At 33.4% G+C, this 274,150-nt stretch overlaps 7 protein-coding genes across 16 annotated transcripts in view; 4 read left to right on the top strand and 3 right to left on the bottom strand.

Annotated features, from left to right (window-relative positions):
• LOC111052221 (disheveled-associated activator of morphogenesis 1) overlaps nt 1-42,276 on the bottom strand; it is a 238,014-nt gene extending 195,738 nt beyond the window's left edge. Inside the window, exons 1-2 of one of the 5 annotated variants that reach the window (XM_039437501.1) lie at nt 21,511-21,665; nt 16,280-16,454 (exon numbers count right to left, since the gene is read on the bottom strand). In XM_039437501.1, the coding sequence (XP_039293435.1) occupies nt 16,280-16,300 (21 nt within the window). In that variant the 5' untranslated portion in view covers nt 16,301-16,454; nt 21,511-21,665. Of the gene's footprint in view, nt 1-7,509; nt 7,667-16,279; nt 16,541-20,739; nt 21,216-21,510; nt 21,666-41,455 lie in introns of those variants that run through there. The other 4 variants (XM_039437500.1, XM_039437504.1, XM_039437499.1 and 1 more) reach the window with 4 other exon arrangements.
• Nucleotides 42,277-45,820: 3,544 nt separating this feature from the next.
• Nucleotides 45,821-62,988, top strand: LOC111060858 (tryptophan--tRNA ligase, mitochondrial). The gene is made up of 8 exons (XM_039437506.1): nt 45,821-46,052; nt 46,594-46,758; nt 48,747-48,845; nt 51,415-51,578; nt 53,122-53,243; nt 55,977-56,095; nt 59,906-60,057; nt 62,697-62,988. Exons 1-8 carry the CDS (start codon nt 45,963-45,965, stop codon nt 62,935-62,937), a joined length of 1,152 nt encoding a protein of 383 aa, XP_039293440.1. The 5' UTR covers nt 45,821-45,962; the 3' UTR covers nt 62,938-62,988.
• Nucleotides 62,989-69,573: 6,585 nt separating this feature from the next.
• Nucleotides 69,574-77,550, bottom strand: LOC111060857 (anti-sigma-I factor RsgI2). The gene is made up of 3 exons (XM_039437498.1): nt 77,393-77,550; nt 71,767-72,382; nt 69,574-69,814 (listed from the first exon to the last, which is right to left on the bottom strand). The coding sequence occupies exons 1-2, from the start codon at nt 77,414-77,416 to the stop codon at nt 71,786-71,788; spliced, it is 621 nt and encodes a 206-aa protein (XP_039293432.1). The 5' UTR covers nt 77,417-77,550; the 3' UTR covers nt 69,574-69,814; nt 71,767-71,785.
• Nucleotides 77,551-109,176: 31,626 nt separating this feature from the next.
• On the top strand, nt 109,177-114,757 carry LOC120353638 (leucine-rich repeat extensin-like protein 3). The gene is made up of 3 exons (XM_039438189.1): nt 109,177-109,329; nt 111,863-112,758; nt 114,637-114,757. Exons 1-2 carry the CDS (start codon nt 109,177-109,179, stop codon nt 112,712-112,714), a joined length of 1,005 nt encoding a protein of 334 aa, XP_039294123.1. The 3' UTR covers nt 112,715-112,758; nt 114,637-114,757.
• A 14,945-nt stretch (nt 114,758-129,702) lies between these two features.
• LOC111058992 (extensin) lies at nt 129,703-143,581 on the top strand. Its single transcript, XM_039437497.1, has 4 exons — nt 129,703-129,827; nt 135,909-137,020; nt 137,748-137,959; nt 143,025-143,581. Exons 1-3 carry the CDS (start codon nt 129,816-129,818, stop codon nt 137,956-137,958), a joined length of 1,335 nt encoding a protein of 444 aa, XP_039293431.1. The 5' UTR covers nt 129,703-129,815; the 3' UTR covers nt 137,959; nt 143,025-143,581.
• A 4,353-nt stretch (nt 143,582-147,934) lies between these two features.
• Nucleotides 147,935-239,979, bottom strand: LOC111058995 (neprilysin-11). 5 transcript variants are annotated; one of them, XM_039437490.1, is made up of 23 exons: nt 239,858-239,979; nt 238,332-238,595; nt 194,428-194,605; nt 190,671-190,755; nt 186,971-187,074; nt 186,127-186,186; nt 184,821-184,982; nt 171,172-171,255; nt 168,640-168,886; nt 165,766-165,976; nt 163,840-163,956; nt 162,193-162,337; nt 160,801-160,918; nt 159,094-159,193; nt 158,002-158,178; nt 156,872-156,975; nt 156,209-156,267; nt 154,835-154,883; nt 154,446-154,513; nt 152,827-152,957; nt 150,809-150,976; nt 149,410-149,579; nt 147,935-148,139 (listed from the first exon to the last, which is right to left on the bottom strand). In XM_039437490.1, the coding sequence occupies exons 3-23, from the start codon at nt 194,459-194,461 to the stop codon at nt 148,136-148,138; spliced, it is 2,397 nt and encodes a 798-aa protein (XP_039293424.1). In that variant the 5' UTR covers nt 194,462-194,605; nt 238,332-238,595; nt 239,858-239,979; the 3' UTR covers nt 147,935-148,135. The 5 variants fall into 5 exon arrangements, with proteins under 5 accessions (XP_039293424.1, XP_039293426.1, XP_039293425.1 ...); XM_039437492.1 differs by having other exon boundaries at nt 238,332-238,419; nt 239,858-239,915; XM_039437491.1 differs by lacking the exon at nt 239,858-239,979 and adding an exon at nt 239,507-239,641.
• Nucleotides 171,976-184,568, top strand: LOC111052984. Of its 2 annotated transcripts, none has more exons than XM_039437495.1 (4): nt 171,976-172,222; nt 173,970-174,317; nt 176,250-176,546; nt 179,299-180,168. In XM_039437495.1, exons 1-4 carry the CDS (start codon nt 172,166-172,168, stop codon nt 179,479-179,481), a joined length of 885 nt encoding a protein of 294 aa, XP_039293429.1. In that variant the 5' UTR covers nt 171,976-172,165; the 3' UTR covers nt 179,482-180,168. The 2 variants fall into 2 exon arrangements, with proteins under 2 accessions (XP_039293429.1, XP_039293430.1); XM_039437496.1 differs by lacking the exon at nt 179,299-180,168 and adding an exon at nt 184,444-184,568 and having other exon boundaries at nt 171,977-172,222.
• Nucleotides 239,980-274,150: the final 34,171 nt, after the last annotated feature.

Raw genomic sequence — 274,150 nt, 5'->3', positions numbered from 1 at the left:
ATTTGTATTTCTCTCAATGAATAGATGCATGAATCAATTGATAAAACTATAAGCAAACTTATAGCTAGCAAGTTAGTGGTGGCAAAAATTGTGTAGCCTTATTGTAATTATTAAGATAAGTTGATTATATCCAACTCCAACTCCAACTGGATTCAACTCCATTTTCGTTGTAATATTATTGTCTCCAATGATGCTAATTGTTCGTCAGTAACACCAACAGTTTCCAATTTGACCACCTAAGCTTAACTAGAAATAGATAAGCTGCCAAGTGTTGTGCCACGGGAATACTGACTGTCATCCATAATTCACTGAGACAGCTGGAGTTTTTATTTTCAAGAATGTCAGTAGACAACCGACAGAATTGAAAATAACTAGGAACCGAAAGAGAACGGATAACCAAGACTTTATCCATAATGACGAGATTCACTTTGAACTGTGAGCATTGGTTAAATAGATGAAACTAGAATATTGTCTAAAAAATCACACATTTATTAAAAAGTTGCAAACATTTTTAAACATCTATTTTGGTGTCATGTTGAGTAGTTCAAACGAGATGATGCGTTATTCGTGAATTTCCTATCCCGTACGTGTATAAGCCAGTTCTTCTCTTTATTAGACTTATATTATAGATAAAATCACTATATCCCATCAAAAACAGTATCTGAATGAAATATTGATGTTTTTTCCAAGGAATGCGTTCAAAGTGGATCTTACTAAAAAATAACCAACGAAGAAGAAGAAGAAGAAGAACAACAACAACACGAACAAGAAGAAAAAGAAGTATAAACTCCAAAAACGGTGAAATAATGAACAGTATGGAAGTCACTATTGAGAAATAGCACACAACTATAGTGGCAGTCAGCTTTCCTTACAAATGACGTCACTGCTTCCCATCTGACCAATGCTGACTGAAGTGTAGCTAGCTAACCATACAAAAACTGAAGATAATACAAAGCAATCTTGAAAATGAAAGATGATAACGGTATTGCAGCCTATTTCCGACTGCAAATCTTGGGATTCCTATTTTTTGTGGAACATTCTTTAATACGTCAGACCATTAGCGACCGTGTCTTACTTCCAATTCGGTTATTTTTTTGAAATTTCTTGTTGTCCTCATATACTGTAATAACCACAGTTAATAAGAGTAATGGGTGTTGCAGTTATATCAAATGATTGGTCATTGCTGGGTATTTTTGTTTTGCTACCGTTTTCAGCTCATTTAAACTTTTCTAATATTTCTCCTTTTTCCTTTACCTTCTTCTCCTCTTCAATTCGTCTCTTTTTTTCTTCTTCTTCTATTCCACCTCCAACCGTACAACACCATTATTCTACAATTTGTTATGTTCATCATAATTGTACAGAGAACAGAGTTATCGATTGAGTGGGTATCATTATCTGCTACCGGAGTCAATAATCTATCAGCATCATTATCCATAAATAACAGAATTGCTTCCGATTGACCCAATGCTGACAGATTGCAGTGAAACTCACAACACAGGAGTCATTCCGATACAGAGGTCATGCTAAGAGGTCACAACATGATTGGGACTCAATTGGCAATGATTCATGTCTAATGAATGTCACTTTACAAGATTGTCGTATTGTCATGCTATTTGAAACAATTACATGCACGTTACCAGTGTAAGGAGTATATTATATGAAAATAAATGATCTGTTAGTTGAGGTATGTGATGAATTAATGAGCTTGCAATAGATTATACATTATTAACTCCATCCTTCAAAAATTACTTTGAATTGAATTGAAATATAAGACAAAATAACTGTGGATAAATTGCAATAGATATACATTATAAATTCCATACTTCAAAAACTAATTTGAATCGAATAAAAGTACTGTCCAATAAAATTGTGACAACCAGTTTTGCAATAGATATACATTATAAATTCCGTCCTTCAGAAATTACTTCGAATTGAATTGAAATATTAGACAAAATAACTGTGATAAATGAATAATAATTGCATTAGATATACATTATAAATTCCATACAACCAAAAACTAATTTGAATTGAATGAAAGTACTGTCCAATAAAATGTCACAACCATTTTTGCAATAGATATACATTATAAATCCCATCCTTCAAAAATTACTTTGAATTGAATTGAAATATAAGACAAAATACAACTGTGGATAATTTGCAATAGATATACATTATAAATTCCATACTTCAAAAACGAATTTGAATCAAATGAAAGTACTGTCGAATAAAATTGTCACAACCATTTTTTAATTGAAGATTTGACAAACTAGCTTTTATTGTTTAACATTAACAATCGTTATTCAACTCATTTCGGGTTAATTTGTGGTTTACCACACAAAAGATTGATAACAACTCCACCAACCAAAGCTAGCTTATCAATTTTTCGATGAATTAATGGTATCGGATTTCAGAATAAATTTCATTTAATATTGTCTTTTTTTAGGGCTACTTTTGAATATAAATAAAAATTTAAATCTAAGTATCCTTTTGTGACTAAATAATTTTAAAAGGGTACTCAGATTTCTATTTTTATTTATATTCATTTAATATGTATTTTAACTACAACATCAGCTTCGGTACAATATAGGTTCAAAGAGGTTCTCCAAGTACTGGGAAAATATTTTCATCCATTAAACATAAATTAGTCACATATCATGTGTTCTATGTGACTTTCTCGAAATCAATATGAAAAATTAACATAAATTTATAATACGAACAAGCCTCTGGACTGTAAAATGGTCGAAAAAGTCCCTGGTTTTATATTATTATTGGTTTACAGACTGCATCTGAATATACTGACTGCTTCCAAACGTCTGTAGAATATTCTCGAACTACTGTTCTCTGACTGGTTGCTTTCTAACGTAGGCCTACTAAGACTAGACTGTGATTGGTTGACTGTTATACAGACTAGCTCCTCCCTAATATTCAAACTTTCACTTACTGTTCTCCTATTGGCTGAACCCTAGAGCTAGATTCTCCTTACATCTTTCTTCTCTTCTTCTTATTTTTCATCTTCTACTCAACTTCTTCTCCTTTTTTTCTTTCTCTTCTTCTTCTTCTTTTTCCAATGGTTGGAAGTTGGATACGTGAGAACTCTTATTCTTCTTCTTCTCCTCCTCCTCCTTCTTCTTCCTCTTTTTCTTCTTCTTCTTCTTCTTCTTCTTCTTCTTCTTCTCCTCCTCCTCCTTCTTCTTCCTCTTTTTCTTCTTCTTCTTCTTCTTCTTCTTCTTCTTCTTCTTCTTCTTCTTCTTCTTCTTCTTCTCTTCTTCTTCTTCTTTTTTCTTCTTCTCCTTCTTCTTCTTCCTTCTCTTCTTCTTCTTCTTCTTCTTCTTCTCCTCCTCCTCCTTCTTCTTCCTCTTTTTCTTCTTCTTCTTCTCTTCTTCTTCTTCTTCTTCTTCTTCTTCTTCTTCTTCTTCTTCTTCTTCTTCTTCTTCTTCTTCTTCTTCTTCTTCTTTCTATCTTTACATTTGCCCGATATCACTTATTCTTGGGAATCAATGCATTCTGAAATGTTGCAATAAAATTTCCGTGATAATTTAGAATGATAGTAGGAATGCTTCACCAAGTTTGCATGTTTCAAAGCTCATCTGTTCTATCTGAATGTCCTTTGGTTATTGATTATGCTACCCACCCCATCAACTAGTGTATCTAGTCCAAATCAATTAATTACCAGCTATCGATTAAGTGACAGTCTGCTATGGCTAGTGTGGCTAATTTACAGCACCTCCATAAACTCAGCCCATAATTCTCTTGGGTGTGGTCGGACGGTGACCCATTTCATACAGTCTCGAATGCAAATCGTCCAGTTTCTCAAATATAGTCTCTCATTTGTAATTTTAGTAGAATATACCTCCATTTTATGATTTTAAACATGATTTACAATCTACTAATCTATTATATAAAAGCGAAATGGCACTCACTCGCTGACTGACTCACTCACTCGCAGAACTAAAAATCTACCAGCCCAAAAACGTTCAAATTTGGTAGGTATGTTCAGTTGGCCCTTTAGAGGCACACTAAGAAATCTTTTGGCAATATTTTAACTCTAAGGGTGGTTTTTAAGGGTTTAAAGTTCGTCTTTTAGCATGTATATTCTTCTTATTCCAATCTCTTAATTATAATTGAAAAATGTCCATACCATATGTTATTATAGAACTATAATCTAGAGAGAGTACCACTTCGAAACAGTTGTTAACTGGTAACTAAATTAATAATTTTGTCAGGTTGGCATTAAGTTGAGTTGACTTTGTTAGGCTGGCACCAAGTTGAAGATTGAAATGCATTTATCGCGGAAAAATTGTTTGGGCACTGCTACTTCAGTCAGAGCTAATCCTGGGAATAATGTATTACTTGCCGTCAGGCTCGCTTCGCTCGCCATATCCGTTTAGCCAGACGTTTAGTCTGGACCTCCGACTGGATCGTCCTAACATTATGATAAAAATGCTCAAATGAAAAATGCATGCGAGCGAAGCGAGCCTGCTGTTCCCATTCTTGGACGATCCAGTCGGGGGTCCAGGCTAGACGGATATGGCGAGCGAAGCGAGCCTGACGGCTAGTGACAAAATAAAAATAATTAAGTAGTCTATTCCATGTGAATTGAATACTTGTTCACTAATAATCATGTGTATCAAGATCGGGGCACCGAGATTCTCTCGTTATTTATTTATTGATAAACAGAACTCAATTCTTTAAAATGATTGGGGAAGGACTAACAGGCACAGCCCAAAACTCTTTCTTCCCCGAATTTTGATTTATATACTATAACTATTCCAAAAAGTGGGACATATCCCATACACTTGAATTCAAGTCAAATTTTTGAAAACATGAAAGTTCTAATAATTTAGTTTTTTTACAAACCAAATTGAATAACAAAATAACACTCACTAATCACTTAAATCTGTAAAATAATAATTAATTTTGAATATTATGATATATCATGTCATGTCAACAAATCAGATTATTTTTATCGAATCTATTAAAATTCCCTAGCGAGTTTTCCCAGGGATGAGTGCAGTCGAATTTTTATATCATAAAACCTACTATGTTCCAAATTACGTGGAAATCGTTGGAGCCGTTCTCGAGATCCGTTGGACATAAATAACCAAATATACACAGCTGATCTCCCACAAAGGCACCGCTTCTTCTGTTATCGACAGACGACGAAATTATCATCTGTTTTTCCAAGGATGAATTATCCTTTTCATGTCCTTCAGCGATTTTCCCCAAGGTTGAGACCTAGTGCAGTCGAATTTTTATATCATAAACCAACTATGTTCCAAATTACGTGAAAATCGCTAGAGCCGTTTTCGAGATCCGTTGGACATAAATAACCAAATATACACAGCTGATCTCCCACAAAGGCACCGCATCTTCTGTTATCGACAGACGACGAAATTATCATCTGTTTTTTCTAGGATGAATTATCCTTTTCATGTCCTTCAGCGATTTTCCCCAAGGTTGAGACCTAGTGCAGTCGAAATTTTATATCATAAACCAACTATGTTCCAAATTACGTGAAAATCGCTAGAGCCGTTTTCGAGATCCGTTGGACATAAATAACCAAATATAAAAATATATTTACAGTAATAGCTCGCTTAATATAATAGGATATCGAGATCTCCAACTGTAATCTTCACAGTAAAGTTAACTCTTATTAAATAATCTCTTATTAAGAAACTCTTATTAAAGAGATTCTTGTTAAAGAATCCTTCCACAGTATACTCATTGAAAAACCTGTATTCTAGACATGCTACCAAAAAATGTACCAAACTTCAGGTATCTTGTTGTCATTCCAAGTACAATGATATCTGGTAGTCAATTATCAGATATATATCAATTGATATAATTATATCAATTGCTCCACCTTAACTCAAGATGCAACATACTTCTGTAGAAATGACTACATACTAGAAACATCCTAATCTGCTACACGTGTTTCGCTACAAACACGGGGAAGAAGCAGTAAAAAGCTAAGGAAAAATGAGACTAGAGAGGGTGCCACTGGAGAAGAAGAAGAAGAAGAAGAAGAAGAAGAAGAAGAAGAAGAAGAAGAAGAAGAAGGAGGAGGAGGAGAAGAAGCCACACAAAGAGAAGGCCAACAAATCGATATCTCAGTCTGCCAACTTCTCAGACTCTCGAGTCAAAATAGTGTCTCTTTTCTATCCCATTTCACTGTTTCTCTTCACTTCATTTTGTCGTTCATTCTTTTTTCTTACTTCATCGCCTTTTCCACAAAATTATTGTGAATTGAATAACATTTTCCTTCTTCCTCTCAACTTATAATCCCACGTCATTCTAGTAAATTTTCAAGCTTTTCTTTCCTTGTCGGTCAAGTTCTCTTTCGAAATTCGTTCAAATCTTTTCAAATGAATTCTTCCTCAGACTCTGGAATTTGATCTCATCTATTCCATTTGATTTTTTCTCTTTCATGATATAATTCGGTTTCTACAATAAATTTCTTATTGTTTCCAGCTTCTTTATCTTGTACGCGTTTCCATCTCCATCGTCTTTCTCCGTTTATTCTATAATCCAAAAATTATTTTTAAATTTGACAGAAAAATTGGAATATATATTTTTTATATTTTAAAGCAAGAACAAAATTTGTTTCTCTCTTCTTCACATTTTTGTATCCTTTCTTCACATTTTTGTATCTTTTCTTCACATTTTTGTATCTTTTCTTCACATTTTTGAATCTTTTCTTCACATTTTTGTATCTTTTCTTCACATTTTTGTAACTTTTCTTCACATTTTTGTATCTTTTCTTCAAATTTTTGTATCTTTTCTTCAAATTTTTGTATCTTTTATTCACGTTTTTGTATATTTCCCTCCTCTCTTTACATACATCTCACCTCTTCTTCATCATTCCTTGACCACAAAACATAAATGTACTTTCTTTCAAACATCATCCCCTCTCCCTTCATATAAAGTTTTTAAAATAACAGCACATGATTCGCTATTGCAATGATTAGAAAAATGTGTTGCATCAGTATAAAATCTGTTATTACCAGAAAAATGCTTTGATCTGTGATACTACTTGAACTCATAATTCATCTAGTAAAAAATAAATATACCTTATGTATTTAAGAAATTGGTTCTGGACTTCTCTCATGTATCCAAATAACATATTAAAAAATCACAACTACAATATATATTGCAAGCATCAATAGTGACTGGACTAATAATTGAAACAAAAAGTACTATCTCAGTATAAAATTGAACTTATGGTTCACTTCCTTGTATAATTTCTATTGTACGTATAGTTTCAAATTCTATGCAGTATCCTAGTAACCTATTTCTGAATTCCACTCCAGGAAACAAAGCTACAAATAATTCAGATAAGTAATAGCTTCAGAATCACTTTCGGGCCTATCAGTGGAACCAGAGGGGAGCGGTGACATAATTTCGTGACGAATCTGTTAAACTATCTTTCTATGAACACATCCTCAACTACAGAAACAAATTTTTCGATTGTGAATTAACAAAAATTGCACACCAGATATACGTACTTACCAACAGACAGGATCAAATTCTCTATAGAAAATCTGTGGTTCTCCTTGATAAAACCACTAACAATCCAATTATTTATTGTAGATATACGTTCTAGAGACTTCTCATCCCCAACAACATTCCACTTGGACGAAATGAATTTACGAAAGAAACTATTCACTGATTCACAACACTATATAATATAAATTATAAAGACAATCTACGGATATTGACTTGTCACAAGGTTTGCCAACACAGATATCTGTGAATTTCTTCTATTTTAACACAGACAAATAAATCATAAATCTATAAAACCAGGCCAAAATATGGCGAATTATCCATTCAACACTTTGTCACAGTTGCCAACACAAATTTATTGGTCCAAAGTTTGACAAACTGATGTAGATTAACAGTATACTGCATTCTTCTAGCGCCACACTGACTCAACAACACACTGTAAAAAAATGCAATCGATAGATGAATATTAGCCTACACGACCTTGTAAAATGATATCGAAAAAGACAAACAGCGGTCTACAAAATGTGGTTTCACTGTGTGTAGTGGTGAGATTTAATTTGAACTGTCAGTATCTCTAGCAAAAAATAACAATGTTTCAAATTCAACTAATGCTGACAGAGTTTAAAGCAATCTTTTCACTCATCTCCCTGTCATTATTCCTTCCAAAAATCTTTGATGTTTCCCTTTCAACCAATTCTGTCAGTTTGAACTGAATCTAACAATATAATGTGTATGTGTGAGTTAATAAATCTTGACTATATGTGTCAGATAATAAAACTATTCCGAATCAAGGAAATTTTTGAGATTTTTGTTGTTTTACAGTGAAGATTGACGGAATGTCGGATATTTTGAGGTTATGTCAGTATTTATTGGAAAGTGATGCAATGATGTTATTTTATAAGTAAAGCTGACAGTTTAAGTGAATCTCGCTGCAGAATCGAGGAATGTTTGGCAACAGTTTATTTATTGAGCTTTTGTGATCGAGTTTATCATCGGATATTGCTTGTTATCTTTGACAGTATTACAACATTTTCTACTTATTTCTACATGTTTTCGATAGATAGATAGATAATAGACGACACAGTACGTTTTTAGTCGCATTGTGATTCGAATGTAAACGTTGACATAAACAACATAAGAGGGTCTAAAAATTGGTTCAGGCAGAAGACTGTTTTCGCGTTCAGAATGAAAATTGACTCATACTGGAATTGGAAAACTGGATCATTTGATGGGAAATTGTTTTTCTCATTGAGATGAAACTAAGCTAGGTTTTCATCTTCCAGATTATAATATCTCCAATATAGTGATCATTGTGTTAATTGTGTTGATAAATGAATGATGAATATTGATTGATTGTATAGGAATTAAAAGTGGATGGTTGATAATTGAAAGAATTTACTCATTGCATGTAATTCGTCTTTCTCCGTGCCTACTAAATTATAATTAATTATATTGTAATACAAATGGACCCATATGACAACATTGAGGCGCATTCCAAATTAAATACTGAGAGGAAAACTCAGCCCACAATGGGCGTGCCTTGTCTCAGCCAATGACAGCCTTCGACCTTGGTAGATCAGTCAACCAATGGTCCATTCATATATTCTCCTGCTACCTGTTTATGATTATAGTTGGGGTTCAATTCTCTTATTGAAATTCATAATGTCGTAAAAAGTGAAACTAGTTATTGTAATTCTCAATGGATAAGTAATTCTTTTCAATACTAAGCCACTCTAAACATGAAATAATCAATTCATAACCATTGAATAATTTTTACAATAATTTATTGTTGATTTTCATCGAAATAAAATCAGTTGGTTATTGAATTTACTTCACTAATTTAGGTCCCTACATTAGATTACTATGTATTTTGATAATTTATTCCAATAATGATAATGATTATAATAGGATGTGATAAGTCAACAAAAATAATGTTCAAGAATGTTAATTGATTGTAAGATTTTTTCAAATTATTAATTATTTTCTACATTCTTCATTCAAATAAATGAACAAACAAAATACATCCCAGAAAATTATATTATTGTTTTTTATATTATCATCATTTTATAATAAAAGTGAAACAGACGAATAGAAGAACGTTTAATGTCGAAGTTCTACTCTGAGAACAATACAGGATTCTGCTCCAGCATCTTAGGCCCATAACAAAAGAGCAGATGAAATATTTATGAACAGTTCATTTGTAAAAAAAGAACCGAAGCAACATCCTGGCTTGGTGACGTCACTCGCTGTCGTGACCATCACTTGAGTCAGCATTCCTCAAAAATATCATCAAAACTTCTCCTCCAACCAACGCTGACAATTTAAAGTGAATTCAACTAGTGATATTCGACAACCAAAAATAAATCTCCACATTAAAATACGTGGGCGACATAACAAAGGATCCGGTGAACATTAAAAACAAATCAGCTGTTGTCTGTTGCTTTTATTTTCACTTATACTCCACGTTTCTTCATCGTTTATAACTATTTTTACTCAGTGTTTTACTCATCTTTGATTTATATTTATACTCATCATATATTGCTCTGCTTTCAGTCCCCTTTCATACGTTTACTGGTTGTTTCATTCAGCTTTTATTATCCTGTTAGTCTCGGTAGTGGTTAATGAGTTTTTAAGGTGGTTAAGGTACTACATCTGATGTATTTTTAACGTTTGTTTAGAGTTTATTGAGATTGAAGAACAGGATTCATTTCTAGTCTCCTTCTGGATGGTATGCACGCTTTGTTCTTTTTGTTAGTAGTAATTTTATTTTGCTCTGTGAAAATCATAAGTTTGTTTTTTCTCCTTTTCTCTTATTATATATATTTTTTAGTTTTAAATTACAGTATGTTATTATTCTCAAGAGAAGGAGCTTGTACTATAATATGTTGTATTTGTTTTGATGCAAAATAAAAATTATTTGATTTGATTTTATTTTGCCACCCACAATACATGTTATTTCCAGTAATATTTAACACACTAGTTCTATGTTTAAAAACATAAAAATAGTGTGCTAATACTTTGCAGTTCGGAATGAATCATGAAACCATGATCTCTAAGATTAAATGTGTATAAGAAGTAAGCAAAAGTACATAAAAGAGAATATTGAAACAATAGGATTCACGGAAAATGTTTAAAATGAGCTCATATATATCTTCTTCTTCTTCTTCTTTCAAACAGGGATTAGGCTATTGTCTGTTCCGACTCACATTCAGTTTGTAATTATAATTAAAAAAATAAATAAATAAAAATGTATAAATTAATAACATCAATATAATCTAATATAAAGGTGCGTACAGATATACGCGCAGCGAACATGAGCAATTCACTTTTAATCAGCTGATTATATCTGTATTTTTACAGAAACTGTAACATACAGATATGAAAAGCTTGGCATCAGCTGATTAAAAGTGAATTGCTCATGTTCGCGGCGCGTAATTCTGTACGCACCTTTATATCATCACTCTCATCATAAGCATCACTACAATCTACTGTTTTTATTTTATAATAGATAATGATCATTGCCATCTTCAGATATATGCTCATGCTCATATATATTCAAAGTGAAATCGATTAAGATTGTCACACAGAGAAAAGAAATTGATAAATTGGAAAACTTTGTTTGAAAAGACAGAAAAATGTTGGAAAGATAGGTTATTGAGTTGTAGGAGATGAAAATAAACAACAAATCTGGAGAAGCAAAAGGAGGAAGAGAAGGTGAAGGAGCAAGAGGGAAGGAAAATAGAATGAAAGATGCAAATAAAATGAGAACAAATAAAGCAATAAAAAATGTTGAAAGATGTTAAGAGTTCATCTTTTTTTTGATTGTATGGTATGATATGTAATGGTATTTCTCCATAATTGAAAGAATAATGAAAGACGTTAATAAGACGTTAGACGTTAAAAGACGTTAGACGTTAATCTCTCCATAATTGAAAGACGTTGATGTTGATGTTGTAATATAGTGGTATATTGACTACATTAACGTCTTATCATTTCAGAATATGGAGAAATACCTCAACATCTGATACCATACAATCAAAAAATATGTTAAGAGGATGAGGGTATCTGCTACTGTATAGTTTAGATGATAGTATCATTGATGGCTCAGAGGATAGGAGAAATTGACGAAAAAATGATTGATCATTAGTAAAAGTAAAAGAAAAAAAATGTAAAAAGTAGCAGTGAGACAGAGAAAAGAAGCGGGAGAAAAATACATCAAGGAGATGCTGATAGAAAACGTCCAAGACAGATGACATATACATGTTATATACAGATATATACATCACACATCATATTTGGGCAGGTGTGCCATTAATTTTATGCACGCATATAGATCGGCAGAGAAATTCACGTCAGCATTGCTTGTATGGGAAACATTGATGTTATATATAATAAATGCTGACAGTTTTAAGTGAATCTCCTTTGGCTCCAAAGTATCTCCCTCGGTTTTTGAACTCAATAATAGTCCGAAACAAAATTTGAATTTCAAATATTCCAGTAGTGCAATGTTCCCTACGAGATCTTGCGATGTCCAGTTGACTTTTCAATCCTGATTATGTCCAAGACAATTGACTGTAATGAGACGGTATGTAAGGAATGTATTATCTTCTAGAGTCTAGAGTCTTACTGTAATGAATAAATGAAGACCTCTACTTCGAATAATAATTATGTTGTTGAACTTGGGAAACTCAAGGGATGAGTGCTACTGTATTTGAGTTGAGTTGAAAAGTATCGCCTTCAAATTTCTTGAACGCAACTTTTGTTGCTTGTTTACTTGATGCTACTGTATTTGAGTCAAGTTGAGAATTATCGCTTTAATGTTTCTTGAACGCAACTTTCTTTCTTTTTTCCTATTATTTATACTTAGTACTAGTTCTTTATTGAGTTGAATAGCAAAGACAAAAATCTAAACTTTCCAGGAATCTTCGTTCTCTATACTTCTTCAAATTCGAAAAGTAGTAAGAGAATGATAATAAGGAAAACTAATAATTGTAAAAGTTTCTCTCTGTAGGATTAAATGCAAACTATAATCAGCAACAATGTAAGACCTACTCAGCAACGACAAAAATCTGAACCATCCAGGAATATTTGTACTTTATCCTTCTTCAAACTTCTAAAAGCAGTGAGAATGATAATAAGGAATACTAATAATTGTAAAAATTTCTCTCTGTAGGATTAAATGCAAACTATAATCTGCTACAATGTAAGACCTACTCAGCAACGACAAAAATCTGAACCATCCAGAAATATTTGTTGTTTATCTTTCTTCAAACTTCTAAAAGCAGTGAGAAATAATGATAAGGAATGCTAAAAATTGAAAAATATTTTCTCAGAAGGATATAATCCACACTCTAATCTGCAACAATGTGAGACTTCTTAGCAACGACAAAAATCTAAACCATCACGAAATTTTTGTTATTTATCCTCCTTCAAAATTCTAAAAGTAGTGAGAGAATGATAATAAGGAATACTAATAATTGTTTAATAATTTTTCAGAAGGATTAAATCCACACTATAATCTGCAACAATGTGAGTACTTCTTAGCAACGACAAAAATCTCAACACTTCAAAAATCTTCTTTTTTCAAAATTCTAAAAGCGGTACAACAGCAGCTGCTGCGATTCCGGGCAGATGTTTCGCCCCCACCCCCTTTCCCAATCACCCCCTTTTTGAGCACGTGCATATTTTTAGACAACGCCCACAGAATTGTTGTAAACGATGTTGGAATATCAAAATAGAACAGAAAGTTCTTTCAAGATCTTTGCACCCTTCAAAGGTCAATGGAAAGTTGAATGAGCTCTTCATTCATTACAGTAGATGTACTTTTCTTGCTCAGGATGAGGATCACATGAGATCTAGGCTTGTGCGTAAGTGATATAGCCATAGTTCATTCAGGTGACGTCAGCATTAGGGCTCCTACACCAATAAAAATTTGTCGATTTTAGCTGATCTATATTAGCTAGTGTTTTTATTGGTCTAGGATCCCTACTTGTGCTGACGTTACTATCAACCACCTGTCATGCACTATGGCTTTGTTTACTGAGGTAGTGGTCCAGTCGACTCGTCTGATAAACGCCTGAAAACGCTCGTGTGGTCTCACCCAAAAATTCATAAAAATTCAGACCCTGTAGAATCAAACCTTTTACATCGATACATGTTTACTGCATTACAAATTTTATTCTGAGAATACATATTCTTTATATAATAAATGTGTGTCCTTTCACATCGATACATATGTAGCCTGTACTATACTACAAATTTATTCTAAAAATACATATTCTTTCTTCAATAAATGATCGAACTTAGACCAATTGTCAACCACAAACTAAATCCATGTAGATTATTTTTGCTCTCAATGGCATTCCTTCCGATGTACAGTATATCCATATATTCAATGTTCTCTGAATTCTATTTTTATGCGTCTCTAGTTTTATGTCTGTCAGGAAGCAGACGACAGACATAACCTATAACTATAAAACAACTTCGAAGCGCACTTTTAGAATTTATTTATGAGATGTTCGTTGGTCTTGATCTCAACCGAGTATATATCTATACACTCTAGAATATCTACACATTCTAAGATGAGAGGAAGTATAGAGAGTATATCTATGTTACGTTACTGCTCCAACCAAGATTGTATGTTTATATTTTTGAGTCTCATCTCAACAACATACCTCTTGTGCGTGGGGGAAACATTCTGTGTTCTTATCGTTGATGACCGTGCCGGAATTATGGGAGTTTGGTCTACTTCTGGTCTGTCTGGCTGTGGAGGGATTGAAATAGTTTTCAGAAGTTGACGAGTGATATTTTTCAGTCTAAAATTGGTTGAAAAGTCTCAAACTGTATTAATATTGTTTATAGCTTTGATGTATCTTATTTTATATACGATACCCTTTGTAGAAAAATCTACAAAAATGAGAGTTTGGTCTGTTTCTGGTTGTCTGGCTAAGGATAGATTGAAATAGTTTTCAGAAGTTGACGAGTGATATTTCTCAGTCTAAAATTGGTTGAAAAGTCTCAAACTGTATTAATATTGTTTATAGCTTTGATGTATCTTATGTTATACACGATACCCTCTGTAGATACATTCTACGAAAGTAGAACTTTGGTCTACTCCTGGTCTGTCTGGCTAAGGATAGATTAAAATAGTTTTCAGAAGTTGACGAGTGATATTTCTCAGTTTAAAAGTCTATGATAAATCTCCAATTGTTATGGTTAATGTGTATTTCTATACACGGTGACCTTTGTAAAGAAAATTTGTTACAAATAATAATTGTAGTGTGAAGTATGAAACTTCTTTGTTCTATAATAATCTACCGTTCCGTTCTGATGATTGTAAATGCTGTTCACTTGAAAATACAGTTCAAAATAGTTTATTGAACTGATTATCATAATATTTTTATAGTTTTCATGTTATTAGTTGTTTCAGTTATTTATGTTACTCATCATGATTATTCACAACTAAAACTCCATCCTATATTATTAAACGAACAACTTCTGTTTATATGTTTGTATTTCACCGGATCTCGAAAACGGCTCTAACGATTCTCACGAAATTCAGAACATAGTAGGTTTATAATGTAAAGATTCGATTGCACTAGGTCTCATCCCTGGGAAAATCGCTGAAGGACATTAAAAGGATGATTATTATTCATCCTTGGAAAAACAGCTGATAATAATTATTTCATCGTCTGTTGGTGATGGAAGTGAGAGAGCGAGTTCATGTGTGTGGGACTGTGTCAAAATTATGACTCAGCTGTTGAACTTTTGTAATCATTCAATCAGGTACTTAGTGCCGGTTGCAAAAAAGCCGGGTTATTTTCAATCCTGATTAATACCAGTAGATCCATCTTTTTGAAATGGTCTTCTCTGATTTGGTTCACGAGAAGGATTACAATTTAACAAGCTTTTATGCAACTGGGCTTTTGTGAGGGAGATTTTTGCATTCCTCTGGGAATTAATCTCAATTTACTGTGATAAGATTATGCTTTTGTACTCCAGAGCGAAGCTCGGTCCCCGATATTGTGTAGTGAAATAGTTATATGAATGCAATTTGAGATTAATTGACTCGATTATTTGTTGGATTAATTGAAAACAATTGGAAAGTGATTATGATTGATTGTCAAGGATGGAGTTAGGACTCCAGGTCCTCCCTGCCACACAACCCTGGAGTAAATAAAAACTGCCTATGCTCAAAGTAAGTAAAATAGTACGGTAATTATCTATTTATGCAAAGATTCAGTCAGTCTAGCTGTCAGTCAGTTGAACACTCTGTCCAAAAGAGTACACTCTGTACTCCATTGCTGTCGAGTGGTCACCCTTCCGACGAGAGTACAGAGTGAACGTCACTTATCTAATCCACTTCAACAACAACACCATAATAAATTGTGAATGAGCTTAGAATAAGCTACAAGAAGCTTCATTCCAACATGAAAAGTGAATTCACTTTCCTTCTCTATCAGCTGTGACAGCCTCGAAGAAATAAACCACATACCTTTCAAGGAAGTCGTCTTCCGACCACATTCCATCCTCCAAAAGTCGATAAATCGATATTACTAGTCGATGTTCCTAATATCGATAATCGAATCTTACTCTAAACCTCACTTTTTTCTCTTCCATCAATTCTTACCACATTTCAATGACAAATATAATAGATATTTCAAGTAATTTACTATTAATTTTCTCCACTACATATAACGAATATAATTATGAATGGATAGTTCAATTGAAATATCGACTAATATAACTATCGATATATCGAAACATCGATACTAACCTGTGATTCCGAGTCAGACATCGAGACGACTGTAGCTGAAGTGACTCACCAGACAAGTCCTCATAAAATCTCGCCGATTCTCGTTCGTGGCGATACATAAATATTATTCTTTATCCAATTCGTTTTCTATTTATTCAACTTGTTTATTTTCTGTTTCACTGCACACAAACTGACACTGCACAGATGGTAGATGATTTCAGGGAGAGAAAATACAAAGAATGATTGTTGAGAGAGCGAAATCAAGGACTGTGAGATGTTGAGCTGTGAAAGAGAACCAACTGTTGAAATTGAGAGCTGTGAAAGAGATTTCGGGACTGCGAATTTCGAAAATGTTTACAAAGTGTTGTTGCAAAGAGTTCTTGGTTCCTGTTTGTTCAATGCCAGTAGTTTCTTGCTCTTTTTAACTTCTTAAGAAGAGATTTGGTTCTTGTTTGTGTTCAAACCAACTGAGCTTGCTGCTCTTTATTGCAGTTTTGCATTCATGTTGTAGTTGTATATCAGTGAAAATAAAATTGTACTAGTTATCATATTGGATGAAAACTTCACAGACCTTTGAGGAAAGCGTTATTTTAATTAACAATAATTTGTGACAGTATTAAAATTTTAGGTTTTAGAGGTACTGTATATTAAGGTTTACTTGTTAAACTTTTGAAATCAGATACAGAATGAACAAAAACATGGATAGTTTGATATTAATTGCGACTGTTTTGGGCTTTGTCTGTAGTCTTCGAGAATTTGTTAGATATGAGAAAATAAGAGAAGAATCAGTACACCCCTGATCTATTCAAATTAACATTATTTCTTATTATTATTAAACGAAAATCCAAATTAATCCTGTTGTCAATATTTGAAGTAGCAGAAGTCTTCGGGGTAAATTACAGCACTCAATTTGGATTTTCGTTTAATAAAAATAATTAATTGATTAACATTTAAATAATTGAAATACCTCACTAATTTCCATCTGTAACATTATTTAAATAAACTTTCACTTTTCAATACATTTATCTACACTGGAATCAGAAATGATAAGGCATATGTATTCCTTACTTAGGTGAATGACAGAGAAAATATTCAATTTATGCTTAACCAACACTGTCCACTGATTAAAGCATGATTCTAAGCATTTTTGGGATGAGAAATATTCTTATTCTATCTTGATTACTCTAGTTTATAGGAGATACTATTCATAATTTGTTTTATTTATTCATTTCATCACCACAAACATTCATAAATGATGATTGTCATAAAAAAGCAGGAGAACCGTAACTATTTTTCTCCTAAATTTCGATTTACAACAGTCTGAAGGTAAGGTATTCATGAGGTTGAATTCAATGTATCTAGAATACATTATACACTAGGTAAATTGGTTGAATCTACTTCTCACTTGTAAGCAATCTCTGCAATCAAGCACAATACGTATTCCATTATTATATGGTTTTCAATTAACCATTTTATTCAATCCAATCTGAAACTCTCTTGTTGTGAAGGGAAGAATTATTGAAGAGTATCACACGAAGCAATGCCCAGTAATTTCTTCCATACTTTCCTACCAGCTCCCTAGTGCTAATCTCTTTCCCCTCCTCACGGACTAGCCTTGCCTGAAGGTCTGACCCTTCGCCAATCAATAAAAGGGCCTTGTGGTGGCATTCCTATGAAAGGGCATTCAATGAAGGGTGCGTTATATTATTCCTTTGCCCGACAACCGACCTATAAATTCTCACTTGGAAGGCAGCCGTTTTATAGTGTCGTTATATTTGCTTCAGGGTTTTACAGGGTTGTTAACGTATGTTTGTTTAGGATGTTTATTTGGTAGTATGTTGTTGATGTTCTAGTTTGTTATTATTTGTATTGATTATTTATTAGATTATACTTTGTATTTCACTAGATGGTTTTATGTTTGTCTATTCAGGAGTTGTTTAGTTTTAAAGTTTAATATGTTTTGGGGTATCAAGAAACATTATTGAGTAAATATAGACTCCGAAATCTACAGTTGATTCCAATAGTGTATAATTTAAGTGAAGGACTGATTCTGAATAATATTGACAACACAAAATAATTAGTAAGTTGTAGCCCGACCAAGCACCGTTACCACAAAGTAACTAATTAAATCAAAAATGTAATATTTTGATGTAAATAATACATGAGTTTACCTCAGTTTATTATTATCTTTTTGCTCATATTCAAATTATAAGTGTGTTTCTGGTTTATTTTTTTTATGCTGGGACTCCCATATAGGCCTTTGCCTCGGGAGTACCTGATTATTTCCTTTCTGATGTTTGTGTGTGTAGAAGTGATATTTTTTTTCACGACATTAACTATGTACAGAATTTTGTACAGACTTATGTACAGTGTGGACAACATACTTTCATAATAATGTAATCAGTTTTATATTGACAACAAAAATAACCTTATCTTGTGGAAGATAGCCCGCATCAGAAATTATGTAAGTTTACAGTATTTAGAGTGTGGGAAGCTTCAATAATTGATTACAGATTAAGACAAATGATTTGTCATACTTCAATATTCAGTCATATCAATGCATACTGAATTATCTATTAAATTCAATAATTGTAAGAACTTCTACTCTCATCCACTATTGTAACCATTGACCAATGCTGACATAATAAATAATATTAGATAAAAAGACTAAGAAATTGTCCATTGTCTAAATTGTCTAAATTTATATGAATAATTACCACAATATCAAATTCTGAACTACACAAAAAGTAATAAATAATAGTTGACCGAGCGAAGTGAGGTCTAAGATTCAAGTCAACGGTTTGGCATTTCTCTTAATGTTTAAATGTTTAAATGTTTATATGTTTATATGTCGCGCATTTACGGCAAAACGCGGTAATAGATTTTCATGAAATTTGACAGGTTTGTTCCTTTTTCAATTGCGCGTCGACGTATATACAAGGTTTTCGAAATTGTTGCATTTCAAGGATAATATAAAAGGAAAAGAAGCCGCCTTCATACGCCATTATTATAGTAAAAAATCAGACTATAGAATTATCTATCATCAATCAGATGACAAGTGATTACACAGATGTGTGGAGAAGCCAGTCTATTGCTGTATTTCCATAAGGTCTATAGTTTCAATCAGGTACTTGTGGATGAGAATACTGCGTGAGGTCTACTGTTCACAGAACTACTAGTCTATTCTGCTATGAGTTGCTAGGTATTTATATTGATTTTCCTGCTATTGAACAAAAATAATTCAGTGACTTCAAGTTTTTTAGATACAGCTCCAGGAAAATTTCGGAGTTTCAAATCACTGTTAGTACAGTTTATGGAAACAGGATATTGATAAAATGACTTAATTAGAAAATTATATTTTGAAATCCACTCTAAAATTTCAGAATTCATCTTGAATAACATCAATGCTACCCATTTAGAAATGCGTTTTACTTTAAACCTCGTTCAAACAATAAATAAATGAATAAATAGCCCGTTTATTGCTCTCTTGAAAAATTACGAAAATTTCAAAATCAAAAGCTATATACAATATTCTAATCAGACAATATTCTATCAGATTAAATAGAGCTGTTTACGTCATTCTACGGATATCAGTATCCAGGAAAGGAAGGAAGATAGGGAAATACGGGAAAGAGAGGAAGAAGCCATTATCTTGTCAAATGCTGTGAAATCCTCCCCCTATCACCACATGACTCATCACTATTTACCGGGGTTTCCCTGAAAGGGGATTATCTCATCTGTGACAAGGGTTTCCTCTAAATACCACCGTCAAACTACGGATATATCCTTGACAACTTGAAAATAAATAAATAAACATCCTATTCTGACTGGCTTTATACTTCCGGTTATAACTGCTCTTATAGAAATAATTTCTATATTCCTCATTGGTTATAGTAGGAGATGGGATTGCATCATATGGAAAACTTCAATCTCTTTGAATGTGAGATATATTCATCCAATAATACTCAATACTCAATAATACTCTTGTAAATTTGTTCATCGGCTGTTCAAATTTTTGTTGCTGAATTCTATTTTCATGAATAGTTCTGCTTTATTTTCTATTCAATATTATACTAAACGATACTTATTCAAGCTGAGTTGCGCAATAACAGATATCATACAAGAGGCCTATTCCGTATCAACTAATCATTCTGAATAACTTGATACTTAATTGGAATCTACTGATCCAGAATTAAAAATTGTCTTATTTTGCGCAAAGGACCTAGGACTACAGTAAGTAGTCTAAGTAGCATATTGTAACTGTAGGCTTACACACCACTATCCAAGCCATGATAATTCCCTAAAATAGAATAATATTTCAAGACTATCTTCTTGGAAACTATACATATTACTGACTACTCTGTAACAAAAATAATCCATAAACTCAATTTCATCAGATTCTCAATCACAGCTCAATAATCAACAAACTTTTCTCTCAAAATTCAACACAAAAACCTAAACTGGTATCACGAATTACTCACATATTCTCACTCGGAGAGATATAATTTCAATTTCATCCATTACATCTAAAACCTGCCAATTTTTCGAAATTTGCCATCACAACACAAGTTTATATCACACATACCCATTACAACAAACATCACGTTTACTGGGACATCACCCAAGTAAAACTATCCAATTTCACGGTTACCGCAGTCACAGACCCACTTTTTGCAGACTGAGCCCTAGTTCCGGGGTCACAGTTACGTGTTTTTGCAATAAGAACTTTGGTTTAGGGTTATACTTATCACAATATACAGGTTTCACAGACTTTACTCATATGAAACCACCCGATTTCTTGATTTCCACGATCAGAAACCAAGTTTTTACAATCAAAACTCTAATTTAGGGGCTAGAATTATATCACTATACACACGTTTCAGAGACTTCACTTGAGTAAAACTAACAGAAACTTTGATTTCCACGGTCAGAAACCAAGTTTTCGCGATCATAACTCAGGTTTAGAGACTAGAATTGCCACAATATAGCCGTGTGAAACCACCCGATTTCTTGATTTCCACGATCAGAAACCACGTTTTTACAATCAAAACTCTGATTTAGGGGCTAGAATTATCACGATACACACGTTCCTGAGACTTCACTTATGTAAAACCACCCGAAACCACGATTTTCACGATAACAAACCAAGCTTTGGCAATCAGATACCAATTTTTTGCAATCAGAACATCGATTTTGGGTTGATAATTATCAAAATACACACGTTTCAGAGACTTCACTTATGTAAAACTAACCGATTTCTCGATTCTCGCAGCCAAAACCCAAGTTTTCGCGATCTCAACCCAGGATTTCGTCGACAAACCCCCGTTTAGGGTTAGAATTTGTTGATTTTCGCCGGCACACCGGGTGAGAGGGGCTACAACATGCTGTCGCAGTCTTATCGAGATGTGAACTGAGAACTGAGAGGAACAGATTCGAGGGGAGAGAGACATCAGCCAACCCTGGCCCTTATGCTCAACTGCGCACGGCTTGTATAGACTGCGTCTGGTCCAGGAACAGTAAATACAAACCATGAATTTTGATCCTTATGAGAGTTTAGCCTGGAGCAATGTGTTTATCACAGGGGAAGGATCACAAGATCAACACATTTAGCTTAGCTTGTAGTAATGTGCTTATCACAGAGTGGAGATGCAGAGATCAAAACAAAAATGATTTTCATATTTTTGTTATCATCCTCAGATCCTAGTTGGTATTTTCAAGTAATAAAGTAATAAGTAATGGACTAAATTTTAGTAAAGTGAAATCATAACCCTATTATGGACTTGTATATAAGTGTTATCTAAATTTGGGAAAGAAATAGTACAAGGAGTATCCTTAGTTTTTCTTTCCCAATCAGTGCTTATTTTGTAAAAAATATAAATAAATAAATGAATAAATGAAATAGCACATCACGTATTCTAGTTTTACTTGAGCTTATTCATGGAGAAGTTGAACTTCAAAAGCTTTGATGTTTGAGTTATCATTTATTTAAGTTCAGTCACAAAGTAAGAAAACATTCTTATTAAATTTATTTAATAAGACTCTTCATTCATTTATTTTATAGATTCTCTATTTAATCTATGGTTCAGTGCACCAGCTTTTGAGTAGAGACTCTAGAGTGAATAAGCAACAAATTCTTGTTAAGAAACAATTCAACAATTGCTTTATTGTGAAAATCCAATCTTGATTATTGCTTTTCTTGAAGAAACACAAAAATCATTGAGAAGTTTTTTGATTGTATTTTGTGATCCTAATTGAAACAGATTTTCATAGAGCAAATAATAAATATGATAATAACCAATTCTTGTTAAGAAACAATTCAACAATTGCTTTATTGTGAAAATATAATCTTGATTATTGCTTTTCTTCAAGAAACACAAAAATCATTGTGAAGTTTTTTTATTCTTGCATGATTGTATTTTGTGATCATTATATTGAAACAAATTCTCGTAGAGCAAATAATAAATGATAGAGAATCGTTTGAAAAACCTGTAAATAAATTCAATATTATGGATTTGCAATTACTTTTTTCAAATTTCACTGGGATTATAATATCACATTATCATGAGAAATGAATACAGTGTTTCATTTGAAGTAGAGATGTTGAAATTTTATAGAGAAGTAGATACCTCCCTGATATTTTTTGAAAATTTCACTGAGATTATAATATCACGTCATAATCATGAGAAATGATTACAGTACGGTATTTCAATTGGAGTAGCGATGTTGAAGTTTTAAAAGAATATAGATGAAAATTTGAACCTGATTGAATGTGATTATAAACTATGATTTCACCAATCACGGTATCATAACATTCCATAATAAAGCGAAATCAATATCATATTTTTATTGATATAGAGATGTTGAAGTTTTACAAAAAAAGTAGATACCTCCCTGACATTCTATCTCCTGATGCCTGAGATCTCCTTGATATTACCGTACCTTGAAACCTACGATTTAAACCAATCTCACTTCTCACCAATTGAATCCCCAAAGGACTTTCAAAATACCCTATCTCACCCAGCAATTACCCAATTACACCCTCAAATCCTTCATCAACCCCTGTTTGTGATTACCGTACTCTACTAATCCATTTCCCAACACTGCAAACGTCTAGTGTTTGTATCTACACTGCCCGACTATTTTCGATTTTGAATCGAAGGGGGCCAGATAGGGAAGGTGAGGGTCAGAGAGAGATAGAATGATTGTGGGGAGGGGGTTAATGCGACACGCACCCAATCAAACTTCCGCACGCACCAGAGCAACAGTCCGCGCCACCTCTATGCTACGCATTATGCTCCACAATCTATATATCTATATACATATATATATAGAGATAGATTCTATAGTGAGGTCCACGTTATAATGACAGTATTTGATCAACTTTGGTTTTGCTATTCTTGTCTATCATTTGACAAAGCCGGTGGTACTATCCTTTTCTAGGTCCACAACGATGACAATTATGTTTTTGATGTTGTGGAAATATAATTAATCAATGCAGAGAAACGGCATTGTTATTCTTCTATCTTCATCCACTGGTATTATAACGTGGACCACACCATACCAGGAATAGCGGATACAGGAAAAAAAAGCTGTAGATTTGAATCATCATCCATGAAAAACATATTTTAATAAAATTATTTGAACTCTTATTTTATTTTTATTCTGTTTTCAACCGCCAAAATTTAAAACTCTTAGTTTTTGTTGTTTTTAAGTTAAAATGGACTACATTTTAGAAAAGTGAAACCATAACCCTAATTCGGACTTGTTATTTTGTTATCTAAATTTGGGAGAGAAATAGTACAAGGAGAATCCTTAGTTTTTCTCTCCCAGTCAGTGCTACTTTGTAGAAATTATAAATAAATAAAAAAACGATTTAATTTTTGAACTAAACATGAATATAATTCCGTTCATTTGCTCGGATTTACTTTGATTGTTTATCCTACACTCCTACTCTACAATCAGATATACAGAGTTATATAGGTCACAGTTATATAGATAGATATACTCCAACTGTACAACTAAAGCTATGAGAACTGTATAGGCATATATGCATATACTCCCACTTCACAATCATAAAGAAGAGCTGTGTATAAATAGTGAGTTCCACTTTATAATGACAGTGGAGAAAGATAGGGAACATCGATGCCCATACTCTGCCTCCTCCTATAGAGGATATTATAGTTGATACCGGTATAATATCTAATGTAATATTAACTGTTCATACTTGTTTACAATGATCAATTATATTTTATTCATCAGAAAAACTATTTCTCAATGATTAAATAATAAATTTCATGATTGAGATTATATGTATTTTGTTACTTAAATTTCGGCATCGTTAAGAAACTATCTGGAAACATTAGGCTACGGAGCTAGAAAGAGATAGCATTATCTGCTTTGTTGAAAGATAGACAAGGATAGCAACACCAATGTTAATCAAATAATGCCATTGTAACGTGCACCTCACTATAGGTACAGTGTCTGGATATATTTACTGTGAAGAACTCCACTACATAGATATAGTAATATTCACTTCATGTATAGTGATAAATATAGGTATAGTTGGCATGTAAAATGCCCACACCCTTCCTGATAGGTGGCTCGTGCCTTCATGGTGGTTATTTTTGAGGGGAGGGCTGTAGACACAGAGTACTAAAAGCGTGACATAGAGTGAGGAAAACGTACGAATTTGAAGGGTCTCCATTGAGGGGGAATAAAGTTTTGAAAATAATTTAGTTTATACTGTATATAGTTTAATATATAGTTTAGTTTAATTTGAAAGTAATTTTTGAAAAATGTTACTGATTACCTTACCAGAGAAATATGAATCGTGTAATGAGGTTTAGATCAGATTAGATTGGAGATTATATTAGATTAGATAAGAATATTATTTTCATCTACTCTACTTTACATGATAAGTGTTGAAAATTTATGTAAAATTCCGTAACTCATCCACACGTAATTAATAAAGTTCTAGTTTCTAATAACTACTAATTAAAAATATAGACAGTAGTGTCGTCAAAAATAGTTTTAAAGAATAGTATTCTTTGAATAAACTGTGAAAAAGTATTGGGGGAGATATATTGGTCAGTCAGCTAACAACCAAGAAGAAGCGTGTGGGTAAGAGAAAAGGAGAGAGAGAGAGAGTGGGAGAGTGAGAGAGAGTGAGAGGAGTGTGTTTACGAAATGAATTTAAGACATTAGACACATCTCATTATCAAATATTGCCAACTGATAATCGAATGGCTCCCAGGAAAACGTTACAAGCGCCATTTCTCAAATTTTACAAGAACTGAAAAAACAATTTTGATTTTTTGGATATTTTAAAAGTATTTTTAAAACTTCTCCTACCAATAACTACTAGTAAAAAGTTATAAAATTCATCAATAGATGTCACTACATGATAGGCAAGAGAGCAAGGAACATTTTCCCATAGAAAAATCTAGTACCCAAATTTTGGCGTTTGTAACGTTTTTCCTGGGAGCCATTCTCTATCATCATCTATAACTCCCCACTATGTCTGACCATCAATTTCTCCCTTTTTCAAGCCAATCAAACTATTATATCTCTATGTTACTCTGTGGCTGCAAGGTAGTGAGAAATAGAATACGGGTTGGGATAGAAGGGGATGAGATATAACGAATGAGAGAATGGTGGAGAAGATAGAGGATGGGAGAAGAAGGATAAAGAATGAAAGGAGAGGATGTATAGAGAATGAGGGGATAAGAAGGATGAAGAATGTTAAGAGAAGAGGGAAAAAGAACGATGAAGAAGGGTGAAGAACGAAGAAGAAAGAAAAATATAGGAGAAAAGAGAAGAAGGGTGAAACAGGGAGATGAAGGGTGAAGCGGGGAAGGAAGGAGAAGAAGTAAGGAAGAAGGGTGAAAAAGGAAGATGGAGGGTGAAACGGGGAAGCAAGGATGAGAAGGAAACCGAATGAAGGGAAGTCCAGGAACTTCAAAATAGGGGTGGAAGACCATAGGGTCGTTTTGCCCTACTGCACTGCAGTAGGCTAAGGGTTGGAAGGGCTCCTCAGTTTTTCAATTCTGTGATTAAAGCTTATGTTATGATGACCTTGAACATCCCTTACTTATCTGCATTTTTCTAAATAAATTAATGTGGGGAGGTTCAATGGCTGTTAATGTATGTGGAATGATTTGAGGTTATTCATGCTGTTTCAAGATATGCTTTTTTCCATAAAGGACGGCAGAATATGCTATTCATAGCCATATATTACAGTAGTGAAGTACCTCATAGGAGCTTTCAATTTAGTGTTCAAGTGATGTGAAGAAGTAGCTGGGGAATATTTAAAAGTTATTAGAGAATCTAGCCAGCATAATTCAATAGTCATATAGTAGTGTAGTACCGGTAGCTTATTAGTCTTCAATAATTTATTGTTACAGTAGTGAAGAAGCCCATAGAAGCTTTCAATTTAGTGTTCGAGTGATGTGGAAAAGTAGCTGGAATAGCCATTTATGTATTAAGAGCGTAATGCGCGACTTTAACGCTCGCGCAAAACAGTTATCACGCGACGCGAAGCGGAGCGTGATAATTTTGCAAGAACGATAAAGAAGCATTACGCGCGAATTACCTACAAATTGTTTTCTACAACTGCCCAAACCTGTTAAATTATTACTTATATCGGCGGAGTTACAATTACCGACTTTTTTGGTTAAGATCTGACCTTTTGGCGATCTGCTTACTATCAGCTGATTAGCGAGTGTAAAAAAATCTTCTGCGCATGCGCGAATGATTAGCGAGCGTAAAGAAAATCTGATGCGCATACGCGGATGGTTAGCGAGCGAAAAAGTAGATTCTCCTCTGAAATAAGGTGTTTCACGAGGAGAATTGAGTATGTAAATTCGTTTTTTACGCGCAAATATAGTAGTGTAGTAGCCTATTAGTTTTCAATTTATTGTTCAAGTGATGTAAAAACAAAAGAAGTAACTTGGAAAATTTTCAAAAACTCGAGAATTTAGGCAGAATATGCTAAAGAAAGTTGTATGTTACAGTAGTGTATTAGTCTATAGTTTGTTGCCTTCAACTATTTAGGGCCGGTTTCCGAGCTCGGGATTTAGCTAAGTCCTAGACTTTAAACAGCTGAAGTCAGAAAATTGGCTTTCCAAAACGGGGCGTAGTCGCAGCTTTTATAACAGTAGTCATAGTTTTTATTTTCTCATTTCTATAATTGGAAACGTTTTTCCTTGACGAAATTAGTCATTCCTAAATAATTCAAAATAGCTGAAACTTTACACTTTTTTCTCTTTATTTTATTTTGTGTTCAATTTTCTAGTTTTTCGAAATTTAATTCAAACGTGACTATGACAATGACTGCGACTACGCCCCGTTTTGGAAAACCAATTTTCTGACTCCAGCTGTTTATAGTCTAGGACTTAGCTTAATCCCGAGCTCGGAAGCCGGCCCTTAGTGTTGAAGTCCTGTGGAGAAGTAGCTGAAAAATATTTGAAAATTAGAGATATTAGAAGGTTGGCAGATCCCTGATCTATGGTAGTTCTACAATACCATTTTATCCAGTTTGTTATGGAAAGAATGAGGCTCACTCATCTAGAAAATGGCTTCCATTCACAATTTCGCAGTTCCAGATGTTGATCGACAAAATAGGGCAGAACCCTGACAAAGATATTATTGGAGAGCATATTGACCATACACACCGGAAGTAGAATGAGCCCTCCGTCAATATATCTATATCTCATTCATATCTTTGTTCATTTAATGAATTATATGGGTACGTTTATATATTTAGTATATTTAGTAAGGAGCTGTTGTAATTATTATACCTATATCTCTGGAGTATTTACTACTCGTACACGTGGTGTAGCCTACCTTAAATATCTATATTCATGTGATGTATGGAACCTAGTTCGCAGCTGGCTTTCAGTTTAGTTTTGCAAAACTTTTTTCCTTTTTGAGTGGTGGTCTGTTTAGAACTTCAGCTCAAAACGATTGAAGAAAGATAGAGGAAGCAAGATGGAGAAACAGGAAGTGAATGTGTAGGAAAGAGAGATAAAATGAGGGGTGGAAAAACCCGGAAGCTGATATTTGCAAGCTGCTTCATTGACTCATGAGTTTTTTTGAGTCATGACTCAAGCTTTTTTGAGTCATGACTCAAGCAAATTTCAGTCCTATTTATATGATTGTAGTACATTGTAAAAATCGAGGGCCTAGGACACGAGCCACAGTTTTTTTCAGATAATATTGTAATCCAAGTTTAGGAGGTTGGAGCCTGGTAAACCTGGTTTAAGCGATAACACCTGGTCTAAGCGATAACACCTGGACCTACATGGGATGACGCCAGTAGACTTTTTCGTTTTACAATCTTCCCTTTCTTCTTTTTATTTCTCTACGATACAATCTTCCCTCTTCCTCCTATTCTTAAACTGTTCCTCTCTCTTCCTTCTTTTTCCCCCTCTCTCTTCCTCTTCTTATTTTTCTACTATACAATCTTTCTTCTTCTTCTTCTTCTTCTTCTTCTTCTTCTTCTTCTTCTTCTTCTTCTTCTTCTTCTCTTCTTCTTCTTCTCTTCTTCTTCTTCTTCATAATCATCATCATCATCATCATCATCTCATCATCATCATCATCATCATCATCATCATCATCATCATCATCATCATCATCATCATCATCATCATCATCATCATCATCATCATCATCATCATTCTTCTTCTTCTTCTTCTTCTTCTTCTTCTTCTTCTTCTTCTTCTCTCTTCTTCTTCTTCTTCTTCTTCCTTCTTCTTCTTCTTCTCTTCTCTTCTTCTTCTTCTTCTTCTTCTTCTTCTTCTTCTTCTTCTTCTTCTTCTTCTTCTTCTCTTCTTCTATTCTTAAAATCTTCCTCTCTCTTCCTCTACGTCATATCCACAACCTCTTGCTCTCTCTCTCTCTCTTCCTCTTCCTCCATTCTAATCGTCTCAGAACTCCTATAATAGAAGCAGAACTAAGAAGCTATACCGAGACTCACCTCAAACTGTCAGAATTTCTATTAAGTTTTACTAATACCTAAAATTCAACTAATGCTGACTGTTCGTATCAAGCAAAAGCATGTGGCAGCTTTCCTAACAAGTAATACCAATGCCTAAAATTCAACCAATGCTGACATTTTTAACTGAATCTTACTATAAGAGAATCTATTTTTTATGATGTTGACACCCACTCACACCTTTTAATAAAATTGTGGGCGTGTAATGTGTGTTTGGGGTAACCTGAGTTTTATGGTCACTTAATGCAGTTCTGAATGGAATTCTTGGATGATTCGGAGTGAACTAGTTGCTTTTTTGAAAGCAACACACTAGTTTGGGATTCGAGTTTGGGATTGGTGGTGGAGAGGATGATAATGAGAGATAGAAGGACCCACACGTGGATTTACAAAAAAACGGGAACAATATTTTCAAGCTCTTGAATGATATTTCAGAGTTTAGAGTCAATATTGCTTATCCCCTGTATGGAAGAATAAAGAGAAGAGTACTCATTTCTGAAAGGATAATATTATAAAGTAATAGCTAATAGAATATAATATAAATAGAATATTTATATTTCAAATGATATTATCTTTGAAGGATTATACTCTTTTCCCAATAAAAGAATAGTTATTTGTGCAACTAGTGCGCAAAGTGACAGTTTGCTGCACCGAAAGAAACGTTTACGCACGAGCCGTAGGCGAGGGCGGAATAGTTTCTTGAGTGCAGCAGAGGAACTTTGTTCACGTATTTCACATTGAATTTTTCCTACAGTTACCATTGAATATGAGAAGTGGTTGATTATAGGTGAAATGATGGCTGAAATCCATCAAATGTTTGTCTGTATAATTTTGTTATTAAAACAACTTTAATTTATTTTAAACTTGATAATCCAATTGAAAATTAATAATCGATAATTTATTCAAATTAAAAATTAAATTAATCCAATTAATTTGAAAATTTGAATAATTTTTTGTAAAACTTAATTTCTAAATAATTTTTCAACCAATCAATTTAGCAATGAAAAAATATTATTTGAAATAATGGATAAATAATAATATTCAAAATGTATAATTTAATGAGTTCTCATTTTTATTTATTTAAAAATCAGAAAAAATATAAATAGACAAATTCGCATTCCAAATAATACATATTATGTATAATATTTTAATACTTTTATACTAATATTTAGAGTATATATATAAATATTTATATATTCGAAATAATATTCAAAATGTATAATTTAATGAGTTCCCATTCTTATTTATTTAAAAATCAGAAAAAATATAAATAGACAAATTCGCATTCCAAATAATACATATTATGTATAATATTTTAATACTTTTATACTAATATTTAGAGTATATATATAAATATTTATATATTCGAAATAATATTCAAAATGTATAATTAATGAGTTCCCATTCTTATTTATTTAAAAATCAGAAAAAATATAAATAGACAAATTCGCATTCGAAATACACGCCAACAATGTCAACAGCTGATTGGGATGGCTGCAAGATAATATGCAAAGTATTAATATGCAAAGTAATACTTTGTGCACTAGAGCGGAAAAGTGATTCTTTGCGTTCTGTAATCAGTGCAGGAATGGTACCTTTTCAAGTTAACTGTAGGAAATAGTTATTTGTATATCTAGAGTTAAAAGTACAACTTTTTCTCCCTGAGGGAAAAGTTTGAAGCCCGAGGCAAAGCTGAGGGCAACAATTTTCCTGAGGGAGAAAAATTATTTTTCACTCATGATGTACACAACATTTTTCCTCCATCTACATTTTTTTATAGAAACTGCAAATAAAATGATTTTAATAACTTACGTATTGGTGACAATGTTTCCTAACAACATAACCTAAAATCTAAAACTTTAAAACCGGCCGTCTGATTGGCACTGCCGATTGCGATATCTATCGGCTAAAGTTGTAACAATTATATCAGCTGGGTGTTCACCAAAAATGGCTGACTCCAGATCACGCGGTTCAGATTTGAATTGCAGATCAAAAATATTTGTTGGCTGGTATTTTGAATAGAATAAGATATTTTAAAAATTGTATAAATTTTTATCGTCTACTAATATTAAGAATATAATATCATACAAACATATATTTCATGAGTTGATCAAATTTCTGGTTGTGGTATTGAATTCAGTTGACTCAATGACAGACACCTCTTTATGCTTTCTCATCTGAGCTTAGACCTTCTAACCTATTATAATGTAAGTTTTTAAAATAGAGATGCTCCCCATGTTATTTAAATGGAGTCACTTTTACTCCCTAGGGAGTTTTTCTGTTTTTTACTACCGAGAGCAAAAAAGTGACACTTTAGTATTATGTTTCAGGGAGTAAAGTAAGTACTTTAGACAGTAGGTGGAGGAAAAGGTTATTTGTTTGTTTCTGATGGAGGTTACGAGAGGACATAGCATATACGTTTAATACTATTACTCTAAATATCTTCACTATAACAGAAAATCTTCGATAATAATACATAAATTCATATTAATTATTATTATCACAAAAAATATGTTGACTTCATAGATAACATCGCGAGCAATGGAGGTACAGAGGCCACAGAGGTCTTGGAGTAGTCTGAAAGTAATGAAGAGTCATTTAAGTAGGCTACTGTAATGTAATAATATATTGTATACCTTTCATGCTGTTTTGGAGAAAAATAATACTCAAATCACATCGTTCCAGCTTAAATTCTAGATTTCTGATGAGTAGCTGTATATCCAAAGAGAATTACATACTCTTCTCCGTGTTATATAATATATTTCCTACATTTAATCCATCAATTTTTAATATTTAACGTTTGTGATTAATCAGAATATTTTGAGAGTTGGCTCTGTGATCAAGCTATAATTTTTCTCTCAGATAAGACAAGAATATGTGATATTCCAATGAAAGGATGACCACATGAGTGGCTCAATTCACTTTTAATATAATTTTTATAAGTTTAGAAACTTCGCGGTTCGGATCCCACCTGAAGTCTTTTCATCCATCCATATTTCATCATCATCTATTCCATTATCCACGCACGATCTTGGAGATTATCACGAGAAAAGCCCTCAGCAATATGATCAAATCATCAAATCGAATTCATTTTATGGATTTCAGACAGCCTTGACTAAAAAATGACTATATTTGAAGATTAGAGGATGAGATGTCATTTGATTATGTTAATTATTGAAAATTTATATAAAAAATCTGGAGTGGCACACTCACATAACTTTCCTTGCCGTTATAAAATTGATCACCTGACGCTAGTGTTCACGCGCATCTCAAGTCTACTTATAAACAAAGATCTGAGCCAGCTGGTGACAGGATAATAACGCTGGAGACATACGAGGTCTGCTATCTCTTCATAGTGAATCATTCAATAGAATCAACATTTGCCAACAGTTTGCAATTGAATAATCACACTTTCCCAAATTTCCAGCTTATTTTTAATTTTAGGTGAAAATGTTACTGGACATTAATTGTACAGATTTCAATGCTCAATTTTTTCCACTTACAATTTTTCGTTTTAATTGTATCTGAAGCCTGATAATTGGGAATCTGAAATCAAACTTTGCATATATGAGGCGAAGTTCCTGAAAATTTACAGATATGAGACTTGTGGCAGTTGGTAGAGCTTATCAATGACTTTTTTAGGTATGAATTTGATCAAAATTGTTGGAGCCGTTTTCGAGAAAATCGCGAAAACCCCTGTTTTTGACAACATTTTTGCCATTTTAGCCGCCATCTTGAATTGCATTTGATATAAATTGTTCGTGTCAGATCCTTATATTGGAAGGAGCTCAAGTTCCAAATTTCAAGTCATTCCGTTAATTGTGAGGTGAGATATCGTGTACACACACACAGAAATTTAGAAATTGGGGTACCTTAATTTTTTTCGGAAAGCAATACTTTCCTTACCTATGGTAATAGGGCAAGAAAAGTAAAAATGACTATATTTGAAGATTAGAGGATGAGATGTCATTTGATTATGTTTTGATTATATTTGAAAATTTATATCAAAATTAGTCTACTATTCCTATTCCAGCATAAATTGAGAATGATAAGGATGAACGGAGATAGAGTGATAGATGGTTAAGAAAGGAAGATAAACAGTGACAGAAAGGGATAATAAGATAATGACAACTGGAAGCTGTGACTCTATGTGTCAGGTTCACTTTCTACTGTCAGCAATCCTCATGAAAAGCATCAACGTTTCCTATTTAACTAATTCTGAAAGTTTTGACTGAATCATAGAGCTGTGTCTAATTCAATCAACAGGACATCAATCTCGTTGATTGATTGATTGAGCCCAGGCTACCAATTGGACAGGAAGCGAACAATCAATGAATTTGGTAATTGATTATCTTGATTGACCCTAGCTTTTGGTCGTTGCTCTTTCCAATTCCAATTTCAATTTAAATCCAGTTCTCTTCGGTTGCAGAAATCGTGATTTTGTAATCCAGTTATGACGCCCGAATATCAATCAAGAATCGTGCAGAGATTTCAATTTTATGTCCTTAAACTCCAATTTAGATTTTCGGTTCAATTTATTTTCAGAGATCGTGTACAAAATTATTGCTTATCTTGAAATCTTATCATGACCTTTCAATATCAATTAAAGTTATTGGAGGTCGGTTTTTGATCATTGAATTTTGTGTTGTTTTCTGCAAACTTCAGACTCAAATCAATATTTTGCAAACTAAAAATCTGAATACTTTTTTTGATGTTATTTATTTATTTATTCATTTAGAATCACACAACTTGAGGTCACAATAAAAAATACTGTCGACAAGCTGGTAACCCGTGCTCCGCAAGGGTCTAATTCAAGACTTGACAAACTGAAAATATGACCGAGTGGAATCTTGAAAAGTTTGAAATAGGCCTATAACCTTACTCGGTGAATCACGAAATTATATGCAAAATTTCAAGTTAATCAGTCTAGTAGTGATGATGCGTCAAACATAACTTTCCTATCCCTACGGCTGCAAGCCGGGTTCTTTCCTTTTATTGATTATTTTTCATTGATTATTGATTGATATAATAAGTATACATCATATAAATGATAGGGAGAGGAAAAATAAGGTAACCTTGTGCTATTCCTCTCCCCAATTTAGATATGGTTACACATAGTCCGAAATAGGTTAAGTCTTGTAGCTCTTCACTTCGCAAAATTTTCAGACCACTAATAATTATGTTCACAAAGTAAATTTTCAAATTTAGATGCTCCAAAACAAAAAATAGAACAGATATTCCACATTATTATCACTTGAATAGAGAAGATTTGTATATTAAAGAGATAATTTTGAAAAAGAACCGAAAAAACAATTATTTATTATAATAATATCGTGTACTGAGCTTCGCTCTGGAGTAAAAAAGCATAAATAAAAAAAATTATTACGAAAGAGGAAATTATAATAACATTTATACAGATATGTTCTATCTAATCACAGTAAAATTGAGATTAATTCCCAGAGGAATTCAAAAATTTCCCTCACAAAGGCCCAGTTGCACAAGTTCACTCTACGTGAACCAAATCAGAGAAGACCATTCCAAAAAGATGGAATTAATCAGGATTGAAAATAACCCGGCTTTTTTGCAACCGGCACTAAGTACTTGATAGAATGATTACAAAAGTTTAACAGCTGAGTCATAATTTTGACACAGTCCCACACACATTAACTCGCTCACTCACTTCCATCACCAACAAAAGTCAACATTATTATTATCAGCTGTTTTTCCAAGGATGAATAATAATTATCCTTTTAATGTCCTTCAGCAAGTTTTCCCAGGGATGAGACCTGAAGCAATCGAATCTTTATATTATAAACCTACTATGTTCTGAATTTCGTGAGAATCGTTAGAGCCGTTTTCGAGATCCGGTGAAATACAAACATATAAACAGAAGTTGCTCGTTTATTAGTATAGGATAGGATAATAGATATTGGTTTTTTGTTAGTTGAGAGTCCCATCTGGTCCATTCATAGAGCCTTAATTTTCTGATTCTCATAGTGAGTTCACATTTTCTAATTTTTTTTTTTTTTGGAAATTTTGTGGGATTCCAAAATTTTAAAGATACCTAAGATCTGGGGATTGGGAGTGCAAGATGCTCAAGATATTGTTGACTCCTCACGTTACTTAATATGGACATCTACTACAATTATAATCTCTGTTCATATAATGTCACATTAATATTTTGATAATGTACCTATTGTATAAATGAATGAATAAAGTAGGCCTACAACCATAGAGAAAAGATAACATGATAAACTATAATATAGGTACTTGAAAAGATAGCATTTTCATGTACTGTAGATATTTTCAAAAGATAGCATAATATACTATACTCTACTGACTTATACCATAAAGAAACAATAGCATAAGTAGATATCCCATGGTATAGGGTGTTTATGTCGTAACTTTTTCTGTTATCTCAAGTCTTTTTCTGCTCTCATGTTGTTCTGTTAGCAACAACGTGTTAGTTAGTCCACGTAGTTCTGTCACATAAAGCTTTGTGACGCTGGCAGTCTCTCATATTGTGCCGTTCATACAATCTCATCCCAACAAAACAGTAAAAATCTACATTAATCGACAGTAGTCAGCTTGAAATAACAGTAAAAGTTGCGACATAAACGCCCTATACCATGGGATATCTACTTACGCTATTATTTCTCTATGTTTATACTAATTTTTCTCTATGGCACTACTCGGTTCACATAATTTTTTCCTTCGTCAACTTCCGGGCTCTCCTTATTCCATCCTTATTTCTCCCTAACTATACTCTATGTTCCTTCTTCTTCAGATCCTTGTTTCTCTCCAAGGTCATCAGTTTCTTCCAATCCAAATCTCATCTTCCTCATACCAGAGCAACAACAATAGGAAATAGAGTCATTCAGAATCTTTTGTCCAGTGATGATAACTAAAAATATCCGTTTCTAATCAATCTAACCAAGTGTCTTGTTCATGTCTTTATCCGTGCATCTGTTACCTAATAGCAGATAAGTCACGGATATAAACCTGAATCTTCAATAATAGGTTTTACGATTCTATCTTCTTATTTCAGTGTCCTTCACAGACGTCTTGGGGATTTCCACGCCATCTATATACTAACATTAATGTAATAATGTATCATTGTCTATTTCAATTGGTGTATTCTATTTATAATTGAATTTATGATTTTTTTTGTAATGCAATGTGGAAAATAAATTGATTTGATTTGATTTGATTTGATTTCTTCTCGTAATTTTGTTGTCGTAATATTTAGTTATGATTATTCATGTCCAATGGATCTCGAAAACGGCTCTAACGATTTTCACGAAATTTGGAACATAGTAGGTTTATGATATAAAAATTTGATTGCACTAGGTCTCATTCTTGGGAAAACAAGACATGACATGAAAAGGATGATAACTATTCATCCTTGGAAAAACAGATTATAATTCCGTCTTCTGTTTATAACAGAAGATGCGTGGGCCTGTGTGGGAGATCAGCTGTGTAATCAACCAGCTTACCGTATCTTGCGAGAAATCTAGAAATTTTAATAGACTCGATCTAAATAATCTGATTTGTTGACATGTCATGGTATATCATAATATTCAAAGTAAATCATTATTTTACAGTTTTAAGTGATTAGTGAGTGTTATTTTGTTATTCAATTTTGTTTGTAAATAATCTAAATTAGAAATTTTTTTGTTTTTGAAAGTTTGGACTGAAAATTGAACCTGAATTCAAGTGTATGGAACATAACCTACTTTCTGGACTATTTTTAGTGTATAAATCAAAATTCGGGGAAGAAACAGTTTCGGGCTATGCCTGTTAGTCCTCCCCCAATCATTTTGAAGAATTGTGTTTTGTTTATCAATAGTTTATAAGATAAATAACGAGCGAAGCTCGGTGTCCCGATATTGAATAGTGTTATAGGAAAAACCAGAATGTCAGTGTGGGATTAGTGAGCATTGCTCAATTAGAGTTACGAGAAAGGATTGACTTTGAAAATCTTCTTTAGAATTAAATTCTCATTCTCAATTCAGACCAAATCAATGTAAATTATTCATCCCTAGCTGATAAGATAGTCTCTCATTATGTTATCAGTAGGCTATACGTTTACATATTATTTTTAGTTTGGATTGTTTTTCAGGCTACGATTGTTTTTTTACGCTACCATTTCAGACCAAATCAATGTCAGTCATCTTCAGTTGATAAGATAATCTCTCATTATGTCAAGTTTATATCTTCTTTCTGAGTTTGGATTTTTTTTTTAGGCTACCGATGACTTTTTAGGCTACCATTCTTAATTCAGACCAAATCAATGTCAATTATTCATCTTTAGCTGATAGGATAATCTCTCATCATGTTACCAGTATACGTTTACATCTTATTTCTAGTTTGGATTATTTTTTAGGCTACCAATATCCAAACAAAACACAGAGCGAGAAGTGAATGAATCATCAACACTGTCTAATAAGACAGCTCATCGAGGCGTATCAACTCCGCTGAGACTCACTTTCAACTGACAGCATTCCCCATAGACAACATCAAAAGCTTTCCATTCAAACTATACTGACACTTCAAACTTGTTTACTTTTACGTTTCTCAAACTCTAGTCTGTCAGCAATCCTTGGGGATAACATGAATGCTTTCCATTGAAACAATGATGACAGTATGAAGTGGATTCCAGCTGCCGTGTTCGTCCAAATGCGACGTGAAAATTACGCAACAATTTTCGCTACGTGACTGATTTCGGCTTCGTGAAAGCTTTTTTCAGATCACGATTAACAGATTCGTCACGAAATTATGTCACCGCTCCCCTCTGGTTTCACTGATAGGCCCGAAAGTGATTCTGAATCTATTACTTATCAGAATTATTTGTAGCTTTGTTTCCTGGAGTGGTATTCAGAAATAGGTTACTAGGATACTGCATAGAATTTATAACTATACAGTACGTTTATACAAGTTATAATTATACAAGGAAAAGAATTTTAAGTTCAATTCTATTTTATACTGAGATAATAACCTACTTTTTGTCTGAATGAAATACGTTTATAGATGTAAATTACTGAGATATTGCAATTATTCAAATGCTAATGAACTCATAATCATATTATATTAGCGAGCAATATCTGTATATATTTTTATATTTGGTTATTTATAATTATTTTTATATTTGGTTTTTTATTTATGTTCAACTGTTAATGTATCCTATAATATTAAGCGAGCAATTTCTGTTTATCTGTTTATATTTTTCTATCTGATTATCTGGCTATCTGGTTTTTTGGTTATTTATGTTCAACGGATCTCGAAAACGGCTCTAACGATTTGCACGAAATTTGGAATATTGTAAGGTTTATGATATAAAAATTCGATTGCACTAGGTCTCATCCTTGGGAAAACTCGCTGAACGACATTAAAAGGATAATTCTTCCTTGGCTGAAACAGCTGAGACTTTCGTCGTCTGTGGATAGTAAAAAGTGAGCGAGTGATTCTGTGGAAAATCAAAATATCGCATCCCCGAAATTCATAAGCTGACGTATAGCCAGCTGTAAAATATAAACACGATCATTTTGAAGAATTGTGCTTTGTTTATCAATAAATAGAAATAACGAGCGAAGCTCGGTGCCCCGATTTTATTATTAAACGAAAATCCAAATTAAATGCTGTGAATCACCCTGGAGACTTCTGCTACTGCAAATATTGACAACAGGGAAAACAGCTAGATGAGAGCTACTATTCAAAAACTATTTATCAGCCAGGAATGACAAATAATTTTTGAATAGCTATCTAGCTGTTCACCCTGCTGTCATATTTCATTTATTGTATGTATTATGCTATACTGTCAAAATAAAAAAATATTTGATTTATTTGCAGTAGCAGAAGTCTTCGGGGTGATTTACAGCATTTAATTTGGATTTTCGTTTAATAATAATTTATTATAAATACGTTCATGGTGGCAAGATATCCTTATCCATAATTGAATTAAATCTGATTCATGCTGATTATTTATTCATTGATTGAATTTATTTGAATAATAATGTTGAATTTATCAATGATAATGAGATTTGTTTTGTAGCCTGAATTCCTGGAATAATATACAGAAATAGAGTAGGTACTCAAATAATAGTTTTTGTTTCAATAATCATAAGGCCTGTTCCTTCTGGAGATTCATAATAATTCTAATTTATAATAATTAAAAATTATTCATAACAATTGCAGCCGCAAATAGCATGTGTCATTGTTCAAATAAAGCAGTGATTACAGCAACATTTAAACCGGATTCCCAGACATCGATAAATTCTCGCACTCACATATCGATTATTGTTCGTACGATATTTTGCCGTCCTTATGAATTTGTGGCGAATCATATGATTGCCACCTGTGATGTTTTCAACTGGTAAAGTTTGTTTATCACTTGCAACAGTTTTATTTTCATATTTATCCAGAGTTCAATTTTGTCATTCCAACATTAAAATTAATTCATTATTCATTTATTTCCATTTAATCAATTTCAACATAGGAATCATCGAATTAAATTCCTATAAATTCTATCAGGTTAAACGGAGCTTGACAAACATAATCTATTTGAAATCATCTGTTTAATGTAATAGAGTTTATAAGGACGCTACGACGGCAAGATACCGTTCGAACAAGCTTGACAAACATCATATGTTTGAAATCATCTATTTAATGTAATAGAGTTTATAAGGACGTTAAGACGGCAAAATACCGTTCGAACAAGCTTGACAAACATCATATGTTTGAAATCATCTGTTTAATGTAATAGAGTTTATAAGGACGTTAAGACGGCAAAATACCGTTCGAACAAGCTTGACAAACATCATATGTTTGAAATCATCTGTTTAATGTAATAGAGTTTATAAGGACGCTAGGACGGCAAAATACCGTTCGAACAAGAATCGATGTGTATGTGCGGGGATTAACAGTGACCGTTCTGTGAGATTATAATTTCCTTATGTTCGAATGGGACTATTCATGGTACTGGTCGTGAAAAGTCTCATTACAGCTCATGGTTATTATATTCTCACTTTAGCGGTCACGTTAACTGTTACTAATAATGTGAGAGATCAGGTTTTAGTCTTCACTGAACATATTGGTGGCGAATAGGTCAAGCCATTCAAAAATTAAAATAAAAATTCTTTGTTTTTTCTATGTATTTCACACGACATGCAGTCAAATGTAAGTAAATAATCACAATCTTTTAGAAAGACGGTCGAAAGTACTACAGTCAGTGAGTAGCCTAAAATATTGTGATTATTTACTTAAATATCCGACTGCATGTCGTGTGAAATACATAGAAAATTGTGTTAAGGCTGTGCAAAGACTAAAAATAAAGTTTCTACTAGTGATATTATTTCAACGTTTTTAGATTTCTATGTTATCAAGCTATCAAAATAAAAAAGTTTTCTCGGGAAAACATTTTTTTTCGATCATTACTTTTTGAGATATGAGCGCCTAAATTTCAAATTTTTGGGACAGAACATTTCAAATTCGGTAAGAGATGAATCCATGATATTCAGAGGATAAATTCTCCATAGTATTGTTGATTTAATAAAATGAAAATATTTCGAAAATATTAATTTTTGAGAATGTTATTCAATTTACTAAAAATGACCATTAATAACCTTTAGTTGAGTTATTTTCGGTCATGAGCTGGATATGTGGATAAACAAGATTTCAATGATTAATCAAGAAATATTGATTTCTTTTTATCCAAATTCTAATTAGGCTACTTTATTGCAAAAAAGGTCGGTATCAATAATAATTCCGTTCATCACAAGATACTTTATACAATTTCTATAATCAGAAATTGTATAAAAGATGGAAAATCACATAAACTTGACATTAGAGTAAGTTCCCACAGTCTGGTGATGACCGACAACAGGTCGAAACGATCATCAGTACCAATGTAAGTGCATTTTTACTCCATAAGTGTTTTTAAAATTCAATTTTCTATAATCAGATTAAGATCATTAAATTTGATTATAAACGGATAGCGGCTGACTTGCGGGAGAGTGGTTGGAGGAGAGAGGAAGCATTGGATAGGGCTTTGTGGAGAGCAGACTAAGAGAAAGGAATCCCATTTAAATGGGATAAAACACAGCCAAAGAAGAAGAAGATTATAAATAATGATTGAATGATGGTTGATGATAATATTGATTCAAATTGATTAGGTAGCCTACAAGATAATAGACAAAGTATGTACTCACATTGCAGCAAACATAATCCAGAGTAATCCAATAGGTTATTCCAGCACTGAATTGTATTCGTCACTACACTTTCAGATTTTCTAAATATGAAGCACTAATCCATACACAAAAACGAAGAAATCAAGGTATTTTAAAATAAACCTGTCCTGAATATGATAATAAACTGGTATTTCTAACACTCTTGCTTGTTTATAAAGCTCACTTGAAACCAAAAATGCATCATCATTGAAGAAAAACACTATGATTCTTAAAATATTGAACTGACAATTGAAATACCCTGGAGATCATTTTGAAATAATTATCCTCATAATGGGTATTTCTAGAAAATTCGTTATTACAATATGTGAAGTGCTCTAGAGAGCATGGAAGAGGTCTCCATAAACTCTGAACCCAAACAAAGGGTTAAATCACCTGGATATGAAACCCAGAACTTCTTAACCGTATTTCATTCACAATATTACAGATTGCTTCAAATATTTCCACATAAAATACACTTGAAACACAAAACAGAACGTGGTTTGATGATTTTGAGTTAAAATTCACCTCCAGTTAACACAAATTTTCACAAAAATCACGTAAGGGATGCTGGATCAACCTTATCACTCACGGGTTCAACGACCTCTAGCTGTAACACATGCCAAATCCGGGGATGGTTTTTCCCGCTCCAAAACGAGGTCACAGGGTTAAATTTTGCGGTTAAATTCGAAGTTTTTCAATGATAAACGAACGTTTTCTGCGTAATTTAACCGAGTTTTAGTGGCAAACTGTTGATAAGAAACTGACTGGCGATGCTAATATTATCAAAAACGGACTGGACCTCCCGAATCACTGAGAGCTACTATCAGACGGCCAGCCGCCGTGGGAGGGAAATCTGAAATTTCCCTCTTGCGTGCAAACTTCCCGGTTTCCCCGGCGGGCGCGTGCGAATTTCCCGTTTTTCCCCGGCCGCCGACCCGGCAACTGGAAAATCGCATTTCCTTGTTTTTCTTCGGCTATTTCCTCACCGTGTGGTGCACTGTCCTTCAAATGACCTTGAGAAGTGTACATGACGTGTGGCGTCGGTCAAGTACAATGAACGTTGCAAATAAATAGTGTTCTATAGTGAGGTCCACGTTATAATGGCAGTATTTGATTGATATTGGTGTTGCTATCCTTGTCTATCATCTTTGTATCACCTTTGTATCATCTTCGTATCATCTTTGTATAATCTTCCTAAAGTGAAGTCCACGTTATATAATGACAGTATTTGATGAACATTGGTGTTGCTATCCTTATCTATGATTCGACAAAGCAAATAGTGCTATCCTTTTCTAGCTTGGCAACGCTGCCAGATCGGGTTTTAACAATGTAGGAATATAATATTAATTAGAAAAATATCCAATCTCAATAAATTGTTAAATCATTCATCAATCGATCAATGAAAATTATATTCTCTTGACGATTAAAATATAATATAAATATAAACAAGAATGTAGTGTTGATATTACATGAGATATACCAGTATATCAGCTAACCTCTATTGAAGGCAGTTGCAAGGCAAAGAATCGGGAACGCTGTTCTACTATCTTCATTCACTGCCATTATGACGTGGACCTCACTATGTGTATTTTTCAATGTGTTGCAGGTCAAGAAATATATTTAGTTTTTATCAAAATATCACATTTCTCTTGAAGACCTTTCAAACGTATGGGAAGTAAGGAATGAGCTTGTTGAATATTATATTATTGTATATGATTATAAAATGCTGAGTAAATGCTGATGAGTAATTAATGAGATGTTGTTAATAATGAGTAAATGAGACTCTCATTTTAGATCAGTATTGGAAGAATGAGTAATGTCGGTCAATAATGGAATAGTGATAATGTTATCGCTTTGACTAATGAATTAGTAACTTGCTGATTAGCTGTCTAAAGGTGCGTACATATATACGCGCCGCGAACATGAGCAATTCACTTTTAATCAGCTGATGTCAAGCTTTTTATAACTGTATCTTACCGTTTCTGTAAAAATACAGATATAGTCAGCTGATTAAAAGTGAATTGCTCATGTTCGCGGCGCGTTTATCTGTACGCACCTTTACATGATTCAAACAAACTGGTTATAACTATTGATTCACTTGGCAATAGTAAGGTTTAGACTTATTACATATTATTTTTGTCTTACAACAGAATCTATAAATGTGAGAATATTTTTCTTGAAAACAATGATGCAGTACAAGTGAACTCTTATCATCTTCCTGCTCAGCAGTGGAGTAATTCATTGAAAAACAGGGCTTGGGGAACAGAATCTTCATGGATTAATAACAAGGTTCCAATTTTCTTAAAAAAACTATTATTCACTCTATTCTTCAAATAGACGATCACATCCTTTGAACGCATACAAGAGAACGTTTATTCTTGTAAACGTTTAGACTTGAACCATGATTCAAGAGTTGAATAACATGAGCATGATAGTTTTTGCATTTATTCAGTTCACTCTGTAATTTCCGAGATCAAGCCAAGTATAATACACTAGTTTATTATCAGCATATGGCTTTGAATGGTGGGGAGACCCAAGGGTAGTTCCACCTCGCCGTATATAGTCCAAAGTTCCCTAATGGGAAACCGGACACTAAGGTTATAGCATAGAGAAACAATAGCGTAAGTAGATATCCCATGGTATAGGGAATTTATGTCGCAACTTTTACTGTTATCTCAAGCCGATTACTGTCAATTATTGTCAATTTTTACTGTTCTGTTGGGGTGAAAGTGTATGAACGGCACAATTTGAGAGACTACCAGCGTCACACAGCTGCATAGGAAAGAACTACGTGAACTATCGGCTTGTGATAACAGTAAAACTTGCGACATAAACTGTTGTACTGTAATTTATTGTAGATTCGTGTATAGACCGGAATGTATTGTGACTTACTTGAATAAATAAATTTGAATTTGAAAAAGCCCTATACCATGGGATATCTACTTACGCTATTGTTTCTCTATGGTTATAGTGAGCACTATACTTTGAATTTACACTTTTCACTTCGAAATAAAAATTATTTTTGATGTTAAAAAGTACTGTAATTCATGAATTCTCACAGTTCAAAGTGAATCTCAAGGACAATTATTTCAGATTTTTGCTAGGATGACTTTTGGGGACAGCTCAACATTTTCTGCATGGGATATTCCACCCTTTGTTGGGTCACGAACTCATCCAATGATTGTTGGCGTGCCTTTCAAAATCCCCTCATTTCGGGACACAATGGGACATACAGGGAATTGGCAAAAGCTGGGGGATTAGGAGGGAGTGAGAGGGTAGAATAGGAAGAGAGAGAGAGAGAACAGAGAGATTGAGAGCGAGTGAGAAGATGAGGTACAAGGAGAAATAAAGCAAGAGAGAGAGAGAGAGATTGATTGATTGATTTATTTGATTATTTGCCTTCATTAGGGCGGAGTTTTAGGACTTCTGGTCCTCTCTGCCATACAACCCTAGAGAGAGAGAGAGAGAGAGAGAGAGAGAGAGAGAGAGAGAGAGAGAGAGAGAGAGAGAGAGATAAAGAGACAGTTCTCAAACAGAGAATTAACGAGAGATTGGGGGATCGGGATGGAGTGAGAGAGTTGGATGGAAGGAGCGAATATGAGAGAGAGGAATAGAATCGACGAGATTGGGGATTTGGATGGAGTGAGAGAGCGGAGTAGAAGGAGAGAAAAGAAAAAGGAAGAGAGAGAGATGTAAGAGGAAGAGAGATGTAGAAAGTAGGATATGAGATTGACGAAGTGATATGTGAATATAGAGAAGAAAAAGAGAGATAGGTAATGAGAGGAGAGTGGAAGGAAGTGAAGAAGAGATGTTAAAGGAACAAATAAATGACAGAGAAAGAGAAAGAGAGAGAATGAGAGAAAGACTCTTGCACAAAATTATTGATTCGGTTTAGTAGAAAGGGGTACTGAGACTTCTATGGTCTCTTCTCAAATACACTGAGGGCCAAATCTGAGGGAAATTTTGATCTTACTAGGGGAGTATGAGGAAAAGGAGGAGGATTAAAAGAAAAGAAGGAGTAGAGGAGAATGAGAAGAAGGAAGAGATGGAGGATTAGAAGATGTAAGAGGAGGAGGAAGTGAGTAAGAAGGTTAATGAAAAAGAGAATTGAATCGCCAACTATATTATTGTATCAGTTATAATATTGCTTTTGATATTATAGCTAACACACCCCGAGAAAATCCTTGGATTACTGGCTATTCAGGGATTTTCTTGTGATGTGCTAGAAGTCTCGATACTCGATTAAGAATATTGATAGTCGATCAGATATATCGATAACAAAATCGATGCTCGGATCCATCGAGGTAAAGTATCGAACTGAAACAGCTGGTGGAATTTTTAGGTTATGACATCATTGATCTTCAGCTCTTCAGCTCCTACGGTTTATGTTGTAGATTCTCTGTAGTTTATGGATGTTTATTACGCTTTTCTATATATTTCACATTGTCTATATTTAATAAATGATAAGTTATAGATTTGAACGTTTACAATGTCCAAATTCATATCTTCAGTAGGAAGGACTCTACAAAATGTCTTCAAAAACAGGTCATTCAGCTCCCGGTGTTTTTCTACTGTTGAGGTAGGTACAGTAAGTTTTTAATTGAAAAATTATTTAATCTCTAATAATAATGAATTTATTAAAATGTAGCACTAATTATCTATGATGGTTCCTAATTCCTTTTTATTTCTCTTTTATGCTAGCAATAACTTCTATAGAAAAGTTAAGAATGTTAGGTTATAAAACTTGATAAGGCGTGTCTCTATCTTAATTTATTCTATAAAGACAATTAAATTGGACAAATTATGAAGTTGACAATAATTCTGTAGATTCTGAGTTTATTCATCCAAAGATATTGTCTTGAATATTTTAATGACTTGGAGGCTTGTCTCTGTTATTTTAGTAGGCTACAGTGTTGCATATTGTTTTTCCAAAATACTCTAGAACATCAACATGGATGGCACGTCAATTCAAAATAGAAAAAATTCAGAATATGCATGGGGTGGCGGTTATTTTAAAAGCATTACTTAATAAGCTATTTTTAGGTATTTCTACTACTATTATTGCAGTAACTTACTGTAATTTATGCATGATAGAAATTGACATGCTATTTTATTTTCAGAAAGAAGAAAAATGGGAAACAAGGATATTTTCTGGTGTTCAACCAACGGGTGCCATCCATATTGGAAATTACTTTGGTGCAATTGAAAAATGGGTTGCTTTACAGGATGAAGGAAATCGTACAATCTACAGTATAGTTGACTTGCATTCTATTACTCTGCCTCAGGTATTGTATAATTCTTTACTTGATCATGTTGGTTATTGCAATTCCAGTGCTCTTCCCTTTGTATCAATAGATTTAATCATAGCCTACACTGAAATTAATCAATATACTGACAAATGAAACAACAAATGCTATTTCAACCAATTGTTTATATCACATGAAATTTTATAAAAGTGGAGAAACCACAAATTCTAGACTAGTATGTGAATAAAATTCAGGAACAGGTTCTGAGCTGTGCCTGTAGTCGTCCCTACAGGTATAATGAATAGTTTGTATTATTTAACTAATAAATGAGTCTACAAATGGAAATTGCAGCATTTTATTTGGATCTTCGTTAATAATAATTAATAAATGAGTTATTTATATTACTATATTGAATGTTTCATTTATATTCAATTTATGATACTACTAGTTCTGTGAACAGTAGACCATACGCAGTACCTATTCTCATCCACAAGTACCTGATTGAAACTATAGACCTTATAGAAATACAGCAATAGACTGGCTTCTCCACACATCTGTGTAATCACATTGTAGGATTTGTGATGAATAATCTATGGTCTGATTTTTACTCTTTATTGGCATATGAAGGAGGCTCCTTTTTCCTTTATATTATCCTTGAAATGCAAAATTTCCAAAAAAACCTTGAATATAAGTCGACGCGCAATTAAAAAAGGAACATCAAAGCTATTTCAACACATTTGTTCATATCACATGAAATTTCATAAACTGGAGAAACCACAAGACTAGACTAGTATGTGAATTAAAATTTAGGAACAGTTTTGAGCTGTGCCTGTTGGTCCTCCCCCTATAATGAATAGTTGTGTACTATTTAACTAATAAATGGGTCTACAGATGGAAATTACAGCATTTAATTTGGATTTTCATTTAATAATTGACCGAGCGATGTGAGGTCTAAGACTCAAGTCGACGATTTGGCATTTCTCTTAATGTTCAAATGTTTATATGTTGCGCATTTACGGCGAAACGCGGTAATGGATTTTCATGAAATTTGACAGGTATGTTCCTTTTTTTAACTGCGCGTCGACGTATATACAAGGTCTTTGTAAATTTTGCATTTCAAGGATAATATAAAAAGAAAAAGGAGCCTCCTTCATACGCCAATATTAGAGTAAAAATCAGACTATAGGAATATTCATCATAAATCAGCTGACAAGTGATTACACAGATGTGTGGAGAAGCCAGTCTATTGCTGTATTTCCATAAGGTCTACAGTTTTAATCAGGTACTTGTGGATGAGAATATTGCGTGAGGTCTACTGTTCACAAAAGTACTAGTAAATGAGTTATTTATTAATACTATATTGAATGTTTCATTTATATTCAATTTATGATACTACTAGTTCTGTGAACAGTAGACCTCACGTAGTTTTTTCATCCACAAGTATCTGATGTCACCTGTTCTAGTTGATCCAGTTGAATCATAATTTTACTCTTAAAAACTGTTATTTGTCTTCTCCAAGATCCAAAACTCACTTATGTTGTCAGACACGGCCAGACATCTGTGTAATGCATGTAATGAATAATCATCCACTTGTCAGCTGATTGATTATGAATAATTCTATAGTCTGATTGATCCTATCTTCAAAGTATATAAAGTGATATCAGAGTATGTAGGAATTCCTTTTATCTTCATATTATCCTTAAAATGCAAAATTTCAAAAAACCTTGTGTATACATCGATGCGCAGTTGAAAAAGGAATATCCCTGCCAAATCTCATTGAATTCTATCAACGCGTTTGGCCGTAATCGCGTTACATACAGACAGACAAAAGCAAGTCGAATTGAAACATAGACCTCACTACGTTCGGTCAAATATATTCCAGATTCACATGAGATATTTTGAAGAAGAGATACCGCGTACCTCGAAGGAGTTTGATGTAGCCCGCAGCAATATTCAGATAACTTATAAACAATTTTCTTTTCTTTTACCTCGTAACTAAATAGATAATTCATTTGTATTTGTTATAGGATCCAATGGAGCTGAGGGCAAATATACTGCTGATGACTGCCACATTGATAGCGTGTGGAATCGATCCTAAGAAAAGTATTATTTTTCAACAATCAAAGGTATTTTTTTAAATAATTTCATTTATAAAATATAGAATTCATGTAGTGTGACTCACTTAAAACTGTCAACATATCTCGTAAGAGTAACATAATTGCTTCCTATTCAATTAGTACTTACAGTAACAGTGAATCTCACTATAAAAAATGGCGGTTGCATAATAATTCAGAGATGCTTTCCTATTGTGCAATACTAATCACTATATCGATACTAATCACTGACATCCTAATATAACCTTATCGAATTGATCGTATAAATATCTTAATTTCGATGATTCATTGATATGCGTCTTTTTACTATCTGAAATTGACGTCTCATACATGTTTTATTCCACAGTAGCCTAGATAAAAATCTTGGTATATCGCTCTGGTATTTCATATCCTTTTGAAATTGACCAACTGTAAATTTCATTTGTGAAAATTGAGTTTTTAGGAATTTTTAAAACTAACAATTAAAGTTGAGTCTTACAAATTTATGACACTGCTCATCTTCTGGAAGTCCTCCAATCTTGTAATAAATCATTTTTTTAAATTGCTGTACAATACAGTAATAAAATTTCAAATTAATAAAGTTATAAAGTAATAAAGTTAATTAGAAAATTATAATTTCTAATAAAGCTGCTTCTAATTTCTTTATCTGATTGATAATTGATTCTTCATCACAAAAAACAATGTATTGCCAGGTCTTGCAAGACCCATTGCATACTATCACTACATTATAATGAAAACTAATGAACAATTAAGATATTCAGAACAGAAAATAAATATGTAGAATCTAATAGAATCTCCATTCTTAAACAGATTCATATCAAAGTTGAGTGTTAAGGAAGGCTTTCAAGTCTCAACTTCACCTAATATAGAGTTTTATCATTTAATTCTATTCTTCCTCTTCATTCAAATTCTATAAACGTCACAAATCAAGGTTATCAGTTACCCCAGTAAAAAAGGAGTTTCCTCATTCTGTGGTTGAAATTTACAACATAAATTCCTCTATTGCAAGTATTCTGTCATTTTCAATCAGGATGTATGGTCTAAGATAAATGTTTCTTAGAACTTCAATTTTTCACTATTCCAAACATATTATAAGGTTTATTGTTGAGGTTTTTCTAAATTATTATATATTTTCCTAATTGTTTTCTTGATGTGCTTTGAGGACAATATCTCAAATGCGAGGCCTTTGAGGTCTGTAATTCCATTCATAGTGTCCTCAAATATGTATTTTTTTAGAATAAATGTATGTGAAATATCTATTACAAAGAATTACCAATACCCTTTTTATTTTATTTGAGACAATTTCAGTTTTTTTTTTAAATCAATCTATCAAGAGTCCCCATCAAATTACTTGAGTTAATGTGAAATATAATTATCATGATGTTTCAATCCAACTCAATGTAGGTAGCTGGTAGTATAGTCCTTTTGGGAGAACCTTGGAACATTTTTCAATTACTTTTTGTGGAATATACTTCATTTACTTTTTGTGGAATATACTTCATCCTATCCAATTCAATTCATTCACTATTCATAAATGATCTGTCAAGAATAAACATGAAGTAATGTTGTAAACCTCTATATATCACTATACCAAAACACAACTCTATATTCTCTCTGCCACACAATCCTCTACATTTTTCTTGTATGAAATGTAAAGGTTTGTATAGCAGAGAGTGCCAAATTCGCCTTTAGTAAAGGCAATTGTTCAATTAAATTAGCTCACAATACAGACTATAATATTCAATTCGATTAGCTTAGATTCCCACACAGGGTTGCCTATAGGGAACTCAAATTATAAAAACATATTGTAAGCTATTTATTTTTTGGGATGTATTTGTTTGTTTATTTTAATTGAATAAAGTTTGATCAAAGTTTTAATTTTTTGTCAGGTGAAACAATATTGTATTTTAACCCTACAGTTGTTTTGTGAGTGATGTTGTGGTACTTTTCCATAATGAAAACGCAAATTTAAATATTGTCAACCACTTTTTATAATTATAAATTATTATAATATAATATACAGAACGTGGTTTCGTGGCTTTACCAGTCACATCTTCAGCTGTTTGCTTACAACTACTGTCTACTCAGGAGAAGACACTTCCTCCGGAGTGATCCGTGGTCTAGTGGATAGAGTGCTTGCATAGCAGCATAGAGATCCCGGGTTCAAATCCTCTCAAAACCACAAGTTTTTTAACCAGATCACTCCCGTGTTCTCGGATGGGCACGTTAAACTGTCGGTCCCGGCTGAAGTATGACAGTTGTAAGGCCCCATTGACGGCTTAAATTATATATTCAGGCGGTGGGACCTTCCCGCAAGGGACTCTCCACCAACAAAAGCCATACGTATTTACTTTTACCTCCTCCTCAGCCATTTTCTCTTGAGTAGACAGTAGTTGTAAACAAACAGCTGAAGATGTGGCTGGAAAAGCCACGAAACCAGGTTATGTATATATTACAATAATTTATAATAATAAAAAGTGGTTGACAATATTTAAATTTGTGTTTTCAATATTGTATTTGCTTTTGAGGATGTATTTGTTTGTTGATTTATTTGAATTGAGTTTTTTTATATTTTTGTCAGGTGCACCAACACACTGAACTGTTCTGGGTACTAAGTTCCCTGAGCACAATGGCCCGCCTCTCCCACTTGCCTCAATACAAGGAGAAATCTGCCGATCTCAAAGATGTACCTCTGGGCCTATTCATCTACCCCGTGCTGCAGGCCGCTGATATACTGCTGTACAGGTACGATTACCATACTATTTTGATAATTAATTTCCTAAGTATTAAATAATGTAATTTAGAGAAGACCTCTTGGGGCACAAGGAAAGACACAACAGGTTTATGCCCACAACTGTTCTTTTCCAAATTAATACTGGGATTTTAGGATGTGATTATCAAAGTAAAATAGAACAGGCTCAGCCTAGTTTTTCCTCCAATGTCATAATAAATGATATATTCTATAATATATTATTATGATTATAGTGCTTTATACAACAAATGAAATGAAATGAAAATGGTAATCTTACCTATAGAGCAGTATGTCGGCGGCCTGGGAGACGGATACTAATGGCCGGTTTCCGAACTCGGGATTTGGCCAAGTTCTAGACTTTAAACAGCTGGAGTCAGAAAATTGGCTTTCCAAAACGAGGCGTAGTCGTAGTCATTGTCATAGTCACGTTTGAATTAAATTTCGAAAACTAGAAAATTGAAAATAAAATAAAGAGAAAATAGTGTAAAGTTTCAGCTATTTTGAATTATTTAGGAATATTTAATTTTATCAAGGAAAAACGTTTCCAATTAGAGAAATGAGAAAATATAAACTGCGACTAAGCCCCGTTTTGGAAAGCCAATTTTTTGACTCCAGCTGTTTAAAGTCTAGAACTTAGCTAAATCCCGAGCTCGGAAACCGGCCATTAAGGTAGGCGCACACAGATTGTCATCGGATCGTCCGATGCGTGCTGTCCGTCCGATGACGATCTGTGTGCGCCCACCTATAGTATCCGTTTCCCAGGCCGCCGACATACCGTTCTATAGGTAAGATTACCATTTTACTTTGATAATCACATCCTAAAAGCCCAGTATTAATTTGGAAAAGAAGAGTTGTGGGCATAAACCTGTTGTGTCTTTCCTTGAGTTAAGTATCTGTAAACATGTTATAAATAAATAAACGCACAGCGCTATACGCCTTTTGCTTTGTTCAAAATAGCTGTCGTCTTGTTCAAGACTATCTATAATGTGATTCACATTATAATCAGTGGAAATAATGGGACATAGTTGCCAATGTTCTGTTACCACCGCCTCCTACAGTAGGAACCTGTGATTCAAGTTACTCAATTATATAATATCTGATAAAATATTAATTATTATTAATGTTGATCAATTCTATCTCAAATATATTTTATTTGTATATCTCAAATTACATATTAATTTGTGATAGGCCTCATTTCAGTATTTTAAATTGTTTATAATTATGTGAGAAATTGATTTGATATTCTGTGAGCAGAATGTACATGAATGTAATTAAACTGATGCTCAAAATTGGAAAAAACTGCAATTATTATCAATAATGGATTAATAGAAGAGACATTTTTTCAGCTGCTAAAAAAATCAACTTCAAGTGACAAGAGGCCTTTCATAAATAACTTAAACGATTTAAATATTCTGTATAAAATCCTGCTACTGAAAATCCTTGCTTAATTCTAAAATTCCAACGACACTTATAGTGATACTCGAATGACGTCTCCATTTTCCAGTATGCAAATTTTGTAATATTCCCATTTTCTAGATCCACACATGTTCCCGTGGGAGAAGACCAGGAGCAGCATATGCAAATCGCACAAACTCTTGCCAGACAATTTAATAATCGGTTCGGAGTCACTTTTCCCATCCCCCAGACAATCATGGCTAGTGAGTATACCAAAGACAATATAGTTATTTGTGCAACTAGTGCGCAAAGTGACAGTTTGCTGCACCGAAAGAAACGTTTACGCCCGAGCCGTAGGCGAGGGCGGAATGTCATCTTGAGTGCAGCAGAGGAACTTTGCGCACGTATTTCACATTAAATTTTTCCTACAGTTACCATTGAATATGAAAAGTAAGAATCTAATTATGGGTAAAATTGCCTGAAATCCATCAAATGTTTTTCTGTGTAATTTTATTATTAATAAAAACCTTAATTTATTGTCAAATTGAATAATGTAGTAGTAAATGAATGAAGGCGGCTGTCACTGATGTCGCTGTCCTCGTTGTCCTTACTATTATTATAACGTGCACCACAACACTATATCACAGTCACTGTTACCAACTTCATTTTGATTTTGCTGCACTGGTGCTCCATATAACCTACTAACTATTCTGCGTTGCCATGTTGCAAATCTGGAGTGCAGGAAAAATTTTTCCCGCACTAGAGCGGAAAAGTGATTCTTTGCGTTCTGTAATCAGTGCAGCAATGGCCACTTTTCAACGTAACTGTAGGAAAAATATATTTACAATTATATTTTACTGACTTTTCAATTCTATTTACAATTATAGTGTACATTTGTAGTTTTTCAGTTCTCCGCTTCTTATAAAGGCAATCAATTGTACTAGCTCTGTGAACAGTAGACCTCACGCTCAGTAAGTTACATTGACTTGTTGTTATGTTTTCTCAAAAATTAATAAATAATTTATCAATTTAAAGTGTCTAGAAAAAATCCTAAATAAACATAGAGCTTTCTGTCCTATCGTACCATGACGTGTCGTCCCGGAATGTGAGTGTGAGCGCTGTTATCAGGTCTGGCTGCAACTGTCTACAACGTTGATGGAAAGATACATTTTCAAGGTGTTCGATGTTTTTGAACGGGTAGTATTATTGACAGAGCGAAGTGAGTTCTAAGATTCAAGTCGACGGTTTGGCATTTCTCTTAATGTTTGAATGCTTGAATGTTTAAATGTTCATATGTTGCGCATTTACGGCGAAACGCGGTAATAGATTTTCATGAAATTTGACAGGTATGTTCCTTTTTTAATTGCGCGTCGACGTATATACAAGGTTTTTGGAAATTTTGCATTTCAAGGATAATATAAAAGGAAAAAGGAGCCTCCTTCATACGCCAATATTAGAGTAAAAATCAGACTATAGAATTATTCATCATAAATCAGCTGACAAGTGATTACACAGATGTGTGGAGAAGCCAGTCTATTGCTGTATTTTCATAAGGTCTATAGTTTCAATCAGGTACTTGTGGATGAGAATACTGCGTGAGGTCTACTGTTCACAGAACTACTAGTCATAGATACAATTAATATTAATAATAATGGTCTATGACTATTTATTATGGATTTATTTGTGGATTATTTGTGGATTATTTAAATTGGAACCGTTTTGGCAATATCTACTATTACTTCAGGCCCCACAACTGATATCTAATAAACTATGACGTCATCACATGTAGATCCATGATCTACTGGCGGTAAGCAAGCGAAATAAAAGCGCCGATGCTTGTTATCACATCTGATATGGTAATCGACAAAATTGGAATTACAAATACAATTTTCACGGTCTTCCATTTTAATGAATATGTTTGTTTATCATTCTTCTAATATTCGTTTGTGAAAGTAATAATGAATTTAATGAATTTGGGGTTTTAAATCATGGGATACTGTTGTGTACCTAATTGTCGTGGGAATTATAACAAGACTCCAAAAGTTTCCGTACGGTATTTTATTTTTCGAAAGATGAAACTTTGAAACGAAAATGGATACGAGCGATAAGAAGAAAGAACTTCAATTCTACAAAACAACGGTTTACATGAAGTGTAGAAGAACAGTGTAAATAAAGTGTGAAAGAACAGTGTAAATAAAATGTGAAATAACAGTGTAAATAAAATGTGAAATGACAGTGTAAATAAAATGTGAAATAACAGCGTAATTAGAGTGTGGAAAAACAGTGAAATTTAATTAAAGTGTGTGAAAAAACTTTTGAACTAATAAGTTAAAATGTGAATGCAAAGTGTTGGAACTGTCCATAACATCATAATATTAAAGGTTTCACCCAACTGAAAAACAGTTTCCTGATGGGTTTCTTTGTATCACAGATTTATTGTGATAAAGTTTGTGGGAGCCTCTTTCCTAATAAAGAGTTACATCAAATTTGGTTTATCTTTGATTTACCTCTCCTTCAATTCTGATACAGGCTATTATTAAGTATTTTTGATTGAGATGAATTTATCAATAGCTAGCTCTATCACTGAATCGAGTAGGCCTATGTCTATCAATCTGAAATTATGGATAAATTATTGCATTTGTGGAATAAAGTGTCTTTATTTTAATAAAATTTATATTCATTGAAATACAAATGTCTTTAATCTGAAATTAAGATAGAATGCCATCCAATAAAAAATCGATACAGTAACAAAAGTTACATTGATAAGCTAGTAGAAACTACTATGATCTAGGAAGAATCAATCTACATGTTATGACGTCATTAATTAGTTGTGAGGCCTGAAGTAATAGTAGGTATTGGTTTTGGGCTTGAGCGTGTAGTACTTTTCTGGAATTTGTGTAATTCTGACTGATTGTATGAACATAATGGGACTTGTGAATCATTGGGGATAACTTTTGAAAGTCTCTATCAGATATTTTGTAATTTTTGTGCCGCAGGCGATGAACGCAACCGGGTCCGCAGCCTGCGTGAGCCGCAACGCAAGATGTCCAAGTCGCATGCGGATGCCAAGTCGCGCATTCAACTCACCGACACTCCCGAGGTCATAGTCGAAAAGGTAACTAACTTACTAATTATTTATACTCAGCTTCTATTTTATGAAAACGATGTGGCATAACGATGTGATAGCGCTATCTGATTTGTCGAATGATAGACAAGGATAGCAACACCAATGTTTAGACATAAGAATAACTCTAGGCCAACACATAATATTAATGTCCAGGTAAATAATACAAATGTTGACAAGCCTCTTTTTGTTAAGTTCCTAGGGGTAGCTTTAGACGAGTATTTATCATGGGATTACTATATTAATCAGCTTTGTAATAGAATCTCCTCAGTTGTTTTTGCACTCAGACAGATTAGAAGGTTAAATGATTCCAAACTGACAATGGCAGTCTTCCATTCCCTAATTATGTCACATATTCGCTATGCCATTGTTGTTTGGGTGGGTCCTGTCAGAATTTGGAGAGAGTTTTCAGGCTGCAGAAAAAAGCTATACGGTCAATAGAAGGAATTATGCCTCTCGAATCTTGCAGGAATCATTTCAAGGAGCTAGGCATTTTCACCGTTCCCTCTTTACATTTATGAGGTGATTATGTACTTCAGGAGAAATAAGGCTTCGGCTAGAAATAGTGATTCCCACAGGTATCAAACCAGAAATAGAGGAGACTTTGCTTCCATGTACCATAGGACAGCTCTTTTTGAAAAGAAGCCAACATATATGGGTCTTAAATTTTTTAGAAAGCTTCATGATGATATGAAAAACTTTGAAGATCTCAATTATTCGGAAGGAAGTTAAAAGAGTTATTGATGGAGGTGTATTTTATACCACACAGGAATATATGTGTAGGGAGGGGCCCTTTGTGTGTTGATATGTTTATGTGTATCACAGATTTATTGTGATAAAGTTTGTGGGAGCCTCTTTCCTAATAAAGAGTTACATCAAATTTGGTTTATCTTTGATTTACCTCTCCTTCAATTCTGATACAGGCTATTATTAAGTATTTTTGATTGAGATGAATTTATCAATAGCTAGCTCTATCACTGAATCGAGTAGGCCTATGTCTATCAATCTGAAATTATGGATAAATTATTGCATTTGTGGAATAAAGTGTCTTTATTTTAATAAAATTTCTATTCATTGAAATACAAATGTCTTTAATCTGAAATTAAGATAGAATGCCATCCAATAAAAAATCGATACAGTAACAAAAGTTACATTGATAAGCTAGTAGAAACTACTATGATCTAGGAAGAATCAATCTACATGTTATGACGTCATTAATTAGTTGTGAGGCCTGAAGTAATAGTAGGTATTGGTTTTGGGCTTGAGCGTGTAGTACTTTTCTGGAATTTGTGTAATTCTGACTGATTGTATGAACATAATGGGACTTGTGAATCATTGGGGATAACTTTTGAAAGTCTCTATCAGATATTTTGTAATTTTTGTGCCGCAGGCGATGAACGCAACCGGGTCCGCAGCCTGCGTGAGCCGCAACGCAAGATGTCCAAGTCGCATGCGGATGCCAAGTCGCGCATTCAACTCACCGACACTCCCGAGGTCATAGTCGAAAAGGTAACTAACTTACTAATTATTTATACTCAGCTTCTATTTTATGAAAACGATGTGGCATAACGATGTGATAGCGCTATCTGATTTGTCGAATGATAGACAAGGATAGCAACACCAATGTTTAGACATAAGAATAACTCTAGGCCAACACATAATATTAATGTCCAGGTAAATAATACAAATGTTGACAAGCCTCTTTTTGTTAAGTTCCTAGGGGTAGCTTTAGACGAGTATTTATCATGGGATTACTATATTAATCAGCTTTGTAATAGAATCTCCTCAGTTGTTTTTGCACTCAGACAGATTAGAAGGTTAAATGATTCCAAACTGACAATGGCAGTCTTCCATTCCCTAATTATGTCACATATTCGCTATGCCATTGTTGTTTGGGTGGGTCCTGTCAGAATTTGGAGAGAGTTTTCAGGCTGCAGAAAAAAGCTATACGGTCAATAGAAGGAATTATGCCTCTCGAATCTTGCAGGAATCATTTCAAGGAGCTAGGCATTTTCACCGTTCCCTCTTTACATTTATGAGGTGATTATGTACTTCAGGAGAAATAAGGCTTCGGCTAGAAATAGTGATTCCCACAGGTATCAAACCAGAAATAGAGGAGACTTTGCTTCCATGTACCATAGGACAGCTCTTTTTGAAAAGAAGCCAACATATATGGGTCTTAAATTTTTTAGAAAGCTTCATGATGATATGAAAAAAGATTTCAATTTATTCGGAAGGAAGTTAAAAGAGTTATTGATGGAAGGTGTATTTTATACCACACAGGAATATATGTGTAGGGAGGGGCCCTTTGTGTGTTGATATGTTTATGTGTATGTGTATGTATGTATATGAGTATGTGTCATGTGTATTTTTTCTTATTGAAAGTAATGTTTTCAAGCATTTTTTTTTTGACAATTCTCATACTCTGTTAAGAGTCTCTGGGAAGTTATTAAAAACAAACAAACAAACAAACAAACTGCCATTACAATGTGGACCCCACTATACAGGGTTGGTGAAAATTATGGAAACACCTTAATATTTATTTTACAAGTGAAATTTAACTATATGATGGGGATCCTATTAGAATTGAAAAACTTTTCTGTCTATATCCCCAATCTGATCTATCGAGAAATTTTCCTTGTAAAAGAAACATTAAAGCCGGGTCTAGACGCTCAAGTTTACCATCAGTCTTTTGCTAAAGAAGGATCGTTTGGTTCAAGCAAAAGACGGATGTAAAATTGCATCCACACGCATCCGTCTTATGTCGTCCGTTTTCCTATTTTTGTGCTCACAAGCTCAGTTCATGATATGTTATTTATTTATTTATTCAATCATTCAGAATTATACAACTTAAAAGTACCACAGGCTAACTTACGCCCAAAACGGTTCCAATTCTAATTTTTACAACAGTCCAAATGTAGCTAGGTTATGTGTCACTTCAATATGAATCGTGATATGGTTTATTGAGTCTAATTGCCTACGGTTGACATATATCCGGTAGATGAGTAATAATTATATCGTATTTTTTCGCTGATTCAACTGGATAATGCTATATTTAACAACGTAATGACAAAATTATTACTGTTAATCGCTAAATGGTTTTGTTTATATGTCATATCTCGAGACACAGTGATTGTAAATGGATTGAAATTTTGTAGATAGTATTCTTATCAACAATATAGTACATCTTAATATATCATGATAGTAAATAATAATATCAACATCAAATTCTGAGAGTATCATGAGAATCAAGAAAGAAAAAAGGGTTAAATGGCATTATATACAACCAATAAAAAAAACTTGCTTATTTTCAAGTACTCGCGAGGAATTTTATTAATTTTAGGGCGCTGAATCCGAATCTGAAATCACAATTTCTCTATCTACATTTTTACGCGATTTAGGTTTTGGTGGATAGGCAAAAGACGGACGGTTTGATGGAAAAAGATTCCCGGCCGATACATTTTAAGTTTGACGACTTAAGCTTGAAGACCGTCCGATCCGTTTTACCGTCCAGACGCAACGACTTACATGCTCCGACTTTTGCTTGAGCAAAAGACTGAAGCTAAACTTAAGCGTCTGGACCGGGTTTAAGCTGTTTCCAAAATTTCTACCAACTCTGTATTAATAGTCTATAATGCAAGTTTGATTTTATCCGTAATGAATTTTGACCAACTATTTTATGATTAGTATAACTATGTAATGATTATCGACCTCACTATATAGTCTGTGATGTAAGTTTGATTATTCATCTGTAATGATTTTCGACAAACTAAATAATTAACTGCATCGTTTTGATTGAAGGTGAAGAAGGCGGTGACTGATCACACGTCGACAGTGACTTATGAGCCGGAGAAAAGGCCAGCGGTCAGCAATTTAGTGCTGCTCCACTCGCTCGCTTCGGGGAGGACTTGTGAGGAGATTTGTAGCGAGGCTAGCGGAATAGATACTGGACGGTTAGTGCGCAAAACTCTTTCTTCTTCTTCTTCCTGTTATAACGTGAACCCAACTAAAGGAAGCGTTTTAAATGGCAATTGTTCAATTATTCAAATGAATTAGAATTCATTTTCAGTATCTATGCACTTATAAGTGCACTTATTAAATCTTTGAATAATTGACCGAACGTAGTAAGGTCTTTGTTTCAACTCGATTTGCTTTTGTCTATCTGTATATAACGCGATTACGGCCAAACGCGTTGATAGAATTCGATGAGATTTGGCAGGAATATTCCTTTTTCAACTGCGCGTCGATGTATACACAAGTTTTTTTTTGAAATTTTGCATTTTAAGGATAATATGAAAATAAATTCCTCCATACTCTGATATCACTATATAAGTGGTTATCACTTTGAAGATAGGATCAATCAGAATATAGAATATTATTCATAATCAATCAGCTGACAAGTGGATTTTTTATAGGATGCATTACACAGATGTCTGGCCGTGTCTATTTCTATAAGGTAAGGTAGGGTTTCAATATTTTTCATGATAAAACATCATATGGGAAACACATTTAAACGTGAACTGAGTTTATTAACATGAGTGAGTTTTTGATCTTGGAGAAAACAAATAACAGTTTTTAAGAGTAAATTATGATTCAACTGTGAATTGAGATTCAACTGAATCAACTAGAACAGGTGGCATCAGATACTTGTGGATGAGAAAACTGCGTGAGGTCTACTGTTCACAGAAGTACTAGTATTATTATTATTCATCCTTATTCTTTATTGATTCATTCAATAAGTACATCATCAACATGATAGGGAGAGAAAAAATAAGGTGCTATTTCTCTCCAAATTAAAAAAAAAATTAGATAAGGTTACACATAGTCCGAAGTAGTATGATGTTATCATTATTATTTATTATTATAATATTGACTTTGGAGACACAGAGGTTCGGAACAGGCAGTAATGCCTAACCCGATAAAGGAAGAAGAAGAAGATTATATTCATTCATTCATTAATCTTTCAACGTAATGCATAAGCATTTGCTCATTTTATATGAATAAGCTTTACCTTATGCTCCTGAACACTTGGAACAAATGCTCACGTATTTTAAAAATTTTTCATCAGCTGATTCGCCTATGTGGCCTTACTTTGTTTCTATAGCCTTACGTAAGCGTTAAATATGCAAGTAGGAGACATCGCTTGTGTTTGCGTCGTCTGCTCTGTTTCCTATTTATGAATTGAGTTTTAGGTTAGTTGAGTTAAGAATTTTGAAATAATAGAGTGAAAAAATGTCATCTCTATAATAAATCATCTTCAGCATAATCTTATAATATCAATAGCCTTCTTATAATCGTCTACACTCTCATCTTTTTAAATGCCTATTCCTATTTTTTTATGACTATCTTTATATTATCTATCTTTTGTAGGAAAAATGGTGATATATATATATATATATCACCGAGGTTCGAGTTCGAGGTTTCCTCGTATAAGGAAGAGGAAACTATACCAGATACGATCACAACCAATAGTTGAGAACTATAAAACTCTTTTTAGATTCAACAATGATATATATATCATTGTGTCATTATATATCATTTGTGTCTCCATATATATATATATATATATATATATATATATATTATATATATATATATATATCATTGTTGAATCTAAAAAGAGTTTTATAGTTCTCAACTATTGGTTGTGATCGTATCTGGTATAGTTTCCTCTTCCTTATACGAGTATTTGTTGAGCCATTCTACTATGAGCAAAAGGTGAAAAGCTGCTCTAGACTAGACTCACCTTTTTTGAAGCATTTGCTTCAAAAGTTGAGCAAATGCTCTAGTTTATTCATACAATTTTGATTATAAGCTTCTACTTTTGAGCAAATGCTCAAACTAGTTTTCTGATGAGCATGAGCAAAAGGTTTTGCTCACGTTTATTTATAGAAAGTGAAGCAAATGCTCCATAATTTAGAATTATAAGCAAAAGCTCAACTCTATTCATATGGCTCATTGTATCTAAATAAATAATCAGTTTTAATAGAGATTGAGATTCAATATGGAATTTAGATATTTATTTATTTATAAGGTTAGCAAAAAAATACAAGAATCGGAAAAGAAAAACAGGCTATTGCCTAAAACTTCTTCAATTTCCTAATTTAGTTTTAAATTGTCCAAATATTATAGGTTATGTCCATTCAAATTTCTACACCAAATCACAATCTAAAATATAATTAGAATAAAACAAACAATTTTAAGTGGAAAAGATTGAGCATAAAAATCTCTACAATTAATGTTAAGAAACATATTCACCTAAAATTGAAAATAAGCTCGAAATCGAGATAATAAGATTATTCAATTGCAAACTGTTGGCAAGTGTTGATTCTATTAAATCATTCACTATGAAGAGATGGCAGACTTCGTGTCTGCTGCGCTATTGTCCTGTCACCAGCTGGCTCAGATCTTAACTCAGAATAGTAGACTTGAGATGCGCGTGGACACTAGCGTCAGGTGATCAATTTTCATAACGGCAAGGAAAGTTGTGTGAGTGCGCCACACCAGATTTTTGAATTAACAAATCAAGTAGCCCTATTGGAATACCCTTTATTAGAATATAAGGTTTTAATCCAATGTTGACATGTTTCAGATACAAACAAGAAGTATCGGACGCCCTGATCGCGCGGCTGAAACCGATTCGCGAGGAGATCGAGCGTCTGCAACATTCGCCCGATTTCCTACAGGAGACTCTGGAGCGAGGCGCTGAGAGGGCGTCCTTCTATGCCGAGTTGACCTGGCGTGACGTCATCGACAAAGTTGGACTTGATATAAAGCATCTCCCGCAACTCGCTAAGGAAATGCTTAGGGATAGCAATAAGACGCCTAGTTAGGCTCAATCTTAGAGAAAAGATAGCGTAGAAAAATATATGTCATGGTATAGGCGTTTATGTTTCAAATTCCACTGTTAATTCAATAGTCCAGTCAATAGACATAAAAAAGGGGATGTGCTTGCAATTTATATTGTAGTTCTTATTTTTTATTATATTATTTGGGTACTTAAAAGAAGTCCAGAACCAATTTCTTCATGCGAAATTTCCTTGTGCTTGATACAGGATGGCCCAAAAAACCTCGTATTTTCGGCTCATTTTCCAGTTTTCAGCTATTTCTGCCAAAATCTTGTTATCTGCCAGAAAAAATTGCTCTCACCTTTTTCCAAGACTATAAAATTCTGAATAAAATGAGATTATTCGGAACTCTACGTCCAATCGGTACTGAGTTATGATAATAACTTAGTATAAGAATAATCTTATTTTATTCAGAATTTTATAGTCTTGAAAAAAGGTGAGAGCAAATTTTTCTTCCAGATTACGAGATTTGGCAGAAATATCAATCATTCATTCATTCATTTATTCATAGACAATAGATACAATGCAGGTAAAAACAACAGGCATTCGCCCAAAACTGCTTTAAACCTTAATTTGGAATACACAGTCTAGAGGTTATGTAAATGATAACTTAATTCACATACTATTTTGAGTCCAAAAAATGTATGTACTACAATAATTTAATAGCTGAAAACTGGGAAATGAGCCGAAAATACGAGGTTTTTGGGCCACTTGTATCTAGCACAAGGAAATTTTGCATGAAGAAATTGGTTCTGGACTTCTCTTATGTACCCAAATAATATATGTGTTCCTAAGTACGAACATAACCTATTATTTCGGACATTTTATTATTTATCAAAATTTGGGAACAGAATAGTTTTGGGCTATGCCTGTTGTTCTATCCCGATCATATTCATATGATTTGTAATTGTATCAAAAAAAAAAAAATAAAATATTAAGAAATCAGAACTACAATATAAACTGCATGCACCAATGTATATAGTGATTGGACTACAAGTCCTAGTAGTTATTTTTCGCGAAGTTATGTGACGTTGGTAGTCTCTCATACTGTGCCGCTCTTACACTCTCTACTCCCAACAACACACTAGTGTACAAACACACTGAAAGCGGAGTGGAGCGGAACGTGGCGTTGAGTAGCGTCGTGAACAATATCATGTTAAGTAATGGGCTAAAACACACTGGAAGCGTCTACTCGCGGAGCGGAGCGGAGCGCGGCGTCAAACTTTGGAACAAGCTGGTTTGTTTTTTGGAGCGTCTACAACCGGAGCGTCAAAGTGCGAGTGCTCTACTAATGTACATAATAATGCACTTGTTCTACTACATTTTCCCACCATCTAGTAGACTATAGTGAGGTCCACGTTATAATGGCAGTGTGTGATTTGCAATGGTGTTGCTATCCTTGTCTATCATTCAACAAAGCAGATGGCGCTATCTCTTTCACGCTTTGCTCTGTTGCCACATCGTTTATCAACTATTGAAAATTTCAACTATTTGACAAAATATCTTATCTCAATCATGGAATTTATTATTACATCTTCAAAAAAATATATTTTCTTGACAAATAAAATATGATTAACTATTTTCAACAATAATGAACAGTTAAATTAATCAGATATACCAGTATCAGCTGTTTGGGTGACAAGGCTGAGATTTGGCAACCCTTTTCTCCCATCTTCCTACACTGCCATTATAACGTGGACCTCACTATATTAAATGTAATGTTTGTCCAAATTCCCCTGTAATGTGTATTATTTTCAAAAGAGAAAACTCATTTATTGCACTTTGAAATCCAAAGTGAGGTTATTCTTATCCATTTCATTCATATCTCTAAGAAATTTTGAAAATTTATCAATATTCTCTCACCATCTAGCAAATTTTTTGAGGGAAATTTGGTTCATATTTTTCCCCGTGCTGAACACACTGAGTCTTAGCTAATATAAAATACTTTAAGTAACTATTCTCACAAAGTGATGACCGTGCAAACTTGAACAACGCCATTTTCTAGGCCCTTGACGCTTGACGCTCAGACGCTTCCTGTGTATCATGAACGCTCTGACCACGCCACGCCACGCCAATCCACGTCCCGCTCTAGAACGCCACGCCACGCTCCGCTTTTAGTGTGTTTGTACTCTAATAATAGACAGTAGCATAGCCACCTCTAATACAAGGCCGCAGCCTACGATATTGCAACGTCGCAGTGTAGGGCTACAATCTAATACATGATTGGTTAAAAAGATCAGCTGGTATTTTTTAAAATCTTTTCCACCAATCATGTATTAGATTCTAGGCCTACACTGCGACGTTGCAATATCGTAGGCCGCGGCCTTATATTAGAGGTGGCTATGACAGTAGTCGACCGTAATCGGCTTGAGTTAACAGTGAAATTTGGAACATGAACGATCCATACCATGGAATATCTACTTATGCTATTTTATTTCTATGGCTAAATATAGAGCAGTTCTGTACAGTAAAAAAGAGATTTTAAATGAGACTTTTGAGATTTTTCATCCACTTATTAAGATCTGCAGTTGGCCAAGGATAGCAGTTGGCTTAGAGATAGCAATAAGGTGCCTAGTTATTTTGTAGGATTGTAAATGGAATGAAAATATTATGAAGCGGACTTTCAAGTATATAGTGCAGTTTTAAACAGTTGAGAAGAAATACAAATGACATTTTTTGGGGGACATTTGAAAGAAATATTTATTGCCAAAATCATTAAACAAACTTTACAAATGTGAAAAATATAAAAATTTTCATATACAATACATTGCAAAAACTTAAAATTAAAATATTTTCCATTTAAAAATCGATTATAATATTATCATTGACGTTACCAGCAAAACTAAGTAGTTTGAGCGATGGCAACGAGTAATCAGTCGGCTATAATTAGTGGCTTGAGATTCAGTCGAAAATAGAAAAAATATAATAAAGAAAAAAGAAACATATGGAATGTATGAAAAACTAGAAAAAAAAAATTCAATCCGAAAAGAAGAAGTACTAAGAGTGAAATACTAAGAGAGCAGAAAAAAACTAGAATGAATTCATAATAGTTTAAAAACTCAAAAGAAAAAGAGATGATTCATGTAATTATTAATCTACAATTCACTGTACATATGTAATCCATTTAGTAACATAATGTAATTCATTTGTAGCATATATGCAATTCCTTTTGTAAGCAAAGAGAGAATTAGAAAAACAATACAATACAGTACACATGACACAAAAAATAAAACTTAAACTCAGAGAGAGAGAAAATTAATCTGGGAGTATAGCCCTACAAATAATAAATTCAGAGGAACTGAGGAAGACAGTATATGTACATCAAATTAAAATATTTTAGGTATGATATCTTCTGTCTTTATCCAGCTTTCAATTTTTAATTTAAGTGCTTTTGTAGGTTTTCTTGCAATGAAATGTTCTGGCATAAAATTAATAAGCTTTCACTTATAAAGATCTGCATTTGACCAAGAAGATGGTTAGCGATAACAATAAGACGCCTTGTTAAAATGTCTTTTTTCTTTAGGTTACTCTAAAGGTGCGAACAGATTTACGCGCCGCGAACATGAGCAAAAATTCACTTTTAATCAGCTGAGCTTTTTATATCTGTATCTTACCGTTTCTGTAAAAATACAGATATAGTCAGCTGATTAAAACTGAATTGCTCAACATGTTCGCTGCGCGTATATCTGTACGCACCTTTAGATATAAATAAAAATAAGAAATCTCAGTGCCCTTTTAAAAATTTTTCAATGACGACATGTTTCGGCTATATAATGCCAGTATCAAGTTATTGGAAAATGAATAAAAAAAAGGCTTCTTAGTTTGTAGGATGTGCCATACAATGTAAATTAAATGAAAATAATTTACTATTGTAATCTAGACTCTGTGTTTCTATGTCATATGTTTCTGTGACATAGAAGCACAATGTCTTGACTACAAGAAAGTATTTTTCCTACAGTTACGTTGAAAAGTGGCCATTGCTGCACTGATTACAGAACGCAAAGAATCACTTTTCCGCTCTAGTGCGGGAAAAATTTTTCTGCACTCCAGATTTGCAACATGGCAACGCAAAATACTTAGTAGGTTATATGGAGCAACAGTGCAGCAAAATCAAAATGAAGTTGGTAACAGTGACTGCTGTGGCTGCTATAGTGAGCAGAGGTGCAACCAAGCACAACGCGCTAATTATTACTATTATATATTATAACGAGGACAGCAACAGCACAGTGCCACCACAGCACACACCACACAGCCGCCTCGCCATTCAAACACTACTAAGTTATTTGATGGATTTCAGGCAATTTTACCAATAATTACCCACTTTTCATATTCAATGGTAACTGTAGGAAAAACTTAATGTGAAATACGTGTGCAAAGTTCCTCTGCTGCACTCAAGAAACCATTCCGCCCTCGCCTACGGCTCGGGCGTAAACGTTTCTTTCGGTGCAGCAAACTGTCACTTTGCGCACTAGTTGCACAAATAACTATTACAGTACAGTGTTTCGACATGGAAAACAACATCGACTGAAAATATTCTTTATTAGGCTGAGTTAGGACTTTCAAGCCTTCTTATATACCAATCAACCTCGAATATTGGCAATGCTATGATATTGATATGATATTGATATGATATTGATATGATATTGATATGATATTGATATGATATTGATATGATATGATATGATATTGATATGATATTGATATGATATTGATATGATATTGATATGACATTGATTGACAATGCTAAGATTTTTGATAATTGTTTTGTTATTTGAAGTAATTTGAAGTTCTTGTAAAGGCTTCAGGTGAACGCAGACAGAAACAGATAGACGGAGAAAAGAATAAACGTCAGCATACAGGTGTGAGCAGAGCTATGGAGACAGACTGTTGTCTGTTGGGATTTCAGTTTCAACACCTGGGCAGGGATTTTCTCCGTCTGTCTACATACTTCCGTCGGACGAACGTCTGTCGGGCATATGCCCGTCTACCCATGATACAGTCATATCTGATCATACATATCTCGTCAAATTTTCTTTAAATAATGCCAACATGCCAATAATTAGTGTTTCTATAACAATTTGAAGCCTTTAAACACTGAACTGTAAATGGTTAATCAATTAAATACTCGTCGTTAAGCTTTAAGAAGTCCTAAGAATTTTGATTGTATGGTATGAGATGTTGTGGTATTTCTCCATAATTGAAAGAATAAGACTTTGATATTGTCAATACCACTTTTATTTATTCGAAAATTAATCCATAATTCAGTACCAGGTTTCATGGTAAAACCTACCACATCTAAATAATTATAAAATTAATTTATATAAAATTAATTTTCGAATAAATAAAAGTGATATTGACAATATCAAAGTCTTATTCTTTCAATCCTAAGAACTTCCTAGGTCAGACTCCAAGAATGCAATGGAGGTAATTTGACAGACCACTATCATAGAGAAACAATAGCGTAAGTAGATATCCCATGGTATAGAGCGTTTATGTCGCAACTTTTACTGTTATCTCAAGCCGATTATTGTCGATTTTTAGTGTTTTGACCGGGTGAGAGTGTATGAACGGCACAATATGAGAGACTACCAGTGTCACACAGCTTCACGGGAAAGAACTACGTGGACTATCGGCTTCAGATAACAGTAAAAGTTGCGACATAAACGCCCTATACCATGGGATATCTACTTATGCTATTGTTTCTCTATGTTACTATCCAAATATGTGTTTTTGTATTCTATCCAGAATAGATTCAATTTAACTTCAATTTCTTTTTGAAATTGTCAACTAAGCTACAAATTCATTTATTTTGTGATACACATAGCATTGAAGTTATTGGGAAAGAAAGAACATGCAAAGTCCAAAAGTTTTCTCCCTGAATTTCAATAGATTACTATACAGTAATCACTTTATAAAATAATGTAATTTCTTGTCTAACCCCATGTAATAATTTCATTTTGAAGAGTACATCAAAAACTCTGTTTTTAAAGTACTTAAGAGGAATGCTTGAAAATGTTGATAATTTATATTAATATATGGTACCCGCTTTGTGAAAGTGGTTCTTAGAATAATGTAATTTATAATAATGTTATGAAGAGATTTATAATAAAGTGTTGTTCAAAATCAAACCATTGAGATTTGTTCTACTTTTTTCAATTACATTTTGAGACAATTGTGACCAATTTGACACGATTTACTATCCAGTTCAATTATTGTACTTACTAATAAAAACATGAATTACTATTCCACAGTTTGTAATTAATTAGAGAAATGAATATTATAAAGAATGCAATATGAATAACTTTACACAGCGTATCCTACATTATTTTAGTTGAGTTGCAGTTATGGATCTATTAACTGCTATTTTTGCAGAGAAGATTTTCCATTGCAAACAGTACTGTGATCAATAAACTGTAAGTTATATTTCTTCATATTTATTTATGCATTTAACTTCCAACGGTGCACACCAATTATACAAAAAGATATAAAATAAAAACATATCTGCAATATCATAGTAGAATATGCTGCAATCAAATGAAATTCTATTTGATTACAAATTATCGCAGTAATACACTCTAAATTTTTCAATTAAGTGATAGTAGAATTTTGCAATCATTGTAGAAAAAGGAATGTGAATGAAATAAATGCTAATTTAAGTGTTCAACATTTCAACATACTTTACTATAAAACATATAAACTATACAGATCATAAAATTATACAGAATTCAATATCAACAAAGTATTTACAAAATTTAAAGCCTTATGACCGATGTAAAGCTGTGAAGGCAGTTTCACAATTTTTGGCAGTGCGAAGGTAACTTCAAGTCCGTATTAGTAGAAACACTAAAGTCCATTGAGAAATCTGGAAGAGGAAAAATACCTGTTATTCAATGGAAAATGAGATCTAAAAATAATAATATTGATTGTCTCAAGAAAATTAATACAAGAGAAGAAGAAAATGTATTTGGACGTTTAATCATAGAGAAACGATAGCATAGATATCTCATGGTATAGGGCGTTTATGTCGCAACTTTTACTGTTATCCCAAGCCGATAGTTAACGTAGTTCTTTCCTATGCAGTTGTGTGACGCTGGTAGTCTCTCAAATTGTGCCGTTCATACACTATCGCCCCAAAAAAACAGTGAAAATTGACAATAGTCCACAGTAATCGGCTTGAGATAACAGTAAAAGTTGCGACATAAATTCCCTATACCATGGGATATCTACTTACGGTACGCTATTGTTTCTCTATGGTTTAATCCACATCAATTATTTCTTAAAAACTTCTATTTTATACTAAAACCAATTCCATGATCAAATTATTGTTCATATTATTATTCAATGTTTTTGTGATCCTCCATTTTATTTAAAAATCTAGAATAATACACTTGACATTATTATTGTTATTGGGAAAATAAAGAATTATCTCCATTGATAGTTCTGAAAACTCTGAATGTGTGGAATGTGTAATTACAGTATTATTTATAGAATTGAGTGTCCAATAATTGATATTTAACAATATATTCATGAACTGTTTTGTCAAGAATCACAGGCAGGTATCTGTGATTCTACTTATGAAAATAAGTAACCTACTCCAATATGTATTTAAAATGAAGATTCATAAATGCCCTGTTATTGTTCCTATAATGTAAAATGACATAAAGTTTTATAATATTCAATTATTTTTGAGTACTTCAATATCTCATTAATCTATGTAGAAACATACGGTATTCAATTTTTACTTTCCTTGCACTATTACCATAGGTAATAGGAAAGTATTGCTTTCTGAAAAAAATTAAGGTACCCCAATTTCCTAACCTCTATACTTTTCAAGGTCCCCTGAGTCCAAAAAAGTGGTTTTTGGGTATTGGTCTGTATGTGTGTGTGTATGAGTGTATGTGCGTCTGTGTACACGATATCTCATCACCCAATTAACGGAATGACTGGAATGACTTGAAATTTGGAACTTGAAGTCCTTACAATATAAGGATCCGACACGACAATTTCGATCAAATGCAGTTCAAGATGGCGGCAAAAATGTTGTCAAAAACAGGGTTTTTCGCGATTTTCTCGAAATCGGCTTCAACGATTCTGATCAAATTTATACCTAAAACAGTCATTGATAAGGTCTATCAACTGCTACGAGTCCCATATCTGTAAAACTTTCAGGAGCTCCGCTCCATCTCTGCAAAGTTTGATTTTAGATTCCCATTTATCAGGCTTCAGATACAATGTAAACAAAAAATTTCAAGTGGAAATGATTGAGAATGAAAATCTCTACAATTAATGTCTAGTAACATTTCCACCTAAAATTGAAAATAACCTCGAAATTCGAGAAAATGTGTTTTTTCAATTTCAAAATGCTGGCAACTGTTGATTCTATTAAATCATTCACTATGAAGAGATAGCAGACCTCGTGTGTCTTCAGCGTTATTGTCCTGTCACCAGCTGACTCACATCTTTAAATAATAGTAGACTTGAGATGCGCGTGAACACTAGCGTCAGGTGATCAATTTTCATAAAGGCAAGGAAAGTTGTGTGAGTGCGCCACACCAGATTTTGTTGAGTTATGTAGCCTATGATATACTGGATCAGATATCCATAAATCTCACTCAAATTAAAAAAATCACTGGAGAAACCAATGAAGAAAGTCATACATTATTGCTAAGGACCTAATTTTTTTGTTATTATTATATTAGAAGATTGTTGAAATTCAAAATTTATTGTAAAATAGAATGGAAATAGTAATACGTTTGTTACTGAGCTGATAATAAGCTTTGAAGATGTACTAAAAATTCAAGTTCAGATTCTCACCATAAACTCAGTGTGTCTCTCATCTGTGGTAACCAGACAGTCCATAATGTAACCCATGAAGTGATCCATAAGGTGAACCATAATGGGAAGGAATATGGTGATGATGCTTATCCAAGGTAAATGCTATAGGCTTAGATACCACCACTGGATAAGGATGGGGAACGGGATATGGATGTGGAACGGATACCGGGACCGCATGGGGAACTGGAACAGGTACCGGTCTATTTACGGTTACTGGAACATGCTTGGTAACCGTTACTGGATAGGGTTGTGGAACTGGTACTGGTACAGGTCGAGGTACAGCCACAGGAACAGCTTGGGGGACTGGAACAGGAACTGCTTTGGTAACGGTTACTGGGTAGGGCTGAGGAACTGGAACGGCTACTGGTTTGTGGATAGTATTGTAGGTGTGGGTGGGAGGATAATGGAAACCGTATCCATGATATGGATAGGCGGGGAAAGCTCCATATGGATGATGGTAGCCTGTTCCATAATCGATTATTCCTCTTTTGATCGGTTTTCTGGTGATTTCTTTTGATTCTTCTTCGTATTCTTCCTCTTCTTCTTCCACTGGAGAAGGTTTTCCAGCCCATGCTTGCATTATCATTGCTCCTATCTGCAAAATCAAAGAAAAATCTGATTTGTTATTGAGAAATAATTTGTCTTTCCCAGTCACAGTTTGGTAGAGAGTTAGTGGGAAGGATATTTTGAATATTCTTTCCAAAGAATGGACATTGATATGTCCAAAGCTCGATCCGCCAATTTATGTAAATGTATTACAATATTATCTTTAGCTATTACAAATTGTTTTTATCGTTTCATATACAGTTCAATGATTATTTTCTTAGTCTATATTATGTAAATTCATCTATAATTTTGCTGTATTGTAAGCTATTTTATATAAGTATATAGGCCAGTATATATTGTAATCTGCATAAATAAAGTACTCAATCAATCACAGTTTTATGATTTGTAGTTTATTATTTAAAAAAAAATTTTTCCATTGAAATTGAAATAAAAATGAATTAATTAAAAAAGAAAATTGAATTTTCAATGTAAAAATTGAACTTGAAAGCCGTGTCCACACTGAACAAAAACGTTCGACATACATATTCGACAAACATGTTTGTTGAGGAGATCAGGGACAAACATTTCAAGAAGTTTGGACAATCATTGTTTGTCAAACAAAAAATTACTATTTTTTCCAGACATTTTCAGAGTTGACAGCTGTAAAACATAAAAACTGTTCTCCCCACTTACAAATATTTTGTTTGGTGACGCGTCTACACTGGCCACGGGCAAACATTGTTTGTCAAACATAATAAAATTTGCCTAAACATTTTTAACAGACATGTTTGTCGAACTTTTGTTCAGTGTGGACATGGCTTTAGATACTGTAGCCTATTCGAGTTCTCATTTTATTCTTTTATACATTCATTTATGAATTTATAGTACTTTCACAAAACATTATACAAATATAAATTATGAGTGTGAAGATTAGGCTACTCAATCAGATCACTATCAATAATACTACGAGTACTCTACTACCAATACTCACTCTTAACATATACAGCAATAATTATTTTACAAAATATTAACACTATTTTATTATTATTAACAACTGGTAAATATTTTTTTTTGTAAAATCTATTCTATTCTTCGAATTCATAAAAACATTCATAAGTCCAATTATTACTGAATCACATACCTTGATCGAAAAAATTATCTAGCTCAAATGAATTTAAAAATAATCAATTTTGATGGAATATTATCGATGTCTATCCAATTGAATCTCAAGTTTGTGTTATTCTTTATCTACGATATTGTGGCCTGTGATTCAGTAAATTTACTTTATGAATTATAATTTATAATTTTTTCTTTGGCAAGAGTTTGATTTGAAAATTGAAGCTATTATTAAACTCTGGAAATTATGAAGTAAATTTACTGAATCACAGGCCAATATTTCGTAAATAAAGAAAAATAATTTTATAAAATTATTGCATTGCTTTTAGAGCAGTTGCTTCATTGGAATAATAATTGTGAACATTCTCATCAATTAATTTATTTTTGTATTTAATCTTATGATTCATATCATTGTATTAAAAATTATTACTAACTTCTCTTCTCTCATTCTTATTTAACTGTATCATGTATTCTCTATAAATAATTAATTCTTTTTCTTTTCAATTTCCATCTACAATTTAAATTGTAAATCATTACTGTATTATTCAAAGAAGATTTCACCTATTGTCTGAATTTATAACAAATTATTCATTTATTCAAAATATTATTCATAGATGTTATTACTTTTAGACCTTTCTTAGAGATAAGCTAATTCATATTATTCTGTTGAAGCAACAAAAAAAATTTGAGAAAATAATAAATGAATAATATATTGTTTATAATGATTTTTATTATATCTCTAAACCCTTGAAACATTCAAATCCATATTGTTGGTGTTTATACCTTTTATGTCATAGAATGATTTATATTTTACATTCTTGAATTCTTGTTGTATTCGAAGAAATTATTTGACAATAAAAAAAACAAAATTTGATTTTTTGTTCTATTTCATTCCTTTATCACCCTGAAAACCTACTTAGCTGATAGATCTCTACGATTTTGATAAAAAAATAACCATTTTTTATGAAATGAAAACCAAATAAGTACATCAGGTTAGTGGTTGCTGGTCTCTTATATTATAAGAGAAGAAAAATGCGGAATCAGTTGGGAAATTTAATTCCTCTTTGATGGAATAAGAAAACTGAGAATTATTGAAAATTACACTCACAAAATATCTCAGATATTTTGGAAGTGACTGTGAAATTTAAGGCAGCCTCTGCCATCTAGCAGCTAAATTGAAAACTACCTGAACACTACGTATCGAACTCTCAAGATATATCGATACTTTTTTCAGTCGAAGCTTATCGACAGCGAGCGGTCGACTAGTCGACTGCTGCGATTCGACCTAATTTGCATATTGGAAAATGTCATTTGTAGCACACTACACCTAAAAATGTTTGCAACATCGAGATAACGAATTCAAATTCACAGACATGATTCTATTCAAAAAGTTAGGATAGGAATGTCTGATGAACCATAGTCCGCAAATGCACCGTTATCGCGTGAAAAATCGTCAAAAATGCAAAAAATTGAGACTTCTCAAAATTTTCCTGAAGTTTGTAGGGTGTGTAACAAACTCTGGTTAGTCTTATTTTGTGTAGATTCAACTGATAAATCGTTTTAGACCATTTCCAAGACTGTATCCTTAATAGTTTTTGAGATATGATCAAAAAACCAGAAAATGTGTCTACAAACAGCAAGATTTTCCGCGAATTTTCACTTGTTGCAGAAAACTGTTCATAGTGTTATACTTCAAACTGATTCCATTCGATTCTCCAGTTCATTTTCTAGGTCTGATAACGTTTTCAGATCATGAAACGTGTTACTTACTTTGTAATGATTAAAATTCTAATGCAATACACGGGCATTGAAAAATGAATTTCCAATTATCCTGGAATCAGTGGGGTTGATATGAGTACACAAAAATATTAATTATATAGGAAATTGATCAAGGAATTCGATGAAACTGGTTCTGAGAACATATCTATTAAGGTGATCTAAATAAATAAACCTAAATGCAAATTTTTCTTAACTTTCATTAAACGCGATATCCTCATAGTATATTATTCTTCATAGAATTCTAGGATAGGAACATATGATAAACCCATACCAAGAAACGCACCGTTACAGAGTTGTAGATCACCAAAGTTGTCAAAAATAGATATTATTTTATTTTTTTCTGAAGTCATTGATGCTATTGAAGACTAAAAATACCACTGAAAAAACGCAGAATTCAAAGGAGAATCGTTTAAAAATAGTCTCCAGTTTGTAGCGTTGATAGTTTTCCAGTTATTGTCAAAAAACCTTAAAATACTTAACTTTTTTGTGTTTTAGTAATTTTTACTCTAAAACTACTGTACATAGGGGCTTGAGATATGCCTCAATCAACTTTTCAACTTGTTTTCCATGAGAATATATTTTTTCCCGACCATGAAACATGATGAAAACCTTAGAAAGTCTAAAATAATTTAACGCTCGCTCGTACTTTTGAAATTGTCTCTCCACTATTACTATATTTTTCCCGTCTCATAATAGCGGCTAGTTCCTACTCTCGTCAGAGAGCCGCGCTGGAATCGCTGTCGCAGATATAGATATAGTTATAGTTAAATCATGAATCAAATTCAACAGGATTTTGAGCAACCGAGATTTACTGGTCCAACATATAGGTGCATCACATCCTGAATTTTGAACGCATCATAATGTATTCTATAATAGTTTCACAGATTTCAACAATTGAATCGAATAGAAGTGCATTCACTGGATGAAAGAATCCCACAGGTACTAATATAATCGAGCAAAAACATCATAAGAAAATATCCCATGGTATAGGTCGTTTATGTTCCAAGCGTCTTCCCGATTAAGGTCTATAAAGGTGCGTGCAGATATACGCGCCGCGAACATGAGCAATTCACTTTTAATCAGCTGATTATATCTGTATTTTTACAGAAACGGTAAGATACAGATATAGCAAGCTTGGCATCAGCTGATTAAAAGTGAATCGCTCATTATCGCGGCGCGTATATCTTTACGCACCTTTATAATAAATATATTAACTGTTTTGGCCGATTTAATGTGTACGAACGGCACAGTTTGAGAGACTACGAAAAATAACTACCCTACTAAGTTGGACTACCGGCTTAAGGCTGTGCAAAGGCTAAAAATAAAATTTTCACTCGTAATATTTTTCTAAGTTTTTCGATTTGTATATCATCAAGCTATCAAAATGAAAAAGTTTTCTCAGGAAAACATTTTTTTCGATCATTACTTTTTGAGATATGAGCGCCTAAAGTTTGAATTTTTGGGACAGAACATTTCAAATTCGGTAAGATATAAATCCATGAGAGGATGGATTCTTCATGGTATTGTTGATCTAGTAAAACAAAAATTTTCTGAAAATATCATTTTCTAAGAAAGTTATTCAATTTACTAAAAATGAACAAAAATAACTTTTAGTTGAGTTATTTTAGACCTTTTTTGGTAAATCGAATAACTTTCTCAAAAATTGATATTTTCAGAAAATCTCTGTTTTATTGGATCAAAAATACCATGAAGAATCCATCCTGTAAATCTCATGGATTTATATCTTACCGAATTTGAATATTCTGTCCCAAACATTTAAACTTTGGGCGCTCATATCTCAAAAAGTAATGATCGGAAAAAAATGTTTTCCCGTGATAACTTGATAGTATACGAATCGAAAAAAAATGAGAAATATCACCAGTAGAAAGTTTATTCTTAGCCTTTGCACAGCCGATTGAGTGCGTACGAAGGGCTCACTATGAGAGACTACCAGCAGCGTTACATAGCTTCACAAAAAATAACCAATCTACTAAGTGGACTACCGGCTTGAGTTAACAGTGAAATTTGGAACATAAACGAATCTACCATGGGATATCTTCTCATACTTTCTTTTGTCTATGCTGATACGAACAAAATCAAATATATAATATAGATTGTTTCACATTTTAGAATAAAAACACAACTCAAATAATCAAATACTCACAACTAGCACAAGCAAACACTTCATCTTCAAATCAAACAGGCTACACCAGCAGGCCTACAACAATCCAATGAACTAACACAACAAATACTTTTAGAAGAGTAGACAAGCTGCTTACAAGAAGAGCACACAACAAATAATTACAACCAATTGAAGAGTACAAAACCTTTTTATAAAGAACTTTCAGTTATACGGAGGGAGAACTCCATATCTGACCGCACAGATTATGCTTTCGTATGAGTGCTATCTTGTGCGTGTGTGAGTGAGAGAGTGTATGGGTGAGAGAGAGAGAGAAAGAGTGAGTGAGAAAGATTGTGAGGGAGGGTGTGATAGACAGATGGAGATAGTAAGAGAGTGATGATGGAGAGTGTAAGAGAGAAGAATGAAGAGAGTGTGTGAGAGAGAGAGGGTGAAAGTGCGAGAGAGGAGTGTGTGGGTACACCCCTCCTCTTTCCTCCAAAACTGAGGATGACACCTTAGACTTACACTACTTTAAATTGTCAGCTTCTTCTTCTTCTTCTTCTTCTTCTTCTTCTTCTTCTTCTTCTTCTTCTTCTTCTTCTTCTTCTTCTTCATAATGCTGACAATTTGTAGTGAATATCTCTGTATAGATTACGACAATATTGTAGAGCGTGCAAGCACTCTCTCCTGTTTACCTTTTAAGTAGGCTTCTGATATCATTTTTGCGGTCGCTAAGTTGCTCGATAGACTACGATTATTAGACTACGATAGACTAGATATACGATTGAATGAAAATGATAGCTGGGAGAATCGTCTGTAGTCTAATAGTAAGATTCATGTTATCAAGTCAGTAGAAAAGATAGGACGGCATGGTTGCCAAGTAGTTCATTTTTCCACCGCCTTCTATAAAATAATTTTAGTAGATTGTTCAATCTATAGTACCGTAACTATAATCTCTACTATAATCTATAGTAGATTAAATTTATCCCGGTATATCTGATCTAATATTGAGATTAATGGTTGTAATTATAGATTCCAATACGAAGATATATTCTATTCGCCAAGAGAATATTATATATTTCTTTCATGATTTAATAGATTTTCATGATTGAGTTCAAATATTTCAGTAGTTAATTGTCTTTTTTTATAAGGGCTACTCTTAATATAAATAAAACAAAATAATTTAGAAGGGTACTCTGATTTATTCAGAATATTTTCATTCAGTAGCTCATTGGGCTATATTTCTACACATGATGAGTCACAGTTCATACAATTACAAACAATTCAGCTACAGTGCGAACTTGGAAAAGGATAGAGAAAGAGCTAGAAAGGATGCAGCTTTTTGCTTTGTCTAATGACAGACCACATGCGAGGATATAGAGCAAACAAATTGTCAAATGCTCACTTTAAAGCGTAGATCTCAATACCAATTTTGACAAACTTATTTTATGAACTTCGAACTCAATCCAAGAGAATATTTGTTTCGATACCATTGAGGATAAAATAGTCAATCAATAACTCATTCATTTCACACAACGACAAATTTCAAACAACGAGAAATTCAATACAAATAATGATTATCATTCAATTTCTTTCAAGGTGATAAGTGCTTGAAAACGGAGAAGAATGTCTTTCATGATGGATAATTCAATCAGTAATCTGAAAAACAGCATTATTCAAAATTTTCAAGTTTTCAGTAGATGAGGGGAAACGTTCGAGGAATATTGTGCTACTTCAATAAGGGAAAGGGTTCTCAGCATAAACTGACAAAGGAAGCTCTGACGTCTACCATTTCTGATGATAACCGATATGATAATTCATATGAAATTATATTCCATACTGCTAACTAAATTTAACAGAAAAATGACTCACCTTGTCCCTCAAATGACTGATTCAATTCAGTTCAAGATACTATTAATCAGTTACATTCTCTATTCCAAAACATTTTTCATTACTCCCACGTACGTGCTTTCAAATTATTCTATTTGTAACAATTCCAATACGGTATCAAGCCTGTAATTGTAATTACAATTGCATGACGGAAGTCGAGTAATTTATCGATGCAAGTCTCAACAATTGCATTATTCGTAGGTAAATTGCGATAATATTTATTAATCTCATGTTAGAGTCCGATTGACCTTAGAACCATTTATAATGTGTGGGCGGTAGCGGACAAAAGATCTCCTTTCTTTATCTTATAGCAACTCACAGTTTTAAGGTTTTAGAGTAACTGTATAGACTATAGAATAATCATTATTATGAAAACATTATCCACCTGAAATAGAATTTCTTCGCTGTATAATGGAACAAACTATGCTTTGAAACAAAGTGTCTAAACTACAAAAGAGAATGTCAATATTGAACGTTGACAATGTTGACATTCAACTATTTCAATTAAAATGAATATATACATTTGAAAAATGTTGGTGCTTCAGAGAATTTCAAATTAATATTGAATAAATTCTATACTATTGAACGAGCAATCTCTGTTTATATATTTGAGCTGCGTTTACACCAAAGTTAATAACAAAATGTTAATAACTTAATTCTTATAGATTCTATTTGATTGAATATAACTTATCATACACATAATGAACAGAAGTGTTTGTCAAGTTCCGATCAATCTAATAGAATCTATGAGGATTAAGTTATTAACATTTTGTTAATAGCTTTGGTGTAAACCCAGCTTTGGATGTTTAGATGTTTGTATTTCAACGGATCTCGGAAACGGCTCTAACGATTCTCACGAAATTCAGAACATAGTAGGTTTATAATATAAAATTCGATTGCACTAGATCTCATCCCTGGGAAAACTCGCTGAAAGACACTAGAAGGATAATAATTATTATTCATCCTTGAAAAACAGCTGATAATAATTATTTCGTCGTGAGCGAGTTCATGTGTGTGGGACTGTGTCAAAATTATGACTCAGCTGTTGAACTTTTGTAACCATGTCCTTAGGTACTTAGTGCCGTTCCAATCCAGTTTTAGGATTGGAATAACTTTTGGATTAAACTTTGGAATAACTTTTAATTGGATTAACTTTTGTAACCAGTCCAATCAGGTACTTAGTGCTGGTTGCAAAAAAGCCGGGTTATTCTCAATCCTGTTTAATTCCAGTAGATCCATCTTTTTGAAATGGTCTTCTCTGATTTGGTTCATGTGAAATTAATCAGGATTAAAATTTAACCGGCTTTTGTGCGACTGGGCTTTTGTGACGGAATTTTTTGCATTCCTCTGGGAATTGATCTCAATTTACTGTGATTAGATAGAACATTTCTGTATCAACTATGAATGTTATTGTAATTTCTTCTTTCGTAATAAATGTTTTATGCTTTCGTACTCCAGAGCGAAGCTCGGTCCCTGATATTAATATGTAATATTAGGATTCATACCGTACTCTGATATTATTTGGAATATTATCTTGTAACATTCAAAGCTATAAAAGATTTTTTTTCGTGAATTCTACGTAAAGTCTTAGAACACAGTAATAGCACAGATACAATCCGTATTTGTATCTACATCTGTATATTTATCTATATTTGTATCCGTATCTGCATGAGTTCTTTCCTGTGGTGATAAACAGAGAGTCTTATTCCAAGTTCAGATTAGAGTTCGGATATTGTTTTATTAACCGAGCGAAGTGAGGTCTAAGATTCAAGTCAACGGTTTGGTATTTCTCTTAATGTTTGAATGTTTAAATGTTTATATGTTGCGCATTTACGGCGAAACGCGGTAATAGATTTTCATGAAATTTGACAGGTATGTTCCTTTTTTAATTGCGCGTCGACGTATATACAAGGTTTTTGGAGATTTTACATTTCAAAGATAATATAAAAGGAAAAAGGAACCTCCTTCATACGCTAATATTGGAGTAAAAATCAGACTATAGAATTATTCATCATAAATCAGCTGACAAGTGATTACACAGATGTGTGGAGGAGCCAGTCTATTGCTGTATTTCCATAAGGTATATAGTTTCAATCAGGTACTTGTGGATGAGAATACTGCGTGAGGTCTACTGTTCACAGAACTACTAGTGATTTGAAAGCATCAACGTTTCTCCGTGTTTAACTTTAGAAGTAACTTAGAGAAAACATGAAGTAGTATTTCTCCCATGATAGAATGACTTAAGCATGATTAACAATCTTAGTACAAAGAAATATCCCCCCTGAAATGAAGAATATACGAAGAATTCCCTCTTCTTCAAGGAAAGAAAAGGAGGGATCAAAAAGTTTATCAATTAATTCTTCCCTTAGTGCATTTTTGTGTGATCTGCTAAACTGAATGGGTGACCACTTGAGAAAACTGCTCTGAATATGATTCATGAGATGAAGAATTGCTTGCCGGTGGTTCGGGACCCACCTAAAACTGAGGTCCACTCATCCCTCATTACACACGCACAAGCCTAGAGCTCATTGTGGGCATCACCGTCAGCAGAAAAAAATGAACTGAAACAACGGAAATTCAATTATGCAACAAGAAATTTGAGACAGTTGGTCAATTTCAATTATGTAATTGAATAAGTAACTTGCGCAATTCTAACTAGACGGGGTCATTGCTCCAATATTCTGATTCTAGGACAGGACCCTAACAAAGTTTTAGTTGGAATAATTTATTCTACTATTTTCTACATATGGTTCAAGTAAGATGTACATTTGCTGTTATTGGTGAAGAAGCTTTACCATGTAAAACAAGGAGATAAAGAAAATTCGGACGGTTTGATTATAAAAATGCTTGTATGCGAATGAGAATAAGAATTACAGGAGTCGAACAAGTTGACCTGGATTAGTAAGTTTACAAAAGAGGTCGATATTGGCTTGAAAAAAATTCTAGTTTTTCCTGGTGAAATTCATTTCAACATTGAATGAATAGGAAGCATTAGTGTTATAATAATGCTGACCGTTTTTATACATCATACTATGATTGTTGTACCAAGCTGATTTTCGATTCAAAACTGCAATAGAGTAAACATGTTTCAAGTGAACTCATATTTGTTTTCTTTGGATGTCCTTCAACAATCTAAAGAAGGTAATAAAATGATAGGTTTTTAAGTAAAATGAGGAGATATCATTATGATAGATCATAGGAGTTGTGATAAAATGAGTTTCCAAATGACAATTAAAAAAATCTGGTGTGGTACAGTCACACAACTTTCCTTGCTCATTGAACAACTGAAAGCTTAATATTCTTGAACGAGAATAATTCAGGGGAATAATGTAATGAAGATTGGCGGCATATTTAAAACTACGATCTTACTATTGTAATAATTGTTTTCAGAGTATATTTTCCTTTGTGTAAATTATTGTGAAATTCTATGATTTTTGAAAGCCATCAAAACAGCTGTTCTACAGATGAAATATCTCGAGTATGTGTGTTTTGTATAAACTGCTCTACCTACCCAACGTTAGTAGACAAACTGTCTACTAACTTTGCTACCTACCTACCTCATGCACGAGAAAGAGGTTACAAAGTCCATTTCTCAAGGATGGGGTGGACCCCCTGCTAGTATCCCAGGAAGGAGACTTATGCCAATTGATAGAGTTGATAAATAACTATAACAGGGTATGAAATTGAAAAAAAAAATCGGTCGAGTCATTTTTGAGAAAATCGTGATAGCGATTTCTGCGCAAAAAAAGTATTAATTATCATCTACAGATGAAAATAAATTAAAAATTGCTTTTATTCAAATGATAAAATAATGAATAATAATTATTAAATGTATTGATCATCATTCACAAAGCATTCTTACTAAAGTGAGGTCCACGTTATAATGGCAGTGCTTAATTAGCAATGGTATTGCTATTCTTGTCTATCATTCAATAAAGCGGATAGCGCTATCTCTTTATCGCTTTGCCTCTTTTGCCAGATCGTTTTTCAACAATCTAGAAATATACTCAATTAACGAAAAATGTAATGTAAATCATGAAAATTCATTATTGAATCATAAAAAATATAATTGATACTTTTAAACACGAATGAACAGTTAATATTGCATCGTATATACTAGTAGTTCTGTGAACAGTAGACCTCGCGCTCAATAAGTTACATTGACCTGTTGTTATGTTTTTCAAAAACTAATAAAAATTTATCAATTAGAAATGTCTAGAAAAAATCCTAAATAAGCATAGAGCTTTCTGTCCTATCGTACCATGACGTGTCGTCCCGGAATGTGAGTGTGAGCGCTGTTATCAGGTCTGGCTGCAACAGTCTACAACGTTGATGGAAAGATACATTTTCAAGATGTTCGATGTTTTTGAACGGGTAGTATTATAGTCAACTGTCTACAACTAGCGTTGATGGAAAGATACATTTTCAAGATGTTCGATGTTTTGAACGGGTAGTATTATAGTCCACTAAACAGCTGATTTATGATGAATAATTCTATAGTCTGATTTTTACTCTAATATTGGCTTATGAATGAGGCTCCTTTTTCCTTTTATATTATCCTTGAAATGCAAAATTTCCAAAAACCTTGTATATACGTCGACGCGCAATTTAAAAAGGAACATACCTGTCAAATTTTATGAAAATCTATTACCACGTTTCGCCGTAAATGCGCAACATGAAAACATATAAACATATAAACATTTAAACATTAAGAGAAATGCTAAACCGTCGACTTGAATCTTAGACCTCACCCCGCTCGGTCAACCAGTATCAGCTATCGTTAAGCCGTCGGTCCCGGCTGCCTAAAAAGCAGTCGTTAGGTCATATCAGAGGCCCTGAAATTGATCAGTTGCGACCTGAAAACTCTGACACCATACCTGAGCCAGCCAGGTCACTCGATATCATTATTATTATTTTTAGCTATCCTCTATCTACAGAAGGCATTGGCAAGTCAGAGAATCGACAACGTTGTTCTGCTATCTTTCTCTACTGCCATTATAACGTGGACCTCAATATATAGCATTCCATCACCACAACAAGTTATGGAAAGTGTGTGTTCTCCTGAATGAGTCGCTATTTTGATGTGAGAGCACTGATATCAAGTGAGACTCTATACTGTTAGCATTCATTGGGAATAACATGTATGCTTCCCTTTGGACCAATGCTCACAGTTAAAAGTGAATAATTCAGGTCACATGAATCGTGCCACAGGATCGTGTGTCTGTCGCGGGGTGGCTCGTGGTCAGTGTACTTACGGTACTTAGGAGGTACTTCGCGGTGTACTTAGAACTTAGCCAATCAAGTATGGCATTTAAGGTTAGCGTACCAGAAGTACGGACTCATTTCTGGCTAATGTTATCGTATAAATACTGAGTTCGTGATCATGAATGGGAAAATATAATAGTATAACGTTTCACAGTTATCAAATAAACACAATGTCTCAATTTTTTATTTAAAATAAAAAATAAGAAGAACACATTTCTATTAAAAAAAATAAATAAACACAATGTCTCAAATTTTTATTTAAAATAAAAAATGAGAAAAACACATTTCTATTTAAAATCAAAAAATAAATAAACACAATGTCTCAAATTTTCATTTTTAAGTAGTAGGTAATCCGTGCTCCACAAGGGTTTATTTTGAAACTTTACAAACTGAAGACTTGACGCAATGAAATCTTGGAAAATTGAAAACAGGCCTATAACCATTCTCGGTTCATTAAGAATCTTTGTGCAAATTTTCAAGTTATCATGTCAGTAGTTCAGACGTGATGATGCATCAAACATATTTTCCTATCCCGTACGTGTGTATAAGCCAGCTCTTTCCTCTATTATAGTATAAAATAATATGCTCATAAGTTCTATATTATAGTATACTTACAAGAATCAAGTGTTTATTGTGGTATATAGCTATCGTCTACACACCATTATATTGAGTCATATATTCTGAAAATACTTCAACAAAATCAATGGATCAAACTTGAGTCTAATATACACATATTTCAAAACTTATTGGATACTAACGAAAAAGATGGAGAAGAACGTTGTGATCACTGTATGATTGACAAAACCATGAAGCTAGACTTATTTTCTTCTTCATCATCATCATCTTCTTCTTCTTCTTCTTCTTCTTCTTCTTCTTCTTCTTCTTCTCCTTCTTCTTCTTCTTCAATCTATAAAAGCGAAATGGCACTCACTCACTGACTGACTGACTGACTCACTCACTCACTCACTCGCATAACTAAAAATCTACCGGACCCAAAACGTTCAAATTTAGTAGGTATGTTCAGTTGGCCCTTTAGAGGCGCACTAAGAAATCTTTTGGCAATATTTTAACTCTAAGGGTTTAAAGTTCGTCTTTTAACATGTATATTATTCTTCTTCTCCCAATCTCTTAATTATAATTGAAATTTCCATATCATATGTTACTATAGAACTATAATCTAGATAGAGTACCTCTTCGAAACAGTTGTTAACTGGCAACTAAATTAATAATTTTGTCAGGTTGGCATTAAGCTGAGTTGACTTTGTTAGGTTAGCACCAAGTTGAAGATTCAAATGCATTTATCGCGGAAAAATTGATTGGACACTGCTACTTCAATCTTGGGAATATTATATTACTAGCCGTCAGGCTCGCTTCGCTCGCCATATCCGTTTAGCCAGATGTTTAGTCTGGACCCCCGACTGGATTGTCCTTACATGATAAAAATGCTAATCTCATTCTTGGACGATCCAGTCGGGGGTCCAGGGGGCGGAGCCCCCTTGCTAGACGGATATGGCGAGCGAAGCGAGCCTGACGGCTAGTATAGTATACTTACAAGAATCAAGTGTTTATTGTGATATATAGCTATCGTCCACACACCATTATAATTATTGAGTCATATATTCTGAAAATACTTCAACAAAATCAATGGATCAAACTTGAGTCTAATATGCACATATTTCAAAACTTATTGGATACTAACGAAAAAGATGGAGAAGAACGTTGTGATCACTGTATGATTGACACAACCATGAAGCTAGACTTATTTTCTTCTTCTTCATCATCATCATCATCATCATCATCATCATCATCATCATCATCATCATCATCATCATCATCATCATCATCATCATCATCATCATCTTCTTCTTCTTCTTCATTAATGTAAGTCAACCGCATTAGAACCTCATCAGATGGGAATTGGAAAGGCTGAGTCAATTCGTTAGGTGTATTATGAAAATATATGTTAATTCTTATTCTTAATTAGCTGTGGGCAACGCTGGACAAATTTTATTTGTCAACGTGGCACTTATCTGTTTTAATTTCCATCGGACTATTTTCGTGCTTGCGTTTGACTATAGTATCGTAATCGAATCAATTTTAATGCAACTGAAGACAATGTGAATGCATGGTGTAATATGAAATATCAGGGCACCGAGCTTCACTCGTTATTCATTTATTGACTTTTGATGAACCGAACACAATTCTTTAATATAATAATTGGGGAAGTACTAACAGGCACAGCCTGTTAACTGTTTCTTTCCCGAATTTTGATTTATACACTATAAATAGTCCAGAAAGTAGGTTATGTTCCATACACTTGAATTCAGGTTCAATTTTCTCTTCAAGCATTTGAAAACAAAAAAATATATAATTTAGATTATATACAAACCAAATTGAATAACAAAATAACACTCACTAATCACTTGAAATTGTCAAATAATGATCAACTTTGAAAATTATGCTATACTCCAGTTTAGGAGGATTATTATGTCATGTCAACAAATCAGATTATGTTGATCAAATCGATTAAATTGTCTAGCTAGATAAAATTTCTCGCTGATTGATTATGATTACACAGCTGAAAATAATTCTGTCTTTCTCCCATACAGGCACACGCATCTTCTGTTATCGAGAGAGGACGAAATTATTATCTGTGTTCCAAGGATGAATTAACCTTTTAATGTCGTTCAGCAAGTTTTCCAATGAATGAGACCTAGTGCAATCGAATCTTTATATCATAAACCTACTATGTTCCAAATTTCGTGAAAATCGTTAGAGCCGTTTTCTAGATTCGTAAAACATAAATAACCAGATATAAAAATATCCAGATATATAAATACAGAAATTGCTCGCTTAATATAATAGGATATCTAAATAATATGCATATTATGGTGGGTCTCACTCAAAAAAACTTTCAGCATTGAATGAGTTTTTTAATCAACCAATATTAACAGTTTCATAATGAATCTACAACTACGGAGATTACTATTTCCCTCGTTGACTCATTCAAAGAGAATAACTGGGGAATATTCTAATCTAGTGTAACGCATTTAGTGAAGATTCTGTTTTTTATTGTGCAATGCAGTATATTGGAGTAGACCTGCTACACTTCTAGGTTACTTATGCAGGACTTAGCCTGGGACTTAGTACTGGCCTAAGTTGCCTACTTAGTTTACAAATCGTGACCATCCTGTTTGATGAAAGTGAAACTGGATTGATAAGATTGTTTTCGCGGCGTACAAACATCGTTCGTGTTGCTACTTAATTTATGGTACTGTGACACTCATTCTTAACTGTCAGCCCTGCTCATAAGTGACTCTAATTCTTCCTACTGGAACCAAATGCTGACATTTAAAAGTGAATCTCACTTTAGCTTATGTGGTATGCATAGCATCACACTTCTTATAAAATAGGTATGTATTCACGAAAATGGTAACATGATCTAAGATTCTGTGACTTGTTTAAATGTCATATTGATAGATCAGGCAAGAAATAAAGCAATCTGTATAAGTTTTCTCTATATTTTCTCTAAGTTTTCTCTATTTATAAAATAGATATGCATTTACGAAAATGGTACCATGATCTAAGATTCTGTGACTTGTTTAAATGTCATATTGATAGATCAGGCATGAAATAAAGCAATCTGTATAAGTTTTCTCTATATTTTCTCTAAGTTTTCTCTATTTATAAAATAGATATGCATTTACGAAAATGGTACCATGATCCAAGATTCTGTGACTTGTTTAAATGTCATATTGATAGATCAGGCATGAAATAAAGGAATCTGTATAGGTTTTCTCTATATTTTCTCTAAGTTTTCTCTATTTATAAAATAGATATGCATTTACGAAAATGGTACCATGATCCAAGATTCTGTGACTTGTTTAAATGTCATATTGATAGATCAGCATGAAATAAAGGAATCTGTATAGGTTTTCTCTATATTTTCTCTAAGTTTTCTCTATTTATAAAATAGATATGCATTTACGAAAATGGTACCATGATCCAAGATTCTGTGACTTGTTTAAATGTCATATTGATAGATCAGGCATGAAATAAGGAATCTGTATAGGTTTTCTCTATATTTTCTCTAAGTTTTCTCTATTTAAAAATAGATATGCATTTTCGAAAATGGTACCATGATCCAAGATTCTGTGACTTGTTTAAATGTCATATTGATAGATCAGGCATGAAATAAAGGAATCTGTATAGGTTTTCTCTATATTTTCTCTAAGTTTTCTCTATTTATAAAATAGATATGCATTTACGAAAATGGTACCATGATCCAAGATTCTGTGACTTGTTTAAATGTCATATTGATAGATCAGGCATGAAATAAGGAATCTGTATAGGTTTTCTCTATATTTTCTCTAAGTTTTCTCTATTTATAAAATAGATATGCATTTTCGAAAATGGTACCATGATCCAAGATTCTGTGACTTGTTTAAATGTCATATTGATAGATCAGGCATGAAATAAAGGAATCTGTATAGGTTTTCTCTATATTTTCTCTAAGTTTTCTCTATTTATAAAATAGATATGCATTTACGAAAATGGTACCATGATCCAAGATTCTGTGACTTGTTTAAATGTCATATTGATAGATCAGGCATGAAATAAAGCAATCTGTAAAAGTTTTCTCTGGTTCAGGTCTAGAGTTCTAGAGTGTTGTCTCTAGTAGACTCTGAACTTCACGCCATAGTGAGGTCCACGCTATAATGGTTGTTGCCGATTCTCTGCCTTGCCACTGCCTTCCATAGAGAATAGCTGATACCAGTATTTGTGATGTAGTTTTAACTGTTCCCACTCTTGTTTAAAATGATCAATTATATTCTATACACCAAGAGAATTCATTTTTCAGTGATTAAGTAATACATTTCCATAATGGAGGTTATTGACGATTCCGTTGATTAATTACATTCCTGCATCGTTAAAAACTGATCTGGCTACGTTGCTGAGCAAGAAGAGGTTATCTGCTTTATTGATGATAGACAAAGATAGCAACACCATTGTTAATCAAATACTGCCGTTATAACGTGGACCTCATTGTAGTCGACAAAGATTCTGTTCGTGCTATTTTCATTAGAAGAAAAGAAAAGCAAACATTTTTCATACATTTTCAGCAAGAAAGACATACCTGTTCCCCCAGCCTATTTCTGAAATACTTCAATTTTATTCTCAATCCACAATTACCGCAGTCCAATCTTGATTCAATAAATCTTTATTACGTTCAAATGCACTTTCATAACTGATAATATTCCACCAAGTTATGAATTTCATTTCATCATGAACTCTTAATTCTACTTGATACATAAATATTCTCAATTAACGCAATTAATTCAATTCTTGAACAATTACCTCTCGTACATTAGTATATTATCGTCTATCACACGAGATCGATTTAATAAATCACTTTGAGGTCCTTATTTTGAATGAAAAGCCAACATACATGGGTCAAAAATTTATCAGTAAATTTCCTACTCATTTAAATTGTTGTGAAGATCTCAATGTCTTTTGGAAAGAGTTGAACAGCTTTAGGATGGGTGGAGTATTCTATACCTCGGAAGACTATGTGTGTAGAGAGGGTTCCTTTGTGTGATATTTTCCTCTTTTTGTGTTATCTATAATCTGTAATATAATAAAGGAAAGAACTAGCTTATACACGCACGGGATAGGAAATTCACGAATGATGCATCATCACGTCTGAACTACTGGACTGATCAATTTGAAATTTTTCATAGACGATTAACAGGGAAATTAATCCAACTAATGCTGAAAAGGTACAATTGATACTGTCTTCTTAGGTTTTGGTAATGAACTACAGAATTCAAATTATAATTCTAATAATGTATGAATTTCAGTCCCTTAATAAAATAAGAAGTGTATTATCGTTGATAGTAGCATTCAAATTAGAATCTGATTTTTAGTTAGTTTTTGACCTGTTTGTCCTGCAGATAGCATGACCTGGGACAGAAAGGACATTTTCTGGCCACATGAGTAAAAAATAGTCACTGCTTCAATAACATAGACCTACAACTTTTGTTCTATTTGTTCAAATTGCACCTGTTATAGGATAATAATTCGCAATAAACAATAATAATCATTTACTATAGATAATAATATCAAATATATATCTAATTCGATAACTGTGTTAAGAGGTTCGAATAATAGCACTGTTTGGTTAAACTACAGTGTTGCCAATGTGAAACCATTAAAATCTTGGTTAGTTAACTGGAAAACTTAATCGTGGGATTCAAAACTACCCCATCTTTGTGGAACAGAAATAAATCCATAAAACTAACGCTGTTGACTGTCAGTAGACCGGGTTGTAAGGCCGATCTGCAAAGTAGTGGACTGTGAAAGTGTATAGATGAGATCTATATCTGATCTAGGCACTGACAGCTTTTCATTATTTGCTATGAGCGGATTTACAAACCTTGAATGTGTAGATCCGAAAAAATACCTCTGGTTTACTGTGCGTCTGAGCACAAGTAAAATGCACAAAAGTAGTGCAATAATGATGACTAATAATTAAAGAATAATAGATAATAAGTTTCTTATTATCCGTATGTAATGCTGATATTTGAATGTAACTATTGGAATGCTTAAAATTAATGTAGTTGTAATTAAAATAAAAAGAATTAGGAATGCACTCAAGTAGTTTATTGTACCTAGACTTTTTGCTAGTACGTTTAAGAATACTGATACAATGTTTCAAAACGATGTTACCTCTGTGAGCGCAAAAGAATATATTGATGCTGAAACTAATAATAGAACAATAATGACAATGAGTAATGATTGAATTGAACGTACAAAATTTAGCAATGTTTAAAAATGAATAAAATTTAGAATACTTGAAAAAAGATCGTAAATATGAGAATCTTAACCTGACTAATAAAAACAGTCGAGAGACAAAAATCCTAGATAAAAGTCCTGCAAAATTCTTAGTAATCTTAAAGGTAAGAAAAAACAGAAATTATATGAATATGAACAATTACCTAATTTCACAACAAATGAAAACTAGGAATTCAGTTTAGGTAGAATCCAATCGTACCTGAAGCTTTCAAGCTGTTGACTATGTAACACTGAAAGAGGACAAATATAGCAACTTGGCTATAATGTAAGCAGAAGGAGCAGAAAGTCTGTCCAGAACTGAAGGTTCGATTAATAATTAAAAATAGAAAAGGTTGAAAAATACCAAATACAATATTGAAAGGAGACAAAGCTCAGCATATTGTATTACATAAGCGGGCTGGGAAATGACAGCTTAACGCATGTCAAGTTACATGGGGAATATTACTATATGTAGAACACATAAGTAATAATAATAATAGAAGATAAAAAATTGAATGATTGATCGTATTAAAATAGTTATTATTTAGGAATAAAAGTTAATCAGGAACAAAATTGATGGGATGAAGACTACCAGTAAACACAGTGCCTCTGAGAGGGTAAGTACAAAAATGTGAATAATAGAATAAGACTTCCCTGAATAATTAATGATGTGTTGCCAAAGTGATAGGCCTACGGTGACTCAAAATCCGAGGATGGAACTTGACTCCTGTCAAGTACATTGTAGTTGCAGACAGCTGCTGGGCTAATAGAAGTTGAACGATGAAGATATCTTGATTATATCCTGATAAACGATGACCGATGCGGAAGAGAACTTGATTTGAGTACGTTGAGATATTGAAAGTTGAGACTGTTCCAATATTAAAATTGATAATGAATATAACGACGAATGGGCACTTCACAAATTGAATGAGTTTCACTGGTTGAATGTTAATTGGAAAAAAGGTTCCACCATGAGTTAAGTAGAATAATTTAATGTTTGAGGTTATGTCCTAAAGTTGATGTAATTGCAGTGAATAAATATTTGAAAAAAGAGATAAAATGTTCTTGACGAATGAAATCACTGGCATCAGTAAGAATTGAGATTGACAAAGTTCGACTAAATAACTGATGAGTAGCTAAGACTGAGTAGCTAAAAATGAGTAGCGGTTGACAATGAAAGGCAAACTGCACTTGCGCAAATTTCCTGAGTTGAAATATTGAATAAGGTAAGCTGCACTTGCACAAGACTTCCCAAGTTGAAAAATGTATCTCCTATGAGCATACAAGATGAATGAATGTAACCGCTAAAAAGTGTGTACTGATGCTCAGTAAAATTGAAGTGATAAATAATAAATCAAAAGTTCATATTGAGGATTGTTGAAAGTTCATGTGGAATTCATGTTGAAATTACTTACAGTTCATAATAATAATGTGATGAATAATTGAAAAACGTTGTACGCAGAAAGCATGGCGTGAATTGCAAAAAAGGACGCTTAGTAGAAAAGTCCCGAAAGGTAAGTTAAATTCATAGAAAATATGGTTGAAAAACGTTCACTGATGAAAAATGCGTTGAATGGTTCTTGAATAAGCACACAAACTAGGACATAATGAATGATGAAAATGGATAAAGTTTTCCAAAGATGGACGCGTTAAATTGAGATGTTACATCGTATGACTGTACAAAAGAAGTGACCCTTCTTGCTTGCTGGTTGACGAAACAGGAACTGCCCAAATAGCGGAAACATGACGTCCACGGCAGTCATGAGCACAAACTCTACGAATGAAGTGAACATATAAAATCGATATTAAGCGAACTGAAGGTGTTGAGGTTGAAGTGACTGTTGAAGTATACCAAAGGAGGTTCAAAAACAATGAAAATACAATTCAAAATACTTATAGACGAATATTAAACTAGAAAACATTGAAAGAAGCAGACGACAACTAGCGCTACTATCGATCAAGCGATCAATGAAACTGTGACGTCAGAGATCGCATGACACATGAGAAAGTTGTCGGCGGACTGTAGCAGCGGTAGATTCAAATGCTACAAAAACAAGATGGACGACCATAAGACTGGCTAAAACATGAGACGAAATCTAACATAAAGCTCCCCCCTCGATGCAGGAACAAGTCTTGTCAACCAAGACGTAGCGAGTGCAAAAAAATGATGAGTACGAAAAAATACATATATGTTAGATGAGTCGAATAGAAATACACGAGCAATACGAATAATAGGTGGATAACATGATGAATAAATGCTAATACAAAAAGGACAAGTAGTGAAAGACTACCAAAATTAATCATCTTCAAGTGCTGGAAGCGGAGCGAGACTAGAGATTGCTCTCTTGAACCTACCATGTGCAGTCTGCACTGTAACAACACGAACTTTTCCATCGGCACCTGGATGGGTTTCAATGATGCGAGCTAACTTCCATGTGGAAGGAGCAGAATTGAGATCTTTCAGAAGAACCATGGTGTCAACTGTGAGATTGTCCGATTCAGTAAGCCATTTGTGCTTGCGTTGAAGTGTGACTAAGTACTCCTTAGACCATCTGTCCCAAAGTTCTTGAGTGATTTTTTGAAGAAGTTTCCAACGACACCTGTTATCGACATGGGTGGTGGGCGGGCAATGGAAAGGCAACGCAGTCAATGGGCGACCAACTAAGAAGTGACCTGGCGAGAGATACTGAAGATCTTGAGGGTCCTCTGTAAGAGGTACGAGTGGACGAGAGTTAAGGATAGCTTCAATTTGAGCTGCGAATGTAGTCATATCTTCAAAATTAAGAATATGATTGAATGTGACGACTTTGAAAATTTTCTTGAAGTTCTTGACAGCATTCTCCCATAGACCTCCAAAAGATGGGGCGCGAGGTGGAATGAAGTGCCACTTGATATTGAGAACCGACGTGTAGTTATGAATATCTTGTTGAGTTTTAGATGACTCAAAAAACTGATGTAGATCTTGTAGTTCATTGTTTGCACCTACAAACGTGGTTGCATTGTCCGAAAATATGGAGTGTGGAATACCACGACGTGATGAGAAGCGAATGAGTGCCGCAATAAAGGCTTTCGTTGTCAACTCTGAGACGACTTCTACGTGTACTGCTTTCGTGACCATGCAGACGAAGATAGCTAAATAAGCTTTTGAATATGTGCGTGATTTCTTGGAACCAACAAGTAATGAAAACGGTCCAGCATAATCTATGCCAGAGTTATAGAATGGAAAATCAGACTGTATTCTGACAGGAGGAAGTTGTCCCATGATTTGTTCCGAACGAAATTTGGCGAAGCGAAAACATAAATGGCAGGATTTCAAAACTGATTTGACTGTACGACGAGTAGATAGTATCCAATAACGCTGACGTAATGAAGTCATGGTGCTCTGAACTCCATCATGAGAAAGACGTCGATGATATGACATGATGAGCGCACGAGTGAAACGATGCTTAGAAGGCAAGATGATTTGATGTTTGTAGTCGTACGGCAAGTCCGATTGACTCAATCTGCCGCCAACTCTCAATAATGAGTCATTGTCAATGAATGGCGATAGCGCTTTCAAGGAACTAGATGGAAGCAATTCTCTGCCTTGATGGAGAAGACGAATCTCTTCTGAGAATGCTTCTGCTTGAACCGTGCGGATGATCGCAATTTCTGCTTCTTGAATTTCTTCTACTGTGAGTAGACCACATCTGCGCTGATCAGGATGATGACGTCGAGTGATGTTATGGATGAAACGACGAACGTATGCTGTTGAACGGGTGATGCGATGATAATCAGACAATTTATGAATGATATTGTTCAACACTGAAGTTGTGACTCTAGTGGCATGTGATGATATAGGACGGATGATTGCAACATTACAGGAGATGTCATTCCATGTAGCTTCTTGCTTGGACAACCAAGACGGGCCGTTCCACCAAAGTGAACTGTTGATGAGTGTTGTTGGAGTGCAGCCTCTCGAAATTAGGTCAGCAGGATTATGTTTCGTAGTGACATGTTTCCATGTAAAATCTGCTGTAAGATTCTGAATCGTAGAGACGCGAACCGAAACAAAGATATCTGCTCTGTTTGGCAAAGCCTTGAGCCAATCGCACACAACCTTGGAATCAGTCCACAAGATTACCCTGGAAAATTTGAGCTTGGAAGCACGAATTGTTTTCACAACTAATTTCGATGACAAATATGCTGCTTGGAGTTCCAAACGAGGAATTGTGAGCAATGGTTTTATGGACGCTACCTTGGACTTTGACGTAAGCAATCTAACTTGAACCCCGTCCGATGATGAGCTGCGAACATAAAGACAAGCACCAAATGCTGTTGCGCTGGCATCAGAAAATGCATGCAGTTCCAAATCGACCTCTGAAGAGGGTGGCAAAACACAACGTGGAATAGAAACATTCGCAATGTTTGGTAAATCATGAAGTATGGATAACCATTCTGTGAGAAGCTCAGATGGTAGCTTTTGGTCCCAATCAAGTTTATGGAGCCAAAGCTTTTGAAATAACAATTTGGGACGAATGACAATGGGTGAGATGAGTCCAAGCGGATCAAATATGCTAGAAATGCATGACAATAATTGACGTTTAGTGAAAGATGTTTGATGAACAACTTTTGAAATGTTGGATGAAATAGTGAGTTGATCAGCCGTAGAATTCCAAATGAGACCAAGTGCCTTAACAACACTGTCGTTTGAATCAGATAATGGTCGTGATGTAGCTGTCTCGATGAGATGAGCTGGGATCGTTGAAAGTAATTCTGACGAATTAGACAACCACTTCCTGAGTTCAAAATTTCCTTTATTAAGTGTAGTAAGCAATTGATGAGCCAACTCTATGGCTGATGAGAGTGAAGATGAACCACTGATAAGATCATCCACGTAAAAATCTTCCTTAATGGCTTGATGAACTGCTGATTGCAGTGAACATTCAACATCTGCTAAGTGATTGAGTGTGCGTGTAGCAAGGTATGGAGCTGAGGATGTGCCGTAAGTGACAGTATTCAAGTGATACTCTTGAATAGGTTGATTCTGATCAGATCTCCAAAAGATGCGTTGAAAATTTCTGTCATTTGGATGAACAAGAATCTGGCGGTACATTTTCGCTATATCAGCAATGAATGCGATACGATGCATACGAAATCTGAGCACTGTGTCAAACAACTCAGGCTGCACTGTTGGACCAATGTGAAGAACATCATTGAGTGATAATCCTGAAGTGGACTTCGCTGAAGCATCAAACACAACTCGAAGTTTGGTAGTCGTGGAATCTGGCTTGAAAACTGGATGATGAGGAATGTGATAATATGGATCATATGGAGATGAAGGTGGTGCAAGAGACATGTGACCTAAATCAATATATTCATCCATGAATTGTATATATTGTTTCTTGAGTTCAGGATGAGTATCAAGACGTTTCTCCAGCGAGTGAAAGCGAGTCAATGCTTGTCTGAAGGATTGACCTAACGAATGAAATGAATCCTTTTTCGGCAAGGCTACAGAAAATCTGCCATCATCTTGACGTTGAACATTCTCAATGTAGTGCTGCTCAATTTGTGCGTGTTCTGCTGGCGTGCTGGATTCAGTATCAATTTCTTCAATTCGCCAAAATTTTTCCAATTGCTTAGAGATGTCTGCGTTGGACACATGTTCAATGCTAGAAACGAAATTGGAAATGTGTTGATGGGTGACAGATGATTTATAAGCAGGAATGGAGCCCCAGACTATCCAACCTAACTTGGTATTCTGAAGAATACAGCTTTCGGACAGGCGAATTTGACCAGGTAAATGAAGCATGGCGTAGACATCAACGTTTAAGAGTATATCCACTCCTGAAATTCTGAAGAAGGTAGGATCGGCTAAAACAACATTGGGGGGAATATTGAAATCTGAAAAATTAAGTCCAGATGGTGGAACACTAGGAACAATTTTCTCTGTGACAATGCAATCAATGTGAGTTGACCAAGTTCGGTCAGGTGAGTGAATACTCAAAGATGACAAATTCAATAAGGTAGCATTACTGCCAGACACAGTGTGAACTGTGCTGCCAGTACAAATAGTGGGTAATTGAAGTTGAGTAGCTAATTGACGTGAAATAAAACAGCTGTCAGAGCCACTGTCGAGGAGTGCGCGGCAAATTACAGCTTGACCACTCTTGTCAAAGACGATCAGCTGGGCTGTAGGCATGATGCAAGTGCGTCTGCTATCAATGGATTTGATTTGTGGTGCGCTGTGGGCATAGCTGACTGTCTGATTGTGAGATTCAACCACATTTGTGGCAGGCTGCAAACTGGATTGAGATGAATCAAATTGACGACTTCCCTCAGAATTTGATGACTGAGGTCTAGAGGGAATTGAATTGACAACAACACTAGAAGTCGGCAACTGCTGGACAAGGCTAGTTGATATTTGCGGCGCAGGTGAAACCATGTGTGTCATTGGCACTGCTGAATTGGAGTTCATTGATGTTGGATGCACTGATGACATTTGCGATGGCTGGTTGTATTGATTATCATACCTTAATTGTTGTTGTGACTGATGAGGTATGTTATACTCACAGTACGGCATGCTCTGCGACAGATTTTTCACTGGATTGCGCGCATGGTTCGATGTTGTGACATAGTTGGACCTCTTAGGGACAGGACTTGACCCATGAAGTAGCGTGTGATGTCGTAAATTGCACGTCTTGCAGGAACCTTGACATTGGTGAGCTCGATCCCATGGCCGAATACAGTTGACACACAAGGATTTTTTCAATACAGCAGAGGTTCGCTCTGAAGTTGGAATTTTGAGAAGTTGATTACAATTGAAAATGTTGTGAGAGCCATTGCGACAAAAATAACACTCAGAAGTTGATGCTCTGTTGAAAACATTTGGTGAATTTGAAGTGTTGAAATTCATGATATTGGCTTTGGGCTGTGATGGTTGTCGACTGGTGCTAGGCTGGTTATTAGCCGGCGTATTGCGTTGCACTGATGTGTTGTTGAATGAGCTCGACATTGCTTGTGCGATTTTATGTTGCGACTCTAAAAAGTCCCAAAGGCAATCAATGGTAAGTTGAGATTTGGTAGAACAAAATCTCTCCCAATCTCTAATCGTAGCATTGTCAAATCGTGACACAGTGAGAAAAATAAAAATGAGATCTTTCACACTGATATTGAGCGCAAGGGCTTCAAGAGCAGAGATATTTGTCTTTTGATTGTCAATAAATAATCTCCACGATTGGGATGATCTACAGTCAAGTTTAGGAGGGTTGAGTATGGCTGAAATATGAGTTTCGGCAATCAATAATGAATTATCGTAACGTTGAGTCAAGAGTTCCCAGGCTAACTCAAAATCTCCAGAAGGAGAATTAGAAATTCTATTAAGTGCTTCTCCAGAAAGGACTTGACGCAGGTAATGAAATTTCAATGTATTATCAAGGTTACGGTTATTGATAACAAGACTTGTAAAGGTCGATTTGAAATTGAGCCAAGCGCTGAGACTACCGTCAAATTTTGGCAATGGAATGTCCGGTAGACGAGCGCTCACCATGTGAGGAGAATCAACGTGATTTGAGTGAGATGGGGAGCTGACTTCACTTACTCTTTTAGTTTTCAATTCATATTCATATATGGCATTGGAGAGTACAGAATTGACAGTACCAAAATTCTGGCGAATTTGGTGACACAATTCAATGTCAACAGGCAAACCTTTGTTGGAAAAATTTTCAGTAGTACTATGAAAATTTTTCTTAAGCATTAACATCTCTTGTTTGAGATCTTCAGCAAAAAAATAGTCATTACGATTTTGAATTTCTTTGATAACACCATCTTGAATTAATCGAATCAATTGCTGATTGATAGTGTCAAGATTGTTAGGAATGGTGGGAGACGGACATTGTCTGACCTCACCTTGAGAAACTTCACCTTCAAAGGTGACGAGCGAGTCGTTTGGATTCTCCATACTGAATTGTACAAAATATATAGACTTGAAAAAATTAATTAATATTTGAGTAATATAAGAATAGATATATGAATATAATGTTGAATGGACGTAATAAAACGATGTAACACAATAACTAGCGCAATAAGTACACAATGGTTGATTATAGAAATTGTCAATGAAACTAATCGGTTGATTGTTTGAAATAAATGAATGTCGTCAATGGTTTGTTGACTAATTGCGTAAAAATTAATGATAATTGCACAATGAAAATTGCTTGTCAAGATAGCACCAAATGCGTGGTAAGTATTAATATTTGCATGAATTCAATGCATTTAAAAATATTAAGTAAATTGATGAATAGATAAGTCTCTTGAAATAGCAAGAATTGATTAGTAATCCTAAAAAATTTATGACGCTCACAGAGAAAAGATATTACAAAAGGTATGTCGGTAAAATGAATTTACAGAGTTGATAAATGGTTCGGTCTTACAAATTGAATAGCCAGCGACTGATTCGGTCCCCAGATGAGTTGCCTTTAGACTTGGCAAGATGCGAGGTGCAGCAGTGTTCTGAATGCTTCTGTGCTTGGAATCGGCTCTCGCTCAGGTCTGGGTCCACGAACAGTTTACAGGTTGGCTGGTTCACTGCGCCGATACAACGTAGTGTACCTTTCTGGCCACAGTGCTGGTTCACCCTTCGATAACTGAAATATATACGAGTATTATCAGAATGATGTAAGACTAATGTATGCTAGAATGCAGTTGATAAACATGGACGATGACTGCTCTACCTGTATTGGGTATATTCAACTAACTACAGAGGACTTAAAAAGAATTAAGGTACCCAAAGAGAAACTTGAAAATTAGCAATCCAATAAAATAGTTACGAATCACCACAGGATGCCAGACGATCCGTGCCCGTACGAGGACCAAGAAATAATTCGGCCCGGAGTTACCAAGAAATAATGTTGACTGTCAGTAGACCGGGTTGTAAGGCCGATCTGCAAAGTAGTGGACTGTGAAAGTGTATAGATGAGATCTATATCTGATCTAGGCACTGACAGCTTTTCATTATTTGCTATGAGCGGATTTACAAACCTTGAATGTGTAGATCCGAAAAAATACCTCTGGTTTACTGTGCGTCTGAGCACAAGTAAAATGCACAAAAGTAGTGCAATAATGATGACTAATAATTAAAGAATAATAGATAATAAGTTTCTTATTATCCGTATGTAATGCTGATATTTGAATGTAACTATTGGAATGCTTAAAATTAATGTAGTTGTAATTAAAATAAAAAGAATTAGGAATGCACTCAAGTAGTTTATTGTACCTAGACTTTTTGCTAGTACGTTTAAGAATACTGATACAATGTTTCAAAACGATGTTACCTCTGTGAGCGCAAAAGAATATATTGATGCTGAAACTAATAATAGAACAATAATGACAATGAGTAATGATTGAATTGAACGTACAAAATTTAGCAATGTTTAAAAATGAATAAAATTTAGAATACTTGAAAAAAGATCGTAAATATGAGAATCTTAACCTGACTAATAAAAACAGTCGAGAGACAAAAATCCTAGATAAAAGTCCTGCAAAATTCTTAGTAATCTTAAAGGTAAGAAAAAACAGAAATTATATGAATATGAACAATTACCTAATTTCACAACAAATGAAAACTAGGAATTCAGTTTAGGTAGAATCCAATCGTACCTGAAGCTTTCAAGCTGTTGACTATGTAACACTGAAAGAGGACAAATATAGCAACTTGGCTATAATGTAAGCAGAAGGAGCAGAAAGTCTGTCCAGAACTGAAGGTTCGATTAATAATTAAAAATAGAAAAGGTTGAAAAATACCAAATACAATATTGAAAGGAGACAAAGCTCAGCATATTGTATTACATAAGCGGGCTGGGAAATGACAGCTTAACGCATGTCAAGTTACATGGGGAATATTACTATATGTAGAACACATAAGTAATAATAATAATAGAAGATAAAAAATTGAATGATTGATCGTATTAAAATAGTTATTATTTAGGAATAAAAGTTAATCAGGAACAAAATTGATGGGATGAAGACTACCAGTAAACACAGTGCCTCTGAGAGGGTAAGTACAAAAATGTGAATAATAGAATAAGACTTCCCTGAATAATTAATGATGTGTTGCCAAAGTGATAGGCCTACGGTGACTCAAAATCCGAGGATGGAACTTGACTCCTGTCAAGTACATTGTAGTTGCAGACAGCTGCTGGGCTAATAGAAGTTGAACGATGAAGATATCTTGATTATATCCTGATAAACGATGACCGATGCGGAAGAGAACTTGATTTGAGTACGTTGAGATATTGAAAGTTGAGACTGTTCCAATATTAAAATTGATAATGAATATAACGACGAATGGGCACTTCACAAATTGAATGAGTTTCACTGGTTGAATGTTAATTGGAAAAAAGGTTCCACCATGAGTTAAGTAGAATAATTTAATGTTTGAGGTTATGTCCTAAAGTTGATGTAATTGCAGTGAATAAATATTTGAAAAAAGAGATAAAATGTTCTTGACGAATGAAATCACTGGCATCAGTAAGAATTGAGATTGACAAAGTTCGACTAAATAACTGATGAGTAGCTAAGACTGAGTAGCTAAAAATGAGTAGCGGTTGACAATGAAAGGCAAACTGCACTTGCGCAAATTTCCTGAGTTGAAATATTGAATAAGGTAAGCTGCACTTGCACAAGACTTCCCAAGTTGAAAAATGTATCTCCTATGAGCATACAAGATGAATGAATGTAACCGCTAAAAAGTGTGTACTGATGCTCAGTAAAATTGAAGTGATAAATAATAAATCAAAAGTTCATATTGAGGATTGTTGAAAGTTCATGTGGAATTCATGTTGAAATTACTTACAGTTCATAATAATAATGTGATGAATAATTGAAAAACGTTGTACGCAGAAAGCATGGCGTGAATTGCAAAAAAGGACGCTTAGTAGAAAAGTCCCGAAAGGTAAGTTAAATTCATAGAAAATATGGTTGAAAAACGTTCACTGATGAAAAATGCGTTGAATGGTTCTTGAATAAGCACACAAACTAGGACATAATGAATGATGAAAATGGATAAAGTTTTCCAAAGATGGACGCGTTAAATTGAGATGTTACATCGTATGACTGTACAAAAGAAGTGACCCTTCTTGCTTGCTGGTTGACGAAACAGGAACTGCCCAAATAGCGGAAACATGACGTCCACGGCAGTCATGAGCACAAACTCTACGAATGAAGTGAACATATAAAATCGATATTAAGCGAACTGAAGGTGTTGAGGTTGAAGTGACTGTTGAAGTATACCAAAGGAGGTTCAAAAACAATGAAAATACAATTCAAAATACTTATAGACGAATATTAAACTAGAAAACATTGAAAGAAGCAGACGACAACTAGCGCTACTATCGATCAAGCGATCAATGAAACTGTGACGTCAGAGATCGCATGACACATGAGAAAGTTGTCGGCGGACTGTAGCAGCGGTAGATTCAAATGCTACAAAAACAAGATGGACGACCATAAGACTGGCTAAAACATGAGACGAGAAGATAAAAAATTGAATGATTGATCGTATTAAAATAGTTATTATTTAGGAATAAAAGTTAATCAGGAACAAAATTGATGGGATGAAGACTACCAGTAAACACAGTGCCTCTGAGAGGGTAAGTACAAAAATGTGAATAATAGAATAAGACTTCCCTGAATAATTAATGATGTGTTGCCAAAGTGATAGGCCTACGGTGACTCAAAATCCGAGGATGGAACTTGACTCCTGTCAAGTACATTGTAGTTGCAGACAGCTGCTGGGCTAATAGAAGTTGAACGATGAAGATATCTTGATTATATCCTGATAAACGATGACCGATGCGGAAGAGAACTTGATTTGAGTACGTTGAGATATTGAAAGTTGAGACTGTTCCAATATTAAAATTGATAATGAATATAACGACGAATGGGCACTTCACAAATTGAATGAGTTTCACTGGTTGAATGTTAATTGGAAAAAAGGTTCCACCATGAGTTAAGTAGAATAATTTAATGTTTGAGGTTATGTCCTAAAGTTGATGTAATTGCAGTGAATAAATATTTGAAAAAAGAGATAAAATGTTCTTGACGAATGAAATCACTGGCATCAGTAAGAATTGAGATTGACAAAGTTCGACTAAATAACTGATGAGTAGCTAAGACTGAGTAGCTAAAAATGAGTAGCGGTTGACAATGAAAGGCAAACTGCACTTGCGCAAATTTCCTGAGTTGAAATATTGAATAAGGTAAGCTGCACTTGCACAAGACTTCCCAAGTTGAAAAATGTATCTCCTATGAGCATACAAGATGAATGAATGTAACCGCTAAAAAGTGTGTACTGATGCTCAGTAAAATTGAAGTGATAAATAATAAATCAAAAGTTCATATTGAGGATTGTTGAAAGTTCATGTGGAATTCATGTTGAAATTACTTACAGTTCATAATAATAATGTGATGAATAATTGAAAAACGTTGTACGCAGAAAGCATGGCGTGAATTGCAAAAAAGGACGCTTAGTAGAAAAGTCCCGAAAGGTAAGTTAAATTCATAGAAAATATGGTTGAAAAACGTTCACTGATGAAAAATGCGTTGAATGGTTCTTGAATAAGCACACAAACTAGGACATAATGAATGATGAAAATGGATAAAGTTTTCCAAAGATGGACGCGTTAAATTGAGATGTTACATCGTATGACTGTACAAAAGAAGTGACCCTTCTTGCTTGCTGGTTGACGAAACAGGAACTGCCCAAATAGCGGAAACATGACGTCCACGGCAGTCATGAGCACAAACTCTACGAATGAAGTGAACATATAAAATCGATATTAAGCGAACTGAAGGTGTTGAGGTTGAAGTGACTGTTGAAGTATACCAAAGGAGGTTCAAAAACAATGAAAATACAATTCAAAATACTTATAGACGAATATTAAACTAGAAAACATTGAAAGAAGCAGACGACAACTAGCGCTACTATCGATCAAGCGATCAATGAAACTGTGACGTCAGAGATCGCATGACACATGAGAAAGTTGTCGGCGGACTGTAGCAGCGGTAGATTCAAATGCTACAAAAACAAGAGAAGATAAAAAATTGAATGATTGATCGTATTAAAATAGTTATTATTTAGGAATAAAAGTTAATCAGGAACAAAATTGATGGGATGAAGACTACCAGTAAACACAGTGCCTCTGAGAGGGTAAGTACAAAAATGTGAATAATAGAATAAGACTTCCCTGAATAATTAATGATGTGTTGCCAAAGTGATAGGCCTACGGTGACTCAAAATCCGAGGATGGAACTTGACTCCTGTCAAGTACATTGTAGTTGCAGACAGCTGCTGGGCTAATAGAAGTTGAACGATGAAGATATCTTGATTATATCCTGATAAACGATGACCGATGCGGAAGAGAACTTGATTTGAGTACGTTGAGATATTGAAAGTTGAGACTGTTCCAATATTAAAATTGATAATGAATATAACGACGAATGGGCACTTCACAAATTGAATGAGTTTCACTGGTTGAATGTTAATTGGAAAAAAGGTTCCACCATGAGTTAAGTAGAATAAATGTTTGAGGTTATGTCCTAAAGTTGATGTAATTGCAGTGAATAAATATTTGAAAAAAGAGATAAAATGTTCTTGACAAATGAAATCACTGGCATCAGTAAGAATTGAGATTGACAAAGTTCGACTAAATAACTGATGAGTAGCTAAGACTGAGTAGCTAAAAATGAGTAGCGGTTGACAATGAAAGGCAAACTGCACTTGCGCAAATTTCCTGAGTTGAAATATTGAATAAGGTAAGCTGCACTTGCACAAGACTTCCCAAGTTGAAAAATGTATCTCCTATGAGCATACAAGATGAATGAATGTAACCGCTAAAAAGTGTGTACTGATGCTCAGTAAAATTGAAGTGATAAATAATAAATCAAAAGTTCATATTGAGGATTGTTGAAAGTTCATGTGGAATTCATGTTGAAATTACTTACAGTTCATAATAATAATAGAAGATAAAAAATTGAATGATTGATCGTATTAAAATAGTTATTATTTAGGAATAAAAGTTAATCAGGAACAAAATTGATGGGATGAAGACTACCAGTAAACACAGTGCCTCTGAGAGGGTAAGTACAAAAATGTGAATAATAGAATAAGACTTCCCTGAATAATTAATGATGTGTTGCCAAAGTGATAGGCCTACGGTGACTCAAAATCCGAGGATGGAACTTGACTCCTGTCAAGTACATTGTAGTTGCAGACAGCTGCTGGGCTAATAGAAGTTGAACGATGAAGATATCTTGATTATATCCTGATAAACGATGACCGATGCGGAAGAGAACTTGATTTGAGTACGTTGAGATATTGAAAGTTGAGACTGTTCCAATATTAAAATTGATAATGAATATAACGACGAATGGGCACTTCACAAATTGAATGAGTTTCACTGGTTGAATGTTAATTGGAAAAAAGGTTCCACCATGAGTTAAGTAGAATAAATGTTTGAGGTTATGTCCTAAAGTTGATGTAATTGCAGTGAATAAATATTTGAAAAAAGAGATAAAATGTTCTTGACGAATGAAATCACTGGCATCAGTAAGAATTGAGATTGACAAAGTTCGACTAAATAACTGATGAGTAGCTAAGACTGAGTAGCTAAAAATGAGTAGCGGTTGACAATGAAAGGCAAACTGCACTTGCGCAAATTTCCTGAGTTGAAATATTGAATAAGGTAAGCTGCACTTGCACAAGACTTCCCAAGTTGAAAAATGTATCTCCTATGAGCATACAAGATGAATGAATGTAACCGCTAAAAAGTGTGTACTGATGCTCAGTAAAATTGAAGTGATAAATAATAAATCAAAAGTTCATATTGAGGATTGTTGAAAGTTCATGTGGAATTCATGTTGAAATTACTTACAGTTCATAATAATAATGTGATGAATAATTGAAAAACGTTGTACGCAGAAAGCATGGCGTGAATTGCAAAAAAGGACGCTTAGTAGAAAAGTCCCGAAAGGTAAGTTAAATTCATAGAAAATATGGTTGAAAAACGTTCACTGATGAAAAATGCGTTGAATGGTTCTTGAATAGCTTGGAAGCACGAATTGTTTTCACAACTAATTTCGATGACAAATATGCTGCTTGGAGTTCCAAACGAGGAATTGTGAGCAATGGTTTTATGGACGCTACCTTGGACTTTGACGTAAGCAATCTAACTTGAACCCCGTCCGATGATGAGCTGCGAACATAAAGACAAGCACCAAATGCTGTTGCGCTGGCATCAGAAAATGCATGCAGTTCCAAATCGACCTCTGAAGAGGGTGGCAAAACACAACGTGGAATAGAAACATTCGCAATGTTTGGTAAATCATGAAGTATGGATAACCATTCTGTGAGAAGCTCAGATGGTAGCTTTTGGTCCCAATCAAGTTTATGGAGCCAAAGCTTTTGAAATAACAATTTGGGACGAATGACAATGGGTGAGATGAGTCCAAGCGGATCAAATATGCTAGAAATGCATGACAATAATTGACGTTTAGTGAAAGATGTTTGATGAACAACTTTTGAAATGTTGGATGAAATAGTGAGTTGATCAGCCGTAGAATTCCAAATGAGACCAAGTGCCTTAACAACACTGTCGTTTGAATCAGATAATGGTCGTGATGTAGCTGTCTCGATGAGATGAGCTGGGATCGTTGAAAGTAATTCTGACGAATTAGACAACCACTTCCTGAGTTCAAAATTTCCTTTATTAAGTGTAGTAAGCAATTGATGAGCCAACTCTATGGCTGATGAGAGTGAAGATGAACCACTGATAAGATCATCCACGTAAAAATCTTCCTTAATGGCTTGATGAACTGCTGATTGCAGTGAACATTCAACATCTGCTAAGTGATTGAGTGTGCGTGTAGCAAGGTATGGAGCTGAGGATGTGCCGTAAGTGACAGTATTCAAGTGATACTCTTGAATAGGTTGATTCTGATCAGATCTCCAAAAGATGCGTTGAAAATTTCTGTCATTTGGATGAACAAGAATCTGGCGGTACATTTTCGCTATATCAGCAATGAATGCGATACGATGCATACGAAATCTGAGCACTGTGTCAAACAACTCAGGCTGCACTGTTGGACCAATGTGAAGAACATCATTGAGTGATAATCCTGAAGTGGACTTCGCTGAAGCATCAAACACAACTCGAAGTTTGGTAGTCGTGGAATCTGGCTTGAAAACTGGATGATGAGGAATGTGATAATATGGATCATATGGAGATGAAGGTGGTGCAAGAGACATGTGACCTAAATCAATATATTCATCCATGAATTGTATATATTGTTTCTTGAGTTCAGGATGAGTATCAAGACGTTTCTCCAGCGAGTGAAAGCGAGTCAATGCTTGTCTGAAGGATTGACCTAACGAATGAAATGAATCCTTTTTCGGCAAGGCTACAGAAAATCTGCCATCATCTTGACGTTGAACATTCTCAATGTAGTGCTGCTCAATTTGTGCGTGTTCTGCTGGCGTGCTGGATTCAGTATCAATTTCTTCAATTCGCCAAAATTTTTCCAATTGCTTAGAGATGTCTGCGTTGGACACATGTTCAATGCTAGAAACGAAATTGGAAATGTGTTGATGGGTGACAGATGATTTATAAGCAGGAATGGAGCCCCAGACTATCCAACCTAACTTGGTATTCTGAAGAATACAGCTTTCGGACAGGCGAATTTGACCAGGTAAATGAAGCATGGCGTAGACATCAACGTTTAAGAGTATATCCACTCCTGAAATTCTGAAGAAGGTAGGATCGGCTAAAACAACATTGGGGGGAATATTGAAATCTGAAAAATTAAGTCCAGATGGTGGAACACTAGGAACAATTTTCTCTGTGACAATGCAATCAATGTGAGTTGACCAAGTTCGGTCAGGTGAGTGAATACTCAAAGATGACAAATTCAATAAGGTAGCATTACTGCCAGACACAGTGTGAACTGTGCTGCCAGTACAAATAGTGGGTAATTGAAGTTGAGTAGCTAATTGACGTGAAATAAAACAGCTGTCAGAGCCACTGTCGAGGAGTGCGCGGCAAATTACAGCTTGACCACTCTTGTCAAAGACGATCAGCTGGGCTGTAGGCATGATGCAAGTGCGTCTGCTATCAATGGATTTGATTTGTGGTGCGCTGTGGGCATAGCTGACTGTCTGATTGTGAGATTCAACCACATTTGTGGCAGGCTGCAAACTGGATTGAGATGAATCAAATTGACGACTTCCCTCAGAATTTGATGACTGAGGTCTAGAGGGAATTGAATTGACAACAACACTAGAAGTCGGCAACTGCTGGACAAGGCTAGTTGATATTTGCGGCGCAGGTGAAACCATGTGTGTCATTGGCACTGCTGAATTGGAGTTCATTGATGTTGGATGCACTGATGACATTTGCGATGGCTGGTTGTATTGATTATCATACCTTAATTGTTGTTGTGACTGATGAGGTATGTTATACTCACAGTACGGCATGCTCTGCGACAGATTTTTCACTGGATTGCGCGCATGGTTCGATGTTGTGACATAGTTGGACCTCTTAGGGACAGGACTTGACCCATGAAGTAGCGTGTGATGTCGTAAATTGCACGTCTTGCAGGAACCTTGACATTGGTGAGCTCGATCCCATGGCCGAATACAGTTGACACACAAGGATTTTTTCAATACAGCAGAGGTTCGCTCTGAAGTTGGAATTTTGAGAAGTTGATTACAATTGAAAATGTTGTGAGAGCCATTGCGACAAAAATAACACTCAGAAGTTGATGCTCTGTTGAAAACATTTGGTGAATTTGAAGTGTTGAAATTCATGATATTGGCTTTGGGCTGTGATGGTTGTCGACTGGTGCTAGGCTGGTTATTAGCCGGCGTATTGCGTTGCACTGATGTGTTGTTGAATGAGCTCGACATTGCTTGTGCGATTTTATGTTGCGACTCTAAAAAGTCCCAAAGGCAATCAATGGTAAGTTGAGATTTGGTAGAACAAAATCTCTCCCAATCTCTAATCGTAGCATTGTCAAATCGTGACACAGTGAGAAAAATAAAAATGAGATCTTTCACACTGATATTGAGCGCAAGGGCTTCAAGAGCAGAGATATTTGTCTTTTGATTGTCAATAAATAATCTCCACGATTGGGATGATCTACAGTCAAGTTTAGGAGGGTTGAGTATGGCTGAAATATGAGTTTCGGCAATCAATAATGAATTATCGTAACGTTGAGTCAAGAGTTCCCAGGCTAACTCAAAATCTCCAGAAGGAGAATTAGAAATTCTATTAAGTGCTTCTCCAGAAAGGACTTGACGCAGGTAATGAAATTTCAATGTATTATCAAGGTTACGGTTATTGATAACAAGACTTGTAAAGGTCGATTTGAAATTGAGCCAAGCGCTGAGACTACCGTCAAATTTTGGCAATGGAATGTCCGGTAGACGAGCGCTCACCATGTGAGGAGAATCAACGTGATTTGAGTGAGATGGAGAGCTGACTTCACTTACTCTTTTAGTTTTCAATTCATATTCATATATGGCATTGGAGAGTACAGAATTGACAGTACCAAAATTCTGGCGAATTTGGTGACACAATTCAATGTCAACAGGCAAACCTTTGTTGGAAAAATTTTCAGTAGTACTATGAAAATTTTTCTTAAGCATTAACATCTCTTGTTTGAGATCTTCAGCAAAAAAATAGTCATTACGATTTTGAATTTCTTTGATAACACCATCTTGAATTAATCGAATCAATTGCTGATTGATAGTGTCAAGATTGTTAGGAATGGTGGGAGACGGACATTGTCTGACCTCACCTTGAGAAACTTCACCTTCAAAGGTGACGAGCGAGTCGTTTGGATTCTCCATACTGAATTGTACAAAATATATAGACTTGAAAAAATTAATTAATATTTGAGTAATATAAGAATAGATATAGTGAAATAAGTTTTGAACTGTCAGCATTGTTAGAATGGAGAACAATGTTGTTGTTTATGAAGAATACTGACAGATTAAGATGAATTTCATAGGTCTAAAAAAGATTTTCGTTCGATTGAAAGGATTGCAGTCCTAAAATTGGTTCGCTAGTTGACATTTATGTATGTTTTAGAGCATGTGAAAGTTCACGCATTCAATTGAAAGTGTTTTATTATTATGGAGTGAACTCTTGGAGCATCTTTCTTTTGTGGAGGTGAAATGATTTCGTATTTGATGTGACGTTAGTCGAGGCTGTTTCCGATGACTCGTTTGTTGTTGATCATATTTTTACCAATAATACTGTCTCAACGCCAAACTTCAACTCTATAGTGAGGTTCACGTTATAATGACAGTGTTTGATTAGCAATGGTATTGCTATCCTTGACTATCATTCAACAAACCGGATAGCTCTTTCTCGCTTTGCTCTGTTGCCAGATCGTCTTTTAACAATGTAGAATTAATAATTAATTGAAACAAAATATTTCATCTTAATTATGAAAAAGTATTATGAAGTTATTGAAAATATAATTTCTTGCCTAATACAATAAAATTGATCATTTTAAACGAGAATGAACAGTTGATATTACTTCAATAAACCTGGATCAGCTACCGTCTATAGAAGGCATTGACAAGACTGAGGATGGGCAACGTTGTTTTCCTATCTTTCTCCACTGCCATTATTACGTGGACATCGCTATAGCTGTTTTTTAATGCCGGAAAAATACTTATTCATTGAACAATATTTCACCATGTCTGTTAAAAGTTTCATTTTTTAACATCAGACTATTATTATTTCTTATTGAGAAATTCCCACTCAAGGCATTTCTAATTCACCTGTTCCTGAAGAATGTTTGAGAGTGATTCAAAAAATTTAATAGGTATCATATCAACGTCAAGGAGTTGATACAAATGAATTATTGAAGGATTTGAAAGCTTCTAATCAAATAAGGAATGGAGTGTATTCTCATCATTTCTATAAATACAGTTTTTAATTCATTATTTATTATTCGTTAGATTCCTCATTTTGTCTTATACTGAAAATCCTTTGGCTCTGGTCATAGCAACGAAATCGCTGCTTTATCATTGATTAGCTTCCGATTGGTTGAATTCTCTCATCCTCAACTCTCATTGGCTGTCATAACGATAACACAACTGCTACTCTGTCATTGGTTGCTTCTGATTGGATGAATATTGCCCATTAGGCCCTTCTCATGACAACTGGATTACTGTCCATATCAAACATCAATGAAATAATGATGTGATCAAAGAAAAGCAGTTTGTGGAAAAATTTCGCATCACTTGATTTTTTGATACACATAATGTTACATATTTTTGTAGAAGAAATACAATCATTTTCTGATAGAATAATCAAATTCAAGTTATTGGAAACCCTATCATTTCTTCCATCTCTGTAGTTATTAACATTCTCACTTTCACTCAAATATGATTTGAAACATTCACAAGATTTCAAATTCAATCAATTGAATTTGAGTTCAATATTTATGAAAACTCATTTTTATATTTTTCTCCAGTTCCTCCTGTGCATCCTCTTCGTGGCCGCAGTCAGCTGTCAGCAGAAAGAATCGCTGGACGACATCGAAACAAAAAACTCAGTCGAAGAGAAGAAAGAAGCGGAGCCCGCCCTTGAAAAGAAACAGGACAAACGTCACATCTACGCCTATGGATATCCAGGAGTTTATGCTCTACATACAGCACCAACATACCACTACCCTACAGCCGTTCTGAGTCCTGCGGTTGTACATGTTCCTGCCAAGTACCCGGTTCCTGTTGCTCCTGCACATGTTCCAGCCCCTGCACATGTGCCATTGGCTCCAGCACCTCATGTTCCTGTAGCCCCTGCACCTCATGTGCCATTGGCTCCAGCACCTCATGTTCCTGTGGCTCCTGCCCCACATGTGCCATTGGCTCCAGCACCTCATATTCCTGTAGCTCCTGCACATGTTCCTGCTGTCCCTCATTCCCCACATGGTGTCCCCGGCTACCGTACCCACATCCACACCACCATCACTAAAGAAGTTCCTGTACACATACCTGCACCCTACCCGGTCACCGTTGAGAAACACATACCCGTTCCAGTTCCTGCACCGTACCCTGTTCACGTTCCCAAGCCCTACCCAGTTCCTGTTCCACAACCGTACCCAGTTCCTGTCGAGAAACACATTCCTGTGCCAGTCGACAGACCTGTTCCGGTTCCTGTTCCAGTGGACCGACCTGTTCCAGCTCCTGTACATGTTGCAAAGCCGGTAGCTGTTCCAGTTCCTGTTCACCACAAGCCTGTTCCTGTAGCGGTGCACTATGCCAGGCCTCATTATGCACACTTCTCTCACCCCGCCCCTGCCCCAGTCCCGGAGCATCCTTGGTAGTGGCAAAAGATATGCAGCTGATGATACTGTATCATTGTTTGGAGGTAAGTTGATTGCTTTCAAGGGCCGGTTTCCTTGCTCGGAATTTAGCTAAGTTCTAGGCTTTCGGAAACAAGGGGTAGTCACAGTTTTCATGATAATCTTTATTTTCTCATTTCCATAATTGGAAACGTTTTTCTTTGACGAAATGAAACATTCCTAAATAATTCAAAAAAGCTGAAACTTTGCACTGTTTTCTCTTTATTTTATTTTGTGTTCAATTTTCTAGATTTTCAAACTTAACTTTAAACGTGGACTGCAACTACGCCTTGTTTTGGAAAGCCAATTTTCTGGCTCCAGCTGTTCAAACTCTTGCAAAATCCCGAGCTCCGAAACTGGCCCGAAATAATTGAGTTTCAAGTTCGAGAGAATCCACACAAAATCCCCGGTTGATAAGAACTTTCATAAACAGCAAGAACTCAAAAATAAAAATAGGATTGTTGGACTATTCATTCCTCAATCATTGAAAAAGTTACTTAATAAACTCCTCAAGTTGCTGAAATGATAATAATCATCATTGCAGATGTCACATTGGACTAGAGAGAATAGAAGAAGAATAGAAAGTGCTGGTTGCATAAAAGTCTGTTAAATTTTAACCGTGGTCAAATTCCACAAGTACCAATCAGGGAAGCCTACTTCTCAAGAGATTCTGATTTATTCTTTACTGATTGGTTGTCGTTGCATTTATTCACAATTAAAACTCGACAGGATTACGTTCAACCAGGCCTTAGTACTATTGTCCGTTTGTGCTTATTTGTATGTTCGCTCAGCACGACGAAATTTTCAATAGATCCATCAATCAACTCCAGATTTTCAACTCTCACATTCTTTGAACCATTATTAAAATTGAATTCAGCATATTTGATTATTACGAATTGGATTAGGAATCCAACGTAACTGACTCATTCCTTTGTCCTCTTTGGGGGTATAACAGGATAACATTGAAAGTGCATGAGAAAAAACATTGCACTGAAGTAATTCATTATTACAAACCACAAATTAGACGACAGCAGGATCATAAAATTAATAAGTGCATGCATTTGATTACACAATCCAACTTGCTGAACTATAACGACCGGTTGCACAGACGCCTGTTAAATTTTGATCATGATTAAATGCCACGAAAATCAATCAGAGAAGGCTGTTTTGAAAAGAAGGCCTTTCTGAATTGGTTATCGTGGCATTTAATAACTGTTAAGATTTAACAAGCAGTTGTTCAACCGGGCTTAATTCTCTTAACTTTCCACTACTTTCAGTTGACAGAATATCAGCGGCATTTCAAGCGAGTTCTTGATTTTTAACGAGTTGATGGGGACTCACAACTTCCTTGTGACCTCTCTTGTCAACTATCCACTACTTTCAGACAGAATATCAGCGGCATTTTAAGCGAGTTCTTAATTTTTAACGAGTTGATGGGGACTCACAACTTTCTTGTGACCTCTCTTGTCAACTTTCCACTACTTTCAGACAGAATATCAGCGGCATTTCAAGCAAGTTCTTAATTTTTAACGAGTTGGTGGGGACTCACAACTTTCTTGTGACCTCTCTTGTCAACTTTCCACTACTTTCAGTTGACAGAATATCATCGGCATTTTAAAGGAAGCTCTTAGTTTTTATCGAGTTGATGGGGACTCACAACTTTCTTGTGACCTCTCTTGTCAACTTTCCACTACTTTCAGACAGAATATCAGTGGCATTTTAAGCGAGTTCTTAATTTTTAACGAGTTGATGGGGACTCACAACTTTCTTGGTATTCAGCTTCTGAAAGATACATCAATGTTTCACACGATTTTATTTGAAAATGAATAAATTTATCTCATGATTGTCGAGCTGTTTTGTGTGTTGAACAAATTTAAATATTTTCAAAATTGTTTGTTTTGCAGGTTAATCGCCCTGTTACGTCTCCTTGTACCTGTGTTGCCTTTGACACCATCAACATTTTTGTATATTGATATGTATTTTTACTCAACTGACTTTGTATAAATAAATTTGTATAGAACTCAATTCCAACCAATTGTACCAATTCATCTTTGGTACAGTGCCGTGTACTTTATTGAATTGAACCCATTGTCCTACTTATATAAGAACACAATGGCCCAGTTGCACAGACGCCTGTCAAGCTTTAATCACGGTTTAATGAGAACCAATCAGAGAAGGATTTTTAGAAAATAAGGCTAGGCACACACCAGTTAGTCAAGAAAAGACAAGACACGTTCAGTCACAAAACTTCACATAGTTGCTTATGAAGACATGTCTAATTGCAATTAATAAGCGATGTGTGCTGCTTCATAAGCAACTATGTGAAGTATTGTGACTGATCGTGATTAGTCTTGTCTTAACTGATGTTTGCCCCACCCTAAGGTTTCTAAGATTGGTTCATGTGTAATTCAATTACGATCAAAATTTATCAAGCTTTTGGGCAACCGGTACATTATTTTATTATCAATGATTAACCGGCACATTATTCTATAGTCGATTATTAATTATTAACCAATCATTTGATTTCAATTAAAAATTGATTTAATGGATCATGTCTCTGATGAATATTGAGACAATCTTTCAATAACAGAGCTCGTCTTCACCAGCAGCTACAATGAACTTCGTGCTCAGAACTTGAGTATATAGAAAAAAATTGATCAAGTTTCTGTGACTTCTCGTAGAAGACTTTTTTCCTTTGTCAGTTTTTAATTACCATAAAAATATTTCCATCAATACCGTAGTGTATTTTTTGGAACAATTCTGAATGCAGTTGAAGCATAAGAGACGAAGCAAATGAAATGAAGCTTCCCATTCAAACTTCCGAAAATCTCAAAGGTTGAGATCAAATTTATTGCATTATCTAATATTTCTTGGATACATATTGATGTTGTGAAACTTCTTCAGATAAGAGAAGAGCTGCAGTTTTGTGTTGAAGCCAATTACAGCTGAAGTTGTGTGTTGAATTCAACACAAAACTGCAGTCCTGTGAAAGTTGATTAATAACGGAGAATTGAAGATAAAATGAGTATTTTCAATTATATTGTATTACATATCCCTGTAAGCTAAAAAAGAGTATATTCAATATTATCGCATTACATATCCCTGTAAGCTATAAGGTGAAGAATCATCAGAGAATAAGCACCAAACCATATTAATTGTTTACAAGCGTTTTTAGAGTAGCAAGGACAGGAAGCTCTCTGATTGGCTGATTGAGTTGGCGCCTGAAAAAACGCTCAATATAGTCTGACCCTATATTATCATTTACGAGTATACCGTATTGATATTGTATTACCGTTGACTCAGTAGATATAAAATAGATAAGTCAACTCCTTGTTCATAAATATTATAGTTGTTTATATTATATAATATCGGGGACCGAGCTTCGCTCTGGAGTACAATAGCATAAAAATGTATTACGAAAGAAGAAATTATAATAACATTCCTACAGAAATGGTCTATCTAATCACAATAAATTGAGATTAATTCGCGGAGGAATGCAAAAATTTCCCTCACAAAGGCCCAGTTGCACAAAAGCCGGTTAAATTTTAATCCTGACTAACTTCACGTGAACTAAATCAGAGAAGACCATTTCAAAAAGATAGATCTACTAGAATTAATCAGGATTGAAAATATCCCGGCTTTTTTGCAACTGACACTAAGTACCTGATTGAATGATTACAAAAGTTCAACAGCTGAGTCATAGTTTTGACACAGTCCCACACACATGAACTCGCTCACTCACTTCCATCACCAACAGACGACGGAATAATTATTATCATCTGTTTTTCCAAGGATGATTAATAATTATCCTTTTAATGTCCTTCAGCGAGTTTTTTCAGGGATGAGACCTAGTGCAATCGAATCTTTATATTATAAACCTACTATGTTCTGAATTTCGTGAGAATCGTTAGAGCCGTTTTCGAGATCCGGTGAAATACAAACATATAAATATCCTAAACATCTGAACATCTGAACTTCTAAACATCTAAAAATCTAAACATCTAACATCTAAATATCTAAATATCTAAACATCTAAACACCTAAACATCTAAACATCTAACATCTAAATATCTAAACATCTAAACATCTAAACGCCTAAACATCTAAACATCTAAACATCCAAACATCTAAACATATAAACAGAATCTGCTCGTCTAATAGTATTGGATTTTATCATGCCTTATATAGATGTAGACCCAAATACAGACCCTAGAGGTCCATATGGCTGATTAATTCACTTGTTTATATACTGTATGCTTCTTTTAGTGAATAAAAATTTCAATCTTAATTTGAATTTGTTAACATGAATGCTTGTACATTGTTCAACATCACAAACAACACTAAATTTGTTCTAGTATTAAAAAGCACAAGTACAGTACTACAAAACTCAATTTCTATCACGAAAATACTACAAAGGAATATTATAGTATTGAACAATGACTATCATTCAAGTATTTTGAAACAACTGGATCCAAACAGAACTGGTACAATAATTTTATGACCCTATTGTTCAATTTTCATGATTTCATGACCCTTGATCGCTTTATTACCATCATTCTCACCAAATACAGCAGACACTAATACACTACTATTATACTCATTCTACAATAAAATCGCTTCGCTTATATGGACTACTTGATTCAAATAAAAACAATATAAAAACTTTACGTACCTTTTTATTTTAATTTTTTTAATCAAAGGGTACTTGAAGTTTTTATATTGTTTTCATTCTACAATAAATGCACTAATACGTTATATGAATACATCCAATAATAAGTAGCCTACATTTAAATCTTTGAATAAAACAAACAAACGCCTTTAGAATATTAGTAGGTGTTGGCTGTTACTTGAAAAGTGAAAGGATTTGAACCAGTAAAATATAGTAGCAAACCAACTTATTTGACATATACACGTTTGAACAAGAAGAAATCAACATTGCGCATGATATATAATGTCCTCTATATGTGTTGCATATATACCAGTATTACACGCCGTCGTTTTATTAGTTTACTATTTCCATATTGTAGGCTATATCTGTATATACGTGCTTGAAATCAAGTAGGATGAATATATAGTCAGTGAGATCCAAATTGATATGTCAGCATGGTTTCAATGGGAAGCGATAGTGTTTTTCTATAAGAAATACTGACAGTTGTGAATTTAATCTTACTATAGTGTGGTCCACGTTATAATGGCAGTGGAGAAAGATAGCAGAGCAACGTTGCCGAACCTCTGTCTTGTCAATGCCTTCTATCGATGGTAGCTGATACAGGTTTATCGATGTAATATTAACTGTTCATTCTCGTTTAAAATAATCAATTATATTTGATTAATCAAGAAAATTATATTTATCAATAATTTCAATGATTAAGATGATATATTCTGTTAACCAATTATCAATTCTACATTGTTGAAAGATGATCTGGCAACAGAGCAAAGCGAGAAAGAGATAGCGCTATCTGCTTTGTTGAATGATAGACAAGGATAGCAATACCATTGCTTATCAAACACTGTCATTATTACGTGGATGTATATATACTACAACCACGTATTCGGTGAGATCGATATAGTTATAGTACAATATTATAATGATTCTATTGCAGCTCTAGAATCGAGATAATAAACATGCAAATAAATCTATTTTATGTTCTGGTGGATGATATTTCAGTTTGGGCACGACTTATGTAAATGAGGGTGTAAACTACATAGAGTATAATGTTTTGTGGAGTGTTTCATATAATTCTTGTCAGATCATGGTGGATGGAGGGACATGGAGTTTCTACACTGAAGTACTGCCAGCAGCTGCGGGAATTTGTAAATTCACGTATACATTTTTGAGTTCCGAACATTTCCAATTTCGCGTTTTTGCGGTAGCTTCAACGCTTATCATATTATATTGAGTGAGCAATTTCTGTATTTATACAATTTCTGTATATCTGGATATTTTTATATCTGGTTTATTTTTATATCTGGTTTATTTTTATATCTGGTAATTTTTATATCTCGTTATCTATGTTTAATGGATCTCGAAAACGGCTCTAACGATTTTTACGAAATTTGGAACATAGTAGGTTTATGATAAATATTTGATTGCACTAGGTCTCATCCTTGGGAAAACTCGCTGAACGACATTAGAAGGATAATTCATCCTTGGCTGAAACAGCTGTGGATAGTAAAAAAGTGAGTGAGCGAGTGAGTATGTGAAAAATCAAAATATCGCATCCCCGAAATTCATAAGATGACATTATAGCCAGCTGTGAAATATAAACACGATCATTTTAGAGAATTATGTTCTGTTTATCAATAAATTAAAATAACCAGCGAAACTCGGTGCCCCGATATTAAGCTACTAAGCTACTAAGTAGCTTATAGTGGAAGATAATATTGTCCCTAAGTATAGGCTGCATACAGCTTGGCAATATCGTATAGAGTGTAGATCGAGAGGATAATAATTATCCTCTTAATAATAATTACATTTTAATAATTATTATTGAAATAGAGAGTTTCAAAACTGCTATTGACAGTTGATAAATATTTTGAGAGCTTGCTTGAGTTCTCCTTGTTAGGAGAACAAGAATTAACTCTTATATAGTGAGGTCGTACAGGTTATAATGACAGTGAAGATAGGAGAACCGCGTTGCCGATTCTCTGCCTTGCCAGTGCTTTCTATAGTGGATAGCAAATACCGGTAGAATATCTGATAGAAATTAACTGTTGATTCTTCTTAAAAAAAATCTATTTATATGAAAACGAAGTGACACTGATTTGTTCACTCACACATTCATAATCAACAGAACTAAAAATCTACTGGATCAAATGGGTTAAAATTGGGCATGTATGTTCAGTTGGCCATCTAGAGTCGCAGTAACAACAGATATGGAAAAATGCACAAAAATACGCCCAAAATCTGCATTTTTCTAGAATTATCTCAACTACTTCAAGAACTAAGTACAAAGTCCAACTCCAAGTAGAATCGGCGACCTGTTGCAAGTCTGTGTTTGAAGTCCGGATATAAGTACACTAAAAAAGAGGTCATTCACCCCACAAACTGATCGGCCACCTGTCGAATGTCTGAGGAAGTTGTGAGTGCAAAGTCCAACTCCAAGTAGAATCGGCGACCTGTTGCATGTCTGAGTTCGAAGTCCGAATACAAGTGCACAAAATGAGAGGTCATTCACCCCAAAAACTGATCGGCCACCTGTTGAATGTATGAGAAAGTTGTGAGTTCAAAGTTCAACTCCAAGTAGAATCGGTGACCTGTTGCATGTCTGAGTTCAAAGTCCAAATACAAGTGCACAAAATAAGAGGTCATTTACCCCAAAAACTGATCGGCCACCTGTTGAATGTCTGAGGAAGTTGTGAGTTCAAAGTCCAACTCCAACTAGAATCGGCGTCCTGTTGTAGGTCTGTGTTCAAAGTCCAAATACAAGTGCACCAAAAAAGAGGTCATTCACCCCAAAAACTGTTCGGCCACCTGTTGAATGTCTGAGGAATTTGTGAGTTCAAAGTCAAACTCCAAGTAGAATCGGTGACCTGTTGCATGTCTGAGTTCAAAGTCCAAATACAAGTGCACAAAATAGGAGGTCATTCACCTCAAAAACTGATCGGCCACCTGGTGGATGTCTGAGGAAGTTGTAAGTTCAAAGTCCGACTCAAAGTAGAATCGGTGCCTGTTGCATGTCTGAGTTCAAAGTCCAAATACAAGTGCACCATAAAAGAGGTCATTCACCTCAAAAACTGTTCGGCCACCTGTTGAATGTCTGAGAAAGTTGTGAGTTCAAAGTCCAACTCCAAGTAGAATCGGCAACCTGTTGCATGTCTGAGTTCAGAGTCCAAATACAAGTGCACCAAAAAGAGGTCATTCACCCCAAAAACTGTTCGGCCACCTGTTGAATGTCTGAGGAAGTTGTGAGTTCAAAGTCCAACTCTAAGTGAAATCGGCAACCTGTTGCATGTCTGAGTTCAAAGTCCAAATACAAGTGCACCAAATATGAGGTCATTCACCCCAAAAACTGTTCGGCCACCTGTTGAATGTCTGAGGAAGTTGTGAGTTCAAAGTCCAACTCCAAGTAGAATCGGCGACCTGTTGCATGTCTTGGTTCAAAGTTCAAATACAAGTGCACAAAATAACTACAGTTTAGTAAAACTGGAATCGTAAAATCTGGAAAAATACAATAAATTGAATTCGTAAGTCTTGGATGGAATGCTGAGTGATTATTTAAGACTACAACTATATTATTTCTTCACAACTAATTTATTGTTTCTATCAATGGTTGAATTGTAAAATCTAAATTCAAACTAGATAACAGCATGATTAAATAATAACGGATTCATTTCATTGGTGAATGAAGTATATTTGAGATAGAAGTATTGACTATTATTTGGTATGATGAACAATCAATATCATATCAGATATACCGGTATAACTTGAAACACTGTGGTAATAGCTAGTGGAAAGTTGTGTGTATATTTTTGGCTTCAAAATTTTCTGAAATAACTCAATTTTTTCAAAGTGCGGTGATATTATGTGCAATATTTGTCTATAATTTGGTATTTTAATCATTCTCAATTCAAAAATGTTAGCTGATATTATATATTTTTGACAGAACTTCGAGCTTCAACTTTCCTCAGTAAGAACATAATCTTTTTTTCGGACATTCTATTATTTATCAAAATTTGGGAACCTGATAGTTTTGGGCTATGCCTGTTGTCCTATCCCGATCATATTCATATGATTTGTAATTATATCAAAAAATAACTAAATAAACACAGCTATCTACTTGGTGCAATAAGCTCCAGTTAACGTGTGGGGTTCTTTGAACCTTTGGATCCTTGAATCCGTCCCTTCAAACATAACATAGTGCAAGAAGAGAATTGGCAATCATGCCATCCTATCATTTCTACAGACTCTATAACCTGAAACTCATTATAGGTGATCTCCCACCAACTGCTCGTTACCCTTATACCCTTGATGATGAAAAACTCAATTTCTTCAAGATCGAGAATTTCTAGAATATAGGGCAGTTTACTATTTCAACTTGTGCGGTGGATTTGTTTCGTAACATATCGCTGAAATAGGTAGCAGAGTTTACTGCACATTCTTGTGATAGATAGAAAGATATATAGAAGGTACAATCTGAAAGTAATAAATCTCCAGATGCCACCAACGTAGCTGTGTTACTGTCAGCCCTCTAGTGAGGTCCACGTTATAATGGCAGTGTTTGATTGGCAATGGTATTGCTATCCTTGTCTATCATTCAACAAAGAGGATAGCGCTATCTCTTTCTCGCTTTGCTCTGTCGTCTTTCAACCATGTGGAATTGATAATTAATCAACAAAATATTTCATCTTAATTATGAAATTATTGAAAAATACAATATCTATATATAAAATATATTTGATTTTTTAAAATGAGAATGAAAAGTTAATATTACATCAATAAGCCTGTATCAGCTAGTGTCTATAGAAGGAATTGACAAGACTGAGGATCGGTAACGTTGATCTTCTATCTTTCTCCACTGCCATTATAACGTGACCCTCACTATAGATTCACTTCAAACTGACAGCATTGGTCGTTTGATAGTGCATAAAAATTGCATTCAATGGGGCATGCAATTAATAGTCCACACAGCAGCTGATTTTTTATCAAGTTACATTGAGATATTGAATTGCATGCGTCATGGCATGCAATTTATAAACCACTCGACAGCTGATTTATTATGAATAATTCTATAGTCTGATTTTTACTCTAATATTGGCGTATGAAGGAGGCTTCTTTTCCTTTTATATTCCCCTTGAAATTCAAAATTTCCAAGAACCTTGTATATACGTCGACGCGCGATTTAAAAAGGAGCATACCTGTCAAATTTCATGAAAATCTATTGCTGCGTTGCGCCGTAAATGCGGAACATATGAATATTTAAACATAAAGAGAAATGCAAAACCGTCGACTTGAATCTTAGACCTCACTTCAAGTAAATATCCTCACGGTCAAGTTAATATTTAAATATTTTTTTTATTGACATTATGATGGTTAGGAATTCAACTAAAACCAAGTAGAAAAAAAACATAGGTCCTTCTATTATTAGCATTGGAATTCAAGTAGGTATTGTACATCACGGTTAGTAAAAGTTTATATAATTTTTTTATATAAGAGAGCAACTGGTTCGATTCTCAGATTTCAAAGCGAAATGAAAAATGAACATAATATCAATACCTAAATTGATAAATTAATTTGACTTGTTCATTGAAAGATTAAGAGAGTACATTATATCATAGATATGAATAAAATTTGAAATGTTGAGAATTGAGGAATTTATTGTGTTGTTGTTTAAAACGTTAGTACAGACTTATGCGCCACGAACGCGCGCATTCACTTTTCATCAGCTGAAGCTATGATTATTATATCTGTATTTATACGGAAACAGTAAGATACAGAAGGATATAAGCAGATCAGCTGATGAAAAGCGAAATATCCTTGTGTTTGTGACACGTAAGTCTGTACGTAACGTTTGAATTAGTGCTTGTAACAATATTTTAAGCAACAATAACAATTTCGTAGTTTTCATCCAGTATTGAGGAGTTGACAATATAATAAATTATTTATTATTTTTAAACGAAAATCCAAATTAAATGCTGTAATTTACCCTGAAGACTTCTGCTACTGAAAATATTGACAACAGTGTAAACAGCTTGATGGAAATTCGATGAGCGCTACAATTCGAAAATTATTTGTCAGCCCGGGAATCGAACCCAGCACCTCCTAATTGCCGGTCAGGAATGCTTACCCTTACACCAAACTGACCATCCCTGGATAGCAGCGCTCATTTTATACAAAGCCTTAGTGGCCAGCCAGTCTACAGATGGTAATTAGTGAGATATTGCAATTATTCAAATGAAATGCTAATGAATTAATTATTATTATTAAACGAAAGTCCAAATTAAATGCTGTAATTCACCCTGAAGACTTCTGCTACTGCAAATACTGACAACAGGGTAAACAGCTTGATGGAAATTCGATGAGAACTACTATCCAAAAATTAGTTGCCAGCTTGGGAATCGAACCCGGTACCTCCCAATTGCCAGTCAGGAATGCTTACCCTTACACCAAACTTACAATCTCTGGATAGCAGCGCTCATTATTATCTCAATCATGGGGAGTAGGGTATTCAACATTAACATTATTTGTTTTACATGAAATAAGTCATATCATGAAATATTTTGATTTCTAGAGAGCCTTCTGAGTCATTTTTTCCAATTTGCAATTTGCACCAACTTTCAATAAATCGGGAAAATCATTCAACTTTCAAAGACACTCGCCCTAGAACCAACCTTGGAGCGAGAGAGAGGTCCCGGATTTACTTTACTCCGTATCCACTCTACTTTTACTTTTATTTCGTGCACCCTGTACACCCATATCCGCGTCCACTAGATACATGACACTGTTAGTCAATAACTGATATCAATAAACTGTTATACAACAACTGCGAGAAGCAAGGTCACCCGAACGTTTAGCGTCGTGAGTCGGCGTGACTTGACTTCGGCTAATGGTCAGGCTTGGGCGTGCATTTTATTTATTACTGGATGAATAATGTGATTGAAAATAAAAGAGGTGGAAATGAGTTGAAGGAGGAAAAATCGGTTGTGATAATTACTATTGTCGACACTTCATACATCCTTTGGTTTTATTTCGATTTTTATTTTTATTCGTTGATATAATTACAAATCATATGAATATGATCGGGATAGAACAACAGGCATAGCCCAAAACTATTCTGTTCCCAAATTTTGATAAATAATGAAATGTCCGAAAAAATAGGTTATGTTCTTACTGAGGAAATCTAAAGTTCAAAGAATTTTGAAAGATTTGAAGTGTCATGTTTTTACTTTCCTTGCCCTACTACCATAGGTAAGGAAAGTATTGCTTTCCAAAAAAAATTAAGGTAACCCAATTTCCAGTTTTCTAGACGTTTCAAGGCCCCCTGAGTCCAAAAACATGATTTTTGGGTGTTGGTCTGTGTGTGTGTGTGTGTGTGTGTGGTGTGTGTGTGTGTGTGTATGTGTGTATGTCTGTGAACACGATAACTCCATTCCCAATCAACCGATTGACTTGAAATTTTAAACTTAAGATCCTTATACCATGAGGATCCGACAATAAGAAATTCAATAAAATTCAAACCAAGATGGCGGAAAAAATGGCGGATAATTACTAAAAAACCATGTTTTTCACGGTTTTCTCGAAAACGACTCTAACGATTTTCTTCAAATTTATATCATGGATAGCTATTTATAAGCCATATCAACTAGCATGAGTCTCATTACTGGGAAAATTTCATGAGCTCCGTAATATTCTTGAGAAAAATGGCGGATAATGACTAAAAAACCATGTTTTTCACGGTTTTCTCGAAAACGGCTTTAACGATTTTCTTAAAATTTATACCATGGATAGCTATTTATAAGCCCTGTGAACTGACATGAGTCTCATTTATGGGAAAATTGCAGGAGCTCCGTAATATTCTTGAGAAAAATGGCAGTTACCAAAAAAACATGTTTTTCACGATTTTCTCAAAAACGGCTCTAACGATTTTTTTCAAATTGATACCCTGTATATTTATTTATCAGATCTATCAACTGGCATGAGTCTTTTTCCTGGGAAACTAATGGGGTCCACCCCATCCTTGAGAAATGGACTTTGTAACCTCCATCTCGTTCATGAGGTAGGTAGGTAGAGCAGTTTATAAAAAGTACACAGTCATAGTCAAGATATTTCATCTGTAGAACAGCTGTTTTGACGACTTTAAAAAAATCATCGAATTTCACAATTTACACAAAGAAAAAAGTACTCTGAAAACAATAATTATATATACACATATACGGTAGTCTGATCGTAGTTGCAAATATGTTGCCGCCAATTGTAATTATGTTATTCCCCTACATTATTCTCGTTTGAGAATGAGGCTTACAGTTCAATGAGCAAGGAAAGTTGTGTGAGTACACCACACCAGATTTTTATTTATAAAGTTTCACAATAGTTCACACGGTTATTATATGCATATTAGGTTACTCATAAAACTGATTTCTTGATATTTTTGTTTTTTTCCTGAAGGGTATGAATTATTTATTAGTATAATCATTCTTTGGTTGAGGATGATGCCCAAATGAGCACCAAGCTTGTGCGTGGGCAATAAGACGTATGATGATGAGAGATCACGGAACTATAGCTTCAGGTGGGTATATCACAATATTTCTACTTTACAATCTGTATTTATATATCGCCAGTTTTTGAGAGTTCTCCAACTCTATGTGGAATATCTTCCTCTATTTTTTCCTTCAGTGTGTTCAAATTCCTTCCCTGTATTTCTATTTCGTCTAGTATTTCTCTATTTTACATCTTCAACTAATCCATTCTCCCTTTGTAGTACTGTAGCATAACCGTACATGAAATCCCAAATGCCAAGTGCTGAAATCAAGGATTATCTCATCAATTTGTCAAAATTTTGTTCCTAATCAATATTTTTATATCAACTCCTTACTCCTCTATTATTCATAGCTCAAGTTTTATCTTCAATAATCTTTATCTATTATCAGATAATAGATATTCATATCAGATGGTATTTTATTATTAAGATAATAATAAATTAGGGTAGTAAATGATACGTCTATAATCAACTATCGTCGATTGTTTATAGAATATAGGCCTAGTTTATTGTACGATAAAGTAAGATTCAAGGCAACCTGAATTTATTGTGATATTCATGCATTAGTCTATCAAAATACTCAGAATTACATAACTTCCAGATATGTAGGCTTACCATTCAAGCCCAAAACGGCAAAATTAATGAAATAATTTTATTCAATCTTATCTCTCCGAGGAGCAATATCACTTTTCAAAAATACTATAACTATTGTAATGCAACAATTATACTGTAATTTGATTTCCTTGTAATATTTCCACTCCGCAAAGTATTCAATAATATCAATTATTTGAAAAGTCTCATGAATGCTCAATCAATATCATATTCTATAACAATTAGTCAATCAATAGTTTTCTTGATTTTAAACTTTATAGAATAGAAACTCAGGAAGTGGAAGTGTAAATTTTTAGTGAGAAAACATGAAGAACTGAATACATAACCTATGAACTTGAGTGTTGGGAAATGACATTGGGTAATACGGCGAGGCAGAACATCCAAAAGGATCTCTCTGCCGATAAAAACCATAAGAATAAATAAATAAATCAATAGACTAACATTTCATCAAAATAGGTTCATTTACTAAATTCAATATTATTTTTAAAATCATATTACTATATTCATACTATACTAATTGAACATTTCAATAGGGCAATTTGAATGTTCGATTATTATAGAAAACTAGCCGTCAGGCACGCTTCGCTCGCCATATCCGTATAGCCAGGGGGCTCCGCCCCCTGGTCCCCCCACTGGATCGTCCAAAAATGAGATCAGCGGGCTCGCTTCGCTCGCCTGCATGAAGACCTCATCGTAACCTCTGTACCGAATTTGAACGTATTATGTCGATTTGATCTCGAAAAACACCTGTTACTATATCGGCGTATCTTTGGCGAACAAAATTCTTCCACCTCAGCTAAACCTGTGTACTGAATTTTTTCTAATATATTTCAATCAATTATTGAAAAGGTGAGGAAACGCAGAAAAGCTGAGAAAACGCTAATTTTGTCTAATTGGATAAATTGGTATTTAGGAGGTCCTTGAAAAATGCATTTCAATCTTCAACTTGGTGCCAACCTAACAAAGTCAACTCAACTTAATGCCAACCTGACAACATTTTTAATTTAGTTACCAGAACAACTGTTTCGAAGAGGTACTCTCTCTAGATTATAGTTCTATATTAACATATGGTATGGCCATTTCAATTATAATTCTAATATATTGGAATAAGAAGAATATACATGCTAAAAGAACTTAAAACCCTTAAAAACCACCCTTAGAGTTTAAATATCGCAAAAGATTTCTCAGTGCGCCTCTAAAGGGCCAACTCAACATACCTACCAAATTTGAACGTTTTTGGTCTGGTAGATTTTTAGTTCTGCGAGTGAGTGAGTCAGTCAGTCAGTCAGTGAGTGAGTGCCATTTCGCTTTTATATATAGGCTATAGATACTTTCAAGTTGGGCTATCTTAGTTCTTAGTTCTCAGTACTCAGTTCTTAGTTCTTAGTTCTGGAAATTTCGACTGAGTCACTGTCAATGTTGTGGAACCGTTCCATAATGATATAAAAACACACATATATTATGTTATCAAATCCTACACAGTTTTATTTGGTACAGAACCATGGTTTCGTGACCATACAGGTCACATTTTCAAGCGGAAAATGATTCAGATTCATTTTCAATAAAACTGTAGATTTTGACTGTAGATTTTGAGTGTTTTTATTTCATCTTAGTTCTTATACATAGTTCTTATACGTAGTTCTTATACGTAGTTCTTATACGTAGTTCTTAATTGAGTGTATGAACGGCACAATATGAGAGACTACCAGTGTCACACAGCTTCATGGGAAAGAGTTACATGAGCTATCGGCTCGAGATAACAGTAAAAATTGCGACATAAACGCCCTACCCCATGGGATATCTACTTATGCTATTGTTTCTCAATGGAACTATGCATTAATTTATCACGAAAGAACAGTGGAACTATCGAAAGATTAAAGATGATGAAGGAACGAAAGATGGTGAAATTCAAGCTATAGTGCATTAATTTATCACGAAAGAACAGTGGAACTATCGAAAGATTAAAGATGATGAAGGAACGAAAGATGGTGAAATTCAAGCTATAGTGCATTAATTTATCACGAAAGAACAGTGGAACTATCGAAAGATTAAAGATGATGAAGGAAAGAAAGATGGTGAAGGTGAGGTCCATGCTATAATGGCAGTATTTGATTAAAATTAGTGTTGCTACCCTTGTCTATCATTCGACAAAGCAGATAACGCTATCATTTTCTAGCTCCGCGACATTCCCCGACAGGTTTTTAACAATGTAGAAATATAATTGACCGAACGCAGTGAGGTCTATGTTTAGACCTCCGAGGTTTAACTCGGATTTTCTTTCCTCTGCTGTTTCATTTATAGAACGCGTTGATAGAATTCTATGAGATTTGGCAGGAATATTCCTTTTTTAACTGCGCGTTGATGTATACAAAAGGCTTTTTGAAATTTTGCATTTTAAGGATAATATGAAAGGAAAAGGAATTTTCTCCATACTCCGATATCACTATATATTATCATCTACTCTGAAGATAGGATTAATCAGACTATAGAATCATTCATAATCAATCAGCTGACAAGTGGATTATTCATTGCATGCATTACACACATGTCTGTATAAAGGTAGGCGCACACAGAACGTCATCGGACGGATCGGATGATTAGATTTGATGCATTGTTTTCAATTGGAGTGCGCATACCTATACAGATGCGGATAGGTATGCGCACTCCGATTGAAAACAATGCATCACAATGCATCAAATCTAATAATCCGTCCGTCCGATGACAATCTGTGTACGCCTACCTTTACTTGGTACAGAACCATGGTTTCGTGACCATACAGGTCACATTTTCAAGCGGAAAATGATTCAGATTCATTTTCAATAAAACTGTAGATTTTGAGTGTTTTTATTTCATCTTAGTTCTTAGTTCTTATACATAGTTCTTATACGTAGTTCTTATACGTAGTTCTTATACGTAGTTCTTAATTCTCAGTCCACCTCACCCAGGTCTCCGGCATGACTTAACCTACTACTGCTGCAATATTCTCTCGATTGAACTTCGCTCTCTGAAACTACGATGTCGGTCCTGCACCAGTGAAAGGCATTACAGGGGTGAGGAGATATTCACTTAAAACTGTCAGCATTAGTTAAATGGTACAGCTTTGATGTTCCTTACGTCAAATACTGACAGTGTAGCTGTGCACCAAGACATTAGAGAGGCGTTGGTTGTATTGTATTAGAGACTAGTTCTAACATTTAACTGATATAAAGTGGTTGAGAGTTCAGTTAGACTGTGTCTCTCCACCTTACCAGACCTCTCACTCCACCAAACCTACAATGATCACCCTCGTAAGTACCCTAATTCTTAAGGTAATTATTTGAGAATCAAATTTATTTATCAAAGAAACAAACTGCATAAGTGTAGTTACAGTAACATGAATTACATACCTTCATAGAGGAAAGTTAGCACAGAAGATATCTCATGGTGAAGGTCATTATGATCCAAATTTTAAGCCGATGTTTAAATGTATATCAACAGGTACATGAATTACATACCATCATAGAGAAAATAATAGCACAACAATAATAATATTGAGGTCAATTTATTATATGAAGAAGGTCAATTATGTTCAAAATTTTAAGCCGATGTTTATATGCTTAGGCAATTTGCGTGCAATAGAACGGTACAAGTGGCCTTTATTTATTGCAACTATCCATTGTTTAAATTAACATAAATATTAATAAATTATGGGATACAAATTCAAACGTGAACTGATTTTGTTAACATTTAAAACAGTTAACATCAGGTAACTTGTGGATGAGAATACTGCCTGAGGTCTACTGTTCACATAACTACTAGTATAGTAATAGGACTTAGGCCTAATTTCAATTTTAAAAAATTTTATCGTAAAGTTTTAACAGCCACTTGTGGAGCACGGGTTACAGTACCTGCATATACTATTCTTGCGTGGACGTGGAAGGTGAAATTCAACCTCAGCCTCACTATCATTTCTGTAATCCTACATAATAAATTCGAGAAGATAATTGATCAGGATTACCCTGACCTCCAAAAAAAGGTTAGGTTAGGTTTCATACTTCTAGTTCCGATTTTATATCATAGGGTTGATTAGTATGGGAAGTTTTGTTATCGCAACACACATTACTCTGGCGAGAGCTGTGAAGTATGCTGCTAATTTTATCGATAAAAAAATACTCACAGAATTCAATTCGATTGTAATGTATGAAAAACACATTTAATCCCACAAATATCGAGTGAAAATATGAATCTAGTTCTTATATATGTTTATAGATGAAGAAAATTCAACAATATTTTGAAAAGTAAAAACTTTTCGACAGGATTGTAATGTCTGCCACAGATGGTTAACTGTTTATCTGATAGATGGCGCTGAGAGGGATCGCTTTCATAGTCTTCTTCTTCTTCTTCTTCTTCTTCTTCTTCTTCTTCTTCTTCTTCTTCTTCTTCTTCTTCTTCTTCTTGTAATTCTTCTTCTTTTTCTTCTTCTTCTTCTTTCTTCTTCTCTTCTTCTTCTTCTTCTTCTTTGAGGGTTGAGTGTAAGAGAGGGCCGGCTGCGCCCTAACTCCGCCCTCCTAGGTAAAAATAAAGGCAGCCATTCTATTCTATTCTATTCTTCTTCTTCCTCTTCTTCTTTTTATTCATCCTGACCCTTTATTAAGTATTATTTCTCATATTCTTCACCCACTAAAACTATTTGGGAGTATTTGTATTTTTCATTAAAAACTAGTTGAACAATAGTAAAGCTGCGTTTACACCAAATTTATTAACAAGATGTTTATTTCTCCACTACTTATCGTACACATGATGCACCTTATGTGTCAGTCAAGCTCCGTTCAATCTAATAGAATGTATAAGGACGGAAAAATAAACATTTTGTTGATGATTTTGGTGTGAGCGATGCTTTAGATATACATTTCAACGATCTTATTGCTTGATTGAATGTGTTTCCCAACATTAAAATCGAATTGAGTCTGTGAGCTGTGTTTCTAGCCCACGGGCACTTACTTGAAAAACTTTGGGTGGGCTCAATTTTTCCGGGGGGTCTGGGAAGTATGAAATACCTCCCAGGATAAGGGAGGTTCAGGGGTGGCCCACCGGGAAAATTTTTGAAATGTTGAAATACTCAGAGGCATTTTAGGCCAGACTTCATCATAAACGGAAACTAGGATTGATATCTATCTTGTCTCAGTAGGATCATTGATTTGCTTAATTTATTTTTTTAATAAATTATTTAAATTTTCATGTAAGTATTTTTTTATTCTTCTGCAATATTTTTTTGACGAAACTCAAGTATTTTATTGATGAGAAAGTGGGTAACAAAACTAATGATTTCTAAATTGTCCAGGCAACGAGTGCTCGAAAAGGTATAGAGGGAAACACAATTTTTGACTCCACAGCTGTTTTTAGGATAGATAGTAAGGGGGTAAGCATAAACATATCAAAAGTCCTCACTCCTAACCTCTGTGCTGAGGAGCTATTTTGAAAGTACCATATGTTGATTGTTGTATATATCTGGAACAATATGCAATATAAAGGTGCGTACAGACTTTCGCTCTGCTCCGCAACCGAACGTCACTCCAGCAGAGCGATTGATGATTGACCGGCGAGCAAGAGTGGTTCGACCGGGGAACGCGAGAAGATCTAACATCTTCTGTAACGTTCATGATGGGTGCGTAGGCGGAGCGACTGTGGTTAGATGGTGGTACGAGGGCGGTACGAGTGCGGTACGAGGGAGGAGCGTGCTCGGTGCGGGTTGGAAGCGCGAATATGTGTACGCAGCTTAAAAGCTTACAAATCAGCCTAAAAGTATTATGGGTAACATTTTTCCGCATATCTCTCATAGTTTTCTAGGTATGAGCTCTGGATAGTGTCAAATTTTGTAGAAAAATCCCTCCGGCTTCGAGTTTTCCATCTTTTTTGCCTTATATCCTATTATATTAAGCGAGCAATAATTTCTGTATATATTTGGTTATTCATTTATGTCCAACAGATCTCGAAAACGGCTCTAACTATTTTCACGAAATTTGGAACATAGTAGCTTTATGATATAAAAATTCGATTGCACTAGGTCTCACCCCTGGGAAAACTCGCTGAAGGACTTGAAAAGGATAGTAATTATTCATCATTGGAAAAACAGATGATTATTTCATCGTCTGTCGATAACGGAAGATGCGAGTTCCTGTGTGGTAGAGTGAGACAGAATTATGTTCAGCTGTTGAACTATTGTAATCAATCAGCGGATCCCACGAGAAGTATTATCTGGCAAATAAAAATATAAATCTCAGTTTACTCTTTTAAATTATTTTGTCACAACATCAATTATCTGGGAATTATAGATAAACCGACTTGATCAATATTATCTGATTTGTTGACATGACCAATGATATGATTTCATTCAAAATCCATTATTTTTCAATATACAAAATGTATATACCATTTTATATAACCTATATCAACATTTTCAAAGCTAATCATTATTTTACATTTTAAAGTGATTAGTGAGAGTTATTTTGTTATTAAATTTGGTTTGTGAAAAATCTAAATTAGAATTTTCTGTTTTCAAAATTTCAAATGTTTGGACTGAAAATTGAAATTCAAAAGTGTATGGAACCTACTTTTTGGACTACCATATTTATTGACCGAGCGAAGTGAAGTCTAAGATTCAAGTCGACGGTTTGGCATTTCTCTTAATGTTTAAATTTTTATTTGTTTATATGTTGTGCATTTACGGCGAAACGCGGTAATAGATTTTCATGAAATTTGACAGGTATGTTTCTTTTTTAATTGCGCGTCGATGTATATATAAGGTTTTCGAAAATTTTGCATTTCAAGGATAATTTAAAAGGAAAAAAAAGCCTCATTTATACGCCAATATTAGAGTAAAAATCAGACTATAGAATTCATCATAAATCAGCTGACAAGTGATTACACAGATGTGTGGAGAAGCCAGTCTATTGCTGTATTTCCATAAGGTCTATTTTATAGTTTCAATCAGGTACTTGTGGTTGAGAATACTGCGTGAGGTCTACTGTTCACAGAACTACTAGTAGTGTATAAATCAAAATTCAGGAAAGAAACAGTTTTGGGCTATGCCTGTTGATCCTTCCCCAATCAATTGAAAGAATATTATTGTGTTCTGTGTATCAATGTTTAATATAAATAGACATAAATTATGCTGTTATGCTTTTGTAGTTCTTAGCTCGGTGCCCAGATATCAACTTTCCAATGATTAACTCATTGCATACTAAGAGCATGCGCCATAAAAATGTTGTGTAGCTCCTCAGTGTCAAGAATTTAATATAGCATAATTATCTATACACTATTCTTGCGTGGAATCACTCTAAAGAGTGAGTTACTTAATAGTTATTTGTGCATCTAGGGACTAAAGTGCAACTTTTTCTCCCTGAGGGAAACTGTTGTCGCCCGATGGCGTAGCCGAGGGCGACAATTTCCCTGAGGGAGAATAAGTACTTTAGTCCCGTGATGCACACAACATTTTTCCTCCACCTACACCAATACCTATAACAATGAATAATTTTACTACATCTTCACGCTTTCACACTATTTTTTTAAAAACAAAATTTAGCTCACCTCTGATATTTACTAAACGAAACGAAAACGTACCTTTAGATGAACGCTCTCGTAGAGATGCCGATGACGTTAGAGGTGTGTACTTTTTCATATCCACCAACGGTTGAACATAACCTAACAATCGAAATAGAGCTACTTATTTCCTAAACATATATTTACTAAACATTTACTAAATATTACTAAATATTTACTAAACATATATTTCCTACTTATATTTACTAAACATAAACGAAAACGTACCTTTAGATGAACGCTCTCGTAGAGATGCCGATGATGTTAGAGGTGTGTACTTTTTCATATCCACCAACGGTTGAACATAACCTAACAATCGAAATAGAGCTACTTATTTCCTAGAGCTAAAATATTCCAAAGATCGAAATAGAGCTCTTTTACTTTTCCTCTACCGACCACGACAGTGTTGCCACATTCCTCATTCTTCAATCGTGGCGTTGTCAGACTTCTTCCCATGTTAATCTTATGGGTTTATTTTTACTCCCTTGGGAGTAAAAGTGATCACTTTTCCCGCTGGGAATTATTTTTAGTCCCATGGGAGGAAAAGTAGTACTTTAGTATTCGATTCCAGGGTGTAAAATGAGACTTTTGATAGTAGGTGGAGGAAAATAATAATTGATCAGGATCGTAATCACAATCCTGACCTCCAATAAAGTGTTATTTAAGCATGATAGAGCACCAGAAGCCGCACGTAAATGGCTTGAACATTGGAATGAAACAAGGAAATGAATGGGGAGTTTTGTAAACGGAACACACATTACTCTGGCGAGAGCTGTGAAGTATGCTGCTAATTTCATCAATAAAAACATACTCACAGAATTCAAATCAATTGTAATGTATGAAAAACACTTTTAATCCCACAAAATCAAGTGAAAATATGCATCCAGTTCTTATAATTATGTTCTTAGATGAAGAAAATTCAAAAATATATTGAAAAGTAAAACGTTTTGAGAAGATTGTAATGTCTGTCTCAGATGGTTCACAGTTTATCTGATAGATGGCGCTGAGGGCCGTCGCTTTCACCAAGGTCATGACACTCGTGTTCCTCATGGAACAGCCACTTTGTGGGGTCTCTATGGCGGTACATTTGAAAATTCCTTACCAAAATCATGCATTATGCTTTTTAAAACAATATTCTGGTTCAGATAATATTTAAATTCAGTTATTAGATTTTTTAATAATGAAGTTTTCATCCAATAATTTATTTTTTTATTATTAGAAATTGTTCTTATTCTTGTAACTTGTTATGATCCATAAGGCATTGGGACAAAACTTCAAATCAGTTTGAAGTTTCCAATCAATTAAATACAGTCAATAGCATCAGTCAGCAATCTCTTGGAAAAACATTTCGGTATTTATTTATACCTCTTTTATTGCTATCTTACATTCATTTATAAGTTGAAAATAGATATTAACAAATACAAAAACAAGATGAAATCGATAGGTAGAAGATGGGTAAATAGATAGATAAATAGATATACCCCTCGATAAAATTTCAATAGGTTACTTATATTACTTACTAAATAGCTGTAATACATATTATCTACTCATATCAACAACATTCAATACATCAACGTTTTTGTAGGAAAAAAAAATAAATGTAAGTAGGCTAAGCCTCACAAAAGCAGAGCTGAGTTTTTCAGCTACTAAATTTTGTCTTAAACTATTCCTCTGGAGACTTTTCTTCTTCTTCATCTTCTCTTGCTGTCTTCTTCTTCTTCTCCTTCTTCTTCTACTCATGAAACTACTTTCTTGATAATTTTGTCTTATTGCTTCAATGTTTGTTGCAGCTCCTGTCTTCAGCCTTGATCGTGGCTACGGCACAGGCAGGCCTGTACCCCATCATAGCCCACCCACATGTGCACAAAACCTATATAGCAGCCCCCCACCCCCCTGAGCATGCACCCCCACCACCTCCCAAACCAGTGGCCACCTCCTATGCCACGGTGACAACTACCAGTGTAAAGGTTGCTCACCCCCCTCCCAAACCATCACATTATGCAACTCCTCTACACCCTTCAACACACTATGCAACCCCTGTTGTCTATAAGTATGAGTATGCACATGCTAAACATGCACCAGAATATGTTCCAGCACCAAAACATGCACCAGAATATGTTCCTGCACCTAAACCGGTTCCAGAATATGTTCCTGCTCCGAAATATGCAGCTCCAGAACCGGTTTTAGCATATACACCTGCTCCAAAATATGCAGCTCCAGAACCGGTTATAGCATATACACCTGCTCCAAAATATGCAGCACCAGAACCAGTTCCAGCATACACACCTGCTCCAGAGTTTGTTCATGCATATGCACCTGCTGCTCCTAAACCGGTTCCTGAATATGCTCCAGCATACTATAAATCAGCTGTTCCAGTTATCAAGCCTGTTCCAGAGCAGTACTATGTTTCAGCACCCACTCCAAAACCCGCTCCAGAATACTATGCCCCAGCACCAAAACCTGTTCCAGAATATCATGCCCCAGCACCAAAACCTGTACCAGAATACTATGCCCCAGCTCTTAAACCTGAGTATTATGCTCCAGCCCCAGCTCCAAAACCTGTTCCAGAATACTATTCTCCAGCTCCAAAACCTGAATACTTTTCCCCAGCTCCATCTCCCAAACATGCTCCAGAATACTATACCCCACCAAAACCTGCTCCAGAATACGTTCCAGCTTTTGTACCAGCTCCAGAGTACGTTCCTGCCCCCAAACCAGCCCCAGAGTATGCTCCAGTGTCACCAAAACTTGGTTATCCAGCCAACCTGCCACGTCTTTACTACCCTGCTCCCCAGCATCCAGCTCCAGTGGTGGTTCCAGCTCCAACTGCTCCAGCTGCCCCCACACCAGCCCCGCATTTGAAGTTTGCTGCAGCCGTTCCAGCTATCGCTCCCTTCCTCAGGTAGAAACATCTTTCAATATATCATTAGAATACTTTCAGCCTTTGAAGGGATCAGGATAAATAAATGAATAGATCGATTTTCAAATTTATTCAATTTTCCAACAACCCCTAACCATTGTGATATGTCTTCATTCATCTCAATACCAATTCCTATATCTAAGATTCAAATTATTATAACTTGTTTGAAAAGTATGGGTATCAGATTTTCATAACTTTTTCAAAATGAAATTCTTGTGAAAATCAAGAGTAACTATCACAGTTCTCCGTAAAGTGAGATTGTGGTTATGACGGTGAATTGGAAAATCCTATGGGACTCCCCATCATCAAAGCCATATCCTAACAACAATAAAATTGATCTAAATCACAAAAAAGATACTACAAAGATAAAAAACTGCTATTGTTCTTCACTTTGAGCCATAATTAATTCTAAAATTAGAACGTTTCATAGAAAAATTAACTGAATAATAAATAATGAATTTAATGTCAAATACAAGAAATATTTTTACAAATAAAAATACATCATTAAAATACAATAGTTTTTGGCGTGACTAGAATAAGAAGCCTTGAGCTCCAGCCACAAGTTCTAAAAATAAGAAATTCATTTTTCAATCTTGTACAATGGAACAATTCTGTTGATGGATGATAATCTATGGATGTTGAATTTAATCAATAATCCAAGTGCTTGATAAACTCTTGAAAATTCTTAAAAGATTGTAATAATTCACAGGTTTGCCACATACCCAGGACCACCAGCTAGGAGCCCTGAACCGGAACCAGAACCGGAAGTGGAACCGGAAGTGACCCCCACCCCCGCACCGGCACCGGAACCAGCTTCCCCCTCACCAGCCCCTCACTACTTCTCCTACTTTGGACCCCCTTCAGCCCCATCACACGCCTATCTTAAGCGAGAGACATCTTCCCGACTTACAAAGAACTGAGGTGAGATTACCATAATCATTAATATGTGATTATTATAACATTATTTATCTATTAACTACATCCCACAATCACAATATCAAATTAATGATTGGGTGAGAAGCAACAGGATAAACCCCAAACTTTTTCTCTACTTAATAATTAATATATCTATAATTGCTATAATTGTCTATAATTTATTTATCATTTACAAACAGCTTAAGGACAAAGAAACAGACTACAGTCCAAAACTTTTTTCATCCCAATTTCATAAAATAAATTGTCCAAATAAAGGTTATGTGCGACTTTCCAAATCTTCACTATAATATAATAGCCGTATAAAATTGACTATTATAATAATATTATACTATTTTCAAGTAATCAATTTACGGTAGGCCTACTATTAAAAACGTGTACAATTTATTATGAATTCATAACACAGACAAAATATAGCTTATATTCTTTTAATGTATATTAGTTATGATTGATCTAAATTTGTGAGAAGTATTGTAGGATTCGCCTATATTTTTACTCTCTTTCAAAATAAAATCCAAAGATAATGATTTCTGCACGGTGTACAAAGGTGTAAATTAATTTCATGCATCAATAATGTAATGGGGTGTCCGATCCCAAGCAAAGAAATGAAAAACAAGTACAGATTTCAAATAATTAATCGATTAATTATTGAAATAATTGATTAAACATTATCAACTATCGATAAACTGAATAAGGAAGAAAAGTGAATAATGATGAATTAATCCATATCGGTCAGAATATTATATTTGCTCACTACTTTTCATTATTATTAGAATTGTTCACTTCTTTTAATTATTATTAGAATTGTTCACTTCTTTTAATTATTATTAGAATTGTTCACTTCTTTCAATTATTAGGTACTCAGGACCTATGCGAAAGCTATATTCTATGTTTTGTTGCAATTTATCCAGTAGTTTTTTAGAAATCGTGATCAGTGAGTCAGTCAGATGAGAATTTTATAAGATTAGATTAGAAGCAGAGGTTATGAAACTCAGTATTGCTGACAAAAGAAAAACAAATCCTGTTGGAGTTGAATAATTATTAGTCTATTTCTTCTTCTGATACTGCACATTTATTTCAAGTTTTATAACTTCCACTTTTATTAGGTACCTAGTCTACAATAATTATTTATTCTAACATCATAGTTTGATATAACTATTTTATTTCAATATAAATTTAAAGTGAAAAAACACTCACATTCTTTGGTGTGGCGACGACCGTTTCGTGCTGGTGTTGCACATTCTCAAGCCCGACAGAAACTAAAGTATTCAAGGTTATCGTTTATGGTTTAAGGTGATAACCTTAAATATTTTAGTTTCGGTCGGGCTTGAGAATGTGCAACACCAGCACGTAACGGTCGTCGCCACACCAGAGAATGTGAGTGTTTTTTCACTTTAAAGTTATATTAAAATATAATAGTTATAATAATAGTAAAAACAAGATGGATAACCAACAAGAAAACATAATTTAATATTTTGTCAATCTCTATCAACCTTTATTTCTCCAGAATGAGATAGAATATTCTCAAATTTATCATTAATATATTCTCTGGGATCTCATAAAATATCCATTCCCTCATATGAATAAATTTTTATAACTTATCATTTTATTAGGTAGGCCTAGTCTGCAATCATTCATTCTAACATTATGATTTAATATTTTGTCAATCACTATCAACATTTATTACTCTAGAATAAGATACAATATTCTCATTTATCCCATTCTTATATTCTCTGGGATCTCATAAAATATTTATTCCCTCATATTAATAAATTTTCAGATAGGAATTACTGGGCTATTGCATTTATTCAAAAATGCTAATGAATATTCATAACTATAATCCAAATAAAATGCTGCAAATCATCTAGCTGTTTACCCTGTTGTCAATATTTGCAGTTGCAGAAGTCTTCAGGGTGATTTTGCAACATTTAATTCGGATTTTCGTTTAGTAATATTTATGAAAAAGTTCTGTTAATGTTGATCCACTAATAAAATTCATTTACGTTATCTAGCTTTAGTCATGATAGTTCAACTTGGGAAAGATTCCCAGACACTGTTGTTACCTCTATTTATAATGAAAACACTAGGATGTTGTCGGAAATATCTCTAATTTATTGTAAAATTGGATACATGATTGAGCAACAATGGTGTCATCTTTAGTAGCCTACCTTATACACCGATGAAGATGACACCGTTGGTTTTGAAACATGTATACGGTATGTAATTTCACAATAAATTAACGATATTTTTGACAACATCCTAGTGTTTTAATTTTTGGTAAAATTGATAGTTTCCAAGGTAAAAAAAAATCGAATAGCACAGAATTTGGAGCATGCAATACAGAACTATAGAAAAAGACTATACTGTCACTATACACTGTATTATTTAATACTGATTGCATGGGGAGCATCGGAGCTGCATGAAGGAATACTGTCTCTTTTACTTGAAAGTCACTTTAGTGACAGTGTATAGTGAGTGTATAGTGAGTGTCCAAGTAGCTAGTTTTGATACTGTAAATGGATCAGGTCTGATTTGAAAATCTAAAACAACAAAGAGCCTGAAGAAGAGATTTGAAAGTTTGAAACATAATTTATTCAAAGAAATGTTCTATTAAACATATTGGAATAATCTTGAAATGTTCAATCAATGAATATTGTAGAAAAATTATGAAAAATGTACTCTTTCCAAATATTAAAAAATGAGCTAGAACAATGTTCATGCAATTTTTTTTTAATGTTGTAACAATTTATGCAAAATGTGACTCTTCAATCAATAAAAAATTAGCTAGCTCAACGTAGATCAAGAGGAGTTTTTTCTGATTATCATAAGTCTTTTTTTACACTCTTAAATTTATTTCTCCCATGGGCTCATCAATTTCTTCATTTCCATCAACATTTTGAAGATCCAGATGTTCTTGTTTTGAAATGAAATCTTTGTAGAACTTCAAATGACAAGAACTTTCCACTGCATCTTCTTCAGCTCTCACTTCTTCTTCAGCATGAGATAGAATATTCTCAATTTATCATTATATATTCTCTGGGATCTCATAAAATATTCATTCCCTCGCATATGAATAAATTTTTATAACTTATCATTTCATTAGGTAGGCCTAGTCTACAATCATTCATTCTAACATTATGATTTAATATTTTGTCAATCTCTATCAACATTTATTACTCTAGAATAAGATACAATATTCTCAATTTTCCCATTCTTATATTCTCTGGGATCTCATAAAATATTCATTCCCTCATATGAATAAGTTTTCAGATGGAAATTACTGAGATATTGTATTCGTGCTGGTATTGCATGTTTCTGTCGGGCTTGAGAATGTGCAACACCAGCACGAAACGGTCGTCGCCACACCAAAGAATGTGAGTGTTTTTTCACATTAAAGTTATATTAAAATACAATAGTTATAATATTAGTGAAAACAAGATGGATAACCAACAAGAAAACATAATTTAATATTTTGTCAATCTCTATCAACCTTTATTTCTCCAGAATGAGATAGAATATTCTCAATTTATCATTATATATTCTCTGGGATCTCATAAAATATTCATTCCCTCGCATATGAATAAATTTTTATAACTTATCATTTCATTAGGTAGGCCTAGTCTACAATCATTCATTCTAACATTATGATTTAATATTTTGTCAATCTCTATCAACATTTATTACTCTAGAATAAGATACAATATTCTCAATTTTCCCATTCTTATATTCTCTGGGATCTCATAAAATATTCATTCCCTCGCATATGAATAAATTTTTATAACTTATCATTTCATTAGGTAGGCCTAGTCTACAATCATTCATTCTAACATTATGATTTAATATTTTGTCAATCTCTATCAACCTTTATTTCTCCAGAATGAGATAGAATATTCTCAATTTATCATTATATATTCTCTGGGATCTCATAAAATATTCATTCCCTCGCATATGAATAAATTTTTATAACTTATCATTTCATTAGGTAGGCCTAGTCTACAATCATTCATTCTAACATTATGATTTAATATTTTGTAATATCTATCAAGCTCTATTTTTCTAGAATAAGATACAATATTCTCAATTTTCCCATTCTTATATTCTCTGGGATCTCATAAAATATTCATTCCCTCGCATATGAATAAATTTTTATAACTTATCATTTCATTAGGTAGGCCTAGTCTACAATTATTCATTCTTACATCATGATTTAATATTTTGTCAATCTCTATCAACCTTTATTTCTCCAGAATGAGATAGAATATTCTCAATTTATCATTATATATTCTCTGGGATCTCATAAAATATTCATTCCCTGAATATTGTAGAAAAATTATGAAAAATGTACTCTTTCCAAATATTAAAAAATGAGCTAGAACAATGTTCATGCAATTTTTTTTTAATGTTGTAACAATTTATGCAAAATGTGACTCTTCAATCAATAAAAAATTAGCTAGCTCAACGTAGATCAAGAGGAGTTTTTTCTGATTATCATAAGTCTTTTTTTACACTCTTAAATTTATTTCTCCCATGGGCTCATCAATTTCTTCATTTCCATCAACATTTTGAAGATCCAGATGTTCTTGTTTTGAAATGAAATCTTTGTAGAACTTCAAATGACAAGAACTTTCCACTGCATCTTCTTCAGCTCTCACTTCTTCTTCAGCATACATTCTTTCTAATTTTTTAAAATAGGATAAAGGAACTTTTGTCACTGTAAAAGTGTTTTTTAATGTGAATTCCAGTTGTGCCAAAAACATGCAATCAAAATCTCAATTTCTCAAATTTTGTCAAGAAGGCACTTTTGGAAATGGACGACTCACTTATAGTCTGATGTGAATTTTGAGAGAATCAATAAATATCGATTATTGGTATTCGATATCAGGATAAAATCCATTTATTCGCAAGGAAATACATTTTTCTAAAATAATTGTTTAACTTACAATAATAAGGAATTGGAAGTTGTTTGAAACAGTTCAATTACAGTTCTAAAGCATTATAGAATTCGAATCAAGGTTTCTGATTGTGAATTGATGTTATTTTTTATGTTTTTCAGGTACTGTACCCAAAGCCCGCACGATGAAGAAATGTCTAGAGCTCCTATAAAATTGAAGCATTTTTTGAAAACCCCACCAAGTCTGATACTAAAAGTCTGAGACTTACTTCTGTAAGCTTTTTGTTTCTAAGGAGTCTTGAAGGAGTTATATTATTTGTAGGATACTACTGGAAATGGTTTGGATACTCAAGTGAAAATGATAAAGAAACGCTCACTCTTATACGAATTATTTGACCTACTAAAAATGGTTTTGATGCTAAAAATGATAAAGAAACGCTTACATTGTCATAAGTTACCTAGGCTTGAGCTGGTGATCTAGTTAGGAAAGACATTATTAGGATATGTTATTTATTGTAGATGTTCTTGAATCGATGAGCAGTATTCGAATAGTATTTGGTAGGATTACATTACATCATAGCGAATAATGTAACAACAAAATTTGAAGAAAGTTGAAAGTAAAATCAATTTATATTGTTATTCATTGTATGTAATAAATATTACCAATGTATGTAAAGAATCTCTCAATTCTGGAATAAAATGAATTTTATACTTTTGTAGATGAGTTTTTGTTTTGGGGATAGACTGTCACCAATCATTCATTCCTCATTACGTTGATGTATTTTTCAAAATATGGCGGAGCCTTGTCAACTTCCATTCAGAAATGCCCCACAATGGTTATGATTGAACCGTTGCAAGATCAGTGGTGTAGGTAATTTATGTAATCAACCTTTTGAGAATAGATATTTCGCTTTATCCACAATATTGTGGAAAGTTCATTGATGAGAAGTAAAAATTGTATTACGTTGGTAGGTAATACATTATATTCATAAGAAAGTGAACAGGTATTGAAAATTGTTTGAAATAATTAAATTACAGTTCTAAAATGGTAGGTGATCTCAAACAGGAGTATTCAAATATCACAAGAGGAAGGTGAGATAGGAGAGACATTATGCTATGGTTGCCTCTTCAAGAGAAAAAACTGTGCATCTCAATACATCAATTTCTTTTTATTCAAAGTGCAAATAATACGCTATAATTACAGTATAACACAATTGATATACCTAATGTAAAATATAATGTATGCTACAATTTCCTAGAACTCTAATATAGTAGGCCGATATTTTTTCATTCAAAGATAAATCTCAGTACACTGGCCTGTACATGGACACATTAAGTACAATAGTGAAAAACTGGATCACAATATTATCGACGATAAGTAAGTATAAGTATGGGCCTACTTCGTTATAGTGAGCTCCACGTTATAAGGGCAGAAAAGAAAGTTAGGAGAAGAGCGTTGCCGATTCTCCGCCTTGCCACTGAGGATAGCTGATTCCGTTATATCTGATGTAATATTGACTGTTCAATTTTGTTCAAAATATCCATCATTTATTCTTTATTTGCCTAGAAAATATTTTTTTTTCAATGATAAATAATAAATATTCATGATTGAGATAAAATATTCTTTTATTTATAATTGCATTACTAAATAACGATGTGGCAACGTTGCAGTGCTGAAAAAAGATGAAGCTATCGAATGATTGACATGGATAGCAACACCAAAGTAAATCAAATACTGCCATTGTAACGTGTACCTCAATATATCAAAAAAAAATTCTAATACTCTATAGTCATCAAAATAAATCTTAGTTCTCAAACGCTAAAGCAGGATGGAGATGGAGATTTCGTACCGTAAGTAAATTGCACATAAAACATGAAATATGAGTATCCATAAATTTATCATGAACATACAGATCCATTGAAATTATTAACATCAAAAATTCATCTGCTACTTGTATTTGATTCAAAAGATAACAATCCATTGAGAAAATAATACCTATAATACATAACATTTACAATATATCAGTTAGCATGAAACCATGAAACCATGAAACCTTAAATAATTTTGAAAAAGATACAGTAGTACTAGAAATAGATCTCCTTATTAGAACTTAAATGATCATTTGAAATCTTGTATTGTTCTTATAATGTTGTCCAATGTTGAATAGAATCTCCAGTAGACAAGGATTGATTAATATATAGCCTATGTCTATTCTTGCAGTTGAATTTATCAATAAATATGCCTACGTCTTCATCACACATCATGACATAAAATAATGAATTGCTTGGGAATTTCCATCAAGGTTTACTGAAAGTAATACACACTATTAAGTAAGTAGAAGTATTTCTACTGAAAATTCTGAATAATTCAGAGCAGTAACTTATAATTAATATTTATTCATTCATTTATCTATTTATTTGTTCAGTTGATACACAAAACAGAATTCATTAAAACGAAGATATTATAATATTCATAAGGCATGGTTCAAGGCTTTAGGATTGCCTTTCATTTGGCAATCATTCATCTTAAATTTTCAATAAGTCCAAAGACACAATCTCAACAATATTGAAGTAAATACTATATTATTGCTAAGGAGAAATACTATCCTACTATCCTATTTACTAAAGTATTACCGTACCGTATGTTACTTGGGTATTTCGGTAAGTACCTACTATAACCTATAATCAGTCACAAGGTTTTTGATCGAATTATTTATCATTGAATGAAAGATATAATTTATTGTTAAATTCGTGCTTGAAGATGATACGTAGTTGTAAATACAATACATACAGTACTAAGAATGTCACTGATCCTAAAATATTCTGGGATCACTCATAATTTCTGTACATTAGGCCTAATTTATATAAGAAATATTATTGTCTGTAGAAAAATCTCCAATTATACTACCATTGCAAATTGGTAGGCCTAATTCAATTGTTTCCTTCTCTCTAATTATCTCCATTACAAATAATATTAAATGTGATGATTTCTTGATCCATTCCGAGCTGCTTTGTATAAACACACTGTATAAACTTTGTATAAACTTTGCATGTCGTGTTAAAATACATAGAAAAAAGTGTAATATTAAATGCTCCTGATCCTGAATATTTTGGGATCACTCACAATATTTGTGTTCAGTATTCATATGAGAAATATTATTGTCTGTAGAAAAAATTACCAATCACCATTGCAAATTGATAGGCCTGATTCATTTTTTCCTCCTCCATATCTTGATCACAAATAACATCCATACAAAAATCTTGATAAAGATAAATATCTCTTAATAAATGAGAGATATTACAAGTAGATAGAAGAAAAACAATTTAAATAAAAATATAAATATCAGTACCCTTTTAAATTATTTTGCCACAATATGTTTCGGACATTAATGCCATTTTGAAACATGTGACAAAATAATTTAAAAGGGTACTGAGATTTATATTTTTATTTAAATATTAAAAGCAGCCCTAAAGAAAAAATACAAGAAAAACAATATATAGATGTCATCATGAAGATATCCTTGCCACGTCACTCTGCTGATAAAACAGGAATCGAATCATTCCAATTAAGATATATCACAAGTAGATAGAAGAAAAACAATATATAGAATCATTAGAAAAATTATAAGTGTAGGCTACTACCTATAATATTAGATACTATAAGAGTATTACCCTACTCGAAATTATTTTATAATACAATGTAATCATAAATATTCCTCATAATGAATTGATTCCCTTATTGATTGTGACTAGAGAATCAACTCCACATCATTCATCACAATAATATGCTACTAAATTATAATCAATTCTGATAATAATTATTTTCCTATCTACTAAGGCATTTACTTGGTATTTCGGTAAGTACTAAAACCTATAATCAGTCACAAGGTTTTTGATCGAATTATTTATCATTTTATGAAATATATAATTGTTAAATTGTGCTTGGAGATGATACGTAGATGTAAATATAATATATACTTAAGAATGTCACAGATCCTAAAATATTTTGGGATCTCTCATAATTTCTGTACATTAGGCCTAATTTATATAAGAAATATTATTGTTTGTAGAGAAATCTCTAATGATGCTACCATTGCAAATTGGTAAGCCTAATTCAATTGTTTCCTTCTCTATAATCATCTTCATTACAAATAATATTCAATGCCACTGATCCTAAATATTTTGGGATCATTCACAATATTTTTGTTCAGTATTCATATGAGAAATATTATTGTCTGTAGAAAACTTACCAATTACCATTGCAAATTGGTAGGCCTGATTCATTTTTTCCTCCCCCATATCTTGATCACAAATAACATTCATACAAAAATCTTGATAAAGTAATAAATGAGAGATATATTATTACAAGTAGATAGAAGAAAAACAATATAGAGATGCCATCATGAAGATATCCTTGCCACGTTACTCTGCTGATTAACAGCAATAGAATCATTCAATTGGGATTTTCGTTCAATAATAATTAGAATCATTTCAATTGAGATATATCTCAAGTAGATAGAAGAGAAACAATATATAGAATCATTTAACAAATTATAAGTGTAGGCTACTACCTATAATATTAGATACTATATGAGTATTACCATAGAGAAACAATAGCTTAAGTAGATATCCCATGGTGTAGGGCGTTTTTCGGTAGTATATTCGGTAGTATACACCGGTAGTTCTTTCCTGTGAAGCTCTATGACGCTGGTAGTCTCTCATATTGTACATACACTCATACACTCTTATCCGGTTAAAACAGTAAAAATCGACAATAATCGACAGTAATCTGCTTGAGATAACAGTAAAAGTTGCGACATAAACGCCCTATACCATAGCGGGATATCTACCTACGCTATTGTTTCTCTATGGTATTACCCTACCGTACTCAAAATTACTGTATAATACATCTAACCATACATATCCCTCAAGTCATACAGAATTGATTCCCTTATTGATTGTGACTAGAGAATCAACTCCACATCATTCATCACAATAATATGCTACTAAATTATAATCAATTCTGATAATAATTATTTTCCATGATATGATTTCAAATCTAATACCACAGATTCAAGAAAGATTCATGGTTTATTTAGTCTATGCTAATACTAAGATTACCTAATAAATTCTATAAAAAGTTTTTGCTACATAAAATCACAGTTTCCATATAAGTTCTAGTCCAATATCCTTCTTCAGACTCTTGCAGTTTCAGACAACAACATTTGCTCCATCTACAATATATTACTTACAATAATTCAAGAGTAAAATTATCACCTGGAACAGAAAGAAGGGCTTATTTTTACAGTAGGACTACCTAGAGTAGGGTGCCTGACATCAGAATAAGTGAATCTGTTAATGGAAAAGTATGAAAGGGACGAATGTATGTGATATTCAAGTATCATTGAAATGAGATAAATAATATTATTAAAGTGTTATATCAATTTAATATCACCTGAAACATATAGAATGAATTCTTATTACAGTGGGACTACTTAGAGTACGGTACTGTATGTGCATAACAACAGAAAAAGTAAATTTGTTAATGATAAAGGATGAAAACAAGGAAAGTCTGTGATTCAAGATAATCTTGGAGATATTAAATAAATATCACATATAACTAACATTAACAAAACAACACAATAACAAACAAATATGACACTCAACAAAATACTAAAGAGTTATTTGAATATTTTGATGAAGTAGGCTAGACTATCATTGCGAAATGATTCTATTACTAATTATTGTTAAATAAGTTTAAAGTTTTTGAACAAAAATGAACAAAAGGAATATTAGTTAATGTTGCTTTCCATGACGAAACACTTTATAATAACTTTTTCATAGTTCAGACACTGTGTGTTACTTGTAAATATATTCGAAAAAACCACTCACTTTTCTTGGAGTATTGAGGAATTCATTTCACTTCTAAGGAGGATCATTATCAGCCTCATCAGGCTCCTCCTCAGGAGTGAAATGCATTCCACAATACTCCAAAAAGTAAGTGTTTTTTCAAATATATTTACAAGAAACACAGTGTCTGAACTACAACAAAGGAAATATTAGAACCAAATATGTCATTCAAAACAGTAGAAAAAGATGAACAACGAAAAAAAGGTGTTTGAATATTTTGATGAAGTTTCATTGGAAAACAAGATTCAGTGAAAAATTGTTAATCAGTTCACAATAAAATTATTGAACGGGAATGAGTAGAGTGACATAAGAATGATACAGTCTGGAAATTAGAAATCTTAGTACCCTTTTATTAGAAACTCTTACGGTATTCACATGATGTTTCAACTTATTTTGGAACAACAACATTTTCATGATGTTTTCAAATCAGTTTTACCATAGAGAATCAATATCGTAAACAATAATAATTCATATGCTATTGTTTCTCAATGGTTTTACTTTGAAAATTGCATTAGTATGTTGAACCATGTTGTGAATGCAATTTTTAAAAAAGGTACATAGATTTTCAATTAATAAGAATAGCCCTTACCGTACCAAAAAGTTAATATAATGATACAAAATATTGGATAAAACTCACCATAATTGACATTTAGTATTAGGGTTCATTTCAGTCTGCTTGGGACATTTCCACACTTCAGCAAAGTCTTTAGAGTTGGATACTGAAGCCATGACTCGTATATAGTTGGGGGCATGCTCGTCTCCAAGTCCCCATTTTATAGACTTCGGTGTCCAATTTTCACACCATTCCTGCAAATAAATTCATAAAATTGAGCAAATTTACAAAACAGGAGCCATAACCATTGGAAGAGTCAACACTGTATTTTCAAATTTCAATAAAAAGAAATTATTTTGAAATTTTGGATGCTGTCGACAGTGGTTTCCAAGGTTCATAAAAGTCACATTTTAAATATTAGAAAGAACGACTTCAGTCAACTCTCTAGTCGTTCAATCAATCAAATCAATTTATTGCCACAGACAAACACTTTACAATATTTTTTTAAAATTACTTTTACGAATTATTACACAACTTGGGAAAGTTAGCCCAAGTGAGTATTTCCCGAGTGAATCACAAGAACACTATTCTTCTCCACAAAAAACATAAATTTCCCACATTTTCAGCAATTTTCTCAGCTCTGACTGATTCCCTTCCACCAGATTCTTTCACACGTCAACAAGGGTGTCGAGCATCACATATTCTTTTGTAGATAGCTGTTGGCAGTTTCACACTACACCATTCCACATTCTTGTATCGGCCACGTCAATATTTCAAACTATTAGAGATCATAATAACAAAAAAGTGATCAAATAGTAAGCAGTCTGTGATGGATAACAACATTGAAGAATTTTATAATAGTATCCACTCAATTTTAATAATCAAATTCACGGAATAATAATGATTGAATTTAGTCCTTTAAGTACGGTATTCATTATTGAAACTATCAATACACAGTATGTAGCCTACTATTATGTTTGTTGTTTGTAATTGAAGTGGTTAATTAAAATAGTTTTGATTCTTTTTGATTCTCAATATTCAGATATTCCACATTATTATCCAAAGCAACGTTAGTAGACAGACAAATGCTTTCACAGTGTAGCTACAGTATGTAGCCTATAATTATTTGTGTTTTAATTAAAACTTTATTTTATACCACTTTAATAAATTGGTATTGAGGACATCAGTGTTCTATTCTTTTTTCCAATGGAGAAATATCACAACATCTCCCCCATACAATCAAACGTGTGGCTTTAAAAGTACCAATCAAGAATTAAAATGTGATAAAGTATTGCCAATTATTTAATAATTTGATGCATGGAGAGATTTCTTAACGTTAATTTTAGCTCAAAATATATAGAATTTTTCAATATTCAATCGTAATATTTATATTACTACAATTATCATGGAGAGATTTCTCAACAGCAATTCAAGATCAAATAGAGAGTAGTTTTTTCTAATATTTCATCCACATATATCTTACATGTGCGAATCCAATGTAGAACATTTGGTTTGTGCTGTATTCTTCCAATCCTGGCAGATATTTCTCCTGGTATCCTTTCTCTTCCTTTCTCCTTTGAAAGCCGAAGTAAGCATCCTTCAATCCGCCATTGTCGGCCAGGTTCTCACCAAGTGTTAAAGTTCCATTCAGCTGCAAAATTTAAATAGTTTTTTAATTATAGGCTATTGCTCATACGAATTTTTGAAATTATTGTTAGAGAGGAGTACCGATTGAAAAAATTCATTCACAGGATCCTGGTTTTCAAAATTTAGTAAGCTACACAAAAATTTAGTAGCCTTCATCCACTTGAAAAAAGAGGTTGAAGTTGAAAAATTTACAGGAGAAGAAGAAGAGGAGGAGGAGGACAAAGAAAAAAAAATCATAGTACTATAATGAATGGAGTCATAATATGAATCATATTGATTGGCCCCGCTATAGTAGATCTATAATTCAAAGTCAAGCTCTGTCATGATCGAGACAAGACACATCCACAGTCTATTAAGCATTAATAGTATATTTCGCACCTAGGGCCGAAAATGAGACTTTTCCAGCTTGAAATCGGTTTTCAAGTCCGAGGCCGTAGGCCGAGGACTAGAAAAGATTGAGAGATGGGAAAACATTTTTGTCCATGGTGCGAACACTATTTTTCGCCACACACAAAATAAACAATATATATATATATATATATATATATATATATATATATATATATATATATGAGAATAATTGTTTATTAAGCACTTCCGAAAGCAGAAGTGGAAGGTCATAGCTCTAGCAAATCTGAATATCAGGAAATTGTCCAAGTATTTTTATTTTTTATTCTGATTTGTCTAAATAACCTCAAAGATTATGTTCAATTATGTGGGAGGTTGAGTTTATACTTTTTTATTCTTTCAAATGACAATAAGATGATATTATTATAAATGTTTCAATTATTGAATAATGAACACAAATAATGAACAGTTTTGATCAGCTGTTTTAGCACACTTGAAATTTGGCCAATCTGAATGTCAACGTCAACAATGCTTGTTGTCATCGACTTCAGAAGTTCAGGTTAGAAGTTCTATCCTACTCTGAAAATCGAATTTGAATAGTTTATAATATTTATATCTTATCTGTATTTCATTCATCCATCCAAATAAAATGATAGTATATTATTGCAGAATACTTTATTCAATTCTAGAAGCATAAATTGATTCCATTACATAAACTATTTTTGTAAAAACGTTCAGCACCATGGATATTGCCCAAGTAGTTCCAAAATTATCCACCAGGTTTCGTGATAAACGACTAAACGCAGTACTTTGAGGTTAGATTCTATTATACTTTGAAAATTGAATTTGAATAGTTTATAATATCTTATTTGTATTTCATTTATCCAAATAGAATGATAGTATCTTATTGCAAAATACTTTATTCAATTCTAGAAGCATAAACTGATTCCGTTTCATAAACCATTTTGTAAACACGTTCACATCAAATCAGAATCAGCTGACTTCAAGGTTGTTTTACAGCCCTAGGGCCGTAAAACATTTACCGGCCTGGTCAGAAAACAATAATTTTCGGCCTCCATTCGACGCACGAAAACCAGCTCATTACATCCAAGTGGGGCGAAAAATTACTTACATGAGACAAGGTGAAGAACAACAGATACGGAGAAATTCTTATAGTGAAAATGGACAGAAATGGAGAATATACTATATAAAAACGAGGAAAATACAGAAAATATGAATTACCCAATGACCTTATTCCCTTCAATAAAAATCATTTAAAAAAAATTCAAAACTTGGAAATAAACTGATCTCTATTCCCAGTAAGTGTGATCAGTGTACAAAAAAATAATTTTAAACTTATTAAAACCTAGAAGGTGTCTGAGTCTATTCTACATCATACAAAAATATTTTCTTAAATCAGGTATTATCAAATGCTGATAATCATAGAATAAATTGAGTTTTATGTAATATTACATAAAAACTTTAATTAAATATCATGAAACTTACATATTCTTCAGCATCCTCGATCCAGTAGTCGTCATACTGTTTTATAAAGCAGGATATCCTCTCAGTGTACTTTTCTATTGTACTGTTAGTCCACCATTGGTTCACATTCCCATCCTTGTCATATTTTCTTCCTTAAAAATAAACAATCATTTGAATAATGAAAGAATTTTTCTTTCACTTTTTGTGTAGTAAAGAAGTTGATATTGTGGTAATTATTCATATTAGATGGAAAAAACTAAGAAATTGTCAAAAAACCACAGATTTATTGATACTTAGAAAGACCGGCTTCGGTTGTTACACCATTGTCAATCACTGATAGACTAAAACTAAATACAAGAGCAGCAGAATTTATACTAGTTTCGATGTTTCCAAAGTAGCAATAAATCTGTGGTTTTTGACAATTTCTTAGTCTTTTTCATTAAAAAAAACTTAAACTAAATACAAGAACAGCAGAATTTATACTAGTTTGAAAATCTGTATAAATATATTTATATTTATATTTATACTAGTATCAATGAATCTGTGGTTTTTTGACAATTTCTTAGTCTTTTCCATTCAATTTATTTATTTATTTACAATTCAAATGACACTAATGTAATAACATTGAAAGATAAAATAATAAGATAGTCCTTGTTTCTATTTTTCTTCCAAATTTATAGGTAAAAAAGTCCGAAATAAGGTTAGAATTTCACGTGTACAATTTTGATAAAATTTCAGTTCAAAACAAAAATGAAAACTATCAAATTTTGAAAATTTTAAATTAATTATTGAAAGAAATTATGTGATAGTTAGGCTATTAGTATAGAATCTAACATGGACGTGATAAGTATAGGCCTATATTATTCATATTCTTGACAAGAGCTACATCGTATTCATATATAAAAATGAAAAATCAAAGTGGCCCCTTTTCAACATTATTTTTTATTTCTCACGGCTTGTTTTGAGTTACAATGTAATTTTCAAGTAAGTGAATTGAAAATGACATTAAAAGTCGAAACATGATGTGAGAAATAAGATAAAGTTGCAAAAAGGTACCTACTTTGATTTTTTATGTGATAGTAGAGTGTAGTTTTTATTGTGAGATTCAATTCAAATTGTCACAATTGTTTCAGAAGCATTGGAGTAAAGAATTGCTGACAGTATGACATGTTATTCTAAAGGTGCGTACAGATATAAGCGCCTCCAACACGCTCCGCAATCGCTCCTCGCACGCTCCGCAATCGCTCCACGCACGCTCCGCACTCGCTCCGCACTCGCTCCAATCATGAATGTTACTGGAGATGTTAGCCCTTCTCGCGTTCCACTCTTGCTCCCCGGTCGATCATCAATCGATCTGTTCGAGTGACGTTCGATTGCGGAGCAGAGCGAAAGTCTGTATGCACCTTAATGGTTGACCTGATTCTTTTATCTATGATTTAGTTATAAGAGTCAGGGCTTTATAATCAGCAAAAGAGATTTATTGAAAGTAGCTATCTATGAATTATCAAAGGCCAATAATGTAGATTATTTGTAATTATTTATTATTTTGTAGATTATTGTTAATTATTATTAAATTGATGTAAATAGTGCTATTCCTCAATATTTTCTGTATGATCATATATTAAAATTATTTTTCTTACCAGTAATATCAAACGCATGCGTCAGCTCATGTCCAATGATTGACCCCAAAGATCCGTAATTCAAGGCACTAAACAACAAAATAAAAATATAATGAATATAATGAAATAGTTTTCAATAATACATTATCACAAATAGATTCTTGTTAATTAAATTACTGTAATTCATTTATCTCACTAACAAACATAATATAAAAATAACAAAGCCCAAAAATAATATAAAAAGGTGAAATGAAAGTAAACAACCCTTGACATAATAGCACGTGTAGGGTGTACTCCTCCTTATAAAACAAAATAAAAGTAATCAAATTTATTTATTTATTTTTTTCAATAAACTATCGTCAACTCTGAGGAGTAGGACCAGAGATGAATCATTTGAAATCAGTACTCACTCTAATCCGGTATGGAAGAATGGAAACTGGAGCATTCCCAATGGTATAGCTGGAATTAAAAATGAAAAGAATTTCAAATATATTCTAAATTTCAGATCCAAGCATATTCTATTCACATGGATGCTGAAACGTAAAGTTTTTCATTAAAAAATAATGCAGGTTATTATTCATTGATATCAAATTAATATTCATATTAGGTGAGAATAAATAATACATAATACATTCTATCTTCTGTGGAATTTTAATGGCATCATATGGCCAAAAAAAATTGTACTTGTATTCATAAGATGATGAATACAAAAGAATAGAAAATTTATTCAATAAAAATATTCTATCCAATCACAGTGAATTGAAATAAATTCCCAGAGGAATGCAAAAATTTCCCTCACAAAGGCCCAGTTGCACAAAAGCCGGTTAAATTTCAATCCTGATTAACTTCACGTGAACCAAAAATCAGAGAAGACCATTCCAAAAAGATGGATCTACTTAAAATAACCCGGCTTTTTTTTGAATTATTGCAAAAGTTCAACAGCTGAGTCATAATTTTGACACAGTCCCACACACATAAACTCGCTCACTCACTTCAATCACCAACAGACGACAAAATAATTATTATCAGCTGTTTTTCCAAGGATGAATAATAATTATCCTTTTAATGTCTTTCAGCGAGTTTTCCCAGGGATGAGACCTAGTGTAATCAAATCTTTATATTATAAACCAACTATGTTCTGAATTTCGTGAGAATCGTTACAGCCGTTTTCGAGATCCGGTGAAATACAAACATCTAAATATCTAAACATCCAAACATCTAAACATATAAACAGAAGTTGCTTGTTCAATAGTATAGTATTATAATATCATGGATAATAAATTGGAATATTCTTCCAAGAATTTGGTAGCATGAACCAGCATAATTCGTTTTTCGATTAGTGTATATCTGTTCTGGGAGTTAGTATTCATTCAAATTATTGAATTTATTAAGAGTTTAGTAGTTCCCAGTTTTAAGATTATTTGATATTTGAGCAGTGTGAATGTTTATACTAATGTTCTAAGAATGTTCAACTCACTACTGGCGCTACTTTTGCCAGTAGAGCCAAAATTTTATTATCATTATTAATAGTTCCCTAATTTTTATGTACCTATGTATTTTATTCAAGTGCAGTAGCATATATTTATTTTTTGTAAAGCTTCTTTGTATTTTGTTTTTGAGAGATAAATTCATTCATTCATTCAATACATAAATTTTTATATCGATTCATTCCTCATTAGATTATCCCCTTCCATGTAGGCCTATGATTAAAATATCTTCCCTCAATTATTGAACAAATTTAATAATAAAATTTATCACTATTTTAGATAAATTCTTATACTTACTTATGGAGTTTTCCTGTGGGATATATAGTGCGTTCACTTCTCTTGGGTCGAATTCGGCACTGAAAAATGAGAAATGTTTATAAATGTTCAAGCCTACTTGTTCAGGTACTAAAATTTGATGATAATTCGTCAATCACAAGACAATCATCAATGAATTTCCAAGTGAATTCATTGTAACTTTATTCAAAAATGGAAATATCATGTGTGTGTGATGTATAATTATTTTGGAATGATGAAAAATTATTTATTTTATAAAATATTTATATTAAAGGCTGATGAAGCTCCTCTTCAGGAGTGAAATGCATTTCTCAGTACTCCAAGAAAAGTAAGTGTTTTTTTCAAATATTTACAAGTAACACAGTGTCTGAACTACAACAGAGTTAATAACTATCAATCAATCAATCAATCAATCAAGAATCTTCTTTATTCCACAATACAGCAAGTACAAAAATATAATAAATAATATAAAATATAAAATAAGAATAATCAAGTACTTAAATTAGGGTATTTCGTCAATCAGAAGACAATCATTATAAAATAATGTATCGTCCTACAGAGTTTTTACTGTCAATATCCAGTCTGAATAACGAACAATGAGAAAATGTGTGTGATTTATTTTGAACTTTATTGACCATCAATTGAAAAAATGATGGACAAGCTTACCTTGTATAGTTGTTGATAGTGTACAATGTGGCATACATGTTCTTGTTAGCCATTTGTACAACTCGCAGAAAATTGTACATATGTTCATCCTCTGTTACAGTGAGCTGAAATATGGAAATATCCATATTTGAATATTTTGATTATTATCAATAAATATTAAATTTCATATAAATGGTAGAAAAATTCAAATAATGATATTAATGGCTAAAAGGACTACTGAGCTCATAACAAATATTTCAACACAAACAAATAATATATGGTTTGTTTTCAGAATATTCAATTTTTACTTCATATTTATGATTGACAAAATTCAAATAATTATATGAATGGATTTCAGGACTACTGAGCTATTCACCCATAAAAAAATATTTGAACACAAACAAGTAATATTTATTTATTTATTAGGTTATCAAAAACAATACAACGATCGGAAAAGAAAGAACAGGCCATTGCCCAAAACTTCTTCAATTTCCCAATCTAGTTTAAAATTTTCCAAATATGATAAATTATTATTATTTTCAGATTATTCAATTTTCACTTGATTCTCTAATACTTTAGTTTCCTCAGTTTATTTTAAATTCCACATCTGTATAGTTTTTATGCTCTACTTCATTATTCTTTCAATTTTATATTCAAATAATGATATGAATGGATATCAGGTCTATACTGAGCTATTTACTCAACAAAATAATATTGAAACACGAAGAAGTAGGTCTAATATACGGATTGTTTTCAGAATATTCAATTTTTTACTTGATTCTGAAATACTTGGGTTTTTTAGTTTCTTTCAAATTTCACATCTGTATTGCTTTTATTCTCTACTTCATCCATTCTTTCAATTATATTTAATTTACTTGTGCTTACTCATAAACTTTTCATTCACTCATCTATTAGAAGTGAGAAATCGTTGATGATAACAGTCGAATTGCTACTTTTATAAATAAAATTACCAACAAATTGATGTTTCGGATGGACACGTTAAACCGTCGGTCCCGGCTGCCTAAAAATCAGTCGTTAGTCTTGTCAGAGGCCCTGAAATTGATCAGTTGCGACCTGGAAACTCTGATACCAGCTCAGGTGATTCGATATTATTATTATTACCAACAAATTAATGAATGTCATTTACTCACATTCTCATAATATAGATCAATATCTTCCTTGTTCATGACCCATTCTGGAAATCCTATATTCCTCCTAATCACCTTTCCTTTTTCAATGATTGCCTTCTTTGTTTCAGCGTCAATCCACTGTGCATTACTCACGTAATAATAGAAGGATGATTGTATGTTGTCAATCATCTCATTCACCTGGAAATGAATATTGTATTTTTGAAGTTTAAACGAATAGATTTTAAATGATAGGAATATAGATGAATGAGAAAGTTCAATATTATAATAAATTATATAGTCTGCAAGTTGTATCAGAACATCCATTCTCCTGCCCACTTTTTATATAGTGCTAAAACTTATAAACGTAATATCGGGGACCGAGCTTCACTCTGGAGTACAAAAGCATAAAAAATTTATTACGAAAGAAGAAATTGTAATAACATTCATACAGAAATGTTCTATCTAATCACAGTAAATTCCCAGAGGAATGCAAAAATTTCCTTCACAAAGGCCCAGTATCACAAAAGCCGGTAAATTTTAATCCTGATTAACTTTACGTGAACCAAATCAGAGAAGACCATTTCAAAAAGATGGATCTACTGGAATTAATCAGGATTGAAGATAACCCGGCTCTTTTGCAACCGGCACTAAGTACCTGATTGAATGATTACAAAAGTTCAATAGCTGAGTCATAATTTTGACAGTCCAACACACATGAACTCGCTCACTCACTTCCATCACCAACAGACGACGAAATAATTATCAGCTGTTCTCCCAAGGATGAATGATAATTATTATCCTTTTAATATGTCCTTCAGCGAGTTTTTATAGGGATGAGACCTAGTGCAATCGAATTTCTATACCTACTATGTTCTGAATTTCGTGAGAATAGTTAGAGCCGTTTTCGAGATCCGGTGAAATACAAACATATGAACATCTAAACATCCAAACATATAAACAAAAGTTGCTCATTTAATAGTATATAGGATTATATTCTCATTCTATCGATCTAATGAATTCAATAAGCGACTAATTTATTGAATATCAATTTTTAAATATGCAATGTCCAGTTCCAATGGAGAATAAGAGAATCTCAGAAAATAAAAAACTCACCTCTTTTTTGGTTTTTTCAACTTGGGGGTACTCATCAGCAGCTGCACTGGCTATTGCTATGTCCATTATAGACCAAATCGCGACTGCGCAATAGCTCTCTCTGTTATCAAACATAATGAATAAATAATTAGTGAAGGGGACTAAATTATGATTGACAAAATCTGTGGATGAATAGCATTTTCAATAAAGATATAATAATAATAAATCATCAGATAAGCAGACAATATTGTATGCTGAAAATATTGTATCCTGTATAATGTAAGGTATTTTATTTTTGGAAGATTATCTTTTTAAATTCAACCTTTAGAATAAAGTACCGAATTATAAATATCATATCTATCAATTTCACATGATAATGCATCAAAAATTCATGTTTATGAAAACTTTGGTGACCTTCTCAAAAATAATAAGTATTAATGACCTATTGTATAATAATAAATTGATCATGATATCGTCACCTCAAAAGATCATCGACTTTTCTATTTTAAAATCATGTAATTAATTAACAAATAATTGACTTTCTATATCTTCTCTGTATAGGGCTATACTTGTAATATAATAGAAAGAAAAATAAAAATCTCAGTACCCTTTTTGAATCATCCTATCACAACATGTTTCAACATTGATTGTTTCACTTGAAAATGGCATCAATGTTGAAACATCTTGTGATGAAATAATTGAAAAAGGGTACTGATATTCTTATTTTTATTTTTATTTAAATTTATTTTGTCATTCATGATGGACATAATCTTGTGAAACATGTCCAATATTGACCTAAACGTCACAACCTTCTTGTTATTCATTGTAATTGATATTTTTCCATCCTAATTTGTGCATTTTAATTTTTTTCTCTCAAATTTTAGTTGAGTGAGTTTTGAAGCCTTCTCATTTAACTGATCTCTGTAACTTAATTAATTTCAATAGAACCCATAAGGTACTATTGCTCTGATTTTTCTCTTTCATTGTATAAACCTTTTTTCCCTATTTCTCATTTATTCTTTTTTAATTTTTATGTTATTGAATTAATTTTCTATCGATTAAAAGAAAATAATGTAAAAATAAATAAATAAATACAATTTTATTGTCAGCCAGCCAAAAAAGCACAAGACAAAGTCACACAAATAGAACATGAAATAGACAGTCACACATTAAGAGACACATTGTTACTATTACATTGCTATTTAGATTACATTTCCAAATTTCCAAGAACAGCTTACCAACTCCTGACGGCTCTTTGCCATGGAGTATATGCCAGCGTGACTTTTGTATATTAATTGTATAAGTGTAATGTAATTACATTCAATAAAGGCATTTATTTATTTATTTAATTTCAATAGAAGAGTAAATAAATGAATATATTGATAAATAGATGAATTTATTAATGATAAATGGAAGAATGAAATAACAAATGAATTAAGTCTATATAATATTTAGTGGTGATTATATTATTTATTATTCAGAGGAAAGAAAAAAGATAGAATTGTTCACTTCCTCTATTTTCTCATTTAACAATTCTTCTATACTTTATCAATATATTGATAAATAGATGAATTTATAAATGATAAATGGAAGAATGAAAGAACAAATGAATTAAGTCTATATAATATTTAGTGGTGATTATATTATTTATTATTCAGAGGAAAGAAAAAAGATAAAATCGTTCACTTCCTCCATTTTCTCATTCAACAATTCTTCTATACTACTAACCTGGGGAGTGGAGAAGGTTCTCCCAAGGCTTCAGTCAAGAATATATTTCTCATAGTTCGCAAATCTTCATTAGCATATGGTGTTAATGTGTATACTAGCTCCCACCACATTCCCAAGGCTGTAAAAACAAGTATTTATCATTTATAATTTGTTCAAGGTTTATTCAAAAGTTTGTTTGGAGATTAAGTATGTCAATAAATTCGACGAAATCGATACCGTATTTCAAATGGATATTTTTAGTTTTAATATTCCTAGAATAATTCTCATCTTCTATTGTCATCCGACTTATTATCGACGCACAAGCTTAATATAGAGCTCATGTGGGCATCAAAGGAGAGAAGAAAGACATAAATATTGAAATGAATTATGATAATCAATCAAAATTAATTTCCCTTTTTTTAGCTTAACAAGTAAGTTTTGACGTTTAGAAAGAAAGAAGAAGAAGACGAAGAGAGCATTTATTCATGTGCTGATATGACTCAGCACCCGGACAGTGCTTGTACTGGTGGAAGGGAGAAATTATTTCTCTCTTTGTTTCAGTTGCAGCAAAACCGCCCTGGAGCGGTCAGTTGAGCATCAACTACTCGATATATAAATTATGTCCTACTTATTTTCCTTCACATGTTTTGTCAGTTTATTTTTTGGTCTACCACTGTAATTTCTATATCGTGAAAATGTTACGTACCTTTGTCAAACCCGCTATTGAAGGTAAACTTGGTTTTCTATTTTATTACATTATTGATATTATGGTATTATCATTAATACTGTTGTTTGAGCTAATAAATAGTTTCCAAGCGAATTCAATATAAAAGTAAATGATGAAGTATTATCATTAATCTTCATTCAGCAAATATTTCGTCATATTATATACTATTCTAAGTGATTATCAATATTATAATTTCATTTCAGACTATGTAAATATATAATGGAGTCTTTTCTCTCATAATTTTTGGAGTTATCTTGAATGGAGGTAGACTCATTCTCGTGAACAATTTATCAATCATATTTTTGTCTTGGTTAACTCCTTTCTTCAATAAAAAAAAAGGTTTCTGAAGATTGTATAAATTTTTCAAATTAATTGTTTACAAGAATGAGTTTACCTTCATTCATGATAGAATGTAACAGTTTAATACTATAGGTAATATCAATAATGAAATAAAATAGAAAAACCAAGTTTACCTCCAATAGCGGGCTTGACAAAGGTACCATACGTAACATTTTCACGATATAGAAATTACAGTAGTGGTACACCAAAAAATAAACTGACAAAACTTGTGAAGGAAAATAAGTAGAACATAATGTAAAATTCCTTTGTGGCATCACCCTCAGCAAATATATCATTAGGTACCTTGATATAATAATATTATGATATAATTCAAGAAAGTAACTCACCTATCTCGTATTCAGTATGATTGGCCAAAATTTTCGATATTGATTTATAATAATCAATGCCATAAACATAGATTTCCTCCTCATCTAGGTCCACAGTTGTGTTTGCGTTATCAAAAGCTGTCTGCAAGTATTCACGCCAGTCTATCTGTCGTCATAGAAAAATTAACATGTGAAAATCGAAAAATTAAAGCACCCTTTTTTGAGAAACAAATTGAAATTGATTGATAATAGTGATGATTAGTTTCAGGTAAAAAAGTGAACATGATTTTATCATGATCTGAACCTGCTCACAAATTTTGAATAATTGGAAATATTCAAATTTGATTCAATTTTGTAGGTAGTTTCTGCTCCTTCTGTTAGTATAATATATTTATATTTTTCCTACCGTTACCTTGAAAAGTGACCATTCCTGCACTGATTACAGAATGCAAAGAATCACTTTTCCGCTCTAGTGCGCAAAGTATTACTTTGGAGTGATCCGTGGTCTAGTGGATAGAGTGCTTGCGTAGCAGCATAGAGTCCCGGTTTCAAACCCTCTCACAACAAATTGTTTTTTAACCAGATCACTCCCGTGTTATCGGATGGGCACGTTGAACTGTCGGTCCCGGCTGAAGTGTCATAAGTGTAAGACAGTCATGAGGCCTTAAATTTAAGGACATAAGTCATTGACGGCTTAAATTATATATTTAGGCGGTGGGACCTTCCCGCAAGGGACTCCCCACCAACAAAAGGCATACGAATTTACTTTTTAGTATTACTTTGCGTACTCATAATAATTTGCGTATTATCTTACAGCCAATCAGCTGTTGGCATTGTTGGCGTGTATTTTGAATGCGAATTTGTTCTATCTATATTTATTTTGATTTTCAAATAAATAAAAATGAGAACTCATTAAATTATACATTTTGAATATAAAATCAAATATTTTTATCATAATATTTTTTCATTCATAAATTGATTGGTTGAAAAAATATTAAGAAATAAAGATTTACTCAAAATTATTCAAATTTTCGAATTAATTGGATTGATTTAGATTTTAATTTGAATAAATTATCGATTATCAATTTTAAATTGGATTATCAAGTTTAAAATAAATTAAAGTTATTATTAGTAACAAAATTATACAGACTTGATGGATTAATTTGATGACTTGATGTGATGGATTTCAGCCATCATTTTACCCATAATCAACCACTTCTCATATTCAATGGTAACTGTAGGAAAAATTTAATGTTAAATACGTGAGCAAAGTTCCTCTGCTGCACTCAAGAAACCATTCCGCCCTCGCCTACGGCTCGTGTGTAAACGTTTCTTTCGGTGCAGCAAACTGTCACTTTGCGCACTAGTTGCACAAATAACTATTTTTGAAGAAAATTTGTAATACACTTGCAGTTGGAGGTGAAAAGGTGAAAATTCCAACTTGCTTACAAAAATAGATTGGATTGTAAAGCATTCTTTTGGTTCTATTTTGTATGTATATTAGCTTCATCATTTGTTAGTGTACCCAATACATTATTTTTTGAAGAAAATTTGTAATTATTTTAAGTTGAAGGTGGAATAGTGATCATAATTTCATAATCTCATTCGCTTACTGAGAAAAATATCTACAATACAAGAAATAGATTGAGTGAATAGAAAATAATTCACCTTTGGTTCCAATTTGTAGGCAGTTGCAGCGGCGTCTGTGAGATTCTGTAGTTCTGATAGGGACATTGAGTCAGGCTTCTCGATTTCTTCTCCCGATATGTTCTTATCAGTCAATAACTGCAATAGAATAATATATCTTTAAAAATATTATAATTCATTTTTATAAAAATATATCAATCTAAAAGATTCACATCATAACATAAACTAAAATGATTCTCTCAATGTAGGTATTTATCATTACATTAATGTTAGCAACATTGCTGGATATAGGTAGCAACTCTATTTGTATGAAATATGTTCGATAGCAAATGACAATTTTGATTTGATTTCATCAATTTTTTTAAGGATTTGAGATTGCAATGGAATATGCATATATGCTATAGCAAAAATGGCAAAATCTGTGAAATATATTATTTGATATCTCTCTCTGAAACACTCAAAATAAGCAAATATCCACTAATTTCCAATTTTTGAACGTTAAAAAATAAATTTCTCTTGAATATGTTTTATGTATTTAATATCCTTATTAAAGTACCGTATGCAAAATATGTTTGATGTTATAAATATGTTTATTGAAAATAGAAAGAAAAATAAAAATCTCAATACCCTTTTTTAATTATTTAATCATGTTGCTTGTGATGAAATACAATATCTTGTGATCAAATAATTCAAAAATGGTACTGAGATTTTTATTTTTCTTTCTATTTGTATTATAAGTAGCCCTATACAGAAGAGAGATAAAAAATTGTTTATTGAAGTATGCAAAATATGTTTGATGCTATTAATATGCTTATTGAAGTATGCAAATGTCTACTAATCTGTATTGAAATTCTAGTGCTATCTTGAATATTTGAAATATCATGGTTATATTATATGATTAACTATTAATAGGCTACCTATTACATTTACTATATGATTGTTTATTTGATTACTATAGTAAGGAATGTTTGAACTCGTGGCTAGCGCCACAGCCTACTTAGATTATCTAAAGTAAGCCATGCTAGAGCACAAGATTTTTTTTTTAGCCACGCCAATTATTTAACAAAAAATATTCATGTATTTTCTTGTAACACTATTGTTAATTGGTGAATAAATATTATTTGATTTGAAAATTTAGTTATTATTAAATACCTTTTCATTGAGCTTTCGACAATGTATAAGATCTTCACAAACCTGATGACTCATAAACATAAGATATACATAAGTATATAAGTATATAAGTATATACATATACATTTATAAGATAAACATAAGATAATTGGTGAATAAATTCGATTTGATTTGAAAATTTAGTTATTATTCAATACTTTTTTGTAGAGCTTTTGACAATGTATAAGATCTTCCCAAAAGCTGATGACTCATAAACATAAGAAATTCTTGTGTGAAAAAATTAACAGGAGAAAGTGAAATAAAGGCTACACGCACTAGACAAGTACATATAAGTAAGTTATGTGGAGAGTCGTGAATGCCTTATTGATTATCTTTATAATGATTGTGTAGGCCTATATAGTGAGTGAACGTGCAGTGCTCGTAATGATTATCACCAATCAAATTTTCAAATAAAAATTAAAATAAAAATAGCCTGTTTTCATATGGTACCGTACAGACCTGTGAATTGGGAATCATAACTAATTCAAGAGCATTCGTTACTTCATGTCCAGTGCGTGTAACCTCAAAACGTGTAAGTGTTTGAAGTTTAAAACTGCTGAAAAATAATAACTTCTTTTGGACTAATATGTAATCAAAATACGGGAATGGAATAGTAAGGGCTATAAGTCTGTTTTTCCGTTTCCAATCATCTTCATGATTGAGTTGATGTTATCTTACTTAACATGATTAACTTAATCCTATGATTAAGTTGTTTTGATATTAATTATTGTTAAGTAAATAAAGCTTAAGAGGATATAACTATTACTCTTATCTCACCTTTTGTACATGTAATCCCATGTCCAATATTTTGTTGGTCACATTCTGAAACTCCTCGTCAGTTACAGTAACATTATTTTCAGTGTAAATGTATTTGACAACCATATTGATGTATCTCCTCCATGACTTTATGACATGAACGTCACCTCCCACTAACGCTTTCCTTAGTTTGTTTTCCACAGTTCTGTGTCTTGCGTTTCTTCCTTTATGACTGTAAAAAAAGATTGCAAAACAATTACAATTATTATCAAAAAAAGCAAAATAACAACACTAGTTTTACAGTTGTGTTGTGAGTGATGTTGTGGTACTTTTCCATAATAAAAACACAAATTTGAAAAGTTGAAAAGTGTGTGAAAAGCATACTTTTGAAAAAGTGGTTGACAATTTCAAATTTGTGTTTTCACAACACTAATATTGTTAAATAATGATAGTTAATTTCACCAAGTAGGAACACTGAATATGACAACTTCAATAATTATTACAATTCTGAATTAATTATTATTATTCTGACTGACTGGCTGGCCGCTGTGGCTTCGTATAAAATGAGCGCTGCTATCCAAAAATTGTCAGTTTGGTGTAATGGTAAGCATTCCTGATCGGCAATTAGGAGGTACTGGGTTCGATTCCCGGGCTGACAAATAATTTTTGAATAGTAGCGCTCATCGAATTTCCATCTAGCTGTTTACCCTGTTGTCAATATTTGCAGTAGCAGAAGTCTTCGGGGTGAATTACAGCATATAATTTGGATTTTCGTTTAATAATAATTATTTATTCATTAGCATTTGAATAATTGCAATATCTCAGTAATTTCCATCTGGTGACAATTCTGAATATTGTTGAAACCCTAGTAATATTATCAAATCCATATGAATTATTATACTTTTCCTATTCAGAAAGAAAGAAGAATATGAACATATTTAAGGATTTTTTTTGTGTAGTTGAGAAGTTGATATTGTGGTGATTATTCATATTGAATAAAAAGACTAAGAAATTGTTAAAAACCACAGATTTCATTGAAAGTTAGAAAGACCGGTTTCGGTTGTTACACCATTGTCAATCTGACATGAGTTTATCAGATATTGACAATGGTGTAACAACCGAAACCGGTATTTCTAACTTTCAATAAAATCTGTGGTTTTTGACAATTTCTTAGTATTTTTATTCAATATTTTAGGACTGTTATAAGCTGGAAAAGAGAATATAAAATGTTGGGAGACTTGATTACTGATGCAACTAATTTAATTATCACAAGTGGAGATTTGAGGAAATAAACTATTATCAAGTTGGAATGAGTACCGGTAAGCTGTTGTCAGTTTTACATTTTATCATCTTATTCACTCCACCTTAATATTGAGAAATTTCATCACATTTTTTTGTGTCATCACGTGATGTCCATGTTATAATGACAGTGGAGAAAGATAGGAGAACAGCATTTTCTATTCGAGGTTGAATTATTTCTCTATATGATTAGTAATTTCTCAGCCTATCGCTGATTTAGAGTTATATGCGCATGCATGCTCAACCGTTAGTGGTCTACCTAAAGTAGCAGAGTCTATAGGCTACTAGTTAAATTTATCTTAGAAGGAAAATATTGAGCTCTGCTCAAGGCTGTGCAAAGGCTGATATTTAACTTTCTACTGGTAATATTTCCAAACTTTTTTCGATTTGTACCGTATATCATCAAGCTATCAAAATGAAAAAGTTTTCTCAGGAAAATATTTTTTTCCGATCACTACATTTTGAGTTATGAGCGGCTAAAGTTTACATTTTTGGGACAGAACATTTCAAATTCGGTAAGAGATAAATCCATCAAATCTGGAGGATAAATTTTTCATGGTATTGTCGATTGAATCAAACAAAAATTCTCTGAGAATATACATTTTTGAGAAAGTTATTCAATTTTCTAAAAATGACAAAAAATAGCTTCTTATTGAGTTATTTTTGGTAAATTGAATAACTTTCTCAAAAATTTATATTCTCAGAAAATTTTTGTTTTATTCAATCGACAATACCATGGAAAATGTATCCTCTAAATTTCAAACAAAAATTCTCTGAGAATATAAATTTTTGAGAAAGTTATTCAATTTTCTAAAAATGACAAAAAATAGCTTCTTGTTGAGTTATTTTTGGTAAATTGAATAATTTTCTCAAAAATTTATATTCTCAGAAAATTTTGGTTTTATTCAATCGACAATACCTTGGAAAATGTATCCTCTAAATTTCATAGATTCATCTCCTACCGAATTTGAAATGTTCTGTCCCAAAAATTTAAACTTCAGGCGCTCATAACTCAAAATATAGTGATCGGAAAAAAAATATTTTCCTGAGAAAACTTTTTCATTTTGATAGCTTGATGATATACGGTACAAATCGAAAAAAGTTTGGGAAATATTACCAGTAGAAAGTTAATTTTCAGCCTTTGCACAGCCTTAAAAAATTGAGCAGACCTCAATATTTTCCTTCTAAGATGAATTTAATTAGTAGCCTATACACTCTGCTACCTTAGGTATAGTGAGGTCCACGTTATAATGACAGTATTTGATCAACTTTGGTTTTGCTATCCTTGTCTATTATTCGACAAAGCCGGTGGTACTATCTTTTTCTAGGTCCACAACGATGCCAATAATGTTTTTTACAGAGTGTAGAGATATAATTAATTAATGTAGATAATCGGCATCGCTATTTTTCTATTTTTATATTTTTATCCACTGCTATTATAACGTGGACCTCACTATAGGAGCTCTGATATCCGCTACCTAGGTATCAGCTTTGATTGATTGATAGTATACAAATCGAAAAACTTTGAAAAATATCACCAGTAGAATGTTTATTTTTAGCCTTTGCACAGCCTTAAATTGAGTGAATCAATATTACCTGGGCAACATGGACTTGCTCTCAGGCACAGCCACTGTGATCTTGTTGTTGGTTCTGTTGAATACGTCAGCATAGACGCCAGCATGCAGGAAGAGGTCTTTGGTGGTGCTGACCTTGGCCAGGGCTATCATGCGGCTGATGCTTACGTCACTGTAGTAACTCGACTCGTTCACAGAGGGCACTAGAGTCAGCCCGATTTCTTCTAGGATGTCGCTCAGGGGTTGCAGACCCAGTTCTTCTAGGGTTTCTGTGGATGGAAACCAAAATTATTGATAAAATTGCACATTAAATGCCATGTGAGATAAGTGAGAATGAGTTGTAGCCTATTACAAGTTTGACCAGTTTTATTTATTTATTTATTATTTATTTATTTATTTATTTATTATTTATTTATTTATTATTTATTATTTATTTATTATTTATTTATTTATTTATTTATTATTTATTTATTTATTTATTATTTATTTATTTATTTATTTATTATTTATTTATTTATTTTTTATTTATTTATTTATTTATGTATTTATTTATTTATTTATTATTATTTATTTATTTATTTATTTATTTATTTATTTATTTATTTATTTATTTATTTATTTATTATTTATTTATTTATTTATTATTTATTTATTTATTTATTTATTTATTTATTTATTTTTTATTTATTTATTTATTCATTTATTATTTATCTATATTTTTCACAAAGAAGCACTGATTGGGAGAGAAAAACCAAGGATACTCCTTGTACTATTTCTCTGCCAAATTTAGATAACATTTTAAAAGTCCAAAATAGGGTTATGATTTCACTCTACTAAAATTTAGTCCATTTACACTAAAAAAAACGAAAACTAAGATTTTTGAATTTTGACGGTTGAAAACAGAAAAGAAAACAAAAATATCACACTCAAATCACCATTAATTGGAAAATTTTTGAGTCATTTTACAAAATTTAGAGCCAGAAAAACACAACTCACTATTCAGCACAGCTGATATACAAAATTATTATCTATTTATTTATTTATTACATTTTCAACGGTATACACCAACTTTAAAAGAATACAATAGTAACAAGATGAACAAAAATAACAAGACAAAAATATAAATATGAGATACATAACATAAAGTCAAATAAGTAACTTAGCAATCATTCAGAAGTATAACAACTAATAACAGTAATATGAATGAAATATACAAATATGCATTAGAAACTATCAGCGCAAATTCAACAACTTGAAGCAATTGCAGTTCTTCTAGGGTTTCTGTTGATAGAAACCAAATATCTTGAAATTGAATGTCATAGGACCAAAATTATTGTTCAAATTGCAAATTGAATGTCATAGAAGAATAAGTTCCATATTGTACATTGAATGTCATAGGAGATGAAAGTTTCATTAGGCTACATGCTTGAGTGAGAATTAAGAGGATTCAAATTCAAATTCAATTTATTTCCAGAAATTACATTTTACAATATATCCCCTGAAAACTACTCCCTCTTATATGGAACAAGTCCGTGTTTAGAGGAGGAGTCATGACAACAATAGACACAATACAAGAAAGAAAAAGTTGACTTTCTACCGCTGTAGTTTACAAGCATAATATAAGCTATTCAAAAATATTTACATACACATTGAAGAAAAGAGAACATTTAGCATCAGATAATTCACACTATAAATTAAATGGAAAAATATGGAACCTAAAATTTTTGGTACGTTCAGTAGTCTATAATATCAAAGTAATATCATGGTTAGCTTATGGAACCATAAAGCTTAACAGATGAAACATAATATTTAATTTTGTATTTCATTTCAGAATTTAAGATAGTTCATAATAGTTCAGACAATATACTTCCTAATTATTATGACAATTATTACGACAATTCAATTTGAATGCTGTAAATCACCCCGAAGACTTCTGCAACTGCAAATATTGACAACAGGGTAAACAGCTACCGGTAGATGAAAATTAATTTGTATTTTTGTTTAATAATAATATTATGAATTCATTAGCATTTGAATAAATGGGATATCTAAGTAATTTCAATCTGAAGTAGGCCTATAGTTGTTGATATGTACAAGGCATCAATATTTCAATAATTGTACAAGACAATTCAAGTAGCCTGCTTAAATTGTGTTAACTTTATTAATAATGAGGCTTCTGAATATTGAATGAAAAAGACTAAGAAATTGTCAAAAAACTAAAGATTTATTGATACTTAGAAAGACCGGTTTCGGTTATTACACCATTGTCAATCTCTGATGAAGTAAAACTCAATACAAGAGCAGCAGAATTTATACTAGTAGGCGAGTACTAGTATACCTACTAGTATAAATTCTGCTGCTCTTTTATGACGTAGTTTTAGTTTATCAGAGATTGACAATGGTGTAATAACCGAAACAGGTCTTTCTAAGTATCAATGAATCTGTGTTTTTTTACAATTCTTAGTCTTTTTCATTCAATATGAATAATTACCACAATATCAACTTCTCAACTACACAAAAAAAAAACTTTTGAATATTATTATAATTTACTTACCAGTATCAAGACACGCTCTGTACATAGTCCTTGATTGATGGACAGCTTCTGGTTCCGAGTCTGAGTCATTTTTCTGGAGGAAATCTTGTAAAAATAGTATAAAAACATTAATTATTCATTATATTTTCAATGATTCAACTACAATATCATAGTAAAATGAGATTTAAATGGAATCTATTCATTAGTCGGCCTATACTAAACAATTGAAACACACTTATCAAGATTGATAAGATACATAACAATTATTATCTATAGTTATTCCAAATTGCTTTTTTTCATATCATATACAGTTCATATTTTTTTAGTCTATATTAAGTTAATCCATCCATAATTTTGCTGTATTGCAAGCTATTGTATATAAGTGTATAAGCCAGTATTTATATTGTAATCTACATACATAAAGTACTCAATCAATCTTCCCAAGGACCAAGCCTCACCATTACATGTGAAAATATTACAGTGATACCTTAATATTCCAGCTATGAAGATCAATGAATCGAATGAATATGTTATTCTACTACAGTTAAGAAGAGAATATTCACTTCTTGGCATTTACAACATAGAAAAAAATATTACCGTAATTCAATATTATGAAATAAAATTAATAAAAAAGTTCAAGTGAATAACTGATACAAGTAGGACATACACGACGTAGAAACTTTTATACAATTTTGAATAATTGATGTCGATGTTTTATTTTATCATTAGACCTAATATTGATCACTCTTCTATTTGTACAGCTCCTATTGTCATGAAAAGAATTAATTAATTCATGAATGATTGCATGCATGTTTAGCTCTAATTAAGCCCAGCTAAAAATATCAGTCGAATCAATATTTGAAGACAGAAATTTATGTGTTTCATAACATATTTTTATGTTAGTTCGGGTGGAGTCTTCGAATAGTGGTGGTTTCATTGGTGTCAACTCCTACAGCTTGAGAAGTTCATCTGAACTTGGATATTGAAAGCTGTACTGGAACTTCGAGCTTCAATCATGAAGGTGTCATTGCATTTTCAAGTATTGGCTGCACTCTACATCTGTAATTTTGTGGTGAGTCATTTTGCAATTTTTTATTCAATCAATGTAAAATAATTCCGTAGTACTAGTGTTTCAAAAACTTGAAATAATATAATTTACTAAAATAAAGTAGAATATTGTTTACTAGAAAACATAATTATTGTTCTTTTTTAGATAAACTTGAAAATGGCTTGGGAATCCCGAGACTAATTGATGTGCATTTAAAAATAAACTAAAAGTTAGTTTTGGTTATATTCAGTAGATTCAATAATTTTTTCAAAAATTGATATTTTCAGAAAATGTTTGTTTTCATCAATCAAAAACACCGTGAAGAAATCATCTTTTGAGCTTCATGAATTTATCTCTTACCAAATTTGAAACGATGCAGCAATGAAAATTTCACCCCCTACATTGAAGCTGCTATAACAATGGAATGGAAACTAATTGGAATAGTGAAATAATACATCATTTCAATGCTCTACAAACCTACGATTAGCATAAGTTTTTATGATGCATTGTTGGAGAGTTATAAGCCCTTAAAGAGCAAAATATTGGATAAAAACCTGTTATTTTAACAATCACACACATTCAAGAGCGAATATCTCGGGAACAGCTGTTGGGAATATCACAAAATTACACTGATCAAAAAGTGTAGAGAATTTATCAAGCTTAATTTCTGAGTACCGGTAGTTAGTTATGTTGGTTGAACGCACTGTTCTTAATAAATGAGCGTGGAAGTAAAACACTGAAAAATGCAACTTTTAAACCACCCTCATCCCCTTAGCACATGAGTTAGGAATGGGGAATTTCCATATGTTCTCCTCCTAACTAGTCTCAACAAAGCTGCAAAATCAAAAATTTTGTTTAAAACATTCCCTCCAAATTCTTTGTCAATTGGTTTATAGTTGCAAAAATGGAGATTTCACACTCAACACTAAAGCTGCTGCAAAAGGTGTAGGGAAATTCGAAAAGGGGGAAATTATACATAAAATTGAAGAGAATTTAATGCTCTATAAGCTCATAATCAACATGGATTTTTCCCACCGATTTTCAAAAAGTTATAAGAGCAAAAATATAAAAAAATTGATGGCAAACGTGTCTTTTTAAAAAATATCACACTTTCAAGAGCGGATATCTAGAGAACTAGAGGGGATATAAAGAAAGTTGTGGAATGAATATTGTAGGAAATTATGTAAGCTTTAATTCCTTATATGACATTCAAGTCCTCAGGATACATGGTTTTGAGTTTTATGCGAGAAACCAAAAAATGGTACTTTTAAACCACCCCAACCCCCTTAGCAAAGGGGGTAGGGGTGGGGACTTTTGATATGTTTACCTCCTTACTACCCTTAACAGAACTGTGGGGTCAAAAATTGTCTTCCAAACATTTCCCTCTATACCCTTTTTTGAGCATCCATTGCTCAAACACACGTTGACTACTAGAAATTTTAGATACAATTTTCCAGTAGAATCTATAGACATAGATATACACTCTTCATAAAGACAGATTTCAAACAAAATAGCGTTATTTGAATCATATGTTGTGTGAAAATTATACAAATTATTTCCAACGAACCTGATCTGTATAATGGTTCAAAAAATATATGTGTTGAAAATTTGAAGTTGATTGAAGAATAGAGCAATCAGAAGTTATCGTGGAACGAACAAACTCACAAACAGACAAATTGGTAAGATTCTAATCATCAGTAAGAACTCGCTTCTTCAAAAAAATAAATATATGAATAAAATAATAAAAAATGTTACTTTGTTTTTTTTTCAGTGTGGAAGTGAGGAAAGTGAAATAGCTCCCAGTATGGATTATCCCTATATTGTGCATAATATGAATAAACTGGCAGACAGATGGGAAAATGTTGTAATCAGATTATCCTTCTTACAAGATCTTGAAATCAACAAACTTTTGGATCAATACAAGAATGTAGTTCACACCCATAATTCAAAAGTTGAAGATTTTCTGAAAAAAATAGTGATACAGCATTGTATTTCACGCAATCTGATGAAAAATTTAAAATTGAATCTTGAAGATGAAAACGATAATTATGTAGCTCTTTTGACAACAGCTATCAAATTGCAAATGGAAGTCAGCAACTCAAGGATCAGCAATGAACAGGTTGGACATTTCACTTATCAATTTTCATTTTCAACTACTGGCCCAGCGAACTTCGTACCGCCAAAAAGTCAATGTATCTCATGTCACATTCTACTTTATCTGCTGAATCATTAATCAATTTATTTGACAATCATGATTTTCATTTAGGCCTACATCTGAATACGGACTTCCTATGTGCTTAGTCATGCAGCATTTATTATTCCGAAAACATATTCTTCTGAATCAATTAGTAAGTTAGTAATATCTATGATTGAAGTGTTTAATTTAAAAAAAAAATGATAGGGTAAATCAGTGTTTCAAAGATGAATTTAATGCATTAATAGTTGTTTATTTGTCAATAGATGGTCCAGGAATATGCGATATACGATGAATCAGCAGTTTAGCTAAGCTAAATTATAAAAAAAAAATTGTGAATTATTCTGTCATCTTTCAGTAATAATAATGAATGCAATATAAATAACTCTCTTTCATGAGGTGAATCATTTTTCTCCAACATTTTCTAGTTTCTCAATGCTAGGGGACTGATAATTATCTGTATAGGTTTTCTAAGGAACCATTATCTACAGCTGGTACCAAACATATACACTTCAACTCCAAACTACCGTATTAAAATTAATCAATTATAACCCCCTCATCCCCTTAGCACATAAGTTAGGAATAGGGAATTTCTATATGTTCTCCTCCTAACTAGTCTCAACAAAGCTGCTAAGTTAAAAATCTTGTTTAAAACATTCCCTCCAAATTCTTTTGTCAATAATTGGTCTATAGTTGCAAAAATGAGGATTTCACACTCAACACTAAAGCTGCTGCAAAAGGTGTAGGGAAATTCGTTAAAGTGTGAAATTATACATCAAATTGAAGAGAATTCAATGCTCTACAAGATTATAATCAGCATGGATTTTTCCGTCGATTTTTAAAAAGTTATAAGAGCAGAAATAGAAAAAAATTGGTGGCATATGTGATTTTTTCAAAAATGTCACACCTTCAAGAGCGGATATCTCGAGAACTAGAGGAGATATAAAAAAAGTTGTAGAATGAATATTGTAGGAAATTATGTGAGCTTTAATTTCTTATGTGACAGTCAAGTCCTTATGGTACATAGGTTTTGAGTTTTATGTGAGAAACCAAAAAATGGTACCTTTAAACAACCCCCACCCCCTTAGCACATTGGTTAGGAGTGAGGACTTTTGATATGTTTTCCTCTTTACCACCCTAAACAGATCTGTGGGGTCAAAAATTGTCTTCCCAACTTTTCCCTCAAAACCTTTCCTTGACTGGACTATAAGTTTAGAAGAGGTTATGATTTATCAACACTTTCAAACACAAATTAATATTTTTCTACAACTGCGCGTAAAAAAAGAATTTACATCCTCAATTCCCATCGTAGATTTTCTTTACGCTCGCTAATCATTCGCGCATGTGCAGAAGAGTCTCTTTAAGCTCGCTAATCAGCTGATGGTAAGCAGCTCGCCAAAAGGTCAGATCTGAACGTAAAAAGTCGGTAATTCTAACTCCGCCGATATAAGTAATTTAACAGGATTGGGCAGTTGTAGAAAAAAATTTGTATGTTATTCGCGCATAATGCTTCTTTATCGCTCTTGCAAAATTATCATGCTCCGCTTCGCGTGATAACTGTTTTGCGCGAGCGATAAAGTTGCGCATTACGCTCTTAATACATGAGAAGTATCTAATAATGATTTTGGTATTATTTATGCTTGATTTTTATTTTAATTATTTTATACTTCTGATTATAAAATTAAGTATTTTCTTTTATTATGTTTTGAATATGTATTTATTGTATGGCAAATAAATGATTTGATTTAATTTGATAAAATAATAGCTATTTTGGTCCCAGAATAATTACCAAAAGTTTGAATTTAGAATGTTGATATAGGAAAATAATATTCAAACATTTTACTGTTTTGCCAACAGTTTGACCTTCAGATGGAGGAGGAAAATAAATTCAAACTGAAGAAAATTGATGAGGCCTTAAGCCTAAAAGAATTATCAGAAGATGATAAATCTAACACTCTTCCAGTAATGAGAGAAAAAATGAAATACGTGGTTCATACTACCGCTATGGAGTATATCTACCTGAGCATGGTTGACTCACGGATTTCCACATTTCTAATCAATTTATTTAATCTGATGGATGTGAATCAGAAGACAGCTGATGGATTTGTGTATTATGACGTCATACTGCTGTTTGATCCAACTTCAAATTTTCGGGTAAGAAGCAGGTCCACGTCTAATGGCAGTATTTGATTAGCACTGATTTGCTATCCTTGTCTATCATTTGACAAAGCAAATAGCGCTATCCTTTTGTAGCTCCACAACGTTGCCGGATCGTTTTTAACAATGAATAATTCATGATAGGAACACCTAAAGTTTTAATATTTTTGGAAAGATCATTTCAAATTCGGTAAGAGATGGAATCATGGAATGGTGAAGATAAATTCTACATTGTATTGTTGATTGAATAAACAAACATTTCCTGGAAATATAAATCTTTGAGAAAGTTATTCAATTTACCAAAAATAACTCAACTGAAAGTTATTGACCGAGCGAAGTTAGGTCTAAGATTCAAGTCGACGGTTTTGCATTTCTTTATATATTTATTTTATGTTCCTCATCTACGCCGAAACGCAGGAATAGATTTCTATGAAATTTGACATGTATGTTCCTTTTTGAATTTCGCGTCGACGTATATATAGGATTTTTTTTAATTTTGCATTTTTAGGATAATACAAAAAGAAAAGGAGTCTCCTTCTAACGCCAATATTACCGTAAAAATCAGACTATAGAACTATTCATCATAAATCAGCTGTCGAGTGGATTATTAATTGCATGCAATTAATATCAATGTAACTTGGTGAACAATGGCTATTTGGGTTGTTGTATCGACAATGCTAGTAATTTGATAAAAACAGCTATATATGCTACTATCATCAAAAGCTTACCGAGTTGAAAGCAGAGAAAAGTCGGGAGAAAATACTATGCTGCTTCAAGTTATCAATTGCATGCCATTAATAATCCACTCGACAGCTGATTTATGATGAATAATTCTATAGTTTGATTTTTACTCTAATATTGGCGTATGAAGGAGGCTCCTTCTCCTTTTATATTATTATCCTTGAAATGCAAAATTTCCAAAAACCTTGTATATATGACGACGCGCAATTAAAAAAGGAACATACCTGTCAAATTTCATGAAAATCTATTACCGCGTTTCGCTGTAAATGCGGAACATATAAACATAAATATAAACATGAAAACATATAAACATAAAGAGAAATGCAAATCCGTCGACTTGAATCTTAGACCTCACTTCGCTCGGTCAAAAATCAGCTGCAGTGTGGACTATTAATTGCATGCCTCATTGAATGCAATTTTTATGCACTATTTAATGAACTATTGCATGCAATAACGCAAGCAATTAATAACTAAAATAACATGGTATTGTCTCTCGACCTTTCTCTGCTTTTAACTACTTGGGCTGACCTGTTGCCAGTATGTCTCTAGATGTTAGCATTTTTGATACAACAACCTCAACAGCCATTAGCCGTTTTCACACCGATATCTCGCCGACACGACATCCAGACAGGATTTACTCTGATGGACAGTATAAGGTGATTTATAGCTGCGCGAGATCTACTGTTCACAGAACTACTAGTTTATGGCGAATGAAATAACTTTCTCCAAAATTCATATTTCCAGGACATTTTTGTTTAATTCATTCAACAATACCATGAAGAATTCATCCTCAAAATTTTATGAATTTATCTTTCACCAAATTGATCTGTCGCGAACATTTAAACTTCAGGCGCTCTCAAAAAGTAATGATCAGAAAAAAAATCCTAAAAAAACTTTTTTATTTTGATAGCTTGAAAGTAGACCTATACAAATCGGAAAGCTTTGACAAATATCACCAGTAATAAGTTTTTTAGCCTTTTGCACAGCCTTGAGGGCTTTCAGGATTGCTTCCAACATCTGCACCAATGTACCTTGTATTCTAGGTATGCTTCCTTGATCTGAAGTGATTTTAAGGTTTTCAACTGTTCATAGCCTAGAAAAAGCTCAAATTTGCAGATATTCTGAGATACATTCACATTACTAAACCATCGATCGGTCACAGGCTGCAAAACACCAATGTAGGCTACCTAAAATACATTCTAGGTAGTATTCTAGGTACATTGCAAAACACTGGAGCTTTTGAATGCTACGAGAACCAATCAGAGAAGTCTTCTTTAGAAAAAACCATCTTTGATTGGTTCTGACGAGAACATTCAGTGTCTGACGAGAGCCGATAAGAGACGCCTTCTTTTGTAATACCCATCTCTGATTGGTTCTCGTCAGACTTTCGCACAGCCCGGCCTATTTTGTTCAAATAGAATATGAACATTCTTCCCCAAAGATATTTATATTTGAACTAGCAAGAACCCGTGCTTCGCAAGGATCTATTTTCAAACTTGATAATCTGAAAACTCGACGTAATGAAATTTTAAAGAATTGAAAATAGGCCTATAACCATCCTTGGTTAATAGAAAGAAGAAGAGAAGAAGAAGAAGAAGAGAAGAGAAGAAGAGAAGAAGAGAAGAAGAGAAGAAGAGAAGAAGAAGAAGAGAAGAAGAGAAGAAGAGAAGAAGAGAAGAAGAAGAAGAAGAAGAGAAGAGAAGAAGAAGAAGAGAAGAGAGAGAAGAGAAGAAGAGAAGAAGAGAAGAAGAGAAGAAGAAGAAGAGAAGAAGAGAAGAAGAGAAGAGAAGAAGAAGAAGAGAAGAAGAGAAGAAGAGAAGAAGAGAAGAAGAGAAGAAGAGAGAAGAGAAGAAGAAGAAGAGAAGAAGAGAAGAAGAGAAGAAGAGAGGAAGAGAAGAAGAGAAGAAGAATAAGGCGTTGATGTTGTCAATAGATATTCATTGTATTTCAGTATGATTCATTTTTCAAATTTGACATTGAAATACATTATTACTGTCCCTTGTTCCAGATCGATACCTATGATGAAAAAAGAGATGGAAATAATTTCATACGCAAATTCTTCATGGAGGTTACTTCAGCGAAAGACTATCTCGAAAAACACGTCAGAAATAAACAACAGATGTATTTTCAAAATCAAATGATGATGAATCATTTCCACCTGATGTGGGGAAATTTTTTATCTGCAAAATGATGAATTTGATGTTTTGAATAGGGCAGTTCAACTGAAACTTGAATATTTCCAACAAAAATTGAACAATTTGACAACAAATATTTTCCAATATAAGGATAGTACTGGTGATAGTAGTTTGTCATTGGATAGGCCTATATCGTTGGTCGATATCTTGACTGATCCAACTTTCACAGAATTAAGAAGAAGTCCCATGGATTCTAGGAAAAGAGAGAGATTAGAGAAGGCATTGACAATGTGGACCGAAGAAAAACTTGCGATGTCGATCATTGCAGATGATGACATGTTCTTGGTTCTAAATCAGATATTTCTGTACATTGTTAAGAATAGGAATAGAATAATTTCTATGCTTAAGGAAAAAACTTCTTTCGAGGATATCATGCATATCAAGAATGAGTTCATCCCAGTATTTTAACATTAATATGGGAAGGATATTCAATCATTCTTATTCATATTTCGGTGGCTTGGTGCAAAAACTAACAATGTCAATTTTTCTAAAAATGAGTTAAATACACTACAGTAATACATAGCTAATATCGATTATCTTCAGTTCCAGAAGTGCCAATGTCCCATCTCAAAGCAATAAAAAGTTAAAAAATTTATACTAGCAATGTCATGATTTAGTTCCACTCTCAAACTGCGAAAACTACCAATGAAGACATAAATGTTTCTAGATTGTCATTCATACTCCGTGCCAGAACTAACAATGTCGACTTCTGCACTTCTAGCACTCGCATTTCCGTATCGGGGAATGCCGTAGTTCGAAAATACAAGGTGAATTTTCAAGCTGATTTGTGAGAAAGTTGATATTTTGACATAGGTAGGCCTAGTTCTTGCACCAAGCCAAAGATTTATTATTATTGATATTCATATTCATTCTCAATCTTATTCATAGATATTCAATCATTCTTATTCATATTTATTATTATTGATATTCATATTCATTCTCAATCTTATTCATAGATATTCAATCATTCTTATTCATATTTATTATTATTGATATTCATATTCATTCTCAATCTTATTCATAGATATCCAATCATTCTTATTCATATTTATTATTATTGATATCATATTCATTCTCAATCTTATTCATAGATATTTAATCATTCTTATTCATATTCATTATTATTGATATTCATATCCATTCTCAATGTTATTCTTAGATATTTAATCATTCTTATTCATATTTATTATTATTGATATTCATATTCATTCTAAATCTTATTCATAGATATCAATCATTCTTATTCATATTAAATATTATTATTGATATTCATATTCATTCTCAATCTTATTCATAGATATTTAATCATTCTTATTGCATAGGCTACTTAGTGGATGCTACTTGAGCTATCTATATTCAAATTTTCCGTACTGGATATTTTTCAGAGAGACTTTTTGTAAAGATTTTTATTCTCTCAATATTTGTATAAAATATTGCATTTTCAATTGTTTACTTATATTATGTGTTAAGAGAGCAATTATGGGATATTATCCTTGTGCTCTCATATGAATCTCAAGATAAATAAATATACCAAGTGCTATCTATAGTGGGGTAACATAGTATAGTTAGCTAGTGTGAAGGTATAGTTAAGATATATATTGTGAGATCCGTGTTTTGAAGTCCATGGGAATGATAGGATGGGAGTCACCAAGTTGGATGAATCGAAAATCGGCCAAGGAAAGAAAAGCCTAACCTAGCTGGGAGGGTGTATGTCACTCACTAAAGGTGTTCACCTACTAAAGGTGTTTACTCACTTAAGGTCTGTAGTTTAAAATTACAGTAGTTACCGTTTATTGAAACACATTTTTGAATAGATTGATATAAATCTCTTTCCTGTAAAGGGCTACTTGTAATATAAATATAAAGAGAATAAAAATCTCAGTACCCTTTTTTTAAAATATTTTATCACAACATGTTTCGGTCATTTATTCGGGCATAAATGACCGAAACATGTTGTGATAAAATATTTTAAAAAAAGGGTAGTGAGATTTTTATTTTCTTTATATTGATATAAATGTTTTATCACAGAAGAGAACATCAAATGAAAACAATAACAAATGAAAACAGCTGATGAAAAACGGCTTGATGAACAAGACTTACACAATGTATAGGACCTATATCAAGTGGCTGACACACTCTTATTTTGGAAGATCTCCCAAACTTAGATACGGTTACACATAGTGTAAGTCAAGTCAAGTATCAATGTAATGTAGTGCAAGTCAAGTGTCAAGTCTGTATTTGTCCACTTCAAAAAATGTTCAGTCCTTAATTATTTTCACAAAGTAGATTTTTAAATTCAGATGCTCCAAAACCAAACGTAGAAAAAATATTTCAAATTATTATCACTAAAATATTATTGTTAATTTAGATATTGCTGAATTATGCTGGGTCAAGTAGCGATCTGATATAGATATAGGTGTGGTTTGAGCTGAAACCATAATGTATTTTATCTTGTATCTTTTCATTTGTCTCTGATATTCTAGCTATTAAATATAACTGTGTAAGCCAGTATATATTGTAATCTGTATGAATAAAGCACCCAATCAGCCAATCTGAATATTTCTCTGATATTCTAGCTATTGAATATAAGTGTGTAAGCCAGTTATATTGTAATCTGTATGAATAAAGCACACAATAAACCAATCTGAATATCATAATACATCACTAATCATCACACCTCTTATATTAGTATAATTTATCATAAATTGATATGTTGTGTTATACAGTGCACACTTTGATTGAGTATATGGAAATTATTTCGAGGTTCTAGTAGCTCATACAGTTGTATCACTGGGAGAACAGAAGCTACAGATAAGTCATTGTGATTCAAATACCCATAGGTTGTGGTAAATTACTGATATATCTACTGGGAATTCATTTCATAATCGAATGAAACTGTATTGGAAAGCCATAGATGGTTTAATTCATATTAAAAATCTGGTGTTTCGCACTCACACAACTTTCCTTGCGGTTTTGAAAGTTGACCACCCGACGCTAGTGTTCACGCGCATCTCTACTAATCAAAAATCTGAGCCAGATGGTGACAGGACAATAACGCTGGAGACACACGAGGTCTGCTATCTCTTCATAGTGAATGATTTAATAGAATCAACTGTTGCCAAAAGTTTGCAATTGAATAATCACATTTTCTCGATTTTTGAGCTTATATTTTAAATGTTGGGTGAAAAATGTTACGAAACATAAATTGTAGAGATTTTCATGCTGAATCTTTTCCTTTAAAATTTTTTTGTTTGAATTGTATCTGAAGCCTGATAGTATTGAGAATCTAAAATCAAACTTTGCATAGATGGGGCGGAGCTCCTGAAATTTTTTACAGATATGGGAATTGTGGCAGTTGATAGAGCTTATCAATGACTATTTTTGGTATAAATTTGATCAAAATCGTTGTAGCCGTTTTTGAGAAAATCGCGAAAAACCCTGTTTTTGGCAACATTTTTGCCATTTTAGCCGCCATCTTGAATCGCATTTGATCGAAATTGTTCGTGTCGGATCCTTATATTGTAAGAACCTTACGTTCCAAATTCCAAGTCATTCCGTTCGTATCTGATATAATTTATAGCAACTACTGCTTATTCTTGTTGAAAATAATCAATTATATCTTATTCGCCGAGAAAATACATTCTTCAATAAATATTAATAATTGAGATTGAATATTTTGTAAATTGAATATACTCCTTCATAGTTGAAAAACGAGCTGACAACGTTGCAGTGCTAAGAAAGGATAACGCCATCTGTTTTGTCGACAGTAACACCAAAGTTAAGGCTGTGCAAAGGCTAAAAATAAACTTTTTACTCGAGATATTTTTCAAAGTTTTTTGATTTGTATATCATCAAGCTGTCAAAATGAAAAAGTTTTATCGGGAAAACATTTTCTTTCTGATCATTACTTTTTGAGATATGAGCGCCCAAAGTTTAAATTTTTGGGACAACATTTCAAATTCGGTAAGATATTAATCCATGAGACTTAGAGGATAGATTCTTCATGGTATTGTTGATCTAGTAAAACAATTTTTTTTTTTTTGAAAATATCAATTTTTAAGATAGTTATTCAATTTACCAATAATAACTCAACTAAAAGTTATTTTTGGTTATTTTTAGTAAATTGAATAACTATCTTAAAAATTGATATTTTCAGAAAATTTTTGTTTTACTAGATCAACAATACCATGAAGAATCCATCCACTAAATCTCATGGATTTATATCGTACCGAATTTGAAAAGTTCTGTCCCAAAAATTCAAACTTCAGTCGCTTATATCTCAAAAAGTAATGATCGAAAAAAATGTTTTTCTGAGAAAACTCTTCCATTCTGATAGCTTGATGATATATACAAATTGAAAAACTTAGAAAAATATCACGAGTAGAAAATTTATTTTTAGCCTTTGCACAGCCTTATAAGGACATTCCACATTTTTGCTTCACAAATGGTTGTCCGTTGCTTTCAAATAAATATTACAACAAAGTGTGATGAGTGAATAAATGTAACATGTACATTAAAGTTACATGAACATCAGCTGATGCCAAGCTTTTTATATCTGTATCTTACCGTTTCTGTAAAAATACAGAATGATATAATCAGCTGATTGAAAGTAAATTGCTAATGTTCGCGGCGCGTATATCTGTACGCACCTTAACACTGAAGATTTGCCTATACCATGGACGTTGAAATATGTTCATGTATGTAACTTTTCAATAAATTAGACAGTTTATGACAATATTTAAGTGTTTCGTTAGTACAACTGAAAATATTATTAATATTAATATATGAATAAAGAGCTAATTCTCTGTTTATTTTACAAATGAGGGCAATAGAAAATATATGCAAAGTTCCACGCATTGCAAACCTCTTTTCATCAAGCTTAGAATTAAGTGCTTACCCTGTATTTCTATATTTCAATGTTTATTACTAGTAAAAACAAATGTTTTGTTCTTTTTTAGTCATTCTGAAATTCATTCCCACAATGCTAGAAGTGGATTAAACCTGAGAAATAAATATTGTCGGTACAAATCCAGTCATGTGAGTTTTAGGGCGTGTGAAATAAAACTCTTTACCCAATTACCATTGAAAATTAGAGACTTGTCTGTGAGAGAGATTTTAAATTAAGAATTGAAGTTTTTCTCAATAGAAACTGCTTTTTCAATCTGAATGAATATTTCAGCTTTAATTTATGAATAATTTATAAATTGTGATGATATTTGTGATCTTATGTACATGTATAACAATGATTTTGGTTTTTATGACGTGGCCTATACGTGTTTTATTCTTGTCGTTGGCAATAAATGGATTTGATTTGAATGAATGAATGAATAGTTACATGTGATGGCAGAAATAGCTCTGTCACTTCTTTCGGTGAACCAGTCTGTGTTTACACTTGTCTGAGGAATTGGATGCTCCTGATGCCAATTTCCACACACAAATTGGAAGAAGTCATCGCAGGGGTGTGTGCTTTTGTCCATTGATGAGAGTAGACTGGAAGCTGCATTCAAAATTTCAATTTAATTAATTGTAAGCATCCGATGAATTCAAGATTAATCAATTTAATGAAGTAATAAAGTGATAAAACTGATATATTTTCTCTTTTATTGAAATAATACTACTTTAAAGGTTTTATTTATCGTATCGTACGAATATGTACCAATATCGTACTAAATATGTAACGGTGGGAAGTGAAAAGTATATGTAATTGTGATAAAGGAAAGATTACAACTATAACCAACAATTTGGGTGGGTGTAATGATGAAATCGAAAATGAACAATTTACTATATAATTTATGAAACTTTATCATCTATTTACATCTAACACAATCAAGATTACTGGTTCAAAGAGGAAATAAATTTTTGAAAATGATATGAAATTTATTATAACAAACAATCAAGATTTCTGATTATAATAATCAATAATAAGGGCTACTCGCTTGCTGATCTGTGGTCGTTCAAGTTTTTGAAATAAAACAAATTATTATTTAAATTATGGGTGTAAGAAAAATGTACAATGTAAATGAATGTATCTTAGCTTACCTTGAAATACTATATCTTTACTATAGCTTTGAAATATCATATAACCAATAAGTTGAACTCATAGAGAGAACATAGTGTTGAGGATTTTCACTCTACAAAACTAGTTATTGAATGAAACTAGTTCTTGTGGGTTCTTAAACTATAGAATGAGCTGACAACACTTGCAGTAAATGTTATAATTGCACTTTATATTGTACTCTCAAATAGATGAAAGAATCGACTCGCTAAAACAGCAGATAATCAACTCGTACTACAGGCAATAATTCAATCAACTAACAAGTATTCAGATAGCCGATAAACATATTAATTACTTTATAAACACAGTCTAATATTTACTAGTTCAATAATAAAGTATTAAGCACTATCACTGTCTGTATCTTATACAGAACTCTGTATAAGGTATCAGTTATAGGCACCTCAATAAGGTATAAGGTATTATCAGGACTGTGGATTTGCGTAACATGTGTGAATTCCATAACAATAGCATAATTTTCCTTATGCTAGATTTTCACCATGGTGAAATATAGTACACAATATACAACATTATTTTAGCCTCATTTTCTAAATGTTAAGTTCAAAATAATATTGAAATTTATATATACCTGAATGTATGCACTGGGCACTCAAACATAGACTGCCAATTTGATCCTTGAGTTTGAAATCTGGAAAATAATTCAAAATTTAGTTAGTTAAAATGTATAAATCGAAAACGAATATAGAATTTATGTAATATTTCGATGATTTTATAAGTTGATTCACTTGAAATTCATAAATAAACTGATATTATGTTTTTATTTCATGCTCCAAGAGTAGCCTACTTGATACATTATGATTCTTCTGGCGTATTCAATTCACTATATTACATAGTATAGTCAAATTCAATTCAAATAGGACTCTATCCTCAAGAATCCTCTATTATTACCTGATATAATGATAGGTCCTATACCTGCCTGATGACCTTATAATAAATTGTATTAATTTTATGCTATTTATAAAAGTCATATTTATTCAATGTTAAAAACACTTCACTTTTATGAAACTTAACTATCACGGTAACTATTAACTTGTTTACATTTCAACTAGTTATGGTCGAAACTAGTCGTTGAAATACTTAAAAGTTTTTAATAATAAAGTGTACTACAAGTTTTTATTAATTTTTTCAATGTTTTATAATATGATTCAATTTGCTGCATGCAATTCTGCTGAATTCAGTTGAATTGCAATTCTTCAACTTTCAATGCAATGCATTCTTCAACTGAGTTTTATTCAGATGAACTACTAGGCTTTCTCTTCTTATGTTTTCCCGATAAAACGTCATCGACCACAATTTCAAGATTTGGAACGAAATAATCATGCTATCGATTAGTCAAAGGAATGAATAAATCCTAAATTTTCAAATTATGAAAGAAATAAAGAAATATTAGAATCGAAATTTTGGATACTCACAATATACAGTTACAAAGATGAGTATGGAAGCTACTATTGCTAAGAGAATGATGGAGACAGTTAATGAACATTCTATTCTTCTTCTGGTAGGTCTCCTTTGTAAACTGGAAAAATTAAAAAAAAAAAAATCAAAATTAATTTACAGAATTAATGTAGGTATTGAGAATAGAAGAAAATGAATGGATGGATGAAAAATTTATTTTTTCTACATCATTTCCAAGATTATACAAGAAGAGTATACTGTAACTATCCACAGTTATAACAAGCGTTAACCTTCCGCTAGTCGCGCCCTACTCAATCACACGAGCAGTCGCGTGTTGTATTTAGTACAACATCCAATTTTCCAAGTGTTATGTACTCTGTTTACTGTAAAAACATATTAATTATTTGTATAATTACTTTTTCCATCTTCTTGGATTATTTTACGCCTATGAACATTTGAATGATTACCATTTCATAGCCCAATAAGGTACATCAAGCAAAGCCATCAATTCTGTGTTATTGGTTCGTTTACAGTCCCCTTATACAGTCTTTCCCTATCTTATGTACAGTGCGACTTATGCACTGTCACGACTGAATGGCTCCTAAAGACTGAACCATTGCTCGGTTGATACTGCAACTCAGTGGAGTGATGGGGGAAAGTTTTGGAATGCATAGGTGACTCATTCACTGACACCACCCCATTCAATAGTTTTGTGCAGCAAAAAAACTGACACTGTTGTACTTTTTACAACAGCGCGACTGCCGGGAGGTTAAATCCTTGGTCAACGACCGTAAGGATGAGGTTTGTCGTAAGTATAGATTCCATACAAAATTAAAAATTTTTGTTTTTCAAATACTTTTTCTTCAAAGTGTTCCTTCAACAGTTCACAACTCACTATTCATTGAACTCTGATAATAGAAAATGAATTCTTTAAGAAAGATTTTAATAAGTTATTAGCTTGTCCAATGATATCCAATTATATTGAATTTGAAAGAAAAAATAACACAAGGATTGCCTAAGTATTTCATCTAATAGTGTCCCCACATCAGTGTTAATTGTTACACAAATAAATGAAAAATTATTGATGATTATCATTATTTTGTATACATATCATGATTGTGTGCAGTTTATAATATATTAAGATCTCAACAGTAGGCTAAACATCCAATAGCAAAGATTGTGGAAATTAAATCAACGCAAAAACTATATATTTTAATGATTATTTACTGTACCAGGAATAATTCCTCATGCATTTCCCAAAGGATAGACGAGCCACTCTGAAAAACATTTTTGATGTAGATAATGTCACTCCTATAACCACTGATCTATGTTCAATAGGAGTCACCATAACGTAAAACACTCATTTCATTCAAATTATCACATTTTTGATTCATTAATGCACAACACCACTATAAGATTTAGATGAAATTTTATTAGAACAGGATCAATAAAATAATTTAAACTGGGAAATTATCAGTTTTGAACAACGCATAAAACCACAATCCATGTCCGAATTTTACTGATTCTTTCAGGGAACTGATTCTCCGGTGAAAAAAGTTGAATAGGCCTACAGACTATGCAAAACTTTTTTGGAACTGACATGTCTTGATTTTTATCAGTGGTTCCTTACTGATAAAAAGGGCTTAAATGACAAGCTGACTAGAATTTCACCTATTTCTTTCCTTTTTTTCTTCAAATTCAAACGTTCTTCCTTATCTACAATTTTTTCCATTTCTCTTCGTCTTTTCTCCTCTTCTTCTTCCTCCTCCTCCTCCTCCTCCTCCTCCTCCTCTCCTCCTCCTCCTCCTCCTCCTCCTTACCTTCTTCTACTTCACATCCACCCTCCATCCACCTCCTTTATCACTGGTGACTTTTCACTTCGTTAAGCTTTCAATACATTATCTTTTCAATTATTTTCCCTGAAAGAGTTGCCTGCTAAGGTTAATTTATGGGGGGACCAATTAAGACTGTCAAAACGGCTTGCGTCGACGATTATGTGAGTAAAAAGCTGATTTTCCAAGAAGTCCCGTTGGCAATTATTCATGAAAAGTTAATTTTGTGCCGTGTGCGCTCCGATATAGATTGAATTTTATCTTGCTGGGGACAAATTAATTGCAGGTCTACGGATGGGGAACTTCTACGTTTTCGAAAGTAAAGTGGTCTGTTATATGATTATTATGAATGATTATCACTAAAGTTTGATTTGTTATAATTGAATAACAATTTAGTATTGATAGAATCTCAGGTGTATTCTCATTTCTATTCTGTATTATTTAACAAATAGGTTCTACTCTTTGTTTCTAGAAGTTATCTACTCATCTACATATTCATTCTCTGTTCTGAATACGTTTATTTTCCCATTTGTTTCCATTATAATGTAGTGGTAGTATGCAATGGGTCTTGCAAGACCTGGCTATACATTGTCATTTGTGTTGAAGAATCAATAAAGAATAACATTTAGAGCTTATTGTGTGAAAACCAAAATAATGAGAAATCGTTTGGAATTCATTCAATCTTATTTAAAAAGTATAACATCGTTTGGATCCACCAATTTCTGTCCAATATTGAATTACTATTAACTCATTTTTCAAATATTTTCATGAATCAACTAATTCTTCAGAGCTCAATATTGTGAGAAAAATGCACTTGATGAGGTGAAACAGAACTTAGATGTTCTCTCTACTTCCTCTACTGTACTAACTATGAGGTATTTCATGATCCAGGTTTCATGGCTAAGGGATCTCATTACGAGTAGAGCTATGCGACAGGTGTATATGGGGTTGGTGCAGGCAGTCCTCCAGTATGGTATTGTGGCATGGGGTGCAGCCTTTCCTACAACTGTTGAACCACTTAATAGGGCACATAGAATAGTTCTAAGAATAATGTTGAAGAAGGATCCATATTGTCCATCAGATGAACTATTTTGTCACAGCAAGGGTTTTAAGCATAAAAAAGCTGTACATCAAGGGGTCGATTCTATTCATGTGTAGAAAGAATAGTTTTACAATGTTGCCTCATGCACATTAAACTATAAGGATGATGACAGAAATGACAGAGGAGACAAGAAGGGAAACGACCATAGGGCAGCGACATTTCTTTTATCTGGCCCCAAGATTATTCAATGAATTGCCGCCACAATTAAGAGAAAAAATCAATCAGAAATGCTTCAAGTTAGAGCTTGAAAAATTCCTTTTTTTCTACTGTTATTAACTCAGAATTGGCATTGCTTTCGAATGCAGTTTAGTATTGATCCTGAATAAAGTACCATAGACTCATATGTTATGAGAAATGATTATTATTCTTCTATTCATGTTAATAATTATATATTGTGGAAATTATTGTTTTAAAATGTGTAAATGAGTGCATTGAGTACATCGGTAATGTATCCAAAACTACGACAAATAAAGGAAGCAATCAGTTTTTGTTTATTGAATCTATTTCTATTATTATTGGCTAAGAACTTGAGATTATATCCCTATCAATTGTTTTATGTGTTAGTATTGTTTTGTATTGTAAACTACAGCAGTAGAAAGTCAACTTTTTGTTTCTTGTATTGTGTCTATTGTTGTAATGACTCCTCCTCTAAACACGGACTTGTTCCATATTAGAGGGAGTAATTTTCAGGGAATATATTGTAAAATGTACTTTCTGGAAATAAAATGGATTTGAATTGAACTTACTCAATTTTTAACCGCCAATTTGAATTTTAATACTCACTATGCTTTCTTTGTTGAGACCTCTACCAACTGTTGTTCACTTTGTGTGGTGCTCCATATTGAACTGGTTGAAGTTGGCAGTTGTCCTAGAAAAATATTTTCAATTTTAAACAACTGGTAAACTCTGTTGCATATCCATACTTTTCCACTGATGGAATAAAACTGGATTTTTTAAAAACACTTGTGAAGTGAAAATGCACTTACTATTGGTAGTGACGGTCAGTGTCTGACAGTCTCAATGATGACCCACATCATCAGATTTTCAGACAGTCTGACAGACTGTGGGTCTGATGATGATCCAAACCAGGTCGAAACCATTGTCACTACCAATAGCAAGTGCATTTTCACTTCATTAGTGTTTTTACTTTCCTTGCTCTATTACCATAAGTAAGGAAAGTATTGCTTTCCAAAAAATTTAAGGTACCGTAATTTCATGTTTTCTATACGTTTCATTACTTTCCTTGCCCTATTACCATAGGTAAGGAAAGTATGGCTTCCCAAAAGAAATTAAGGTACCCTAATTTAATGTTTTCTATACGTTTCAAGGTCCCCTGAGTCCAAAAACATGATTTTTGGGTATTGGTCTGTATGTGTGTGTGTATAAGTGTATGTGCGTCTGTGTACACGATATCTCATCTCCCAATTAACGGAATGACTTGAAATTCGAAATTTAAGGTCCTTACACTATAAGGATCCGACACGAACAATTTCGATCGAATGCGATTCAAGACGGCTAAAATGGCGAAAACGTTGTCAAGAACAGGGTTTTTCGCGATTTTCTCTAAAATGGCTTTCTCTAAGTTTTAGATTTTTTCTAAGTGGAGTAGATTGAGCATGAAAATCTCTACAATTAATGTTCAGTAACATTTTCACCTAAAATTGAAAATAATAAGCTTCAAATTCGAAAAAATGTGCTGATTATTCAATTGGAAATTATTGTTGATTCTATTAAATCATTAACTATGACGAGATAGCAGACCTCATGTGTGTCTCCAGCGCTATTGCCCTGTCACCAGCTGGCTCAAATCTTTGAATAGTAGACTTGAGATGCGCGGGAACACTAGCGTCAGGTGATCAATTTTCATAACAGCAAGGAAAGTTGTGTGAGTGCGCCACACCAGATTTTTAAAAATTCAACTGATTTACATTAGGTACATAATCTTAGCCAATAAGAACTAACGATAAAAAATAATAATCAATTTAATGTGGAAAAATCTGGTGTGGCGCACTCACGTAACTTCCCTTGCCGTTACGAAAATTGATTACCTGACGCTAGTGTTCCCGCGCATCCGAAGTCTATACTAATTCAAAGATCTGAGCCAGCTGGTGTCAGGACAATAACGCTGGAGACAAACGATATGTCTGCTATCTCTTCATAGAGAATGATTTCATAGAATTAACTGTTGCAACACTTTGCAATTGAAATAATAACAATTTATCGAATTTTGAACTTATTGTCAATTTTAGGTGAAAATGTTACTGAACATTAATTGTAGAGATTTACATGCTCAATCTTTTCCACTTAAAATTTTCTGTTTAAATTGTATCTGAAGCCTGATAATTGGGAATCTAAAATCAAACTTTGCATAGATGGAGCGGAGCTCCTGAAATTTTTACAGATATGGGACTTGTGCAAGTCGTTCCGTTAATTGGGAGATGAGATATCGAGTACACAGACGCACATACACTCATACACACACACACACACACACACACACACACACACACACACACATACAGATCAATACCGAAAAACCACTTTAATGGACTCAGGGGACCTTGAAACGTATAGAAATTTAGAAATTGGGGTACCTTAATTTTTTCGGAAAGCAATACTATTCTCACCTATGGTAATAGGGCAAGGAAAGTAAAAAACTAAATGAGAGTGTGTTCCGAGTATCTTCAATTTTCTAAGAATTTTCAAAATTATAGGCTACTAGATTTCAGAAATTTTATCTAAATCTGAGAGAGAAATAGTACCAGGGGTTTCCCTTAGTTTTTCTCTCCCAGTTAGTGCTTTCTTGTGAAAATGATAAATGAATTGCTGTGTCTTCACAGTTGACGTGAAGCTGCGTATAGGCCTACACCAAAATTATCAACAAAATGTTTATTTTTCCGTCCTTATAGATTCTATTAGATTGAACATAAAGGTGGGTTTACACCAAAGTTATTAACAAAGTGTTAATAACTTAATCCTTATAGATTCTATTAGATTGAACGGAACTTGACAAACACATATGTTCATCATGTGTATGATAAGTTATGTTCAATCTAATAGAATCTATAAGGATTAAGTTATCAACATTTTTGTTAATAACTATTGGTGTAAACCCAGCTTAACTCATCATACACATGATGTGCATATATGTGTTTGAAAAGCTCCGCTTAATCTAATAGAATCTATAAGGACGGAAAAATAAACATTTTGTTAATAACTTCGGTGTAAACGCAGATTAAGTTTCAACTCAGTGAATTGTGTTGATAATATATTCATTTATGAATTGTTTTGGCAATTTATAAGTGATAATTATTGTGTTGACATGTGAAGTATTTATTCATTCCGTTGTGAAATATCTTCAATAATAAGATTAAAATTCTAATAACTGCAATTTCAACAAGTCTACTTATATAATACTTTGTAATAAAATACCTATTAATATGTAATGAATTACTGTGTTGACATGTGAAGTGTATTATTTATTCATTCCCTTGTAAAATATCTTCAATAACACGATTAAAATTCTAATAACTGCAATTTTAACAATCCTACTCACATAATACTTTGTAATAATATAATACCTAATAATATGATACTTATATACTATTCTATTTTATAATAAATATTATAATATTCATAATTGATAAGCGCACAGTGAGTCAATGGACTCTGCAACCATTATCACATCCCTGCAAACTGTTGAAGCGATAATTATCACATCTTGTCAAGTTTCACGAAATTTCAGACACTTTGTGAGGAGTAATTTATTTTCAAAGAGAAATTGTCGCTGATAAGTTCCATTATTTGAAATGAAGTTCACTTTCACTTACAGCTAATTATTGTTTGACGTAGGTAGTGTTTACCAATATTTGATTAAGTAATATAATTGTTCATTGTTATATAATTACTATTGATTAGCTGCTAACCCGTGCTTCGCAATGGGTCTTATCAAATTCTTGACAAACTGGAAACTTGACCTAATGAGATCTCAAATAATTCAAAAGGCGCCATATGTAACTATCCTCGGTAAAGTAAGAATGTAAATGCAAAATTTAAAGTTAATCAGTTGAGTATTTCAGATGTGATAATGCGTCATTAGTGAATCTCATACATGTATAAGCCAATTCTTTCCTTTCCTTTCGTCTATTATATTTATTTATTTATTCATCATTTACAATCAACTTAAGGACATAGAAACAGACTACAGTCCAAAACTTCTTTTTATCCCAATTTCACAAAATAAATTGTCCAAATAAAGGTTATGTGCGACTTTTCAATTCTTCACTAACTTGGTTCCACATTGAAACAAAACACAAACACTTGAAACAATTAATTTTGAATTTAGAAAGATAAAGATCCGAATTCATAATAAAATTTCTTCTATTAAGCACTCAAAACTGAATATTAATTTGAAATATTTGTTCCAAAAATTAAAACAATCCTCTTATAGATAAACAATTGATAATTAAGAATTAATAATTGCTCATTGTTGAATAATTGTTATTGATGATGATTCCTGGCTAATACATCATTGGCCTACCTTGTTTATTGGGTGCAAACTCTATCGATGCCATGAAGATCTTTCGAAATTTTTATTTTTCAAACAAAAATCAAAGAATGGAAGTTGGAGCTAGGTATGCATGGGGATGTTATTGTCGATTCCTGTAGTTTCAAAAATGATGATGCATTATTCAAGGTAGGTTGTCGCTCTTGTCCACCTGGAAAAAATGAAATAAGTTCAATAAAACTATGATAAATCCGTCGAATTTCAGTGTTTTTTTGAACATCCAAATGTGACTTTATTTATCTATTTATTCAATTATACGCAATATATTCAAATATCAGCTCCAGGCTTTCTAATAAAAGTTGTGTAATCAGCATTCAGCAATGAATTCTCTCGTTCACAACAAATAATACACAAAAATCTCACGAAACAAATGAAATATACATTAAAAATCAACTGGAGACGTAGACTAAGAATGTCACTTTCTAGAAAATCGTACAACAATAAAAATCGATTAAATTATTGGATAAAATCAAATGATAGATAATAGAAAGCAATTAAATTCAAAACAAAATAACATTGTGGGTTTGATCACCACAGTAGAATATAATCAAAACAGCCTAATTCTAAATTCTACCTGCATAAAAACTCAAGCGAGATAATATTAAAAATAAATGAAGCATAAATTACAATAATTTCAGAACCAAAAAGTAAAGTATACAATTACAAATCAGTGATGATTCAAGGATAAAAATATCACCAGTCAGAACTGAATACTCTAGAATTAGAAAATCAGTCACTTGAGTCGTCAAGCCTCGAAAAACAATTATATCAGTTAAAATTGAAGAGTCCTTAGTTCACAACATAAACCTGTCAGAATTTTTTTTGCCATTTAACCAATGCTGGCAGTTTAAATATAATATTACATCACGACTTTTTCATGCATAACGACCCCTAACGAAAAGATAACGTAAACGTTTTTAATTAGTGAGAATGTGGCAGGAAAAGCCTTATTCCAGTCTGGGACAATTTGCTTGATAATAGTGCTTTGTTTCTGGTATCAAGGTGGAATTTTATGCTTGGATTGTGATCCAAATAGGTAGGTTGAAAAATGTGATATATTTGTCAAATAAATCCACTCACATGATCTGACAGAATATCGTTTATTTTTTATCTTATCTTACTCATCTTCTTCCATTTTCTTGAATCTCCAAACTTCATTCGTTGCCCTTATCTTCCATGAATTTTTCCTGTTTCTTCTCTTAATTCCCTTTTCTTTTTCTGGATATCTGTCTTCTCTTTTAAACCTCTTCACCATATTATCATTCTCATTCTTATCCTCTTTCCCAGAACCTTGTTCTTTCCCTTATTATTCTATTCCATCAACTCCTATTTCATTTGTTCGAATGCTGATGAATAACGATTATGAGACGAAAATTCAAATTAAATGCTCATAGAATTCCCTGTTAGATGTTTGCCCTGTTGACAATATTTGCAGTGAGTACCAGATTTTTTGGGGTAGTTGAAAGCATTTAATTTAGATTTTTGTTTGATAATAATGATATTGTAGAGATTGAAGATTAACTAGTTTATCACATTTTCAATAAACGAGTTACAGTCTTCAAACAAATATTTTATTGTATCAATTTCATTCAAATTTTAGGAATATCATGTACTATTTTCATCGATTAAGGTGTGGAATAGTACCTAGGAAATAATTTGAATCATTATTTTCATCCCATCATCATCACCTAGGCTTAAAATACTTCTACAAAGTTGCCTTTGTAAAAAAAATTGAATTGTAATGAATAGAATAGAATTGAATGGAGAAATTTGATATATAATCTTTGGAAGATCAAACCATTAACAATCGTGAGTAGTATCGTACTTGTCCTATATTAGAGATAGTGTGATCCATTCACTTTGTCAAACTATATATTTGGAAAAAATTACTCGTAAACGAATGGTTAACAATTCTCTAAATGAATGAAAAAACTCTATGCATCCACTTTAGTAAATCAAAAATCATTACTCAGAGCGAGTAGTTTAGATAACAGTAGTTTGAATCCATAATCTACAAACTCAATCCACTTCAGATCTAGTTTTCTACAGTGGGTAGTGTGCAATTTGCTTCAACATAAGAGAGAATTTCGTCTATGAATTTATGAGAGCATGGGAGTAGCAAATCACTTTACATACGGTAAAACTACCAGTAATTCACACAACCGATTACTTTCTCATGAAAGTGTAATAGCCAATCACTTTACTTATGAGAATATGTAAATTATTAATCAATAAGCAAACGCTTAGGGGTTGACTTTCTTTCCTGCATGTTCATATCGATCAAATAACTAGACCCATTATCCTACTCCCACATATGAAAGCTCTGTTCTGTTCTATCGGGGCACCGAGCTTCGCTCGTTATTTTTATTCATTGATAAACAGAACAAAATTCCTTAAAATGATCGTGTTTATATTTCACAGCTGGCTATACGTCATCTTATGAGATGCGATATTTTGATTTTTCACATACTCACTCGCTCACTCACTTTTTTACTGTCCACAGCTGTTTCAGCCAAGGATGAATTATCCTTCTAATGTCGTTCAGCGAGTTTTCCCAGGGATGAGACCTAGTGCAATCGAATCTTTATATCATAAACCTACTATGTTCCAAATTTCGTGAAATTTAAGTTACTTAAATTTAAGTTAAGAAAATCGTTAAAGTCGTTTTCGAGATCCGTTAAACATAAAATAACCAGATATAAAAATAGCCAGTTATAAAAATAACCAGATATAAAAATAACCAGATATATAAATATAAATAAAGAATTTGCTCGCTTAATATAATAGGATAATAGAACAATCTATTATTCATTCAGATTATCCATTAGTTTATCAGCAATCTATTAGTTTCAGATTGTTATACGATAAAACAATCGTATAAGTTTATTCTGGTTCTGTTTGGCGGAAATAATTACTGTTGGTTTTTATGGGAGTATTTATACATTTGCAGGCTACATAATATGAGTGAACACTCTTATTTGTATCTATGAATGTATGGATAAATGTATAGGAACCAGTGATATTCTCTTTCTGCCCGCCAAGTAGAACAACAGTAAGGTATTAACAAAATTTCTTCTCTTGTTTCCTTTTCTTTTCTTCTGCATATCTGCCTCCACTTTCAAACTTCTCTTCAATGTCTATTCAAATTCTCCACCTCCTATTCATTCTTTTCCTCCGTTCTCTTCTTCTTCGTCTGTTTCTTCTTCTTCTTCTTTTTCTTTTTCTTCTTCTTCTTTCTTCTTATTCTTCTTCTTCTTCTTCTTCTTCTTCTTCTTCTTCTTCTTCTTCTTCGCCTTCCTCTTTTTCTTCTTCTTCTTTATTTATTTATTTATTACATTTCCAACGGTATACACCAATTTCAAAAGAATACAATAGTAACAAGATAAACAAAAATAACAAGACTTTTCCTTCTTCTTCTTCTACTTCTTCTTTTTTTCTTTTTTCCTCTCCTTTCCCTTTCACCTTCTCCTTTTTTTACTCCATCTTCTAGCTGGAGTAGCTCTGCTAGGAAGAAAAGAATACTATTGATTCTTATGGAAGCGTTCACACATTCACAGTCTACCAATGTGTGAAAACTGCCATAAGATCCAATGCTATTCTCTCTTTCCTGTGAACAGAACAAGCAGAGTAAATTGTAACGCAAACTGAGCTATATAGTAGTTCACTTTCCTACCTGCATGTTCATATTGATCAAATAAGTTGACCCATTATTTTACTCCCACTAGAAACTGAGACAAGCTGCCGATAAAAATCCAACAAATTCTTGCATAACTTTGCTGAGGTGAAGATTGAGATTCAGGTGAAACTGTCAGTATGCCTTGTTTATAAGATCAATGCTTCCCATACAACCAACGCTGACAGTTTGGAGTGCAAATTTGCTGCACTTGTTTGACCCAGTAAGTTTACTACACTTTACAAGTTGTCTTTACGGTTGTTGTAGCTCAGTGGTCACTGTACTGACCTTTGAATCGATAACTCAGCTTTGTTTTAAACTGCTAATAAAGAGAACGTGAGTTGTTTTCTTGTAGGGAACATTTATAATATTATGATTCAGAATAGGCTAAGTGAGGGATATAATAATTTATTTATTTATTTAATTTATTCATCTATTGTATAAAATACTATAATCATAATACAATTATGACATTGGAGGAAAAACTAGGCTGAGCCTGTACTATTTCTCTCCAAAAATGTTGATAAAATGTTAATGTTGTCCAAAAGATAAGGTTATGTAATCACACACTGCTTCGTTACTTGATTTTCGGTCCAGGAATGATGAATTAAAACTTTGAATTTTGAAGGTTGATTTTATACTCTAAATGAATCACAGAATGTATCACAATAAATCAAAAACTTTAGAAATATTGCACTTATTTAAAAAAGTAATAACAGAGATTATTAAAGATGTATAATACAAAATACTGAATTAGTATAATACTGGTAGTTCTGTGAACAGTAGACCTCGCGCAGTTATAGACCACAGCCTCCTCTTTGTTCATCACAGTCAATCCTGTCTGAATGTCGTGTCGGCAAGATATCGGTTTGAAAACGGCTAATGGCTGTTGGGGTTTGGTGTATCAGAAATGCTAACATCAAAAGCTAATCTTCTACAAGACATAATGGCAACAGGTCAGCCCGAGTTGAAAGCAGAGAAAGGTCGAGAGACAATACTATGTTGTTTTAGTTATTAATCGCATGCGTTATTGCATGGAATCAATAGTGCATTAAAATTAATTTGTGCATAAAAATTGCATGCGATGAGTCCACACAACACCTGATTTTTTACCCAGTTACATTGAGATATCAATTCATTCTATGACGAATGCAATAAATTAATAGCCTGATACACTCGACAGCTGATTTATGATAAATAATTCTTTAGTCAGATTTTTAGGAGACTCCTTTTCCTTTTGTATTATCCTTAAAATGCAAAGTTTTTAAAAACCTTATGTATACGTCGACGCGAAATTAAAAAAGGAACATACCTATCAAATTTCATGATAATCCATTGCCGCGTTTCGCCGTAAATGCGGAATATAAATTTAAACATATAAACATAAATAAAGAGAAATGCAAAACCGTCGACTTGAACCTTAGACCTCACTTCGCTCGGTCAATTAACGAGTAGGTAGTATACTGGTTAATGGATGAATCACTATTCACAATAATTTTTGTGAACAGTACTTAGATTTTGCTTCAACGATGAAGCCCGTATGGTTTTGATACTATTTGAACTTTATTGAGTTAGATTATCGAGAGAGATGAATTAACACACATATTAGTCACAAGTGTGTTCTGAATTATTAAGAAAAACTCAATGAAAATTCATGAAATATTTTCCACTTTTCATGAATGAAATGTTGTGGAATTTGTTATTCTTGACGAATAAATGAATAATACATCATTAAGGAATAAATTAATTGAATTTAGAGTCAATCCTAAATTAATTTCGTAAATTATAAAATTGGATTTCAAGTATGCTTGTATTTCAAACTCTAACTCTCGAGTTCTACATGTTACTCGAATATTATCTCAAGTAATCTTAAGTTTGTTAATTTTCAAACGATTAGAGATAATTCTAGTGTACCGTAGCTAAGACTTTGCTTTCTTCTGATTTCGTATCCTAAATTTTTGTAACTGCTTATCTTCTTTTCTATATCTGTATCTTCTATCTCCCAACTGAAAGTAGGCCCCTCTCATATCCATCTCATATGATAGAAGGTGATTTTGTCTTTGTTGTTCACGGCATTGCCAAGAAAAATATTTTGAGACTTCGAGAGAGCTACTAGATGAAAGACAATCTATCAGTGAGAAGACATTAAAAAGTAGGCTACTCCAATAATTGTTGTGGTCTGCCAAAATTCATTGAGCAGAATTGATAAAGAGAAGTATAAGAAAGTACATTCCTACCTTGATCATATTATAATAGCTCAACAAATTTCTCATAGATTTATTTATTTATTTATTTATTTATTTATTTACATACAAAAGCTCACAGAATAAATCCATGAAGAGCCTTATTGACATCAACTAGTTTAGATACATAATATTTGATGCAAAATAAGAATGAAAAATTAAATAAAATTGTAAACACAATTTTGAATACTAATAAGATAAGAAGAGGCGAAATGAAAAAATAAAATAAACCAATGATAATAGAAAATGAAGAAGAATGAAATAAAAATGATAAGAAAAATAAAATAACGAATAAAATAGAGAATAGAGGAAAAATAGGGCTTTAGAAGAGAGAAAAAAAAAATGAGGGAGTTTAGTATAATTATTTATCAATCATGAGTTAGCTATAGAGCGATATGCTAGTTCACAGGATTTCTTAAAGGTTTTGAAACGGTCAGCAAACGGATCAATGCAGTGGCTTATTCTATTGTACAAACGTAAAGTTCTGTATATATAAGAATTGCAATGATGAGTCGTTCTGATAAATGGCATGTGGAACAGAATATTTGGTTTTGGTCTATTAAACGGGACATGAAGTTGCAACATACTTATAAATTCTGGCATGAATACTTGATTGTTTAGGATATTATATAATAGCAAGAGGGAACTGACAGATCTCCTTTCTTCCAATCTTTGAACATTAAATATCAACCTCAGATTGTCTGTTGAAAAAGCTATCGGACAGAATGCGTTGAACTTTTTAAAATAAGATACCTTAAAAATTTATTCTGAATTTTTTCTAAATCAAGAATAGCGCTGCTGTGAAATGGAGCCCAAACTAAAGCAGCATATTCAAGTTTACTCCTCACTGTAGCATAGTACAATTTCAAAACAACGTCACATGCTGTAAAAGGCTACAATTTCGAAATAAAAACCCTAGCGACCTATTAGCACCATTCATAACATGTGTTAGGTGTTCCTTAAACTCAAGAGTAGGGTCCATTATGACGCCCAGGTCCTTTATACGGATAACACAATCGAGGATTGCATTATTAATATTGTAATTGTAATGAAAAGGATTTTTCTGACGTGTGAATATCATGTATTTTGTTTTTGATATATTTATTTCCAATCTATTTCTCAAACACCAGTCATGAATCGCATTCAGATCCCGCTGCAAGAGACAGCAATCCTCCAGACTAGAAATAGGTCTGAAAAGTTTTACATCGTCTGCAAAAAGCAAAATACTAGATTCTTTAATATGGTCAGGCAGATCATTCATGAGTAGGACGAACAACAAGGGACCAAGGTTTGACCCCTGTGGAACCCCAGAAGAATTGGTAAAGTAAAGAGATCTGTGATTATTAAAACCACATAAGACATCCTATCGGTTAGATAACTCTCAAAAAATGCAATCAAACTATCAGACAGGCAAAACCATTTCAATTTTTTCAACAGAATCCCAAAATCCACCGAATCAAAGGCTTTTTTGTAATCTAAATAGATAAATCCATACGACCATGCATGTCTAGCTGCGAAGAGACAGATTGGGTGAACTGCAACAGATTAGTTATAGTTGAGCGCGATGGCATAAAACCATGTTGGAATGAGGAGATTGCGGGTCTTACATGGTTGAAAACTTTGCTATATAAAATATATTCAAAGACCTTACTTGGAGAATTGAGGATAGTAATGGGACGAAAATTCGAGATTATATTCTTTCCACCAGTCTTATGAACAGGTGTCACCCTTGCAGCTTTCCATTTTTTAGGATATTTATTCAATCTCAAGGACAAATTGAAGATAAATTGTAAAGGTTGAATAAGAATATCTCTACAACCTTTTATAATGTATGCTGGTACACCGTCAGGCCCACAAGATCTAGTTGCTTTAAGTTTATTTATAGCTGAATTTACTTCATTTTCAGAAATATATGAAACTTGTAATATGTCAAGATGAGGAGATGAGGAAATGCTGTCATATGATTCATTATCATTATTATGTTGGATGTTATTACGGTTGTTGCTGTTATTGTAAACAGATGAGAAATAATCAGCAAAAGCCTGCGGTACTTCCCGATCGGTATACCTGCACCCATTCCACTCAAAACACTTTGAGTCCGATCTAGACTCTTTTTTACTCGCAACATAGTTCCAGAAGTGTTTAACGTTTGAATTTATGTTATTTTGTAGAGATTCTATATAATTTTGTTGTGCTATGTTGATTTCACTTTTTATTGCAGCTCTCAATTCCTTGAATTTGTTCAAATAATATCCCGAAAACGATTTTTTCCGTGCACATTTCTTTTTTAATTTAATCATCTGGATAATGCTTCTAGTAAACCAAACCGGATACTTCGATTTAATAATATTTTTATTTTTGGGCACATGCGAAGCGAAAGCATAATTCAATAAATCGTAAAAATAGTCTACAGCGAGATCGACATCGTTGAATTCATGAAGTCTATGCCAATCTGAATCTCTAAGTGTGAGATAAAATTCAAAGAAGTTTGCTTTTTAAAATTGTAATACTCCATACTCAAAGGGGAATGCAAGAGGTTCTTTTTAATCAAAAAACTAATATCTAAGCTTGGGTGATGTGGATCTTCAGCAAGCAGAGGGCTTGTCTCGTGCAAAACAATCAGAGGTAGATTACTCAGCACTAGATCAAGAGTTTTGGCATTGGCATTTAAAACATTATTAAAGGATACTAAGTTGAATAAACACATGCAATTCATCAGTCTGGCATATTTACTAGGACCACCAACAAAATTAAAACTTGAACCATTTATTTCATTCAGATTAAAGTCACCCATATTAATAAATCATGTGAAAAAATATTATTATCACTTTCAATAAAATCAAAGAAGTCACAGTAATCGAGAAGACCAGATTCAGGGGAGAAATAGACAACATTGATAAAGATTACTTTATCTTGTGCAGATAACTTGACAAGTAAAGATCATAGCGCGCTGTCGCCCGGACATGAATGAGTCGGGAATGCCAACTGTTTTTCACTGCACAAAGTACACCCCCTCCCCACCGCTTTCCAGACACCAATCTATCACGGTCACACCTAAATACCCGATAACGAGAATCGAACAATTCACTATCATGAATCTCATTACTCAACCATGTCTCAGACAACGCTACAATATCAAGTTTCACCTAGTACAGATCTGAACAAATCATTGGTTTTAGTGCGACAACCTCGAATATTTTGATAATTTAATTTTATCAATTCAGAGTTTACATAGGAGAATTCATTTTTAATAATGAAATAATAAACTATAGCAGTACATTGAATTAGAAAGATAAATAGCTTTACAACAAAAAATAAAATAACATTGGTATCGTAATAGTAGAGTGCATTGGGGTTTATCATAGCAGGGATTTATTTGGAACTGTTTATTTAGTTAGTTTTTCGACTCGCAGTCAGCTGTGTTGGCGTCTTATCAACGCCGCTTCCACTGCCTGCAAGTTTTGCGATATCATTATCAGTTTTGATTAGATGAATGACCGAGTTTTCGTCTCTTCTTATCTTTATGTTACCCGTTTTGTCAACCCATAGAAACTTAAAGTTCATCTGATTTTTCACCCTTTTTGTTTTAGCAAATAAAATTCTTCTAGCCGGACATAGAGACTGGTTTATGTAGACGGGAGTATCCATTGGCATGCCTATATGTCTTGTAGACAGAGTCCTCTTCACCCGTCGCCTCTCCAACATTTTTTCCTTAATAGCTCGGCGAACAAAGCGTACGATTATCCCAGGAGATGGCCGGTTATTTTGCTGCTTCAAACGATGACAGGCATCGATCATATCCTCCGTGATTGCAACATCCAGGGCTTTACCAACCTCTTTTATAATGCTGGAGACGTCTTCATTCTGAGTGACAGGAACTCCGTAAATCTCAAGAGTGTTCGACCTCGAATATGTTCAGCATCATCCAATCTCACCGACAGTTCCGTGACTTTTTTAGACAATGCTAAATTTTCCAATCTGAGAGACTCAATCAACTGGTTTTGTTTATCAATGATAGCCTGCTGTGTAGCCAGTATACAGAGAGTTTTCGTCGAGCTTTTCATGACACAAATCAAGCGATTTACCTAAGTCTTGTTCAAGACGTTTTAGACCACTGTCCATTTTTTCACCTAGTTCGTGAATCAACTTTTTTAAGCCGTCTAAGCTACTTACGTCCTTTGTGTTGACACTACACACAATGCCACCATCGCTGTGGCTACGACTCCTCCTACGCTCACACGCACAGTCAGCACACATCCACGCACGACCAGAGATGAGGAGACCGTTCAGGTCAGCATCACTAAGACCCAAGCACTGTCCGTGGAAATTCTCTTTACATACACTGCACTGGACTTTACTCGTTTTGTCCTTTGAAGACCGCACTATTAATTTCGTACATTTACGGCAATTCATTATGATCAAACACGCTCGTTTCACAAATAGATAAGGGAGCTATCCAAAGTGCGTCCGCTCTCATCAGAGGCTGATACTAAACTGATCTCAGGATACTAAACGACCTCTACAACACAATTTCTTGAGAATCACAAAGAGTTTGTGATAAAGTTTCTTATAAGGGATCAATATCGGGGACCGAGCTTCGCTCTGGAGTACAAAAGCATGAAAAATTATTACGAAAGAAGAAATTATAATATCATCATACAGATTCATGTTCTAAAAGTACAAAAATATGGAACATTTATTACGAAAGTTGAAATTTGTAATAACATTTATACAGAAATGTTCTATCTAATCACAGTAAATTGAGATTAATTCCCAGAGGAATGCAAAAATTTCCCTCACAAAGGCCTGGTTGCACAAAAGCCGGTTAAATTTTTATCCTGATCAACTTCACGTGAACCAAATCAGAGAAGACAATTTCAAAGAGATGGATCTACTGGAATTAATCAGGATTGAGAATAACCCGGCTTTTTTGCAACCGGCACTAAGTACCTGATTGAATGATTACAAAAGTTCAACAGCTGAGTCATAATTTTGACACAGTCCCACACACATGAACTCGCTCACTCTCTTCCATCACCAACAGACGACGAAATAATTATTATCAGATGTTTTTCCAAGGATGGATAATAATTATCCTTTTAATGTCCTTCAGCGAGTTTTCCAGGGATGAGACCTTGTGCAATCGAATCTTTATATTATAAACCTACTATGTTCTGAATTTTCGTGAGAATCGTTAGTGCTGTTTTCAAGATCCGGTGAAATACAAACATATGAACTTCTAAACATCTAAACATATAAACAGGAGTTGCTCGTTTAATGTTATAGGATAGACAGATTAGGGACAGATTATATTATAGTGAGGTCCACGTTATAATGACAGTATTCGATTTACATTGGTGTTGCTATCCTTTACTATCATTCGACAAAGCAGGTAGCGCTATCCTTTTTGCTACGTTGCCATATCGGTTTTTAACAATGTATAAATATAATTTAATCAATAAAATATTCAATCTCAATTATATGAAAATTAATTATTTAATCAAAGAATATATTTTCTTGACAAATAAGATATAATTGTTTATTCAAAACAAGAATGAACAGTTAATATTACCTCAGACATACCGGTATCAGCTTAGCTCTATAGAAGGAAGTAGCAAGGCGGAGTATCGGCAACGCTGTTCTGCTAGCTTTTCTCTCTGCCATTACAACGTGCACCTCACTATAGAGCTCGTGAGCGACTTACATAATAGCAATATACCGTTGAATGGCAGGAAATATGAATGCTTGGCTTTATTCAGTGTCTGACTACACCGGTTTTAAATGTGGAGGTCACGTGGTAGCACTGGCTACATTTTTAAAGATAATGATAATACTGCTAATTGGGAAATGTCTGGCAAGGTACGGCGCAAGAATATCAACTGAGTAAGTTTACAGACGGTAAGTTTATCTTCAAATATCTCATGATACTTCTATTCTCAACTGAAAGTTTTCATGCTCATAATTTATTTAGGAATGGATTAATAGAGAAACTTACAGTCTATTTTTTATTCTAATTACAGTACAACTGTAGCCTAATCAGTTCAAGTCGAGGTAGCAATAGAAGATGAAAGAGAAGAAGATGGAGATTATGATGATGGAGAAAAAGGAAAAAAAGAAGAAAATAATGTGATTTTGAGGAAGAAGAAGAAGAGGAAGAAGAAGAGGAAGAAGAAGAAGAATTTTTATGAGTTCAGGCATAGAGAAAAGATAGAAAGATGATTGTTTTTCACTCGTATATGGTTTAAAAAGTCTCATTATATTTTTTTCCAGACTCCAGGCAACTAATTATGAGAACCTCAATATATAGTAATAGTATAAATCATGTAAGTAAAAATAAAAAATTAATTAGATATAATTCAAATCAATATCTAGTATGATGTTTTGAATTCATTTTGAATTTCATTTCAATCTCGAATCAATTCATGATTGTTTTCAATAAACAGTTATAATCCTTATTAAGGGCCAGATCATATAATTCTGAATACTTTTCTGCCAGAGACATTGAAAAAGTATCAGGTGTATCAAATAACCGTGGAAGTCTTCCGTAAATTAAAGCATATTTCCGAGTTCAATTTCAGGATTTTGTGGCAATTGATGCATATCGTAATCGTTCAAAGAGTTATTCGGTTGACATTGATTCTATTGCAAGGGCAGATTATTCCAAGGGCTTCTTTCTTAGAATTAGTAATCTTAGAGTTTTCACAGAATCAGAATTAAAATTCATGATTTGAGCTACATATTGCTCTGATGTTTCTTTAATATATTATCCCTTGTAGTATTCAATGAGATTTCAGGAAAACCATATTATTCATGTGAAAATTTGTGATTTTCCCATCGTTTGGAGAATTATTTTATATCTATTCTGTGCTGTTGCTCCCATTTGTTATATCCAATACTTGACAATTGACATGTTGTCTAATAGTGCATTATCAATGCTCAATATCAAATCAATTTTCAACAATAGTTCCAAGGAGTAAAAACTTTTGCAAAACAAGCATAAATCAATCAAAAAAAAAATATATAAATAAATAAAACAGGAAATAACAGTAGTAGGGTATAGCACTATATGAAAACTATTTCATGAGAATAGTCCTGTATATGAAAAGAAGCTACCATTCACTAGACAGAATCTGTTTATAAAATTTCGTCAAAAAATTTCACTATCAGAAATTTTCTATTCTTGGCAAGACAAAAAAATTTGAATTATTTAGTAGATCATCGTGTCAAGAAGAAGCTATGTAGAAGCTTTTTTGCTGTATTACAAGACCACTAGATTCTAGACATCAAGTTTTGAAATTCAATGCCTGTTACATTATTGCTGATAATATTGAGTTTTCTTGAAACATCATTATATTTCTCCAATGGTATGGAATCAAAGCTACATTGATACCATTATTAATTCAAACCACATATTCTTGACCAATAGGGAAGAGATATCCTTATGTAACATCTTCACATATCTAGAATATTTTAAGTCACTGTCATGTAGTTTCACTGTTGTTATTGTTATGATCACTCAACAATGGATCGGCAGCTTTATTAATACTATCATTTATGAAAATAATTGATTTTACATTGCTTATAATCTACCTATTGTATATGTGACTTCAACAATGAACCATAGTATTTAAAATTCTACATTACGAAGTTCCTGCATTTTTTATTGAAGCTCCAACTATGTCCTTCTCCCTCTTCTTCTCATTTCTCAAGAATATATTGCTTCAAAATACTAATTATTATTACCTTTCCATGCCTTCAACAATACGTCTAAAAGTAAAAACAATGAACCACTATAATCCTATAACAATAAGTTGTTAGTTTAGCTAATAAATTTGTAATTCCTCTACAAGTTGTGATCTTATTCTTAATTAATACAGTGAGGAAATCAGCTACTTCATGATATGCCTATTTTTGCTTATAATTTAATTTATTGATGAAAACAGTGAGGAAATACAACATGATAGGCCTATTTTTTCCTGGAGTTTTATGTACTTAGCGTGCGTATTATCAGGTTGATTATATTATTGTATTTACTGACAATAAGATAAGCTATCTGATAGATAGATCCAAGTTCGTTATAATGCAGAGAAATAGTTGTTGACATTTCTATTACCTGTACTTATTTTCCTCAATAATACAATTGTGAGACTATTGTTTTTCAACTGTATCATGGAGATTCTTAAATAAAAGATCATGCACCAGCTATTTTCTGCTCTGGTTCTTATAAATTATACAGAGTTGAAAAAAAACATTCTTTCGCCAAGACAAGGAAAGTATAAATTGATATTGTAGTATCTGTTACTGAATATAAATAGATTATAATGGAATGCAGCATAAAAAAGATTGCGCATTTGTAGCGGAAAAACTTTAGTTTATCACACCTAGATAGTAACGGTATCTTATCAACTTGTTGATTCGTTGATTGCCTTTTATGGTTTGCCGTTTTTTCAACTCATTTTTCTTTTGAAACTCATCCAAATTTGCAATATAGCTTTACACTATCTCTATCTAACAGTTACAACTTTTCCTTATTTATCTGTATTGACTTGTAGATTATTGAGTGCATGAAAAGTAATGAAAGTTCTCCAAGATTACTCTGATTCAACAATCATCATTCTCTGCTGTTACTTCAATGAAAAATTTCCTCTGTTTATGGGGGAACGTAATTCAAATCTCAATAACTCACAATAAATTTTCGTACCGTACCTGTTCTATTTCCAATCCATGTTTTTAAAAATTCAACTTCTTCCAGTATGCCGAGTTTTCATCATCCACGGATATAATATAATATGATGTCGAAAACATACCACAGTGGAAACACATTATATCCTATCAAAAAACACTATTTTATTATTACTCTCCAGGCTTCAGGCTTGTTAGTGAATCACAGAAATTTGAATCAAATTTACTGCACCTTAAGGTTCACTTCACACATACGCGACTCAGGTCGAGAAGAGACTCGACTCTAGTCGAGAGCATGTGTTTTCAAATGGTGACACTCAGACCAGTCGACTCTAGTCTCCGCGACTGTCACCATTTGAAAACACATGCTCTCGACTAGAGTCGAGTCTCTTCTCGACTAGAGTCGAGTCTCTTCTCGATTAGAGTCGAATCTCTTCTCGACTAGAGTCGAGTCTCTTCTCGACTAGAGTCGAGCCTCTTCTCGACCTGAGTCGCGTAAGTGTGAGTTGAGCCTAACTGTTTAAGAGATCAACTAAATCATCCCATATGTACCAGTTACCCGAGAACTGTTAAAATTCATTAAATTTCCACAGCGATCCTACTATCAAACTTGAAAATAAAATATTGATTCACAACAAATACCGGTCACAAAATTCCACTAAACTATATTTGAATCAAAGAAAACTGGAGTGGATTGTGTTTTATTGTAAGAATAGAAAACTATAAACAGAATCCTGAGAACTGTTACAATTTATTAAAACTCCACAGCAGTTCCACTATCAAACTTGGAATTAATTATTGATTCACAGCGAATACCGGTCACAAAATTCAACTAAACTATATTTGAATTAATTAAAGAAAACTGAATTGAATTGTGTTATTGTAAGAATAAACTATGCCTTCGACAGAACTTTCTGCTAAGAGTTTCTGTTTAGTTTACTACTTTCATTAGCTCCACGACAAAATACTAGTTGCCCGGTAACTGTTCCGGTTACCGTATCGATCACTCCGTTCCATGACGTGCCCGGTAGGTGGGTCACCGATAACTGACCCACTACCGAACTTACTCCGTGTTATAAACAGTGCAACTTCACGCGAAAAATATTCACTCCATCAAAGTTAGATCCACTCCAATCTGTCAGTGTTTGTTGAGCTTGGAACTTTGAACGCATTTCACAAGAGTTGCTGACAGTTGAACAGTTTGGTCACTACAGGTTATACTCTGACAGCATTCCTCATTAATAAAATCAACGCTTCCTATTCATCCAATGGTGACGGTTTGATGTGAAACTCACCAGAGAATTTTCTGTCAGACTGGGAGAGCAGCGTATTATTATGTTAATGAGCGGAGTCCTTGAAATATCAGGAAAATCAATTATTCAGAACAGCTGGAATAATGAATTGGGAGTGCAGTCTATTGTTAGGGTTGTAACATTATAAGCGTGAGGTAGGGGTGCTTTGAAATAGATTTGATTTCAAATTAATTTGAGTGAAAATATATTGGGTTTCTTCGAATTGATCGAAAATAATATTATTAGATTCCGTGTTGGTGCAAGGTTGAAATAGAATTAATAAAATGAGGAATGGTTATTTTTTATCTTGCTTGTTTGTGGTGTAATGTTGAGATCACTTTGAAAATCACAAAATTGTCACTCGGAAATTTACGTTTAATATGTTTAAATGTTGGAAGAGAATGCAAGGATTTTTAAATTTCAGATGATTGATGTATGGATTCTTCTGTAATCTTTTTTTTTCAAATTAAATTAAAATATTCTTCATTCCTTACAGATTACATTGTAATACAGAGCATGTTTTACTGGAATGCCCCTACAAGACTATTCGTCTGAGTGTAGGGGGTGGGTTCCTGTTACAGTGGGTAGCCAATAGTCTATTCATGATATTTTATAGGTAATAGAATGTCCGACTTTGTTAACAAGAAGAAGGTAAGTATAAGATAGTTTGTATTATATTATGAAATTAAATATTACCTACTACATTGTTCATTGACGAAATTTCATAAACAGAAAAAGATTGATAAGAGTAACATAAATAATATACAGATTCAAGAATTGAAATATGAATAAATTCTTGAGATTGCAATTTATTGCAAGTCTTGAATATTTTATATATATATATAATATATATATATATTATATATATATATATATATATTATATATATATATATTAAATAATTCTTGAATATATTTTGTATATACTTATTGTAAAAAATAATGGTAGCTTCTCATATAAAAAATTACCGAGGAACAGAAACTTGAATCTTCGTCTGCCACTTCTAGCTTTTTTCATAAGAGAATGTGTCAGAAGTGTTAGAAGCTATAATTTACAATTTTGTCTGTATTTATCGACTTCTGGAAGGAGGAATGTTAAGTTAAAATGGCTGATGTTTGAACTGTACGTATTCTGTGGGACAATTTGTAAGCAAATCAACTTCTCCTTTTTAAAGTGAACTTTTATCGAATACTCGAGGGAATATCAACCTAAGGCATCTAGAATCGATAGCTGGAATATATATTATAGCCTTTAGTAAAGAGGCAGGCCTATAGTAAAGAGTTATTGAATAATATTCAATCAAGCTATATTCTAATTAAGCACAATTAAGCTTCAATCCAATTAAGCTAAACGGAACACCATCAGAGGTTCAGATTATGTGTGAGAATGTGTTATAAGCGACAATAAATTGTCTTTCTATTTTAGAGCTTATTTTAAATATATATAAAAAAATATAAATCCCAGTACCCTTTTGAATATTATTCTATCACTATCTATCACTATTCTATCTCTATCAATTTGGTAGAGAGTTAGTGGGGAGGATATTTTTAATATTCTTTCCGAAGAATGGACATTGATATGTCCAAAGCTCCGCCAATTTATGTAGATGCATAACAATATAATATTATCTATAGTTATTATATTACAAATTGCTTTTTCATATCATATACAGTTCAATAATTATTTTCTTAGTCTATATATTATGTAAATTCATCTATAATTTTGCTGTATTGTAAGCTATTGTATATAAGTGTATAAGCCAGTATATAGTGTAATCTACATAAATAAAGTACTCAATCAATCAATCAATCACAACATGCTACAATGAAGTTTTGATTCGAATCGCTTATGAATAAGAAAATGCCACTCACCAATATAAAATCTCTTATCATATCCCTATGAATGGGAATAGTGAGAAATATATAAAATTCTATAAAACTCGAAAATCTTAATAGATTTTTCGAAGGAATCTGAACAGAACTGTTCAACTTTGCACCTGGAAGAGCTACAGAACAAAAAACTTTTTCAGCACGAGGAAAAGATTTGACAAAGTTTACAGTGGAAGTGAGAAAGAACGTGAAGAAAGTTCCATGTTCCAACTGAAAGTATCTTGTCACCTCTTTGTTAAAAAGCGAGTCATCAAAGTTATATAATAGGCTAGAGAAGGTTTGAGTGACACATACTCTATAATCCAAGTTCCTCTGACCTGAATAGACTCTGTCATCAATTTTGTCATAATTTTGCTTCTAGTATTCATAAAAGTATATGAAAGTTTTCTGAAAAGATCGAAAGAACAGAGGTTGTTGGAGAATTTTGAAGTCAATTCAATATTTCTTTCGAATCTTCAAGAAATCAAATCAAATCAAATTGGTTTTTATTATCATGATTTCAGGATACAAATATTCATATTATACAACAACGTTACATCTTCTGCAACCAAACAATCATAAATAAAACTTACAGTTGAACTAAAAGATTAATCATTATAGCTAAATCCAGTTGCTATTATATCATTGCCCCAGAAAATACAACATTATATTTTAATTTATTTATTTATTCATTCGTGGACAGAATCACAAATCATATAAATATGATTAGGAAGGAACAACAGGCTTGGCCCAAATCTATTCCATTCCCAAATTTTGATAAATAAATAAAATGTACAAAAAATAGGTTATGTTTCTACTGTAAAACGTTCAAGTTCAATTTTCGTCCAAAAATATATACAAGCTAAACATTTTGAATTTATAGAAATTAAAACACCAAACTATATTTAAATATAACACTCAATTATCACTTCATATTGAATTAATCAAGTTATTTTATGAAATTTTAAACCCAAAAAAACACACATTTTAAAGAACTTCATGAAAACTCTCCACAAAGGCAAAGCCTGTGTGTGGAAGAGGGTCTTGGCGATGATTGGCTAACGTCGGACGTCCCCATACTTGCATCTATCACATTCTTGGTTAAACCAGGTATTAATATCAGAGAAAATTTGAAGTTTAAAGGATTTTAAGTATAAAAGATGCAAACATTTAGAGTTAAATTTGGACTATCATTACACGACATTTGCTTTATTTATACAATGAATGAATTATCACTTCTATATTTGTGCTCCCAATCTCCTTTAACTAGTCATTAACATTTTTTTTATAAATATATTTGGATTTACCTTCGGTATTACGAAGACAAGAAAGATTCAGTAAATGGGTGTTCATGTAGCAATATGCTATTTTTCTCTATGATCCTAAGAACATGCAGTTATATAGCATTACACTATCTTTCCTCTATGATAATATTCAGAACATGCAATATTATTTTGATTCCTGCAAATACGTTGACATGCTTACATAACCAGCTACAACTATTGACAATGAACAATGGATGACATACATAATAGCAGAACACATAGAAAACAATGACAAGATGGAATCAAAAAATAATAATTAGGTATTAGGCCTCTAATACTGTTGATGTTTAATAACAGGCATGTATCTTCTTCACATTACGCTATCATACAATTGTTATCAATAAGTTCTTCATCTCCAGTTTCTTCTTCTTCCACTACTTCTTCTTCTTCTTCTTCTTCTTCTTCTTCTTCTTCTTCTTCTTCTTCTACTACTACTACTTCTTCTTCTTCTTCTTTTTCTTCTTCTTATACTACTACTTCTTCTTCTTCTTCTTCTTCTTCTCTTCTTCTTCTTCTTCTCCATCTACTTCTTCATTATTATACTCCTCAAATCAGTTAATGTAGGTACCGTACAGTAGTTGCATAACAGTTATTATTTTGTTATCTATAAGAGTCTCAAAGTCTGTACATAATAAGATAATATATTGAGATAAAGACTAGATAATGATAATATCTAATCAGTTTCAGTCTCCTCCAATGGTGAGTGATTCTGCAAGCGGATAATCAGATAAAAGAAGTTCCTTCCTTGTTTTAACGATGGTGAATTGAATATTGTGGACAAGGTTAATAGGTTTGCCTTTCACATTTTCACTGATCACTTAGCAGAACTGATAAAGAGAGAATTTGAAATTGACCGATCGAAGTGAGGTCTAAGATTCAAGTCGACGGTTTGACATTCCTCTAAATGTTTAAATGTTTATAATATTTATATGTTGCGCATTTACGGCGAAACGCGCCGTAATAGATTTTCATGAAATTTGACAGGTATGTTCCTTTTTAGATTGCGCGTCGACCTATATACAAGGTTTTTGGAAATTTTGCATGTCAAGGATAATATAAAAGGAAAAAGGAGCCTCCTTCATACGCCAATATTAGAGTAAAAATCAGACTAACAGAATTATTCATCATAAATCAGCTTACAAGTGATTATACAGATGTGTGGAGAGGCCAGTCTATTACTGTATTTGTATGAGGTCTGTAGTTTCAATTAAAGAAATTAAAGAGGTATGCATCTTTAAGCTGGGTTTACACCAAAGTTATCAACAAAATGGTTATAACTTAATCCTTATAGATTCTATTAGATTGAACGGAAGTTGACAAACACATATGTTCATCATGTTTATGATAAGTTATGTTCAATCTAATATAATCTAAAAGGATTGAGTTATTAACATTTCTTAATAAATTTGGTCTAATCGCAGCTTTAAGGTCTTTGGTTTCCATATTTTTTTGTTTTGCAGTCATGGTATTATTATGCGTGCCCATCAGTATCCATATTCTCACATTCGAGAAAACTAATTTATTAGGTGAATAAAAATAAACAAATGAACTAAATAATGCTGGAGAAATTATAATATTTTTGATTCTAAAAAAAACTAATTTTCATCGGATAGAAAGATCATCACGGAACTGGATGAATTATATCATATGAAATACAAATTCAAACGTGAACTGAGTTTGTTAACATTTAAAACAATTGACATCTGGTACTTGTGGATGAGAATACTGCGTGAGGTCTACTGTTCATAGAACTACTAGTAATTGAAGACCTTCACAGGTGTAACAGCCGAAGACAGTCTAAAATGAAATTTGCAACAAAAAATGTTCAGTAAAATTTTCTTATCCGACCTTAGTTTTCGAAATATATCGATTTTTCGATATCTTTGAAAAACGTCAATAGCTGGAAATTATCGGTTGAAATCGAATTTTAAGGAAATGGTTGGAAGAGAGAGAGAGAGATCAACAATAAGATTTATTAGCTGTTCCTCTGCTTGACGTTTTTGAACTCTTTATGAGCGTTAAAAAAGTAGTGAATTAATTTGTATTTGAACTCGACGAATATACTATTTCAACTTTGAGTGCTCATACAAAGTTGAAAAATGTCAAACAAAAAGAGACAAAATAATTTGAATAATCACTTCTCCCTCTTACTAACCACATCCTCAGAATCAGATTTTGACTGATAGTTTTCTAATTATTGACGTTTTCATAAATATCGTCTGGTGTCTAGAAATATCAGATATCTCTAGACAATATTTCAGTTTCGATTTGAATTATTCGAGTTGAATAATGGAAAAGTTAAGAGAAAGAAGGAGTATATTAAGGGATAATTGAACGAGCGAAGTGAGGTCTAAGATTCAAGTCGACAGTTTGGCATTTCTCTTAATGTTTGAATGAGCTATTGTGGGAAGAATTCTATTATTAAAATGGCAAATGTTTATATGTTCTTATGTTGCGCATTTACGGCGAAACGCGGTAATGGATTCTCATGAAATTTAACAGGTATGTTCCTTTTTAAATTGCGCGTCGACGTATATACAAGGTTTTTGGAAATTTTGCATTTCAAGGATAATATAAAAGGAAAAAGGAGCCTCCTTCATACGCCAATATTACCGTAAAAATCAGACTATAGAATAATTATTCATCATAAATCAGCTGTCTAGTGGACTATAATACTACCCGTTCAAAAACATCGTTCATCATAAATCAGCTGTCTAGTGGACTATAATACTACCCGTTCAAAAACATCGAACATCTTGAAAATGTATCTTTCCATTAACGTTAGTAGACAGTTGACTATAATACTACCCGTTCAAAAACATCTAACATCTTGAAAATGTATCTTTCCATTAACGTTAGTAGACAGTTGACTATAATACTACCCGTTCAAAAACATCGAACATCTTGAAAATGTATCTTTCCATTAACGTTAGTAAACAGTTGACTATAATACTACCCGTTCAAAAACATCGAACAACTTGAAAATGTATCTTCCCATCAACGTTGTAGACAGTTGCAGCCAGACCTGATAACAGCGCTCACAATTACATTCCGGGACGACACGTCATGGTACGATATAGGACAGAAAGCTCTATGTTTATTTAGGATTTTTTCTAGACATTTTTAATTGATAAATTATTTATTAATTTTTGAGAAAACATAACAACATGTCAATGTAACTCACTGAGCGCGAGGTTTACTGTTCACAGAACTACTAGTAAAGATAAAGAGAAAAAATGGGATGGAGTGGAAATAGGAGAACAAAAAAGGAAGTAGAAGAAGATGGACATTGGGAGAAAATTACAATAATTTGGTGCATCATAAAACCTAGCGAAAAGCCGTGAACTAGTTTGTGATATTATTATGATGACTGAACCATTATGTCTCAGAAAAGACTCTTTTTCAAACATCGAGGGACAAAAGCTTTGACCTTGACAACGATGAAAGTGAAAGATAGCGATAAGAAATACACTGTGAGGAAGTGAGAGGAAGGATATTGAAAGGAAAATACGGTGACGAAGAAACGGAGAGAAAAAGAGGGACAACATCATCCTTTTGCGCTCTTCCAGAGGAGAAGAAACACAGAGTGAAGAAGTGAGATAAAGGATAATGAAAGGAGAATGCGGTGACGAAGAAACTGAGAGAAAGAGAGGGAAGACATCATCCTTTTGTGCTCTTCCAGAGAAGAAACACAGTGTGAAGAAGTGAGATGAAGGATACTGAAAGGAAAATGCAGTGACGAAGAAACGGAGAGAAAGAGAGGGACAACATCATGCTTTTGCGCTCTTCCAGAGCAGAAGAAACACAGTGTGAGGAAGTGAGATAAAGGATAATGAAAGGAAAATGCACTGACCAAGAAACGGAGAGAAAGAGAGGGAAGACATCATCTTTATGAGCTCTTCTAGAGGAGAAGAAACACAGTATGAAGAAGTGAGAAGGATGATAATGAAAGGAAAATGCGGTGAGGAATGAGAGGAGAAAAAAGAGAGAGAAGATATTATCTTTTTGCGCTCTTCCAGGAGATAAGAAACACAGTGTGAATGAGTGAGAAGGATGATAATGAAAGGAAAATGCGGTGAGGAATGAGAGGAGAAAAAAAGAGAGAGAAGATATTATCTTTTTGCGCTCTTCCAGGAAATAAGAAACACAGTGTGAAGGAGTGAGATGAAGGATAATGAAAGGAAAATGCGGTGAGGAAGGAAAGGAGAAGAAGAGAGAAGACATCATCCATCCTTTCTCGCTCCGCTGATCCTGAAAGTGAAACGTTTTTCTGTGCCGCGATTTTATTTCACTTTGCAGTAAATTTGTTTATGGCCATAATTTCGTTCAATTAATGTATGAGGGTCACTGGTGCTTTTCATCCAGTTGTCATTGAGCATTGTGGTCACTTGATAGAGGTTGGAAATGCTAAAGAGTACGATTGTTTCAAGCTGTAAATTAATTATTACCTTTGGAGAAAATAATTTGAAGCCTTGTCTACTATGGCAGTTTGAAGCTTTAAATAAATTTTTAGAATTTATCGAATTTTGTTATGCCAGAGCTTTATATTATCAACTTCGAAAGTAACGGGACTGTATTTTTGCAATCTATAAATAATTTTATTGAGATTTCTATTTTATTAATATCGTTCATATCATATCATCATAGTATCTTACGTCACAAGGATGGGAAGGGGCCTTTTGCAGGCGAGAATGATGTTTCTAGTCGAGGCGTTAGCCAAGACTAGAATTTCATTCAAGCACTGCAAAAGACATTCACTTACAAGTAGCCTACACAATTCTCTGTCATAATAATCTAAAGAAGAATAATTGAGTAATAGAAAACATTACCGGCTTGTGCTGAAGTTACTACATGCATTCTATAAACATAACCTAGTTTACAAATTCTGAATCAGGAATTTTGTGGAAGTTGACAAAACTTCCACCTGGAGCGCTGAGAGTGGTTTTTCTTGTAGTAGTTTTGCTATTCCTATTTTGGAACTAGGAAACATACTCGACTGTAAAGAAAACATATGGTTCCATTAAAGTAAAGTATGCTGTAATGGGAATCATATATTTATTTGTGCTGAAAACAGCTGTTTACCGGCTTGATTTCATGGATGGAAAACAGCTGAGATTGAATTACTATGACAAAAAATAAAAAAAAAATTCATAGTCATTCAATTTCAGCTGTTTTACATCCATGAAATCGAGCCGGTAAACAGATGATTGTAGAACAAATAGACATATGATTCTCATTACAGCATACTATACTGTAATCAAATCATATGTTTTCTTTACAGTCGAGTATGTCTCTCAGTTCCAAGTGTGGAACAGCAAAACTGGTACGAAAACCGCCTTTTAGCGCTCCAGGTGGAAGTTTTGTCAACTAAAATCAAGAAATTCCTGATTTGAAACTTGTAAACTAGGTTATGTTTATAGAATGCATGTAGTAATGTCAGCACAAGCAGGTAATGTTTTCTGTTTCTCAATTATTATTTTCTAGATTATTATGACATAAAATAGTGTAAATTACTTGGATGTGAATGTCTTTTGCAGTGCTCGAATGAAATTCTAGTTTCGGCTAACGCCTCGACTAGAAACATCATTCTCGCCAACAAAACGGCCCTTCCCGTCCTTGTGACTTAAGATACTATTCTGCTTGTGGAAAAGGATTGTATTGTTATCTTTTTTGTATTATGGGGGAAAATTTATGTTATCATTGTATTATAAGTATATTCGTGGGATTAGAGTTTGTGTGATTGTGTATTGGAATTTTTTAAAGCAAATAAGTACCTCCTCCTCACAGGAGCTCGAATCTCCCTTCCATCTTCTCCAACTCCTATTATATTAAAACTCTTTACACAAATCATTTGCAATTACAGTAAAAAGATAATTTTCTGTAATAAAACTGAGTTCAACAGCCTGGCTTCAATCACAGCAATGCAAATAATTGCAATCAGTTTTTTTACGACAGGAAGAAAAATACATCCTTTTTTGTAATGTTCAGAACAAGGTGGATCTCTGAGCAGGAAGTTCCAATTAAATTCAAGATGATACTATTGCAAACTTGCTCTATCATTTGCAATTTTTGTGATATTTCATAGTTTTTCTACACTAGATTTGGGATTGGAAGCCTTGTAGATCAAAGCTTCAAGCCTGACAATTTTTGATAATATTGGCGGAAAAAATCGGTAACTAGTTTATTCCGGTTTTTAGATTGAGATTCAATTATTATTATCGATCGAGTTTTCGAGATGATAGACGTGATAATCAATGGGAAATTATATCGATGATTTCAAGGCCTTATGTTGATTTTGTCTTCAATTCTATAATTTACAATGGTTCTCATTATTCCTCAATGGATCATCGATGATATATTATCACAATAATGAAAACACTGGAATGTTTTCATAAATATCACAAATTTATTGTAACATTACTAACTTGTTTCAACACCAATGTTTAATAATTACTGTAATAGCTATTTGTGCAACTAGTGCGCAAAGTGACAGTTTGCTGCACCGAAAGAAGGCGAGGGCGGAATGGCTTCTTGAGTGCAGCAGAGGAACTTTGCACACGTATTTCACATTAAATTTTTCCTACAGTTACCATTGAATATGAAAAGTGGGTAATTATGGGTGAAATTGCCTGAAATCCATCAAATGTTTGTGTTTGTGATTCTGTTATTGATAAAAACCTTAATTTATTTTAAATAGAATGTAGTATGTTGTGTGTTTGAATGGCGGGGCGGGGGTCATCCACTGTTGTCCACCACCTCAAGACTCTTATAACGTGCTAGACCCACAGTCACAGTTACCAACTTAATTTTGATTTTGCTGCACTGGTGCTCCATAATAATCAACTAACTATTTTGCTTTGTCATGCTGCAAATCTGGAGTACGCAAAGTACTCACTTTCCGCACTAGTGCGGAAAAGTGATTCTTTGTGGCCTGCAATCAGTGCAGAAATGGTCACTTTTCAGGGTATCTGTAGGAAAAAATTATTACTGATGATTTTCTATTTTTTCTATTTCATTACTTCAGATGAAGTTCTTAATGGCTGTACCAATAATAGCTTATGGAAGCGAAGCCTGGGTGTCAATGAAAAAACTGAGTCCCGTATTCAAACAGCCGAAATGAGGTTCCTTCGAGCAGTCAAAGGTTACACTAGGTTGGATTACATAAGAAACGAAGTAATAAGAATCGAACTGAATGTAGAATCTTTATTGCAAATATTGAAGAAAAGACTTCCAATTCAAGCTTGGTACTACAAACCCGATGGGGGAAGAGGCGTCGGACGACCGATGAAGAAATGGATGCCGGAACAGGCCAACAGAGCCTAATCCTTGAATGACGATGATGATGATCATCATCATCATTACTGTAGGAATCAATCTATTAATAAGATTTCATTCCAAAATATTTTGAATATATTTAGGCTACTAGATTGATAATGTAATAAATCTCACTTCTGCAGAAGATTCGAATTTATATTATTTTTGTTGAATCAAAATTTTGAATTTGCTGATGGTTGTCCATCAGCTGACGGTTACACACCTCATTCTGTCAGTATTCCTGATGAACAATATCAACGAATTCCATTCAAACAATTGTGACAGCTTGAAACGAATCCACGTGGACTGATACCTCTCAAATTGTTATAGAACTATCTTCAGTTGCTCTACTGTTGGCCGAGTTTTGACTACAATATTGCTGGTCTGTGATTGGCTGACAGTTGTAGTCTAATAGCCTGATTCCTCTCAGAAGCTTCTAGAATATTGTTGAGCTACTCTGCCATTGGTTGAGCATTGACATTCGACCGCCATTTTGTGATATTCGGAGAAAGCCATTTTGGAACCAGAATGTTAGCTTCAACAAATAAAAATTTGTATTTGTTGTGTGAATCATATTCTTGAAATAATGATGATCTGGTGATCAAGTTTTCAAGCATTCTTCTACTTCCTTTCTTCTTGTTATTATTTCTCTCCTTCTTCTTCTACTTCTTTTTTCACTTCTTTTCAAATCCATGCCACATTTAACTCGGCCTACTCTCTCCTGATTGGTCAAAAAAAGTTTCCAAATTCTACCGGTAGATAGTGGTAGATACTGGGTGGTGTGGAATCTACATCTCATCTTCTTCTTCTTCAAATTCTTTTTTTCCCCTCTTTTTTATTCACTTTTAATCGTGTAGGAAACATAAATTCCCTGCAAAATTATTGTTGAAAATTTGAAGCGCTTCTGTTGAATAATTTCTCTAATTGAATAATTTCAGCAAGGCAATGGATTTTCAAAAAAAAATTAATTTCAAAAAGCAATGGGACTCAACTATGTTTTATCAATCATTATGATTTTTATGAATCACCATGATTTTTGCGTCATTATAGTATCAATTGATGAACGTTGAAATCATAAATTAATCAACCAAGTTTATAGAATAGGTTATTTATCTCACTTTCCATAAAAATGCTCAATCTATTTAAATATTGTCAATACACAAGAGTGTGAGAAAGAAGATATAATATTGCACGTAACAATAGTCGATTTATATTCAAATTTATATCAAGATCATAAATTTTAGTTACGAGCGAATAGGCTACAATCTTCTCGAGATATTCATTATTTTTCCCTCAACTTCCTGACCTTCAGAAGACAATGGCAGTAGTTGCAATATAATTTATAATCCAGGTGAATCAGTAGAGAATCTAATTTTGTACCAATTCCATGTCATATTCAGATTAGTACTTTCCATCATTATGATTCATTGGAAGAATAAGACTTCGATATTGTCAATACCACTTTTAGGAATGAAAGTAAAAGTGGTATTGACAATATCAAAGTCTTATTCTTTCAATTATGGAGAAATACCACAACATCTCATACCATACAATCAAATCATATATGATTCAAGTTAAGTTGGTTAAAAATCTGATTCAATTGTTCCAATTCTATGCCACACAGGCCTATTCTGTTACAATAGGGGTGACAATTTTATTTTTCCTTCTTCTAATGACTAGAGCAGATGACTGTAATATGTGATCAAGACAGATATTTCTCATCAAATTCGTCAGTAATTATTTCAATATCGCTGTGCAATCGTCATTAGAGTTAATTACTCTCTAACTAATGAGGCGTTAAATACTGATGATATCAGAGTGAAAATTTAAAATTTCACATACCTCAATTATTGCATCAGTGATTGAGTGATTTTCAAATCTTATTTTGTGATTTTACGATCTTCTTCTTTCCACATAGATCTTGATGGTTATTACAACATCATTGTATCAAGCTCTTTATACAATCTAATATAACTCATACATTATTAGTCCACTTATTAAATGATAATCAAGAGAACCCGAGTTCGAATTTCGACCGGGGAAAAATGTTTTCTACAACACCACAATCACATAGATACGGCCACCACGTCTTCCGGAGGAGACGATAAGTCGTCGGTCCCGACTACTAAAAAGTAGTCCTCATCTCTCACTCATTACCCACGCACAAGCCTAAGAGCTCATGTGGAAATCACCCTCAGTATTATTACTATAATTATAAATGTCACTGCATGAAGCTTTTTGTTAAGTTAGGACTCTCCTGAAACTGATTGAACCATGGGAACATTCCTAAAAATCTGGTGTGGCGCACTCACACTACTTTCCTTGCCGGTATGAAAATTGATCACCTGATGCTAGTGTTCACGCGCATTAGAGTCTACTATTAGATCTTAGCCAGCTGGTGACAGGACAATAACACTGGAGACACACGATGTGTGCTATCTCTTCATAGTGAATGATTTAATAAAAATTGAACAGTTGTCAACAGTTTGCAATTGAATAATCACATTTTCTCGAATTTCGAGCTTATTTTTAATTTTAGGTGAAAATGTTACAAAACATTAATTGTAGAGATTTTTATGCTCAATCTTTTCCACTTGAAAGTTTTTGTTTAAATTGAATCTGAAGCTGATAATTAGGAATCTAAAATCAAACTAACTTTGCATAGATGAGGCGGAGCTCCTGAAATTTTTACAGATATGGGACTTGTGACAGTTGATAGAATTCAAGTCTAGAAGCGTCCATAGAAATATAAAGGCTAGATTATATAAGTCCATAATACGTACAGTGGTCACGTATGGAAGCGAAGTTTGGACATTAACATCAAAGGCAGCAGGCAATTTAGACCGCTGGGAAAGGAAAATGCTGCGTAGAATATATGGACCTGTGTGTGATGAGGGTGTCTGGCGAATAAGAAATAACAACGAATTAGCTGCACTCTATAAGGAGCCACCCCTGTCCATATATGTCAGACTGAAACGTTTAAGATTGGCAGGGCATGTGGAGCGGATGCCTGACACTCGCGCCCCCAGGAAAATATATATGGAACAGCCAGGAGGCAAGAGACCGGTGGGGAAGCCAAGACTGAGATGGGCGGATGGTATTTCCAAGGATGCAGCAGAACTCCTTCGCATCAGGAACTGGAGAAGGAAGGCAAGAGATCGTGACGAATGGAGGCGCAGAATTGAGGAGGCCAGGGCTCGATTTGGGCTGTAGCGCCATCGAAGAAGAAGAAGACAGTTGATAGAGCTTATCAATGACTATTTGAGGTATAAATTTGATCAAAATCGTTGAAGCCGTTTTCGAGAAAATCGTGAAAAACTCTGTTTTTGACAACATTTTTGTCATTTTAGCCGCCATCTTGAATTGCGTTTGATCGAAATTGTTCGTGTCGGATCCTTATAGGGGAAGGACCTAAAGTTCCAAATTTCAAGTGATTCCGTTGATTGGGAGATGAGATATCGTGTACACAGACGCACATACACACACGTATACACACATACAGACTAATACGCAAAAACCACTTTTTTGACTCAGGAGACCTTGAAACGTATAGAAATTTAGAAATTATGGTACCTTAATTTTTTTCAAGTCATTCCGTTAACTGGGAGATGAGATATCGTGTACACACACACACACACACTCACACACACACACACACACACACACCACACACAACACACACACCACACAACACACACACACACACAACACACACACACCACACAACACACACACACACACACACACAACACACACACACACACACACACACACACACCACACACACACACACCACACACACACACACACACACACACACACACATACACACACATACAGACCAATACCCACTTTTTTGGACTCGGGGGACCTTGAAACGTATAGAAATTTAGAAATTGGGGTACCTTAATTTTTATCGGAAAGCAATACTTTCCTTAGCTATGGTAATAGGGCAAGGAAAGTAAAATACATGAAGAATGTTCAAAGCAGATGCATTTAAAGAGATGAAACTCACTGTATTTTTAATGAGTTTTCCACTATTTTTCACCGATGTATTGATAGTTTTGACGTTGAACTGTCAAAAATCTCCCAGTCGAGAGACTTTGAAAACAGGAAATTAGGTGCAATAAATTGGACAGCTCATCACACCAACAACAGAAAATGTGTTCAATTCAGTTCTATTCAAACGTGGCTGAAAGGTTTTGCCGATTCCTTTGTGATCTGTGACACAATTGACGGCTTTTGTGTCCGTTGTTGAGTTGACATCCAGTACATTCGGTAACAAGTGTTGGTTATCGATCAAATGCAAATTACCAGGAAAATTTGAACTGTTGAAGGAGATAGAAAATTAGGATATTTAGGAGAATCCACTAAATTTCTTGTTATTGATTTTTTTTCAAACATTGGTAATCATGTAAAATATTGGGAAAATTGGATCACACATTCTGTGAGTTATGAGATTGTATACCGTTTTATACCGCCTATGATTGAATATGAAAGATAGGAAGATAGAATATGATTGGTAATTCCATTTAGTATATTTTATAAAATAGGAATCTCTTTCTATTGGAAGAGATATATTGGTAATCATGTAAAATATCGGGGAAATTGAATCACACATTCTGTGATTTATGAGATTGTATACCGTTTTATACCGCCTGTGATTGAATATGAAAGATAGGAAGATAGAATATGATTGGTAATTCCATTTACTATATTTTGTAAAATAGGATAGATTTGGGCCTATCCCAATGCTCGTGTTATACTTCAAAGGCTATTCTTTCTTTTTACTGCAAATGCATCTGATAATGCCTGTATTATAATGACACAGGTGAAAGATGGGAGAATAGCGTTGCATATGCTTTTTCGCCACACTGCACAGAAAGCAGCTGTTTTCCAGTCCCTACGTAGATCTGAAAGACATTGCAGACGACTCTCGTCTGACGTCAGAACAGGTTTCTTTCCGGTCTAGGCCGGAAAAAGTACCCTTTCCAGCCGCTAACATGGAACTAAGAAAGGTGATCAAAAAACTTTCCATTATTTGTGTTCATCATTCAATAATTGAAACATTTATAATAATATAATAATCATAATAATATAATAATATAATAAATATATAATAATCTTATTGTCATTTGAAAGAATAAAAAAGTATAAACTCAACCTCCCACATAATTGAACATCATCTTTTAGGTTATTTAGACAAATCAGAATAAAAAATAAAAATACTTGGACAATTCCCTGATATTCAGATTACCTCAGATTTGCTAGAGCTATCACCTTCCACTTCTGCTTTCGGAAGTGCTTAGTAAACAACTATTCTCATATATATATATTATATTGTTTATTTTTGTGTGTGGCGAAAAATAGCGTTCGCACCACAGGCAAAAATGTTTTTTCGGCTCTCAATCTTTTCTAGTCCTCGGCCTACGGCCTCGGACTTGAAAACCGATTTCGAGCCGATAAAATATCATTTTCTGCTCTAGGTGCGAAATATACTATTCCACTACCTTCAAAAAAGGATGTTCAGCTGATAGCAGGATATATTTTGTAATTTGAACTGTTTATCCTTGTTTAAAAAAATGATCAATTATATTTTATTCGTTGAGAAAATGAAATTTTTCAGTTCGAGAAAAATACATTTTCATATTTGAGATCAAATATTTTGTAAATTAATTATTCTTCTACATTGTTAGGAAACGATCTGTCAACTTTGCGGAGCTAGAAAAGGATAGTGCTATCTGTTTTGACGAATGATAGACAAGGAAAGCAACACCAATGTTGATCAAATAATACTGTCATTATAACGTGGACCTCACTAAGATGGTTTAAAATGTTACTTCAACATAAGCAATCTCCTTTCAACCCAAACATTCTCTCACGAATTGAATAAAAAAAGAGATAGAGAGAAGATAAAGAATAGAAATAAGAGAAGAGATTCCACAATGATTAATTTTTCAATTTCTTATTGTGGAAAAAGTATGCATGAAATTTAATCTTATACTGTTATCAAGTACTCAATAAATCACATTTGTATTATATCCAAATCTAAAAGCGAGAAATTTGGAATAGTTGATAGTTTATAATATTGGGTAACAATTTGAAAACATGTAGAGAGTTTAGCTTCAAGTAGTTATTTGAAATTATTATGGATGGACTTGAATATTATTATGGATTGTAGCCTAACTTGTACAGTATTATTCCTCTGTTCTGAGAGATGTAACTTAAGAGCTTGAATACTTTCACTATGACCTCCCGCTGTAACTTGTGTAGGCTATCTCGAAACAATAATCTAAATTACTTTGTTATGCACTATGTAACTAGACTCTACTTCATAATGTAACCTAGACAGTACTACTAAGTTCTAAGTGGTATTTTCATACTAAAGCGTAATGTAGAGGTGTAGTGTTATGTATATCGTTTTATATCTAATATAAAATACATGAGCATGACTATTATTGGAAGTCTAGACAAAATACACATTCCTCTTTCTCCTCCTCATCCTCCTCCTCCTCCTCCTCCTCCTCCTCCTCCTCCTCCTCCTCCTCCTCCTCCTCCTCCTCCTCCTTCTTGTTCTTCGTCATCTTCTTCTTGTTCTTCTCCTTCTTCTCACTCCCTCTCCTTCTTCTTTCTCACAATTCACAAAGGAGAAGTAATTTTTGCTGAATATCGTTCATCAGTTTGCAAATTGCTTATGGGTGGTTTTGACGATTGGAACTCGCCTAAAACGGATGTTCCACTCGTTCTTCAACATCTTGTTATCTAATATGTGATATCTTCATAGTATATTATCAAGATATCATATTATCTTCTCCATATTCTGCAAATTTTTCTCCTTTGCTTGCCTATCCTCCTTTAACATCTGTTTTTTTTCTTGGCTTAACCACCACCTGTCTATATTTTCTCCCTCTTCTTCTTCATCTTTTCTCCTTTCCTCTCTTCTCCTTCTCATTTTCCTCGTCATCTTATTCTCACCCATCCTTGTCACTCCTCTTTCTCTACTCCCACATGTTCTTCCACTTGAATGAAAAAGACTAAGAAATTGTCAAAGAACAACTGATTTTTGGTAAAGGTAAGAACTGAAATCAGTGGTTTTTTGACAATTTCTTAGTCTTTTTCATTCAATATGAATAATTACCACAATATCAACTTCTCAACTACACAAAAAGTTCTTCCACTTCCTAAAAAGCCAACAAACAAATGCTGCGTCTGTTATACAACACTATAATAGTAATTGCATTCTTCAAAAGTCATGAACGTGATATGTTATTTCGCATTTGCTGATTCGGCTACAATGCGCTTCTACTGAAAGAACAATGCCTCACTTTTGTTCCTCAACAGATAACAGACGTACTACATTATAACGACCAGTCTCTTTGGTCAAATTCACTTTTATCTGTCAGCATACCTTATAATATAACAACAAACCTTCCTATTCATTCAATGCTGACACAGTTTTAAGTGAATCTCACTACTGAAAATTCACTTTATCCTGTCAGTATTCCCTATAATATAACATCAATGGTTTCCATTCACCCAATGCTGACAGTTGTAAGTGAATCTCAATACAGGAAATTCACTTTCACCTGTCAGTATTCTCTATGATGTAACATCAATGATTTCCATTTACTCAATACTGACAGTTTTGAGTGAATCTCAATACAGAAAATTCACTTTATTCTGTCAGCATTCCTTATGGAAATAGCATCAAAGTTTCTTATTCAATCAATACTGACAGTAAATATTTAGAATCTGACTACAGTGTAATGAATGTATATGCTTTCGACCCGAGAAGTTTCAGTCATTACGAGTCTATACCATAGAGAAACAATAGCGTAAGTAGATATCCCATGGTATAGGGCGTTTATGTCGCAACTTTTACTGTTATCCCAAGCCGATTACTGTCGATTATTGTTGATTTTTACTGTTTTGACCGGGTAAGAGTGTATGAACGGCACAATATGAGATACTACCAAGCGTCATAAAGCTTCACGGGAAAGAACTACGTGGGATATCGGCTTGAGATAACAGTAAAAGTTGCGACATAAACGCCCTATACCATGGGATTTCTACTTATGCTATTGTTTATCTATGTCTATACTGAGGTCCACGTTATAATGGCAGTGTTTGATTACCAATGGTAATGCTATCCTTGTCTATCATCCAACAAAGCGGATAGAGCTATCTCTTTCTCGCTTAGCTCTGTTGCCAGATCGTCTTTTAACAATGTGGAATTGATATTGTATTGTATATTCTATCAATAAGATTGTATTGTACAAGTATTTGTATGTGATTTTGGCAATAAAATTCAATTCAATAAAAATTCAACAATTAATTGACAAAATATTTCATCTTAGTTATGAAAATTCATTGAAAAAATTATAGAAAAATATAATTCATTGCTTAGTAAAATATAATTGATTATTTTAAACGAGAATAAACAGTTAATATTACATCAATGAACCTATATCAGCTACCATCTATAGAAGGCATTGACAAGACAGAGGATCGGGAACGTTTTTCTTCTATCTTTCTCCACTGCCAAAATATACTTGATTATTTTAAACGAGAATAAACAGTTAATATTACATCAATCTACCTATATCAGCTACCATCTATAGAAGGCATTGACAAGACAGAGGATCGGGAACGTTTTTCTTCTATCTTTCTCCACTGCCGTTATAACGTGGACCTCACTATAGAATGTACATGCATTCGACCCTAGAAGTTGCAGTCATTACGAGTTTTGTGATGAAACCTTATCACCGCAAATGTATCTTCTCTCCGAATGAACGTTATGTAAGCAAATTGGGTTTTTGTGCTGTTGGGATTTAAGTAGGTGTAGAGAGAAAAGAAAATACTGTTATCAGTACATATTGTCTACATAGGGACATGGAAATACAAGTAATACATGAGCTTGAAGTATGTTTTGGGATATTATGCAGTGAGGAAATGAGTAGGTGTGGACAGAAAAGAGAATACTGTTATCATTATCACATACCACGTTTTGGTAGAGAGTTAGTGGGGAGGATATTTTTAATATTCTTTCCGAAGAATGGACATTGATATGTCCAAAGCTCCGCCAATTTATGTAGATGCATAACAATTTGGTTATTATCTATAGTTATTATATTACAAATTGCTTTTTCATATCATATACAGTTCAATAATTATTTTCTTAGTCTATATTATGTAAATGCATCTATAATTTTGCTGTATTGTAAGCTATTGTATATAAGTGTATAAGCCAGTATATATTGTGATCTACATAAATAAATTACTCAATCAATCAATCAATACCCTACAACATAGAAACATAGAATACTTTGGAAACCTGAAGTTATGTTCGAGCATTGGGCCTGTGAAAAGGAAAATCATATTATTCCACAGTGGAAAGTGAATTCGTACTTTAATTACTTCTATCATTTACAGTGACTTCGAATAAGAGACTATATCGCATTTTATTAGATTTCATTAAAATTATAAAATTTCCACTTTTCAATTCAGAGTCTGTCAACTTAAACTCTCGACATTTCAACGATCTATTCTCCAATACATCGTAAAGAAACTATATTTTACTAGTATAAAATAGTTTAAACCATAATAATAATAATAATATCGAGTGACCTGGCTGGCTCAGGTCTGGTGTCAGAGTTTTCAGGTCGCAACTGATCAATTTCAGGGCCTTTGACATGACCTAACGACTGCTTTTTAGGCAGCCGGGACCGACGGCTTAAACCATAATATCTGTCGTTATCATTATGGATAATATCTACATCATTTCATTCTTCATTTTGATGTATATTTGTATTTTGTCTATAGATAAATCATCACCAATTACTGTAACTATTGTACTGGATTAAAGTCTACTCAAAGTTTTTACGAAGTATTCTATGATTCAATGTACATTATAAGGCTTGGCACACACCAGTTAGTCAAGACAAGACAAGACATGATCAGACACGTTCAGACACAATACTTCACATAGTTGCTTATGAAGACATATCTAATTGCAATGACTAATCAGTGTGTGTTGCGTCATAAGCAACTATGTGAAGTATTGTGTCTGATCATGTCTTGTCTTGTCTTGACTAACTGATGTGTGCCTAGCCTTATCATGTACATTGAATCATAGAATACTTCGTAAACTTTGACCTTGACTTTAATCCAGTACAATTACAGTAATTGGTGATGATTTATCTATATTGACAAAATACAAATATACATCGAAATGAAGAATGAGATGATGTAAATATCATCCATAATGATAACGACAAATTCAATTTATTTCACCAAAACACAGGAAACAGTACAAAGATGTGACAATCAGAAAAAAAACAATAATTATTATTATAAGTATCTATATCAAATATCTGAAAAATACGGCTGGAGGTGAAGAACTACTGGCATATGTGAACCACTCTTGTTCGCCAGTAGGAGTAGAAACTTAACTGTTTCTAAATCTTGAACTAATAATTTAAAATGGAATCTTTTTATTCAAACAATGGTAAGTATATTTAGAATAAATGCTATCATTGTGAATATCATGGTTTTACTATTTTATACGAGTAAATTATAGTTTCTTCACGATGCATTGTAGAATAGATCGTTGAAATGTCGAGAGTTGACAGACTCTGAATTGAAGAGTGGAAAATTTTATAATTTAAATAAATGTGAAATTGTATTTGTTGCCAACTAAATATATACCCCATAAGAGAGGCTTTTGCTCTTTTATGAATGTAAATAAAGCTATATTATTATTATTATAAGTTGATAGACTATTTCACAACTTTAGATTTAAGAGATGTATTTATTTACATTTCAATATGAGGGCACCAGGAAGAGATAAGTTGACAGACTCTGAATTGAAAAGTGGAAAATTTTATTATTTAAATGTGAAATAATTGTATTTGTTGCCAACCACATATATACCTCATAAGAGAGGCTTTTTTTCTTTTTGAATGTAAATAAAGCTATATTGTTATTATTAAAAGTTGATAGGCTACCGTACTTTTAAGCACTTTAGATTTAAGAGATTTATTTATTTAAATTGCAATATGAGGGCACCAGGAAGAGATACTTCGCATCCCATAGTAGCCCTCTCGAAACAACAAAAGCTACAATTCTAATATATTAATAGTATAATACAGTATAAGTCTAATGTAATCTTAGACCTGAAAAAGCTGCTCGAGAACCAGCCAATCGGAGATCTTTCTACCCTGCCGATACGTCTTAAAAAATCTCGTATTCCCTCGACCTTACTATTGGCTCTTGAGCCGTTTGCACAGAAAAAACTAAATTAAATGTTTGATTCAATATAAAAATGCTAACAAACGTTAATACGTTCTAATTTGGTTCAATATGAACGCGATTCCGTTCAATCTGACACCTTTTCAAGAGAGATGTTCCGGTTTCAGTCGTGGTATATAATTCATTAAAATTTTGTTTCGTGATGCATTTTTGTATTTGGAAACAACGGCAATATACTTCCAAGTACATTTTGCAATAAATAGTTACTTTTGAACTGTAATGAAGATGTAGAATAGAAGTCAACAACAGGAAATTACAAATTCTATGTCCAACCTTGTAACAAATCACTGAGATTATCTTATTGTAGACGAGCACACTTGTTACCAGAATTTGTGGTATCCTATCCAATATTAGAGTAGATACTAATGATGGAACTCACTTATACAGTCATGTTTTTCCATAGTAATGTTCCATTTGTAACCATGTTAATGTTGCTACATTACTTTGATGTGGTTGGTGTGAAGATGATGGGAGAATTTCGTCAACAAAGGTAACATCTCATCAGTGCTAACGATATTTTTATTGCATCAAAGTCAAATTTTCATTATTTGACATTTTTTCATGAGATTCTCACAACATCTGACGGTTGCGACAACCTTCAAGCTCCAAAAGTCAACTATGAAAGTGAGATTCATTGCAAACTGTCAGTATTGTTTGAGTGGAAAGTATTGATGTTATTTATGAGGAATGCTCATAGCTTGAAACGAATTTTCTGTAGTGAGATTCACTCTATATTGTCAGCATTGTTTGAGTGAGAAACGTTAGTGCCATTTATGAGGATACATATTTGTCACATGAACACATAATATGACAAATTTTATCCGATTATTTACGACCATTTAATCGATTTATTATCAGTTTCACTTAAACAATGCGTCAAATATTAGTTGATTGATACAGTCGTTTCAATTTGAAGAGTTTATCAATTCAATTCCATCTCTACTTAATGTTTAATTTGAATAATACAATATTACAACAAAGATAATGATAAAATGCTAGCTACTGATTGGACAAGCAAAGATCAAAGTGATCATTGAAAGGCATGAAAGGGATAATTGATTATAATATTTTTGAAGATTGAACCACATGTTTCTCTGATCACTCTAATATTGAAAAATCTGGTGTGGTACACTCACACAACTTTCCATGCTCATTGAACTGTAAGCCCCATTCTTGAACGAGAATAATTCAGGAGAATAACATAATGACGATTGGCGGCAACATACTTGAAACTACGATCAGACTACTGTATAATTATGTGTATATACAATTATTGTTTTCAGAGTACTTTTCCCTTTGTGTAAATTGTGAAATTCGATGATTTTTTCAAAAGTCGTCAAAACAGCTGTTCTACAGATGAAATATCTCTACTATGTGTTCTTTTTATGAACTGCTCTACCTCATGCACGAGAAGGAGGTTACAAAGTCAATCTCTCAAGGATGGGGTGGACCCCCCATTTGTTTCCCAGGAAGGAGACTCATGCCAGTTAATAGAGCTGATGAATAACTATAAAGGGTATGAATTCGAAAAAAACAGTCAAGTCATTTTTGAGAAAATCGTGAAAACATGGTTTTTTAGTAATTATCCGCCATTTTTCTCAAGAATATTACGGAGCTCCTGAAATTTTCCCAGAAATGAGACTCATGTTAGTCGATAGGGCTTATAAATAGCTATTCATGGTATAAATTTGAAGAAAATCGTTAGAGCCGTTTTCGAGAATACCGTGAAAAACATGGTTTTTTAGTGATAATCCGCCATTTTTCTCAAGAATATTACGGAGCTCCTGAAATTTTCCCAGAAATGAGACTCATGAATCGATCAAAAATTGATAATGAATGAGTCATATGATCATGACGATTATTGAATGTTGACTCAAATTTTGTCTGTTGAAGTGTCCTATTCATATTTTTGTTACTAGTAACGTTTTTTCCTGAGTTTTTGTGTTTGTTGAAAGATCATGATATTGTGAAAATACTCTATGTCGAAAACTTTCAGAAGAATTTCAGGGTGATAGCAATATTAATGAGTCAGTTTCATAGTCTATCATCCGGTTGTACAAGAGTCTGTTAATTTCCAATCCCGATTGAATACCACGAGAGCCAATCAGAGAATTGATTTGAGAAGCCTTTTTTCATAAAAAAACCTTGTTAATCAATCAATCAATTCTATCATGACTGACTCATGACGGAATCCAATCATGACTGAATCTTGACGAAATTCAATCATGACTGGATCATGACGGAATTCAATCATGACTGAAATTCAAATTAATTTTGTACAAACCGGGTACCGTTATTATAAATGAATAAATTAATAAATAGTTATTTGTAAGCCAGTTTTATACAATCAAATAGATCATGATGTCATGATTTTCGTATGTAGAATGATATTCATTTTAGTCTGTCCGAATTTCATAAGAATAGGATCAATAATGTTTGCCATTCAACAAATCCTGACAGTTTTAAGTGAATCTTCCAATAAATTCGAAATAAATCACCCATATATTATCAGGACAAACGTTTGCATTGACAAGGTTGTGCTATCATCGATATCTTTGTCTTTTAACAATTTGGTAGCTTTTAATTGTCTTCTTTCAAATAATTGTCATCAGAGTCCTTGAAAGTGCTGGACAGTGTCGTGAAATGTTGCCTTGGCAAGTGAAAACGTGAATCATTCAACAGCTGACAATCCGATAAATGAATGACACATTTGAATAAATGACACTGTCATTGCTGTGTTATCACTGGGTGAGTTGATGTTTGTAGAATAATATTGATGACACTTCCAAGATTGTTGGAAATTGTTGAAAACCGACTCATGTATTAGTGAGTTTGGAGCTTGAAAAGCAATGGAAAATTTTTGTTCTTTGATAAGCTTTCAAAAAGTTACTGTTCAGATATATACAGTTCTCAATGAGAACTATTAGAGTACAATATGGAGCAGAATATAAATTTGGGAGAGAAATAGTACAAGGATTATCCTTAGTTTTTCTCTCCCAATCAGTGCTACTTTGTGAAAATTATAAATAAATAAAATAAAATAAAATGAATAAATATGTGGAGTTGAGAGTGAATGATAATAGGAATCTGGATTCAAACGTTGTTTGGGCAATTATATTGATTTGGATTCTAATCAGATCGATTCAAATTTGAAACCAATATTGTTTTTTGAAGTGAGATTAGTGTTGGGGAGAAAAATAAATGATTCTTAGCATCCGAGAGTACATTGGTAGCAATAAAGGAGTTATTCAGTACTTAAAACTAATGAGTTAAGTAGTATCATAGTAAACTATTCTACAATTAAAGAGAGATAAGTTTCAGATGATATTATATGAGAAAAATATTCGAAACCTATTGACATGAGAACTATTAAAGTACAATATGGAGCAGAATATGTGGAGTTGAGAGTGAATGATGATAGGATTCTGGATTCTCCTACTAATGAGCTCCATATCTAAGTGTTTTTCATGGTAAATGATACAAAAAATTCTTGTTTTGTGTGTATGTGCGAGCTTGCGCTCAATCATCTTCATGACATCATACTTAAATTTCTAAATCTTTCTTCTTGCTAAACCCTTCTCCCACTAAATCTTCAACTATATCAAGTTATAAATTAAATAATCTCACTTCTAACACTTTGGATCTGACCCATATTCGTGGAAAAAGCCCAGTAACATACTGTACTTTTTTTGAGTAGTATAGTGTTCACTTGTAACTTCTCGTTTTATACTTTTGTTAATATTTTGTATGAATTTCGAGTGAATAAAATTATTTGATTTGATATGATTTGAATCACATTCTGATTTTCAGTAATTCAATTTGGAGTTATTATTGATCTCCAATCTTTAACCATCAATGTGCTTTTTCGTGTATATGACTGCAAGAGGAATAAAACGAGAAAATCAAAGAACATTATTTCTAAAGAATCACAAATGTTGTCGACTTTTGAGAGATGAGATGATAATAACTTCATTTTCAGGAGTAACCGGACACAAACTCCAAATTATACTCCTTTTAAATTACTTTTCAAGATCCGTATTGCACGTGTAAATATTACATGGTTAGATTCAATTTCCACTGTCAGAATTCCATACGGATAACAGCAACACTTCCTATTCAACCAAAGCTGTCAGTTTGAAGTGAACTTCATTGAAATTACTTTTCGAAAATTGAGTCTGCTGGTTGAATAACCAGATGAGTGTAACCTCAGCATGAGATCATTGTAGTAATTGACTATCTAATCAAAGTTTAAACTCAAACTGTAGTTCTTCCTTTCCCAATCATTCATAATAATTGAGATTGAGTAGTGTGTATCAATGTATAAACTGCTGAAGATCACAATAATTATCTAATTTCTTACTGTAAGTTGAAATAATTCTCCTTTTTCATGAATGATTCAATTGAGTATCTCTTGAAGAATGAGTCACTAATTATTGTACAATATCGGGCCACCGAGCTTCGCTAGTTATTTTTATTTATTGATAAACAGAACACAATAATAAATTATTATCTAAAATGATCGTGTTTATATTTCACAGCTGGCTATACGTCATCTTATGAATTTCGGGGATGAGATATTTTTATTTTCCACATACTCACTTTTTTACTATCCACAGCTGTTTCAGCCAAGGATGAATTATTCTTTGAATGTCGTTCAGCGAGTTTTCCCAAGGATGAGACCTAGTGCAATCGAATCTTTATAAATCATAAACCTACTATGTTCCAAATTTCGTGAAAATTGTTGGAGCCATTTTGGAGATCCGTTGAACATAAATAACCAGGTATAAAAATAGCCAGATATAGAAATAGCCAGATATAAAAATAACCAGATATATAAATACAGAAATTGCTCGCTTAATATAATATGATATCCCACCGATTTCTTTCTCAGGGTTCATCACATGTGTTTGATATAACTGGTATTGTATTACTGAAAATTAAATGTATGTGTTTTACAAATTCAATAAATTTCAATTTGTAATTTCTCACTGTATTTCTTAGACAATAATGAATGACAATTGAGTAGTTGACTCTCCACGTTTCCAAGTAATGACTCAATTGGAGTTATCTATGATGAAGTTTGAGTTTGGCGACCATATAATGATTTTTTATTAGAAAATTCAACAATGATGAAAACACAAATTTAAATTGTCAACGACTGTTTAAAAAGTGGTTGAGAATTTAAATTTGTGTTTTCTTTATGGAAAAGTACCACAACATCACTCAAAACACAACTGTAAGGTTAAAATTCAACAATACTTTTCAAACACAGAAATAATGAATGGAGAATAATGAATATATGATATTGAATTTCTTGTTATCTCTAAAAGAAGGTGTGAGTGGAATTATAATATTAAGATTCCATATCCTGAAGATATGGAATTTTCGTTATTATTAGAATCGTTATTCGAAGCTCATTCACTGTCATGAGAGTCATATTCTAAATGTGAGATTCTTCAAGAGAATTTCTCATGAATAACACCAACCAATTTTGACAGTTTTAATGAATGTTTATTGCTTTCAATGTTTGAAAATAAATACAGAAATACCCAATGTACCTAGAATACATTGTATCCTATTATATCAAGCGAACAATTTCTGTATTTTCATATTTTTATATATTTATATCTGGTTATTTATGTTCAACAGATCTCGAAAACGGCTCTAACGATTTTCACGAAATTTGGAACATAGTAGGTTTATGATATAAAAATTCGATTGCACTAGGTCTTATCCTTGAGAAAACTCGCTGAAGCACATTAAAAGGATAATTCATCCTTGGCTGAAACAGCTGTGGATAGTAAAAAAGTGAGTATGTGATAAATCAAAATATCGTATCATCGAAATTCATAAAATGACTTATAGCCAGCTGTGAAATATAAACACGATCATTTTAGAGAATTGTGTTCTGTCATAGCTTACTCTATACATAGTAGGCTATGGTTCTGTTTCGCAATAAATAAAAATAACGAGCGAAGCTCCATGCCCCGATATTAGAATATTACATCTTGAATATTCTAGGTACATTGGAAATAACTATCTTATCTTATGAAAAAAAAAATCAGATGATATAATCAGTATGGAATAGAATTTTATGCTTTTTAAAAATACAAAGATGTGATAGTTTGATTTGTATATTTCAAACGCTTCACTGAAATATTTCAACTTACCCACTTCAAGAAGACCGTCGATTCCACAGCCGTAGCTTCACAAATATTTTGAATTCTTGTTGACAAGTCTATGATAATGCTTGAATGACTGGAACAAAACAAACTTCACTGTCTACTAAATCACCGAGCCGTGTGGACTTGAACAATGTGAGCAAGTGTTCTTGAAAAATTGTCACCTCAGCTTATCAAGCTTGAAAATTTGTTCTTTTTGTTCTTGAAAATATGTCAGCTTAGAAGATAATCAAAGCTTTTTCAACGTGTTTACTGAAACAAATAATGTCACCCAGTATAGTCACATATATAATGTGAAGAATGATAAATTTATGTCAATTCTCCAAGAGTGTAGATGTGACAGGATGATTACAGAACTGAGGAAAGAGTAGAATTCAATAACGTATTGTTAAAAAAATCACCGACTTTCGAGGAACTTTTGTGAGAAATACTTTGGAGTAAGTAGTATTAGGAGTACCTTTTCCTGAACATTTTGAGGAAATTGGAGTTGTTCTTCAATCTCAAACTATTCTTCAACAATTTGAAAACTTCTCTACTATTTGATAGCCTTAATGTATCAACCGTAATTTATGGACAAGTGAATAATTATTAGTAGAATTATTGTAGGGAGACTGTAATTACATATCAAAGAGATTTATGAGCTGAAATGTTTTCCCCTGAATTATGGAGTTGTGATAAAATTGTCTTGTTTGGGAGTAATTTAATTAAATAAATTCAAAATTCTAGTTGATACATTTTTTAAACTTGAAATTGTGTGTAAATTGAATCATGAACTCTAAATAACCTCTGGAAAGTTGAAAACAGTTTTGGGCGAACTACAGTTGTTTTTACCTTGATTTTATCTTTATTGTCTATGGAAATTTGAAAGAAAAACTTCGGAAACCTTGTATACAAACAACAAAAACTGCAGTATAAGATGGGAATTGAATTGAAAGAACTTGAGGAGCTCAGTTACAGGTGGAAATTGACGGAAAGCCCCCGGAAAACTTGAAAATCACTCACGTCAACTTCAATCACTCAAACACACAATTTCAAGTTGAAAAAATGTATCAACAAGAATTTTGAATTTATTAAATTAAATTACTCCCAAACAAGACAATTTTATCACAACTCCATAATTCAGGGGAAAGCATTTCAGCTCACAAATCTCATTAATGACTCACGTCAACTTTATATACGAGCAGAAAAGTTTTTCCAACCGAATTATGAGTTCGTATTAGAGTTTGTATGAGTTGGTCAATACCACTTAATAAAGTGGTATTGACAATATCAGTCTTATTCTTTCAATTTGAATTATGAGTGTAAATTCCAAAGAAAAACTATGAGAACTCTGTTTTAAAACCACGAGAACTGAACTATAAGATGGGTATAAATTTCTCTATTATAAATATAATAGAGAAACTGAATTAAGTAACTGCAGTATTAGATGAACAGTGAATTGAAAAAAACTTGGGACAGTTAAGTTACAGGTGAAAATTGTCGGAAACCCTTCGGAAAACTGAAAAATCACTCACGTAAACTTGACACTTCCCACCGTAGCTCCGTGATTGTATAGAGCCTCAAGCGTTGAGTTGAATACTGAGCCAGGTGAGGACTAGCGAGAGCTCTATAATAGCAGTCAGGCTATCAAGGCTAGTCTAACAATATTCCGCCCGAGAAACATGAATGGAAGAGAGTTATGAATGAGCGTCGTCACGTGATCTTACTACGCGAGTCATCTCGTAGTATATCTCGCGTTTCCTATAGTTAGATTCACATAATGATGACAGCATTCCCTTATGAATGAAATCAGGTATTACCATTCAACTAATAATGACCATTTGAAGTGAATGCCAATATGGTGGCCGAGTTGGTTTCTTCCAAGTTTTGAAGTGTCAACCAACACTGATTGAATAAGATACAGTCACATAGATTATGAGGAATGCTGGATTGCTAGATTATGAATACAGTTAAAGTTGTAACTATCATTGAAAAACATACTCTACATTTTTTGTACTATTGTTTTCTTTTTTTTGTTACAGTATTATATTTTTCAAATTCTTATCCGCTTTGGTGGTACGTTAATGGATTTTGTTCTCACATATTTTTCAACCTTTAAATATAACCCAGGAGTAGCCTACCACTACTTTCATTTGAGTTCTTCCTACTTTCGAACAAAGTATTGTGATATTTCACACCTACGTAAATTCAATTTTTTTCATGATTTGATCTTTCTTTTTCAATTGTCATCCGATGTTGACCTTATTGGCACCGACTGTCAGTATGTTACTGCTTAGTCAGCAAAAACAATTTTTCGCCACACTGCACAGAAAGCAGCTGTTTTCCAGTCCTTACGTACATCTGAAAGACATTGTTTGCAGACGACTCTCGTCTGACGTCAGAACAGGTTCCTTTCCGGCCTAGGCCGGAAACAGTACCCTTTCCAGCCGCTAACATGGAACTGAGAAAGGTGATCAAAAAACAGCTGATCAAGGAACTTTTCATTATTATTTGTGTTCATTATTCAATAATTAAAACATTTATAATAATATCATCTTATTGTCATTTGAAAGAATAAAAAAGTATAAACTCAACCTTCCACATAATTAAACATAATCTTTTAGGTTATTTAGACAAATCAGAATAAAAAAAAAATACTTGGACAATTTCCTGATATTCAGATTACCTCAGACTTGCTAGAGCCATGACCTTCCACTTCTGCTTTCGGAAGTGCTTAGTAAACAATTATTAATATATATATATATATTGTTTATTTTTGTGTGTGGCGAAAAAAAGCGTTCGCACCACGGGCAAAAATGTTTTTCCGGATCTTAATCTTTTCTATTCCTCGGCCTACGGCCTCGGACTTGAAAACCGATTTCGAGCCGGATAGGTCTAATTTTCGGCCCTAGGTGCGAAATATACTATTCTGCTCTGGGGTGTGGTACACCCCAGTGTTACGAGTATATTAACGTATAGAATTTTCGAAGGTCAGTGTGCAAGTGTTGAATTCTTATCAAAATATTAAGAAATTGTCAAAAACCACATATTTATTGATACTTAGAAAGACCGGTTTCGGTTGTTAAACAGTTTATCAGAGATTGACAATGGCGTAACAACCGAAACTGGTCTTTCTAAGTATCAATAAATCTGTGGTTTTTTATAATTTCTTAGTATTTTTATTTAATATGAATAATTACCACAATAATATCAACTTCTCAACTACACAAAAAGTGTTGAATTCTTGTTTATTTGATTTTTCTTCAGAATTATTTCACTTCTATTAAGTTGGTTTTCGTGGGATTTTTGTTACTTATCTATATTTCTAATGTGTTTTTATGTATTTTTTCTTCTGTCACTTATATCTATGTATCTTCTACCTGAAAGATTTCTCACAATTCACAGGATAATCCACATTCTACTCCTACTGAATTCCTCTACAGAGAACTTATAAAATGGATTATCTATATATTTAAAACCGAAATGGCACTCACTCATTCACTCGCAGAACTAAAAATCTACCGGACCAAAAACGTTCAAATTTCGTAGGTCTGTTCAGTTGGCCCTTTAGAGGCGCACTAAGAAATCTTTTGGCAATATTTTAACTCTAAGGGTTGTTTTTAAGGGTTTGAAGTTCGTCTTTTAGCATGTATATTCTTCTTCTCTCAATCTCTTAATTATAATTGAAATTTCCATATCATATGTTACTATAGAACTATAATCTAGATAGAGTACCTCTTCGAAACAGTTGTTAACTGGCAACTAAATTAATAATTTTGTCAGGTTGGCATTAAGTTGAGTTGACTTTGTTAGGTTGGCACCAAGTTGAAGATTAAATGCATTTATCGCGGAAAAATTGATTGGGCACTGCTACTTCAATCCTGGGAATATTATATTACTAGCCGTCAGGCTCGCTTCGCTCGCCATATCCGTTTAGCCAGACGTTTAGTCTGAACCCCCGACTGGATTGTCCTAACATATGATAAAAATGCCCAAATGAAAAATGCAGGCGAGCGAAGCGAGCCTGCTGATCTCACTCTTTGACGATCCAGTCGTGGGTCCAGGGGGCGGAGCCCCCTGGCTAGACGGATATGGTGAGCGAAGCGAGCCTGACGGCTAGTGAATAAATAAATCTATTTCAAGGATTAGGTCTAGTGTTCCGGAGATTAGGTGATTAGGTGATTAGTTTTAGGTCTAGCGTACTAGGTACGGCACTCATCTTTTCCTTGGCCTCCCTGTATCTCTTTCCCTAGTCAGTGTATAATGTTCAGTTTCTAAAGTACGGTATTCTTCCTAATCTAAAAAAAAACAATAATCATAATCTCTTTGAGTACATTGGTAAACCAATTATAGAAGTTGTGATTTGAGAAGAACAAGATCCTTCTACATTTATAAAAAAAAATATAATTGAATATAAAAAAAATCTTATAATTAAATATCATAGAACTCATAAAGAATACGGGATAAGATACCAAGAATCGCGTAAGGGTATTTATTCCATGGTTGTTTTGCGTTCACTGGTTGAAGCATTTAGATATCTCAAACATGGATATGACGTCATGAACATGATGACGTCACAGTCAGCTGACTGTGTTGGAGAGGGAAAGCAGTCGTCCTTGAAAGAGTAAGCGGCAAGGTCACTGAGTGGAGCTGCAATGCCAAGTTCATTATAACTGGGTCAAGGCCGTTCTCGCTTTCATTCTCACCTACATTCTTCCTCCGGCCGGCGGACTCGCTTCGCTCGCTCCATCTGTATCAGCTGTATCACTGCTCTGTACGTCATTCGCCTTCCCTTTCTTTCCTGTCTTGCTCTAGGGGTAGGCAACAGAATGTTGTTTAGTACCTACGTATAAAAATAAAATGAAATAGAAATACGGTGAGATCATTATGTCACTTATCAATGAAATACTGGATAGAAAACATCGGTTAAAACTAAAATGAACGGAAGAAATATAAAAAGTGCTAAATTTTTATCTCTTTTCTGTATAGGGCCACATGTGATATAAATATAAAAAAAATAAAAATCCAAGTACCCTTTTTTTGAAATATTTCAAAAAAAAGGGTACTGAGATTTTTATTTTCTTTATATTTATAGGAAGTGCTTTATAATATAAGGTTTGTTTTTTGGTCCTGCAAAATTATTTCTTTAGTATGTGAATATTTCCTAGAAACATAGGAAGTGCATTAGAATATTAAGTTTGTTTTCTGGTCCTGCAAAATTATTTCTTTAATAGGTTAATATTTCCTATTTTAGTGATAATAATGTTAAATATTTCTTCCATGTTTGGTTTTGAAGAATATAAATTTGAAAATCTACTTTGTTGAAATAATTGAGGTCTGAACATTTTGTGAAGTGAACAACAACAATACTCAACCTATTTCGGACTATGTGTAATCTTATCTAAATTTGGGAGAGGAATAGCACAATGTTAAATTATTTTTCCTCTCCCTATCATTTTGATGATGTCCTTATTGTATGAATCAATAAAGAATTCGAACATAGAAAGTAATAGTTGGGAGGAAACATCAACTGAATCTATTCTCCCCACTCTGTAGGAGCAACTATTTCTCTCACCAATATTTTGAATTTTCTATTGGGTTTTCACTACTATAGTGTAGTTATAGTGAACTTTCTATTGAGTTTACACTACTATAGTGACGTCCAAGTTATAATAACCGTATTAGATTAACATTGGTGTTGTCATCCTTGTCTATCATTCAACAAAGCAGATAGTCTATCCTTCTCTAGCTATGCAACGTTGCCAGATCGTTCTCCAACAATGTAGAAATATAACTAATCAACAACATAATATAAATTTTGAAAATTTATAATTAAATCATTAAAAGTGCGTACAGATATACGCGCCGCGAACATGAGCAATTCACTTTTAATCAGCTGATGCCAAGCTTTCCATATCTATATCTTATACCGTTTCTGTAAAAATACAGATATAATCAGCTGATTGAAAGTGAATTATTCATGTTCGCGGCGCGTAAATCTGTACGCACCTCAAAATTATTTATTTTCTTGACTAAATTGATTATTTTAAACAATTAACAGTTAATATTACATCAGATATATCGGTATCAGACATTATCACTATAAAAGGCAGTGATAAGGAAAATTTTGCAGAATTTGCAACGCTCTTTCCCTATCTTTCTGCACTGACATTATAACTTGGACCTCACTATACTGTTGAGAGAGACATATAATATTCGATTTGATGTTCAACTTGTGGTCCAACATTCAATGTTAGTTCCGATATTGGATCCTGAATGAGGTTGATTGATGTTGGAAGTCTAGTCGGATGAGTTGGATCTACTAGAGTTCCAACACGAAGATCTGACATCCAACCAACCAATCAATGTTAGATCCGATATTGGATCCTGAATGAGGTTGATAGATGTTGGAAGTCTAGTCGGACGAGTTGGATCTACTAGAGTTCCAACACGAAGATCTGACTTCCAACCAACCTTTGTTCTCCATCGACCCGGCTGAAGTTGGAGAACAAGCTGAAGCTTGAGTTGGAGCGTGAGTGGTGAAACGATCAGACTAGTGGTCCAACAAGTCGGACTACTAGACGGATAGTGGATAGCCTTCTGCACATCGACAGTGTAGCCATTGTAATTTTTTGATTCATTAAAAATATGATGACGTTAGGCGTACCAGGAGTTTTTCTTTCAAATTCAAACTTGGTTGTTTAAACGGTCAAGGATATTTTCCAAAAGTAGAGTATATAATTATATTTTGAGTTGCTATTTCATTTTTTGTTTGTCAATACAGTGCTGTAAGATGTTGGAGAATGAAATGTTTATCTTGTAGCCTATTCCAGTGATATCATTTATTGTACAAAACATGTAGAAAATGAATTCTCTATCTATCTAACTATCTGTAGTATATTATTCAATCAACATAGAACGTGAAAATAAATTCACCCTGTTGGTTAGTATTCTCTCACTAGACTCACATGTAAGTAGGGAGGAGAATGGGTGTTCTGGTCCAGTGTGTGTGTGTGTGTGTGTGTGAGTGTGTGTGTGTGTGTGTGTGTGTGTGTGTGTGTGTGTGTGTGTGTGTGTGTGTGTGTGTGTCATGAAGGGTAGTAGAATACTCGATTCTTAAGGTTAAATAAAGAAAAAAAAAATTTTTTGTGTTATCAGTTTGTTTAGAACTTGATGAGTATAGATGAGCTGTGGAATGTGGATTGTTTTTTATTATTATTTTTTTTCTCAATTTAACTAACATTGTGTCGTTGGTCTTGGAACTATCTGTTACTATCTGTAAATAATTCTATAGTAATTTTTTTTATCGTCACTGTTTTTTTAGGGAAACCTCGTATGTGTTGAATTTCATTTTTTTTGGGATAGAAAAAAAAACCGAACAACATCAAATTATATTTCATTGGAAAAAAAATTATCAAAGAAACAAAATTTTTTTCTGTATAAAAAAATATTTTTTATTGGACAAAACGATATATAGACTATACAATATTTACAACAATTTACAAACCACCCCCCCATCATCATCATTGGGGGTAATGGTGATAGTGGTGGATCTCCACCACTATCACTATGTTTGGGGGGTGAGGGTGTTGGGGTGGAGGATTTTGTGGTGGAGAGTTTCGGGGTGGAGGGTTTCGGGGTGGAGGGTTTCTGGGTGGGGTTTGATGGAGGTGGATGGCGGGAGGGGGTTGGGTTGTGTTTATATATAGAGGGGGGTCAGGGGCCAATAACTCCTCCAATGTTGAGTGGGGCCTCCTCAATGTTCGGGTGGTGGCAGGGGGGGGTGTGGTGGTGTCCATCCTGAGAAAAAAAACAAAATGTTATTTCAGAATATTATTAGAAAATATTAATAATAATTATGCCCGAAATGAAATAAACAATGGAAAAAAAATAGTTTTAAAAAATACTATTCCAATAATTCTTAAGAGTTTTATATTATATATATATAACTCCTAAAAAATATGACCAAAAAAAAAACAAGAATAAATTCTGTGGCTCCTACAATATTATATGGGAGCGAGACTTGGGCATTATCCAAGAGTGTAATAAGAGCAGATTACAAACCAGATGTTTAGAAGTTGGTCAAATTTGTTTTTTTTCAAATTTAATGATTGTCAATTTATTATAATTTGATAACAGAACAATTCTTATTTTCATTTTTATAATTCAATGATTGTCAATTTAATTATTACAGAACAATTTTCATTTTCAGCAGAAAAAAGGGCGGAGTGGCCATCACAAACTGATCCTTGGACTTGTGGAAATTGATATTCAAATTTGTAACGTTTCCTATTTAAAAAAAAAAAAAACATGCTACAGGTGGGAATATATTATATTGGATGATAACACCAGTTTGATTCAAGTATTATTGTTTCATAATATTTTGCTATAAAATATCTATATAGATATTGAAGAGATTGAGAATATTGAATAGAGAAACATTTTCGAGTATGATTCAAGAGTCGTTTTTTCATAATATTTTGTGATAATATCTACATAGGCATTGAAGAGACTGGAATTTTTGAATTTAGTTTCAATGTTATTGTTCTATATTTTGTAATGCTCAGTCCTTCTCAGAGCATAATAATTTTATTTCAGTACTCAATATTCCAGTTCTTCAATAATGCAGTACCTAATTATTAGACACTTGTCAGTTTCTATACTTGATTATATATTATCATATATCACTCATATTTTGTTATTTAATGTCAATAAACATGTATAAAATTTATAGACAAATTAATAAATTGTTACTATTCATAACTGATCACTCTCAGAATAGCTTATCTCTGAAAAAAATGATACATTTTTTGGATTTGATTGTGGTCACAATAGTGTAACTAGAACAGATTCTTTATTTACTTTCAATAATTTATCGAAATGAAAAGCACGAGATTGATATGTGAATTCCAGGATGTTAAAATTAATACAGACCTAAGAAATAGTGGGGGGTGTGAACTTATAGTTTTTTTTTTGCTCTTCTGAAAAGTTGGGTTTTTGTAGATACGCTACTATGACTCTTAACCCTCGACTTGTGACTTGAATTTCGGATACCAAATTTCTCGAAAATGAAAATGTTTACTTTAACCAAGTATTTTTCTCTTTTGAAAGTGGGGGCAAACAGATTTGTTGTAACTAATCACGTTATTTGCTAGAATTTCTTTTTTATTCTATGACCATATATAATGAACTGGTGTTATCATCCAATATAATATATTCCCACCTGTAGCATGTTTTTTTTTTTAAAAAATAGGAAACGTTACAAATTTGAATATCAATTTCCACAAGTCCAAGGATCAGTTTGTGATGGCCACTCCGCCCCTTTTTTCTCCTGAAAATGAAAATTGTTCTGTAATAATTAAATTGACAATCATTGAATTATAAAAATAAAAATAAGAATTGTTCTGTTATCAAATTATAATAAATTGACAATCATTAAATTTGAAAAAAAACAAATTTGACCAACTTCTAAACATCTGGTTTGTAATCTGCTCTTATTACACTCTTGGATAATGCCCAAGTCTCGCTCCCATATAATATTGTAGGAGCCACAGAATTTATTCTTGTTTTTTTTTGGTCATATTTTTTAGGAGTTATATATATATAATATAAAACTCTTAAGAATTATTGGAATAGTATTTTTTAAAACTATTTTTTTTCCATTGTTTATTTCATTTCGGGCATAATTATTATTAATATTTTCTAATAATATTCTGAAATAACATTTTGTTTTTTTTTTCTCAGGATGGACACCACCACACCCCCCCCTGCCACCACCCGAACATTGAGGAGGCCCCACTCAACATTGGAGGAGTTATTGGCCCCTGACCCCCCTCTATATATAAACACAACCCAACCCCCTCCCGCCATCCACCTCCATCAAACCCCACCCAGAAACCCTCCACCCCGAAACCCTCCACCCCGAAACTCTCCACCACAAAATCCTCCACCCCAACACCCTCACCCCCCAAACATAGTGATAGTGGTGGAGATCCACCACTATCACCATTACCCCCATGATGATGATGGGGGGGTGGTTTGTAAATTGTTGTAAATATTGTATAGTCTATATATCGTTTTGTCCAATAAAAAATATTTTTTTATACAGAAAAAAATTTGTTTCTTTGATAATTTTTTTTCCAATGAAATATAATTTGATGTTGTTCGGTTTTTTTTTCTATCCCAAAAAAAATGAAATTCAACACATACGAGGTTTCCCTAAAAAAACAGTGACGATAAAAAAATTACTATAGAATTATTTACAGATAGTAACAGATAGTTCCAAGACCAACGACACAATGTTAGTTAAATTGAGAAAAAAAATAATAATAAAAAAACAATCCACATTCCACATCTCATCTATACTCATCAAGTTCTAAACAAACTGATAACACAAAATTTTTTTTTTTTTTTTTTTATTTAACCTTAAGAATCGAGTATTCTACTACCCTTCATGACACACACACACTCACACACACACACACACACACACACACACACACACACACACTCACACACACACCACACACACACACTGGACCAGAACACCCATTCTCCTCCCTACTCATGTACTGTTTGAAGACTTTGCTTGGAAACTAGCTGCTAGTTCCAACTCTCACAGCTAGATGTCACTATCTGACGGCAGAGTGATAACACAGCAATGAAGAACTGATAAGACTGGACTGAAATATCGTGAATCGACACTTCAACTCATTCAATCTTTCTCAAATTTCGTTAAACTCATCAAGTTGATATGAAATACTATGATGGTTTTCAAGTAGGCTACTCATAGACCCTGTTGCACAAAAGCCTGCGTGATTTTAATCATTATTCAATGTCATGGTAACCAATAAGAGAAAGCTATATTGGGATGAATTCTTCTCTGATTGGCTCTTATAGCATTTAATGACTGGTGAATCTCAACTGACTTTTACAACCGGACCATGGAACACTTTATCATTTATTGATTAGAGCATGAAAATTAAAGAAGATTTAAAAGTCGTTAACCCAAACAACTTCATTTTCTGAAATCAGAGAATTAAATTTGTATAATATGGTAGTAAGTTGAATTATACTGTAAGTTACAATCATACAGCAACCAAATTTGACCAACTTATTTACAGAATATTTGATTTCGTATTAGATCCGTGTTAAGCAATGTCCACACTGAGCAAATGCTCGACATACATGTTCGGCAAACATGTTTGTCGAGAGGCTCAGGGATAAACATTTTAAAAAGTTCGGAAAATCATTGTTTGTCAAACAAAAAATTACTGTTCCTCCAAACATTTCCAGTGTTTGCTGTGAACTTAAAAACCTGTACCCCTCACTATAAAAAATGTTTGGGTTAAGAATATTTAAGTTAAGAATATTTGGTATAAGAATATTTTGTTTGGTGACGCCTTTACACTGGCCACGGCCAAACATTGTTTGTCAAACATAATAACATTTGCCCAAACTGTTTCATCAAAAATGTTTGTCAAACATTTGTTCAGTGTGAACACGGCTATCAAGTATAATATTTAGTCATGGTGAGAGATATTATTATTTAACACCATAAAAATCGTAGATGAAGGATTTGAAAAAAAAATGAGATTCAGAAATTTCATAAGTATGTGTATGGAGACCTTATAGAAGAAGAGTAAAGTGAATTCAACCTTACTTACTATATATATTAATGATTTAGTTGATTGATTGATTGTTGATCAATCATTGTTGATGTACCATTTTTGAAAGATAATAAAGAAGAAGTACTGGTGTAGATTCAATTTTCAGCACCAGAGAAAAAAACAGTCTCTGAAGTTGATGAAAATAAGAATATTAGAGGTGAATTAAATAGAAAGAAACAGTGTTGAGATAATAGTGACGTTATGTAACTATTTTGGGAAGCTACTTTCATGATTATAGGGTAAACAATGACGAGACAGTATGGACTTGAAGAGATTGTGCAATCATTGACAATTGAAAGAAGTGACCTGACCTCATAGATTAAAGAAATTGGGATTCCAATGTAACATCTTCTACCATGGAGAAAAGATGGAGAGAGAAAGATGGACCTTTATTATTCGTCGATGCATCTACTCACTACATTCCACCAGAAAGAAGTTAGTACTTCCTTTATCTCTGATTCCACACTCACTACAGTACATCTATCTACGATATATTGTTTGATGAGTCATAAAGTTTACTTGAAATTGGAATGTAACCGTATTCTTGATAGAATCTATCAAAATAAAAAGATGAACTGGGTCGGTTGATCTCTCCTAAAGTTGTAAAATAAATTTTTGTATGAATGAATGTGTAGATAAATTGATAAATAGTTTAATATATTTTTGTATGAATGAATGTGTAGATGAATTGATCAATGGATACATGAATAATGACTCAATTATTCAATGCTATAAGTAAAAATCTGTATTCTAAGGAGTACGTTACGTTACAATAATGACTGTTACATAATCTAGATCTAGTGGAAAGTCGATACATTGAAGCTTCCTATATTGATATTATTTTGTATCACTTGTAAATAATTGAGACGTTTATTTATTTATTGTATAAAATACTACACTCATAATATAATTATGACATTGAAGGAAAACTAGGCTGAGCCTGTACTATTTCTCTCCAAAAATTTTCATAAAAAGTTAATGTTGTCCAAAGGTTGAGGTTATGATATCACACACTGCTTCGTCACATAATTTTTGATCCAGGAATAATGATTTGAAAATTTGAATTCCAAAGGTTGACATTTATTATCAGGCTATAATTCTTTTCTAATGAAAAAAGGGGCCATGTGTAAAAACCACTTTTCGAGAAAAACGCTGTCAAAGATAAACCTATTCACGCTTGACACTTGCCTTTAAAAAATTGTCGTCGCATCGTTCAGAAAAAACATAGAGGTATGCAAATTTGTAGTTATATGGAGAAAATGACGGCGAAACCATTAAGCACTATAACGGAGAAGGGCCTAAATTTCTTAGTGCCCTTTTTCCATCAAACTTCCCAATTTATTGATGTATTGCTCTGGATAAATTTTTACCTTCTCCAATATTGATTCTATTCAGTTCTAATATTATGACATGTGTTAGTACTGTTTGACTGTTAGGACTCTGCCCTCTGTGCTTTATCTATGATATAATACAGGCAGGAATCGTCTTATACATGTACTTACAAATAGCTTACAGTTATTCCGGTTTAAGTTTTATTTATCATAGAGAAACAAAACTATAATAAATGTATGAATCATTAATAAATTATTTACTTCATCTCTCAGTTCATTAATTTTTCATTTTATACATGCCATGAATTATTGTCGCTATTATCGTATTCTTATTTGCATATTATAGTAGTCATCACAATCTCCTCTCACGTGGTCTTTCGATTCGCCTTGCAATATTAATGAAAACTAAAATTCTCGTATTGGAATGGGTTGCATCAAGTCATCTACTTCATTTGGCCTGAGTCACATACCTCTTGTGTTCACCCCACTCTCGTTTACAATTATTGTGATCTAGAATCAAAACGTCATTTCCAAGATCATGATGGCCAAGAACGGCCATGTTCCAAGCTCAAGATGAATATTGTCAGAAAAACTGCTAATATATTGACATTTCATATCCTCCATAATCTGATCATCCAAATAATCGTCATTGACAGCCTCCAGGTCGAATCCCTCTCCTTTCAATTCCACATAATTATCTGTTTCATTTGCATCGTCCTCATAATAATAGTCATCTGGTAGAGTGGTAGTCTCCATGGTGATTGGACACTCCTCGAAAACCAGTGTCGACCTCCTCCAATCGGCAAACGGCCTGGTCGCAAGTGTCATCTCTACACTAATCGGAGCACCAGACCAGTATATTCTTTTACGTAGCGGAAATAAGTCCTCAGCTTTTTTATATACACCTTCGTATTTTAGCATTTTCTCAAATTCTTCTCTGTAGAGACTGATGTCCACAAACCCACTCAGAATATGGTCACTAGATTATATAAAACTCTTCAAGTCTCTGAAGTCTTCAAAGTCGGGGTGCCGGTTGCACAAAAGCCGGTTGAATTTTAATTGTGATTAATTTTGCGAGAACCAATCAGAGAATCCATCTTTACAAAAAAAGTTTTTTTTCAGATTGGTTCTCGTGGAATTAATAACGGTTAAAATTTAACCGGCTTTTTTGTGCAACCGTACCTGATTGTCAAAGATATACGAGAATCATTAATGATAATTAATTTTATTTATTAATAAATTGATGATTAATGATAATTAATTCAATTTGACGGTCAACAATTAAACTGTCAATTGATCTAATAAGAAGGTTATTCAAAATTGATTTATGATAAGTAGTACGTTATAGTAAGAGTCTACTACCAACATTTCAAATGGACAAACATGCAGTACATCCGATCTCAACTGGTCTAATAGTTCTGTCTCTTTCTCTTTCTCTGTGTGTGAAACTCCTAACTCCCTCCCTCTCCATCTTTGATCTCTCTTTTGTTCTTCTACTCCACAATCTTGGAACTACTCAGGATGCAGTAAGCCAACCACTATAATGCGATAATAATGATAATTATTTCATTGAACGGCAGGCTTACAACATACTTTATCAACCCAGTAACATACATCGGCCGAGAAATTGGAGCAAACCTGATTCACTTTCACCTGTCACTATTTTCCCATAGATTACATAAGTGCTTCACATATGAACAATGTTGTCAGTTGCTAGTGAATACGGTGGAAGAATTTGTCCTAATCAGTCTATGCGGTCTAGCCTAGACAGAGAGCAGTTAAAATGAATGGCTAGGTTAGCATTGAGACTAGCAGGTAGCATAGGTAAACATCAACTACTGTTGGGTAATATTCTCGGTAGTTCTAAAAGTTGTTGATCACTGTTTTATTTAGAAAAAAATACAGGTAAAGTAGTGTATCCTGCAATAGTATAGTACGAGTTAATACAACATACTTACTCAGAAAGTGGTAATATTATAGGAACACACGTCAATATTGTTCATTTATTTCCATAATATCGGGGCACCGAGCTTCGCTCGTTATTCATTTATTAATAAACAGGACACAATTCTTTAAAATAATTGGGGAAGGACTAACAGGCACAGCCCAAAACTGTTTTTTCTCGAATTTTGATTTATACACTATAAATAGTCAAAAAAGTAGGTTATGTTCCATACACTTGAATTCTGGTCCAATTTTCAGTCCAAACATTTGAAAACAGAGAAGCTCTAATTTAGATTGTTTACAAACCAAATCGAATAACTAAATAACACTCATTAATCACTTAGAACTGTAAAATAATGATTAACTTTGAAAATTACTCTAATTAGAATATAGAATATAAAATATGATATGGAATTTAATCTAGTTTACAATGATATACCATGTCACGTCAACAAATCATACTATTTTGATCAAGCCGATTAAAATTCTAGATTAATATTTCTCGTTAAATAATCTGATTGATTGCAAATACAGATGAACATAGTTCTGTCTCACTCCCGCACATCTTCTGTTATCGACAGACGACGAAATTATCATCTGTTTTTTCAAGGATAAATAATTATTATCCTTTTCATGTCCTTCAGCGAGTTTTCCCAGGGATGAGACCTAGTGCAATCGAATTTTTATATCATGAACCTACTATGTTCCAAATTTCGTGAAAATCGTTAGAGCCGTTTTAGAGATCCGTTGAACATGAATAACCACAAATAAATATGAATAACCAAATATAAAAATACAGGAATTGCTCGCCTTATAAGATAGCATTAGCAGGTAACTCCGCATCCGCACGGGTCTATTTTAAACTTGACAAACTGAAAATTTGACGAAAATCTTAAAGAATTGAAAATAGGCCTATAACTATCATCGGTTGGAATCTATATGAGAATCCATATGTAAATCTATATGCAAAATTTCAAGTTAATCAGTTTAGTAGTTCAGACGTGATGATGCGTCAAACATAATTTTCCTATCCCGTACGTGTATAAGCCAGTTCTTTTCTCTATTACAGTATTGATAATATTTCCTGAAAAATCCAGATGAAAGTACACAATGATTAATATCGGGGACCGAGCTTCGCACTGATGTACAAAAGCATAGAAAATTTATTACGAAAGAAGAAATTGTAATAACATTAAAATGCATACAGAAATGTTCTATCTAATCACAGTTAATTGAGATTAATTCCCAGAGGAATGCAAAAATTTCCCTCACAGAGGCCCAGTTGCACAAAAGCTGGTTAAATTTTAATCCTGATTATCTTCATGTGAACCGAATCGGAGAAGACCATTTCAAAAAGATGGATCTACTGGAATTAATCAGGATTGGAAATAACCCGGCTTTTTTGCAACCGGCACTAAGTACCTGATTGAATGATTATAAAAGCTCAACAGCTGAGTCATAATTTTGACACAGTCGCACACACATGAACTCGCTCACTCACTTCCACCACAAACAGACGATGAAATAATTATTATCATTAGCTGTTTTTTCAGGGATGGATAATAATTATCCTTTTAATGTCCTTCAGCGAGTTTTCCCAAGGATGAGACCTAGTGCAATCGAATCTTTATATTATAAACCTACTATGTTCTGAAATTCGTGAGAATCGTTAGAGCTGTTTTCGAGATCCGGTGACATACAAACATATAAACATCTAAACATATAAACAGAAGTTGCTCGTTTAATAGTATAGGAGTATAGGAATGTAATATAGTAGTATAGGATGATAATGTATTTTGGAAAGTAAGACAATAGTAGGATCTTACTTTCAAATAATATATTATTAGAGTGAGCAAATATGCTCATTTTGAACTGTTCTACTCAATTTCTTGATTTTTTAATTTTTTATGATATTCAATTTCACAAAAATTCAACTTCGCATGGATTTTTAATGAAATAATTCAAATTCTGTTAGGATGTTGTATCAATATTTTTCTCATCAATTTTTGTTCAGTTGTTGATGTAATTCCACTTTGCAACTAAATCTGTTCCAGATTTTTCAGCAGAGGTAGTGTATTATAGAAGAAAGGTCTTACAAATATATAACTGTTGGGTGTGATATTTTTGTTTTGAACCGTCAAAATAATAAATTCTTAGTTTTCGTTGTTTTTGAGTGGAAATGAACTCAACTTAAGAAAAAAAATTATCATAATACTATTTCGGACTTTTGAAATGTTATCTACATTTGGGAGAGAAATAGTACAAGGAGTATCCTTAGTTTTTCTCTACCGGTCAGTTCTTCCTTGTGAAAATTATAAATAAATAAAAAATATCCCGATAGTTCATTATATTTCTCCATAGTTTACAAATTATTTACTAACGGTGCGGAGTTAAAGAAGGATACAGCTTGAACCAATGACATATTTTCACATTTTTGTTAAACGACGCTAATGAATCAATGAATAAAGTTGAGCATTTGCTTATACTTCTAAAATATGGAGCATATGCTTCATTTTCTATGAATAAACGTGAGCAAAAACTTTTTCCCATGCTCATCAAAAAAATAGTTTGAGCATTTTCTTCTGCTCAAAAGTAGAAGCTTATGCTCGAAATTGTATGAGTAAACTAGAGCATTTGCTTAACTTTTGAAGCAAATGCTTCAAAAAAGGTGAGTCTAGTCTGGAGCAGCTTTTCACATTTTGCTCATAATAAAATGGCTCAACAAATTCGAGTAAGAGGAAACTATACCAGATACGATCATAACTAATAGTTGAGAACTATAAAACTATTTTTAGATTCAGCCATAATATATATCACCATTATTCCTACAAAAGAATAAATACAAAAGATAAATATAATAAAAGCGAAATGGCACTCACTGACTGACTGACTGACTCACTCACTAGCAGAACTACCGGACCAAAAACGTTCAACTTTGGTAGGTATGTTCAGTTGGCCCTTTAGAGGCGCACTAAGAACAGATTTGGAAAAATTTCCAAAGATACGCCCAAAATCTGCGATTTTCCAGCGTTTTTTGCGCTTTCTCAGCTTTATCGAGAACAAATGAACAGAAAATGTTCAAATTTAGTACAGAAGCTCAGCTAGGGTGTAATAATGTTGTGTTAGCAGGAATTTGAAATAGCGCTAGAGATACGCTCAAAATTAGCGGTTTTTTTGCGTTTTCTCAGTTCTTTCATCAAATGTAATAGTCAGAAAATGTTCAAATTTGGCTAGGGTCTAAATATTTGTGATGATTTGGCTTTAATATTTCATCAAAGATACGCCCAAAATCAGCGTTTTTCCAACGTTTTTCTCAGCTCTTCTGCGTTATCTCACTTTTTTCTATAATTGATGGAAATATATTAAAAAAAACCAGTACACAGGTTTAGCTGAGGTGGAAGAATTTTGACATATATTATGACTTTCTGATGGGATGAAGCACGCTCAAATGAAAAATGCAGGCGAGTGAAGCGAGCCCGCTGATCTAATTTTTGGGCAATCCAGTCGGGGGTCCATGGGGCGGAGCCCCCTTGCTAGACGGATATGGCAAGCGAATCGAGCCTGACGGCTAGTCCAATATAAAGATAGCTATCACGGAATAGGAAATAGGCATTAAAGAAGATGAAAGTGAAGACGATTATAAGATGGCTATTGAGATTATAAGATTATGCTGAAGATCATTATGGAGATGACATTTTTTCAAGCTTCTAAATTCAGAACTCTACTAACCTAAAACCCAATTCATGGATATAGTACAGAGAAGACGACCAAACACAAGCGGTGTCTCCTATCTTCATGCATATTTAGCGCTCACGTGAGCTATGAAAACAAATTAAGGCCACAAAGGCGAATCAGCTGATGAAAAATCTTTAAAATACGTGAGCATTTGCTCCAGAGCTCAGGAGCATAAGGTAAAGCTTATTCATAAATGAAAATGAGCAAATGCTTATGCTTCTACCTAATGCTCATGAGCAAAACCTTATGCTCAATGCTTTTGCTCATGAGCATTAGCTCTGGTTTTATTCATATAGGCCATTATCTTGCATAAATCCAGTACAAATGTAACATGCAATCCAGTATGTACAAGTGTAAGGATTTTATGAACAGATTGAAGTTCAATGAGACCTTCCAATTGCTCAAGTGTAAAACATTGAAAACGTATTGACAGCTCATAAAATTGGAGAATCAGGTTATCCTCGTCACTCCTTAAACAGTCTTCGTTCACTCACACTCTTCTTCTTCTTCTTCTTCTACTTCTTCTTCTTCTTCTTCTTCTTCTTCTTCTTCTTCTTCTTCTTCTTCTTCTTATTCTTTTTCTTCTACTTCTTCTTCTTCTTCTTCTTTTCCTCCGTTATTATCTTCTTCTTCTTCTTCTTCTTTTCTTCTTGTCTTCTTCTTCTTCTTCTTCTCTTCTTCTTCTTCTTCTTCTTCTTCTTCTGGTCTTCTTCTTCGTCTTCTTCTTCTTCTCTTCTTCTTCTTCTTCTTCTTCTTCTTCGTCTTCGTCTTCTTCACTTTGTTCATTTCTACGCATCCGTTAGTCATTTATTACCCTACCGTGACAGAGACGATAGTATAAAGATAGAGTACGGAAAGTTTACCTTGGATTATCGATCGGCTTGTGATTCTTTCATACCTTATTCCATTTTCTCGTTCTTTTTGCAAGCTCTTCGCAAGGTCCAGTCAACACTAATTACCAGCGACAATTCGAAGGCAGCCTATTCCTAGCGCACGGATGATATTGAACGTGAAGCTGCATGTTGAGCAATAGGTCCTTCACTGATCTCGAATTTGTGTGTGCATTTTGTTTTTGGTAATTTTCATCCAAAATTATTCCAGTTTTCAAATCCTCTGGAAACAGATTGTGCAACAACTGGCAATATTCAAGAAGAAGAAGGGGGAAAAGGATATAAAGAAGAAGAAGAAGAAGAAGAAGAAGAAGAAGAAGAAGAAGAAGAAGAAGAAGAAGAAGAAGAAGAAGAAGAAGAAGAAGAAGAAGAAGAAGAAGAAGAAGAAGAACAAGAACAAGAAGAAGAACAAGAAGAAGAACAAGAAGAAGAAGAAGAAGAAGAAGAAGAAGAAGAAGAAGACAGGAAAATACAGGAAAAGGAGAAGGAGAAGAAGAAGAAGAATGTGTAGAGAAGCCCGATGATTGGAATACAATGAAATGAATTTCAGATAACGAGGAACCAATTGATAATAATTTAGTAACCCAATAAACAGAATAATCTGCACAAATTTCAATTACAAAAGTTCATAGTATGATCTATCAAAAATGATCAAGAAATTATGTTATCTGACAATTGAAATAATATTGAGTTTATAACTTTCTTGATATCATGTCAGAATTATCTTAAATTCGAGTTGAAATAAAAATCTATCCTATTATATTAAGTGAGCAATTTCTGTATTTATAAATCTGGTTATTTATGTTTAACGGATCTCGAAAACGGCTCTAACTGTTTTCACGAAATTTGGAACATAGTAGGTTTATGATATAAAGATTCGATTGCACTAGGTCTCATCCTTGGGAAAACTCGCTGAACAACATTGAAAGTATAAATCATTCTTGGCTGAAACATCTGTGGATAGTAAAAAAGTGAGTGAGCCAGTGAGTATGTGAAAAATCAAAATATCGCATCCCCGAAATTCATAAAATGACATAATATAGCCAGCTGTGAAATATGAACACGATCATTTTTACTTTCCTTGCCCTATTACCATAGGTAAGAAAGTATTGCTTTCCGGAAAAAATTAAGGTACGCCAATTTCTAAATTTCTATACGTTTCAAGGTCCCCAAAAAAGTGGTTTTTGGGTAAGTGGTTTTTGGGTATTGGTCTGTATGTGTGTGTGTGTGTGTGTGTATGTGTGTGTGTGTGTGTGTGTATATGAGTGTATGTGCGTCTGTGTACACGATATCTCATCTCCCAATCAACAGAATGACTTGAAATTTGGAACTTAAAGTCCTTTCACTATAAGGATCCGACACGAACAATTTCGATCAAATGCAATTCAAGATGGCGGCTAAAATGGCGAAAATGTTGTCAAAAACAGGGTTTTTCGTGATTTTCTCGGAAACGGCTACAACGATTTTGATCAAATTTATACCTAAAATAGTCATCGATAAGCTCTATCAACTGCCACAAGTCCCATATCTGTAAAAATTTCAGGAGCTTCACCCCATCAATGCAGATAGATTCCCAATTATCAGGCTTCAGATACAATTGAAACAGAAAAAATCAAGTGAGTAGATTGAGCATGAAAATCTCTACAATTAATGTTCAGTAACATTTTCACCTAAAATTGAAAATTAGCTTTAAATTCGAGAAAATGTGATTATTCAATTGCAAATTATTGTTGATTCTATTGAATCATTCACTATGAAGAGTTAGCAGACCTCATGTATGTCTCCAGCGTTATTGCCCTGTCACCAGCTGGCTCAAATATTCGAATAGTAGACTTGAGATGCGCGGGAACACTAGCGTCAGGTGATCAATTTTCATAACGGCAAGAAACGTTGTGTGAGTGCACCACACCAGATTTTAGAGAATTGTGTTCTGTTTATCAATAAATAAAAATAAGCTCGGGGCCCCGATATTGTTTTTTTAATAATGCAACTTTCTCTCATCCGTCTCAAGAGTTGATAAACAAGTTCACTTTTTTGTTTCTACCAGAACCAAGCTTTCATCAACTTCTCAACTACTCAAGTACTTATAAGTATTGTCCAGTTTTTCTCATGGATCACACAGTAGAACCAGGCATGATTCACACCAGTTTTGTGCTGTTCAATACAGTAGATTCACACAATTATCAGTAAATGGAATCCTGACGGGGGAGAAATATTCACTTAACTGAGGGAGAAATATTCACTAAACTGAGGGAGAAATATTCACTAAACTGAGGGAGAAATATTCACTAAAGTGAGGGAGAAATATTCACTAAACTGAGGGAAAAATATTCACTAATTTAAGGGAGAAATATTCACTAAACTGAGGGAGAAATATTCACTAATTTGAGGGAGAAATATTCACTAAACTGAGGGAGAAATATTCACTAAACACAGGGAGAAATATTCACTAAACTGAGGGAGAAATATTCACTAAACTGAGGGAGAAATATTCACTGAACACAGGGAGAAATATTCGCTAAACTGAGGGAGAAATATTCACTAATTTGAGGGAGAAATATTCACCAAACTTAGGGAGAAATATCCACTAAACTGAGGGAGAAAAATTTGCAAACTGTGATTTATCAATGTTTATATATTTTATTGTTGTTTCTTGTGGCTCTCTCATGGAACTTCTACATTTCATTTACGTATCACTATAGTCAGGTCCACATTATAATGCCAGTGGAGAAAGAAAGAAGAACAATGTTGCCGATCCTCTGTCTTGTAAATGCCTTCTTGATGGTAGCTGATACAGATTTATTGATGTAATATTAACAGTTCATTCTCGTTCAAAATAATCAATTATATTTTATTAAGCAAGAAATTATATTTTTCATGATGTATTTTCATAATTAAGATGAAATATTTTGTAAATTAATTATCAATTATACATTGTTAAAAAACGATCTGGCAACATAGGAAAGCGAGAAAGAGATAGCGCTATCCGCTTTGTTGAATGATAGACAAGGATGGCAATATCATCGCTAATCAAACACTGTCATTATAACGTGGACCTCACTATAGTAAGACGAACAAACATTTTGAATATAATGTTTATTGAACACTATAATGAAGTCATGAATTCCTTCTGATTCTTGGTCGAGACCATAATATATTAAGCGTTTTTCAGGTACCAACCCAATCATACAATCGGAGAGCTTCATGCCTTGCCGTCTCTGAAACGCCGTCTGAAAACGCCTGTTATGGTATCTCCCCTCGATACCTATTACTAAAGCTGCTGTTTTTGATTTTGAGAATTTATTGTTCTTACCTCTTCAATTGCTCGGTCATGGAGTTTTCGTTGTGGTGTAAGGGATAAGTCAAGGGGAGGTCGGTCCCACAAGTTTTTTGAGACTTCTATAGTAGATACCTAAGATTCAAGTTATTCAGGTATATCTGATCTAATATTGAAATTGTTGATTATTTCCAATAATTACTTCAAAACCAATATATTCTATTCGTCGAGAAAATATTACATTTTCCTATTATTTGTTATCTTAAATTGAGATAAGTTTAAAGTATTTCGATAGTTCATTATAATTATTAATTTATTCAAGTTAGTTCGAGTTTGTAAAGGATACACTATCTATTTGTCCAAAGACTGAAAAGGATAGTGCTAACAAATCGAAATCAGGTGCTGACTTCAAAGCATGATGGATCTCACTTTAGGTGTGAATAAAAAAAACTAAGTACCCTTGAAATCACTTGATTATGTCATCATAGCCGCAACATGTGAGTGAACAATTTTAAAAATCTGGTGTGGCGCACTTGGAAAGTTGTGTTTTCCTTGCCGTTATGAAAATTGATCACCTGATGCTAGTGTTCACGCGCATCTCAAGTCTACTATTCAAAAATCTGAGCCAGCTGGTGACAGGACATTAACGCTGGAGACACACGAGGTCTGCTATCTCTTCATAGTGAATAATTTAATAGAATCAATACTTGCCAACAGTTTGCTATTGAATAAGCACATTATCTCGAATTTCAAGCTTATTTCCAATTTTAGGTGAAAATGTTACTGTACATAATTGTAGAGATTTTCATGCTCAATCTTTCCCATATTTTGTTCAAATTGTATCTGAAGTCTGATAATTAAGAATCTAAAATTAAATTTTGCATGGATGAGAAGGAGCTCCTGAAATTTTTAAAGATAAATGGGACTTGTGGCAGTTGATAGAGCTTATCAATGAATATTTTAGGTATAAATTTGATCAAAATCGTTGAAGCCGTTTAAATCGCAAAAACCCCTGTTTTTGACAACATTTTCGCACGCTATCTTGAATTGCATTTGATTCAAATTGTTCGTGTTGGATCCTTATATTGTAAGAACCTTAAGATCCAAATTAAAGTTCATTCCGTTAATTGGGAGATGAGATTATCGTGTACACAGACACACATACACTCATACACACACACACACACACACACATACAGACCAATACCCAAAAACCACTTTTTTGGACTCAGAGGATCTTGAAACGTTTAGAAATTTGGGTACCTTAATTTTATTCGGAAAGCAATACTTTCCTTACCTATGGTAATAGGGCAAGGAAAGTAAAAACAGACAAGACTGTGAAAATTCCATTCAATTCGGATCGAAAACTTGATCAGCCGTGCACGGACGTATGAACCTGTTGCAATGGACGAGCATCTGTAGCTTTCTTTGTTGGGGGATTGTTCGGACGAGTTCGGTAGTTTTCGGCCGATGCTAGTTCGGACGAAATCGGTTCCAATGAACAGCCCGTCTAAAACTTGTATCTCACTATAGGTACACCATTTATAGCTACTTGATCATCATATCCATTATTTTTCACATCATCATTGACTTTTGATATCAATAAACATCAAACCCCATCTGGAAATCTATTCATTATTTATACAATGACTAGACGTCAGGCTCGCTTCGCTCGCCATATCCGTCTAGCCAGGGGGCTCCCCCCCCTGGACCACCGACTGGATCGTCCAAAAATGAGATCAGCGGGCTCGCTTCGCTCGCCTGCATGGAGACCTCAGCGGAACCTCTGTAACGAATTTGAACGTATTATGTCAATTTGATCTCGAAAAACACCTGTTACTATATCGGCGTTTCTTTGGCGAACGAAATTCTTCCACCTCAGCTAAACCTGTGTACTGAATTTTTTTTAAATATATTTCCATCAATTAATGAAAAAGGTGAGGAAACGCAGAAAAGCTGAAAAAACGCTAATTTTGGCTAATTGGATAAATTGGTATTTAGGAGGTCCTAGATAAATGCATTTCAATCTTCAACTTGGTGCCAACCTAACAAAGTCAACTCAACTTAATGCCAACTGAAAAATTTTTTAATTAGTTACCAGAAACTGTTCCGAAGATGTACTCTCTCTAGATTATAGTTCTATATTAACATATGGTATGGACATTTAAATTATAATTTTAAGATATTGGAATAAGAAGATATATAAGCTAAAAGAACTTAAACCTTAAAAACCACCCTTAGAGTTTAAATATCGCCAAAAGATTTCTTAGTGCGCCTCTAAGGGCCAACTGAACATACCTACCAAATTTGAACGTGTTTGGTCCGGTAGATTTTTAGTTCTGTGAGTGAGTGAGTGAGTCAGTCAGTCAGTGAGTGAGTGAGTGCCATTTCGCTTTATATATAATAATATATCTATATATATATATAATATATATATATATATATATTATATATATATATATATATATATATATATAGATACAAAACAAAAATATTCATTGAAATATTGTCAGCTTCCCATAGCAAGTTAGGACATAGCTTGAAAACGACGAAACCATGATAACAAAACACTATAAGAGCAATATTTACTGAGAGAGCATGAAATTAAAATACATTTGCATCTATAAACGTTGCCAGTTACAACTGATCACCTTGTCATTCATAAATCTGTTGTAATGATATTCACTCTAAACAGTCAGTCATTCCTTATGAATGGCACCAATGCTGCCCATTCAAGTTTTGTATCTCATTCACTTACAACTCATAACTCTGAACTGAACTAGCTGTGCGCCAAATCAGCTCTCAAGGCTTATAAAAGTAGGTGAAACTTGCCAATCCTTTTTGCAATAAAAATAGACGATTTCAAACACAAAACAACTTATGGTTTTATGGGCGTAGTCCCTTGCTCAATAATTGATTGATTTATTGATCGCATTGACACACCAGTTATGACGTTTCTAGTGTGACAGTGATCTTCACTACAATCCGTCAGCATTTGTTCAATGTGTCAACATGGATGTCATGTATAAGTCGTGCTGACAGTTTCAGTGTAATACGAAACAGTACAGTTTAGGTCAGCATGTCTTATGAATAACATCGATGCTTCTCATTTAACTAATACTGAATTGTTGAAGTGAATCCAAACTGAAACAGTATAGTTCAGGACAGGTCGGTTTTTTTGTGATGTCTTATTTAGTTTCTCATTGAGAACTAGCCTTTTAGGCAATAGTTCAGGCAAAAACTGTGGATATGTTGTCAATGCATAACGTTAATTGAGACACTAAACTTGAGTGTACTAACGAATTACTGACAATTATTGTGTCCTTTTTTGGTATTTTTTCTGTTTTAACCTCCTTTCCGTTAAGCTTTATGATCTTGAGACTCCATCTTTGTCGTTCAATTATTCTTCTCTGTTGCTCTGTCCATCCTCTGTTCTTGTTCAATTGTCGTTCAATTATTCTTCTCTGTTGCTCTGTCCATCCTCTGTTTTTGTTTGATCAATCAAGCCTCCATTTCAATGTTTCTGTTTGTATTAATTAGATTGTACGTCATTTGAGCCTTCAAATTTCAACAATTTGTTTAACTCATATAATTTTTTTCTTGAACTTTTATATTTACTTTACTTTATCATCTTCTCTTTGTCCCCTCAATCCTGAACTACCTGAAAAATTCTTATAACTTTTCCTTTTCTTTTCATACTATAATAAGTTTTTGAAAACCTAAAACAAGTATTCAAAGGATATTTCTCTTTAGAAATTAATAAGATGAATTTACAATAATATTTTTAATGCTCATAACTAACGTGAACTATTTACATTGACTGGCTAACAAGTTCAATAACTAATTATTATTTAACGAGAATCCTAAATTAATGTTGTAAATCACCCCGAAGACTTCTGCTACTGCAGACATTGACAACAGGGTTAACAGCTAGATGGAAATTCGATGAGAACTACTATCCAGAAATTAGTTGCCAGCCCGGGAATCGAACCCGGTACTTCCCAATTGCTAGTCAGGATTGCTTACCCTTACACCAAACTGACAATCTCTGGATAGCAGCGCTCATTTTATACGAAGCCATTGCGGCCAACCAGTTACAGATGGAATTGAATAGAGAATGCATTTATTCAAATGCTAATTAATATATGATTATTATTTAACGAAAATCCTAAATAAATGCTGTAAATCACCCCGAAGACTTCTTCAGTAGTCTGCAGTAGCAGAAGTCTTCGGGCTGATTTACATCATTTATTTATGATTTTCGTTCAATAATAATTATATATTAATTAGCATTTGAATAAATGCATTCTCTATTTAATTCCATCTGTAAGTTCAATAACCTCGAAAACGTTTTTAATCCTTATAACCGTCGGGGAAACCGTTGATGAATGGCTTTTAAGAAACAATTTTTGAAGTATTGAGGTGTTTTTCGAGCACACCGACATTGACCCCTGAAGAGCGCTTAAATATTGATTGGAACATGTATAGTCCGTACATAATTACTTCTGACTTGGAGGAATATGCGGCGCAGAGAAATGGAGGGAGAGCAGCCAATTACAGTAATTAAAAGTGTCATCCATCGGTAGAAGCGCATTTGCCAATTTGTCAGTCGTCTGACTGCTTTCAGATAGGAAACTTTGCATGTGTAGCATTAGGACATGAACAGTCAATAGAAGTCAGTCGAGTCTGTGATTGCAGAGAGGAAACTTCCTAAGTTTAACATGAGCGCTTGAATAATCACTGGAAAATAAAGAACGCTGGCCGCTTCAAAACGGCAACATAGCACCTCTGTATCCCTCCCGCTGTATGCTTTTTCTACTGCGCATGTCCATCCCAAGTAAGAAGTAATTTTGTACAGAGTGTAATTGTTATTAATATACTGGAACTGTTTGCTGAGGTATTATTCCTCTATTTTTGAGAACGTAAAATATATGTAGTCTATTATTCTCATCTGTTAACTTTGTCAATAACATGTCATGGCAATAGAAAGGTTTTGAGTTTTGTTTGATTTCTCTCCACTCTTCTCGACCTAGTACCGGTTGCACAGAAGCCGGTCAAATTTTGACCGTGATTAATTTCACAAGAACCATTCACAGAAGCCGTCTTTTCGAAAAACCCTTCTCTGATTGGTTCTCATGAAGTTAACCACGGTTAAAATTTAACCGGCTTTTGTGCAACCGGGCCGCAGACTATCGTTTTTTCCTCAACTTGTAGGCTATGGTCTCTCACCGAAAATTACCGGGTTCCTCTTTATCCATAATCCTCTATATTATTCTATAACCTACCACTTATTATTCTATATCCTCACCTAGCCTTAATATCTTCCCACTTGTACCTGCCAATTTCCACTTCCCTGTGAATTCTGCTCATCCAATTAATTAGCCTTCATTAGTTTCATCACTTGTATGAATTTCCACTAATATATTTCACTATGTATTGTATTTAAATTTAGAAGTGTTATTTTATGTTTTGTTTAATTTTATGAGTGTTTGTCATAGGGTCTTGTCATACATGGCAATGTAAGATGAATTGAATAAATAAAATATCTCAAATATACTTGTTGTCTCCTGCTTTTCTTCTTCCTCTCCCCGATTTTCCCATCGTATTTTTACTTTCCTTGCCCTATTACCATAGGTAAGGAGAGTATTGCTTTCCGAAAAGATTAGAGTACCACAATTTACAAATTTCTATACGTTTCAAGGTCCTCTGAGTCCAAAAAAGTGGTTCTTGGGTATTGGTGTCTGTCTGTGTGTGTGTTGTGTGTGTGTGGTGTGTGTGTGTGTGTGTGTGTGGTTGTGTGTGGTGTGGGTGTGTATGTGTGTGTGTGTGGTGTGTGTGTGTGTGTGGGTGTGTGTGTGTGGTGTGTGTGTGTGTGGTGTGTGTGTGTGTGTGTGTGTGTGTGTGTGTATGAGTGTATGTGCGTCTGTGTACACGATATCTCATCTCCCAGTTAACGGAATGACTTGAAATTTGGAACCTTAGGTCCTTACAATATAAGGATCCGACACGAACAATTTCGATTAAATCCAATTAAAGATGGCGGCTAAAATGGCGAAAATGTTGTCAAAAAAAGGTTTTTTCGAGATTCCCTCGAAAACGGCTCCAACGATTTTGATCAAATTTATACCTAAAATAGTCATTGATAAGCTCTATCAACTGCCACAAGTCCTATATCTGTAAAAGTTCCAGGAGCTCCGCCCCATCTATGCAAAGTTTGATTTTAGATTCTCAAGTATCAGGCTTCAGATACAATTTAAACAAAAAATTCTAAGTGAAAAGATTAAGCATGAAAATCTCTACAATTAATGTTCAGTAACGTTTTCACTTAAAATTGAAAATAAGCTCGAAATTCGAGAAAATGTGATTATTTCAATTGCAAACTGTTGGCAACTGTTGAATCATTAACTATGAAGAGATAGCAGACTTCGTGTGTCTCCATCATTATTGTCTTGTCACCAGCTGGCAGATCTTAGAATAGTAGACTTGAGATGCGCGTGTACACCAGCGTCAGGTGATTAATTTTCATAACGGCAAGGAAAGTTGTGTAAGTGCGCCACACCAGATTTTTTCATTATGAATGAAAGCATCATTGCTATTCATTCAAAAGTTCTAACTGTAATGAATGAATTAAAAACCCAAGAAATTGTTTATGACTAATCACGAGACCTTGAGAAAATCAGTAATGATAATTATATATAGAGAATATCTTGAGGTCTTTGTACGAAAATAAGTCAGTGACCTTAGAAACAGAAGCAATTCAAGTCAAGGTGGAACAAAATATTCTCAAGATGAAAAACCCAACTCACGTGAATAACGAAAGATGTGAAAAGTTCTTTTCTATTAGTGAGTTGTATATAGTTATGTCCAATGCTTCAGAGGTTATTAATGTTACTCAACGTCTCATATTGAGAAATAGCCGAAGGTATTGGGAACACAAATAATTGGAAAAAATTGGGAGGTGCAGTTTATCCAATTTATTTGTCGAAAATAGCCAAAAAATATTGGAAAAGGTAGGCTGATAATTGGGATGGAAATTGACTAGAATATTTTTTCCTTTACATCTGACTCTAAATTCGTCTTCTACTCCCTTATTTCTCTTTCTGTTCTCCTCAACCATCTTCTTCTTCTCGTTTTTACTTTTATTTTTCTTCTTCTTCTTCTTCTTCTTTTTCTTTTTCTTCTTCAACCTCTTTCTTCTTCTTCTTCTTCTTCTCCTTCTTCATTCTCTTCCTTTCCTCCTTCATCTTCTTCTTCTTCATCCTCTTCCTTTCCTTTGTCATCTCCTTCTTCTTCTTCATTCCCATCCTTTCCTTCATCATCTTCTTCTCTTTTTGTCTCCTTCTTCATTCTGTTTCTCTCCTCCTCCATCTTCTCCTTCCATCCTCCTTCATTTCCTCGTCATCTCCTTCTTCTTCTTCATTCCCATCTTTCCCTTTTTACATCTTCTTCTCTTGTCTCCTTTGTTGTTGTTCTTCTCTTCTTCATCTTCATCTACTACTGCTGCAACTGTTACTTCTTCTTCTTCTTCTACTTCTTCTTCTTCTTCTTTTTCTTCGTCTTCGTCTTCTTCTCTTCTTCTTTTTCTTCCTTCTTTTTTCTTATTCTTCTTCTTCTTCTTCTTCTTCTTATTTTTCTTCTTCTTTTTTTCTTCTTCTTCTTCTTCTTCTCTCTTCTTTCTTCTCTTCTTCTTCTTCTTCTCCTGCCTCTTTCCTCTTCGTTCTTCTCTTCTCCTCTTCTTCATCATCTTCTTTCTTCTTCTTCTATCTTCTTCTTCTCTTTCCTCTTCTTCCTCTTCTTCTTTTCTTGTCCTCTTCTCCTGCCTTTTCCTGCCTTCATCATTTCATTCTTCTTCATCATCTTCCCTTCCTCACCCATCTTATTCTCCTTCTTCTTCTTCACTCTCATCCTTTCCCTCTTCATCTTCTTCTCTTGTTCTCTTCCTCTTCTTCCATCACAATTGGCAACCAACAATGCTCTATACGAGTAATCACACACAGTCAAACCAGTTCTACACAGTGTGTCTCTTTACCAGCTAATAGTTACCTTCACTCACTTACAGTCAGTATTCCTCCTAAATTACCCCAATTCCTCCTATTTAATCAATACTGACAACTCCACAAGAATCCTGCTAAATCCAAAATTAACTCTCATACTGTCAGTATCCCTCATAAATTACAACATTGTCCCCTCATTCAAGTCAAACTGCCAAAATAACGTGAAACCAACCATAGTCATCTTTGTTCGCTGTCAGTATTCCTCATAAGTAAACATCAAAGCCTCCCATTGAAACAATACTGACAGTCTAACATAAAACCAGTCATAGTCAGTGAAACTTTCATCTGTCAGTATTCCTCATAAGTAAACATCAATGCCTCCCATTGAAACAATACTGACAGTCTAACATGAAACCGGTCAGTCAGTGAAACTCTGATCTGTCAGTATTCCTTATGGAATAAAATCAATGCCTCCCATTTAACTAACACTGACATTCCAACATGAATCCAGGTGAAATCAAGATTCACTGCAGTCAGTATTCCTCATAAGTAACATCAACTACCCTCGTATAACCAATGCTGACAAATAAAGGTGAACCTGACGATAATAGTGTTGACCAGCTGTTTTTTCTGCCCCTCTATGTTAGGCGTTGGAATATAAATACTAGTAGAGGTGCGCTACATATGTCACAGTCCACTTGCCTTACCACCAGTTCAGTGCTCTTATCTCAGCTTCTCTCTTATCACAGGCCAGTGTGTTATCAACACAACACTTATCACCATGCAGTTCGTCAGTGTGAGTACTTTATTGGATATGAATATAGTTATTTGTGCAACTAGTGCGCAAAGTGTCAGTTTGCTGCACCGAAAGAAACGTTTACCCCCGAGCCGTAGGCGAGGGCGGAATGGTTTCTTGAGTGCAGAGAGGAACTTTGCGCACGTATTTCACATTAAGTTTTTCCACAGTTACCATTGATATGAAAAGTGGGTAATTGTGGGTAAAATTGCCTGAAATCCATCAAATGTTTTTCGGTGTATTTTATTATTGATAAAAACCTTAATCCTAAAATCCTAAAGTCCTCGTTGTCCTTGGTTATAATATATAATGAATAATAATTAGCGCGTTGTGCTTGGTTGCACCTCTGCTCACTATAGCAGCCACAGCAGTCACTGTTACCAACTTCATTTTGATTGCTGCTGTGTTGCTCCATATAACCTACTAAGTATTTTGCGTTGCATGTTGCAAATCTGGAGTGCAGAAAAATTTTTCCCGCACTAGAGCGGAAAAGTGATTCTTTGCGTTCTGTAATCAGTGCAGCAATGGCCACTTTTCAACGTAACTGTAGGAAAAATAAATAGTAGTAGTATTTGAGGCAAAGAGAAGACATAAAGCATTTCCTAGGAGTATGTCCTGTTTTCATTCATTCATTCATTTATTACATTGTGTACAAATACTAAACATGAGGAAAACACAACAGGCCCATGCCCAAAACTGTCCCATTTCCAATTTATTCTACTGTATACTGTCCAAATCAAAATGTTGGTTAAATATGTCACTTTCACTTTCCAAATTAAATTTACGCTCTTCAATATTCAGATAAACGAGCAAATTTTGAATCAAATGGATACTATTAGAGTCTAAAATTAAAAATTCTAGAACAGTAACTTAATAATTATTCAAAAGTTTAAATTTTGAATGAGACTAGAAATTTTTCAGCTAAAAACTTCAGCTAAACTGTTTTTAGTGGGTTTTACGTAAAAGTTTTCTTCTGGGGAAGCATGTATTAAATGATATAGAGATGATGGAGTGGTTAAATGGAAAAGAGTGGAGTCTCTTAGCGCGATATGTGGAAAGGGCATTAGTATTAGAAATGATTAGGGAGTTTAATTATTAACTATGAAAAGGAAAATTACTAAGGCATTATAGTAGTATTATTTCATTTTTTCAGCTTTTTGATTTATTTGTTCTTTATGTTGCAGGTTCTTTATTTTATTTTTTTTTCTTCATTTGTTTCCAATGATAATGTTTTCACAAAATTTCGAATTTCTTTTGTTTTTGTAGATAGGCCTACCAACTCTGGCAGACAACCTTTATGGTATGTCAAGTTTTTTGTCTCATGTTTTTTATTCAGCACAGTCATTATCTTAATTATATAATTTTTAATTGTTTATTTTGTAACATGATTGTAGTCTTATTATTTTTATTTATATTGAATAGAGGCATTTTCTATCCATCTATCTATCTATCTAGTAGTTCTGTGAACAGTAGACCTCACGCAATATTCTCATCCACAAGTACCAGATGTCAACTGTTTTAAATGTTAACAAACTCAGTTCACGTTTGAATTTGTATTCCATCTATATATATAAAAGCGAAATGGCACTCACTGACTGACTGACTGACTGACTGACTGACTGACTGACTGACTGACTGACTGACTCACTCACTCACTCACTCACTCACTCGCAGAGCTAAAAATCTACCGGGCCAAAAACGTTCAAATTTGGTAGGTATGTTCAGTTGGCCCTTCAGAGGCGCACTAAGAAATCTTTTGGCAATATTTTAACTCTAAGGGTGGTTTTTAAGGGTTTAAAGTTCGTCTTTTAGCATGTATATTCTTCTTCTCCCAATCTCTTAATTATAATTGAAATTTCCATATCATATATCATATGTTACTATAGAACTATAATCTAGATAGAGTACCTCTTCAACAGTTGTAACTAAATTATAATTTTGTCAGGTTGGCATAAGTTGAGTTGACTTTGTTAGGTTTGGCACAAGTTGAAGATTTCATGCTTTATCGCGGAAAAATTGATTGGGCACTGCTACTTCAATCTGGGAATATTATATTAACTAGCCGTCAGGCTCGCTTCGCTCGCCATATCCGTTTAGCCAGACGTTTAGTCTGGATCCCCCGACTGGATTGTCCTAACATATGATATAAATGCTCGCTCGCCTGCTGATCTCATTCTTGGATGATCAGTCGGGGGTCCAGGGGCGGGCCTCCTGGCTAGACGGATGATGGCAGCGAAGCGAGCCTGACGGCTAGTATGATATCATTCATCCAGTTCCGTGATGATCTGTCTATCTGATGAACAATTTTTTTTTGGATCAAAAATATTATAATTTCTCCAGCATTATTTAGTTCAATTGTTTATTTTTATTCACCTATTAAATTAGTTTTTTCGAATGTGAGAATATTGATACTGATGGTCACGCATAATAATACCATGACTGCAAAAAAAAATATTGAAACCAAAGACCTTAAAGCTGCGATTAGACCAAATTCATTCAAAAAATGTTAATAACTCAATCCTTGTAGATTATATTATTAGATTGAACATAACTTATCATACACATGATGAACATATGTGTTTGTCAACTTCCGTTCAATCTTATAGAATCTATAAATATTAAGTTATAACCATTTTGTTGATAACTTTGGTGTAAACCCAGCTTAAAGATGCATACCTCTTCAATGTCTTTGATTGAAACTATACAACTAGACCTTATACAAATACAGTAATAGACTGGCTTCTCCACACATTTGTGTAATCATTTGTCAGCTGATTTTTGATGAATAATTCTATAGTCTGATTTTTACTCTAATATTGGCGTATGAAGGAGGCTTATTTTTCCTTTTATATTATCCTTGAAATGCAAAATTCCAAAAACTTTGTATATACGTCGACGCGCATTTAAAAGGAACATAAATGTCAATTTCATGAAAATCTTTACCGCGTTTCGCCGTAAATGCGCAACATATAAATATAAACATTTAATAAACTTTAAGAGAAATGCCATACCGTCGACTTGAATCTTAGACCTCACTTCGTTCGGTCAATTAGAGATTATTCAATGAGTAGATTGGATAACATTGGTTTACAAAATTATACATACATCTTGATTTCAAAATTTTCGAACAGAATTTTATCTCTGTTTTTTGACCGAACGTAGTGAGGTCTATGTTTCAACTCGATATGCTTTTGTCTGTCTGTATGTAACGCGATTACGGCCAAACGCGTTGATAGAATTCGATGAGATTTGGCAGGAATATTCCTTTTTCAACTGCGCGTCGATGTATACACAAAGTTTTTTGAAATTTTGCATTTTAAGGATAATATGAAAAGAAAAGGAATTCCTCCATACTCTTATATATATCATCTACTTTGAAGATAAGATCAATCAGACTATAGTATTATTCATAATCAATCAGCTGACAAGTTGATTATTCATTGCATGCATTACACAGATGTCTGGCCGTGTCTATTTCTATAAGGTAGGGTTTCAATATTTTTTATGATGCGTGCCCATCAGTATCAATATTCTTCTCACATTTGAAAAACAAATTCAATAGGTGATTGAGAATGAAATAAAAAATGATAAAATTAACTGAATAATGCTGAGGAAAATATAATATTCTAATTTTAGAATAGTTGAGAAATATTTTTATCAGATGGAAAGATTATCACGGAACTGGACAAATCATCATATGGGATACAAATTCAAACGTGAACTGAGTTTATCAACTTAAGTGAGTTTTTGATCTTGGAGGAAACAAATAACAGTTTTTAAGAGCGAATAAATTATGATTAATCTGTGAATTGTGATTCGTGATTCAACTGCATCAACTAGAACAGGTGACATCAGATACTTGTGGATAAGAAAACTGCGTGAGGTCTACTGTTCACAGAACTTCTAGTAAATATGGTACTTTCTGACTTTGACAGTAGTTTCTACCAGCCATTTTTTGCAAATAATTATATCTTTCCTGTGTTCTCTTCAAGTAGATAAAGCTTTTGATTGTTAGTAAATTTCAGATGTTCTCAGATAGTTGAAAGCTTGTAATTGTTGGAACATCAGATTAGTGAATTGTTTGAGATTAATTTTATCATATTGGATAACCGTGGTTGTTAGTTGTTTGACAATCTCATACTTATTTACTTCCAATGAAAAATTAGAAAATCAAACTGAATGAAAAAGACTA

This window comes from Nilaparvata lugens, chromosome 11, assembly GCF_014356525.2.
Source record: "Nilaparvata lugens isolate BPH chromosome 11, ASM1435652v1, whole genome shotgun sequence".
NCBI lineage: Eukaryota > Metazoa > Arthropoda > Insecta > Hemiptera > Delphacidae > Nilaparvata > Nilaparvata lugens.
This window is presented reverse-complemented; position numbering and strand designations above follow the sequence as displayed.

What these genes read in the sequence shown, in the direction of transcription:
- LOC111058995 (XM_039437490.1), bottom strand. Translation starts at nt 194,461, where the DNA reads ATGGCATCGATAGAGTTTGCACCCAATAAACAAG. An exon ending in CAGAGCGTGTCTTGATACTG is followed by an intron (nt 168,887 to 171,171) that starts GTAAGTAAATTA and finishes TTCCATCCACAG; the next exon opens with AAACCCTAGAAGAACTGGGT. An exon ending in TCATACTGAATACGAGATAG is followed by an intron (nt 160,919 to 162,192) that starts GTGAGTTACTTT and finishes TTGTTTTTACAG; the next exon opens with CCTTGGGAATGTGGTGGGAG.
- LOC111052984 (XM_039437495.1), top strand. Translation starts at nt 172,166, where the DNA reads ATGAAGGTGTCATTGCATTTTCAAGTATTGGCTGCACTCTACATCTGT. An exon ending in TCTACATCTGTAATTTTGTG is followed by an intron (nt 172,223 to 173,969) that starts GTGAGTCATTTT and finishes TTTTTTTTTCAG; the next exon opens with TGTGGAAGTGAGGAAAGTGA. An exon ending in CAAGGATCAGCAATGAACAG is followed by an intron (nt 174,318 to 176,249) that starts GTTGGACATTTC and finishes TTTTGCCAACAG; the next exon opens with TTTGACCTTCAGATGGAGGA.
- LOC111060857 (XM_039437498.1), bottom strand. Translation starts at nt 77,416, where the DNA reads ATGAAGTGTTTGCTTGTGCTAGTT. An exon ending in AGTGTTTGCTTGTGCTAGTT is followed by an intron (nt 72,383 to 77,392) that starts GTGAGTATTTGA and finishes TTGATTTTGCAG; the next exon opens with ATAGGAGCAATGATAATGCA.
- LOC120353638 (XM_039438189.1), top strand. Translation starts at nt 109,177, where the DNA reads ATGATATTGGCTTTGGGCTGTGATGGTTGTCGACTGGTGCTAGGCTGG. An exon ending in AGTCCCAAAGGCAATCAATG is followed by an intron (nt 109,330 to 111,862) that starts GTAAGTTGAGAT and finishes ATTTTTCTCCAG; the next exon opens with TTCCTCCTGTGCATCCTCTT.
- LOC111058992 (XM_039437497.1), top strand. An exon ending in GCTATCGCTCCCTTCCTCAG is followed by an intron (nt 137,021 to 137,747) that starts GTAGAAACATCT and finishes AATAATTCACAG; the next exon opens with GTTTGCCACATACCCAGGAC.
- LOC111060858 (XM_039437506.1), top strand. Translation starts at nt 45,963, where the DNA reads ATGTCCAAATTCATATCTTCAGTAGGAAGGACTCTACAAAATGTCTTC. An exon ending in GCTGATATACTGCTGTACAG is followed by an intron (nt 51,579 to 53,121) that starts GTACGATTACCA and finishes CCCATTTTCTAG; the next exon opens with ATCCACACATGTTCCCGTGG. An exon ending in CCCCCAGACAATCATGGCTA is followed by an intron (nt 53,244 to 55,976) that starts GTGAGTATACCA and finishes TTTGTGCCGCAG; the next exon opens with GCGATGAACGCAACCGGGTC.